Below are 288358 nucleotides of genomic sequence, written 5' to 3'. Positions count from 1 at the left end.
TTCCGGTCTGCAGCTCCCAGCGAGATCAATGCAGAAGGTGCATGATTTCTGCATTTCCAACTGAGGTACCCAGCTCATCACATTGAGACTGGTTATACACTGTGTGCAGCCCATGGAGGGCAAGCGGAAGAAGGGTGGGGCATCGCCTCACCTGGGAAACACAAGGGGTCAAGGAACTCCCTCCCTTACCCAAGGGAAGCTGTCAGGGACTGTGCCGTGAGGAACAGTGTACTCCAGCCCAGACACTATGCTTTTCCCATAGTCTTCACAACCCACAGGCCAGGAGATTCCTTCAGCTGACTATGCCACCAGGGCACTGGGTTTCAAGTACAAAACTGGGCAGCCGTTTGGGCAGACACCAAGCCAGCTGAAGTTCTTCTTTCAGACCCAAGTGGCACCTGGAACACCAGTGAGACAGAAACGTTCACTCCCCTGGAAAGGGGGCTGACGCCAGGGCCCAAGTGGTCTAGCTCAGCGGATTGCACCCCCACAGAGCCCAGCAAGCCAAGATCCACTGGCTTGAAATTCTCGCTGCCAGAACAGCAGTCTGAAGTTGACCTAGCATGTTTGAGCTTGGTGGGGGGAAGGGCGTTTGCCATTACTGAGGCTTGAGTAGGTGGTTTTCCCCTCATAGTATAAACAAAGCTGCTAGGAAGTTTGAACTGGGCAGAGCCCACCACAGCTCAGCAAAGCAGCTATAGCCAGACTGCCTCTTTAGATTCCTCTTCTCTGGGCAGCATATCTCTTAAAAAAAGTCAGCAGCCCCAGTCAGGGGCTTATAGATAAAACCCCCATCTCCCTGGGACAGAGCACCTGAGGAAAGGGGAGGCTGTGGAGCAGCTTCAGAAGACTTAAACATCCCTGCCTGCTGGCTTTGAAGAGAGCAGCCCCACATGGCGTTTGAGCTCTGCTGAGGGACAGACTGCCTCCTCAAGTGGGTCCCTGAACCCCGTGCCTTCTGACTGGGAGACACCTCCCAGCAGGGGTTGACAGACACCTCATACAGGATTGCTCCAGCTGGTACCTGGTGGGTGCCCCTCTGGGACAAAGCTTACAGAGGAAGGAATATGCAGCAATTTTTGCTGTTCTGCAGCCAACACTGGTAATACCCAGGCAAACAGGGTCTGGAGTGAACCTCCAGCAAACTCCAGCAGACCTGAAGCAGAGGGGCCTGACCGTAAAAGGAAAACTAACAAACAGGAAGGAATAGCATCAACATCAAAAAGGATGTCCACTCAGAAACCCCATCCAAAGGTAGATAAATCAAAGACCAAAGGTAGATAAATCCACAAAGATAAGGAAAAATCAGTACAAAAAGGCTGAAAATTCCAAAAACCAGAATGCCTCTTCTCCTCCAAAGGATCACAACTCCTCTCCAGCAAGGGAACGAAACTGGACGGAGAATAAGTTTAACAAATTGACAGAAGTAGGCTTCACAAGGTGGGTAATAACAAATTCCTCCAAGCTAAAGGAGCATGTTCTAACCCAATGCAAGGAAGATAAGAATCTTGAAAAATGTTAGATGAATTGCTAAGTAGAATAACCAGTTTAGAGAAGAACATAAATGACCTGACGGAGCTGAAAAACAGCACAAGAACTTCGTGAAGCATACACAAGTATCAATAGCTGAATCAACCAAGCTGAAGAAAGGATATCAGAGATTGAAGATCAACTTAATGAAATGAAGCATGAAGGCAAGATTAGAGAAAAAAGAATGAAAAGGAATGAACAAAGCCTGCAAGAAATATGGGACTATGTGAAAAGACCACACCTACATTTGATTGGTATACATGAAAGTGACAGGGAGAATGGAACCAAGTTGGAAAACACTCTTCAGGATATTGTCCAGGAGAACTTCCCCAACCTAGCAAGACAGGCCAACATTCAAACTCAAAAATTACAGAGAACACCATAAAGATAATGCTCAAGAAGTGCAACCCCAAGACACATAATTGTCAGATTCACCAAGGTAGAAATGAAGGAAAAAATGTTAAGGGCAGCCAAAGAGAAAGGTCAGGTTACCCACAAAGGAAAGCCCATCAGACTAACAGTGGATCTCTCTGCAGAAACCCTACAAAACAGAAGAGAGTGGGGGGCAATATTAAACATGCTTAAAGAGAAGAATTTTCAATCCAGAATTTCATATCTGGCCAAACTAAGCTTCATAAATGAAGGAGAAATAAAATCCTTTACACACAAGCAAATGCGGAGAGATTTTGTCAGCACCAGGCCTGTCTTCAAGATCCTCTGAAGGAAGCATTAATACGGAAAGGAAAAGATGGTACCAGCTACTGCAAAAGCATACCAAAGTGTAAAGACCATCGACACTATGAAGAAACTGCACCAACTAACTGGCAAAATAACCAGCTAGCATCATAATGATGGGATCAAATTCACATATAACAATATTAACCTTAAATGTAAATAGGATAAATGCCCCAATTAAAAGACAGAGACTGGCAAATTGGATAAAGAGTCAAGACACATCAATGTGCTATATTTAGGAGAGCCATTTTATGTGCAAAAACACACATAGGCTCAAGATAAAGGGATGGAGGAATATTTACCAACCACATGGAAAGCAAAAAAAGCAGAGGTTGCAATCCTAGTCTCTGAAAAAACAGACTTTCAGCCAATAAATATGAAAAGAGACAAAGAAGGGCACTACATAATGGTAAAGGGATCAAGACAACAAGAAGAGCTAACTATTCTAAACATATATGCACCCAATATAGGAGCACCCAGATTCATAAAGCAAGTTCTTAGAGACCTACAAAGAGACCTTGACTCTCACACAATAATAGTGGGAGACTTTAACACCTCACTGACAATATTAGAGAGATCAATGAGACAGAGAATTAACAAGGATATTCAGGACTTGAACTCAGCTCTAGACCAAGCAGACCTAATAGACATCCACAGAACTCTACACTCCAAATCAACAGAATATACATTCTTCTCACCAACACATTACACTTATTCTAAAATTGACCACATAATTGGAAGTAAAACACTCCTCAGCTACAGTAACCAAAACAGCACGGTACTGGTACCAAAACAGAGATACAGACCAATGGAACAGAACAGAGCCCTCAGAAATAATGCTGCATATCTACAACTATCTGATCTTTGACAAACCTGACAAAAACAAGAAATGGGGAAAGGATTCCCTATTTAATAAATGGTGCTGGGAAAACTGGATAGCCATATGTAGAAAGCTGAAACTGGATCCCTTCCTTACATCTTATACAAAAATTAATTCAAGATGGATTAAAGATTTAAATGTTAGACCTAAAACCATAAAAACCCTAGAAGAAAACATAGGCAATATGATTCAGGACATAGGCATGGAACCAAAACACCAAAAGCAATGTCTAAAACACCAAAAGCAATGGCAACAAAAGCCAAAATTGACAAACGGGATCTAATTAAACTAAAGAGCTTCTGCACAGCAAAAGAAACTACCATCAGAGTGAACAGGCAACCTACAGAATGGGAGAAAAGTTTTGCAAACTACTCATCTGACAAAGGGCTAATATCCAGAATCCACAATGAACTCAAACACATTTACAAGAAAAAAACAAACAACCCCATCAAAAAGTGGGCAAAGGATATGAACAGACACTTCTCAAAAGAAGACATTTATGCAACCAAAAGACACATGAAAAAATGCTCATCATCACTGGCCATCAGAGAAATGCAAATCAAAACCACAATGAGATACCATCTCACACCAGTTAGAATGGCGATCATTCAAAAGTCAGGAAACAACAGGTGCTGGAGAGGATGTGGAGAAATAGGAACTCTTTTACACTGTTGGTGGGACCGTAAACTAGTTCAACCATTGTGGAAGTCAGTGTGGCGATTCCTCAAGGATCTAGAACTAGAAATACCATTTGACCCAGCCATCCCATTACTGGGTATATACCCAAAGGATTATAAAATGTGATGCTATAAAGACACATGCACACATATGTTTATTGTGGCACTATTCACAATAGCAAAGACTTGCAACCAACCCATATGTCCAACAATGAGAGACTGGATTAAGAAAATGTGGCACACATACACCATGGAATACTATGCAGCCATAAAAATGGATGAGTTCATGTCCTTTGTAGGGACATGGATGAAGCTGGAAACCATCATTCTCAGCAAACTATCACAAGGACAAAAAACTAAACTCCGCATGTTCTCACTCACAGGTGGCAATTGAACAATGAGAACACATGGACACAGGAAGGGGAAAATCACACACCAGGGCCTGTTGTGGGGTGGGGGGAGGGGGGAGGGATAGCATTAGGAGACATACCTGATGTTAAATGAAGAGTTAATGGGTTCAGCACACCAACATGGCACACGTATACATATGTAACAAACCTGGACATTGTGCACATGTACCCTAAAACTTGAAGTATAATAAAAAAAGATAAACAAACAAATAAATAAAAACACTCCTCAACAAATGCAAAACAATGAAAATCATAACAAACTGTCACTCAGACCACAGTGCAATCAAATTAGAACTGAGAATTAAGAAACTCACTCAAAACCACACAACTACATGGAAACTGAAAAACCTGCTCCTGAATGACTACTGTGTAAATAACAAAATTAAGGCAGAAATAAATAAGTTCTTTGAAACCAATGAGAACAAAGACACAATGTACCAAAATCTCTGGGACACAGCTAAAGCAGTGTTTAGAGGAAAATTTATAGCATTAAATGCCCACAAAAGAAAGCATGAAAGATCTAAAATTGACACTGTAACATCACAATTAAAATTAACTAGAGAAGCAAGAGCAAACATATTCAAAAGCCAGCAGAAGACAAGAAATAAATAAGATCAGAGCAGAACTGAAGGATATAGAGACAAGAAAAACTCTTCAAAAAAATCAATGAATCCAGGAGCTGGTTTTTTGAAAAGATCAACAAAATAGATAGACTGCTAGCCAGACTAATAAGAGAGAAGAATCAAATAGACACAATAAAAAATAATACAGTGGCTATCACCACAGATCCCACAGGAATACAAACTACCATCAGAGTATATTATAAACACCTCTACCCAAATAAACTAGAAAATCTAGAAGAAATGGATAAATTCCTGGACACATACACCCTCCCAAGTCAAAACCAGGAAGAAGTCAAATCCCTGAATAGACCAATAAAAAGTTCTGAAATTGAGGCAGTATATAATAGCCTACTAATAAAAAAAAGTCCAGGACCAGATGGATTCACAGCAGAATTCTAACAGAGGTACAAAGAGTAGCTGGTACCATTCTTTCTGAACCATTCCAAACAATAGAAAAAGAGGGAATGCTACCTAACTCATTTTATAAGGCCAGCATCATCCTGATACCAAAACCACAGACACAACAAAGAAAGAAAATTTCAGGCCAATATCCCTGATGAAATCAATGCAAAAATCCTCAATAAAATCCTGACAAACCAAATCCAGCAGCACATCAAAAAGCTAATCCACCACAATCAAGTTGGCTTCATCCCTGAGATGGAAGTCTGGTACAACATACACAAATCAATAAATGTAATCCATCACATAAACAGAACCAATGACAAAAAACACATTATCTCAATAGATGCATAAAAGGCCTTTGACAAAATTCAACAGGTCTTCATGCCAAAAAAACTCTCAATAAACTCGGTATTGATGAAACGTATGTTAAATTAATAAGAGCTATTTAGAACAACCCCACAGCCAATATCATACTGAATGGGCAAAAACTGGAATCATTCCCTGTGAAAACCGTCAGAAGACAAGGATGCCCTCTCTGGCCACTCCTATTCATCATAGTATGGGAGTTCTGGCCAGGGCAATCAGGCATGAGAAAGAAAGAGAGGGTATTCAATTAGGGAAAGAGGAAGTCAAGTTTTCTCCTTTTGCAGATGGCATGATTATATATTTAAACCCCATTGTCTCAGCCCAAAGTCTCCTTAAGCTGATAAGCAACTTCAGCAAAGTCTCAGGATACCAAATCAATGTGCAAAAATCACAAACATTCCTACACACCAATAATAGAGAGCCAAATCATGAGTGAACTCCCATTCACAATTGCTTCAAAGAGAATAAAATACCTATGAATCTAACTTATAAGGGATGTGAAGGACCTCTTCAAGGAGAACTACAAACCACTGCTCACGGAAATAAGAGAGGACACAAACAAATGGAAGAACATTCCATGCTTATGGATAGGAAGAATCAATATCAAGAAAATGGCCATACTGCCCAAGGTAATTTATAGACTCAATGCTATCCCCATCAAGCTACCAATGACTTTCTTCACAGAATTAGAAAAAAACTACTTTAAAGTTCATATGGAACCAAAAAAGAGCCTGTATAGCCAAGACAATCCTAAGCAAAAAGAACAAAGCTGGAGGCAACATGCTACCTGACTTCAACCTATACTACAAGGCTACAGTAACCAAAATAGCATGGTACTGGTACCCAAACAGATACACAGACCAATGGAACAGAACAGAGGCCTCAGAAATAACCACACATTTACAACCATCTGATCTTTGACAAACCTGACAAAAACAAGCAATGGGGAAAGGATCCCCTATTTAATGAATGATGTTGGGAAAACTGGCTAGCCATGTGCAGAAAACTGAAACTGGATCCCTTCCTTAAACCTTATACAAAAATAAACTCACGATGGAGTAAAGACTTAAATGTAAAACCTAAAACCATAAAAACCCTAGAAAAAAACCTAGGCAATACCATTCAGAACACAGGAATGGGTGAAGACTTCATGACTAAAACACCAAAAGCAATGGCAACAAAAGCCAAAATAGACAAATGGGATCTAATTAAACTAAAGGGCTTCTGTACAGCAAAAGAAACTATCTTCAGAGTGAACAGGCAACCAAAGAATGGGAGAAAATTTTTGCAATCTATCCATCTGATAAAGGGCTAATATCCACAATCTACAAAGAACTTAAACAAATTTACAAGAAAAAAAATCCCATCAAAAAGTGGGCGAAGGATATGAATAGACACTCGTCAAGAGAAGACATTTATGCAGCCAACAAACATATGAAAACAAGCTCATCATCAATGGTCATTAGAGAAATGCAAATCAAAACCACAATGAGATACCATCTAACGCCAGTTAGAATGGCGATCATTAAAAAGTCAGGAAACCACAGCTGCTGAAGAGGATGTGGAGAAATAGGAACACTTTCACACTGTTGGTGGGAGTGTAAATTAGTTCAACCATTGTGGAAGACAATGTGGCGGTTCTTCAAGGATCTAGAACTAGAAATACCATTTGACCCAGCAATCTCATTACTGGGTATACACCCAAAGGATTATAAATCATCCTACTATAAGGACACATGCACACATATGCTTATTGCAGCACTGTTCACAATAGCAAAGACTTGGAACCAACCCAAATGCCCATCAATGACACACTGGATAAAGAAAATATGGCACATATATACCATGGAATACTATGCAGCCATGAAAATGGATGAGTTCGTGTCCTTTGCAGGGATGTGGATGAAGCTGGAAACCATCATTCTCAGCAAACTAACACAAGAACAGAAAACTAAACACTACATGTTCTCACTCATAGGTGGGAGTTGAACAATGAGAACACATGGACACAGGGAGGGTAACATCACACACTGGGGCCTGTCAGGGGGTGGGGGGCGAGGGGAGGGATAAGATTAGGGGAAATACCTAATGTAGATAACAGGTTAATGGGTGCAGCAAACTACCATAGCATGTGTATACCTATGTAACAAACCCGCATGTTCTGCACATGTATCCCAGAACTTAAAGTATAATTTAAAAAAAAAAATCTCTTTACCAATTCTTTCTTCTCTACACACTCACAGGTGATTTTCAGTGAAGTAGCTCAAGAATCATGAGACATTTTAATATTACATATGGTTTCATCTCACTGTCTAATTTCACATCTACTGTATCTGGATACCTAATTGAAACTCATTTTAATTTCCTTCAATTTAAATATCTTCTCTCTCTCTCTCTCTCTCATACACACACACACACACAAGAATAACTATGAATGAAATTATCCTTTGTTTATATCATCCAGAGATGACTACAATTCATTAGAGTTAGGAGAAATTATTGGAAAATGTTGACTGTTTATACAACCTTGGTACTGAAAGTTCCTTGATGCAAAAAAAAAAAGTGAAAGAAATAAATTGAAGAAAGAAGATAAATCTTCTTAAAGGATATAGAATTCAATGATAATCCAAAATGGATTCAATTCATACTTAATCATTAATACTGTTCTTGGATAATCTTATGTCTATTTAAGAATATTTAATAATAACATTTACACTGGCTGAGCACTATCAGCATATTAGTTTTTATAGTAAACTTATAGAAGACCAAGTCCTATTCTCATGTCTATTTAATAAATATTGACTTCTTGTTTAGGTATCAGACAAGATTTATTGACATGACAATTCCATATTTTCTGAGAAGGATTAAAATTTTTATTAGGCCCCAAAACTAGAAGGCAATATCAATACTAGTCTTCTCACACTCATTTATCATAAAATTCATTCAAACCGCAGATTGAGGTTTCCATAAAACAATTAGTCCTGTTTCTCGTTCCATGCAAACAGGACAGACAGAATTTATTCAAACATCTTTCTCAAATCAGATGTGAACAAAGAACTCTCAAGTCTAGATGCAATGTTGAATTTAGTAACAGTGCTCCTAAAACCAGCCAGATCTCTCAAAAGGCAAGGTGAGAAGGGGGAGACGCACAGCAGTGCAGACACTGAGCTGCCAGGTGAGGACGGGAATCATCACCGTCTGGCCTACTGTCACATTGTCAAAGTGGAAAACACTAAATTAATTTGCATGCATGAAGATCCTCTCTTGATTTGCATGTAATTGTCATCTAAGAGATAATAAAGGGCAATATGAAAGGATTTTATTTTATTTTATGTATCTATTTGTTTGCTTTTTAATTTCCCACTTAACATAGAGCAAAAGGAAAAAATCTAAGGAGGTCCTGAAATATAATCTGAAACAATAACCAATAACTGGATTGCTAAGAGAAAATAAGGATCCATAGATGAGCATACCTGAAAAGAATGAAGCCACCTTAGGCTTTAGTTGATTTGCTTATTTCCTTTAAATAATATATGCAAAGTTTCTACATAATATCAGCATATATTAAGTATTTAATAAATGAGCACTGTTGTTATTATGATTGATATTATTATAATGAATTTCTAGCAAAGGAATATTTGCAAAGCAAATACTCTTGATAAAGACACCACAAGCATGTTGAAAGAATAAATAATAGTTCGCTCCTTTATTGAAACATTATTTTTATTGTGTTCTGTTGTTAAGAGGGAAGGAGAAGATGGGGACAGGTAGGAATAATAGAACAAAATATGTATATATCATCAGGTAAAGACTAAGCTAAAACTAATCAATTTTTACTATTTAATAATTATAGGCTTTCACCAAAGCCAGAAACCAGATATTAAGTGCATATATATGATATATATATATATATATTTGGTTTGATGTGCTCCAGATAGGCTTCCATATTATTCAACCCAGAAACTAAAAATAAAAATAATCATTATGCATTCAGAAATTGACATGGCCTTAACCTCAGAATAGTAAAGTTTTACAGACATCCCCAAATCAGTAACTAGATTATCCTAAGTTATCAACACAACAAGTACTTTCATGTTATCCTAACAAAACAATTATTTACCTACAGCACTGCCTGGTACAGAGTAAGTGCTCAGTAAATATTTGTTAAATTAATGAATGAACCAGAAAAATAATGTAATGGCATTTTACAAATGATCAATAAATGTATTATTTTTTGAATGGAATAACTCTGCTTAAACATAAGAGGTATAAAACCAGTCAAGGAAAGGATCCTAACATACACTCTTCAAAATACCGTTTAATCTTAGAGAGTCCGATAGTATTTAACTCTGTTATGGTTTGTGATATAAGCAGAAGCATCAAAACAGCTTTACAAAATTCTCTATGATAACACCTTGGCTCATTTCTCTCTCTCACCAAATGAAGACATTAAATATCACTTTTTTTGTATTGTGGAAACTTGTCCTTATCTGATGATATATACATATACATTAAATTCTTACAGGAAAGGTGACATGGTTTAATAATTAGTCTTGAAAACTGCTTCTCAAACAAGATACCACTCTGAAAATAAAATAAAATAAAATAAAATAAAAAGACTAATGAGAAAGATTGCTTTCATGCACTACCTGTGTGTTATCCATGGAAAATACAGACAGATTTTAGGTGTCTGGGGGGAATGCTATTTGCTTAGAAAGGTGTTTTTCAGGCAAAAAGTAGATGTTAAAATTTAACACTTTACTTCAAACTCTGTCATTTATCCATTTGGAAAATTAACTTGAAATATAGGTTGCCATTTTCTATATACGTGATAGGTTAACATTTGCTTCTAACAAGGTGGCATCAAAGTTTAGCAAACTCAGAATATGACAATGTAAGTGTACATAATATAACTGCAAGAATACATTACCAAGTAATTGAATGCAATTTAAAATGTAAATGGTGATTTTATTTAGGTGCAGATAAATGAAAAGAATCAAGTTTATTTCTTTTTTCAAAAGTATCTTTAATTGCCTTAGGTCAAATCCATTCCACATAGATAATCTATCATTCAAATCAAAGGGTGATAATTTTGGTCTCAAAAGCAGCAATTTTGAATTTGAAAAGCATATCTCTTTTGGAATCAGTGCTGTTGTGTCCACATTTTACCTTTGCAAGAGAAATATAAATATACAAAGATCATATAATAATTTGATGGTCATTATAAAACAACACATACAAAATTATTCTGTTACTAAGAAGAGAGTTAAAATTAAATCATAAAAATTAGAATTCTTTATACTTAAATTTAACCAATAGAAAATACATCAAATTCTCCAGAAGAAAAAACAGGAGGGATATTTTGAAACTAGTTTCCAAGTAATGCTGATAAACTTCCCTGACTGGAATAATCTCATAATGCTATATAGCCACAATTACAGCATTGACAATATTATTTTCCTATTTTATTTGGGTACCAGGTATTTCCATCTCAGTGTCCTGTCATAGTCTCCAAATCTTACCACATTCATAGCTAAACTTGTTATCTTCCTTCCCCAACTTTAACCTATTTTATCTCAGATAATCTCTATCAGAGTTTACAGCATATCCAATATCATTATCCTAAACTATAAATTTCAGTCTTTCTCGGAGACTCCTTTCTTCTCAACCCTCTATGAATCAGCATGATCTTTCAATGCTGTCTCTAAAATTTCTCTCCAATCTGGCTGAGCTTCTTGCCTCCATGTTACAAAAATTGCTTCATCATCTTTCAACAAGACTAATGCAACAGTCTCCCAACTGCTGTCCCTGTCCCCACTTGTTTTCAATTTGGTCCACTCTCTAAAGTGCTCCCAGAATTACATTTATTAAAAAGTACTTATTATATAATAATATCTCTTATCTTATTAAAGACTTCTTTCAGCTCACTATGGTCTTTAAAAAAAAGTTGCAAAATCTTTTTTTTTTTTATTTGAGACAAGGTCTGGCTCCATTGCCCAGGCTGGAGCACAGTGGCACAATCTCATTTCACTCCAGCCTCAACCTCCCAGGCTCAACCCCAGCCTCCTGGGTAGCTGGGGCTACAGGCACATGCCATCATGCCAAGCTAATTTTGTTTATTTTTTGTAGAGAAGAGGTCTCATTATGTTGCCTAGGCTGGTCTCCAACTCCTGCACTCAAGCAATCCTCCCACCTCAGCCTCCCGCCTCACTCGGGCCCATGAGCCACTGCACACGCCCAAGTTTCAAAATCTTTAACATGTCATATATTGCTCTTCAAAATTTGACTACACTTTACAGCATCAACTTCGACTTTCCCAAACTTCCATACTTAATAACCTATGGATTTCTCACTTATGAGTATAATGCTTATGGGTGGTTACACACGCTATTTTTTCTGCATGGATTACTCTTTTCTAGAAAATTCCTACACATTCTCTAATCCCAACTCAATTTTCACTTCCTCTATGAAATCTTCCCCAGTTCCTCCAGAGTGGGACACTGTTTCCTTTACAGAGCTTTCATGGAAACAAGGAAGTTCACCATGAAAAAGGAAGACAGAGGATTCTGAAAACAGGAAATTTAAAATCCAGAGGAGGAAAAGGGAATTCCCAGAAAGATGCTGAAAGAAATTTCCTGGAAGACAACTACGCAGTAAGCCAGGGGGAAAACCAACAACCTAAAAAGCAGGAAATGACATTGGCTGGAGGCAAAAGAAAAAGCATGCTATCAAATTTCCAGGTGTCTCGATCTATTGAGAGGAAACTTCAGAGTTTTTTTTTTGGAGAATTTGGAAGAAAATTAGAGGTAGACACCTAGAAATTTTCCTCCCCCCAAACTAATGAGGTTACTGTTGCATCTGGGATAAATTAAAATTTGTGTAAGAAAAGGAATGTGATCAGCTTCTATGTGACTCAGCTCTGAACAACAGTTGCTAATAAAAGGAATATAATCTCTGAATATTAAGTAAACAAAAATGTGTTAATCATAGCTATATGATCCCTGAATATTAAATAAACTTAAATGTGTGATACAATTAAATTGGGAGGCATTTTACACAATTAACTCTTCATCCTCCAGAAGAGGATTGGATGATATCTAAGATTGAAAAAATCAAGAAACAGAGGTACACTCACATGTTTTAGATGTAGGATGTGAAGGCCAGAAGAAACCACAAAAGATCCCTAAGGACCAAGCAGGACTTGTGTTCCGCAACTCCAGGGGCATTATTCAGATTGAGTTCTCTGGGAGTGGTGCCCCCAGAGTTGTGAAACAGGGGACTTAGGGTCAGAAGACCAGAATGGGGACAGTGAGGTAGGGGAACACTGTTTTTCATTACACCCTTGTAGTATTATTTGACATTGTAAATTATGTATGTAAGAAAAATATTTCAATGTAGGAGAATAATGGTGGTGGCATTCAAAGTAATACATCTTTGATCTTCAATATCATTTTCTGCCAGGAGCGGTGGCTCACTCCTGTAATCCTAGCACTTTGGGAGGCCAAGGTGGGCAGATCACTTGAGGTCAGGAGTTCGAGAACAGCATGGCCAACATGGTGAAACCCCATCTCTACTAAAAATACAAAAATTAGCCGGGCATAGTGGTGCATGCCTATAATCCCAGCTACTTGGAAGGCTGAGGCAGGAGAACTGCTTGAATCTGGGAGGCGGAGGTTGCAGTGAGCCAAGACTGTGCTATTGCACTCCAGCCTGGATGACAGAGGGAGACTGTCTCAAAAAAAAAAAAAACATTTTCTACCCCAACTAAGTTGGTAAATCCCTATTATGTACTCCTACAAAATCTTCAACTTAACTTTCATAAGAGACAATAATAGTGCGGTATAATTATTATCTAAACTATATTTAAATAGGATAACATCAAGTAACTCTCAAAAGTAAAGCAGTAACATTTAACACCCATTATTTTAAGAGACAATTCCAACAAAAACAAATAGCTCAAGACTGACAGAGGTAAATATATTTAAAAATTCTAACAAGTTGGATTAAGAAATTTTAGCAAAATTGGCAATAAAAATCCTAATTGTTATATGATATCATCAAGTACAGATACAGCTCTCATATCGGACACAATTAGGATAACAGTTTAATCAGAAAAGTTGGTTAAAATAAAAAACAGGAATCATTTAAAAAAACAGTTAAATCCTGTGGCAGACAATGTTGATCCTGATATAAAAGCCATGTGACACTTCCTTCTTAGCTGACCCATGACAATTTTATTTGGGTGGCAATGTTTCCCCTGCAGGTAGACTCCTCCTCAGCCTCAAGATATAAACCTGGATCAGTCTGCAGCATTTTAGCAAACTGGTTGAATATTGCCATCATTTAAGGATGGGCATGTGATGCAATACTGTACCCTGAGACAAGAGGAAATCTGCTAAGAAGTTATATAAGGCCCTTCTCCATGATGATTGGAGAGTAAGATGTGAAGAGAAGCTGTGCCACCTTCCATCTGCCAGGGATGATGCCACCTAAGGATATAAATTTGGTTCCATGAGAGCCACACTGCTACCCAGAAAATCTCAGAAAAGCAGTCCAAGAGACTCGATCATCCTTTACATGTTAATTCATCAAAACTGAAATGGTCTAAGCATGAAATTCTTATGTGAAATAATTAAATACATTTACTGCTTGAGAAATTTTTATTAGGAAATTCTATTCCTTGACTATGAAAGCATCCTAACTGATTCAGACATACTTTAAGGTTTAACTTTTCAATGAAAGCTTATATTTTTACCTAAGTGGTCATTTGATACAGGGTTTGGACCTTTCCTTAGAGTACAACTCTTGAGATTCAAATTTTACTTAGTCTTTCATTAAAAGGGAGCTAAAACATAATAAATTACAAAACAGTCTGAGAAATGACTCCTGGACTTTTACAGTGTTCTTTTTAATCATTAATGTTTTTCATACACACCTACCTTAATGATAGTTTTTACTAACTTGCCTTAATCATTTTTCCAATGCTTTCATGTATAATTTTTATTTTCCTTAATCAGTAATATTTTACACATCAGATTATGTGACAGATGTACTCAATCTAAAGATGAATAATTTTTTAAATGCCTAATATAATCCATCAAGCACAAAAAAAGAACATTAACAGGAAGTTTGAAGCCTAGGACTAGAACTGCTGGCTATGAAGGTATGTATGAACATCATCAACTTTACCAGACAGTGTCAAATTGCTTTTCAAAGTGCTTTTACCAGTTCATACCCCACCTATAATACAGGAGTGGTTCTCTTGCTCCATATTATTGTCAAGACTTAATGTTGCCAAACATTTTCGTTTGTGTCAATCTGGTGGGTGTGAAATGGTATATTGTTACAGTTTTCAACCTAATCTTCATAGAAACAGATTTTTACACTTATTCAGTTGTTTTACACAGCATATAATTATAGTGGCAAGCATAAAGAGGTTTAGGAACAGATACTGTAGACTCTCTTGGTAAACACACAACTCAGCCAAAGGAAGAAGTGAAGCAGGCACGCTGCAGAAAAGCCTAATAGTTATGGGCCTTTATCATGCCATGGACATCAAGTTCTCAGAAAGAATGTAGAATCCTGATTAATCAGATTAGTCCATTAAGTTGAGATCAGTTCAGAGAGCTTCTCCTGTCATTTCCAAACAGAATCCTACTATAGTTGGGATGTCATTTCCAGGCTGGATGGAACACTGCTCAGATGCAGTGTATGCAATTGCTTCTACTCTTAAGACCATGTTTGTCATTTTTGTCTTCTACTCTGGAGAATTCTATTTTTCTTTTTTAAAAATGATGAAATATTTTAAAAATACAGTAAAATACAAACAAGAGTAATCTTAATGTAATGCTATGTTTGCCATGAATCTTTTTTTTTTTTTGAGAACCACGACATTACAGATACAATTGAATCCCTGTGGATCCAGAACCAATTATGTATTTCACATTTGCCCCAGATAAACACACTGTGAATTTAATACTTACTATTCTTTTATTAGTCAAGATCATTCAAGAAACAGTACATCAAGAAGAGCTCAATGAAGAAAGTTTAATGAAGAGACAATTTAAAATGGTATGGAAAGGGTTTAAATTAATAAAAAATGGAAAAGTATCCTAAGAGTAATAAGAGTAGAAAGGCTTTCCTAATCCTAGGCCAGAAAGATAAAGATATAGAGTTAGTTCTTGGAACCCTAAGCAACGTGTATCTGTCAGAGAAGTCTTCATGACAGAATCTGTGGCCTGGAGAAATGTGTCATGCCCAGTGAAGGTCTGGCAGAGCAAAAAGTAGGGACTGGACTCCCAGTGGCTAAGTTCAGCTGGCAGCAGTAGGATCAAAGTAAAGTACATAAAAGCAGATAGTAGAGGTATCATAAAACAAAAGAAAAAATAGATTAGAGAAACAAAAAAGATGATAACGGCTAATTTTAAAATTTTGTTCCTATGAGTGGCCAGAAAGTAGGGTAAAAATAACAAAGAAAAGGAATTTTATACTAGATTTGCTATAAAATCAATTGAAATGTTTATGATACACAAGAGGACAGAGTTAATGTGCTATAATAGATTATCCCTCACTATACTTTATTTTATTTATTTTATTTATTATCCCTCACTATATTTTATTTAGTCATTTCAATTCAATGAGGTTAGAACTTTAAAGTTAGAAATTAAATTTTTTGTTTAAACAAAAACTTTCATAGCATTAAAGAATTGTTTAAAATACAATACATAATTGTCTCATTCTGAAAGTGAATTTATAATGTTACATATGAACATTTTGTTTCATTATAAATATATACAGCTATATATTATAGCTATGTGTAACTTTTAAATAACTAAATTTTAATAAATAATATAGATAAATAAAATAAATAACCTTTCTAAATAATAAAACCACACACACAGAGCATTTGTTAGTATAAGTTACTCCAAAAGCAAAGTCTGAGTCAAGGACTTGGACGCAGCTGATTTATTTGAACAACTAATCCCAAGAAGCACAAGGCAACAGACAACAGAAGATAGGGAAAGAAAAAAACTGTAGGCAAGACCATAAAAAGTGAAATAACTTTAGGGGTTCATATTCATTTAGCCCATTGATATAGGCACAAATAGCTATAAATCATTTAATTTCATATTTATATCATTGGTAATTTATCCACCAAGTTACCCACAATGCAATGTTCAAATTAAGAAATTCAATTACATAATTTGAAATATTAACTGAAATAAAAAAGACATGATCATTTCAACTGATTTTTAAAAATAATTTTAGGTAAGTAAATGGTTGTTTGATAGAAATTTTAAAAAATAATGATAGATAGCTATTTGTTCAACATAAAAAGAAGAAATAATCAAAAACTTACTGTTAATAGTACACCTAATAGGCTTTTGGAAGAATTCCCTTTAGAGTGGGAATACATACTAGCACCCATGCATGGATTTCCTAGCCAATGCAATAATATAAAAAATAGAAATGAATTTCAAGAAATATAAAAACAGAGTTAAGGCTGTTTTTCCTCAGATGTTTTCATTTCTTACATGCACATAAAATTCAAGAGAATTAGCAGATAAAGTGATATAGCTGTAATGCAAGTTCAGTTTGGTACAACAATCATTAGAAAAGCAGAAATAATGATTTTACTGTAAAGCAGAAATAATGCATCAGAAAATGTAATATTAGTTTATTCAACACATTTTGAGAGCCCACTATGTGACAGATCGTATTCTAGGTACTAGCGATACAGCAGTGAACAAAAGAGACAAAAATGTCTGTCTTCTCTAAGCTTACATTCTAGTTAAAAAATAGAAATTACAGTAATATTAGAAAAAAGAAAATATTTAATTCACCATAGAAACAAAAACTATGAGGTATAGACCTAGCAATGGACCAAACAAATACAATACCAAAATAATGGAGAAAAATGGCATGTTCATAGATTGAAATAGTATCATAAAGATGTCGATTGGTCTATAAATTAAATACAATTTCGATCAAAATACAACAATTTGGAGGAGGAGAGGAGACTTTAAAATTCATGTGAAAGATTTGAAGGTGCTGAGAATAAATAAAACAATTTTTGAAGAAGAGAAGGGGTTCCACTTCATGAAATCAAGACTAATATGGTTTATATCTGTGTCCCCACCCAAATGTCATGTTCCATTTTAATCCTCAGTGTTGGATTGGGATCCAGTAGGAGGTAACTGGATCATAAGAGCAGTTTTTCATGAGTTAACACAATCCCCCTTGGTGCTGTCATCACAATAGTGAGTTCTCATTTGGTTGTTTAAAAGTGTGTGGCAACTCCCCCATCTCTCCCCTTCACCTTCTACCATGATTGAAAGTTTCCTTACGCCTCCCCAGAAGCCAAGCAGATGCCAGCATCATGCTTTCTGTACAGCCTGCAGAACTATGAGCCAATTAAGCCTCTTTCCCGTATAAATTACCCAGTCTCAGGTATTTCTTTATAGCAATGCAAGAACAGACAACTACTAAGACTTTATTGAAAAAATTATAGTTGCAAAGACAATATTGCTTTGGTCAGGGATACAAAAATGAGCCAATTGAAAAAAAACAGAAACTACAGAAATAAACTCATGTATACTTAATAAATCACTGAAGTTATATAAAAATCTAATGTGGAAGTATTCACTATTCAATAAATAGATCTGGGTGAAATAGACTGATCTACATGGGGAAAAAATGTCTGTAAGGGTCAAATGTTTATTATCTTGAGGTAGGAAAGAATTTCTTACATAAGATACTGAAAGGTGAAGATGGCTGGGCTTTTGGGTCAGGTGGGGACTTGGAGAACTTTTCTGTCTAGCTAAAGGACTGTAAACACACCAATCAGCATCCTGTGTCTAGCTAAAGGTTTGTAAATGCACCAATCAGCACTCTATAAAAACACACCAATCAGCGCTCTTCTAGCTAACGGTTTGTAAAAGCACCAATCAGCACTCTGTAAAAACGCACCAATCAGCATTCTGTGTCTAGCTAAAGGTTTGTAAATGCACCAATCAGCACTCTGTAAAAACACACTAATCAGCGCTCTGTGTCTAGCTAAAGGTTTGTAAAAGCACCAATCAGCACTCTGTAAAATGGACCAATCAGCAGGACATGGGTAGGGCCAAATAAGAGAATAAAAGCTGGCCACCTGAGCCAGCAGCGGCAACCCGCTTGGGTCCCCTTCCACACTGTGGAAGCTTTGTTCTTTTGCTCTTCACAATAAATCTTGCTGCTGCTCACTCTTCGGGTCTGCACTACCTTTATGAGCTGTAACACTCACTGCGAAGGTCTGCGGCTTCACTCCTGAAGTCAGCAAGACCACAAACCCACTGGGAGGAACAAACAACTCTGGACACGCCACCTTTAAGAGCTGTAATCCTCACTGTGAAGGTCTGCGGCTTCACTCCTGAAGTCAAGCAAGACCACGAACCCACCGGAAGGAAGAAACTCCAGACACATCTGAACATCTGAAGGAACAAACTCCAGACACACCATCTTTAAGAACTGTAACACACTGCGAGGGTCTGCAGCTTCACTCTTGAAGTCAGTGAGACCAAGAACCCTCTGGAAGGAGCCAATTCCAGACACTTTTTGGTGACCATGAAGGGACTATTGACTATCGCCAAGCAGTGAGTACCATTGGACCCCTTTCACTTGCTATCCCTCTGTCCTATTTTTCCTTAGAATTTGGGGGCTAAATAGCGGGCACCTGTCGGCCAGTTAAAGTGACTAGCATGGCCACCGGACTAAAGACACGGGTGTCAAGCTTTCTGCGAAAGGGCTCTCTAACAACCCCCAGCTTCGGAGTTGGGAGTGTTGGTTTGCAACTCTCAAAGTCACGTAGCCCAAGCGAGACTCGCCCATCTATCCTAGCTATCTGACCCTTGCCTCCTGGGTCCTAATGCCTATTAGACAAACTTCCTCTTGCCTCTCTTCTCCAAGGCTAGTCCCGCTTCTAAAAACCACTACCTGTCTCTGATGGTTTTCTAGTTTCTCCTTTAAGAATGATTTCTAGTATAAACTTCAGGATTCTGATACCTTCTTTAGGCACCCAGGCTCAACAATCAGAAACATAATTTTTGCCCAAAGCCCCATCGGGGTGGGGGAGTATCTGGAATTTTAGGATCCCTCCTCAGACTAGCAGGCCTAACAAAAGCTATTCCTGAAGCAAGGATATGGGGAGCCTCAGAAATGACGTCCTTCCTATTCAAGTGAGGACAAAAGGTGTTAATCTTCCAACCCTGTGGCTCCCTTCCCTCTCTCAGGGTATGGCCCTCCACTTCATTTTCGGGGCATAACATCTTTATAGGACAGGGGTAAAGTCCCAGTACTAACAGGAGAATGCTTAGGACTCTAACAGGTTTTCGAGAATGCGTCAGTAAGGGCCACTAAATCCGATTTTTCTCGGTCTTCTTTGTGGTCTAGGAGGACAGGCAAGGGTGCAGGTTTTCGAGAATGCATCAGTAAGGGCCATTAAATCCAACATTCCTCGGTCCTCCTTGTGATCTGGAGGAAAACTAGTGTTTCTGCTGCTACATCGGTGAGTGCAACTATTCTGATCAGCAGGGTCCAGGGACCACTGCAGGTTCTTGGGCAGGGAGAGAAACAAACCAAACCGCAGGCGGTTTTGTCTTTCAGATGGGAAACACTCAGGCATCAACAGGTTCACCCTTGAAATGCATCCTAAGTCATTGGGATGAATTTGACCCACAAACCCTGAAAAAGAGGTGGCTCATTTTTTCCGCACTAGGGCCTGGCCCCAATATTCTCTCTCTGATGGTGAAAAATGGCCCCCTGAGGGAAGTGTAAAATTACAATGCTATCCCGCAGCTTGACCTTTTCTGTAAGGGGAAGGCAAATGGAGTGAAATACCTTATGTCCAAGCTTTCTTTTCATTGAAGGAGAATACACAACTATGCAAACCTTGCAATTTACATCCCACAGAGGACCTCTCAGCTTACCCCCATATTCTAGCCTCCCTACAGCTCCGCTTCCTATTAATGATAAGCCTTCTCTAATCTCCCCTGCCCAGAAGGAAATAAGTAAAGAAATTTCCAAAGGACCACAAAAACCCCCAGGCTATCAGTTATGTCCCCATCAAGCTGTAGGGGGAGGGGAATTTGGCCCAACCCGGGTACATGTCCCTTTCTCCCTCTCTGATTTAAAGGAGATCAAGGCAGACTTGAGGAAGTTTTCAGATAATCCTGTTAGGTACACAGATGTCCTACAGGGTCTAGGGCAAACCTTCAATCTCACCTGGAGAGATGTCATGCTATTGTTAGATCAAAACCTGGTCTTTAATGAAAAGAATGTGGCTTTAGCTGCAGCCCGAGAGTTTGGAGATACCTGGTATCTTAGTCAAGTAAATGATAGGATGACAGCCAAAAAAAGGGACAAATTCCCTACCGGTCAGCAAGCCGTCCCCAGTATGGATCCCCAATGGGACCTCAACTCAGCTCATGGGGACTGGAATTGCAAACATCTGTTGACCTGTGTTCTAGAAGGACTAAGGAGAATTAGGAAAAGGCCCATGAATTATTCAATGATGTCCACCATAACTCAGGGAAAGGAAGAAAATCCCTCTGCCTTCCTCAAGCAGCTAAAGGAGGCCTTAAGAAACTATACTCCCCTGTCACGCAACTCACTAGAGGGTCAATTGATAAGTTTATTACCCAATCAGCTGCAGATATCAGGATAAAGCTCCAAAAGTGAGCCCTGGGCCCTGAACAAAATCTGGAGGCATTATTAAACCTAGCAACCTCAGTGTTCTATAATAGGGACCAAGAGGAACAGGCCCAAAAGGAAAAGCGAGATCAGAGAAAGGCTGCAGCCTTAGTCATTGCCCTCAGACAAACCAACCTTGGTGGTTCAGAGAGGACAGAAAATGGAGCAGGTCAATCACCAGGAAAGACTTGTTATCACTGTGGTTTACAAGGATATTTTAAAAAAGATTGTCCAATGAGAAACAAGCTGCCCCCTCGTCCATGTCCACTGTGCCTAGGCAATCACTGGAAGGCACACTGCCCCAGAGGGCAAAGTTTCTCTGGGCCAGAAGCCCCCAACCAGATGATCCAACAACAGGACTGAGGGTCCCCAGGGCAAGCACCAGCTCATGTAATCACCCTCACTGAGCCCCAGGTACATTTAACCATTGAGGACCAGGAAATTGACTTCCTCCTGGACACTGGCGCAGCGTTCTCAGTGTTAATCTCCTGTCCTGGACGACTGCCTTCAAGGTCTGTTACCATCCAAGGAATCCTGGGAAAGCCTGTAACCAGGTATTTCTCCCACCTCCTCATTTGTAATTGGGAGACTTTGCTCTTTTCACATGCCTTCCTTGTTATCCTGAAAGTCCCACAATCTTATTAGGGAGGGATATATTTGCCAAAGCTGGAGCTATTATCTATATGAATATGGGGAACAAGCTACCTATTTGTTGTCCCCTACTTGAGGAGGGAAACAACCCTGAAGTCTGGACATTGGAAAGACAATTTGGAAGGGCAAAAAATGCCCACCCAGTCCAAATCAGGCTAAAAGATCCCACCACTTTTCCTTTTCAAAGGCAACATCCCTTAAGGCCTGAAGCTCATAAAGGATTACAAGATATTGTTAAACATTTAAAAGCTCAAGGCTTAGTAAGGAAATGCAGCAGTCCCTGCCACACCCCAATTCTATGAGTACAAAAACCGAAGGGTTCAGTGGGGACTAGTGCAAGATCTTAGACTCATCAATGAGGCAGTAGTTCCTCTATATCCAATTGTACCCAATCCCTATACCCTGCTCTCTCAAATACAAGAGGAAGCAGAAAGATTCACTGTTCTGGACCTCAAGGATGCCTTCTTCTGTATTCCCCTGCACTCTGACTCCCAGTTTCTCTTTGCCTTTGAGGATCCCACAGACCACACATCCCAACTTACATGGACAGTCTTGCCTCAAGGGTTTAGGGATAGCCCTCATCTGTTTGGTCAGGCACTGGCCCAAGATCTAGGCCACTTCTCAAGTCCAGGCACTCTGGCCCTTCAGTATGTGGATGATTTACTTTTGGCTACCAGTTTGGAAGCCTCATGCCAGCAGGCTACTCTAGATCTCTTGAACTTTCTAGCTAATCAAGGGTACAAGGCGTCTAGGTCAAAGGCCCAGCTTTGTCTATAGCAGGTCAAATAACTAGGCCTAATCTTAGCCAGAGGGACCAGGGCCCTCAGCAAGGAACAAATACAGCCTATACTGGCTTATCCTTGCCCTAAGACATTAAAACAGTTGTGGTCATTCCTTGGAATCACGGCTTTTGCTGACTATGGATCCCTGGATACAGCGAGATAGCCAGGCCCCTTTATACTCTAATCAAGGAGACCCAGAGGGCAAATACTCATCTAGTAGAATGGGAACCACAAGCAGAAACAGCCTTCAAAACCTTAAAGCAGGCCCTAGTACAAGCTCCAGCTTTAAGCCTTCCCACAGGACAAAACTTCTCTTTATATGTCACAGAGACAGCAGGGATAGCTCTTGGAGTTGTTAGACTCGTGGGACGACCCCACAACCAGTGGCATACCTAAGTAAGTAAATTGATGTAGTAGCAAAAGGCTGGCCTCACTGTTTAAGGGTAGTTGTGGTGGTCATCTTAGTGTCAGAGGCTATCAAAATAATACAAGGAAAAGATCTCACTGTCTGGACTACTCATGATGTAAATGGCATACTAGGTGCCAAAGGAAGTTTATGGCTATTGGACAACCACCTACTTAGATACCAGGCGCTACTCCTTCAGGGACCAATGCTTCAAATACTTATGTGCATGGCCCTCAACCCTGCCACTTTTCTCCCAGAGGATGGGGAACCAATTGAGCATGACTGCCAACAAATTATAGTCCAGACTTATGCTGCCCGAGATGATCTCCTAGAAGTCCCCTTAGCTAATCTTGACCTTAACCTATATACCGATGGAAGTTCATTTGTGGAGAATGGGATATGAAGGGCAGGTTATGCCATAGTTAGTGATGTAACCGTACTTGAAAGTAAGCCTCTTTCCCAGGGACCAACGCCCAGTTAGCAGAAATAGTGGCACTTACCCAAGCCTTAGAACTGGGAAAGGGAAAAAGAATAAATGTGTATACAGATAGCAAGTATGTTTACCTAATCCTACATGCCCATGCTGCAATATGGAAAGAAAGGGCGTTCTAACCTCTGGAAGAACCCCCATTAAATACCACAAGGAAATTATGGAGTTATTGCACACAGTGCAAAACCCAAGGAGGTGGCAGTCTTACACTGCCAAAGCCATCAAAAAGGTGAAGAAGAAAAGGCAGAAGGAAACTGTTGGGCAGATGCTGAGGCCAAAATTCCTGCCAAGCGGAACCTCCCATTAGAAATACCTATGGAAGGACCCTGGGTATTGAACAACCCCCTCCAACAGATTAAGCCCCAGTATTCCCCAACTGAAACAGAATGGGGACTTTCACGGGGTCATAGTTTTCTCCCCTCAGGGTGGTTAACGACAGAAGAAGGAAAGGTACTTAAACCCAAAGCCAGCCAGTGGAAAATACTTAAATCCCCCCACCAAACTTTTCATATGGGTATTGAAAACACTCATCAAATGGCCAAATCCCTATTTACAGGGCCAAATCTCCTCCAGACCATCCGACAGGTAGTCAAAGCCTGTGAGGTGTGCCAAAGGAATAATCCCTTGTTCCATCATAAGTACCCTTTGGGGAAACAAAGAATAGGTCACTATCCTGGAGAGGACTGGCAGTTAGACTTCACCCATATGCCTAAGTCAAAGAGATTTCAATACTTGTTGGTCTGTGTTGATACCTTTACAAATTGGATAGAACCTTTCCGCTTCAAGACAGAGAAGGTTCAGGAAGTGATTAAAGTCCTAATTCATGAAATAATTCCTAGATTTGGGATTCCCCAAAGCTTACAGAGTGACGATGGTCCAGCTTTTAAAGCCATGATAACTCAGGGAATTTCGAGGGTGCTAAGGATACAATATCACCTTCACTGCTCCTGGAGGCCACAATCCTCAGGGAAGATCCAGAAAGCAAATGAAACCCTCAAGAGGCACTTAAGGAAACTAACACAAGAAACTCATCTCCCATGGCCTACTCTTTTGCCCATGGCCTTGTTGAGAATCCAAAATTCTCCTCACAAAATGGGGCTCAGTCCATATGAAATGCTGCATGGACAACCTTTTCTCACAAATGACCTCCTACTTGATCAGGAAACGGCCAACCTGGTCAAAGATATAACTTCTTTGGCAAAATATCAACAAAACCTTAAAAACCTCCCTGAAGGATATCACAGAGAAAAAGGAACAGAGTTGTTTCAACCAGCAGATCTAGTGTTGGTCAGATCTCTCCCCTCTACCTCCCCATCTATGGACTCTTTGTGGGAAGGACCATACTCACTCATTCTCTCCCCACTGCAGTTAAGGTGGCAGGAGTGGAATCTTGGATTCACCACACCTGAGTTAAATTTTGGACACCCCCTGAGGAACCTGTGGGACCGTCAGCTCAGGAGTCCCAAGATCATCCAGACCAGCCTCGATACACCTGCGAACCATTGGAGGACTTGCATCTCCTATTTCAAAAGGAAACATCCCAGACTAAAAAGGTTCCTACCACTGATCCTGAAGAAAAACCCCTTCCTCCTTAAAAAAAATTAGTGAAAGCCTACATAATCTTTATCTTTAACACCTCTCCTTGCCCCTTTAATGGAATCCTTTTACTATTTCATCATATTATTAAGCAGCATACTAACTGTATTCTTTGCGATAGGGCTATATACTGTAGCTCCTGCTGGGATGAAAATCCTAATCACATCAACCTTCTTTCTATCTTCCTTCCTTCTGACAGCAATTTACTCCTACCTTTAACTCAGACTGGATAAAATGATCTCGTCTTTCAGAGCACCCTCGTTACCTTCCCATTTACTCTTTGCCTAGTTATCCTTCCCGCTTCTTTAGATGTCTCATACAATCACCCATCCTCTTCCACTAGCTCCTAATTACCTCTACAAGACTCTCAATGTAACCCACTCTCTGTTAAACCAGTCCAATCCTTCCCTGGCAAATGACTGTTGGCTTTGTATCTCTCTATCAACCTCTGCTTATGTTGACACTCCCATTCCCGCAAAAAAGTTGGGTCTTTACCAACTTAAACTACCACCCTCATTATGAAGGAAAAGACCCTTTCTGACTTCTAAATATGCAATCATTAGCCAACTTCCCTATCTCTGATAGGACCAAGACTACCCTAACAGGACATGCAATCCAAATTTGCGTCCTTACTTTTCCAACCTCACCTATTACACAAGCAATGAAAAGCCCATACACGGCCCTGTAACTATGAATACCATCTTAACTTTCCAAGCCCCTTTATGCATCCAATGCAACCTGTTAACAGGCCTGCCCCTGGGGCACCTACTACCGCATCAGTGTAATTATACCCTACAACTTGAAGCCCCAGCTGATCACAGTAATTTCCGAGTAACCCAAACAGCTCCATTCAGATGGCTTGTCCACTTCTCAGCGCCCCCAAAAATCATCACCTCCTCGCTACTTAACAAACAGTCCAGGTTTTGTAATGGCAAACATACTCCCTGCATGACCATTCACCCCTGGACTCCCTCCAGCAGTGCCCCCACCACTAGTGAATGCCTTCTTATCCCCTCTTTCAATCACTCTCTTGAATGGCTCCTAGTAGATACAAAATGATTTATTCTCCAATGGGAAACTAGAACAGGGAGCCACTCGGTTTGCTTGCAACACCCCTTTCCACCCACTCACCAGAGCTACCTTGGCAAGTATTCTAGGAGTATGGGAAAATGAAAACAACAAACTCACACACCTTTTTAACATACACAACCAGTTCTGTCTAGTCAGCCAAGGTATATTCTTCTTATGTGGAACGTCGACCTATATCTGCCTCCCCACTAACTGGACAGGCACCTGCACCTTAGTCTTTCTAAGTCCCAACATTAACATTGCCCCAGGAAATCAGACCCTATCAGTACCCCTCAAAGCTCAAGTCCGTCAGCGCAGAGCCATACAACTAATACCCCTACTTATAGGGTTAGGAATGGCTACTGCTACAGGAACCAGAATAGCCAGTTTATCTACTTCATTATCCTACTACCACACACTCAGAGGATTTTTCAGACAATTTGCAAGAAACAACAAAATCTATCCTTACTCTACAATCTGAAATAGATTCTTTGGCAGCAGTGACTCTCCAAAACCACCAAGTCCTAGACCTCCTCGCTGCTGAGAAAGGAGGACTCTGCACCCTCTTAGGGGAAGATGTTGTTTTTACACTAACCAGTCAGGGGTATGAGATGCCACCCTGCACTCACAGGAAAAGGCTTCTGAAATCAGACAACGCCTTTCAAACTCTTATACTAACTTCTGCAGTTGGACAACCTGGCTTCTCCCCTTTTTAGGTCCCGTGGCAGCCATCTTGCTATTACTTGCCTTTGGGCCATGTATTTTTAACCTCCTTGTTAATTTGTTTCCTCTAGGATCAAGGCCATCAAGTTACAGATGGTCTTACAAATGGAACCCCAAATGAGTTCAACTAACAACTTCTACCGAGGAACCCTGGACTGACCTGCTGGCCCTTTCACTGGCCTAGAGAGTTCCCCTCTGGAGGACACTACAATTGTAGGGCCCCTTCATCACCCCATCCAGCAGGAAGTAGCTAGAGCGGTCACTGCCCAATTCCCAACAGCAGTTGGGTTGTCCTGTTTAGAGGGGGGATTGAGAGGTGAAGCCAGCTGGGCTTCTGGGTCGGGTGGGGACTTGGAGAACCTTTCTGTCTAGCTAAAGGATTGTAAGCACACCAATCAGCGCTCTGTGTCTAGCTAAAGGTTTGTAAACGCACCAATCAGCATTCTGTGTCTAGCTAAAGGTTTGTAAACACACCAATCAACACTCTGTAAAATGGACCAATCAGCAGGACATGGGTGAGCCAAATAAGGGAATAAAAGCTAGCCACCTGAGCCAGCAGTGGCAACCTACTCAGGTCCCCTTCCATGCTGTGGAAGCTTTGTTCTTTTACTCTTCACAATAAATCTTGCTGCTGCTCACTCTTTGGGTCAGCACTACCTTTATGAGCTACATAACACTCACTGTGAAGGTCTGTGGCTTCACTCCTGAAGTCAGCGAGACCACGAACCCACTAGGAGGAACAAACAACTCTGGACGCGCCACCTTTAAGGGCTGTAACACTCACTGCGAAGGTCTGCGGCTTCACTCCTGAAGTCAAGCAAGACCACGAACCCACTGGAAGGAAAAAACTCTGGACACATTTGAACATCTGAAGGAACAAACTCTGGACACACCATCTTTAAGAACTGTAACACTCACTGTGAGGGTCCGTGGCTTCATTCTTGAAGTCAGCAAGACCAAGAACCCACCAGAAGGAACCAATTCCAGACACAATACTAAACAAGCAGACAACAAAGGGAGATGCTTGATACATTTAACCTCATTAAAATTACAAACCTATGCACAACAGACATTATAAAAAAGGAAAAAGACAAGCCCACCTGCCAAGAGAAACATTTACAACATACAAAACATTCAAGTCATTGGTATGCAGCATATTTAAAGTAAGCCCACAAATCAACATAATAAACAATCCTATGGAAAAATGGGGAAAAGATGTAAACAGGCAATTATCAGAAAAAACATGATTGACCAATAAAAGAAAAGATGCTCATACTCACTAGTAGTCAGAGGAACAGGAAATAAAATAGCCCATCAGATTGGTGACAACAACAAAAAATTGTTTTAAGTATCTCTCAATATCAAGTGCTGGTGAGGATGTGAAGCAAGAGGAACTTCCAGTCTGCTTAAAGGAGTGTCAACTGTTAAAACCACTTTGGAGAGAAAGTTGGTATTATCTAGAAGTCATAAATACTCATCATCATCGACAACCCTTAAATGCTAATTTTAGGTATAAAAACTAGGAAAACTGTTACCGAGGTTCACAAGGAATCATATATATAAGAATAATTACTTTAATGTTGTTAATTCAAATTGTTTATACAGTCTGGGCATGGTGGCTCACACCTGTAACCCCAGCACTTTGAGACGCTGAGGTGGGAGGTTCACTTGAGCCCAGGAGTTCAAGACTAGCTCTCCATTTTAAATATTAAACATATTTTGTAAAATACATATTTCTTGTGAGTATGATAATGCCTTTGTTGTCCCCACATCCATTCCCACAACCATTTTCCCACCCCTTAAATTCACATTTTTGTCTTTGTGAGGCTATTTGTGTCCATGCCTGTTAACTCAGGAGCAAGGCTTTAAGACATGACATAAAAGTTTTGTTTCAACTAAGAAATAAGCAACAGTTGGAGACAAACTACAGTGGATACTGTGGTAGTCCACCCTGATCTTTCTTCAGGGTCAGGTCCAGCCATTCCCAGCCCAGCTATGAATGCCCCTCTGCTGATACAGCCCTTGGCCACAGAGAACTGCCTCACCCAATAATCTTAAGATATAAACACCAAGTCTCTTGCCCCAGTTTGTAAATACTCTGAAGAGCCAATGCAGTTCAAGGATACTCCACCCTGCCCAATTTGAGATCGCTCACTTCCTTACAGATCTCTTTCCCAAGAGCACTCACCAATACATCTTCTACATGCAATTCTCTATCTTGATGTCTAATTTCAGCTAATCCACTCTAAGACAAAAGTTCTCCAAAATAAATAACCCCCTTCTTAAGAAACTACATTAAGAAGAAAATACTTGAAAAGAAATGTGCTTTATATATATCAAAAGGTTCCATATTGAATGTTATTGTAATTTTTTCAAAAGATATCTATGGTTCTTCAGTGACACAATAGTAACATACCAGCATCTAAGCATAAGTCTACCTAGCCAAAAATCTGGGTTTGGAGAAATTTCTAAATAGTTTGAGAAAACTCTCAAACATACATTCATATGAAACTCACCATTTCAAAAGCCTAAAAGTTTTACATTTTGTCAACAGTTATATATTTTGGAAATAAAGTATTGAATACCCAGCCCATCTTTTTGATATAAACATAATAGTTTAAATTTTCATTAAAATTAATATTTTCAGAGGTGTTTCGAAGATGGCCAAATAGGAACAGCTCCAGTCTACAGCTCCCAGTGTGAGTGACACAGAAGACGGGTGATTTCTGCATTTCCAACTGAGGTACCTGGTTCATCTCATGGGGACTTGTCGGACAGTGGGTGCAGGACAGTGGGTGCAGCCCACCGAGCGTGAGCCAAAGCAGGGTGAGGCATCGTCTCACCCAGGAAGTGCAAGGGGTCAGGGAATTCCCTTTCCAGCCAAGGGAAGCTCTGACAGATGGCACCTGGAAAATCAGGTTACTCCCACCCTAATACTGCACTTTTCCAATGGTCTTAGCAAAAGGCACACCAGGAGATTATATGCTGCGCATAGCTCCGAGGGTCCCACGTCCAGAGCCTTGCTCATTGCTAGCACAGCAGTCTGAGATCGAACTGCAAGGTGGCAGCGAGGCTGGGGGAGGGGCGTCCACCATTGCTGAGGCTTGAGTAGGTAAACAAAGCAGCTGTGAAGCTCAAACTGGGTGGAGCCCACCTCAGCTCAAGGAGGCCTGCCTGCCTCTATAGAGTCCACCTCTGTGGGCAGGGCATAGCTGAACAAAAGGCAGCAGAAACTTCTGCAGACTAAAATGTCCTTGTCTGACAGCTTTGAAGAGAGTAGTGGTTCTCCCAGCACTTTTTTGAGATCAGAGAATGGACAGACTGCCTCCTCAAGTCGGTACCTGACCCCCAAGTAGCCTAACTGGGAGGCACCCTCCAGTAGGGGAAGACTGATAACTCACACAGCCAGGTACCCCTCTGAGATGAAGCTTTCAGAGGAACAATCAGGCAGAAACATTTGCTGTTCAGCAATATTCGCTGTTCTGCAGACTCCGCTGCTGATATCTAGGCAAACAGTGTCTGGAGTGGACCTCCAGCAAACTCCAACAGACCTGCAGTTGAGGATCCTGACTGTTAGAAGGAAAACTAACAAACAGAAAGGACATCCACACCAAAACCCCATCTGTACGTCACCATCACCAAAGATCAAAGGTAGATAAAATCACAAAGATGGGGATAAAACAGAGCAGAAAAGCTGAAAATTCTAAAAATTGAGTGCCTCTCCCCCTCCAAAGGAACACAGCTCCTCGCCAGCAACAGAACAAAGCTGGATGGAGAATGACTTTGATGAGTTGAGAGAAGGCTTCAGACGATCAAACTTCTCCAAGCTAAAGGAGGAAGTTCGAACCCATCACAAAGAAGATAAAAACCTTGAAAAAAGATTAGATGACTGGCTAACTAGAATAACCAGTGTAGAGAAGTCCTCAAATGACCTGATGGAGCTGAAAACCATGGCATGAGAACTACGTGATGAATGCACAGCTTCAGTAGCCAATTCAATCAACTAGAAGAAAGGGTATCAGTGATTGAAGATCAAATTAATCAAATGAAGCAAGAAGAGAAGTTTAGAGAAAAAAGAGTAAAAATAAATGAACAAAGCCTCCAAGAAATATGGGACTATTTGAAAAAAACAAATCTATGTCTGATTGGTGTACCTGAAAGTGACGGGGAGAATGGAACCAAGTTGGAAAACACTCGGCAGGATATGATCTAGGAGAACTTCCCCAACCTAGCAAGGCAGGCCAACATTCAAATTCAGGAAATAAAGAGAATGCCACAAAGATACTTCTCAAAAAGAGCAACTCCAAGACACATAATTGTCACATTCACCAAAGTTGAAATGAAGGAAAAAATGTTAAGGGCAGCCAGAGAGAAAGGTCGGGTTAACCACAAAGGGAAGCCCATCAGACTAACAGCGGATCTCTCGGCAGAAACTCTACAAGCCAGAAGAGAGTAGGGACCAATATTCAACATTCTTAAAGTAAAGAATTTTCAACCCAGATTTCATATCCAGCCAAACTAAGCTTCATAAGTGAAGGAGAAATAAAATACTTTACAGACAAGCAAATGCTGAGAGATTTTGTCACCACCAGCCCTGCCCTACAAGACCTCTTGAAGGAAGCCCTAAACATGGAAAGGAACAACTGGTACCAGCCACTGCAAAAACATGCCAAATTGTAAAGACCATCAATGGTAGGAAAAAACTGCATCAACTAACGAGCAAAATAACCAGCTAACATCATCATGACAGGAACAAATTCACACATAACAATATTAACCTTAAATGTAAATGGGCTAAATGGTCCCATTAAAACACACAGACTGGCAAATTGGATAAAGAGTCAAGACTCATCAGTGTGCTGTATTCAGGAGATCCATCTCACATGCAGAGACACACATAGGCTGAAAATACAGGGATGGAAGAAGATCTACCAAGCAAATGGAAAACAAAAAAAAGCAGGGATTGCAATCCTAGTCTCTGATAAAACAGACTTTAAACAACCAAGATCAAAAGAGTCAAAGAAGGCCATCACATAACGGTAAAGGGATCAATTCAACAAGAGCTAACTATCCTAAATATCTATGCACCCAATACAGGGGCACCCAGATTCATAAAGCAAGTCCTTAGAGACCTATAAAGAGACTTGGACTCCCACACAATAATAACGGGAGACATTAACACCCCACTGTCAACATTACACAGATCAACGAGACAGAAAGTTAACAAGGATATCCAGGAATTGAACTCAACTCTGCACCAAGCAGACCTAACAGACATCTACAGAACTCTCCACCCCAAATCAATAGAACATACATTCTTCTCAGCACCACATCACACTTATTCCAAAATTGACCATATAGGTGGAAGTAAAGCACTCCTCAGCAAATGTAAAAGAATAGAAATTATAACAAACCATCTCTCAGACCACAGTGCAATCAAACTAGAACTCAGGATTAAGAAACTCACTCAAAATTGTTCAACTACATGGAAACAGAACAACCTCTCCTGAATGACTACTGGGCATCTAACAAAATGAAGGCAGAAATAAAGATGTTCTTTGAAACCAGTGAGAATAAAGACACAACATACCAGAATCTCTGGGACACATTTAAAGCAGTGTGTAGAGGGAAAATTATGGCACTAAATGCCCACAAGAGAAAGCAGGAAAGATCTAAAATTGACATTCTAACATCACAATTAAAAGGACTAGAGAAGCAAGGGCAAACACATTCAAAAGCTAGCAGAAGGCAAGAAATAACTAAGATCAGAGCAGAACTGAAGGAGATAGAGACACAAAAAATCCTTCAAAAAATCAGTGAATCCAGGTGCTGGTTTTTTGAAAAGATCAACAAAATTCATAGACCACTAGCAAGATTAATAAAAAAGAAAAGAGAGAAGAATCAAATAGATGCAATAAAAAATGATATAGGGGATATCACCACCGATCCCACAGAAATATAAACTAACATCAGAGAATACTATAAACACCTCCATGCAAATAAACTAGAAAATCTAGAAGAAATGGATAAATTCCTGGAAACATACACCCTGCCAAAACTAAACCAGGAAGAAGTTGAATCCCTGAATAGACCAATAACAGGCTCTGAAACTGAGGCAATAATTAATAGGCTACAACCAAAAAAACTCCAGGACCAGAAGGATTCACAGCCAAATTCTACCACAGGTACAAAGAGGAGATGGTACCATTCCTTCTGAAACTATTCTAATCAATAGAAAAAGAGGGAATCCTCCCTAACTCATTTTATGAGGCCAGCATCATCCTGATACCAAAGCCTGGCAGAGACACAATAAAAGAATTTTAGACCAATATCCCTGATGAACATCGATGCAAAAATCCTCAATAAAATACTGGCAAACTGAATCCAGCAGCACATCTAAACGCTTAGCCACCATGATCAAGTGGGCTTCATCCCTGGGATGCAAGGCTGGTTCAATAAATGCAAATCAATAAATGTAATCCAGCATATAAACAGGACCAATGACAAAAACCATGTGATTATCTCAATAGATGCAGAAAAGGCCTTTGACAAAATTCAACAGCCCTTCAGGGTAAAAACTCTCAATAAATTAGGTATTGATGGGACCTATCTCAAAACAATAATAACTATTTGTGACAAACCCATAGCCAATATCATACTGAATGGGCAAAAACTGGAAGCATTTCCTTTGAAAACTGGCACAAGAGAGGGATGCCCTCTCTCACCACTCCTATTCAACATAGTGTTGGAAGTTCTGGCCAGGGCAATTAGGCAGGAGAAAGAAATAAAGGGTATTCAATTAGGAAAAGAGGAAGTCAAATTGTCCCTGTTTGCAGATGACATGATTGTATATCTAGAAAACCCCATCATCTCAGCCAAAAATCTCCTTAAGCTGATAAGCAACTTCCACAAAGTCTCAGGATACAAAATCAATGTGCAAGAATCACAAGCATTCTTATATACCAACAACAGACAAACAGAGAGCCCAATCACGAATGAACTCCCATTCACAATTGCTTCAAAGACAATAAAATACCTAGGAATCCAACCTACATTTCAAAGGCTGTGAAGGACCTCTTCAAGCAGAACTACAAACCACTGCTAAATGAAATAAAAGAGGACACAAACAAATGGAAGAACATTCTATGCTCATGGATAGGAAGAATCAATATGAAAATGGCCATACTGCCCAAGGTAATTTATAGATTCAATACCATCCCCCATCAAGCTACCAATGACTTTCTTCACAGAATTGGAAAAAACTACTTTAAAGTTCATATGGAACCAAAAAGAGCCTACATTGCCAAGTCAATCCTAAGCCAAAAGAACAAAGCTGGAGGCATCATGCTACCTGACTTCAAACTATACTACAAGGCTACAGTAACCACAACAGCATGGTACTGGTACCAAAACAGAGATATAGACCAATGGAACAGAACAGAGTCCTCAGAAATAATACTGTGTCCGTAATTGGTGGGTTCTTGGTCTCACTGACTTTTAGAATGAAGCCATGGACCCTCGCGGTGAGTGTTACAGTTACTAAAGGCAGCGTGTCCGGAGTTTGTTCCTTCTGATGTTCAGATGTGTTCGGAGTTTCTTCCTTTTGGTGGGTTCATGGTCTCGCTGGCTCAGGAGTGAAGCTGCAGACCTTCACGGTGAGTGTTACAGCTCATAAAGGCAGTGTGGACACAAAGAGTGAGCAGTAGCAAGATTTATTGCAAAGAGCAAAAGAACAAAGCTTCCACAGTGTGGAAGGGGACCCCAGCGGGTTGCCACTGCTGACTCTGGCAGCCTGCTTTTATTCTCTTATCTGGCCCCACCCACATCCTGCTGATTGGTAGAGCCAAGTGGTCTCTTTTGACAGGGTGCTGATTGGTGCATTTACAATCCCTGAGCTAGACACAAAGGTTCTCCATGTCCCCACCAGATTAGCTAGATACAGAGTGTCAACACGAAGGGTCTCCAAGGCCTCACCAGAGTAGCTAGATACAGAGTGTCGATTGGTGCATTCACAAACCCTGAGCTAGACACAGGGTGCTGATTGGTGTGTTTACAAACCTTGAGCTAGATACAGAGTGCCGATTGGTGTATTTACAATCCCTGAGCTAGACAAAAAGGTTCTCCACGTCCCCACCAGACTCAGGAACCCAGCTGGCTTCACCCAGTGGATCCTGCACTGGGGCTGCAGGTGGAGCTGCTTGCCAGTCCTGTGCCATGAGCCCACACTCCTCAGCCCTTGGGTGGTTGATGGGACTGGGTGCCGTGGAGCAGGGGGCAGTGCTCATCGCGGAGGCTCCGGCCACACAGGAGTCCACGGAGGGGGTGGGAGGCTCAGGCATGGTGGGCTGCAGGTCCCGAGCCCTGCCTCACGGGAAGGCAGCTAAGGCCCAGCGAGGAATCAAGCACAGCACTGGTGGGCTGGCACTGCTGGGGGACCCAGTACACCCTCCGCAGCCGCTGCCCTGGGTGCTAAGCCCCTTATTGCCTGGGGCCGGCAGGGCCGGCCGGCTGCTCCAAGTGCAGGGCCCGCCAAACCCATGCCCAGCTGGAACTCCAGCTGGCCCGCAAGTGCCGCGTGCAGCCCCGGTTCCCACTCACGCCTCTCCCTCCACACTTCCCTGCAAGCTGAGGGAGCCGGCTCCGGCCTTGGCCAGCCCAGAAAGGGGCTCCCACAGTGCAGCGGTGAGCTGAAGGGCTCCTCGAGTGCTGCCAAAGTGGTAGCCCAGGCAGAGGAGGCACCGAGAGCGAGCGAGGGCTCTGAGGACTGCCAGCACGCTGTCACCTCTCAATACCACACATCTACAACCATCTGATCTTTGACAAACCTGACAAAAACAAAAAATGGGGAAAGGATTCCCTATTTAATAAATGGTGCTGGGAAAACTGGCTAGCCATATGTAGAAAGCTGAAACTGGATCCCTTCCTTATACCTTATACAAAAATTAATTCAAGATGGATTAAAGACTTAAACGTTAGACCTAAAACCATAAAAACCCTAGAAGAAAACCTAGGCAATACCATTTAGGACATAGGCATGGGCAAGGACTGCATGTCTAAAACAGCAAAAGCAATGGCAACAAAAGCCACAATTGACAAATGGGATCTAATTAAACTCAAGAGTTTCTGCACAGCAAAAGAAACTACCATCAGAGTGAACAGGCAACCTACAGAATGGGAGAAAAGTTTTGCAACCTACTCATCTGACAAAGGGCTACTATCCAGAATCTACAAAGAACTCAAACAAATTTACAAGAAAAAAACAAACAACCTCATCAAAAAGTGGGCAAAGGACATGAACAGACACTTCTCAAAAGAAGACATTTATGCAGCCAAAAGACACATGAAAAAATGCTCGTCATCACTGGCCATCAGAGAAATGCAAATCAAAACCACAATGAGATACCATCTCACAGCAGTCAGAACACCGATCATTCAACAGTCAGGAAACAACAGGTGCTGGAGAGGATGTGGAGAAATAGGAACACTTTTACACTGTCGGTGGGACTGTAAACTAGTTCATCCATTGTGGAAGACAGTGTGGTGATTCCTCAAGGATCTAGAACTAGAAATACCATTTGACCCAGCCATCCCATTACTGGGTATATACTCAAAGGATTATAAATCATGTTGCTATAAAGACACATGCACATGTATGTTTACTGCAGCACTATTCACAATAGCAAAGACTTGGAACCAACCCAAATGTCCATCAATGATAGACTGGAATAAGAAAATGTGGCACATATACACCATGGAATACTATGCAGCCATAAAAAAGGATGAGTTCATGTCGTTTGTAGGGACATGGATGAAGCTGGAAACCATCATTCTCAGCAAACTGTCACAAAGAAAAAAAAACAAACACTGCATGTTCTCACTGATAGGTGGGAATTGAACAATGAGAACACATGGACACAGGAAGGGGAACATCACATGCTGGGGCCTGTCGTGGGGTAGGGGGAGGAGGGAGGGCATAGCATTAGGGGATATACCTAATGTAAATGACGAGTTAATGGGTGCAGGACACCAACATGGCAACCTACCCTACAACTTAAAGTATAATAAAAAATAAAAAAATAAAAAATAAAATAAAATCAATTATGACAAACAAGCTTTTCTGATCCAAAAAAATTAAATCTAATTGATATTTCCTTAATTTCATTTTTTTTAAAATTTAAAATTTGAAATGAAAATATCACTTTAAATCTGATAGTATTGATATAGGAGTTAAGAAGGAATTACTTAGGCTAATAGCAAGAGCATGAGAGCCCTCGGTAAGGCTTTTCTTTTTTTTTTTTTTTTTTTAATGAAAAGCAGCCCCACATCATTTTCTGTAAAATCAGCCTGTAAAATCAGGCTGCAGACACAGATAAGCAAGCTGGGAGCTTGCCTGGGTCAAGGCCAGCAGCAACTAGGGACTAGACATGTTCAAAATGGCGGCTTCATCTTCCTTCTTCTTTGTCAGCCAAGAGTATAGTAAAGAGCAGACAAGATGGCACTGATCAACTGGAAAGTCCATTTGCATAATAATATTAGGGTGGGGCCACCAGCCTTCCCTGTGCACTATGTAGACATCATATCTGATAGAACCAATCTGTGAGCCCTACATACATCAGACACCATCGTCTCCAGCCTGCCTATAAAATTTGCTGCAGTCCGCTTCTCTCCTCTCCCCTTTCTTGTGTCTATCATTTCCACTCCTTAACCCACCCACATGTGTCCGTGTCCTGAATTCTTTCTCAGCACACAACAATAAACCCCCAGGTATATATCCCATGGTATATACCTGCTGCTTGGTCGTATGGTTGCTTCAGTATTAAATACCAGGGCCAGGCATGGTGGCTCACGCCTGTAATCCCAGTACTTTGGGAGGCCAAGGCAGGCGGATCTCGAGGTCAGGAGTTCGAGACCAGCCTGGCCAACATAGTGAAACCCCGCTCTACTAAAAATACAGAAACAACCTGGGTGTGGTGGCATGCACCTATAACCCAAGCTACTTGGGAGGCTGAGGTAGGAGAATTGCTTGAACCCGGGAGGCAGAGGTTGCAGTGAACCGAGATCATGCCACTGCACTCCAGCCTGGGCGACAGAACAAGACTGTCTAAAAATATAAAAAATGAAAATAAAGAGCTTATGTATTAGACAGACAAAAGAGGCATAGCAACATGGCCAAATTCTCTAGCGATCACCCCCCTGCAGGAACACCAAATTGAACAACTATCTACACAAGAAAGCATCCTCATAAGAACCAAAAAAAAAAAAAAGTGAGTGATTACTGTACCTGCTTTTAACAAAATATCAAGGAAAGAGGCATTAAAGAAGGTAGGAAAGGCAGTCTTGCATTGCCTATACCACCCTTCCATCATTTCGTGGCAGTACAGTCCAGATAATTACTATGCTTTGGGAAACCAGAGTGAAGTCAGTGTTGAACTTTGCATTGGAACTCAGTGCTACCTGTCATAGCAAAACACAATGCAAGGCAGAGAGCTTTGCTGGTATCGACAGGAAACATTTAGACCAGCCCTGGGCCGGAGGGAAACTCTCAGCCCCAGCAGGAGGAACCCAGATCACAGCTGGTTCCACCACTGGCTGACTAAAGTGACCTAGGGCCTGGAATAAAACTGAGTGGCCATCTGGCGAAAAGGACTACTGTCCTTGGGCAAGGCCTGGTGCTGCACTAGTCTCAGAGGCAATAAGACTTGGGGTGCATGTGACCCAGTGTTATACCAGCTGTGGCAGGTAAGAGAATAAAACTGAGTGGCCATCTGCCCAAAGGACTACAGTCCTTGGGCAAGGCCTGGTGCTGCACTAATCTCAGAGGCAATGGGACTTGGGGTGCATGTGACCAAGTGTAACACCAGCTGTGGCAGCTAAGAGATTACTCATGTCACCCCTCCCAGAACTCTTGGCAGTGCAGCTTGGGGAGAGATTCCTACTTGGGGAAAAGAGAGGGAAGAATACAGAGGACTTAAGTCTTAGAAGTTGGGTACTAGCTTAGCCACAGTAAAATAAACATCAAGAAGAGCCCTAAAGCTCCTGACTCTAGGCCCTAGCTCCTGAACAGCATTTATACACCGACCCTGGGCCAGAGGAGAACTTGCTAACCTGAAGGGAAAGACACAAGCCTGGCTAGACTCATCACCTCCTGACTAAAGTGCCCTTGGCCCTTGATAAACATCAGCTTTAGCCAGGCAATAGTGACCACAGACCTTTAGCAAGACCCAGTCCTGGGCTGGTTATAAGTTGGACCCAACAGGGTCCCAGTCATGGTGGCTATAGGTGTGCTTTTGACACCCCTTCCCCAACCCCAGGCAGTTCAGCACAGGGACTTCATTTGTTTGGGGGAAAGCAAGGGAAGAGAACAGGAGTCTCTGCCTGATAATCCAGTGAATTCTCTCAGATCTTATCCAAACCACCACCAAAGCGGTACCACTAGGAGTCTCTGTGACTCTTGTCACAGAGGCACCTCTGTGACTCTTGTAGAGTCACAGCGTTACTGGGCTTGGGGTGCGCCCTAATGTAGATATGGCTGCACTGACCAAAATCTTAGATCACAACACTCAATTCGCTTTGAATACTTGGAAAGCCTTCCTAATATGGGTGGGTGCAAACAAGTCCAAACTGCAAACATTGTAATAAACACCTAGCTCTTCAATGCCTAGACATCAATTAATGTCCACAAAGATCAAGAGCATCCAAGAAAACATGACCTCACCAAACAGACTAAAGAGTGACAGAGATATACGAATTTTCAGACAGGGAATTCAAAATAGCCGTCTTGAGGAAGCTAAACAAACTCCAAGATAACACAGACAAGGAATTCAGAATTCTATCAGAGAAATTTAACAAAGAGTAATTGATTTTTTAAAATATCAAGCAGAAATTTGGGAGCTTAAAAATTAAATTGACAAATTGAAAAATAAACACAAAGTCTTTAGCGAGCAGAATTGATCAAGCAGAAGAAAGAATTAGTAAACCTGAAGATAGGCTGTATGAAAATACAGTCAGAGAAGACAGAAAAGAGAAGAAAGCATACCTACAAGATCTAGAAAACAGCCTCAAAGGGTCAAATCTAAGAGTTGTTGGCCTTAAAGAGGAAGGAGAGAGAGAGAGAGACAGAGACAGAGACAGAGAGAGAGAAGTTTATTCAGAGAAATAGTAACAGGGCTTAGGATTGACTTGGCGATGCGGGCTCTTTTTTAGTTCCATATGAACTTTAAAGTAGTTTTTTCCAATTCTGTGAAGAAAGTCATTGGGTGCTTGATGGGGATGGCATTGAATCTGTAAATTACCTTGGGCAGTATGGCCATTTTCACGATATTGATTCTTCCTACCCATGAGCATGGAATGTTCTTCCACTTGTTTGTATCCTCTTTTATTTCCTTGAGCAGTAGTTTGTAGTTCTCCTTGAAGAGGTCCTTCACATCCCTTGTAAGTTGGATTCCTAGGTATTTTATTCTCTTTGAAGCAATTGTGAATGGGAGTTCACTCATGATTTGGCTCTCTGTTTGTCTGTTGTTGGTGTATAAGAATGCTTGTGATTTTTGTACATTGATTTTGTATCCTGAGACTTTGTGGAAGTTGCTTATCAGCTTAAGGAGATTTTAGGCTGAGACGATGGGGTTTTCTAGATATACAATCATGTCATCTGCAAACAGGGACAATGTGACTTCCTCTTTTCCTAATTGAATACCCTTTATTTCCTTCTCCTGCCTAATTGCCCTGGCCAGAACTTCCAACACTATGTTGAATAGGAGTGGTGAGAGACGGCATCCCTGTCTTGTGCCAGTTTTCAAAGGGAATGCTTCCAGTTTTTGCCCATTCAGTATGATATTGGCTGTGGGTTTGTCATAGATAGCTCTTATTATTTTGAAATACATCCCATCAATACCTAATTTATTGAGAGTTTTTACCATGAAGGGCTGTTGAATTTTGTCAAAGGCCTTTTCTGCATCTATTGAGATAATCATGTGGTTTTTGTCTTTGGTTCTGTTTATATGCTGGACTACATTTACTGATTTGCGTATATTGAACCAGCCTTGCATCCCAGGGATGAAGCCCACTTGATCATGGTGGCTAAGCTTTTTGATGTGCTGCCGGATTCGGTTTGCCAGTATTTTATTGAGGATTTTTGCATCAATGTTCATCAAGGATATTGGTCTAAAATTCTCTTTTTTGATTGTGTCTCTGCCCGACTTTGGTATCATCACACTACCTGACTTCAAACTATACTACAAGGCTACAGTAACCAAAACAGCATGGTACTGGTACCAAAACAGAGATATACATCAATGGAACAGAACAGAGCCCTCAGAAATAATGCCACATATCTACAACTATCTGATCTTTGACAAACCTGACAAAAACAAGAAATGGGGAAAGGATTCCCTATTTAATAAATGGTGCTGGGAAAACTGGCTAGCCATATGTAGAAAGCTGAAACTGGATCCCTTCCTTACACCTTATACAAAAATCAATTCAAGATGGATTAAAGACTTAAACGTTAGACCTAAAACCATAAAAACCCTAGAAGAAAACCTAGGCATTACCATTCAGGACATAGGCATGGGCAAGGACTTCATGTCTAAAACACCAAAAGCAATGGCAACAAAAGCCAAAATTGACAAATGGGATCTAATTAAACTCAAGAGTTTCTGCACAGCAAAAGAAACTACCATCAGAGTGAACAGGCAACCTACAAAATGGGAGAAAATTTTCGCAACCTACTCATCTGACAAAGGGCTAATATCCAGAATCTACAATGAACTCAAACAAATTTACAAGAAAAAAACAAACAACCCCATCAAAAAGTGGGCAAAGGACATGAACAGACACTTCTCAAAAGAAGACATTTATGCAGCCAAAAAACACATGAAAAAATGCTTACCATCACTGGCCATCAGAGAAATGCAAATCAAAACCACAGTGAGATACCATCTCACACCAGTTAGAATGGCAATCATTCAAAAGTCAGGAAACAACAGGTGCTGGAGAGGATGTGGAGAAATAGGAACACTTTTACACTGTTGGTAGGACTGTAAACTAGTTCAACCATTGTGGAAGTCAGTGTGGCGATTCCTCAGGGATCTAGAACTAGAAATACCATTTGACCCAGCCATCCCATTACTGGGTATATACCCAAAAGACTATAAATCATGCTGCTATAAAGACACATGCACACGTATGTTTATTGCGGCATTATTCACAATAGCAAAGACTTGGAACCAACCCAAATGTCCAACAATGATAGACTGGATTAAGAAAATGTGGCACATATACACCATGGAATACTATGCAGCCATAAAAAATGATGAGTTCATGTCTTTTGTAGGGACACGGATGAAATTGGAAATCATCATTCTCAGTAAACTATCACAAGAACAAAAAACCAAACACCGCATATTCTCACTCATAGGTGGGAATTGAACAATGAGAACACATGGACACAGGAAGGGGAACATCACACTCTGGGGACTGTTGTGGGGTGGGGGGAGGGGGGAGGGATGGCATTGGGAGATATACCTAATGCTAGATGACGAGTTAGTGGGTGCAGTGCACCAGCATGGCACATGTATACATATGTAACTAACCGGCACATTGTGCACATGTACCCTAAAATTTAAAGTATAATAATAATAAATAAAAAAAAGAAATAATAACAGGGAACTTTTCAAACACAGAGAAAGATAAGAATACCCAGGTACAAGAAGGTCACAGAATACCAATAAGATTCAACCCAAAAAAGATGATTTCAAGGTATATAATAATCAGACTCTCAAAGGGCAAGGATAAAGAAAGAATCCTAAAAGCCACAAGAGAAAAGAAGCAAATAACATATGAAGGAGCTCTGATATGTCTGGCAGCAGACTTCTCAGCAGAAGCCTTACCAGCTAGGACAGAGTGAAATGACATATTCAAAGTGCTGAAGGAAAACAAACTCAACCTAGAATAATATATCCAGCAAAATTATCCTTCAAACATGAAGGAGAAATAAATACTTTCACAGAAAACAAAAGCTGAGAGATTTTGTCAAATATCAGATCTGTCTTACAAAAAATACTAAAGGGAATTCTTCAATCTGAAAGAAAAAGATGTGAATAAACAATAAGAAATCCTCTAAAGGTATAAAACTAAATCACTGATAATAATAAGTACACAGACAAATATGGAATACTTTAAAACTATAATTGCAGTGTGTAAAATACTGATATTTAGTAGGAAGACTAAAAGACAAACCTACCAAAAATTAGTAACTACAACTTTTTAAGAGATTGACAATATAAAAATACATAAATTGAGACGGCAAAAAGTCAAAAAGCAGGAGGATGGAGTTAAAATGTAGAGTTTTTTAGTATTCTCTTTGCTTATTTGTTTTATTTTACTTCCTTGTAATCAGAGTTAACTTGTCATCAGTTTAAAATATTTGGTTATAAGATGTTATTTGCAAACCTCATGGTAAAAATAAAAAACCTGTAATAAATACACAGATATTTTAAAAACAAGAAATTAAAACATACTATCAGAGAAAATTACTTTTACACAAAAAGTGCTTTTCTTTCATCCTTTCTGTCGTCTTTCTATCACTGAAGGAATTGAGAAAGAAATTTTTAAAGTTTTTTGAAACAAATAAAAATGGAAACACATTTACCAAATTCTTGGGATGCAGCAAAAGCAATAATAAGGGGGAACTTTAAAGCAACAAACATATACCATAAAAAGATAAACTTCAAATAAACAATATAACAATGCATCTTAAAGAACTAGAAAAACAAAAGCAATGAAAACCCAAATTAGTAGAAGAAAATAAATAATAAATATCAGAGCAAAATAAATATAATTTAGGCTAAAAATATAAATGATCAATGAAACAAAAAGATAAACAAAATCTTTTGTGAAAAGATAGACAAAATTGACAAACTGTAGCCATATTAACTAAGAAAAAAAACAGAAAAGACTCAATCAATAAAACCAGAGATGAAAAAGCAGACATTACAACTGATACCACAGAAATCCAAACGATCATTAAAAACTATTGTGAACAACCATATGCCAATAAATTAGAAAAGCTAGTAGAAACAGATAAATCCCTAGGCACATTACAACCTGCAAAGTTTGAACCATGAAGAAATCCAAAACCTGAATAGACCATAATAAGTAAAGAGATAGAACAGTAATAAAATGTCTCCCGTCAAAGACAAGCCCAGGACCGAATGACTTCACTGCTAAATTCTACCAAACATTTAAATAAGAAATCATATCAATCATACTCAAACTACATCAAAAATGTGAGGAGGAGGGAATACTTTCAAACTCATTCTAGGAGGCCAGCATTACACTAATATGGAAACCACACAAATCTACAATAACAACAACAAAAAAACCTACAAGCCAATATTCCTAATGAACACAAATGCAAAAATTCTCAACAAATACTAGTAAACCAAATTCAACAACACATTAAAAAGATCATTTATCACAATCAAGTAGGATTCATCCCACAAATGTGAGATTGGTTCAACATATGCAAATTTTAATATGTGATACATCACATCAACAGAATGAAGGACAAAAACCACATGATCATTTTAGTAGATGCCAAGAAAAATCAACTGATAAACTTCAGCATCAGGCCTGGCACAGCAGTGGCTCATGCTTGTAATCCCAACACTCTGGGAGGTTGAGGCAGGAGGATCCTTTGAGGCCAGGAGTTCAAGACCAGCCTAGGCAACATAGCAAAATCCTATCTCTATAAAAGAAAGAAAGATAAGAGAAACATTTTTCACAAGGCATCCATTTTCATAAAAAAATTCATATCAGTTTATGGTAGACACTTTCAAAAAATTGGGTAGGTGGAAGATACTTCAACATGATAAAACCCATATATTACAAACCCACAGCTAGTATCATACAGAACAGGGAAAATCTAAAAGCCTTCTCTAAGTTCTGAAACAAGATAAGGATGCCTACTTCCACCATTTTTATTCAACATAGTACTAAAGTCCTAGCTAGAGCAAGTTAACAAAAGAAAGAAAGAAAGGGCATACAAACTGGAAAGGAAGAAGTCAATTTATTTTTGTCTGCAGATAATAAGATCTTATATTTGGGACAATCTAAAGATTCCACCAAAAAAAAACTATTATAACTGATAAACAAATTCAGTAAAGTTTCAGGATACAAAACCAACATACACAAATCAGTGTATTTCTATATGCCAACACTGAACAATCTGAAAAGAAATGAAGAAAGTAGTATCATTTACAGTAGCTACAATTAAAATAAAATACCTAGGAATTAACTTGACCAAATAAATGAAAGATCTTTACAATGAAAATCATAAAGCATTGATGAAAGAAATTGAAGAGGACACACCAAAAAAATGAAAAGATATTTTATGTTCATGAATTGGAAGAATCAATATTATTAAAATATCTATACTACTCAAAGTAATCTACAGATTCCATTTAATCCCTATCAAAATGAATACGTTATTAAAGAAATAGAAAAACAATTCTAAAATTTATATGGAACCACAAAAGACCCAAAATAGCCAAAGCTATCCTGAGCAAAATGAACAAAGCTGGAAGCATTACATTACCTGACTTTATACTATAGAATTATAGTAATCAAAACATCATGGTGCTGTGATAAAAACAGATGCATAAACCAGTGAAACAGAATAGAGAGCCCAAAAATCAATCCATGCATCTAAATTCAACTCATTTTTGATGAATGTACCAAGAACATATATTGGGGAAATGAAAGTCTCTTCAATAAATGGTGCCAGGAAAACTGGATATCCATATGCAGAAGAATGAAACTAGACCCCTATCTCTCACCATATACAAAACCAAAATCCAAACGAATTAAAGATTTAAATCTAAGATCTCAAATTATGAAACTACTATAAGAAAACATTGGGGAAACACTCCAAGGCATTGGTCTGGGCAAATATTTCCTGAGTAACACCTCAAAAGTACAGGCAACCAAACCAAAAATGGACAAATGGGATCACATCAAGTTAAAAAGCCTCGACACAGCAAAGGAAACCATCAACAAAGTGAACAGACAACCCACAGAATGGGAGAAAATATTTGAAAAACACCAATCTGACAGGGGATTAATAACAGGAAAGCTAAGGAGCTCAGACCACTCACTAGCGAACAATAATAATAATAATCTGTTTAAAAATGGGCAAAAGGTCTGACTAGGCATTTCTCAAAAGAAGACATACAAATGGCAAATAGGTGTAAGAAAAAATGCTCAAAGAAATACAAACCAAAACTATAATGAAATATCATTTCACTCCAGTTAAAATGGCTCATATTCAAAAGTCAGGCAGTAACAAATGCTGGTGAAGATGTGGAGAAAAGGGAACCCTCCTATACTGTTGGCCAGAGTGTACATAGTACAACCACTATGAGGAACACCATGAAGGTTCTTCAAAAACCTAAAAATAGAACTACCATATGATCCAACAATCTCACTTCTGGGTATATTTAAAAGAAAGAAATTAGTATAACAAAGAGATCTGCCCTCTCATGTTTATTGCAGCACTACTCACAATAGCCAAGATATGGAATCAACCTAAGTGTCCATCAATAGAGGAATGGACAAAGAAAATATGGTACAAATACACAATGGAATATTATTCAGCCATAAAGAAGAATGAAATCATTTCATTTGCAACAACATGGATGAAAGTGGAGGATATTATCTTAAGTGAAATAAGCCAAGCACAGAAACACCAATATTGCATGTAAAAGCAAAAAAAAAAAAAAAATTGACCTCATGGAAATAGAGTAGAATGATAGCTACCAGAGATTGGGAAGAGTAGTATTGGAGGGTAAATAAGGAGTTGCTGGTTAATGCATTCAAAAATAGAGTTAGATAGAATGAACAGATCTAGTGTTAGTAGCACATAGGGCAAGTATAGTTAAAAATAATGTATTATATATTTTAAATAACTAAAGGAGTGAAATTAGAATGTTCCTAACACAAAGAAATAATAAATGCTTGAGGTTATGGGTACCCTAATTACCCAGACTTGATCACTGCACACTGTATGCCTGTATCAAAGCATCAAATGTACCCCATAAATTTGTACAACTATTATGCACCCTTAATTTTAAAAAATGTTTAATCATAAGTGTTAGGCATTCTCTCTACTATGCCCTTTCTGTATAAATATATACTCCAATATCTAGATATCTATATTTATATGCACATTTATGTGTTCAACAACCTTAAGGTAGATTCTTTTCTTTCTTTCATAAAGGAGAAAATTGAGGTTCTTTCACAAATTTAAAAAATAAGATACTAAGTAAATTTTCCAGGGTCACATACCAATAGATGTTAAAACTTGGATTTGAAGTCAGGTTTGTGTGGTTCCTAAACCTATGCTTTTCAAAATAACATATCTTTTCTTCAAAATGAAGCATTTCAAAAATGTATCCATGGATCACAGAGGTAGTATGATCATGTGAAAGATCTGGGGAGGTAACAACAGGGGTGGGGGCTTTAATCGCTAGACTCAACTCTATTACTTAACAACCTATATGACCTAGACAAATAAAATACACTCTAAATTTTCATCTACTGCACTGACATTTCAATAAGCATTAATAGATATGTATAATAGATACCTATTGCTGAGTGCATGCAATGGGTTAGACATGCATAAATACCTGCAAATATTTTATTAAATCCTCACAAGAATTTTATGAAATAGATATTTTATCCATTTTGAAGATGAGAAAACTGAGTTCAGATATTCTAAGTGAATCGCTCAAAGGTATCGACTTCACAGGCTTCTTTACAGGAATTTAGCATGGTGAGTCATACTAAGATACTAAAGAAATTCTAAAATTCTATAGAAAGGCAAAGAAATACTACTTTTAAATTTTTATTTTATTTATTCTTTTACATTATTTTGTCTACAATTTATACACTCCCTATAAGATACAAGTTCTATTGGTCCTACAAGAAAAAAAAAGTGCTACCCCATGACAGGGTCTTATTGGTTTGGCTTCTTTTTTTTTTTTTTTTTTTTTCTTATTGAAACCTCTACATCAATCCTCAGTGGAAGAGAGATAAGTAAATTATTGATATGAGAGTTTACAGCAAATAGATACCTAAACTTAGTGTGCTTTGTCTTTCAAAATTATTTACTTTAACAAATCTAGACAGTCATTATCTTTCTCTCACTTTAAAATCAGGCAAATCAAAATTTAGGTTTAAAAAAATTAAACACATTTCTTATTTCACATTTATTCCCTACTGTTAAGTCAAGCCTTAATCAAAAAGTTAAAATATTTTAATGGAACAAATCTCAATGTATAGATTAGAAAATTACACAAAAATACACTATTTCATCAATGTTACAATGGCTCTTTATGACATTTTAATAACTTGAAATTAAGATGATTCTTTCAATCTATGGTGTGTCGTGGTTTATTGTCAATGTTTTTTCTTACTTTGAGATATATAAATCAATAGTGAAACACAGAATCAACAGCAACTTAAATTTGATCAAATATAGAAGCTTTAAGTATCATATTTCTCTACTCTTTTGAAATAAGTTTTTACTTATTTCAAAAACAGAACCCTTCGTTGCTTGATATCTTATTTATCAATCTGTGATGTTATTTTTTATTCAAACATTCGTAAAACTGTAACTCTAAGATTAACTGTTTTTACATTGTCCACTATGAATTTACATTAAAATTCAAACAAATTAGAATGAAATATGAGTCTTAGATATAATTATCAGAAAAGCCTTATATGTTAAAACATGTTTAGATTTTTTGAAGGATCATAACTTATTTTTGTTATCTAGTAGAAACTTATGAAAAATAGAGCATGCCAAATTATAAATTCGCCAAATAAAGACACACCTGACAGTTTCTCTGCAGTTCATTTTGTAGGCTCTGGTACATGTCAACATTTTATTCCTTCAGATCAGGCAAGGTTTATAAGTCGGACTTTTCTAGCTGTTATGGCCTAAATGATTCCCAAAATTTATGTGTTGAAACTTAACCCCCATTATGGTACTGCTAAGTGATAGAGCCTTTTGGAAAGTAACTAAGTCATGAGGGCTTCATTCTCATGAATGAATTCGTGTCTGATAAAAAGAGCTGGAGGGAGCTGACTTTGACCCCTCTTTCCCTACTATTCCTTCTGTCATGTGAGGATATAGCAAGAAGGCCCTCACCAAACCAAATGCTGGCATCTTGATCTTGAACTTCCCAGCCTCCAGAACTATAAGAAATAAATTTCTGTTCTTTATACATTGCCCAGTCTGTGGTATTTTGCTATAACTGCACAAACAAACTAAGACACTAATCAAATAAGAATTTCTTTCTGTAAAATCGAGAGATTCCATTAAGAGGATAATATGTACGTCGGGGGTTAAGATGGTAAGTACAAAATAATATATTCCAAGCAATTCAATTAGAAAAAGAATAAATTTTAAGATTATCAAGTAAGCCTTTGTTTTTCTTTAGATAAAACCAGACTTTTAAGTTCATCTCTGCATATTGCCAAAAACAACAAGAAAACATTGATGACAAACCTATTAAGTAAAAAGTATACTTGATAGAGCTTATATTAAATGAAGTCACTTGAGTTAAAAACCAATAAATGGTGCTGCAAAAACTGGATTGCCAGATGTGAAAGAATAAAACTGGACCCCACCTCTCATCATATACAAAAGTTAACTCAAGATGGATTAAAGACTTAAATGTACAACCCAAAACCATTTCAATAAATACTAAGAAAAGATCTAAGGATAACTCTTATAAGCATTGGTCGGGGCAAAAAATTTGTCACTAAAACATCAAAAGCATAGGCAATTTAAAAAGTAGGCAAATGGGAATTAATTAAACAAGAAGCTTCTGCACAGCCCAAGAAATAATCAACAGAGTGAACAGACAACTTGTAAAATGGGAGAAAATATCTACAAACTATTTATTTAGCAGGGGACTAATACCAAAATACACGAAAACTCAAACAACTTAACAAATAATCCCATTAAAAAGAGGGCAACAAAATTAGCCGGGCATGGTGGTGGGCACCTGTAGTCCCAGCTACTTGGGAGGCTGAGGCAGGAGAATGGCGTGAACCTGGGAGGCAGAGCTTGCAGTGAGCCAAGATCACACCACTGCACCCCAGCCTGGGCAACAGAGCGAGATTCCATCTCAAAAAAAAAAAAAAAAAAAAGAGGGCAACAATGGTATGCTGTCTTCAACAGACCCATCTCACATGTAATGACACTCATAGGCTCAAAATAAAGGAAAGGAGGCAAACCTATCAAGCAAATGGAAAAGAGAAAAAAGTATAGGTTTCAGTTCTAATTTCAGAAAAAACAGATTTCAAACCAACAAATATCAAAAAAGACAAAGAAGGGCATTACATAATCATAAAGGGTTCAATTCAACAAAAAGACCTAACTATCCTAAATATATATGCAGTCAACATAGGACCATCCAGATTTACAAAGAAAGTTCATAGAGAACTAAAAAGACACATATACTCCCATACAATTATAGTGGGAGACTTCAACACTACACTGATAGTAATAAATCATCGGTGGAGAAAATTAACCAAGATATTCAGGACCTGAATTCAACATTGGCTCAAATGAATCTGATAGACCTTTACAGAACTCTCCACCCCAAAAACAACAGAATATACATTCCTCTGATAACCATATGGCACATACTCTAAAATCGACCACAAAATTGGCCATGAAACAATCCTCAACAAATGCAAAAGAAAAAAATCATAAAATCATACTTAACACTTTCAGCACAATAAAAATAGAACTCAAGACTACAAAAACCACACAACTACAAAAAAATTAAACAAGATGCCCTTGAATGACATTTGGGTAAAAAATAAAACTAAAGCAGAAATCAAGAAGTTCTTTGAAAATAATGTGAACAAAGATACAACATATCAGAATCTCTGGGACCTAGGTAAAGCAGTGTTAAGAAGAAAATTTATAGCAATAAATGTCCACATTAAAAAGTTAGAAATATCTCAATTTAACAACCAAACATCACAACTGGAAGAATTAAAGAAGCAAGAACATATATATCAACCCCAAAGCTAGAAGAATAAAAAAAAATCAGAGCTGAACTGAAGGAAATCGAGACACAAAAAAACATTCAAAAGATCAACAAATCCAGGAGTTAGTTTTGTGAAAAAAATAATATGATAGATAGGCTGTTAGCTAGATTAATAAAAGAGAAAAGAGACAAGATCCAAATAAACATAAATAGAAATGATGATGGAAATGCTACTCCTGACTCCATTGAAATAAAAACAACCATCAAAAACTACTATGAACACCTCTATGCACACAAACTACAAAACCTAAAAGAGATAAATAAATTCCTGGACACATACACTCTTGCAAAAATGAGCCAGGAAGAAATAGATTCCCTAAACAGACTAATAACAGGCTCTGAAATTGAATCAGTAATAAAAAGTCTACCAACCAAAGAAAGCCCAGGACCTGATGGATTTATAGCCAAATTCTACCAGATGTACAAAGAAGAGCTGGTACCATTCCTGCTGAAACTATTCCCAAAAAAGGATAAGGAGGGACTCGTCTGCAACTCATTCTATAAGGTCAGCATCATCTTGATACCAAAACCTGGAAGAGACACAACAAAAAGAAGAAAACTTCAGACCAATATCCTTGATGAACATCAATGCAAAAATCCTCAACAAAATACGGCAAACTGAATCCAGCAGCACAATGAAAAGCTTATTGATGACAATCGAGTAAGATTCATCCTCAGAATGCAAGGTTGGTTCAACATACACAGATCAACAAATGTGACTCATCACATAAACAAAACTGAAGACAAAAATCACATGATTGTCTCAATAGACACAGAAACGGTTTTCTATAAAATTCAACACCACTTCATGTTTTAAACTCACAATTAACTAGGTATTGAAGGAGCATACTTCAAATAATAAGAGCCATCTATAACAAACCCACAGCCAACATTATACTGAATGGGCAAAAGCTGGAAACATTTACCTTGAAAACCAGTACAAAACAAGGATGCCCTCTCTCACCACTTCTATCCAACATACTATTGGAAGTCCTAGCCAGAGCAATCAGGCAAGAGAAAGAAATAAAAGGCATCCAAATAGGAAAAGAGGAAGTCAAACTATCCCTGTTTGCAGATAACATAATTCTATATCTAGAAAATCCCCTAGTCTCATAACCTCCAAAAGCTCCTTCAGCTTATATACAACTTCAGCAAAAATTTCAGGATGTAAAAATCAACATACAAAATATTCCCTTTACACCACCAACAATCAAACTAACAGCCAAATCAGAAAGGCAATCCTATTCACAATTGTCATTAAAAAAAGATAAAATACCTAGGCATACAGCTATCTAGGCAGGTGAAATATGTCTACAATGAGAATTACAAAACACTGCTCAAATAAATCAGAGAAGACACAAACAAATGGAAAAACACTCCATGCTCACGGATAGGAAGAATCAATATCATTAAAATAGCTATACTGCTCAAATCAATTTACAGATTCAATGCTATTCTTGTCCAACTACCATTGACATTCTTCATAGAACTAGAAAAAAACTATTTAAAATTCATATGGAACCAAAAAAGAGCCTGAATAGCCAAGGCAATCCTAAGGAAAAAGAACAAAGCTGGAAGCATCACATTACCTGACTTCAAATCATACCACAAGGCTACAGTAATCAAAACAGCATGGTACTGGTACAAAAAAGGCACATAGGTCAATGGAACAGAATAGAGAGCCCAGAAATAAGCCCAAAGATCACAAATCTATGAGTGTCTGATCTCCAACAAAGCTGACAAAAACATGCAATGGGGAAAAGACTTCCTATTCAATAAATGATGCTGGGATAACTGGCTAGCCATATGCAGAAGATTGAAGCTGGAGTCCTTCCTTACATCAAATAAATAAATCAACTAGAGATGGATTAAAGACTTAAACGTAAAATTTAAAACCATAAAAACCCTGGAAGACAACCTAGGCAATTTCATCCTAGACACAGGAACAGGCAAAGATTTCATGACAAAGAGACCAAAAGCAATAGTAAAATTGAAAAGTGGGAGCTAATTAAACTTATGAGCTTCTGCATAACAAAAGAAACTATCAACAGAGTAAACAGACAATCTATAGATTGGGAAAAAATATTTGCAAACTATGCATCTGACAAAGGTCTAATAACCAGCATACGTAAGAAACTTAAACAAATTTCCAAAAAAAAAATGATCCCATTAGAAAGTGGGCAAAGGACACGAACAGACACTATACAAAAGAAGACATACATGCAGCCAACAAGCATATGAAAAAAGGCTCAATATCACTGACCATTAGAGAAATGCAAATCAAATACACAATAAGATATCATCTCACACCAGTAAGAATGGCTATTAAAAAGTCCAAAAATAGCAGATGCTGGCAAGGTTGTGGAGAAAAGGGAACACTTCTACACAGTTTGTTGGAGTGTAAACCAGTTCACTCATTGTGGAAAGTGGTATGGCGATTCCTCAAAGAGCTAATAGCAGAACTATCATTCAACCCAGCAATCCCATTACTGGGTATATATCCAGAGGAATATAAATTATTCTACCATAAAGACACATGCACATGAATGTTCATTGCAGTGCTATTCACAATAGCAAAAACATAGAATCAACCTAAATACCCATCAATGACAGATTGGATAAAGAAAATGTGGTACACATAAACCATGGAATACTATGCAGTCATAAAAAGAATGAGATTTTGTCTTTTGCAAGAACACAGATACAGCCAGAGGCTATTGTCCTTAGCAAACTAATGCAGGAACACAAAACCAAATACCACATGTTCTTACTTATAGGTGGGAGCTAAATGACAAGAACTTACGAACAAAAAGAAGGAAACAACAGACACTAGAGTCTACTTGAGGGTGGAGGGTGGGAGGAGGAAGAGAAGCGGAACAGATAACTATTGGCTACTGTGCTTGATACCTGAGTGATGAAATAATCTGTACAACAAACCCCCATGACAGGAATTTATCTACACAGCAAACCTTCACATGTACTCCTGAACCTAAAAGTTAAAAGTATATATTTTTAAAAAGTGGACAAAGGACATGAACAGACATTTCTCAAAATAAGACATACAAATGGCTAACAGGTATAAGAAAAAATGCTCAACATCACTAATCATCAGAGAAATGCAAATTAAAACTACAAGATATCATCTTAACCCAGTAAAGATGGCTATTATTAAAAAGAGAGAAAATAACAGATGTTGGCAAGGTTGTAGAGGACCTTGCCAACATCTTATACACTGTCTTATACACTGTTGTGTATAAGTCTTATACACTGTTGTGTATAAGTCTTATACACTGTTGTGTATAAGTCTTATACACTGTTGTGTATAAGTCTTATACACTGTTGTGTATAAGTCTTATACACTGTTGGTGGAAATGTATAAGGAAGTCTTATACACTGTTGGTGGAAATGTAAATTATTACAACCTCTGTGGAAAACAGTATGGCGATTTCTCAAAGAAGTAAAAGTAGAATTATCATTTGATCCAACAAACCCACTGCTTGGTATCAATCTATCAAAAAGATGCCTGCACCCATATGTTATCACAGTATTATTCACAATAGCAAAGTTATAGAATCAACCTACGTGTTCATCAATGGAAGACTGGGTAAAGAAAATGTAGTATATATACACAATGGAATATGTATTCAGCCATAGAAAAAAATGAAATCATATTTTTAGCAGCAACATGGATAAAACTGAAGGTCATTATCTTAAGTGAAACAAGTCAGACATGGAAAGTTAAATATCACATGTTATCACTCATAAGTGGGTGCTAAAAAACCATGAGCACACAGACATAGAGGGTAGAATGAGACAATGGAGACTCAGATGGGGGCAGGGGGGTGGGAGGGGTGAATGATGAGAAATTACTTAATAAGTATAGTTAATGAAATTTAGTGGATAGATACCTGAAAGCCCTGACTTGACCACTGCATAATCTATGCATGTAACAACATTGCACTGGAACCCCATAAATTTATACAAATTTTAAAAATTAAGTAACAACAATGTCATATTTTTTAGAAATAGAAGCTTAGGGGGGCTTGATAAATACTTTTCTCCATTAAGTTAGACATATAAAACTTACATTTTTGGCCGGGTGCAGTGGCTCATGCCTGTAATCCCAGCACTTTGTGAGGCCGAGGTGGGTGGATCACAAAGTCAGGAGTTCAAGACCAGCCTGACCAATACGGTGAAACGCCAACTCTGCTAAAAATACAAAAATCAGCCGGGCGTAGTAGGACGCATCTGTAGTCCCAGCTACTTGGAGGCTGAGGCAGGAGAATCACTTGAACCTAAGAAGTGGAGGTTACACTGAGCCAAGATTGCACCACTGAACTCCAGCCTAGCTGACAGAGTGAGACTCCATCTCCAAAAAAAAAAAAAAAACACCTTACATTTTTAACAAGCATGTATACAAAGCTTCACTGTAAAAGACTATCTAAAAAATAACACTTCTCAGAACTATACATTTCTCAGAAAAATGGGGTCCAGCTGGAGCTGGGCAAATTAAATGGGATTTTACCTCCACTTCAGGTACAATTATTGCTACAATTCTGCACTAAAAAGTGGGATAACTGAAATACTTTAAAAACTAAGATATTATTGATGATAATGTAATCCTAAGGTTAGGAGAAAAGGCTGCCCAAATTCTCTTGTCTCTCCTCTCCTCATCTATTTTTTAACATCCTTTTGTCAAAAAAGTTTCCTCATAAACGGTCATAAGGCTTACATGCAGGCTTCTTTCTACAATATTAATAATAAACCCATTTCATTTCATTGCTGAATTTTTTTAAAGAGTTCAAGCAATTTTAGAAACATTGTGAAATAACCAGTCAGAGGCATTCTCTTAATTTACAAAATGAGATCACTTTTTCCAAAATTTCTATCTTTTTTTTAATAAAGTAGTCTCCAATAATTCACAAAATAGTCATCTATACTATTAAGGACCTTTGTGAGATTTTAATTAAGATTTAAGCTAATATTGCAGTTAATCCACTCTGCACACACAGTTAATGCCAGATTCTCCAATGATTTGACATATATATTTTACTTCCATTAGTATAGAAATAGCAAACATCTTAAAGGATACAAAAATTGGAGGAAATTAAAGCAATGTGAAGAATAAAAGATCTTAACCTCTCCTAAATTTACCATTTTAATGCAGTCCAAGTTAAAGTCAAAGATGATTTAAGTTACACAATCTATAAATATTTTAAAACAAAGAATTTTCAAACATATAGATACCCCTTTTAATAAAGAAAAATTATAATAACACGATAAAACAAATTAAACTTTATCTGAAAAAATAATAAAAACTAACGTTTGGAAAAGATAAATGAATTGTGGTCAATATTAAGGCAAGAATGTGGTTGTTGTGGTAATAAACAAGATATGTAAAAACAACATGAAGCTATTAACAATTAAAGGGAGTACTCTGAATAAAATAAGGTCATTATGCCAATCAGTCCAGTATTAATTAGAACGCCACTTCTAGTGGTTACTTGGAGGATGATCTGATGCAAGAGATAAGGAAGACCAAATGGCTCAAGACCTAAAAACTGAAACCTCAAATGGTTTAAGTTTAGTGAGGAATAAATCTCAGCGATTATATTCAACAAACACTTTAGATGAATGAGGTGACCAGGACTAAGACTTGTTTAGAAAACTTGCCATGCATGAAGCTACATATTCCTTTACAGTGGATGCATTTATGAGAAATAGTGGGAGGATGAAAAAGTTTAGTAATAAATTCCCACTTGTTCTAAAGAGTATAAAAATTTTCTGTGTCATCAATTTGAAGACTACAACCCATTTACAAGTAAGAACATTTTACAAATTTGTATGACATAAATGGCATAGGTGATAAATAATATCCAATTTTCAAATAATTATTTATGAGAGTGTTTCATTCAGCTACAAAATTACATCTGATCATTTATCTCACACTAAAACAAATTTCTTTCTTCTCCACATATTTCATAAATTGGATACTTTGTCTAAAATAATTTTACTCAAATAATTGCACCCATATACATTGTAATTTATACTTAACTCACAGGCTGAGTTTGGTCACAAAGAGAGAGAAGAGTTAAAAGGGGAACACAAAATATATTAGATCAAATCATTAAATTTTTTCACTCAGTTTTTTAAGTTTTCTACGGTATGAGCATATTGACTTATGAAATATGTATTTATATTTCTAAATTGCTTAACAAATGTATTAATAAATGTTGTAATAAAAGATCAAGTTTTGGAAATGTATGCCTTTTTTCTACCAATCTCAGAAAAAGTTTAGGAGATTCTAGTTGATGTTAGGTATTATAATACATGCACAATATCTTAAGCAAAGCATCTGGGTTGGTATCTAAGTCGTCAATGAGAAGAGGGCTGCATAATGTTGGGTAAGTACAGTAGTACCCACTTATCTGCAGGGGATACATTTCAAGCCCCTCAGTGGATGCCTGAAACCACAGATAATACCAAATCCTACATATACTATGTTTTTCCCTATACATAAATAACTATAATAAAGTTTAACTTATAAATTAGGCACAGTAAGAGATTAACAAAAATAATAATAAAATAGAACAATTTTTAACAGTGTGCTGTAATAAGTCATGTGAATATGGTTTCTCCCTCTCTCTTTCAAAATAGCTTCATATTTTCGATCATGGTTGACCAGGTGAAGTGAAACCATGGATAAGGGGAGACTATTGAATGTGAGAAGAATTTATGGAGGACTTTAAATCAAGTCAGAAAAAATGAATCAGTTCTTTCCATGCAAACTGAAGTAAAGGTAACCATAAAGTCTTTTTTTCATCAGACATGTTTGTGATGAAATTAGTGCTGATAATCAGTTGCTCTGATGATGGAATGCAGATGCCACTGGAAAAAGTAAAAAGTTGGAGTTGAAGAAGTCAACTACGCTCTATGCTGACCTATACATTAGCCTCTAGTCACACATAGCTACTGAGGACTGTAAATGCCGTTATTCTCACTTGAGATGTGCTGTAAGTGTTAAATACAAACTAGATTTCAAACATTAGAACCAAAAAAAGTAAAATATCTTAATACTTTCATTTTTGAAAGTATTTTTAAATGCTAATACGTTTGATAAATTGGTATAAATAAAATATATTAAAATTAATTGTGCCTTTTTACTTTTAAGTGTCTATTAGACAATTTTAAGTTATATATGTTGTTTATATTACATTTCTAATAAGCAGCTAGAAGTTTATTGCAAAGTTGCATCAGTGAAATGAAAAAATTGTGAACTAGCATAGTAACTGTACAAACAAAGCAAAATAGAAAAATATGCTACAAAAGAAATTGAATAGTTCAACATATAAGAAAACAGAAAATAACTTCAAGGATTTTACATTCTGTGATTAGTTTTACAACTGGCAGAAAGAAGTTCATGGGTAGAAAATTGTTGAGAAGAAAATATTAGAATATTTCGTTTTAGACATGCTGAGTCGAAGATGGTAGTAGAATATGCAAAAGGAAACAAGACAAATACAAAAGATAAAGGCACTGAATATAGCAAAAAGGATGTCATGCATATGCTGAGTAAACAATTTCGGTAAAATTATGAGGACAAAAGCATGATTGTAAAGGGCAAGGAATAAAAAGTAAAAATAAATAAATAAATAAATAAATAAATAAATAAATAAATGCAATGGAGTACAGACTACTCTTTTAAAAGACTCAGGTAATGAAAAATGAGAAACAGGGTATATACCCAGTAACGGGATTGCTGGGTCAAGTGGTATTTCTGCCTAGACCTTCAAACTCTAGGTCCTTTAGGAACCACCATGCTTTCTTCCACAATGGTTGAACTAATTTACACTCCCACCAACAGTGTAGAAATGTTCTTTTTCCTCCTCAATCTTGCCAGCATTTGTTGTTTTTTGACTTTTTAATAAGAGTCATTCTGACCGGTGTCAAATGACATCTTATAGTTTTGATTTGTGTTTCTCTAATTATCAGTGATGTTGAGATTTTTTTCATATGCTAGTTGGCCACATGTATGTCTTCTTTTGAGAGGTGTCTGTTCATGTCATTTGCCCATTTTTTAAGGAGTTGTTCGAGGTTTTTTTCTCGTAAACTTCTTTAAGTTCCTTGCAGACTCTGGATATTAGACCTATGTCAGATGGATAGACTGCAAAAATTTTCTCTCATGCTGTTGGTTTTCTGTTCACTCTAATGATAACTTATTTTGCTGTGCTGAAGCTTTTTAGTTTAATCACATCCCATTTGTCAATTGTTGCTTTTGTTGCTATTGTTTTTGGCATTTTCATCATGAAATCTTTGCCCATGCCTATGCCCTGTATGGTACTGTCTAGAGTTTCTTCAAGGGTTTTTTATAGTTCTAGGTTTTACATTAAGTCTTTACTCCATCTTGAGTTAATTTTTGTATATGGTGTAAGGAGAAGAGTTTCTGTGTGTCAGGCACCCAAGTCCTTCAAACTCTATAATAGAAGTAGGAACAACCATAGAGAAATAAGTGATCATTTCAGCAATGCTTCAAACAAGTGGAATGAATAAAGACCACAAACAGTCCCCTAGCCTTTTAGGGGAAGTACAGGCAGGTAGCGTGGCTGAAGCAAGGAATAAGAGCATAGTGAGAGCACTGGATTGAGAAGCAGGCAGGAATCAGACCACAGAGTGACTCAGCCACAGTGAAAACTAGTTTGAACCTCATCCTCAGAATCAAGGGGAGCCATTAAAGAGTTTTAGCCAAATAATGACATGATCATACCTGCACATTTTTAGTGACTTTGCCCGTAGACTGCAGGATAGACTGGAGGAGACAGAAAGCAGAAATACTAGTTAAACTATTGCAATCAACCTCAAGAAAGATAATGAAGAACTTAATTTGCCTTTGAAGGAGTTTCCCCATCAGAGCTTCATCAGCTTGCAGTGGCTCTAGTGGCTCAATTGTGGCCACTCCCTTATTCTCCATGAGTCAAAAGGCTGCAAAAAAAAAAAAAAAAGAAAGAAAGAAAGAAAAAGAAAAAAAAAGGTTTTGAATATGTAAAGAAACTGAACCATGGAGTGACCCCGTGCCATACCAAATTAGCCTCTATGAGCCAGATTCTTAAACTTCTTTGGAGAATCTGATGAAACAAGAATGCACAGATATAAGTCATTTTGAAAATAGTTTTAGGTAGACCCATAAGCCTACTCATGCCTTCAATTTAATCCAATAACTATATATTAAGTTCTGTATGACTGTAACTTATAGCATAGGATGGGAAAGGGTTAATGAAAAATGAATAGGAGATTGGACAGATACTTCTAATGAATGCTAAGAAGTTTGGACTTTGGCCTAAGTAAAGTGAGAGGCACTAAAGCATTTTAAGGAGAAGAATAACATGGTCAGATTTTCATTTTACAATATAGCAAATTGATTGGAACTGGGAAACCTAGAGACAGATAATCAATTAGAATATTTTTTTCCATAAACCAAGAGAGAGAAGACAGCTGTCTAGCCTAAGTTCATGGCAATGAAGATAAAGGAATATGTACATTCTGGAAATGTTTAGGAGGTCGAATTAGCAAGACTTTGTGACTAATGGGAAGTAAAGTCAAAGAAGTGGAAGATGATAGCCAGATGTCTGATTTGGTGAGAGGAATGAATGCCTTCAGCAAAACAGGAAGTGGAGGAGTGGAGCAGGTTGGGAGTTAAGGAAAGAAGGTTGAACTCCATTATGATTATGCTGGGTTTTTAATGCCTAAGAAACATCAAAAGGAAAGATCTCTCAGGCAACCCAGCATTGGAGTCAAATGTTTATGAGAGTTCTGGATTGAAGAAAACTAGAAACTATTTTGACAAAGCATGGAGATGGTAACTGAGGCCATTGGAGTGAGTGAGGTCACCCAGAAGAGTGGGTAGAGCTGGAAGAGAAAGAAGCCTAAGAAAGAACATTTAAGGATGGGCAGAAGAAAGGGAAAAGGAAACAAAGAATAAGCAACCAGATAGAAAGAAAACCAACCCAATGTGTTACCAAGAAAATGAAGTATTTTGGGCAGGGCACGGTGGCTCATGTCTGTAATCTCAGCACTTTGGGAAGCCAAGGCTGGAGGATCACGAGGTCCGGAGATCGAGACCCTCCTGGCTAACATGGTGAAACCCCATCTCTACTAAAAATACAAAAAATTAGCCGGGTGTGGTGGTGGGCGCCTGTAGTCCCAGCTACTCTGGAGGCTGAAGCAGGAGAATGGCGTGAACCCAGGAGGCGGAGCTTGCAGTGGGCCGAGATCACGCCACTGCACTCCAGCCTGGGCGACAGAGCGAGACTCCGTCTCAAAAAAAAAAAAAAAAAAAAAAAGAAAAGAAAAGAAAATGAAGTATTTTGAAAATTGGGAAGTAGTTCCAGTGTCAAATTCTGCTAAAAGGTAAGTAAATAGAGATTGAAAATGTCCATTGAACTTTAATTACAGATATATTAGATATATGAGGTTTTCCTACAGTTCACTGATTTACTGCTTTTTTTTTTATTCTCTCTTTTCTTTGTTTCTGTTTTAATCATGTCAATTGCTATGGCTTCAAGTTCACTAACCTTTTCTTCTGAAATGCCTAACTCATTGTTAATGTTATCTGTGATAGGTTATTTTGTGTGTCAACTTTAGGCTATGCCCAGTTGCTTGGTCAGACAGCACCTTGAATGCTCCTGTGAAGGTACTTTTTAGGTGTGTTAACATTTAAATTGGCAGACATTGAGTAAAGCAGATTATATTCCATAACATGGGTGGGCCTCATCCAATCCGCTGAAAGCACTAAGAGAAAAGACTGAGGTCCTCCGTGGAGAAAGGAATTCTATCTACAGGCTGACTTTGTACTCAAGACTGAAACACTAACTCCTGCTAGAATTTCTAGCCTACTGGTCTGCCCTGCAAATTTCAGACTTGCTAGTCCCCACAATTGCACGAACCAATTCCTTAAAATAAATATCTCCCTCCCCTCTATGTGTTTGTGTATACCTTTCATCTATATGTGTGTATATACACACACGGGGGGAGAGATTTATTTTATGGAATCGGTATACATACACACACACACATAAATGTACATCACATCTATGCATCCTATATATACACACATATTACATACATACATTTGTGTGTGTGTGTGTGTGTGTATCCTATTGACGTTGTTTTTCTGAAGAATCCTGACTCGTACACTATCCATTGTATTTTTCATCTCAGACACTGTTGCTTTCATCTCTGAGAATTTCCATTCAGTTATTTTCTATACCTTTCATCTACGTAACTTTTTGAACATATAAAATACAGTTATAATCATCGTTTTAATGTCCTTGTCTGGTAGTTATAACATCTATATCAGTTCTGGATTTGTTTAATTGAACTCCTTTTAGGTATTTTTTACCTGCTGTTTTGCATGCCTTATAATCTTTTCTTAAATTAATACATAATATTTGCACATATTTATGGGGTACATGTGATATTTTGTTACATGTATAGAATGTGTAAAAATCAAGTCAGGGTATTTAGGATATCCATCACCTCAAGTACTTATCATTTCTATACATTGGGAACATTTCAAGTCCTCTCATCTAGCTATTTTGAAATATACAATACATTGTTGTTAACTAGAGTCGGCCATTCCGCTATCAAACATTATAACTTATACCTCCTATCTAAGTGTTGTCCAGAGAACAAAGTCAGAGCCAATGCAAGTCTCCCACATTTAGTCTTGAGACCTGAGTGTTGGCCCCCTAAAATCTTCAAGAAATGAAGCTAGTTGGCTGAAACCACCTTATACCACAATCAAGCCCTCAAAGTCATCAAATAGAATAAAAGAAAAAAAAACCCACCCAAAGGTCACCAGCCTCAAAGATTAAAGGAATATAAGCCCACAAAGATGAGAAAGAACCAGGGCAACAAGACTGACAAATCAAAAAGCCAGAGTGCCCTCTGTCTTGCAAATGACCACATCACCTCTCCAGTTCTGAACCAGGCTGAGATGGCTGAAATGAAAAAAAATAGAATTCAGAATAGGTATAGACACAAAGATCATTGAGCTACAGGTATATGTTGAAACCTAATCTCCTGGTTCTGAACCAGGCTGAGATGGCTGAAATGAAAAAAATAGAATTCAGAATATGTATAGGAACAAAGATCATTGAGCTACAGGTATATGTTGAAACCTAATCCAAGGAAGCTAAGAATCATGACAAAACAATGCAGGAGCTGACATAGAAAAAATAGCCAGGATAGAAAAGAATGTAACTGACCTGATAGAGACGAAAAACATGCTACATGAATACTTGTGATTACATTGTACTTGTGATTGCACTCCATAATGCAATCACATTTCATAATGTAATCACACATATTTCACAATGTAATCACAAGTATTAATAGCAGAATAAACCAAATGGAGGGAAAGATCAAGAATAGACCAAATGGAAGAAAGAATCTCAGAGTTTGAAGACTGGCTTTTTGAAATAAGACAGTCAGACAAAACAGAGGAAAAAAATGAAAAGGAATGAATAAAACCTCTGAGAAATACAGGATTATGTAAAGAGACCAAATCTATGACTCACTGGTGTCCCTGAAAGAGATGGGGAGAATGGAACCAACTTAGAAAACATATTTCATGATATCATCCATGAGAACTTCGCCAACCTAGCTAGAGAGTCCAGCATTCAAATTCAGGAAATAGAGAAAATCTTAGTATGATACGTCACAAGAAAATCATCCCCAAGACACATAATCACCAGATTCTCCAAGATCGAAATGAAAGAAAAAATATTAAAGGCAGCTAGAAAGAAATGTTAAAGGCAGCCAGATTTATAAGGCAAGTCAAGTCTCTGACCTTTCTCTCTAGCTGCATTTAACATTTTTCTTTTTCCTACAAAGGGAAGTCTATCAAACTAACAGCAAGACTTCTCAGCAGAAATCCTACAAGCCAGAAGAGACTGGGGTCAATATTCAACATTCCTGAAGAAAGGAAATTTCAACCCAGAATTTTATATCCAGCCAAACTAAGCTTCATAAGCAAAGGAGAAATAATATTCTTTTTAGACTAGCAAATGCTGAGGGAATTCATTACCAACAGACCTTCCCTATAAGAGCTCCTGAAGGAAGCACTAAATATGAAAAGGAAAGACTATCCACTACAAAACACACTGAAGTACACACAGCAGTGACATTATAAAGTGACCACCAAACAAGTCCACAAAATAACCATCTAACATCATGATAACAGGATCAAATCCACACATAACAGTACTAACATTGAATGTTAATAGGCTAAATGCCCCAATTAAAAGACACAGAGTGGCAAGCTGGATAAAGAACCAAGACTCATTGGTATGCTGTCTTCCAGATACCCATCTCACATGCAATGACACTCATAGGGCTGGAGGAAAATCTACCCAGAAAATGGAAAACAGAAAAAAGCAGGGGTTGCAATCCTAGTTTCAGACAAAACAGATGTTAAACCAATAAGGATCAAAAAAGACAAAAAAGGGCATTACATAATGATAAAGGGTTAAATTCAACAAGAAGATCTAACTATCCTAAATATATATGCACCCAACACAGAAGCACCCAGATTCATAATCAAGTTCTTGGCTTCAAAGAGACTTAGACTCCCACACAATAATAGTGAGAGACTTAAACACCTCACTGAGAGTATTACACAAATCACTAAGACAGATAAGTAATAAAAATATTCAGGACCTGAACTCAGCCCTGAATCAAATGGACCTGATAGACACCTCAAAACTCTCCACCCAAAAGCGACAGAATATAGATTCTTCTCACTGCCACATGGCACATACTCTAAAATTGATCACATAATCAAATGCAAAACATTCCTCAGCAAATGCAAAAGAACTGAAATCATAACAGCAACTCTCTCAGACCACAACACAATCAAATTAGAAATCAAGACTAAGAAATTGACTCAAAACCATACAGTTACATTAAAATTTAATAACCTGCTCCTGGATTACTTTTGGGTAAATAATGAAATTAAGACAGAAATCAAGAAGTTATTTGAAATGAATGAGAACAAAGATACAACATACCAAAATCTCTAGACACAGCTAAGGCAGTGTTAAGAGGGAAATTTATAGCACTAAATGCCCACATCAAAGTGTTAGAAATATCTCAATTTAACAACCTAGTATCACAACTAAAAGAACTAGCAAGCCAAGAGAAAACAAATTCAAAAGATAGCAGAAGGCACCAAATAATCAAAGTCAGAGCTGAACTGAAGGAGATTGAGATACAAAAAATCATTCAAAAGATCAATGAATCCAGGAGTTGGGTTTTTAAAAAAATATTAATAAAATAGACCACCAGTTAGACTAATAAAGAAGAAACACAATAAGATTCAAATAAACACAATTAGACAAAGGGGATATTACCACTGGCCCCACAGAAATACAAATAATCATCAGAGAATATTATGAATACCTCTATGCACATAAAATAGAAAATCAAGAAGAAATTGATAAATTACTGGACACATACACCTTCCCAAGACTGAACCAGTAAGAAACTGAATCCCTGAACAAATCAATAACCAGCTCTAAAGTTGAGTCAGTAATAAATAATCTACCAACCAAAAAAGCTCAAGACCACACAGATTCACAGCTGAATTCTCCCAGATGTACAAAGAAGAGCTGGTACCATTCCTGCTGAAACCATTCCAAAAGATTAAAGAAAAGGGACTCCTCCTTAACTCATTCTATGAGGCCAGCATCATCCTAATACCAAAACCCGGCAGAGCACAGCTCTTAGAAAACTTCAAGCCAATATTCTTGATGAACACTGATGCAAAAATCCTCAAGATATAACTGGCAATTTAAATCCTGCAGCACAACAAAAGGTTTATCCACCCTGATCAAGTAGGCTATATCCCTGGGATCCAAGATTGGTTCAACATATGCAAATCAATAAGTGTGACTCATCACAAAAAAGACCTAAGGATAAAAACCACATGATTATCTCAATAGATGCAGAAAAGGCTTCAAAAAAATTCAGCATTGCTTCATGTTAAAAACTCTCAATGAACTAGGTATTGAATGAACATACCTCAAAATAATAAGAGCCATCTATGACAAACCCACAGCCAACATTTTACTGAATGGGCAAAAACTGAAAGTATTCCTCTTGAAAACTGGCACAATACAAGGATGCTGTCTCTCACAGCTCCTATTCAACATGGTATTGGAAGTCCTAGCCAGCAAAATCAGGCAAGAGAAAGGCCATCCAAATAGGAAGAGAAGAAGTCAACTATCTCTGTTTGCAGATAACATGATTCTCTGTATAGAAAACCAAATTAGTCTGGACCCAAAAGCTCCTTAAGCTGATAAACCACTTCAGCAAAGTCATAGGATATAAAATCAATGTATAAAAATAACTAGCACTCCTATACACCAACAACAATCAAACCAACAGCCAAATCAAGAACACAATCCCATTCACAACTGCCACATACACACACACACACACACACACACACACCCCTAGGAATACAGCTAACCAGGGAAGTGAAAGATCTCTACAATGAGAACTACAATACACTGTTCAAAGAAATCAGAGATGACACAAACAAATGGAAAAAATTCCATTCTCATGGATAGGAAGAATCAACATTGTTAAAGTGGTTATTCTACCCAAAGCAATTTATAGAGTTAATGTTATTCCTATTAAACTACCATTGAGATTCTTCACAGAACTAGAAAAAACTATTTAAAAATTCATATGGAACCAAGAAAGAGCCTGAATAGCCAAAGAAATTCTAAGCAAAAAGAACAAGCCTGGAGGCATCACATTACCTGACTTCAAACTATACTACAGGGCTACAGTAACCAAAATACCATGGTTCTGGTACAAAATCAGACACATAGACCAGTGGAAAAGAATAGAGGATCCAGAAATAAGGCTGCACACCTACAACTATCTGACCTTCGACATAGCTGACAAAAACAAGCAATGGGGAAAAGACTCCCTATTCAATAAATGATGCTGGGATAACTGGCTAACCATATGCAGAAGACTGAAATTAACTCCTTCATACACCATATACAAAAATCAATTGAAGATGAATTAAAGATTTCCATTTAAAACCTAAAACTATAAAAACCCTGGAAGACAATCTAGACAATACCATTCTGAACACAGGCATAGACAAAGATTTCATGTCGAAGACCCAAAAGCATTGAAACAAAAACAAAAATTGACAAATGGGATCTATTTAAACTAAAGAGCTTCTGCACAACAAAAGAAACTATCAACAGAGTGAACACATGACCTATAAAATGGGAGAAAATTTTTGCAAACTAGGCATCTGACAAAGATCTAATATCTAGCATCTATAAAGAACTTAAACAGATTTTTAAGAAACAAACAACCCCATTAAAAAGTGGGCAAAGGATACGAATAGACACTTTGCAAAAGAAGACATACATGTGGCCTACAAGCATATGATAAAAACGCTCAACATCACTGAGCATTAGAAAAACACGAATGAAAACCACAATGGAATACCAGCTCACACCAGTCAGAGTCAGAATGGCTATTATTAAAAAGTAAAAAAATAACAGAAGCTGGCAAGGTTGGGAAGAAAAAGGAATGCTTATACACTGTTTGTGGGAGTGTAAGTTAGTTTAGCCATTGTGGAAGACAGTGTGGAATTCCTTGAAGACCTAAAAACAGAACTACAATTCAACCCAGCAATCCCATTACTGAGTATATACCCAAAAGAATATAAATCATTATATCATAACAACACATGCATGCATATATGTTCATTGCAGCACTATTCACAGTAGCAAAGACATGGAATTAACCTAAATGCCCATCAATGATAGACTGGATAAAGAAAATGTGGTCCATATACACCATGGAATACTAGGCAGCCATAAAAAAGAACAAGATCATGTCCTTTGCAGAGACATGGATGCAGCTGGAGGCCATTATCCTTAGCAAACTTATACAGGAACAGAAAACCAAATGCTACATGCTCTCACTTATAAGTAGGAGCAAAATGATGAGAACACATGGACACACAGAGAGGAACAGCACACACTGAGGCCTATCAGAGGATGGAGGGTGGGAGGATCAAGAAAAATAACTAATGGGTACTGGGCTTAATACCTGGGTGATGAAATAATCTGAACAACAAACTCCCATGACACAAGCTTACCTATATAACAAACCTGCACACATACCCTTGAACTTAAAATAAAACTTAAATTTAAAAAAAGAGGAGGGAGGGAAGGGAGAAAAAAGGAAGGAAAGAAGGAAAATAAGACAAAAGGAGGAAATAAGTATAGCACCTTCAAATTCTTAAAAATAATTATGTATATAAGTATCATTATATGATTAAATAGAGATTTATGAATAATAAATATTTTAAAACATTTTCCTCTAATTCAGAATGACTTTTTGACCATCTAGCACTTGATTCTCTCAGACAAGCACTTAGCTTTGGGTTAAGAGTTTTTCACTGCAACCAGAGCTGGAATACCAGATAGGCACTTGCAATGGATTTTGCAATTAAGCTCATGAAAGGGGGTCAAAGGCAATATTCACAATGAGAGTGGCAAACAAGGATGGATGAGGAGTGTAACAAACAACAAACATAGCCGAAGCACACAGCCAAATTGACACAGTGAACTGGTCAAAAGCTAACGTGGAAACAAAACCCAAATCTGGGCTCACAGGCAACACGAGGGCTCAGTCAGGCATGAAGGAAGCATGGGCTAAGGACTTGTAGGAATATGGGCAGGCCTGGTCTTCCTTCCTCCCTTTGTAAGAAAAAATGATCTTTCCCCTGGCTGTGGAGAAATTCTGCTTGAATGGCAGGCATGGGTTACTTGGATATTGTGAGCCTAGGATCTAGTTGCTGGTCAACCTCCTTTAGACAGATAATTCAAATCCTCTACATTTAATCATTAATGTTATGTTTATTCACATCTTAATGTAAAGAAAAAAAGTTCAAAGCTATTAAAATGCTGAGTAGCTCTCCAAATTCCCAATATGAGTCAAAGTTGAACCAGAGCATAAGATCAATTTCCTCACTCTTAACATCATTACATCTGCCTGTTACGCTACTTCTCATCAAAATAATTTAAAGTTACTCTTTTTCCCCTAATGCTATGCCCCAATGATGCCACATAAATCTCAAAGTAATATTAGAGTTATATTTATTTTCAGAACATAAAGGCAATCTCTAGTTGATAGGGAATAGAAAAACAATATTAAATGAAGAATTTTTTTAAAAAACCCTTATTTTAAAGAAATAGTCCTACATATTACTTTATATCAGAACAATGTATGTATTTTTAAAATGTGAGCTCTTAGGAACAATATCTGGCTCCCTGCGTAGACACAAATGTGTATATAAGTCACAGCATAAAGGTTAACACTGTAGGCTTTAAAGTCAAACACACAAATATTTTAATCACAACTCCGACAAACCACGTGATCTTGGGCTAGTGATAACTTCTTACATCATAGTTTCCTCATCCATAAAGTAGGGATAATAACAGTAATCCTCTCAGAGAGCTGTTCTGAGGATTAAACAAAAAATGCACTAAAGGCTTAGCACAATTCTTAGCACAGAGTTAGTGCTCAATTAATGTGTGCTAATAATAATAATAATAATAATAACAGTCCTCAGATTTATGGCAGGAGCTCACCAGAGGGAGCCTAAGACTCCCCCCTGGGCTCTTGGGTTATACCGGTATCCATGACGTGAAACTTATGTCATATTTGAAAGTATGTCAGGGAGGATGGCGTGCCTCCCAGTGTTTTCAGGAGCACTGGTGTTACACCACACACACAGCTCTGAAAATCTAAGTAGATTTCAAAGTTGCTTAAATAGCTTTCTTGTCCAAGAGTCATGCAAGTCGCCAACTGGCAATGGAGTGATTTTCCACTCAAACTTGGCAGCAGCAGGATTTAAACCGAAAACTGGGAGGAGGGCAAAGGAAGTAATATGCTTCCTTCCTCAGAGTAGTTTTAGACTCTTTGGCACCACAGAGAAAAATTGTAAAGAGAGAAATTTTGTGTGAGGACTACAGTATTTTTTTATTAAAAATAAATTGAAAAGAAATTGCTAGCCACCATCATAAAAATGTCCTTTCTACCATTTATTTTCATATTCTGTGAACTCTTTTTTAGAAGATGTCAGAATTTCATTTGGATGCTCTCATTCAATAACCATCTGCTTAAGAAAACTTTTATCTAATATAAATTCCTCCTGTTAGGGTCTGTAACAATTTCCTTATGTTTATTTGTAAAAATAGAGCACTATTATTTGGGCCATAGGGGGAATGTACTTATAGTTCAGTGATTCCTACTGATATATTTAGAACAAAGATGTCATAATACCAGCAAAAACAAACAAATTCATTAGTTATGACAGAGAGAGAATAGCTAGTAAGCATATTCTATAATATTCCCCTGTGTAATTTTTAGCAGTTAGTGCTCCTCAAAAAAAAGTCTGTAAGAAAACTTATTTGGTTTCTAATGATGACATTCATTTACTATAAGATACCTCAGCTCAGAGATGAGTAGTTTATAATTTTTGGCACTATCTGACTGTGAAAGACAGAATAATGCCTCCTCCAAGGATGTTCACATCATAATCCCCAAAAGCTGTGAATATGTTACTGAACAAGACAAAAGGGACTTTGCAGTTGTACTTAAGATGGTGAAATTATTTTGGGTTGAGTACGTTCAGTATAATCACAGGGGTCTTTATAAGAGTGAGGCAGACAGCTCAGTGTCAGAGAGAGGAGAGATAATGACAGAAGCAGAAGTTGGCGTGATGCAAGGAACTAACTGAGCCATGGAATGCAGGTGACCTCTAGAAGCTGAAAAGGCAAGAAACAGATTCTTCCTCGGAGCTTCTAGAAGCAATGGAGCCCTGCTGATGCCTTGATTGTAGGACTTCTGACCTTCAATACTTCTAAGATAATAATTTTGTGGGTTTTAAGCCAATGTGATATAATAAGAAAGATTTCTTCTCTGCACACCACCCCCCTCCCCCGGGGCCTGACACAGAACTCCTAAATCCCTTTGAATTTCCTGTGTGATAGAATAATCTTTTGTTCTAATGAGGAGACTCTTGGTGGGCACCTGGATAGCTCAGGATAGGGGCTGGATGGTAAAGAAACTAACTGTGTGATTAGAGGATTAGAACTTTGAGCCCCACCCCCTGAGCTCTGGGGAGAGGAGAGGGTCGAGTTGATCACCCATGGCCAAGGTGTAATTAATTGTGCCTATATAATGAAGCCTCCATGAAAACCCCAAAAGATAGGGTGTGAAGAGCTTCCCAGTTACTGAACACATAGAGGTGCTGGGAGGGTGGAGCACCAAGAGAGGGCACGGAAGTTCCTATTCCCTTTCCACAAACCTTCCCTATACCTTGCCCTTCCACATACCTTGTCTATTCCATCTGGCTATTCTTCTGTATCTTTTGTAATATCTTTTATAATATAATGGGTAGATGTAAGTAAAGTGCTTCCCTGAGTTCCAAAAGCCACTCTAGCAAATTAATTGAACCTGGGGAGGGATTGTGAGGAAGCTGATTTATAGCCAGTGGTCCAGAAGCATAAGTGACAACCTAGTACTTGAGATTGGCATCTAAAGTTGGGGGCAGTCTTGTGAGACTGAGCCCTTAACATGTGGTATCTGACCCTACCTCCAGGTAGATGGTGTTGGAATTGAATTAATTGAATTATAAGACACCTGTTGGTGTCCTGGAGAATTGCCTGATATATGGGGAAAATTTCTCACATATCTAGAGTTAGAAGTTTTATGGTGTGTGAATAGAATAAAAGTTTTTTTTGTCTGTAGCCTCCAAATTTGTGGTAATTTTTTCATGCTATTGAAACTAATACAGTAACTATGAACTAAATATGCTACTTATTGACTCATGAATATCTATCTAAGCATCAAAAGTAAAAAAAAGTATAAAAGTTTTAGAAATAATCCTCATTTGAAAACATATCTCCTGTATTTTAAATAAACCACAAAATGAGCCCCAGGAATATTTAGATACTTGTAATATAACAATTTTCAAAGTGTGCTTTTTAGTACCCTGGTGTGAATAGGGTGTGAATAGGTATTAACCATGGGTGTGAATAGGTATTAAGCATGAAAAATTCTAAGATGAAATAACATTGAACTGTACTAATTGTGGGATAATCGAAATAATTTTTGAATTAGCTCAGGAATCTAGATTTACAAAGAAACTTTCTGAGATATCCAAAGGATCCCCATATGAAATTAATTCCACTATAAGGGGAAGGCAGAAGATAAACGCATAGTGTAGAATAAAGGTACTAAAAACATTTCTAAATGTCTTTATATATAGTATGTATATATACTATGTACATATACATACAACAAAGTATGGAAGTGTCATTCCAGCCTTAGAAAGCCTTGCTTATCAGCCCTCATCACAATTTCACACTCCTCAGCCCATGCCCATGTGGGCATCTCTGTAGATCCTACTCATAAAGCATATAAGGCTGTCTCAGCACACTCTCAGATGACATAGCTGGTCTTCAGTGTCTGCCACCTGCCACTGATCCCAACCATGAGATATTGCCTACGCTTTTATTTGGAGAAATGACACAAGGAATACCCACCAAAGTGAAAAAAGCATGCTATATATCTCACTTATTTAATCCAGCCCTTTATAATTCACTGAATCTGCTCCTCCATTCCTTATCCAATTTTCTCTAGTAATACGGGGAAAAAAACTTGTCAAGAATATAGTTTTAGTGGATCATCAAACTGAAACACGGCCATTGAAGAAGTTTCAGGCCTACCCTAAAGAACAAGATTACAATACCCCCAAAGTTCCTGGGGCATAGGAAAATGGCTTCAAAGCTTGTCAACAATAGCAGAGTAAAAGCTTAGTCGCCCATTATAATGCCGCATTGGAAATTTTAACAGATTATTTCACTATACGACTAATAAGTACCATAAATTAAGAGAAAAGGAAAACTACACAATGTTTTTCACCCATACATAACCTAGAAACTTTCTTCTCTGAAGCATCTGCAGTACAAAACTTTGAAAACAATTCACTAGTTGCATATGAAATTTCCTACAAATCAGTCAACACCTTCGAAAACTATCATGTGAAAAGAAAATAAAAAGAGTCAACATTCAAAAATTCTATGTAGGCAATTTGAGAACTCATTTTGGTCAAATTGGTAAATTAAAGAAACTTTTTTCTAGATATCAGGGAGAAGGTTTGGGCTCTTCCTGCTGAATAGCTGTAGCCAAGGTAATTGAATTTAGGATAGACAAAGAATGCCCAATTGTCAGGTGCACAATTACATCAGAAATTGAGGTTGTGAGGCCAAGACAGGATCACAGTCAAGGAGATCAACATCTGGCATAAAATTAACACAGTTCATAGAAAGTCAGATCACCCAAAGTCTTCCCTCCTTGCCAATTCAAACAAAAAGCTCAGAAGCTAAAATGATTCCAATTTAGTACCTCAACATAACCCCGAGTCCTAAAAGTTAAAATATAGGGAAAAAATATTTCCAGCAAAATAAATGATACCCTGAAAATATAACTGTCATAATTTTTTAAATCATCTCACAAAGTAGCCATATATACCTAACAAAGGGACAATCATTTATCAGCTGGGAATTCCATAGGCCTTAGACCCAGAATAATTTCCTTACTTATAATCCCCTTATTTGTCCTTAAAAATTGAGGGAGAGAAATCCTTTTGAGAACTTTCCAAAAAATGGCACAGGAATCAACCACTAACTTTTTTCCCCCAACAGAAAATTATCAACTTAACTTCTCTATTGCAAAATATTTTTAAAATAAAAATTTGTCACCCTGAGAAGAAAGGTGTAATTATAAACAGTTTATTTTAATCTGGAAAAGCCTATAAATACCCAAAACTGCACACATGAACAAACAAAACCTAATTAGTATAACATAGTATACCATCTTTTGAAAAGAAACTTTACAGCACATGACAGCCATGTGTGAGCTTATTGTCTTAGATGAGGTTATTATCTGTCTTCTGGTAATCAAAATGGTGTAATTAGTTTTGAAAACAAAAAAGGCATATTTAACTTATATTACTTATATTTTCATGAAATAAACTTTAAATATAATCACAACAATTAATATATTTTCTCATTAAAATTCACACATTCTATCCAGTAGATACAAAAGGACTTCAAAAAGTCTGTGGAAAGTTGAATTAGAGATAAAAATAAAAAGTACAGACTTTACTTCTCAACATAAGTTCCATCAAGTTTAAGACACTTTTGTAAGTGATGATACCAGCAATATAGTCTATCCTTTAAGAACTGAGAGTCCTGAAAACTTAAACATGTCAATGCAGTCTTTCTTTACATTATTAACTAAAGAAAAATGGGTACAATTTTTTAAGATTAGAAAAAAAAGGCAGAAGGAGCCAAATCAGGACTGTAAGGTAGATGCCTAATGATTTCCCATTGAAATTCTCCTGATGAGAGGAATGAACAGGAGTACTGTCATGGTGAAGGATCCTGTGGTGAAGCTTTCCCAGATAAAGCTTTGGCTGTCTTTCTCAAAACACTCATAAACAGATGTTATTTTTCTTTAGCCTTCCAGAAAGTCAACAAGCAAAATGCCTTGACCATTCCCAAATTGCTCTTGATTGGTCTGCTTTTCCTTTGACTGGACCACTTCCACCTCTTGGTAGCCATTGTTTTGATTGTGCTTTGTCTTCAGGATCGTATTGATAAAGTCATGTTTCAACGCCTTTTAGAATTCTTTGAAGAAATGCTCCAGGATCTTGATGTTGTTTAAAATTTGCTATTGTTTAATTATCAGTCTTCTTCCATTAGAGCAAAAACAAGACAAATTTTTTCCTCACAAATTGATGTGGATGGTCTACTGCTGTGGGTTTCATCATCTCATCCCTTAAAATGGTTTATTCATTTGTAAACTGCTGATTTCTTTGAGTTATTGTTCTCATGGCCTTTTCATGAAGCACCAATTATGCCACCATTCTTCTACCCAAGCTTCATCATGAGTTTCATGTTTCTTCCTGAAACAAACATGATTGGGGCTCTTTTCAAACAGATGTCTTACCCTTGGTGCCTCAAGCTAGCTCCTGTTCAGAATGTTATAACAAATTAGTACAGTTTATTTTGTTGCAAAAAAATTTTGAAATCTATACAGTTTTTCATAATACATAATTTTTCATACTACACATTTTCATTAACTTTTTGATGTCCTCTCGTAATTATTGAATATTTTTGTAGATATTTAGCCATGAATGATGAGTTTTTATCTGTTATAAGAGTTATATGTGTTTATCTGTGTTATGTATTATGACTTATTTCATAACTTCATGAAATTAATTCCTCTTATGACAAATATAAAATTACTTGTAGCCAGAAAAATAATATCTTACAGTTATGTATCCCCATAGAGATACATAAAGGGTAGATGAATTTTTTAATCTGAATAGATTTTTTCAATTGTGTATTCTGGCAGGTTTAACATATTTCTATGCAGACTTGGATGGCATGCTTCCTTAAAATATTGAGTTAGTTTATTTTTTTCCCAGGTTTTGGGTAGTACATAATTTGGTCAGGAACTTTGTGATTTTAAAAAAATAAATGATTTCAAAGAGAAAAATCATCCTAATGCAGGCTTTCTTAGTTAAGAGGCTCAAATTTTTCTAACTTCTTATTTTTAATTTTTCTGGGTACATAGTAGGTATATATCTTTATAGGATACATGAAATACTTTGATACAGGCATGCAATAGGTAATAATTAAATCATAGTAAGTAGGGCATCCATCACCTCAACCATTTATCCTTTGTGTTACAGACAATCCAATTATACTGTTTTAGTTATTTTTAAATGTACAATTATTAACTTTAGTTATTTTTAAATGTACAAGGTACCCTGTTGTGCTATCAAATACTAGAACTCATTCATTATTTCTATTTTTTTGTACTCATTAACCATCCCCACTTCTTCCTCACCCAAGAACTACCCTTCCCAGATTAGCAGAGGTAGTCATCCTTCCACTCTATCTTAATGAGTTCACTTATTTTAATTTTTATCTCCCACAAATAAGTGAGAACATGCAATGTTTGTCGTTCTGTCCCTGGTTTATTTCAATTAACATAATGACCCCCAGTTCCTAATATAATGACCCCCAGTTCCATCCATGTTGTTGCAAATAACAGGATCTCATTCTTTTTTATGACTGATTAGTACTCCATTGTGTATATGCACCACATTTTCTTTATCCAGTCATCTGTTGATGGACAGTTAGGTTGCTCCTATCTATTGTGAATAGTGCTGCAATAAACATGAGATGCAGATATCTCTTCAACATACTGATATCCTTTCTTTTGGATATATACCCAGCAGTGTGATTGCAGAATGATATGGTAGCTATAGTTTTAGTTTTTTGAGGAATCTCTAAACTGTTTTCCATAGTAGTTGTACTAATTTACATTCTCACTAACAGCGTATGAGGGTTCCCTTTTCTCCACATCCCTGTCAACATTTGTAACTGCCTGTCTTTTGAATATAAGCCATTTTAACTGAGGTAAGATGACATCTCATTGTAGTCTTGATTTGCATTTTTCTAATGAACAATGATACTGAGCACCTCTTCAAATGCCTCTTTGCCATTTCTATGTCTTCTCTGGAGAAATGTCTATTCAGATCTTTTGCCCATTTTTAATCAGATTACTACCTTTTTTCCTATAGAGTTGTTTCAGTGTCTTATATATTCTGGTTATTAATCTTTTGTCAGATAGTTTGCAAATATTTTCTCCCATTCTGTAGATTGTCTCTTCTCTCTGCTGACTGTTTCCTTTGCTGTCCAGGTTTTTAACTTGATGTGTTCCCTTTTGTCCATTTTTGCTTTGATTATTTGTGGGGTATTACTCAAGAAATCTTTGCCCAGACTAATGTCCTGGAGAGTTTCCCCAATGTTTTCTTATGGTAATTTCATAGTTAAAGGTCTTAAATTTAAGTCTTCAATCCATTTTATTTGATTTTGTGTATCGTGAGAGGTAGGGGTCCAGTTTCATTCTTCTGCATATGGATATCCAGTATTCCCAGCACCATTTATTGAAGACATTTTCTTTTCCCCAGCTTATGTTTTTGGCACCTTTGTCAAAAAGAGTTCCCTGAAGATGTCTGGATTTGTTTCTGGGTTCTCTATTCTGTTCTATTGGTCTTTGTGTCAGTTTTTATGCCAGTACCATGTTGTTTTGGTTACTATAGCTCAGGAGGAATGTGATTTCTCCAGTTTTGTTCTTTTTGCTCAGGATACCTTAGACTATTCTGGGTCTCTTGTGGTTTCATATAAATTTAAGGATTTTTTTTTTCTATTTCTATGAAGAATGTCATTGGTATTTTGATAGGGATTACATCGAATCTATAGATTGCTCTGGGTAGTAGAGACATTCTACCAACATTGATGGTTCCAATCTATGAACATAAAATATCTTTCCATTTCTGTGTGTCCTCTTCCATTTCTTTTATCAGTATTTTATAGTTTCCACTATACAGATCTTTCACTTCTTTTGTTAAGTTACTTTCTAGGTATTTAATTTTATTTGTGGCTATTGTAAATGAGATTATTTCTTTTACAGATTATTCACTGTTGGCATATAAAAATACTACTGATTTTTATAGGTTAATTTTGTATCCCGCAAGTTTATTGAATTTGTTTATCACTTCTAATGTGTTTTTTTTTCTTTTGGTGCAGTATTTAGGTTTTTCCAAATAGATCATATCATCTGCAAGCAAGAATAATTTGATTTTGTTCTTTCCAATTTGGATGCCTTTTATTTCTTTCTCTCATCTGATTTCTGTAGCTAGAACTTCCAGTATTATGCTGAATAAGAGTGATAAAAGTGGGCATTCTTGTCATGTTTCACAACTTAGAGGAAAGGCTTTCAGTTTTTCCCAACTCAGTATGATACTAGCTGAGAGTCTGTCATTTAAGGCTGTTATTATGTTGAGGTATGTTCCTTCTATTCTGCTTTTGAGGATTTTAATCATGAAGGGATGTTGAATTTTATCAAATGCTTTTTCTGCATCAATTGAAATGATCATATGGGTTTTATCCTTCATTCTGTTAAAATGATATGTCACATCAATGGATTTGCATGAGTTGAACCATATTTGCATCCCTAGGGAAAATCCCACTTGGACTTACTGAATAATATTTTCAATGTATGGTTGAATTCAGTTTGCTAGTATTTTGTTGCAGATTTTTGTATCAATATTCATCACGGATATTGGCCCACAGTTTTCTTCTTTTGATGCATCTTTGTCTGGTTTTGGTATCAGGGTAATACCTCTACTGACCTTGTAGAATGGGTTTGGATGGATTCCCTCCCTCCTCTATTTTCTGGAGTAGTTTGAGTAGGATTGATATTAGTTCTATGTTAAATATTTGGTAGAATTCATCAGTGAAGCCATGGGGTCCCATGCTTTTATTTCCTGGGAGACTTTTTATTACAGCTTCGCTCTAATTACTTGTTATTGGTCTGTTTGGGTTTTGAATTTATCCATGGTTCAATCTTGGTAGGCTACATATGTCTAGAAATTTACCCAGATTCCCTAGCTTTTCCAATTTATTGGAATATAGTTGCTCATAGTGACCTCTAAATGATTCTTTGACTTTCCGCAGTATCACTTAAAATGTCTCCTTTATCATATCTGATTTTATTTATTCAGGTCTTCTTTATTTTTTTTCTTAGTCTGCCTAAAGGTTTGTCAATTTTATTTTTTCAAAAAGCAACTTTTCCTTTCATTGATCTTTTGTATTATTTTCTTCATTTATTTCTGCCCTGATCTTTATATTTCTTATCTTCTTCTATTAATTTGGGGTTCAGTTTTCTCTTGCTTTTCTATTTCTCAGGATGTATCATTAGGTTATTTATTTGAGGTTTTTCTTCTTTTTTGATGTAGGAACTTGTGCCTATAAATTTCCATGTTAATACTGCTTTCACTGTATCCCATAGGTTTGGGTATGTTGTGTTTTCATTATTTCTTTCAAGAAATTTTTCAATTTTCTTTTTAATTTCTTCATTGGCCAACTGGTCATTCAGTAGCATATTGTTTAATTTCCATGTGTTTGAATAGTTTCCAAAATTTCTCATGTTATTAATTTCTAGTTTTATTCCATTGTGGTCAGAGGAGATGTTTGATATTATTCAATTCTTTTGAATGTTTGAAGATTTGTTTTGGGACTTAACATATATTCTATCCTTGAGAATTATTCATATGCTGAGGAGAAGAATGTGTATTCTGCAGCAATTGGATGAAATGTTATGTATATATCTATTAGGTCCATTTGATCTATAGTGCAGATTATGTCTGATGTTTCTTTGTTGTGTTTTTTTTCAGAGATCTGTCTAATGCTGAAAGTGGGGTGTTGAGGTTTCCAGCTATTATTGTATTGAAGTATCTCTCTCTCTTTAGCTCTAATATTTGACTTATATATCTGGATGTTCCGCATATGTATATTGGCTGCATATATATATTTGTAATTGTCATATCTTCTTGCTGAATTGACCCTTTTATATAATGACCTTCTTTGTCTCTCCTTAGAGTTTCTGTCTTGAAATCTATTTTTTTTGTTGTTTCTATTGGCATGGAATATCTTTTTCCATCCCTTTATTTTCAGTGTATGTGTATCTTGATTGGTGAAGTGTGCTTCTTGTAGGCAACAGATCAATGGGTTTTATTATCCATTCAACCACCCTATGTCTTTTGGTTGGAGAGATTAGTCCACTTATATTCAATGTAATTATTGATGAGTAAGGACTTACTCCTTCCACTTTATTACTTGTTTTCTGCGAGTTTTGTGGTCTTCTCTTCCTTCTTTCCTTCCTTCCTATCTTCCTTACAGTGAAGGTGATTTTCTCTGATGATATGATTTAATTTCTTGTTTTTTATTTTTTGCATATCCATTTTATGTATTTTGATTTGAGGTTATCATGAGGCTTGAAGATACTATCTTATAACCCATTATTTTTAACAGATGGCAACTTAACACTGATTGCATGAACAAACACACAAACAAGAAAAAAGAAAACTAATACAAACTCTACACTTTAACTTTGTCCCCCACCCTGTTTAAAGTTTTGTTGTTTCTCTTTATGTCTTATATACTGTCTACATCTTGAAAAGTTGTAGTTATTATTTTTAATTGGTTCATTATTTAGTCTTTCTACTTATGATCAGAATAGTTTATATCCCACAATTACAGTATTATAATATTCTGTGTTTTTCTGTGTGCTTGCTATTACCACTGAGTTTTGTACCTTCAGATGACTTTTTAATGCTCATTAACATCCTTTACTTTCAGATCAAATAACTCCCTTTAGCATTTCTTGTAGGACAGGTCTGGTGTTGATGAAATCCCTCAGCTTTGTTTAACTAGGCAAGTCTTTATTTCTCCTTCATGCTTGAAGTATATTTTTGCTAGATATACTACTCTAGGGTAAATGGGTTTTTTTTCCCTTCAGCTCTTTAAATATGTCACGCCACTCACTCCTGGTCTGTAAGGTTTCCACTGAAAAGGCTGCTGCCAGATGTATTAGAGCTGGATTGTATGTTATTTGTTTCTTTTCTCTTGCTACTTTTAGGATTCTTTCTTTAGCCTTGACCTTTGGGAGTTTGATTATTAATGCTTTGAAGGAGTCTTCTTTGAGTTAAATCTGCTTGATGCTCTATAACTTTCTTGTACTTGAATATAGATATCTATCTCTAGGTTTGGGAAGTTCTCTGATATTATTTCTTTGAATAAATTTTCTACCCCATCTCCTTCTCTATATACTCTTTAAATCCAGTAACTCTTAGAATTGCCATTTTGAGGCTATTTTCTAGACCTTGTAGGCATGCTTTGCTCCTTTTTATTCTTTTTTCTTTTGTCTCCTCTGTGTATTTTCAAATAGCCTGTCTTCAAGCTCACTAATTCTTCTGCTTGATCAGTGCTGCTATTAAGAGACTCTGATGCATTCTTCAGTCTGTCACTTGCATTTTTCAACTCCAGAATTTCTTTTTAATCCTTTAGTTCCATTTCTTTGTTAAGTTTATATGATAGAATTTTGAATTCCATCTCTGTTATTTTGAATTTCTTTGAGTTTCCTCAAAACAGTTATTTTGAATTCTCTGTCTGAAAGGTCACATATCTTTGTTTCTCCAGGACTGATCCTTGCTGCCTTATTTAGTTCTTTTGGTGAGGTCATGTTTTCCTGTTTGGTTTTGATTATTGTAGATGTTCACTGTTGTCTGTGCATTAAAAAGTTAGACATTTATTGTGGTCTTTGCAACCTGGGCATCATAATCTGTGCCTATCCTTCTTAGGAAGGCTGTCCAGGTATTTGAAGGGACATGGGCCCCAAGCCCAGTAATGCTGTGATTCTTGCAGACTCCTGGAGGTACCATTGTAGTGGTCTCATATAAGATCTGGAAGAATTCTCTGGATTACCAGGCACGGACTCTTGTTCTTGTCCCTTACTTTTTTCCAAACAAATGGCATCTCTATACTGAGCTGCCTGCACCTAGAAGTGGGGTGATGCAAGCACCCATGTGACCACCAGGATTGGAACTTTCCAGGGTCAGACCTGAAGCCAACACAGCACTGGGGCTCATCCAAGGGCCACTGTAATCACTACCTGGCTAGAACCTACACTCACTCAAGATCCTTGAACTCTTCAATCAGCAGATAACGAAGTCAGCCAGGTTTGTGTCCATCCCTTCAGGGCAGTGAGGTCTCCCAGGCCCCAAGCAGGCCCAGAGATGTTGTTTGGGAGCCAGGAATTGGAGTCAAAAACCTTAGAAATTGGCTAAGCATGGTGGCTCACACTTGTAATCCCAACACTTTGGGAGGCCAAGGTCAGAGGCTCACTTGAGACCAAGAGTTCAAAACCAGCCCAGGCAAAATAGAGACACATCGTGTCTACTGAAAATGAAAAAATTCACCAGGGCATGGTGACATGTACCTGTAGTCCCAGCTAGTTGGGAGGCTGAGGTGGGAAGATTGCTTGAGCCCAGAATGTTGAGACTGCAGTCAGCCCTGATTGTTCTGTTGTACTCCAGCCTGTGCAACAGAGCAAGACCCTGTCTCAAAATTTAAAAAAAAAAAAAAAAATCTTAGAAATCTACCTGGTATTCTACTTCAGCTAAGCTGGCACTCAGGCCACTTCCCACTCTTCCCTCCCTTTTCCACAGATAAAGTAGCCTCTCTCCAAGGCCACCACCACCACTGGCCCATGGGGAGTTCTGCCAGGCCACTACTGATGTTCACTTAAAGCCCAAAGGCTCATCAGTCAGCTTGTGGTGAATACTACCAAGCCTGGGATTCACCCTTTAGGGCAGGGGCAGTGGGTTGCCCTCTGGCCAAAGGCAAGTCCAGAAATGCTATCCAAGAGCCTATGACTGTACTTGGGAACCCAAAGAGCCTGGGTGGTACCTTTCATCAGACCTAGGACTCACTTGAACATGATTTTTATACCTATTGAATGATGTTTTCCCAAAGCAAACCCTCTTGACTATTCGACATGGGTCAAAGTGGTAAGCTTCAGGACACCACAGCAAGTAAAACCCTCTTTAATAATATTCTTGGCTGAATTTTTAAAAATTAAAAAGAAACAGAAAGGCATTTAATATATAAATGTAGCAGAGCTGATACCTCCACTGTGGCAGAGCTGGTACCTGTAGCCAGCATGTATCAGAGTCTCACCCAAGGCCCATGGTGTACTACCTGGGTGTTGCTGTTGGTTATTCAGGGCACAAGGGCTCTTTAATTAGGAGGTGATGAATCCTTCCAGGACTGGATCCTTCCCTTCATGGCAGAATATTCCCTTCTTTCCCAGAGTATGTCTAGAAATGTCTTCCAGGAGCTAGGGCCTGGGATGGGGGCTTCACAACTCTTCCCAGTGCCCTCTCCTACTGTGGGTGAGCTGGTATTCAACATGTAAGACAAAGCCCTCTTTATTCTTCTCTCTCCTTTTCTCAAGCAGAAGGAAGGAATCATTTTTGTTGTGGCAAGCGGCACTGCCTGGGGTTGTGGCAAGAGGTGGCACAAGCACTCCCCCAGCTACCCTGTCTGGTGTCTCACTAGGTCACATTCCGCCCCATTTCATTGGTCCTAAGCCCAACATGGCATCAGGACTCACCGAAGAATTACAATCCTTGTATTCTAGACTGCCTTTCAAGTTCACTTAGCACCCAGAGCACTTTAGCCCACAGTGGCAAGGCTTGCTTAAACTCAAGTTTTGGGCACTGTGATGGGCACTTCCCCTCTGGCTAGGGCTGGTCCATACCCCCTTCATGAGTAGGTGCTGGCTGAGTTTAGCAGTTTTGCTTTCCACCATGACAGGGCAGCACTGGGTTCAATGCAAAGTCCCCCAGTAATTGTACTTTCCCTCCCCAAAGTGCACTGATTCTCTGTCTGCACCACGCAGCTGCTGCTGGGGTGATGTATGCAATTCAGCACTGTCTTTCCTACCTTCTTCAGTGCATCTTTCATTGATATGAAGTTAAAACCAGGGACTTACAGTGTTCACCTGATTTTTGGTTCTTATGAAGGTGCTTTCTTGCATACAGATAGTTGTTAAAATTTGATGTTCATGCATGGGGCGGTGGGGACAATCAGTGGAGACTTACATTGCCTCAGCTTGCTCTGTCCTGTCTGTGGCTCTAATTTTTAAAGCTAGGCATTTGCTTTGAAAAAAAAAATCAGATTAAATGAGGTTTTGTTTTGTCTAAATTATGCTTATTTTCATTTAGTTTTAGGGTTTAATAGCATTTCTACTTCATAAAATATTTTAGCAGAAACATCATAAAAGCAGCCATGAAAACTTATATGATACTAAACAACCTGTAATATTTTACCCAAAAATTGCCTGAACAAAATATTTTTCAGTAGCTCGACAAGTAACTATATTTGTAAGAAAAAAATGTTTCCCAAAGTAATAATAAGACTGAACTCTAATTTATTACAATTGCAAATTTCTTTTCCAAAAGTGTTGTGATCTTGACCCTAATACAATGATTAGACTCTCTACTTATTTGAAAACAGTACAACTTGATTTAATAGAATCATGTTTCTCACAACCAGTGGTCCCTTTAATGTCATGTCTTAGATTATATAAGTAATCTCAGTACACAAAGACAGAGCACTGCCATTCTTCATAGGAGCAGTTAAAGATAATATATAATTTAACCATCATTCACAGGCAAATCTATTAACAACCAACACAGTTATTTCTCCCTATGTAATCAACATTGTATTCGAGATAAAAAATATTATCCCTACTCCTGTGAATCTTAAGTATTAAGTAGCTAAAGTTAGCAAGTTTTGTGTTTTGCTTTTTTAATATGTTAGCTTAGAAGAAGTTTCGTTTTTTCATGTTTCCTGTAAGTAAAATTATATTAATTCCAGAATTACTCAGTGCAAATAACTGGATGCACTGGGGTAATGTCCTTTAAAATAAAGTTACTTGGACATAGATTTTATGTGGAGAAACTATATTATATCCACAGTTCATTCAGTCTAGTAATCTGCAAATAAGATGCTATGAGAAAAGGTTACCATTTTTCTTAACAGTATTATTCACATCATACACATGAGGAAACTGTTATGGAGAGATGTGAAGTAACTAGCCCAAGGTCATGGAGTTTATGAACAGCAGAACTGGGCCTTAACCACCATTGTTAGCTAAAATCACCACCTGGGCCTTTCCAACAGATTGAGACCACCAAAATTGCCTGTTTTTCCCCACACGGAACTTCCAATTTTAATGTACTCTGTAAATAAATGAAAACACAGAATACATTCGATAAACCAACTCTGCTCAGTCTTGTAAAATCACTATCAGAAATATTTATGTTTTCTCGGGCTAGAAAAATATTCCATAATTCATTTAATTTTGATTTTAATAAACAATGTTATAAATAAGTTTTTTTTTTCAGGACAAATATGCACACCCTATTTCATATACATAGGAAAGCCAAGTTAAAAGAACTAATTGTGCACCCAAAAAATACTCCCAGGGACAGATTCTCTAATCCCATTTCTAACCCACAGGTCTCACTCACATATAATTCTTATGTCTATTGAATGAGGTTTTCCAAAGACTCTTGGCCATTAAGCATGGGTCACGGTGGCAAGCTTCAGGGCACCACAGCAAGGAAAACTTTGTCAATATTCTTGGCTGATTTTTTTTTTAATTAAAAAGAAATTTAAAGGCATTCCAAATATAAAGAATAACTTCCCTTTCCTTTATAGTCAGGTTTGTTGTGCTTATTCCCAGCACAAATTAGGCATTCCATTATAAAATAGTTAGGGCTTCATTTTAAATTGTTTTTTGTGGTTGTAGTAGGTCACATTCAGGCATGTGTCAGGCCCTCAAAGCAACATGAACTCATTCTTAAACCAATTTCCTTGTTTTTCAGAAAAACAAAGAAGGTCCACCTGCTTCTATGATGAGATTTTCTCATTAATAAAGGCTTTTTAAATAAACTAAACCTATTTGTACTTTCCTAGTAATACTAAAACTTTTAATATTATGCTTGCTTATATTTATAAATAATCTGATGCAAATGTTATGAGTTCATCAGCCTACCATAGTCTCTTTTTACCAAGTTAGATTCTCCTATTTTCTAAAGACTGAGCTGCTCATCACCACCTCCCAAAGGCCTTTACCAAATCCTCCAGACTGACATAGGTATAGTTCCAGTATGTTACTACAGCACCTACAAAACAGTACTGTGTTAGCACACTGATATGGTTTGGATCTGTGTCCCCACCCAAATCTCATTTTGAATTGTAATCCCCAGTGGCAGAGGTGGGGCCTGGTGGGAGGTGGCTGGATCATGGGGGCGGATTTCCCCCTTTGGTGCTATTCTCATGATAGCGTTTTCACAAGATTTGGTTGTTTAAAATTGTATGGCACCTCCCACCACCCTTCCCACCCCACCCCATACACACGCCCCTCTTCTCTTCCTCCTGCTCCTGCCATGTAAGATGAACCTGCTTCCCCTTCACCTTCTGCCATGATTACCAGTTTCCTGAGGCCTCCCCAGCCATGCTTCCTGTACAGCCTATGGAACCATGAGTCAATTAAACCTCTTTTCTTTATACATTACCAGTCTCAGGTATTTCTTTATAGCAGTGGGAGAACAGACTAATAGACACAACTGTACTCTAATATCTCTATGTGTTTGTCCCCCTTCCAGAATGTAAACCTATGGAAGGCAAAGGCCTTATCTTATTTGCCTTTTAATCACATGTAATAAACTCATTTGGGAAAAAGGTACAAAAGTCAATCACAGCTCTTTCACTTCTCCTTTCCTTCCCATCCCTTCTTTTCTGAACAACTCAGATCATTATTATGTGGGGTAAAACAAGGAAGATGTCTAGGTGCAAAACCTAAGCAGGGTAAGAAGGGTGTCCAGGCAATAGGATTGTCCAGCATGGAGAGTTAATACCTGAATGGGGTCAGGAGAGCATTCATGTGAGGAGGCAACGTAGTGCAGGAAGCCAAGTAGGTGTGACACAGGGGGTACAACCAGGGCAGGCTATTAGAGTCAGAGCAGGGTGAGGAAGAAGTTCATGAATTGTGGCAGCATTGTGTGGAGAGTCAGGACCCAAAGAGAGTGAAGAGAACATCCAGCATGGAGGTGACCCAGCCCAGGGTGCCAGAGCCCATGCTGGCTGTGGAGGATGTCTGTGTGGGAAAAGACCTCGAGCAGAATGCTGAAGTCCAAGCAAGGTACGAAGATCATCCTCATGGAGGGGCATTCTGGCACGGGGTATCATGGCAGAGCCCATTTGAGTGGGGCGGACATTCCCACAGAGGGTCTGGGCTCCAGTGCAGTAATGAGAGCATCTGTGCAAGAGTGGTGACCTGGTGTGAGATCAGTGCCTGTGCTAGTGTGAAAGCAAGAGGAGTGGTAGTCAGAGACAGAGCAGGGGGAGAAGGAACTGCCAAACAGGGAGATGGCCTACTGTGAGGTGCTGGCCAACCAGGGTGAGAAGGGCATTGCCATGAAGGCCAAGGGGATGCTGGCCAGGCCCAGGGTATCAATGTGAAGCTATAAGAGCTGGCTTGGGGTTTTGGAACATAGGGATAGTGAGCAAGGCATCCACTCATGACATTGGTTACATTCACAGGGTTGAACAAGCAAGTAAACCTGAACAAAGAATTTCTGTATTAATGATAATGAGTCAGATTTCTTTTTTTTTTTTTTTTGTAACTTTCATTTTAAATTCAGGGGTACATGTATAGGATGTGCAGGTTTGTTACATAGGTAACCATGTGTCATGGGGGACTGTTGTTGTACCAATTATTTCATCACCCAGGTATTAAGCCTAGTATCCATTAGTTATTTTTCCTGATCCTCTCCCTCCTTCCACCCTCTACTCTCAGACAGGCCCCAGTGTCTGTTGTTCCCCTCTATGTGTTCCTTTGTTCTCATCACTTAGCTCCCACTTATAAGTGAAAACATGTGGCATTTGGTTTTCTGTTCCTGTGTTAGTTTGCTAAGGATATTAGCCCCCAGCTGCATTCATGTCCCTGCAAAGTACATGATCATTTTCCTTTTTATGGCAGCATAGTATCCCATGGTGTATATGTACCACTTCTTTTTATCCAGTCTACCATTGATGGGCATTTGGGTTGATTCCATGTCTTTGCTATTGTGAATAGTGCTCCAGTGAACATAGGCATGCATGTGTCCTTATGACATAAAGATTTATATTCCTTTGGGTATATACTCAGTAATGAGATTGCTGCGTCAAATGGTGTTCCTGCCTAGGTCTTTGAGAAATTGCCACACTGTCTTCCACAATGATTGAACTAATTTACACTCCCACCAATAGTGTACAAGCATTCCTTTTTCTCCACAACCTCGCCAGCATCTGTTATTTTGTGACTTTTTAATAATAGCCATTTTGACTGGCATGAGATGGTATCTCATTGTGGTTTTGATGTGCATTTCTCTAATGATCAGTGATGTTGAGCTTTTTTTCACAAGCTTGTTGGCCACATGTATGTCTTCTTTTACAAAGTGTCTGTTCATGTTCTTTGCCCACTTTTTAATGGGGTTATTTGTTTTTTTCTTGGAGAGCTGGATTTCTTACTGACAAATACTCTTATAAAAAGGCTAAAATTCAAATGGACCCTGAGGATTTGATATTTGGATTCTACATTCATCTGGGAGAACAACAGGAAAGTATAGTTCAAAACTATTCTAAAATTCAAAATAATTTAAAATATACTAATAGCCAGTTCTTCTGAATACACTTAAAATATATTAACCAGTACAGTTAAAACATATATTGGTATATTTTAATGAGATAACATTTTAAATGCTATATAGTATACCAGTCTTAGTATATTTAAATTTTTGATATAAAACCTCAAAAGAATCAGTGGGGAGAAAGGGTAATTCACTGACAGTGGCAGATCCTGACCTGAGGCACTGGCAGAATGGTATAAACTTACTACCTGTCATAGTGTCTACTGCCCCACAGGAAGCTCACACATCCCTCCACACCAATCCGCAGGAATACAGGCTGACCCGTGCAGCCTATTTCTACCCATTGTTCTCCTGCTCAAACATATATGGAGTTTGATCTGCCAGTAAGCTACATATGTAAACTTCAACCTGTTTTTGCAAGAATTCTCATTCTCTCCAAGTAATTCACTTGGAAACCATTATTCTCTGTCTGTCTCTCTTGCCTTCTTCCCCTTATTTCCTCTCTCTATCCAACTCCTCCTAGAGTTCTCTTATATAAGTGGAAGGAGCCTAGAGTTAGAAGGAGGGTTAGTATGTGATTGGGAACTGCAGACCCTATTTGAGCCCTGGAGGGTTGGTCACACTACAGCTCTCTTTAGAACATGAGGTACTGGCTGTACCATATGTCCTTGGTTTTGTCCCTTAGTCCAGAGCAACAGGAGAAGTCCCACTTAATAACCTAATACTTATGTTAATGAAAATAAAAATGTTGGGAAAGATAAACACAAAACTAGTGACCATGGTTAAATCCAGTAGGGGACTGGCATGGGGAACTGGAAAAAAGGGAACAAACCCATGTACCCTCTCAATCTTTTCCAAGACTATGTTTATGTATTACTTGTTAACTTAAAATAAACTTTTAAAAAATCAAAAGCAATTAAAAATGTAAAAACTAATTACAGTCTACTGTACAATAGTAGTGAATATAAATCACAGAATGGAGATTGGCCATATAAGTAAATATATATGCATATCTCACACAAATAAATTTTTAAACCTTAAAACTTTTATGATTTAATGAGTTACAAACATAAATTAGCTACTCATAAAGGAAGAAAAACAAACTTAAAAGTTATTGTTTCCTTAAGGTGTTGGATTCCTAGTGGCATTTCTTTCTTCTTTTTTCTAAAATTTCTATAATGAACATCTTTCTAAAATTAGGATGAAAAAAAATCAATAAAAAGCCCCTCTCATCTCTATCGTCCTTCTCCCCAATGAAGTGTGTGTGTGTGTGTGTGTGTGTGTGTGTGTGTGTGTGTGTATGTCAAATAAATACAGTTGGTAAAACTGAGTCTGAATATTAGTAAAATAAAAAGATAAAAATAAGTATAGAAACTCAAACCCAGTAAGGAAACTTGATGATGTATCCTTTTTCCAAAGGGACAAATGTATAAAAACAGCTTTAATGATCTGATATTTTATCATTGGTTTTATATTTTTTAAAAGTCACTGGATTTTTAATACAGCATTCTTTTGAGAAGTATCAAGACAAAGAAATTTAAGTTCTTGAATTAAGCAATAAATATATGACTTTTTATAATTTTAAAACTTTCTATAAACAAGTTCCTACAGCTTGCTGGCTTTTTCTTTTCCTTTTAATTCCTTTTTCTTCAGAAGGAAGTATGCTAAAAATCTTTCTTGGTAAAAAAGAAAATTTCTTTCCTCTGGCCTTAAATAACTCTGACATTTAATACAACTCTTTTTTAAGTTTTATAATGTATTTTCCTTCAAAAAGAAAAGTGCACTAGGCTTGTGAACTAATCTTATATCTAAAATTAACCTGTGAATCAACCAGCCAAATATACAATTGTGATCTATATACATAATAGACAATTTTCTTCAAGAAGTTAACTAACCCATAATGAAATCAAACACGAAGACACTCACATCATTTGGGCCAGCTCTCTGATGTAACCAAGGAAAGCTGGAAATGGAAGGAGGTAATGATCCAACAAAAGATACAGGAACCCTCCTATGACTAGGAAGGGTGAAGCCTGACTTACTCCCAAAAGCAGTCTTTGACAATTCAAGGACACAATTTAATTAAATGCCAGTGCATTTAATCCTTCTATCCTTGCAAATGGTAAAATCCTATCAACTGAAAAAGAAACTGTAAATTATATATTTCCTGAATCAAAGAAGAAAGTCAATGGAAGTAATGTAGTTATATGATATCATTTTAATCATTTAAAACAATCTTGGGTATCCTTATAAATTAAATAAAAAAGAACAGATTTTTTACCTAATCAAAAAGAAGCAAGATTTTTTTATGAAATGAAAAATACTATGTAACAGATATACAGACACATTCCTTTTTTAACGAGTGGGAAAATTTACTATTTTTTCCACATTTGAAAGTATTGCTTTTATTATTTTACGTGGACTCAACTTCACTAAAACTGAAGCGATAAACAGGGCAGTATTAAGCAAAAGCTTCTTTGTGAACTGGTGACTATCTCATCCAATTCTACATAAAAGTCTGTTAAAGGGGAGTTAGGATTTTAGCAAGTTAAACATTTGTCACACAGAAAATAGTAGGCAGTCTTCCCTGGAGATCTGGGGTCGCTGGACATTTATGCGAGTGAGCAACGTGCCCCTGATCACAGCAGGAAGGCTTGCAAACGTGACACGTTCAGTGACAAAGCAAGGGCTCTAATTAGCGAAGGGTTCCGGTCTGACAGTAAAGGGCTTAACCTTTCTTGGGAAATAATGAGCCAGACAATGTTTGAAGCCTCCATGTAAGTTTCAGAGAAGAATGAAGGATGCTGAGAACTGCCTTACATATGCTAAACTGACAGACACAGGTGACCGAACAATGAACTGTACACTTAGCAATGAACGAGAAAACACTTGATAGATGCTAGTGTCCTCCAGAGCAGCATTCCTCTTGTGTCCCTGAATTAAGATGAAACAATTTGATAGGTCGCATTATTTAGTTGCGTTGCTTTAAAGAAAATAGAAAACTTTTTTCCTCTATATATAAGGGATATATATTCTAAATATAGGGGATATATTTTCTGAAAACTTTTCCCAAATACCAACTTTCTGATAAGGCAACATCTGTGAACTTCACTGAAGATCAGAGGCAAATCTCAGTTAAAAGGCAAATCACGGCCGGGCGCGGTGGCTCACGCCTGTAATCCCAGCACTTCGGGAGGCCGAGGCAGGCGGATCACGAGGTCAGGAGATCAAGACTATCCTGGCTAACGCAGTGAAACCCCGTCTCTACTAAAAATACCAAAAAAAAAAAAAATTAGCCGGGCGTGGTGGCGGGTGCCTATAGTCCCAGCTACTCCGGAGGCTGAGGCAGGAGAATGACGTGAACATGGGAGGCACAGCTTGCAGTGAGCCGAGATTGCGCCACTGCGCTCCAGCCTAGGGGACAGAGCTAGACTCCATCTCAAAAAAAAAAAAAAAAAAGAAAGAAGAAAAAAGGCTAACCACTCATTGGCAAACACAAACATCCAGTGCATCCGTGCATCCAGTGGTTAAAATTACCTAGTATGACATCCAAGCCAAGGGTCCAAAAACTAAGTAAATGAGAACATAGCCTTCTTGTCTTCTAATGTAAAAAATTATTAGTGCTCCCAAAAGTTGTTTACATACATAAATTTTTACTTTTAACTGCACAAACTCTGAAGAGTATAAAAAAAGAAATGTACCCTGACTTTTTATTAAATGTAATTGAATCTGAGGGAAAAACACTCATTTTTTATTGTCTACCAAAACAATATGTATTATTTAATACATAAAGTAGGTAACTATTAATCATTCATTTTTTCTACTTCATCCACTCAACTTCTATTTGTTACACCTAAAATAGCTAAGTCTTCTAGGATATTTATAAATAAACTGATATACATGTATGTAGTGTATATAAAAATACTGATGTTTACACACATTCCATCAATGCTGAGTTGTCTTCCAGTATTTGTTTAGAAGGTATTAAAACTTTTGGTTCAGTAATAAAATACTAATTGTGTTTGCTAAAACATGCATCTTAAGAATTATAAACCCCAAGCCAGGTGCAGTGGCTCACGCCTGTAATCCCAACATTTTGGGAGGCCAAGGCTGGCAGTTCATCTGAGCTCAGGAGTTGGAGACCAGCCTGGGCAACATGGTGAAAGCCCATCTATACAAAAAATACAAAAAACAGCTGGGTGTGGTGGTGCACCCGTAGTCCCAGCTGCTCAGGAGGCTGAGGCAGGAGAATCGCTTGAACCCAGGAGGTGGAGGTTGCAGTGAGCCGAGATGGTGCCATTGTACTCCAGCCTGGGTGGCAGAGCAAGACCTTATCTCAAAAAAAAAAAAACTCCAAGTAAATCAAGTTAATAGACCAGCAATAATAGTCTTAAATAAAGCACAAGAATTGGGGTTAGGAATTTTAAATGAAGACTACTGCAAAACAAATATCTGGTATATGTACTTACTGTATTACCTTTACAAACACTGAAAACCCTTAAATTCTGAAATATACCTGTCCCCAATGATTTCAGCTTTATGGACTTCAGGGACTGTAGATCTGTACATTTGTTTTCCCAATCAGGACACTGAGAATCAGGTTTTTTATTTTCTCTAATAGAAATATTTCAAAATAGCAAGCATACATAGACTCTGGAGGAAGAGAGAAAATATAAGATTTGCGTAAAACTGTATTTGTTTCATTTTCCTTCGCTTGTTGCCATAGGCAACAATTTTCTCTTGGGGCAAAATAGTAACAGCTCTGCTGTACCATGACAACAGGAAAAACAAAGGCACATTATCCACCCCATCCCTTGTTAGGTGAAGAGTGAACTGTGCTCTGGTGAATGTTCAAAAGTGCCCTGAACCTTCCAGCATAAATGAATGTTCAAGGATTACATGGAACACAGGATCAGGTTAACCAGTAGGTTGGGAAAAACACTGGTGATTCAAAAAGACAAGATAATGAATGCAAGCTACGTTATTTGGAAGAAAGTTACTAAATTTGAAAATCAGTTGCTTGTAGGGAATAAATGTCAACATTGAAGAACATCACAAAGTTTCAATTGCTTATGTTGATAAAATCAGCAACATAGTCTTATGGTTATAAAATTAGCTGACATAGTCTTCCAAAACAAGTTTTATATCAGGAAAATATAAAATACACCTATTTGTGACCAAAGAAGGCAATAGTACTTACTACCTTCTAGCAGACTATATCATTTTCTTATTATGCTATATATTAATTATATTAATATAACTAAATTATATTAAAATAATATTATATTGATTATTATTTGTCTCCCCTGCTAGAATATAAGCTTCACTCTGGCAGAGATTTTCATTTGTTGTTCACCATGCATGCAGAACAACACCTGGTATATTCCACAAATAATCATGAAATTAATGACTAAAATTTAAAAGTAAAATTAAAACAAAGAAAATAATTCGATTGAAAACACATTACAGTAGAATTGAATCAGACATTAATTTTTAAAAATAATCTCCAGGAAAAGCGAATCTGTACTTACTAAAGAAAAGGTGTCTCTTACCAGGCCCTGTAGCATTGCCCTAAAGTATTACCCTATAGGTAATGGGAGAAAACTGTCTTCATGGTGGACAAGTGGAGCACACAGGTTTTCCCACCTCGCAGACCCAGCTCACTACTCTCCGGATAGTAATACCTAGCTCTGCTACTTTCCATCTGAACTGATTCTACCAGAAAATTTATACTGCTACTTATTCAAGAGACTAAACATGGACTAAATGTTTAACTCCAAGGTCCTAGAAACAGATGTGAATAAGGATTGAAGCCAAAAAAGTAGACATGGAATGAGACTATAAGGATTTCTACATTCTCCCTGCTTATCTAGGCATTAAATTTTAAGATGATCACGGAAAAGCACAACTGCAGCTTTTGGCTTAATCACAACTTGATCATTAAATATGATTTAAAATTTGAGCTTACTGAATTCTAAGGATAGTTCAAAATGTTTAGCAAGCTGTAGATAACAAATGAGTGTGTTACACTGTAGAAGCAATTAAGTTGGTGATGAATTTTGTGAAGGGTAAAACTGAACCTGTTCTTCCTAATTACAAACCCTCTCCATCCCCGAATATACTAACCACAACTACCACAATTCCTACCATTTTCACGACAAAGGAAGGTATTGTCTTGAAGATATCACTGGCCTCCTTCTTGCCCAATTCCCTTCTCAATTGTTCTTTGTCTAGCATTTCATGATGCTCCTCTTTTTGTTAGGTGGCACTCCACAATCCTAGATATTTTTCTGTTTGTATAAACCGTTTTTCTGAGACATTTCATACCCCTCCTCAACTGAAGTCATCCTATAGGGCTGGCCTTTCTTTTTTGTTCTTTTTCTTTTATTTCCCTTGACAATCCATACACTCATAATTTCACCTACTAGAGAGGATGCTTTCTTGCAACAGGTACCATGTTGATGCTCAGTACGTGTTTGTTGAATGAATAATTCCCATTCTGGCCTATCATCAAGCCTATCATGCTTGTCACATGGAATTGTAAGATGTTGATTAAAATATGCCAATACACAAACTTAACAAACAAAATCTTTTAACTAGTAAAGAAAACAAAAACTTAAAGAGACAGCTACATAAAACAAGAATCAATACAGCATATTCCTAGACAAAGGAATAGGCTTCTCATGCCCGCAAGTACCCATGAAAACAAATACTACAAGAAAGGTTTCCACCAAAGGAGAAAGGCTCAGCCTTGCCATCTTCAGCACTCACAAGAAAATTCATGTGATTCTTCTCTATGTCCTTATTTGCTCTTTCAGGCTAGTGGCTGTTGTAAAGCAACTCCAGCACATTCCTGAATGTTCACTGTGAGACTAGAAGAAATAAGACAACATCTCTCAGGAGACTGGGTTTAGGCCTGACCTAGATCCATTTCTGTAGGCCTCCAATATCATTTACCCATAAAATATTGTCAAGTCCTGCCTTAAAATTAACAGTTTCAAATACATCTTCCTATTCAAAACAATGTCCTGTCCTATAGCTCCTTTTTCTCATCACAAGGTTTAAAAAAATAAATGTATCTACCTTGCATTCTAAATGATTAACCTTAATGATTCTTCTTTGTATTGGCTACTCTATTACATCCTATTCCCATAGCCACGATATTAGTCTAGGTTCATAGCAAACTTGAATTGAACATATCGGTTCTGGGCTGAATGGTGTCTCCCCAGAATTCATATGTTGATAACGTGACTATATTAGGAGCTATTACGTGACTATTTCGGTGCTAAAGAAATGATCAAGGTAAAATGAGGTCATTAGGGTGGGCCCTAATCCAGCATGAATGGTGTCCATATAAAAAAAAAAATTAGAACACGGACACACAAAGAGGAAAGGTCATGTGAAGAAAGAGGGAGAAGATACCATCTACAAGACAAAGAGAGAGGCCCTCAGAAGAAATCAACTCTGCTGATTTCTTCATCTTGGATTTCTAGTCTCTACAACTGTGAGGAAATACATTTCTATTATTTAAGCTACCCAGTCTGTGGTACATTCTTATGGCAGCCCAAGAAAATCAGTACAACATCCATATCATTATTTGATCCATTAACTTAGCCAATAAACCCTTGTTCTCCAGGCATAGTAAAAATCCAATATGTTTTCCTCTTGGTTTGGGGTTTTTGTCTCTTTTTTCAGTTTCCCTGATCTGAATGGCACACGTTAAGCATCATTTCTCCTGATCCTCTGCCCTTCTTTCAATGTTTCCAATCATATCCATCACCTCAGGGCTGTTTTGCAGATGCTCCCCTTCAATCATTCCAATCCAAACCAATTCACTCTATATACTTCTTTAAATTTAAGCCTCCTCTATAAAAAATGTCCTTGGAATTAAAAAAAAAAAAAAGAGTCCCGAGCCAAGATGGCCAAATAGGAACAGCTCCGGTCTACAGCTCCCAGCATGAGCGACACAGAAGACAGGTGATTTCTGCATTTCCATCTGAGGTACCGGGTTCATTTCACTAGGGATTGCCAGACAGTGGCTGCAGAACAGTGGGTGCAGCGCACTGTGCACGAGCCGAAGCAGGGTGAGGCATTGCCTCACTCGGGAAGTGCAAGGGGTCAGGGAGTTCCCTTTCCTAGTCGAAGAAAGGGGTGATAGACAGCACCTGGAAAATCGGGTCACTCCCACCCTATTACTGCACTTTTCCAACGGGCTTAAAAAATGGCACACCAGGAGATTATATCCTGCACATGCCCCAGAGGGTCCTACGCCCACGGAGTCTCACTGATTGCTAGCACAGCAATCTGAGATCAAACTGCAAGGCGGCAGTTTGAGGCTAGGGGAGGGGCACCCGCCATTGCCCAGGCTTGCTTAGGTAAACAAAGCAGCTGGGAAGCTCAAACTGGGTGGAGCCCACCACAGCTCAAGGAGGCCTGCCTGCCTCTGTAGGCTCCACCTCTGGGGGCAGGGCACAGACAAACAAAAAGACAGCAGTAACCTCTGCAGACTTAAATGTCCCTGTCTGACAGCTTTGAAGAGAGCAGTGGTTCTCCCAGCACGCAGCTGGAGATCTGAGAACGGGCAGACTGCCTCCTTAAGTGGGTCCCTGACCCCTGACCCCCAAGCAGCCTAACTGGGAGGCACTCCCCAGTAGGGGCAGACTGACACCTCACACGGCCGGGTACTCCTCTGAGACAAAACTTCCAGAGGAACGATCAGACAGCAGCATTCGCGGTTCACAACAATCCGCTGTTCTGCAGACACTGCTGTTGCTGATACCCAGGCAAACAGGGTCTGGAGTGGACCTCTAGCAAACTCCAACAGACCTGCAGGTGAGGGCCCTGTCTGTCAGAAGGAAAACTAACAAACAGAAAGGACATCCACACCAAAGACCTATCTGTACATCACCATCATCAAAGACCAAAAGTAGATAAAACCACAAAGATGGAGAAAAAACACAGCAGAAAAACTGGAAACTCTAAGAAGCAGAGCGCCTCTCCTCCTCCAAAGGATCACAGTTCCTCACCAGCAACAGAACAAAGCTGGACGGAGAATGACTTTGATGAGTAGAGAGAAGAAGGCTTCAGACAATCAAAATACTCCAAGCTACAGGAGGAAATTCAAATCAAAGACAAAGAAGTTAAAAACTTTGAAAAAAAAATTAGATGAATGTATAACTAGAATAACCAATACAGAGAAGTGCTTAAAGGAGCTGATGGAGCTGAAAGCCAAGGCTCGGGAACTACGTGAAGAATGTAGAAGCCTCAGGAGCCGAAGCGATCAACTGGAAGAAAGGGTATCAGTGATGGAAGATGAAATGAATGAAATGAAGTGAGAAGGGAATTTTAGAGAAAAAAGAATAAAAAGACACGAACAAAGCCTCCAAGAAATATGGGACTATGTGAAAAGACCAAATCTATGTCTGATTGGTGTACCTGAAAGTGACAGGGAGAATGGAAACAAGTTGGAAAACACTCTGCAGGATATTATCCAGGAGAACTTCCCCAATCTAGCAAGGCAGGCCAACATTCACGTTCAGGAAATACAGATAATGCCACAAAGATACTCCTCGAGAAGAGCAACTCCAAGACACATAATTGTCAGATTCACCAAAGTTGAAATGAAGGAAAAAATGTTAAGGGCAGCCAGAGAGAAAGGTCGGGTTACCCTCAAAGGGAAGCCCATCAGACTAACAGCTGATCCCTCAGCAGAAAATCTACAAGCCAGAAGAGAGTGGGGGCCAATATTCAACATTCTTAAAGAAAAGAATTTTCAACCCAGAATTTCATATCCAGCCAAACTAAGCTTCATAAGTGAAGGAGAAATAAAATCTTTTACAGACAAGCAAATGCTGAGAGATTTTGTCACCACCAGGCCTGCCCTAAAAGAGCTCCTGAAGGAAGCACTAAACATGGAAAGGAACAAGCAGTACTAGCCACTGCAAAATCATGCCAAATTGTAAAGACCATCGAGGCTAGGAAGAAACTGCATCAACTAACGAGCAAAATAACCAGCTAACATCATAATGACAGGATCAAATTCACACATAACCATATTAACTTTAAATGTAAATGGACTAAATGCTCCAATTAAAAGACACACACTGGCAAATTGGATAAAGAGTCAAGACCCATCAGTGTGCTGTATTCAGGAAACCCATCTCACGTGCAGAGACACACATAGGCTCAAAATAAAAGGATGGAGGAAGATCTACCAAGCAAATGGAAAACAAAAAAAGGCAGGGGTTGCAATCCTAGTCTCTGATAAAACAGACTTCAAACCAACAAAGATCAACAGAGACAAAGAAGGCCATTAAATAATGGTAAACGGATGAATTCAACAAGAAGAGCTAACGATCCTAAATATATATGCACCCAATACAGGAGCACCCAGATTCATAAAGCAAGTCCTTAGACACCTACAAAGAGACTTCGACTCCCACACAATAATATTGGGAGACTTTAACACCCCACTGTCAACATTAGACAAATCAATGAGACAGAAAGTTAACAAGGATACCCAGGAATTGAACTCAGCTCTGCACTAAGTGGACCTAATAGATATCTAGAGAACTCTCCACCCCAAATCATCAGAATATACATTTTTTTCAGCACCACACCACACCTATTCCAAAATTGACCACATAGTTGGAAGTAAAGCTCTCCTCAGCAAATGTAAAAGAACAGAAATTATAACAAACTGTCTCTCAGACCACAGTGCAATCAAACTAGAACTCAGGATTAAGAATCTCACTCAAAACCGCTCAACTACATGGAAACTGAACAACCTGCTCCTGAATGACTACTGGGTACATAACGAAATGAAGGCAGAAATAAAGATGTTCTTTGAAACCAACGAGAACAAAGACACAACATACCAGAATCCCTGGGACGCATTCAAAGCAGTGTGTAGAGGGAAATTTATAGCACTAAATGCCCACAAGAGAAAGCAGGAAAGATCTAAAATTGACACCCTAACATCACAATTAAAAGAACTAGAAAAGCAAGGGCAAACACATTCAAAAGCTAGCAGAAGGCAAGAAATAACTAAAATCAAAGCAGAACTGAAGGAAATAGAGACACAAAGAACCCTTCAAGAAATTAATGAATCCAGGAGCTGGTTTTTTGAAAGGATCAACAAAATTGATAGACCGCTAGCAAGACTACTAAAGAAGAAAAGAGAGAAGAATCAAATAGACACAATAAAAAATGATAAAGGGGATATGACCACTGATCCCACAGAAATACAAACTACCATCAGAGAATACTACAAACACCTCTACGCAAATAAACTAGAAAATCTAGAAGAAATGGATAAATTCCTTGACACATACACCATCCCAAGACTAAACCAGGAAGAAGTTGAATCTCTGAATAGGCCAATAACAGGCTCTGAAATTGTAGCAATAATCAATAGCTTACCAACCAAAAGGAGTCCCAGGACCAGATGGATTCACAGCCGAATTCTACCAGAGGTACAAGGAGGAACTGGTACCGTTCCTTCTGAAACTATTCCAATTAACAGAAAAAGAGGGAATCCTCCCTAACTCATCTTACGAGGCCAGCATCATCCTGATACCAAAGCCAGGCAGAGACACAACCAAAAAAGAGAATTTTGGACCAATATCCTTGACGAACATTCATGCAAAAATCCTCAATAAAATACTGGCAAACCAAATCCAGCAGCACATCAAAAAGCTTATCCATCATGATCAAGTGGGCTTCATCCCTGGGATGCAAGGCTGGTTCCATATACGCAAATCAGTAAATGTAATCCAGCATATAAACAGAACCAAAGACAAAGACAAAAACCACATGATTCTCTCAATAGATGCAGAAAAGGCCTTTGACAAAATTCAACAACCTTCATGCTAAAAACTCTCAATAAATTAGGTATTGATGGGACGTATCTCAAAATAATAAGAGCTGTCTATGACAAAGCCACAGCCAATATCATACTGAATGGGCAAAAACTAGAAGCATTCCCTTTGTAAACCAGCACAAGACAGCGATGCCCTCTCTCACCACTCCTATTCAACATAGTGTTGGAAGTTCTGGTCAGGGCAATCAAGAAAGAGAAAGAAATAAAGGGTATTCAATTAGGAAAAGAGGAAGTCAAATTGTCCCTGTTTGCAGATGACATGATTGTATATCTAGAAAACCCCATCGTCTCAGCCCAAAATCTCCTTAAGCTGATAAGCAACTTCCACAAAGTCTCAGGATACAAAATCAATGTGCAAAAATCACAAGCATTCTTATACACCAATAACAGACAAACAGAGCCAAATCATGAGTGAACTCCCATTCACAATTGTTTCAAAGAGAATAAAATACCTAGGAATCCAACTTACAAGGGATGTGAAGGACCTCTTCAAGGAGAACTACAAAGCACTGCTCAATGAAATAAAAGAGGATACAAACAAATGGAAGAACATTCCATGCTTATGGGTAGGAAGAATCAATATCGTGAAAATGGCCATACTGCTCAAGGTAATTTATAAATTCAATGCCATCCCCATCAAGCCACCAATGACTTTCTTCACAGAATTGGAAAAAACTACTTTAAAGTTCATATGGAACCAAAAAAGAGCCCGCATTGCCAAGACAATCCTAAGCAAAAAGAACAAAGCTGGAGGCATCACACTACCTGACTTCAAACTATACTACAAGGCTACAGTAACTAAAACAGCATGGTACTGATAACAAAACGGATATATAGACCAATGGAACAGAACAGAGGCCTCAGAAATGACACCAAACATCTACCACCATCTGATCTTTGACAAACCTGACCAAAACAAGAAATGGGGAAAGGATTCCCTATTTAATGGTGGTGGGAAAACTGGCTAGTCATATGTAGAAAGCTGAAACTGGATCCCTTCCTTATACCTTATACAAAAATTAATTCAAGACGGATTAAAGACTTCCAACACTGGCCAGAACTTCCTAAAACCATAAAAACCCTAGAAGAAAACCTAGGCAATACCATTCAGGCCATAGGCATGGGCAAGGACTTCATGACTAAAACAACAAAAGCAATGGCAACAAAAGCCAAAATAGAGAAATGGGATCTAATTAAACTAAACAGCTTCTTTACAGCCAAAGAAACTACCAGCAGAGTAAACAGGCAACCTACAGAATGGGAGAAAATTTTTGCAATCTACCCATCTGACAAAAGGCTAATATCCAGAATCTACAAAGAATTTAAACAAATTTACAAGAAAAAAAACAATGCCATCAAAAAGTGGGCAAAGGATATGAAAACACACTGTTCAAAAGAAGACATTTATGCAGCCAACAGACACGTGAAAAAAATGCTCATCATCACTGGTCATCAGATAAATGCAAATCAAAACCACAATGAGATACCATCTCATGCCAGTTAGAATGGTGATCATTAAAAAGTCAGGAAACAACAGGTGTTGGGGAGGATGTGGAGAAATAGAAACACTTTTACACTGTTGGTGGGAGTGTAAACTAGTTCAACCATTGTGGAAGACAGTGTGACGATTCCTCATGGATCTAAAACTAGAAATACCATTTGACCCAGCGATCCCATTACTGGGTATATACCCAAAGGATTAAAATCATGCTACTATAAAGACACATGCACACATATGTTTATTGTGGCACTATTCACAATAGCAAAGACTTGGAACCAACCCAAATGTCCATCATTGATAGACTGGATTAAGAAAATGTGGCACATATACACCATGGAGTACTATGCAGCCATAAAAAAGGATAAGTTCATGTCCTTTGTAGCAACATGGATGAAGCTGGAAACCATCATTCTAAGCAACTATTGCAAGGACAGAAAACCAAAGACTGCATGTTCTCACTCACAGGTGGGAATTGAACAATGAGAACACTTGGACATAGGGCAGGGAACATCACACACCGGGGCCTGTCATGGGATGGGGAGATTGGGGAGGGATAGCATTAGGAGAAATACCTAATGTAAATGATGAGTTAATGGGTGTAGCAAACCAACATGGCACATGTATACATATGTAACAAACCTGCACGTTGTGCACATGTACCATAGAACTTAAAGTATAATTTAAAAAAAGAAAGAAAGTCATATATTAAAAATATGTATTTCTTATGCTGGAAATTCTATGGTCTTTCCTTAGGAAATTAAAAAAAAAAATTCTTGAACTATCACATGTAGATTTTTTTTTAGCCAGAAATTACTTTTAAGTGTTTACAGAAATGGAAATAATTTTGGCTTACACTGTATTCAAGTCAACTCTAACCTGTTAAGATACTAATATTTAAGATATCCCCAGAAAAGTCAAACCAGGTGGGCCATGCTTAAGACCAGTTAGGTCTATTCTCACAACTACATTCTAAACAATTTAATACCTGAAATAAAGGAAACGGTCTAAAAGTTAAAAAGCAAGTAAACAAATAAACAAAACTAAGTTTTCAATACACACCTATACATTTAAAATACACATATTTCAAAGGTATTTTAAATAACTAAAGACAAAGTGTTATGCTCGCAATATCACATTTTGCATCATAGAGTCTATTCGCTTCTGCTAGCAAGATTGGTACTAAAAGCAGGCACTGAATACTAATTTTAACAATACAAAACAACTGTTTTCATCTTTATACAGAACAAATATTAATTGTTTTCACACACGACTCTGTTTCTGTCAATATAATTATAGGCAATTATAATGTCAATTAATGAGAACTATATTATATCTTCACTAGATTGAAACAAAACTTTTAAACAAAATGGGTTCTACTTTATTGACAGAATTTCCAAAAGAAAAAAGTTTATACAAAGCCAATAATAAATTAATACCCTTCAAATATGTGTCATAAGTTTATGAAAGCCATAATACCTATTTTTCTAGATTGTTCCGTCAGATAATATAAGAACAATAAATATTAGAATATGTTATTATAATTTTTAACCAATTTTTATCTTTAGACTTAAAAGACTAGACAAAGACAAAAGGAAATAAATGCAGATGATTACAGTTTACTAGTCTGGAACATATTCTATGTTGAAAGATGAGGAAAAGTATGAAAATCAGAGAGATAACTGGTCTATCAGTCTGGATTTTATTTTTCATTTGTAAGAATCGAGAAACTCAAAGTAAATAGACTTAAACAAATTTTTAAGGGAAGAGAAAGATTTATTAGCTCATATCAAGGAGCAGATTTATATTCACAAACAGCCTAATACAGGACTGAAATATAACCAGAATCCTCCTTAACTTTTCTTCCTCTGGGTTGCTTAATTTTTAGGCTTCACATGGTAGCCCCTGAGAAATGCTAGGCTCTCCCTTGAATCTTTAATACTTATAAACCTCAATAATCACATCACTAAGCTCAAAGGAGGAAAGAAAGTATTTACCCCAACATTCCCACCAAAATCCTCCTGGGGTTTATTCTAATTGGACCAGTTTGGGTCACATGCCCTAAATGATACACTCCAAATGACTTGAGCTAACTGAGTCTCACCTCTGGAACTAGGTGTGAAGTCAACCCACTAGGGAATGTCGCCAGGAAAAGGGGAACATGGGTATTGGCCAGCAAACCACCACTATAAAAGGGTATGGCAAATCCCCAAATGCTGAACATATTTTTTCGGTATCAACTTCCGTTTTTCAAGCCAACTTTAAAAAATAATGTTAAAGAAATGTGCTTACTTTGATTGTATTGATTTTCTATAGCTGCATAACAAAAAACTTGGAGACTTAAAATAACACCCAGATGGAAGGGAGCCATGGGGCAAGGACCTCAGACTGGTCTCTAGTGGCTGACAGTGGGCCCCAGTTGACAACCACCAAGAAAATCAAGACAACTACCATAAGAAACTGAATTATGACAAAACAAAATGAGCTTGGAAGTGGACCCCAAGCTCATTTTGTTTTGTCATAATTCAGTTTCTTATGGTGGTTTTCCTGGTTTTCTCGCTGGTTGTCAACTGGGGACCACTCTCAGCCACCAGAGGCCAGTCGCAGGTCCTTGCCCCATGGCTCCCTTCTGTCTCAAAACCACCAATAGAGAACCTCTCTCAAGTTGAATCCTTCTCACATCTCAACTCTATCTGACTTCTGTCTCCGATCTCTAGAAACAGATTTAAAGGGCTCACATAATTAGGTGAGATTACCCAGATAATCTCCCTAATTTAAGGATCTTAATTCATCTGCATTTGGGATCTTAATTTATCTGCAAAATCTCTTCATAGCAGTACCTACATTAGTGTTTGGCAGAATAACTGGGTGAAGATGTATATGTACACCTGGGTCCAGAAATCTTGGGGACTATCTTTGAATTCTGCTGCCCACATTAGTGTATATATATTAATATATACACTATATATATATATACACACATATGTACGTATGTATATATATACATATATACACCTGTACATATATATATACATATATACACATGTACATATATATATATACACATATAGCTTTTAAGAAGTATGGGATGAGAATGGGCTGAAAGAAATGGAGGCGGATTTTGTTTTCTTAATAAATCCATTTGTTTTCTGGAACTACCACAAAAAAAAAAAGAAGTCTGTGGCACAAGGGAAATAGTCTAAAATTTTAAATTGCATGAAAAATAGAAAAGTAGAACCAAAGAGAACAAACTGGATGTTATGGTTCTTGTTTTGATTGGCTTTTTGGGTTTTGGTTGGCTTTCTGGTTTTTGTTTTGCTTTGCTTTGTTTTTTAGCAAGTCAAGTGACACATCTGGAACCTTAAATCAAAATTGTTTTTAAGGGGGAAGAAAGTTTATCTTTCAGAAAGGACAATACAATTATATAATAACTAAATTTGGAGCATAAGTCAAGCTCATTCTATGCTTTCTTAGAAAATAAAGAGGTAAAGCCAAAGAAATCTTCCCTAAAAACTCCAAATCAAATATGTTTATGGAAGTTCTAATTATCTTGGATATTTTCTGGTTAAAAGCATGTCTTGTTAAATGTCTCAGCTGTACAATACATTTTTAAAACGAAGAGAGAGAATGAGCAGAATGAACTACTTCTAGTCTTTTAAGAAACAAAGCTGCTCTTATATTTTCACTCCGGGTTGGTGATGTAAAAGTAAAGCACTGCCCCCTAGAGGAACAAGGACCTTCTAGAGCAGGCAGCTATTTCACAATCACGTAATGTTACACACATAATGTCCTAATTTCAGGTAGATGTCTTCTTTAGGACATAGAAGAAAAATAGAAAAATGTTGCAGTGTAAGAAATGCTAAAAAAATTTTAAAGACGTTTCAGATTTTTTTTCAAGAGATTACAGATTTGCTAAACTGTAATTTGGGGGGAGCAATTCATTTATAAGCTTTCAAATAATATTTTTGCATTGCAATTACAGAATAAACATTTGTCTTAGAGAATAGGAAGTTTTTAGTCTTTCTTCTTATAATTTTTTTTGTATAGACAGGGGTCTCTCTATGTTGCCCAGGCTAGTCTCAAACTCCTGGCCTCAAGTGATCCTCCCACCTCAACCTCCCAAAGTGCTAGGATTACAGATGTGAGCCACTGCACCCAGACTAGTCTTTCCTAAAATGTGCAGCTTTACATCTACCAGACTTTTCCCACAATTATTACAACAGAACTATGTGTAAAACATATATGATCTTATCTAAAATTATAAAGAAAAGTGGGAAACAAAATTGACCCACATGATTTTGCTACTATAGTCAAACTTACTATTAAAACAAGTAAGAAACAGAGGAAATCTAAAACTTCAACAGCTAGATTTGGCAAATCATGTCAAAAATTTCCCCATTACCAGGAGAATTCAGCATACTCACATTGTCTCTGAAGTCAAAATCAGAAACTATAACAAATCATTCAAATGTCTAGGTCTCTGTTTTTAATATAATTAATTGGGTGTTTTCAAATTATTCTCCCCAGAACCACAACTAGGAAGAGTTCTGGGTACTTATCTATGCTTCTACCAGAGCAGTCTTTATTTTATCTTCCTTTGGGGCTCCATACAAACTTTAAACAGAAGAAATGGTTCTTAGGGCTTTAAAAAAGAAGGAAGGAAGGAATGAAAGGAAGGAAGGAGACAGGGAGGAAAAGAGAAGGAAGACAGGAAGGGAGAAGAAAAAGCAGCTTGAAAACTGTTGGGGGAGATCTCTTTAAATTCCTCTCTTGTACAACTCTATTTCCTTCATTTTTGTCTCTCTAGGGATGGCAGCAGCAAGGGTCTGGATGCCTCAGGCTAGTTCCTAAAATAAGAGATCATACCAAGTACAAACTCGAGCCAGGCACAAAGAGATAAAATCCTGGTAGGGCATTCTACGCATGTTCTTGGTGTGGATTCTACATTGTAGAAAAGACTCTTACAAAAGCACACTTCATTTGAAGGTTGTCACTAAGAAAAAAATAAAATACACAGTAGAAGAGCACTTTACAATGGCGGCAAAGCACACTGTATGATAAGAAAGATGTCATCACGTAACATGGTATTTTTCTTCCTCCGCGCATATCTGCCAGCCAGCTCACACTGATTTTTATAATTAGACATGTCCCTCTTCCTTCCTGTCTCACCCCAAGTGCCATAGTATATTTACAGAACTACAAATATATCACAAGATAGCAGGGTGAAACATTTTATTGAACTATTAAGGAAAATTGCCAACAGAAGTTTCTGTTCTGCCTCTGTTGATTTTCCACAAGCAAAGGATTCAACTACTCTTTAGGACAGGATCTGAAAAGCACAGTCTTTTCTGCATCTTCAGAATCAACCATACTGTACCATAAAAGTTTCAATCAATTGTTTTGAATGCAAAGGTTATTTGACCAGGGCATGCAGAATTTTAGGATATAAACTATTTGTACTCATTTAGACGTGAAATCCAAACTGGCCAGGCTTACCACACAAAACTGGCTTGTTTTCATTCTTGCTCCATGAGGCAGTTACTGTTAACAGTAGGTAGCTAGTCAGGTATGAGCAGGGCAGAAGAGGGCTCCCACACACACACACACACCAGGAGTGTTGGGCAAACATCAGGTGATGGTCAGGCAGTTGTTAACTGTTTCTCTAAAGTAATAATTGGTCACAGCTGGCACCAGGGAAAAGCCGTCTCCTAAAAGATAGAAAACACCTGAAACTGATCAGCAGCTTCCCAGTAAGACCTCAGGAGTGGAGAGAAGTAAGGCAAGACCCCGGAAGTATGTCAACCTATAAAACCCCATGTCAAGAGGTCAAGCTGTGCACTTGGTTTCTCAAGTCAACCCCTTGGTCCTCTTCCCAGTTGTACTTTCCTTCTTTTCTTTTCTTTCCTTTCCTTATTGTTCTAAAGCTTTTTAATAAACGTTCACTCCCGCTCTGAAACATGCCTCAGTCTCTCCTTCTGCCTTATGTACCCCAGTTGAATTCTTTCTTCTGAGAAGGCAAGAACTGAAGTTGCTGCAGACCTATATTGATATGCCACCAGTAACTCAGTGTAACTTAGATGTCTGCTACCGCTGACATTACCACATGTGGCAGCACCTCCACAGACGAAATAAAAGTCTTCTTGAATAAGTTTCAGAATATCTCCTTCACTTTCTCCTGACATTCAGAGGTTGCTTACTACCCTAAAGTTTTGATGAGGAAGCAATTCAGAAGCCCTTCTATTTCCTTACCCCTCCAGTTAAGCCAAATCCCATCATTGCTCCACCTCTTCAGCCTCCACCCTCTCCTGTCCTCTCCTCCATACCCATCTGATAGGCCCTAAATCCCTTCTTCCCCCAGCTCAGTCAAGGAATCTTCATCTACTACAAAATAATCTGCCTTTATATAAGAGGGTTTAAAAACAACTCTCCCAATTAAGAAAATGTCTGATATGACTAAGCAGAAATACATTTAGAATATACATAAAATTAGAAAATAAGATTTTATCCCAGAACTTCTTCCAAAAAAAGAACAGAGATGTTTTAAAATGGTTGATCATTTGTGTCACACCAAGCTCTCAATCCAAATCCTATCCATGATTTTCTTTCTCACAAGTTTGGAAGAAATAATAATATTATGTTAACATCTTCAATAAATCATTTTTATAATGTAATCATGCTTTTCAAAGATTTCCCTAAATATAATAAAATCCTTTGTGTCTGGCTGCATGGCTGGTTAAACAATCTATAGAATGAATATTGAGGTTCTGAGAATGTCCAAAGCTTCCTGGAGGAAAGAAAATGAGTCTAGCATGGTCTGAATATTTGTTGTATCCTCTTAGAATTCATATGTTGAAACCAAATCTCCTTGTGGTGATATTAAGAGGTGAAGCCTTTGGGAGGTGAATAGGTCATAAAGACTGTGCCCTCATGAATGGGATTAGTGCCCTTACAAAAGAGGCCGGAGGGAGATTTTTCAGCCCTTTTTTGCCATGTGAGGACACAGCAAGAAGGCATCATTTATGAGGCAGAGAGCGAGACACCAAATCTACCAGCACCTTGGTCTTAGACTTTAAAGCCTCCAGAACTGTGAGCAGTAAATCTCTGTTGTTTATAAATTACTCACTCAAAGGTATTTTGTTATAGCAGCTTACATGGACTAAGACAGAGGCCAACTACTGTTCCTTGTTGAGAACCAAAGGTCCCCAAATTATTTATTATTCTTGTACCATTATAACAATAATTTATATTTATTGTGTATTTACCATGTGCCACATACTGAAAAAGCACTTGTTTACATATTAACCAACTCTAAGACTATGATTATCACCAGCATCTTACAGAGGAGGAAGAGGAACACAAACAGGTTAAGTGATCTGCCTATATTCACTAGCAAATGAGTGGCACAGCCAGGATTTAAACCCAGGCAGTCTGGTTCCAGGCCTCAACTAGTAATGAATATACTGAGACGCCTCCAAAAAGTCTACTGAGAAGTGGTGGTGTGCCTAGACTCTAAGAACACTACAGAGATTTCCCTCTCCTAGCAACATAGCCCTCAGAATTGTATACCACCCAGGGAGTTTTATTTACAATGACAATAAATACTTTGTTTAAAAAATGAGAATAGATATAGGTAATGGTTCTAATGCTATGGTTAGAAATTCTTTGATTAACAGTGCAAGAGGAGAAACATTTGAAGGTCATAGATTAATTCTCTGAATATTGTTCTTATAAGTTTCAAAACAGAAAAAGGATTATTATGTGTGGGACTTGATGAAGAACTCAGTCTTCTCAAAATGAAACTATTTCTTCTGCATTTTGTGAAAATCTTTTACATTCCTAATGTAAGTTTTCTCATTCCTAAAAATTTCTTTAAAATTCAAACAACAGAATAAAATAGCATAAAAAAGAGAAGAAACTTAAGTTGCGGTAAAAGCATAGAAAATATCATTCTTAATCAGCAGAACAAAAATCTCACCTTAGAAACACAAACAATTTATCCATATTAGGAGAAATGGTTTACAAATTTGAAGTTGCAATATGAAATGATTCATTCTGTTTGTCTTTTAAAAGGCGTGTGTTTCATGGTGATATTATAAATAATAAATTGAAATAAAATGGCCCATTTAGTACTGCATTGGACAACTAAAATCCACATAAATTAAAGTATTTTAAAATAAATCTAACATATCCTTTATAGGAATCTGACTTTAGAAATTACATTATTCTTAAGTCTATCAATTAACAGCAAAGAGATTCCTCTATGCTGAGGGCCTTGAAAAGCCAGACGTTTTAAGAAAATTTTCTTTTAAAAAAAGTAACAAAGTTATTATTTTGTACAAAAGTGCACTTTTTTTAGAATGAGAAATCACAAGAAATTATAGATTTTTAAGAAGCTGAAAAATATAAACATCACAACAATTTAAACAAATAATATTTTCTGTCTGCCAGACAAATTTCTATAATACATTTTTCTTATATTCTTTTGGCTGCATACTCTCTGACCACTTCTATAAGTATCAATTATTAGAAAATATCATCTTCCAGAATGACAAGAAAGCTAATTTTGTCTTTTTTCCAGCATGTCAATCTTTTAAAAGGACCCCTCACATGCCCTAAAGTTTAAGCTTTATTACTTTTATGGTAAATTCCCCTCTGCTTTGGACTAAAGTTGTCAAACAGTTTTGAAAAATATATAAACAGAAAATAAATGTTTTATTGATGCATAATCTTGCTATGATTTTTTTTTTAATTTAAGACAGAGTCTCACTCTGTTGCCCAGGCTACAGTGCAATGGCGCAATCTCGGCTCACTGCAACCTCCGCCTCCCGGGTTCAAAAGATTCTCCTGCCTCAGCCTCCCCCATAGTTGTGATGACAGGCATGAGCCACCACGCCTGGCTAATTTTTGTATTTTTAGTAGAAACGGGGTTTCACCATGTTGCCCAGGCTGGTCTCGAACTCCTGGCCTCAAGGGATCCACCAGCCTCAGCCTCCCAAACTGCTGGAATTACGGATGTGAGCCACCACGCCTGGCCTATTATTTTGATTTATAATTGAGATACTTCATTCAACAATTCTTTTTAAAGCATATTTCTTCTTGTCTTAAGAACTCAACTCCAGATTAGTTTCTCATACTAAATTATTTCCATTTACATTTCATGGGTAAGTTTAAAAACATATTCTGGTGATTAACCATTTTCCAGCTCTCATCCTGAAAGGGAAATAAAAATGATTTCTTATATACCTTCACCCTTTCTTGAAAGTATTATAGATGTTTGAAACAAAAGCCTGCAATAACACGGCTCTTTGCAATTTCGGCAGAAAAGGTACATACCCTGTGTTGTTTTCCATTAATGGTTACCAGTGAAAATACATAAGGAAATGTATCTAATTTTCATATTTTCTCTAAGCATTGAGGTCCTCACAGGTCTTTCAGTTACAAGATAAACCTAAAGAAAATTTCATCATCTGTGTGTGATTCCTACCCAGAAATAAAGTATTACATGCAGAATTGTTTAGAGCTCTTGAAAATGCTGTCATCATCAGTTTAAGTTTAGATTTATGTTATTTGTGTTTACATTATTTAATTTTACATCTATTTTATTTACATTCAGTAAATATAGCTACCAATCTTCCCTCCAAATAACTCACCCTCTCCCATTTTTAATTATATGTAAAAAATATACATAAACATGTCAAAGGCAGAAACTATGAAATTTAATTATCATTGAAAATGTCATCTGAAATCCTAATTTTTCAGTTTTAATGGCAGACTAAAAGAATCCATCCATCCCTAGATGTCTATCAAAGGAACACTTATTCCATTTAATCTGTGCTCACCAGAAAAATATAAAAAAAATCCAAAAGAAAAACAATTAAGTACCACTTGATTAAAGGTCAGATAGTACATTATTTTTATATAATGGTTAAAGTTATTATTTATCTATCTACTTTGAAATTTGCAATAATACCTAGAATAATATTTGAAGAAAAAAGACCTGAAGTCACTGACAGCCAATTAAAGTTTCTCTCAATATGATTTTTTTAATGTTCTGATCAACAAGAACAACTAAACATAAGTTTTGGCTTAGTAATTAAAGCATTAGTTGAACAAATTGAGGAAATGCAGGAGTGAATCAAAATTATATTTGAAAACTATTTTATATAATTATATAAGAAATAAAATTAGGATTATTCAGTTAAATTTCAAGAAAGACATAATAATAAGATACAAGAATGTTGTGGGGTTTTGCACAACATTCCAATAATGTTCCTCATTACTTTCATTTCTACACATTTATTGCACATTTAATACTTAACTTTTTAGTTATACTAAGCAAAGTAAATGACTGTGGTATTCATCTATTTACTGTGTGGTTAATGTAATGAATAGAATGTGCTCTACGTGCAAAAAACCAGATTCAAATATTTAATCAGTAGTTGCCAAACTATTTAAAGTTATTTTTCTCAAAAACTATGTCAGTTGTGTGGAACTTTTATAAAAATAGAAATTTTGTGTTCATTAGTTTTCATTACTAATGTAACTTTAAATTGCAAGACTAAAGCAGCTGGCAACTAGAGCCAAATTTCACAAGTCACATTTATCAGTCCACAAATATTGACATTATGGCTCTATCTCACTTGACTTGTGAAATTCTACTATTCCTGAATTCCAAGGTACCATGATAGGCTTATAAAAACTTTGCTGACACATTTGTCCTTACCATGTAAAAAAATCAAATGAGTTGCATTTTACTAACAGATCAACAGTACAATTTAGGTTTCTTGGTAAAGTCTTTGTAGATATTTTTCCCAGAAAAGCCCTAAATACAAAATAGACCAGTCATATTGTCCATAACAGTATCTAGTTTTTATATTTACTATAAATCAACGTTCACAGGCTTGCTCTATAAATATGATCCCAATGTTTTCTAAGTCAAACATATCCTCATAAAATTCTGAGATCCTACAGTTTTGCTCTAACATTAAGCTCTCAATTTCTTACAATATGTGAATTTATATTTTTACATTACATTTTTTGGGTACATTACATTTACATTTCTAGTAGAGTAAATATTCTTTATTTGCAACTTTGCAAAGTACTAGGAATAAATGGGCTTTAGAAAGCACACATCATAAAATAGAAAATTAGCATAATATGAACACCCTGTTACAAAACGCAGCCCAAGAACGAAGCATTTGCCAAGAAAGCACTCTAATTTTACCATTCCCTTCTTACTTATTTCTCCTGTCTCCACAGGATGTACACAGGCAACAAAGAAAGGAAAATCAACATCTCTGTTCCACTAATATATCTTTACTTTCAATAGTATATGTGGTAGAGAGACCATTCTACCTTGTAAGTGGATGATAACAAGGATCTGAGGAATGTGGCCAAAGTCTCAAATTTATCCCCATATGTTCCTCGGTAATATCCCAAGCAAGAACAGCTCTGCCTCGCCCATACAGTTTCTGTAATAGAACTGTTACCTTAAAATTAACCTAGCCTGTAATTTTAGGGAAGAAAATCAGTAACCTAATTCTATTCAGGATAAAATAAGTTAATAAAACAATTAGAACTCAATGAGTTTCAGTGATGACTAGAGATATTTAATTATTGAAATACCATGACTACATCTAATACTTCATGGTTTGTTACATTTTTGTTTATCATGTGCTCTGCATGACCAGCCTATGAGACTGGGAGGTCAAAGTTTACCACAGCTTACAAATAAGGAAACTGAGGGTCAGAGAATTTAAGCAAATTGCTTAAGTTCATCTGGGTAGCAACAAAAGAGAGGTAGAAGCCAAGCCTGTTAATGATGCTTTCAGCACTATTTCTACCACTGGTGAATCCATTTCTTTAGATTTAATTTCACAAGATACTTACTAGTAAACAACTTTTCAAAAAAGCACCTATTATGTGGTTTCACTATGCTCAAAACAATGCTTAAATCCTTTACTGTTTCCTTATCAAAACATGGCCAGAGGTGGTGGCTCATGCCTGTAATCCAATGCTTTTGGAGGCCAGGGCAGGAAGATCACTCGATGCCAGGACACCATGGAATACTATGCAGCCATAAAAAATGATGAGTTCATGTCCTTTGTAGGGACATGGATAAAGCTGGAAACCATCATTCTCAGCAAACTATCGCAAGGACATAAAACCAAACACCGCATGTTCTCACTCATAGGTGGGAATTGAACAATGAGAACACATGGACACAGGAAGGGGAACATCACACACTGGGGCCTGTTGTGGGGTGGGGGGAGGGGGGAGGAATAGCATTAGGAAATATACCTAATGTTAAATGACGAGTTACTGGGTGCAGCACACCAACATGGCACATGTATACATATGTAACTAACCTACACGTTGTGCACATGTACCCTAAAACTTAAAGTATAATAAAAAATAAAAATAATAAAATAAAAAATAATAATAAAAAAAACACCCTGGGCAACATAATGAGATCCCATTTCTACAAAAGCAAACAATTAGTTGGGCCTGGTGGTGCATGCCTTTAGTCCCAGCTACTTGAGAGGCGGAGGCAGGCAGATCCCTTGAGCCTAGGTGTTGCAGGCTGCAGTGAACTATGATCAGGCCACTGCACTCCAGCCTGGGTGACAGAGAGAAAGATTAAATAATTATTAAATTATTTAATAATTAAATAAAGATCAAAAATTATAATAAAAGAAAGGAAAAAAGAAAACACCATCTGACGAATGCCCCTAAAATTTTTGAGATTTCACTTATAGTACTTCTAGTATATATATTTTTATTTTATAAGTTAAGAAAAGCTGTAAAGGAATGATTTGTTCTTCTCTGGATGTTGCCAATCTCCTATTTTACTACTAAACATGCTGGTGCTACATATGAGGGTAGAACAAGTGGTGTGTTATTATAAAATGAACGCAGGCTGTAATTTTGAACCTGAACTAGGAAACTCTGCAGAGTAATACCAAATCAGTAACAATGAGAAATTTATTTAGGACTTTCCTTTATAGTTTGAAACCTGAAGATAGTAACATCTATTTTTCCAAACCCTAAAAATATACCCAGTCAGATAAATGTTGGTAGTTAACAGCCAACCTCCACAAGTAAAGGTATTTCATCCTCTGAATAAGTCTAAATAGGAAAAAATACATTTTTTAAAAAAAAGTATACCCATCAAAAGCTGTTGGTCTATTTGTTAAGGAAACTGAGAAAAATATAAGGAGAAAGAGAATCTGTACAAATAAAAAAAGAAGAAAATCTACTCTCTGCCTCTCTCCATCCTCAACCCTTTATAATCTCATTTCTACTCACAACACTAAAAGAATATTCTCTGCATAAAATAAATGACATTATTTGGTAGCTTGTTTTCATTCTGTTCCATTTGACCTCTCAGCAGCATGTGATCTGCATATAGTTTCTCTATTTCTTAACACTATGCCCTTGGCTTCCAGAACAATTATCTTTCCACACTGCATTCCCTGGTGTATTCTTTCTTTCTATTCACCGGCTTAAATGTCCATGTTACCTTTATTAGTCTTGCTAGTGGTCTATCAACTTTGTTGATCTTTTCAAAAAACCAGCTAATAAAGAAGAAAAGAGAGAAGAATCAAATAGATGCAATAAAAAATGATAAAGGGGATATCACCACCAATCCCACAGAAATGCAAACTACCATCAGAGAATACTATAAACACCTCTACGCAAATAAACTAGAAAATCTAGAAAAAAGGGATAAATTCGTCGACACATACACCCTCCCAAGACTAAACCAGGAAGAAGTTGAATCTCTGAATAGACCAATAACAGGTTCTGAAATTGAGGCAATAATTAATAGCTTACCAACCAAAAAAAGTCCAGGACCAGAGGGATTCACAGCCGAATTCTACCAGAGGTACAAGGAGGAGCTGGTATCATTCCTTCTGAAACTATTCCAATCAATAGAAAAAGAGAGAATCCTCCCGAACTCATTTTATGAGGCCAGCATCATCCTGATACCAAAGCCTGACAGAGACACGACAAAAAAAGAGAAGTTTAGACCAATATCCCTGATGAACATTGATGCAAAAATCCTCAATAAAATACTGGCAAACCGAATCCAGCAGCACATCAAAAAGCTTATCCACCATGATCAAGTGGGCTTCATCCCTGGGATGCAAAGCTGGTTCAACATACAAAAATCAATAAATGTAATCCAGCATATAAACAGAACCAATGACAAAAACCACGATTATCTCAATAGATGCAGAAAAGGCCTTTGACAAAATTCAACAACCTTCATGCTAAAAACTCTCAATAAATTAGGTATTGATGGGACATATCTCAAAATAATAAGAACTATCTATGACAAACCCACAGCCAATATCATACTGAATGGGCAAAAACTGGAAGCATTCCCTTTGAAAACTGGCACGAGACAGGGATGCCCTCTCTCACCACTCCTATTCAACATAGTGTTGGAAGTTCTGGCCAGGGCAATCAGGCAGGAGAAGGAAATAAAGGGTATTCAATTAGGAAAAGAGGAAGTCAAATTGTCTCTGTTTGCAGATGACATGATTATATATCCAGAAAACCCCATCGTCTCAGCCCAAAATCTCCTTAAGCTAATAAGCAACTTCAGCAAAGTCTCAGGATATAAAATCAAAGTGCAAAAATCACAAGCATTCTTATACACCAATAACAGACAAGCAGAGAGCCAAATTATGAGTGAACTCCCATTCACAATTGCTTCAAAGAGAATAAAATACCTAGGAATCCAACTTACAAGGGATGTGAAGGACCTCTTCAAGGAGAACTACAAAGCACTGCTCAAGGAAATAAAAGAGGATACAAACAAATGGAAGAACATTCCATGCTCATGGGTAGGAAGAATCAATATCGTGAAAATGGCCATACTGCCCAAGGTAATTTATAAATTCAATGCCATTCCCATCAAGCTACCAATGACTTTCTTCACAGAATTGGAAGAAAACTACTTTAAAGTTCATATGGAACCAAAAAAGAGCCCGCATTGCCAAGTCAATCCTAAGCCAAAAGAACAAAGCTGGAGCCATAACGCTACCTGATTTCAAACTATACTACAAGGCTACAGTAACCAAAACAGCATGATACTGGTACCAAAACAGAGATATAGACCAATGGAACAGAATAGAGCCCTCAGAAATAATGCCACATATCTACAACTATCTGATCTTTGACAAATCTGACAAAAACAAGAAATGGGGAAAAGATTCCCTATTTAATAAATGGTGCTGGGAAAACTGGCTAGCCATATGTAGAAAGCTGAAACTGGATCCCTTCCTTACACCTTATACAAAAATTAATTCAAGATGGATTAAAGACTTAAATGTTAGACCTAAAACCATAAAATCCCTAGAAGAAAACCTAGGCAATACCATTCAGGACATAGGCATGGGCAAGGACTTCATGTCTAGAACACAAAAAGCAACGGCAACAAAAGCCAAAATTGACAAATGGGATCTAATTAAACTCAAGAGCTTCTGCACAGCAAAAGAAACTACTGTCAGAGTGAACAGGCAACCTACAGAATGGGAAAAAATTTTTGCAATCTCTCATCTGACAAAGGGCTAATATCCAGAATCTACAATGAACTCAAACACATTTACAAGAAAAAAACAAACAACCCCATCAAAAAGTGGGCAAAGGACATGAACAGACACTTCTCAAAAGAAGACATTTATGCAGCCAAAAAACACATGAAAAAATGCTCGCCATCACTGGCCATCAGAGAAATACAAATCAAAACCACAATGAGATACCATCTCACACCAGTTAGAATGGCGATCATTCAAAAGGAAACAACAGGTGCTGGAGAGGATGTGGAGAAATAGGAACACTTTTACACTGTTGGTGGGACTGTAAACTAGTTCAACCATTGTGGAAGTCTGTGTGGCAATTCTGCAGGGATCTAGAACTAGAAATACCATTTGACCCAGCCATCCCATTACTGGGTATATACTCAAAGGATTATAAATCATGCTGCTATAAAGACACATGCACATGTATGTTTATTGTGGCACTATTCACAATAGCAAAGACTTGGAACCAACCCAAATGTCCACCAATGATAGACTGGATTAAGAAAATGTGGCACATATACACCATGGAATACTATGCAGCCATAAAAAATGATGAGTTCATGTCCTTTGTAGGGACATGGATAAAGCTAGAAACCATCATTCTCAGCAAACTATCACAAGGACACAAAACCAAACACCACATGTTCTCACTCATAGGTGGGAATTGAACAATGAGAACACATGGACACAGGAAGGGGAACATCACACACCGGGGACTGTTGTGGGGTGAGGGGAGGGATAGCATTAGGAGATATACCTAATGTTAAATGACGAGTTAATGGGTGCAGCACACCAATATGGCACATGTATACATATGTAACAAACCTGCACGTTGTGCACATGTACCCTAAAACTTAAGTATAATTTTAAAAAAAAGTCCATGTTACCTGGAAAGGATCAAACTGTTTATAAGAGACTCTGAGTCCCAGAATCAAGCTCAAGAATATTTATAGGAGTAAAAACAAAAATATACAGCATCCAACAAACTAAAATCACCATGTCTGGCACCTAATCAAAAATTAGTAGGCATGCAGATAAGCAGAAAAGTAAAAGCCATAAAGAGGGGGAAAAGTCAGTCATTGAAACCAACTTAGAAATGACACAGATGACAGAATTAGGAGACAAGCACATTAAAACAGTTACTATTACCATATTCCATATATAAGAAAACAAGAGGAAAAATTGACTGTTTTGCATAGACATAAAAGACATACCAACAACCCAAATCAAAGTTCCATATGCGAAAACTACATGTCTGAAATGAAAAATATGCTAGATAAGACTAAAAGTATATTAAATGCTGCACAAGAAAGTATTAGTGAGCCTGAAGTCATAGCAAAGTATCCAAAGTAAAACACAAAGAGAAAAAAGACTGAAAACCAATGAAGTTATCAGTAAGCTGTGCAACAACTTCAAGTTGCCTGATATATGTATAATTATAAGTCCCTAAAACAAGAAGAGACGGGGGAAGATAAAAAAAATATTTGAAGAAATAAAGGCTAATTTTTTTTCAAATTTGATGAAAACTATAAACTCACAGATCTAAGAAGCTTAACAAATTCCAAGCGAAAAATAAAAATAAATAAAGACAATACACTCAAGCATATCATAATCAAATTGCTTAAGACCAATCCTAAAAAGAAAATCTTTGAGGCATCTAGAAGTGTAAGTTTTTTTTTAATAATAATAAAATATCTTTTCTCATGGTCATGTTTCCTAAAACCAATCTACAGTCCTACTGCTATACCCCTTCCAATTAGGACCAATATTTTACCTTTAAATTAAAAATCCATTTGTATATGTCTTTCAGAAGTGGGACTGGGAGTATGTTGAAGCAAGAGAAGCTTCTCTGGCATAACTTTTTTTATTTTATTTTATTTTATTTTATTTTATTTTATTATTTTATTTTATTTTATGACAGGGTCTCACTCTGTCACTTAGACTGGAGTGCAGTGGTATAATCATAGTTCACTGCAGCCTCAACCTCCTGGGCTCAAGTAACCCTCCCACCTCAGCCTCTCTAGTAACTAGGACTACAAGTATGAACCAACAACACACGGCTAATTTTTTCTTTTTTTAAGACAGGGTCTCACTATGTTGCCCAGGCTGATCTTGACCTCCTCAATCCTCCTGCCTCAGCCTCCTAAGTAGCTCTATGGCACAAAATTTAAGGAGGCACTTGCCTTACCCTGAGAAAGAGTGTCTCCTTAAATTTCACTGTAGAAACCTCTCTTGCCTCACCCTAGTCTTGCTTTGTTCTGCAGCAATCATCAGAGTATCCCTTTTAATGAGTTTTGCTGACAAATATTAGAATATCATAAAGAAATAATTATTCCTGGAAATTGTCTTGTATCCTAGAATCTGTTTTAAAAAAAATTTAATTCCTCTCATTTAAAAACAAACATAAATTCAGCACTTTTTAAATGTCAGACACCTTTGAGTTTCCAGAGGATACAACAAAATACAAGAGCTTTACCTCAAAATATTCATGTCTAGGAAATAAGATTACAAAGTGAACACTTATTTAAAATGATAAGTTTTGAAGGGAGGTATGGACTAGATGCTGTGGGGGCATTAGGAAGAGAGGGCCTAACACTGGCCCTGAGAAGAGGGTTACAGGAAAAGGCTTTCCAGGGAGAGCTTTCCCTCTACAGTAGCAGATGCAAATTCATGACTGCTGAGCAAATACAAGAAAAAAGTCATAGTGCATGTACAATGATAAATGGTAATTAACACTACATGTCAGTGACCAGGGAGAAGAGGGAGAGATGAGAGCTATTGCAAACTAGAGTATTGCCCAAAGAGCACCATCACTCAATTCAGCTAATTGTTGCTACGTGGGAAAGAAGGTTCACTATGGTCAGATATTTCAATTTTCCAGAGGTTGGAAATCTGAATTTTTGTGTGAAAACTATCAACTATTAAATACTTGCCATTAATCCATACTTTTAAAAAACACCATGCAGGCCAAACAAAATATAACTGTAGGCCAGATTCAGAACACCAGCTGGCTATTTAAAATATCTACTCTATACTTCTCTCTGACCCCTGGAGAAATTTAGGAATTCAGGATCCAAGCATTTGGATGAATACACTTCTCAAAACCACTGAGATAGCATTTCTTTGTTTGACAGTATTTCTTCCTATCCACTGCACTCCAGCCTAGGCGACAGAGTGAGACTCCGACTCAAAAAAAAAAAAGAATACCAAACAGAGTTTTTTTTATTCATTCAGGTCATCCTTCAAGATCTTTCTGAGTTTTTAGTTTGAATTAATAACAACAACAAAACAATAGAAATGACTGTTAGCAGAGACGTAAATCTAGAATTCCCTATAACAAAGATCCTTCTAATGCACTGAAATACTATGCACCAGGCACCTGCATGACAAGCACATGAAACAGACAAAACTCCTAAAGGAGTTTATAGTTGGCATGGGGTACACAGACAATTAACAATAAGCATAATATATGTGTCTTTTCCCGTTTGTGCTGCTATGACAAAATACCTGAGACTGGGTTATTTATAAAGAACAGAAACTTATTTCTCACAGTTCTGGAAGCTGGGAAGTCCAAGATTAAGGCACTGACAGGGTTAGTGTCAGGGGAAGTTCAGTTCCTCATAGAAGACTCCATCTAGGTGTTCTTATATAGTAGAAGGGATGGGAAGGCAAAAGGGCAAACTGTCTCTGAAGCCTCTTTTGTAAGGGTATTCTATTCATGTGGATGTAAGGGTATTCCACTCATGAACTTAATCACTTCCGCAAAGACCCCACCTCTTAATACCATCACAAGGAGGATTAACTTCCAACATGAAGCTTGGAGGGAACACATTCAAACCATAGCAATAAGGTATGCCTGCAAATGATAAGTGCTATTAAAAGAGGGAAGACAGACTAAGGGAAGATAGGAAGTACATGGTGGTTGAGATTATAATTTCAAATTGGGTAGTCAAAGTAGGTCTCACTAGGAAAGGGATATTTAGGGGAAGATTTAAAGGAGGCAAAGAACATGACTATATTATTCTAAAAACGTATGCATAATCAATCATTTTTAAATGTGTGAATTATTAATTTTCTAAATATTCTAACTAATTCTCTAATTATTAATCCTCATTTTTGGTTGGTAGGCTATTTATTGCTGCATCAATTTCAGAACTTGTTATTGGTCTATTCAGGGATTCAGCTTCTTCCTGGTTCAGTCTTGGGAGGGTGTATGTGTCCAGGAATTTATCCATTTCTTCTAGATTTTCTAGTTTATTTGCATTGAGGTGTTTATAATATTATCTGATGGTTGTTTGTATTTCTGTGGGGTCAGTGGTGATATCCCCTTTAACACTTTTTTTGTGTCTATTTGATTCTTCTTTCTTTTCTTCTTTATTGGTCGAGCTAGCAGTCTATCTATTTTATTAATATTTTTCAAAAAAAATGGCTCCTAGATTCATTGGCTTTTCGAAGGGCTTTTCATGTCTCTATCTCCTTCAGTTCTGCTCTGATCTCAGTTATTTCTTGTCTTCTACTAGCTTTGGGGTTTGTTTGCTTTTGGCTCTCTGGTTCTTTTAGTCATGATGTTAGGGTATCAATTTGAGATCTTTCTAGCTTTTTGATGTAGGCATTTAGTGCTATAAATTTCCCTCTTAACACTGCTTTAGCCATGTCCCAGAGATTCTGGTACATTGTCTCTTTGTTCTCATTGGTTTCAAAGAACTTCTTGATTTCTGCCTTAATTTCATTATTTACCCAGGAGTCATTCAGGAGCAGGTTGTTCAATTTCCATGTAGTTGTGTGGTTTTGAGTGAGTTTCTTAATCTTGAGTTCTAATATGATTTGTGCTGTGGTCTGAGAGACTGTTATGAATTCAGCTCTTTTGCATTTGCTGAGGAGTGTTTTACTTTCAATTATGTGATCAATTTTAGAGTAAGTGCCATGTGGCGCTGAGAAGAATGTACATTCTCTTGTTTTCAGGTGGAGAGTTCTGTAGATATATATCAGGTCCACTTGATCCAGAGCTGAGTTCAAGTCCTGAATATATTTGTTAATTTTCCATCTCAATGATCTATCTAATGTTGACAGTGGGGTGTTAAAGTCTACCATTATCATCGTGTGGGAGACTAAGTCTCATTGTAGGTCTCTAAGAACTTGTTTTATAAATCTGATTGCTCTTGTATTGCATGAATATATATTTAGGACACTTAGCTCTTCATGTTGAATTGATCCCTTTACCATTATGTAATGCCCTTCCTTATCTTTTTTTGATCTTTGTTGGTTTAAAGTCTATTTTATCAGAAACTGGAATTGCAACCCCTGCTTTTTTCTGCTTTCCATTTTCTTGGTAAATTTTCCTCCATTCCTTTATTTTGAGCCTATGTGTGTCTTTGCACATGAGATGGGTCTCTTGAATACAGCACACCAATGGGTCTTGATTCTTTATCCAGCTTGCTACCAAAAAAATCCCAGGACTTGACAGATTTACAGCTGAATTCTATCAGAGGTACAAAGAGGAGTTGGTACCATTTCTTCTGAAACTCTTCCAAGCAACTGAAAAGGAGGAACTTCTCCCTAACTCATTTTATGAGGCCAGCATCATCCTGATACCAAAACCTGGAAGAAATACAACAACAATAAAAAATACTTGAGGCCAATATCCCTGATGAACATCAATGGAAAAATCCTCAATAAAATACTGGCAAACCAAATCCAGCAGCACAGCAAAAAGCTTATACAGCACAATCAAATCAAATTCCTCCTTAGGATGCAAAGCTGGTTCAACATATGTAAACCAATAAATGTAATTCATCACATAAACAGAACTAAAGAGAAAAACCATGATTATCTCAATAGATGCAGAAAAGGCCTTCGATAAAATTCTATATCCCTTCATGTTAAAAACTCTCAATAAGCTAGGTATTGATGGAATATGCCTCAAAATAATAAAAGCCATTTATAACAAACCCACAGCCAATATTATACTCAATGTGCAAAAGCTGGAAGCATTCCCTTTGAAAACCAGCACAAGACAAGGATGCCCTCTCTTACCACTCCTATTTAACATAGTATTGGAAGTTCTGGCAGTGGCAATCAGGCAAGAGAAAGAAATATAGGTTATTCAAATAAGAAGAGAGGAAGTCAAATTGTCTTTGTTTCTAGATGACATAATCTATATCTAGAAAACCCCACTGTCTCAGCCCAAAAGCTTCTTAAGCTAATAAACAACTTCAGCTAAGTCTCATGATGCAAAATCAATGTGCAACAATCACAAGCATTCCTATACACCAACAATAGACAAGCAGAAAGACAAATTGTGAATGAACTCCCATTCACAACTGCTACAAAGAGAATAAAATACCTAGGAATACAGCTAACAAGGCAAGTGAAGGACCTCCTCAAGAAGAACTACAAACCACTGCTCAAGGAAATAAGAAAGGATACAAACAAATGGAAAAATATTCCATGCTCATGAATAGGAAGAATCAATATTCTTAAATGGCCTTATTGCCCAAAGTAATTTATAGATTCAATGCTATTCCCATTAAACTACCATTGACATTCTTCACAGAATTAGAAAAAAACTACTTTAAAATTCATATGCAACCAAGAATCCTAAGCAAAAAGAACAAAGCTGGAGGCATCACACTACCTGACTTCAAACTATACTACAAGACTACAGTAACCAAAACAGCGTGGTGCTGGTACAAAAACAGACACATAGACCAATGGAACTGCATAGAGACCTCAGAAATAAGACCACACATCTAGAACCATCTGATCTTTGATAAACTTAACAAAAACAAGGAATGGGGAAAGGATTCCCTATTTAACAAATGGTGCTGGGAAAACTGGCTATCCATATGCAGAAAAATGAAACTGGATATCTTCTTTACACCTTATAAAAAAATTAACTCAAGATGGAGTAAAGACTTAAATGTAAAGCCCAAAACTATACAAACCCAAGAAGAAAACCCAATAACATTCAGGACATAAGCATGTCAAAGCAATTGCAACAAAAGCAAAAATTGACAATTGGGATCTAATTAAACTAAAAAGCTTCTGCACAAAAAAAGAAACTATTATCAGAGTGAACAGACAACCTACAGAATAGGAGAAAAATTTTGCAATCTATCCATCTGACAAAGGTCTAATAACCAGAATCTATAAGGAACTTGAACAAATTTACAAGAAAAAAACCCCATTAAAAAGTGGGCAAAGGACATGAACAGACACTTCTCAAAAGAAGACATTTATATGGCCAACAAACATTTAAAAATGCTCAACATCACTGATCATTAGAGATATGCAAATAAAAACTACAATGAGATACCATCTCACATCAGTCAGAATGGTGATTATTAAAAAGTTGAGAAACAGCAGATACTGGTGAGGCTGTAGAGAAAAAGGAACACTTTTACACTGTTGGTGGGAATGTAAATTAGGTCAACCATTGTGGAAGACAGTGAGGTGATTCCTCAAAGACCTAGAACTAGAAATACCATCTGACCCAGCAATCCTATTACTGGGTATATACCCAAAGAAATATAAATTATTCTATTATAAAAATACATGCACATGTATGTTCACTGCAGCACTATTCACAACGGCAAAGACATGGAATCAACCCAAATGCCTATGAATGATGGAATGGATAAAGAAAATGTGGGTACATATACACCATGGAATACTATGCAGCCATAAAAAGGAAAGAGATCATGTCCTTTGCAGGGACATAGAAGGAGCTGGAAACCATTATCCTCAGCAAACTAACACAGGAACAGAAAACCAAACACCACATATTCTCACTTATAAGTGGGAGCTGAACAATGAGAACACATGAACACAGGGAGGGGAACAACATACTCTGGGGCCTGTAGGAGTGGGGGGAATGGGGGAGGGAGAACATCAGGATAAATAATGTGATGGTTAACACTGTCAACTTGATTGGACTGAAGGATACAAAGTATGGATCCTGAGTGTGTTTGTGACATTAACATTTGAGTCAGTGGGCTGGGGAAGGCAGACCCACCTTTAATCTGGTGGGCACAATCTAATCAGGTGCCAGCGAATATAAAACAGAAAAATGTGAAAAGGCAAGACTGGCCTAGCCTTCAGCCTACATCTTTCTCTCATACTGGATGCTTCTTGCTTTCAAACATCAGACTCCAAGTTCTTCAGTTTTGAGACTCAGACTGGCTCTCCTTGCTCCTCAAGCTCGCAGATAGCCTATTGTGGGACCTTGTGATCAGGTAAGTTAATACTTCCTAAACTCCCATATATATCCTATTAGTTCTATCCCTCTAGGGAACCCTAATACAAATACCTAATGCATGTGGGGCTTAATACCTAGGCAATGTGTTGCTAGGTACAGCAAACCACCATGGCACACGTTTACCTATGTAACAAACTTGCATGTCCTGCACATGTATCCCAGAACTTAAAATAAAATAAAAAGAAATCCTAATTTTAATCATATTTTTTTCCTTACTCTTTCTTACTTGAAAATTTGTTTTTATGCAATTGATGAGAAATGATGATGGAAAAGAAAAGTAAAAAAGAACACTGTCATTTAGTGAGTACTCAATAAATATATTTTAAATAAATATCTTATGAGGCCAATTAAAGTAGCATGTTTGAATTTTAGAGATGAACCTTCACCAACTTAAGTATCTTTTTGAAATAATTCATTTAATAATGTTGTCTCTCTAAAATCACTTACAAATGTGACCAATTTTTTAACGTAACATACAAATATGACTATCATCCTAAGTAGACCAGAAGACTTGTAGTTCTCGTGGAACAAGATAACCATAGACTATGCATGTTTTTATAGAAAAGTGTGATAAAAAGATCTGATAAAGAAGATTCTTAGGAATAATTACATGGATTTTTCAGTAGTACTCAAATCTCTGTTTTGTGCTCCAGAAATAAGAAATTATACAACCAGACCATCTAAATAATAAAAAAGCAAGAAAAATAAAGAAATGATAAAAATCATACAAAGTTAGAAACGTTCAACAGAGAAAAATGAATCATAAAATAGAACTATGAACTCTTTACCAGTTCTGAAAAATGTTCAAGCTGAATTGTAAAATAAATGTTCAAATATTTTAATATCCTCCCCAACAGATTTCAGTATTTCCCTGAACCAATATTATGTACAAGTAATTTATATTTCTGTGTCAAACACCTGCATGTTATAAATATATTAGCACAAAAACCTATTTTGAGGATTTTATTAAATCAGAAGTATGTACTAGTGCACTTCCATTTAGTTGAAGAAGTTAACACAAGAGTTGTTGGCTAGTTATAGTACAAAACTGAGCCAGGAAAAACATTCATTTATTTATATACTGTAGCACCTGAAAATGTTTCATTTACACTGTGCCCAGGACCACAAAATTTATCAAATAAATTTCAAGATTCTCCCATCCAAGTAAAGGCTACATTTCTAAAGACATTGTAAAATTAGGTTAATTTTTAAAATAAAAAAATTAGCAGTACATAATTGTATCTAAAAACAAAAGGAAAAGAAATTATACTTTGCAAATGATGAAAATAATAGTAACGTATAGAAGATTTTATAAAATAAAATATCTTACACTGAAATTGAGGAAATAATAATCCAAAGAAAATTTTATGCAAAAAAAAAAAATCAAGACTGTATATGATAAAGCTAAAAAGCCAGAGGGCCCAAGCACAAAACAAGTTTATATTATTGTAACAAACATGTAAGAAGACCTGAAATTTTTTATTTTAAAATTACTATTTATTTATAATACTTAGAATCAGCCTGTCCATTTAATATGAAAAAAAAAAATTACGTCATCAGATCATGGAGGATGAGAGGCAGGACTAGACTGCAACTTTGACTCAACAGACAAAGCAGCATGTGGAAGCTCACATCATGATTTATTCTCCAGAATGACTTCAGGAATAAATCAGGAAACCTGAAAGGACCCACAGACCCTCTGAAGGAAGCAGGTTGCTCCCGCAGGACCTGGGAGACACCCCAAATACTGTGAGTGCCCAAATTTTTGGAAATGGGAGAGGGAGATCATCCGCCCCTGAACACATGCCCCCACTGGGGAAACTGAAGGTCTAGATTATGGGAGAAGATTCCAACCTTACCTGGAGCTGACTCTATTTAGAGCTGAGCAAAATATAGGCGTAGAGGAAACAGGGGAAAAGCCCTGTGAGCTCATTGGGCCTTCTAGCAAACCATTTCTGCCTGGCCTCACAGGGGTCCTTTGGCAGGGCAGCTAGAGGCACTGGGGAAAGGCCACAGAGAGAAGGAAATCTCCAGCTGAACTTTTTAACAATTTGAACTGATTGAGAAGTCTCCTGGCCAGAACTCAGGGGAGGGCATGAGTCTGGTGTACAGACTCCAGAGCCAGGGAAAGAAGGAAAGCCATACTTGCTTTTGTAGCTAGGAGGTGGATAGCCTGGGGCAAGTTCTCAGCCCTGTTCCTCCACTGCCCAGAAACAGACTTGGTGCTGTTGGGGGGAGGGGCACGGTGGGAGTGAGACCAGCCCGTCAGATTGTGTGAGAGCTGGTGAGGCCTGTGACTGCCAGCTTTCCTCCACTTCCCTGACAACCTGCATGACACAGTAGAGGCAGCCATAATCCTCCTAGTAACATAACTCCATTGACCTGGGAACCTCCTCCCATACCCCACAGCAGCTGCAGCAAGACCTGCCCAAGGAGAGTCTGAGCTCAGACATGCCTAGCCCTGACCCCACCCAACAGTCCTTCCCTACCCACCCTGGTAACTGAAATCAAAGGGCATATACTCGGGAGTTCTAGGGCCCTACTCACAGCCTCTGTTCCTCCCCATACTACCACAGCTGAGGCTCTCTGGAAAGTTCCACCTCCCAGCAGGGGGCCAACCAACACAAAAATGAAGCTAAGAACCCTCACAGAGTCCATTTCACCCCCTGCCACCTCCACCGAAACAGGTGCTGGTATCCACGGCTGAGAGACCCACAGACAGTTTACATCACAGGACTCTACGCAGACAACTCCCAGTACCAGCCCGAAGCCTGGTAGACTTGCTGGGTGGCTAGATCCAGAAGCGAGATAACAATTACTATACCTCAGCTCTCAGGAAAAGGGGGAGGGTGCTACATCAAGGGAACACCCCATTGGACAAAAGAATCTGAACAACATCTTCAGCCCTAGACCTTCCCTTTAACAGAGCCTACTAAAATGAGAAGGAACCAGAAAACCAACTCTGGTAATATGACAAAACAACGCTGGTTAACACCCCCAAAAAATCACAATAGCTCACCAGCAATGGACCCAAACCAAGAAGAATCCCCGATTTATCTGAAAAATAACTCAGGAGGTTAGTTATTAAGCTAATCAGGGAGGCACCAGAGAAAGGTGAAGCCCAACGTAAGGAAATAAAAAAAAAAAATGATACAAGAAGTGAAGGGAGAACTATTCAACGAAATAGATAGCATAAATAAAAAACAATCAAAACTTCCAGAAACAAAGGACACACAGAAATGCAAAGTGCTCTGAAAAGTCGCAGCAATCACAGCAATAGAATCAAATAAGAAGAAATTCAGAGCTCGAAGACAAGGTCTTTGAATTAACCCAATCCAACAAAGACAAAGAAAAAAATAAGAAAATATGAACAAAGCCCAGCTGAGAATCAAATTAAGAACTCAACCCCTTTTACAATAGCTGCAAAATAATAATAATAATAAAATACTTAGGAATATACCTAATCAAGGAGGTGAAAGACCTCTACAAGGAAAACTACACAATGCTGCTGAAAGAAATCATAGATAACACAAAGAAATGGAAAGACATCCCATGCTCATGAATGGGGAGAATCAATATTGTGAAAATGACCATACTGCCAAAAGCAATCTACAAATTCAGTGCAATTCCTATCAAAATACCTTAATCATTCCTCACAGAATTAGAAAAAACAATTCTAAAATTCATATGGAACCAAAAAAGAGCCTGCATAGCCAAAGCAAGATTAAGTAAAAGTAACAAATCTGGAGGCATTACACTACCTAATTTCAAACTATACTAAAGGCCATATTCATCAAAACACCATGGTACTGATATAAAAATAGGCACATAGACCAATGGAACAGAATAGAGAACCCAGAAATTAACCCAAATTCTTACAACCAACTGACTCGTTGAAAAAGCAAACAAAAAGATAAAGTGGGGACAGGACACCCTTTTCAACAAATTGTGCTGGGATAGCTGCCTAGCCACATGTAGGAGAATGAAATTGGATCCTCATTTCTCACCTTATAGAAAAACCAACTCAAGATACATTAAGGACTTAAACCTAAGACCTGAAACCATAAAAATCCTAGAAGATAACATTAGAAAAACCCTTCTAGACATTGGCTTAGGCAAAGAGTTCATGACCAAGAACCCAAAAGCAAATGCAATAAAAACAAAGACAAATAGGTGGTACTTAATTAAACTAAAGAGCTTTTTCATGGGAAAAGGAGCAGTCAGCAGAGTAAACAGAAAACCCACAGAGTGGGAGAAAATCTTCACAGTCTATACATACGACAAAGGACTAATATCCAGAATCTACAATGAACTCAAACAAATCAGCAACGAAAAAATAAACAATCCCATCAAAAAGTGGGGTAAGGACATGAATAGACAGTTCTCAAAAGAAGATATACAAATACCCAAAAAACATGAAAAAATGCTCAACATCACCAATGAACAGAGAAATCTAAATCAAAATCACAATGCGATACCACACTACTCCTGCAAGATTGGCCATAATCAAAAAAATCAAAAAATAGTAGATGTTGGCATGGATGCGGAGAACAGGGAACACTTCTACGCTGCTGGTGGGAATGTAAACTAGTACAACCACTATGGAAAACAATGTGGAGATTTCTTAAAGAACTAAAAGTAGAACTACCATCTGATCCAGCAATCTCACTACTGGGTTTATACCCAGAGAAAAAGAAGTCATTAAATGAAAAAGATACTTACACACACGTTTATAGCAGCACAATTTGCAATTGCAAAAACATGAAACCAACCCAAATGTCCATCAATCAAAGAAGTAGATAAAGAAACTGTATATATACAATGGAATACTACTCAGCCATAAAAATGAATGAATGGCATTCGCAGTGACCTGGATGAGATTCGAGACTATTATTCTAAGTGAAGTGACTCAGGAATGGAAAACCAAACATCGTTATGTTCTCACTCATAAGCAGGAGCTAAGCTATGAGGATGCAAAGGCATAAAAATGACACAATGCACTTTGGGGAATCAGGGGGAAAGGGCGGGAAGGGGTGAGGGATAAAACACTACAAATAGGGTGCAATGTACATTGCTTGGGTGATGGGTGCACCAAAATCTCACAAATCACCACTAAAGAACTTACTTTTGTAACCAAACACCACTTGTTCCCCAATAACCTATGGAAATAAAAAAATTTAAAAGCAAACGAATAAATAATAATAAATAAATGTCATCTAAATGCCCACAAGTAACAAGCATCCACAAAGATAGAGCCTAGCTAAAGTTTCATATCTCTATATTTTAGTAGTTCACAACTGGGGAACTACTAAATGTCCCCAGCAGACATGAGGCAATGTTTGGAGACATTTTTAGTTACCACAACTGGGGGGCAGAGGTAGTGCTACTAGCATCTAGTGGGTAGCCAGGAATGCTGCTAAACATCCTACAATGCAATGTCAACAGCACCGAGAATTATCCAGTCCAAACTGTCAATAGCACCAATGCTAAGACATTGCCACACAGATAGAAGCCTTTGTTTAAAAACCCCTCCCTGGGTCAAGCAACTATGATCAGAATAGCAAGATCAAGGAAAATGAAGGAGTGATGTCTGTAAGGAATCACTTGGAAGGGGACAATGTATTAGAATAGGAAATGATTGGCCTGTCTAATATGTCAAGACAACACAGAGCACCCTTTTTTTGGCTATCACATATTGCTTCTCATACCTCCATCCTTAGGACCTCTATTTGGCTAAAAATTAGTATGTCCTAATCTCTACGTTTCTCTTTTTTATTTTTCTTATGAATATATTCATACACACACAGAATATAATAGAATAATGTAGACATCACCCAGCTTTAAAAAAATATCAACATTGGGTCATTCTTCATTCATCTAGGCTTCTGCCACTTTTTTATTAGTTTTCCTTGGATCTCTAAAAGCAAATATCAGATAACATATTATTTCACTCATTAATATTTCAGTTTCTCCCCTATATATTTACACCTGAAGAAAGACGTTCAGGATGAACTGGGTATGATCAACCTAAGAAGTGGGCAACAATACAAAGAAATTAATCAGATAAAGCAAGAAGGCGAGAGAAAGGACCAAAGGAAGATCCCAGATCCAGACAGGAAGAAAAGTAAGCCCTTCATGTCTACAAGAAGTGAGCCAAGGGATACACACCAAAATATGGTAAAGGCCAAAGCATTTATGGTAGCTGCAGTCAGATAAAGATCCAATAGCTAAGACCCATATAGAAACTAAGGCAGAGAGAGATGATATCACATAGATGACAATGATAAGCCAAGTGCCTGGATCAGGAATGTTAATAAGTCCCAATGCTACTGCCAACTCTTAACAATTTGATAGCTACATGTAGTGCTACAGTAAGGATTCTGGCACTCCAAGGAGGGGGAAAAATCCAGGATGAGTGGGGAATAGGCAAATGGTAGCAACTATGCCACAGAGTTGTCCTATATTATCTGGGACTAAAGTAATAAAACCTGGAGAGGAAGCAAAGCTTCCATGTAAAAGGCAAACAATACCTGAGAATCCAGGAGGCCACGTTGAAGTCTGGTCTGCTCCTTGGCATTCTGCCTATTCCCTATGTAGGTTTCCCTACATTCACAAGTTTGGTCAAAAAATACTTAGAACCTAGGAGCTACATACCTTTCAAGTGTGCTATTACTATGTCAAAATAAAAGTCGAAAGCTAAGACTCCGCGTATGTACTTATGGGAAGGATTTTAAACCACTGGCTTAAATCAAAGTTCCTCAATTCATACACATACAGACCAGAGGAAAGACATGTACACCTGCTCTTCTGGTATTCAATCTCCAAAGAGCAGCCTGAATATTCTTTTCAAAATTCAAGTATGATCACGCCATTCCTTGCTTAAAACCCTTCAGTAATTCCCACTTTGCTCCCAAATGAAGTCCCAAATCCTAACACAGCCTGACTTGGCCCTTACCCACTTTCCTTCCTCTAATGGCACAGCAATCTGACTTACTCTCCATCCACATTGGCCTTTTCTTCCTTTCTCAAATAAGAATTATGCTCTTGTCATGCTCCAGGCACTGTGTTAAGCACTTTACATACATTCCACTTAATCCCCTTAAAATCTTATAGCATAAGTGTAATTATTATCTCAACAAGAAAGGCAAGTGCCTTACCATGAAAGAGCCAAGTACAGTGTCTAATAAAAGCTTCACTACACATACTTCAACTACAGCCTTCTGCAATACAGATTTGTCAAAAGTGCAAGAAATTTGATTTTAGATCACAAGTAAGCACTAGTCTCAAATCATTGGGTCATTTTTTTTTAATTAAGTTAGCTATGAAAATACAGTAATGCCCCCCACTTAACCCAGGTAAGACCTCTGATCATCTGTACCCTTGAACTAGAAGTTGACTTAAAAAAAAAACAGAAATAAAAAGGCTAAAAGCCCTATAGTGAAATCCATGAACTTTATATGATAGGACAAGCAGAGTTGCACGTAGGCTCCAACAATTAGGTGAACCGTATCATGGTAAATTACATGTGGACACAACAGCCAATGAGAAGTAAGAGCTGGTAGACAATTTAGAGAGTAGGCCAGATCTTGTCTTCTTTATATTTCTTCTGTACAATCTGAAAGCATTTGATTTTAATAAGTGATAATATAATATACTTAACAATATGTCAATGCATCACAGCTTAATTCAATATTTGAGATTCATAAAGCTAACCCTGAGTCAAATAGGACTTAAGCTGGGAAAGTATTGTGCAAATATTTTCACTCTAAATAATTAAAATAAAAGTTTTTATACTTACAGATTTAAGCTTAAGTTATTTTTAAAATTCCGCATTATCTCTATGATACTGGTTAAATGGAGTGCTATTCCACAATACAATGGCTAGCCATCTACAAAAACGTAAAAGCACAATTTCTTTGAGAATTCATTGTCCTAAGTATGGGACATGAGTCTTTTCTGCTAATGGAGACATATAAAGTCTGCATCTGTGTTGGAACGTGTTTATAAGTTAAAACACAAAGCATGAAGAAGTTAGAACCATTTTATAAATCTCAGGAAGTGAACAAATCTTATAAACTTTAGATTCATTTATTGAGGAAAACAATATTTACTGACTTTTCTCTGTGCTATTTCCAGTTTTAACAATCATATTATATGTATGCAGGTATGTTTTTAATATTTATTGCTTTTCTAATTGCAAAAGTACTGAAAATTCCTTGTACATACTTTTGAAAATGCAGAAAAGGGCAGAGAAAAATTTTAAAGACCACAACCCAAAGATAACTATTCTGCTAACAACTCTGATATATGTTCTTCCAGATATATATATAGAGATAGTATATATTCCCTTTTATAAAACTATGAAAATATTGTAAAAACTTTTGTATAATTTTTTAAAATGTAACACTTACCTTTTAGTGTTCTTAAATATTTTTCTGGAACAAGGCTTTTAAATAGCTGTGTGTATTTTTATTGTAACCTAACTCAAGAATTTTTTGAACATTGTGGAATATAAAATATAAATATTAAACCTCCTAGCATAATATTAGTTTAATCTGATTTTTATCATTATTAAAAGGCAAAACAACTTACCTTCTACTGCAAATTATAATAATTTGAAATATGAGACTTGAATTTAAATACATATTCAAACTATTTAATGGATCAAGAACTCTGTAACATTCAGATTTTTCAACCAAATAATATGATATTCTGGAATCATGGAACCAAAAGTATATTGTTACAGATTTTAAAATATGATGATTAGATTGATGAGGATTGTAAAGACTTTCTTTTACATAAAAAAAATAAATAGCCCACAGAATTCAAAGCCAATCAGTATTACTTTTAAGTGGATTCTTTATGAGGGAGGAAAATCGTAATTCTCCAAAAGAAGCAGAAGAGGAAATGACAGAGCATGTAAATTACAGTAATTTTTTAAGCTTTGTATTTTGAAATAATTTTAGATTTACAGAAGTGTTACAGAGAAGGTACCACTTCCTTTAATCTTCCAATCTTAATATTTTACATAATCATGGTACATTTGTCAAAACTAAGTTATTGAAATGGGTACAACACTATTAACCAAAGTTCAAATTTCATCAGTTTTTCCAATAATGCCATTTTTCTGTTCCAGGATCCAAAGCAGGTTACTACGTTACACTTAGACTTGATTTCACCTTAGTTTCCTCCAGTCTCTGAGAGTCCCTCCGTCTTTCCTTGTTTTTCAATGACTTTACAACTTTTGAAGAGCACTGCTGTGGTATGTATTTTGTAGACTGTGGTATGTATTTTGTTTCCCAATTTGGGCTTGTTTGATGTTTTCTCATGATGATACCAGGGTCAGGAATCCCTGACAAGAATACTATACAGATGAAGTGCCCCTCTCATCACCTCATACTTGGAAGTACATATCAGTATGACTTATTACTGGTGATGGTAAATAATATGGTTTGGATCTGTGTCCCATCCAAATCTCATGTTTAACTGTAATCCCCAGTGTTGGAGCTGGGGCCTGGTAGTAGGTGGCTGGATCATGCAGGCGGTTTCTCATGAATGATTTAGCACCATCCCCTACGTCCTGTTCTTGTGAAAGTGAGCGAGTGAGCTATCATGGGATCTGGTTGTTTAAAAATGTGTAGCACCTCCCCCTTCTCTCCCTTCCTCCTGCTCCAGCCACGTGAAGATGCCTGCTCCAGCTTTGCCTTCCACCATGAGTAAAACTCCCTGAGACCTCCCCAGAAGAAGATGCTACCATGCTTCCTGTACAGCCTGTGGAACCATTAGCCAACTAAACCTCTTTTCTTAAAAATTCCCAGTGTACAGGCTGAGACAGTAGAATTGCTCGAACCCAGGAGGCAGAGGTTGCAGTAAGCCGAGATTGCGCCACTGCACTCCAGACAGGGCCAGAAGAGTGAGACTCCGTCTCAAAAAAAAAAAACAAAATTACCCAGTCTCACGTATTTCTTTACAGCAATGTGAGAACAGACTAAACAGCAACCTTGATCTCTTGATTAAGATAATGTCAGCCACGTTTCTGACTACAAAGTTACTAATTTTCCCTTTCTATATTATTTTAATTAGAAGTTACTAAACCCAGACCACACTAAAGGCAAAATTAAGCACTGCCTCCTGAAAGGGGGAGAATCTAACTCTTTATGAAATCCAATGTATGTATTTTTCCTTTCATGCTTATGCTTTTAGTATCATATCTAAGAAATAGTTGCCTAATCCAAGATCATGAAGATTTATGCCTGTTTTTTTTTCTAAGAATTTTATAGCTTGAGCTCTTACATTTACATCTTTGATCCATTTTAAGTTTTTCATATAGGTAGGGGTTCAACTCAACCTTATTTACTTGCATATAGATATCCAGTTGTCCCAGAACCACTTTTTTAAAAAGATTATTCTTTCCCAACTGAATTTTCTTGGAATCCCTGTTAAAAATCAATTAACTATAAATATAAGGTTTATTTCTGGATTCTCAATTCTATTCCATTGATCAATGTATCTATCCTTAAACCAGTACCACACTGCTTTGACTTATTGTTGTTTTGTAGTAAGTTTTGAAATTGAGAAGTGTCTGTGCTGAACTTTGTTTTTCTTTTTCAAGATTATTTTGGCTTGCATTTTCATATGAATTTTAAGATTACCTTGTCAATTCCAGCAAAAAAGGGCATCTGGGAATTTGATAGGATTGCACTGAATCTATAGATCAATTTGAAGAGTATTGTCCTCTAAACACATCTAAGTCTTCCAATCCATGTCTTTCTTATTTTGGTAATTTTTATATGATGTTTTTAAGTTTTCACTGTATAGTTCTCACAATTTTTTGTTAAATTCATTCCTATTTTATTCTTTTTGATACTATTATAAATGAAATTATCTTCTTAAATCCATTTTTGGTTTATCTATTGCTAAGAAATAGAAGTATATAATTGAATCTTGCATACTGATCATGTATCCTACAACATTGCTAAAATCGTTTATTAGTTCTGATAATTTGTGTGTGTATGTATTCCTTAGAATTTTCTATACACAAGATCATGTTATCTATAAATAAAGATAGTTTCACTTCTTCCTTTCTGATCTGGATGCCTTATATTTCTCTTTCTTAATTTCCCTGGCTTGATCCTTCAGTACAATGTTAAATAGCAGAGATTAGAGTGGACATCTTTGTCTTTTATTCCTAGTGTTAAGGGTAAAGCTATCAGTCTTTCACCATTAAGCAAAATGTTAGTCTGTTTTCACAGTTGCCCTTTATCAGGTTAAGGAAGTTTGCTTGTATTCAAGTGTTGTCAGGAGAAGTTGAATTGTTTCAAATGCTTTTTCTGCATCTTTTGAGATGATCGTGTGATTTTCTTCCTTTATTCTATTAATGTGATCTGTTATACTGACTGGTTTTTGCATTTGTATTTTACATTTTCTTTGATTGGTATATTGAACTAATATTGCATTCCTAGGATAAACTCTGATCAGTCATAGTATATAATCTTTCTTATATGTTGCTGAATTCTGTTTGCTAATATTTTGTTGACGCTTTTAAGCTCCATATTCATAGGAGTATTCGTTGGTAGTTTTCTTTTCTTGTAATATGTTAATTTTAGTATCAAAATAACACTGGCTTTATAGAATGATTTGGAAAGTGTTCCCTCCTCTTCTAGCCCTTATAAAAGCAGAGCTATTTAAAAAATGTTGTAAGATTTTACACAGCCATCTAGCACTCAGAATTTGAGTGGAGAAAAGGTAATTACAGAAAGGATTTACAGGAGGCTTTTGGCCATGTTACAATAACTAGTATTGGACTTACCCTCCAGTATAAACAATTATGAAAACAGACAAAATATATCATTGGCTGTTCTTTAAAACAAAAAGTAGAACAAAAAGGAAACACATCAAAAGTATTTGTGAAGAGGATTTCCATGAAGACAGCTGTCCTATAATTTCGAGCCATTGCAAGAGGAGTATAGGTGGTATCTGTGCTTCACCCCAAGCCTAGAGAGACTTAAGAAAGAATAAAAAAAAGCCTGTAAAATTTCTCATGTATTCCCTGCCATTGGGAACCACAGTCTTTTGTTGCATAACTTGCTCCTGAGAAAACTAAAGCAGATAATGGCAGCAGAATGGAGAGGGCTACATTTGGGAACTAACTGCATTCCCCTCCAATGGCTAATAAAAATGTGGAATCCTGAAGACAAAATATGGAACCCATGGAGATACGTTGGCCTGAGATGATTCAAACCAAGATCCTATACAAAAGGAATATCAAACACCCTGTTATATTCTGTCAATAGGAGCACTCAGAGGAGACTAGAGGGAAGAAAGAGGGAGAAAAGAACTTGCTACTTCCTGTATAATTCCTATTGCTCTCAGCATCACCCAGCAATGATACTTCACCCTGGCAGAAACAGGTGGTACTACAGTAGCAATAGGTTGCAGTTTACACTCCCAAAACCACCCTCATTGTGTCCCTCAGAGATACCAACACCAGATGGCCAGTGCCCCTCCCCAGAGTTCCCAGCCCAGTAGCCATACTCCTGAAGTACCAGCACTAATCAGGCAATGACTCCTCCTAAAGGGCCTGAGTCCCAGCTCAGGATCCTGACTCTGAGCTTCTATGAGTTAAAAATACCAACTAACCTCTTACCTTTTTTACTCTCAGACTTAAAAGAAGGTATCTGTTCTCAATACCAGGCTAATAATTCTATTTAAAATTCTCTATTAAAATAATTGTTATAGTTCTTGACTCCTGACTAGATTCTGACTTATTTACCTTGTAAGTTTCATCATCCTCAATGGAATCTAATGTGTAACCCATAATGTGATATTATAGAATTCATCCTGTAGCCTCATGTTCAATGGGTGGTGACCACAAAGTAATTCACCTGGCACATTACTGATGTCCATAAAGGGTTTACACTGTTACTTGTTATAAATGGGCGAAGTCCTTTCCTTTAACCACTTTGAGGTTTTCCCAACCAACTATGGAAGCCCAAAATGATCTCAATACAACCTTCTCCTTTTGTTTTCACCAGTACACTTCTACAGCCCACATTTTCACTTAAGACTCTTAGGAATAAGACAGTTGCCAGGCCCAATATTCCCTAAATTCTCAGAGCCACATGTGAAATTCTCTAAATGGGTCTCTTCACAGCCCCATCACTTGCTTTAGTCAAGGCCAGCAACACTCTCCTAACCATGGGAAAGGCAAAGGAGGAATTATCATAAAACACTGACATCTTTCTCCCAAGAAATTCTCAATATAGGCCTCCATTTTTTAATCTCCAATGACTCTCCAGTACTTAATTTACATAGTATGGAGGTGGGTGATAGGTTAATAAGAGCAGAACTGAGTTTTGGCAGCCCTTTTGCTAACCTTACATATATGGTCTAGTGCTTAAGTGTAGAATGTAGATACCAGCATGTCTGAGCCTCAGCCTCTAGAGCTTTCTTTGAAACTTCAAGTCATCAGAAAATGTTACACTTAAAATCTTACTTATATTAGTTTGGGTGTAAACTAATCTTATGTAACAAGAGACCCCAAAATATAATAGCTCAAATAAGGTAGAAATGTATTGCTCTCTCACGTAATATTCAGAGGCAGGTAGGTGGAGCAAAATGGTAAAGTAGCTGGCTCTGTGGGATACCTGGGAACTAGGGTCCTTCCATCTTGTTTTTCAGACATTCCCTGAGAGTATTTCCCTTACCTGCATGAGTGAAGCTGATTCACTACAATGGTCAAGGTCCAGCCTTGAAATGAAACAGAAGGATCCACATATCCATTGTTTTAAAGCAAGACCCAGAATCTGCATTTCTAATTTCTACTCCCATCCTATATACAGATAAAAACTTAGACATGTAACTACATATATCTCTAACAAGGCTGGAAAACATCATCTCTGGCTCAGGCGTCATGAGTTCAGATGGAAATCAGCAGCTTCTGTTGCTAAAAGGAAAAATGAAATGAAAGAATGCATGTTGAAAGAACAATTAGCACATTCTGCTGACAATCACTTATATGTAAGTGCAAATTTAAAATGAATATTGAAAAAGAAATTACTAAAAACATTTAACACAAAATGTTACATTAAGAATATACTGTAATCCCATAACTAGGTATATATCCAAAGGAAAATAAATTGCTTTACCAAAAAGACACATGCAACTGTGGTTCATCACAGCACTATTCACGATAGCAAAGACATGGAATTAATTTAATTTAAGTGCCTAGCCTACCAATGATGGACTGGATTAAAAAAATGTGGTACATATACACCATGGAATACTATGAAGCCATCCAAAAGAATGAAATCATGTCCTTGCAGCAATATAGATACACCTGGGGGCCATTATCCTAAGGAAATTAATCCAGGAACGAGAAACCAAATACTGCATGTTCTCACTTTTAAGTGGGAGCTAAACACTGTGTACACATGGATATAAAGATGGCAACAGTAGACAACAGAGACTACTAGAGGAGGGGAGATGGGGATGGGGGAAGGGGTTAAACTATCGGGTACTATGCTCGCTACTGGGTGACAGGATAAACCATACCCGAAACTTCAGCATTGTGCAATATACCCATGTAACAAACTTACACATATACCTCCTGAATCTAAAATAAAAGCTGAAATTATAAAAAGGGGGAAAAAAACGAATATACTTTTAAGTTGTGGTGGTCCATTGCAAAGCAAGGTGACTATAATTAGTGATAATATGTATTTCAAAATTTCCAAAAGGTTGGATTTTATAAGTACGTGAGGTGATGGATATGTTAATTAGCCTGATTTGCTCATTCTACAATGTATACATGTATCCAAGCATGACTTTTTACTCCATAAATATACTATTATTTGTCAATACAAATTAAATTTCTTAAAAATTGTAAATAAGAATACACTTTTAAAAATAAAAATTGGTTTCTTTACAAATTTAGTTCTAAAACCATTTTAAACATGCATAAGTAATATTCTATCTTGACATTTAAGAAACTAATGTTGAGATAACTGTGATCTACTTTCAGTGATCTAGTAGCAAAAACAATGAAAAAATCGATTCTTTAAATGAGCAAAGACCCTTAATGAAATGCCTTCAAACTCTGAAGAAACACTTTATCAGCGCCAATAAAGTAAAAACAACAATAAAAATACCAAAATTTTCATTTCACCTCACCTTCTTTTATCCACCTACCTTGAGTTACATAGGTAGGAAAATGCCCAAAGCATTCCGGCATCATGAGGGAAAAACCCAAGATAGCATTTAAGTTTATTCACAAATTGAATATCAATTCCTCCAGTGACTTTAAAGAAGCAACATATTAAATAATAGAACATACTACCACTAATATTTATAGAAATAGTGAAAGTTCTAAAAATGGCCAGCCAACAGGTTATTTTTGGCTACACTACACTGTGTGAGCTTTATTCCATACAGGCTTAACATATGTTAGATATGTTTTAGAAAAACAAATCAGTTCAACATGAACTAATATTCAGGCAGTAACCTCAAATCAATTAGTGCCAACCCTTGACTTCCTTGACAAGAACTCCCTAGGTTAATAAATGAGTTTGGATTATCAGAGTAATGGTCACTATGGTAACCCCGGTCACTGTTTTAAAAGCTAATTTCAGATGTCATCAGACTATAGATGGCAGTTTAACAAAGTTGCACATTCTAAGAGAACCAAACAATTTTATCCTTGGGAGACCTGTTTGAAAAAATATTGTTTTCACATTAAAGAGGAGTACATTAAGCCAAATAAAAAAAAAGTGGGGGAGTAGTAAGAATATTTAACCAAGTCTGGAAGTCAGGCAGTAGCTTAGACTAAAAAAGCTATTCTAATATAAGGCAGTTAAATACCCAATGGTCGAAATAATATTTTTAAAACCAAGATTTACTATCCAAAGAAAAAAATCATAAAATGATGTCATATTTAGTGTATGGAAACATTTAAAATTCTAGCATAGAGTAACTTGGAATAACACATTTAGTATTCGAATTTGTAACCTACACAATTATACATATTATTTTAGGTAACTTAAAAGCCCTATTTAATAAACATTTCTAACAGAGTAATGGAATTATTTTTAATTTTTGAAAACAAAGATATAACAACAACAAAAAAGTAAAACAAGCACAGAACTAAAACAGGTAAATTCATTAATTGAAGTCAATGAAGTAGACGACCAAAGATCTGAAACAAGTTACATATTCTCTAAATCAAGGAACCTAAATAGACAATATCTCAAAAAAGGCAAGCCATTAAGATGCCTACTTGATTACTGCCCTATGCAGCAGGTCTAACAGGCAAATTGGATCTCAAAAAGACCATACAGGCTGTGCCACTTATCAAGCTATTGTCTCTTAGCTCTACACCCAGACTTCTACACTCTAGCCTCTGATGCTAGGACTGAGACCCTTAAATTCCATTTTGGCTTTGCCAGCTGGCTCCACGTTGCACTCTGCCAAAAAGGGATCTTAGAAGTGGGAAGAGTCAACTTGCTTCCTCTGTCTTCTTCCTGTTTGCTTTCTACAAGCTTCCTGTGTGTGTGCCATTTTTGTTAGCATCACCCTGACAACACTTCTTTACCCCAGCAACAGCAGGGAGCTTCCACAGCATCAGCTGAATTTAGTTGCAATTTTTCCAACACTTGGAAAACAAGTTTTATCATGTCCTCCCGGCCCAGAAATATTAGCACCAACATGGCAGTGCCCCCTACTCAGATGTCAGGTTGTCAGGTCTGTGGGTCCTCTCTTCTAAGCATCTAAGTGTTAGTAATTTCAATCTCTTCTTTTTGTTCCTCCAACCCTAGTGGTAGTAGCTGTAGTGCCTTAATATTCTCATGTCCCCTTTTTAGTTATCTAGTGAACTTTATGCCTAATTTAACATTCTGAATATTAAAGGCTCTGTTTAAATAACTAAGACGGCTTCTGTCCACTGACTGGTTCCTGACTAATCACCTATCCAGTAATTCTCAAGGTGAGTGGAACTATCAAAATCACTAAGAGACTGGGAGGTACAGTTTGAAAATGAGTATCTACCAGTGTGATATAGTTTTCTATTTGCAAAATGAAAATATATTATTTTCATAAAACAAATCTTAACCAAATATTTTATTAATATTATTTTTCATTGACAAACCATAATTATATACATTTATGAGGAACAATGTGATGTTTTGATACATGTATACAATGTAAAATGATCAAAACAGATCTATTGGGAAAAATGGCAGACAGGAGGCAGAACTAACTTGCAGCTCCCACTCAGATGGACAGAGCAGCATGCAGAGACTCACATTATGAACTTCTGCTCCAAGAACTACAACAGGAACATACCAGGAAAACCAAGAGAATCCATAGACACTTTGAATGAAGCAGCTTGCCGCGGCAGGCTCAGTAAGACAGCCAGAAAACTGTGAGTGCCCAAAGTGTGAGAGGAAGGATGTCCACCCCTGAACATACATCCTCACTGGGGAATGTGAAGATTTAGATCATGGGAGAAGAATATGACCTTACCTGAAGTTGAGACAAACTTAGAGCCAAGCAAAATACAGAAGTAGAGGAAGCAGCAGAAAGAGCCCTGTGGGGCACTCTCGGTCCCCAGGGAAGCCATTCCTGACTTTCTCTCGCAGGAGTCCTTGAGGAGGGCTGCCAGTGGAATTACAGAAAGACCAAAGGGAGAAGGAAATTTCCAGACAAACTTTGTAACACTTTTGACTGAAGGCGAAGTTTCCTGGACCGAATCCAAGGGAGGGGGCAACCTAGGAGTACAGATACAAGCACAGAAACTGTGGCATGTGGGGAGGCAGGAAACCTGAAAGCCCTGCTTGCTTTCTCAGCAGGGAGGCTTGTAGCCTGGGGCAAGTTCTCAGCCCTGCTCACCAGCTGCCTGTAAATAAACTCAGTGCTGTTGGTGGGGCACGGTGGGAGTAAGACTGGCCCTTCAGGCTCTGCGGTGAGGCCTGTCACTACTGGCTTTTCCCCACTTCTGTGGTAACCTGTATGATGCAGCAGAGGCAGCCATAATCCCCCTGGGAACATAACTCCGTTAGCAAGCCTAAGAACCATACCCTGCCCCCCACAGCAGCTGCAGCAAGCCACACATAAAGAAAATCTCAGCTCAGACACATATAACCCTGCCCCAACTTGATGGTCTTTCTCTACCCACCCTGATAGCCAAATACAAAGAACATAATTTCTTGGGAGCTCTATGGGCCCAACTACCACCTGAAAAACCTGAATATTTATGCAGGCAACCCTAAGGCAAGCTTGTATCCTCCCTATACTACCACAGCTGATGCTCTCTCGAAAGCACCACCTCCTGGCTGGAGGCCAACCAACACAAAACCAGTGCACTAAACAAAACTGCAACCAAGAACCCTCATAGAGTCCAATTCACTCCCCTGCTACCTCCACCAGAGCAAATGCTGGTATCCATAGCTGAGAGACCTGAAGATAAATAACATCACAGGACTCTTTGCAGACATGCCCCAGTACCAGCCTTGAGCCTGGTAGCTCGTAGATCCACTGGTAGCTAGATGCAGAAGAGAAATAACAATCACGGCAGTTCGGCTCTCAGGAAGCTCCATCCCTAGGGGAAGGGGGAGAGCACTACTACATCAAGGGATCACCCCGTGGGACAAAAGAATCTGAAAAATAGCCCCTGAGCCCCAGATCTTTTCTTCTCACATAGTATACCCAAATGAGAAGGAACCAGAAAAACAATTCTGGTAATATGACAAAACAAGGTTCTTTAACACCCCAAAAAAATCACACTACCTCACAAGCAATGGATCCAAACCAAGAAGAAACCTCCAAATTGCCAGAAAAAGAATTCAGAAGGTCGATTATTAAGCTATTTAAGGAGGCACCACAGTAAAGTGAATACCACCTTAAAGAAATAAAAATTATACAAGATATGGATGGGAAAAATCTCCAGAGAAACAGATAGCATAAATAAAAAACAATTATAACTTCTGGAAATGAAGGACACACCTAGAGAAATGGAAAATACACTGGAAAGTCTCAGCAATAGAATCAAATAAGTAGAGGAAAGAACTTCAGAGCTCGACAGCAAGGCTTTCAAATTAACCCAGTCCAATAAAGACAAAGAAAAAATAATAAAAAATAAATAAACAAAGCCTCCAAGAAGTTTGGGATTATGTTAAACAACCAAACCCAAGAATAATTGGTGTTCCTGAGGAAGAAGAGAAATCTAAAAGTTTGGAAAACATATTTAAGGGAATAATCGAGGGAAGCTCCTGGCCTTGCTAGAGATCTAGACATCCAAATACAAGAAGCTCAAAGAATACCCAGGAAATTCATTGCAAAAGATCATCGCTTAGGCACAAAATCATCAGGTTATCTAAAGTCAAGGCAAAGGAAAGAATCTTAAGAGCTGTGAGGCAAAAGCATCAGGTGACCTACAAAGGAAAACCTATCAGATTAGCAGCAGGTATTCAGGCAACAACTAGCACAACAAATAGAATAGTATCTCATTTTCAATACTAACTTCAGTGTAAATGACCTAAATGCTCCACTTAAAAGATACAGAATGGCAGAATGGATAAGAATTCACCAACCAACTAACTGCTGACTTCAAGAGATTCATCTAACACATAAGGACTCACATAAACTAGGAAAAAGACATTCCATGCAAATGGACACCAAAAGCAAGCAGGAGTAGCTATTCTTATATCAGACAAAACAGACTTCAAAGCAACAACAACAACAAAAAAAGACAAAGAGTGACATTATATAATGATAAAAGGACTAGTCCAACAAGAAAATATAACAATCCTAAATATATATGCACCTAACACTGGAGGTCCCAAATTTATAAAACAAGTACTACTAGACCTGCCTAAGAAATGAGATAGACAGCAACACAATAATAGTGGAGGATTTCAGTACTCCACTGACAGCACTAGACAGGCCATCAAGACAGAAAGTCAAAAAAGAAATACAGACTTAAACTATATCCTAAAACAAAATGGACTTAACAGATATTTATAGAACATTCTACCCAACAACTGCAGAATATACATTCTATTCATCAGCACATGGAACATTCTCCAAGAAAGACCATATAATAGGCCACAAAACAAGTCTCAATAAATTTAGAAAATCAAAACTAGATCAAGTATTCCCTCAGACTCTAGTGGAATAAAATTGGAAATCAACTCCAAAAGGAACCCTCACAAGCATGCAAATACATGGAAATTAAATAACCTACTCCTGAATGATCACTGGGTCAACAATGAAATCAAGATGGAAATTTTAAAATCCTTTGAGCTGAATGATAGCAGTGACATAACCTATCAAAACACCTGGGATACACCAAAAGCAGTGCTAAGAGGAAACTTCATAGCACTGAATGCCAACATCGAAAAGTCTGAAAGAGCACAAATAGGCAATCTAAGGTCACACTTCAAGGAACTAGAGAAACAAGAACAAACCAAACCCAAACCCAGCAGAAGAAAGGAAATAGCTGAGATCAGAGCTGAACTAAATGAAATTGAAACAAAAATAAAACAATACAAAAGATAAATAAGGCTGGGCGCGGTGGCTCACGCCTGTAATCCCAGCACTTTGGGAGGCCGAGGTGGATGAATCAGGAGGTCAGGAGATTGAGACCATCCTGGCTAACACAGTGAAACCCCGTCTCTACTAAAAATACAAAAAATTAGCCAGGTGTGGTGGCAGGTGCCTGTAGTGCCAGCTACTTGGGAGGCTGAGGCAGGAGAATGGCATGAACCCCAGAGGCAGAGCTTTCAGTGAGCCGAGATCATGCCACTGCACTCCAGCCTGGGCGACAGAGCGAGACTCTATCTCAAAAAAAAAAAAAAAAAAGATAAATAAGACAAAAAACTGGTTCTTTGAAAAGATAAATAAAATTGATAGACGATTAGCAAGATTAACCAAGAAAAGAGGAGAGAAAATACAAATAAGCTCAATAAGGAACAAAACAGGAGATATTACAACTGACACTATATAAATACAAAAGATCATTCAAGGCTACTGTGAACACCTTTACATGCATAAACTAGAAAACCTAAAAGACATGGATAAATTCCTGGAAAGTAGAGAGGCATCACATTACCCAACTTCAAACTATACTATAAGGCTATAGTCACCAACTCAGCATGGCACTGGTATAAAAATAGGCATGTAGACCAATGAAACAGAAAAGAGAACCCAGACATAAAGCCAAATACAGCCAACCAATCTTTGACAAAGCAAACAAAAACATAAAGTGGGGAAAGGACGCTCTATTCAACAAATGGTGCTGGGATAATTGGCAAGCCACATGTAGAAGAATGAAACTGGATCCTCATCTCCCCTTTATACAAAATCAACACAAAATAGATAAAAGACTTAAATCTAAGACCTAAATCATAAAAATCCTAGAAGATAACATCAGAAAAACCCTTCTAGACATTGGCTCAGGCAAAGACTTAATGACAAAGAACCTAAAAGCAAATGCAACAGAAACAAAAATAAACAGATGGAATTTAATAAAACTAAAAAGTTTCTGCACAGCAAAAGAAATAATCAGCAGAGTAAACAGCCCACAAAGTGGGAGAAAATCTTTGCAAACTATGCATTTGACAAAGGACTAATATACAGAATCTACAAGGAACTGACTTAAACAAACTAGGAAGAAAAAACAGCCCACAAAGTGGGAGAAAATCTTTGCAAACTATGCATCTGACAAAGGACTAATATCCAGAATCTACAAGGAATTGACTTAAACAAACTAGCAAGAAAAAAATAAACAATCCCATCAAAAAGTGGGCTAAGGACATGAATAGACAATTCTCAAAAGAAGATATACAAATGGCCAACAAACATATGAAAAAATGCTTAACATCACCAATGATCAGGGAAATGCAAATCAAAACCATGATATGATACCACCTTATTCCTGCAAGAATGGCCATAACCCAAAAATCAAAAAATAATAGATGTTGGCATGGTTGTGGTGAAAAGAGAACACTTTTACACTGCTGGTAGGAATGCAAACTAGTACAACCACTATGGAAAGCTGCATGAAGATTTTTTTAAAGAACTAAAAGTAGATCAACCATTTGATCCAGCAATCCCAGAGGAAAAGAAGTGATTATACAAAAGGATACTTGCACACATATGTTTATAGCAGCACAATTTGCAGTTGCAAAAATATAGAACCAACCCAAATGTCTATAAATCAACAAGTGGATAAAGAAAATATGTTGGCCGGGTACGGTGGCTCATGCCTGTAATCCCAGTTATTTTGGGAGGCCAAGGTGGGCAGATCATGAGGTCAGGAGATCTAGACCATCCTGGCTAACATGGTGAAACCCCATCTCTACTAAAAATACAAAAAATTAGCCAGGCATGGTGGCAGACGCCTGTAGTCCCAGCTACTCGGGAGGCTGAAGCAGGAGAATGGCGTGAACCCGGGAGGCGGAGCTTGCAGTGAGCCGAGATTGCACCACTGCACTCCAGCCTCGGCAACAGAACGAGACTCCATCTCAAAAAAAAAAAAAATTGTGATACACACACACACACACACACACACACATACATACACATAGACCATGGAATACTACTCAGCCATAAAAAGGAACTAAATAATAGCATTTGCAGCAACCTGGATGGAATTGGAGATTCCATCTATGTGAAGTAACTCAGGAATAGAAAACCTAACATCATATGTTCTCACTTATTAAGTGGGAGCTACGCTATGATGATGTAAAGCCATAAGAATGATACAATGAGCTTTGTGGATTCAGGTGGGAAGGGGGGTAAGGGACAAGATTTACTGATCAAGATTGTTTTGGATATTCAGTTAACCAAATATTCTTGGTCCTTAAGGATACACAGAAGAGAGTGATTCTCAACCACAAAGAAATGAAGGTGACGGGGTCTGTGATGGGGACTTAAATGAACAAGAGGTTTAGAAACACTAATTCAAGTCTATCCCCTTCATAATACAAATAAAGAACCTATGACCCATTAGACCTATAAACTTCTTGAGTAAAGGAACTGAGTTTTGTCTACCAAAATGCATTGTAAACATTCAAAATAAAAACTTGTTTGAATGAGTGAAATTAAAGGCATACCCAAGATCAAAAACTAGTTAGTGTCAGAGTTAAGCCAATGATAATATCTCTCAGTTGGAGGTCTTATTTTGCCTATCCCACCTTTATGGAAGGGTCCCATTATCACTATGCTGAAGGCCCAGAAAAACACTGGTGAAGGTGGACTTTCACACGAAGCCGACTCTGTACTGCAGAGTGGCATGTGGGAATATTAATACAGAGTGCTCTTATGATCAACTCTTTAAGAAGAGCAGGGAAAGAAGTAGGATTAGGCAAAGGAAAAAGTTTAACTGTGGTGTAGTACCAAAGGAGGCCTCGAGGCTTTTGACTCGAAAGCAGGGGTCCCCAACCCCCAGGCCACGGACCAGTTCCTTTACTCACATTTCTTGTGCACACCCATATATCCTTTCTCATACCCCTCTACCTCAGACATCCTTGTTCCCAATCTACTAATTCTTCTTCCAAGTCCCTTTCCAACCAGCCAAGCCATTCACCCTTCCCCATGAGTCCATGTATATTTTAACCTGGGGCTATTTCTCTTACTACACAAAGTGAATGATGAAGTGCACCTTCCAAAGATCTGCCCATCAGGAGGATATTCCCTGATCACTTCTCTTTCAAGGACACACAAATAGAGCTGTAGTTCAACTACAAAATCAAACTGACCCATCCGTGAATCTAATGTGGGCTTTTTTTGCTTCACCAACTGATCAAAGGTATCACCCATGGAGATATAAGTTGAGGGAAAGGCACTTGGGCAATGGTAGTGGATGACATGAAAGAGTCCAGTCCACCTGCTCATGCAGCTTGCACCCTCTGGTCCTGCTTGTGTTCACTCCTGCACGTACCACTTTCATCTTAGGATAGATCATTACTGAACAACTGTGACCCCGATGTCACCTGTGTGATATCTCAGCGCCAAGCAACACATCTCTCCCAGGGCTCTGCAGCACGCCAGGAGCTATTTTTCAAAAGGTATATAAATCTCTGCTGTGTATTCTGAACATGCTTCTGAATTCAACAAGTTTGTGTTGTGAGTCTCCCATTGAAACTTGCCATAAACTCCACACATCCCTATCTTCCATTCTGTGTCTTTTTCCACCACTGATATCCCTTATATGCAAATGTATGGCGCTACCACCCATATGCAGTAAAATCTATCATAATTTTTTCTGAGTTTTAGCTAGTATAATATCTTAAATGTAAATATACAAAATTTCTTTTTCTTGAATCTATGCTTTAAATTCAGTCTCCACATTCAACTTTTTCTGTAATTAACCTAACCTATGGGCAAGCAGGAGAGGTTAAAAAGTGGCCAGAATCATTAAAGACAACAGGCTACAGAAGATTAGAGGGAGGAGCACTTACTTCCCTTTGAGAGTGTGAGAGGTTGAATGATGACCCATCCAAAAATATCCACATACTAATTTCTAGAACCTAAGAATTTATCCTATATGGAAAAAAATATTTTACAGATGTTATTAAGGGTCTGAGTGGATCCTAAGTGCAATTACATGTATTTGTATAAGACAGAGACAGAAGGAAACACACACACTCACGAGTAGAGAAGGCAATAACGTAAGCATGGAGACAGAGACTGGAGTGATGTGCCACAAGCCAAAAGAATGCCAGCAGTCACCAAATCCCAGTAGGAGCTGCAAAAGGCAAGGAACAAATTCTCCACTAGAGCCCCTCTTGGGGGAACATGGTCCTGTCAACACGTTGATTTTGACCCAGTAAAAATAATCTCTTATTTCCAGCGTCCTGAACTGTAAGAGAATAAAGTTCTATTGTTTTAAGTCGTCAAAGTTTGCGGTAATATGTTAACAGCAGCAAGAGAAAATTAATATAGAGATAAATAGGAATAATAAAGAAAAACCTTATGTGGTGAATAGAATTTTAATGGTAGATAAGATTTACATATATTGTGATTGAAAAAGAAGAAAAACAGTAGGGAAGAGGTAATATTACAGGTGGAGGGAAAAGTATTACAGGTGAAGGGAAAACTTAGTAAAAAAGAAATTTAAGGGAGTTATACAGGGAAAACAAAAGTAGTTCAATTAGACAAGAGTACAAACTGCTTGAAGATGGTGATACAGATTGTTGACAATCCTGAATGCCAGTCTAAACGTGCACTTTGATCTGTAGACAGTTAAGGTTCTCTGCAACTTGTAAGGACAGGGTCAGGGCAGGGGAGGTAAGGGAGGAGGAAACACCAACATGATACACCTTTTGCACATCTGTGTCACACTACTCTCTATTTTTCTACTCTTCACCCTCCAACACAGGTATGAGGGTTGAGATTGATTCCCCAGGACCTAGTAAAAAAGTATGGCATATATGTTTGATGAATAGTGAATGCATTAACGAATAATACTGTACATGTTTTGTTTTACTCATCACTAAGCATGGTATGAGGGAGTAGAACAGAATACCAAACTGCACTTCAATCACTTACTTTTACTCTTCAAAGTTCTGATTATTAAAATGATTTTATTTTAAAAGTAATATTCCAAATATAAGAGATTTGGACTTAATGTGATTAACCGTAAGGCATACTTCAGAACACCAATAGCAATTCTAGTCAATTCCACTCAGTTAATGGTGGCTGTCTGAGGCAATGTTGAGAAATAATGTAAGAATTACACCATAATAGATTAGGAACATTTGCTAAAGTGCTGGATTCGGAGTAGAAACATAAATGGCTTGTTTCCCATTCCATTCTTGCTCTAGAAGTTAGTTATTTGCATACAAATGGCCAACAGGTACATGAAAAATTGCTCAACATCACTAAGTATATAAGAAATGAAAATCAAAGCCATAATGAGATATTATCTTACCCCAGTCCAAATGGCTACTGTTAAAAAGACAAAAAATAATGGATGTTGGTGAAGATGCGGAGAAAAGAGAACTCTTATACACTGTTGATGAGAATGTAAATTAGTACAGCCACTGTGGAAAAGTATATGGAGATTTCTCAAAAAATTAAAAATAGAATTATTCAATCCAGCAATCCCACTATTGGGTATCTACCCAGAGGAAAGAAATCAGTATATCAAAGGGATACCTACACTTGCATGTTTATCGCAGCACTATTCACAATAGCAAAGCTATGGAATCAACCTAAGTGTCCATCAACAGATGAATGGATAAAGAAAATGTGGTATATATACACAATGGAGTACTATTCAGACATAAAAAATGAAATCTTGCCATTTGCAGTAACGTGGATGGAGCTGGAGGTCATTATCTTAAGGGAAATAAGCCAGGAACAAAAAGACAAATATCACACGCTCTTACTTATATGTGGAAGCTAAAAAATTTGATCACATTAAGGTAGAGAGTGGAAAGACAGATAACAGACTGGGAAAGATGAGGGGAGTGGGAACAGGATGAAGAGAGTAGGTTAAAGGTTACAAACATGGAGTCAGATAGAAGGAATATATTCACTGCTTGATAGTAGAGTAGGGTAACTATAGTTACACAAAAATATATTGTATTTGGATGACAGACACCCTAAATACTTGTAACAAAATTTCTCACGTACCCCATAAATTTGTACAAATAAAGTTAGTCACTTGGTTTTTTTAAAAACTTTTCGCCCAGGCGCGGTGGCTTATGCCTGTAATCCCAGCACTTTGGGAGACTGAGGGGGGCGGATCACCTGAGGCCAGGAGTTTGAAACCAGTCTGGTCAACAGGGCGAAACCCCATCTCTACTAAAAATAAAAATATTAGCAGGGCGTGGTGGTGTGAGCCTATAATCCCAGCTACTTAGGAGGCTGAGGGAGAAGAATCCCTTGAACCTAGAGGGCAGAGGTTGCAGTGAGCCAAGATCGCGCCCCTGTACTTCAGTCTGGGTGACAGAGCCGGGCTCTGTCTCAAAAATAAAAAAAAAATTCATTTCTATGCCTTCTTATGTAAGTACAGAAAGAAAAATTCCGTTTAAATGGAGATGTTCATTGGTTGAAGATGGTTAATCAAAGACATGCTGCATTCAAGTAAAAAGCAGACAAAGGCTTGAATATCGAGGAGTTGCAGAGCCAGTATGGGTAACTATTCTAAAATCCTTAAATCGCTCCTGGGCCCTCGAAGTCCTACCCGCGTAGGTCAGCCCGAACTATCAAAATCCCCACTTCCTCTGGAGGTAAGGACGTCCGCCGCGCTCTCCACGTGTCACCTTAAACTCCCACCCCAACCAGCGCAGGCGCACTTCGAAGCCTCCTAGACCAACCTAAGAGAAGTACTGAGCAAGCGCATGAGTTCCATTAACCACGCCCTCCGGAGCTGCCGGAGCAGGCGCAATTAGGAGTAGAGGGCGTGCTTGTGTGATTACAGTCCACTTTACCTTTAACAGATTTGGTTGTCTGGACTCTAGCTCAGGTTCTTTTACCCCTGTCTTGTTGGAAGTCACTTTGCCTAGAGTAGAAGTTGTTTGCGGGAAAAATTTGCTCCTCCCATTAAGTAACCACTTTGCTCTCTGAGGCGGAACGTGTCATTGAGGCAGCAAGTCCTGACAGATATGGAAAAAAAAAGGCACATTGTAGAGAATATCTACACTCCGCCAACTCAGTCACAACGCAAAAATTACACAAAAATAAAACGTTCACTTGTTACATACTATGTGTTTCATAAGACATACAAGTAGTTTTATTTTCCTATATCAATGAGAACAGCACTTCTAACTATTAACAAGGACCTATACTAAGACGCAGCGCGTGCGCGAGCCATCTGGCGCTGTAAAGCGCTTAGAGGCTGGAATAACGACCTGCCTTACGCTTTGCGGCTGTCGTCGGAGAGGCATCTGGGTTCGGACTGGGGCCGCCATGGGGAAAGTGAATGTGGCCAAGTTGCGTTACATGAGCCGAGATGACTTCAGGGTCTTGACCGCGGTAAGAAACCCGCCGTTCCTGTTCTCCCTTCCCCTTAACACTGTGTGACCTCTTCCTGTTCCTGCAAGTTTTCTGGGATCTGAGCAGGCACACTCTGGGACCCGGGACGTGGCAGAAGCTGGGAATGGAGAAGAGAGCATTCAGAAAGTCGGATTTTTAAAAAGGTTTTGTTTGGGAGCTTACCTTCCCCCAGATAGAGCAAAGGTCCCGTCTTCTAATAATTGTTTTCTTTTCTGCTGCTATTCGCTTTGCGCTGAAGAGAAACGCTTGCATCTCTGTGGCCTGGAAACTTCTCTGATCCTGAGCTTCCGACCAGCTGTGAAAGGTTTAAGCCCCCCCCCCCCCCCGAGATTTGATAATATTGACTTCCCTACTAACAGACTCAGTCGCATAGCAGTCTTTCTGATTCATTCAGTCAACACATATTTGTCGGTTTTTTAGTAGCAACATTAGGAGGTTCACTTGTTCAAACAGACAAGTGGAGAGAGAGACACAGATCATCAAGTAAACGAAAAATAGGATAATGGATAAATGCTATGAAAATGATAAAGGATAATGGCATAGAAAGTATATGTATCTGGTGGAGAGGAGGGGCACAAGTTATTGGCCTTTGGTAGACAATCAATAAATATTCACTAAATGAAAGAATGAATGGGGGAATAATAGGAGCTGTGTGAGAAAGAGACAGCCCAGTGAAGTCCTTGGAAAGAGTTGGAGGCAGAGGAAACAGCAGTAGTAAGTGCAAAGGCCTTGAGACAGAAAAGTCTTTGAAGAGAGGAAAGGCCAATGTAATGTGGCTGGAGCAAAGTGAGATGCACACTAATGGTTGGAGATGTAGCGGAAAAGGTGAGAAATTATGTACTACAGAGCCTTGGAGGTTTGGTAAAGAATGTGGGGGTAACCACTAAATGTTTTTAATCAGGGGAGTAACAAAATCTGATTTTATGGCCTCAGTCTTATGGCACAGAAATTAATATATAGATCAAGACATTTGTACATTTATTTAGGAGCCGTTATCTTTTGGTAAGGAGTGAACCCCATGATAAGGACTACCTATATTGTGTAATTATGTAATAGGATATGCGATGTGAGTCACACTGGTTCTTGCATTATGTTAAGGCTTCAAGTTTTGGATTTTTAAAATTAATCTTAAATAGCGCTTAAGTATTAAACTATCAAATGCAAAATCAGTGTGAAATTTGGAAGACAATGTTTACTTTGCCTCTCATGTAGATTCTTCTAATCAGCTGGACTTTCTCTATGAAAACCTACTATCACTTCGGAAAGATACCTTCCTTTCCTGCTTTCTCAGCACACTCATTCCTTAGTGTCTCTGACAGAAGTAGGGGTCAAAAGTAAGAGTGTTAGAGGACGGGGGAGGCAGAGACAAAGCATGGAAAATAAGTTAAATTTAAAAGTTAAGGTTTTGGTGAGACATCAAAATGATGCCAGATTTATCTTCCAAAACATTGGCGCTGCAATATTTAAATTATTTGTAAAGTTCACCAAGAAATGACTTAGTCATTAAATATGACATTCCGGTCTCAGTTGAATCTCACCAGTGTTGGTACCCTTTCTTGGGCCTCTCTTCCCTTTTACTTCTTTGGCTCCTCCTATATCAATAATCATTGTTTGACTAGCTGCCCTTAGCTTTCAATATGAACTTGCCCCAGAATTCTGCTCCCAAACATTCCTTTTCTTCCATTATCTCCTGCTCAGTGATAGCATCCACTTCACATCTTCAACTCTCACTTCTATAAAATAATTGACAATTTTTCCTTCTAATTATAACTTCATTCCTAAATATAGGCCCCTTTCCTATTTAATTTTCTCTCTTTCTTTTTTTTTTTTTTTTGAGACGGAGTCTTATTCTGTTGCCAGGCTGGAGTGCAGTGGCACAATCTCAGCTCACTGCAACCTTCACCTTCTGGGTTCAAGCGATTCTCCTGCCTCAGCCTCCCAAGTAGCTGGGACTATAGGCGCACACCACCACGCCCAGCTAATTTTTGTATTTTTAGTAGAGATGGGGTTTCACCATGTTGGCCAGAATGGTCTCGATCTCTTGACCTCGTGATCCACCCACCTTGGCCTCCCAAAGTGCTGGGATTACAGGTGTGAGCCACTGCACCTGGCCTCCAGTTTTCCTTTAAACATTTTTATTTGACTCTCAGTGCTCAAACCAAATTCAATTTTTTTCTACCCCCTTTCTCTTTTCCCAAGCTCTATAAAAAAAAAAAATAATAAAATCTTAAAACTTGCTTTTCCTCATCACTTCCAATTGTGGCTTTCCGTTCCCTTTACCCTTCCACATCTAATTGCCAAGCTCTCCCATAATACTTCCTAAAGATTTTTATTCCTTCCTTCCAGTACCACTACCACTTACCCTGTTCTGGTGGCTCTTTCCTCTGAGCTGGACTTCTGTCTTAGTTCTCCGGAGTACCCCCTCAGATTTTGCCATCTCTAAGCCAATTTGCATATTCCTGGTACATTAATGTCCTTAAAATAACCCTGTTCGTGTGTCTCCCACGCCTAAACATCTTCAAGAGCTTCCTGCTCTCATCAGGATAAAATATAAAAGTATTTGGTCTACATTTTAATGCCTTCTCTATCCTAGAAGTATCTTCCAGCCGCGTTTGCATGAATTCTATATGCTATCCCATCTGAGCTGCTACTGTACTCAGCTATTCTCTGTGGTCAGTACTTTCTTGCATATGTGCCATTTTCAAATCTTTTTCTTTCACTAATATCCCCTTGTCTGTTTTCTCTGTATGCCCACATCTTTTAAAAGTCAGTCTCTAGTTTTGCATCTTCCTTGGAACTGATCCCTCAGCTAGAAGTATTCTTATTCTGCCCTGAGCTACCTTTTTAAGCACTTATCACTTCTTAACTTCTAATAAACTTAGATGTATACCATTTTTTAAAATTTCCATCATGAGATAAAAATTTCTCAGAGGTAAAAAGCACATATATATATATATATATACATATATATATATATACATATACACATGCAGAAGAGCATGTAGGATAGAGATATATATATATGTGCTTTTTACCTCTGAGGAATAAATTTAAAAATATATATATAATATATATATTATATATATATTATATATATATAATATATATATATTTTATATATATATATTATATATATATATAAAATACTTTTAAGTTCTGGGGTACATGTGCAGAACGTGCAGGTTTGTTACATAGGTATACACATGCTATAGTGGTTTGCTGTACCCATCAACCCATCCCATCTACATTAGGTATTTCTCCTAATGCTATCCCTCCCCTAGCCCCCCACCCCCCGACAGGCCCCAGTGTGTGATGTTCCCCTTTCTGTGTCCACGTATTCTTACTGTTCAACTCCCACTTATGAGTGAGAAAATGTGGTGTTTGGTTTTCTGCTCTTGTGTTAGTTTTCTGAGAATGATGGTTTCCAGCTTCACCCATGTCCCTGCAAAAGGCATGAACTCATCCTTTTTTATGGCTGCATAGTATTCCATGGTGTATATGTGCCACATTTTCTTTATCCAGTCTATCATTCATATATATATATATATCCTCTACGATGCCTACATGTAGTACTTTCTCATTAAATACCTGCTTAATAAATATCTGGCATATCTGTAGTTTTTAAAGACAAATGTTTAGGTGTCATCAAGTATTTTAGCATTGACCAAATGTCATCAGTATGTCTAGCACTCACAGTTCCTACTCTTGAAATGGAAAGCCAATACAAATATCAATGATTAGATTTCAAATTGCAATTAAAAATATTTTCAAGAGACGGAAGTGATTATGTCTCAGAATTAGTTGGAGAACTGCATAGTCAGGAAAGCTTCAAGGAGAAGTTAATTTCGCAGGGTTTTGATAGACAAGGCTTTGTGTTGATTATGATTATATAATGATTCCTTTAATTTCAGGTTGAAATGGGCATGAAGAACCATGAAATTGTTCCCGGCAGTTTGATTGCTTCTATAGCCAGCCTTAAACATGGTGGCTGTAATAAAGTTTTAAGAGAATTAGTGAAACATAAACTCATAGCTTGGGAGCGTACCAAAAGTAAGTATTTTGAGGCACCATTTGTGATTTTTCAGGTAATTGGTTTCCACCAGAGCAAGTGTTCCAAAAGTCAAGAAGTAGAAGTTGCCAGACTAGTAAAGCATTAGACGAAGAACTGACAGAACACACTTCGGCCATATCCTATTAGTCAAAATAATCACAGGGCACACCCAGATCAAAGGAGGTGAAAAAAGAATAGTAGTAAGAACATGTAGGTACTGCAGAAGAGCATGTAGGTACTGCAGAAGAGCACGTAGAGTACTGCAGAAGAGCATGTAGAGTACTGCAGAAGAGCATGTAGAGTACTGCAGAAGAGCACGTAGGTACTGCAGAAGAGCACGTAGGTACTGCAGAAGAGCAGGTAGAGTACTGCAGAAGAGCAGGTAGAGTACTGCAGAAGAGCATGTAGAGTACAGAAGAGCACGTAGGTACTGCAGAAGAGCACATAGAGTACTGCAGAAGAGCATGTAGAGTACAGAAGAGCACGTAGGTACTGCAGAAGAGCACGTAGGTACTGCATAAGAGCAGGTAGAGTACTGCAGAAGAGCAGGTAGAGCACTGCAGAAGAGCATGTAGGTACTGCAGAAGAGCATGTAGGTACTGCAGAAGAGCAAGTAGGTACTGCAGAAAAGCATGTAGGTACTGTAGAAGAGCATGAAGAGCATGTAGGTACTGCAGAAGAGCATGTAGGTACTGTAGAAGAGCATGAAGAGCATGTAGGTACTGCAGAAGAGCATATAGGATAAAGCTATTGTGGCTACCATCTTTGGAAAATACAATCAGTAGTCATACCCTAGATCATTACTTCTGAAACCATCTGTGGTGAAGGATTAGTTTTTTCCAACCTATCACAGATCCTTACTTTTATAAAATACAAAAAAATAATTACTAGAAAAATGAAATGGATAACAGATATACAAAAACAGACATAAATTCTAGGTCAAATTGATATACAAATTGAACTTAAATTCCTCCTTTTATCTTGTCACAAACACTTACAGACCTGTCTGTAGGTCACATTTTGATTATCAGTACACTGGAGAAGAAATGCAAATTATAGGAAGAAATTGGAAGCTTGTGAGCCTGGGCAGTTTATCTTTTTCCAATGAAGACTTTATTGTTAAATCTTTCTTATGACTTGAACTTACGTGACTTGGTTGTACAATGTAACTGAAATATGGTCTTTATGCTTTGATTTTTGTCTAGCTGTCCAGGGCTATCGGTTGACAAATGCAGGATATGATTACCTAGCTTTGAAAACACTTTCTTCTAGGCAAGTAGTTGAGTCTGTTGGAAACCAGATGGGTGTTGGCAAAGAATCAGGTAAGTGCTAATAGTACTGTGCAAAGTATTTTCTTTGCTTTAGTTTATGTTTTCCCTTCAGAAACCTTTCCTCTTTTAATTTTCCCTTTTTTCTAACTAAACAGTAAGTTGGAAAGTTGATTGGAAGCAGTACAAATCAGAAGGTGTCCTTAATTAGTAGGTTATTATTTTCTCTGAACGTCTATCACTGAAAATTCATTTATACCAGGAATTAATTTTCTTCTAATAACTCCCAAGATATATCATTATTTATGTGCAAATATACCAGAATCCAAAATTCAAAACACTTCTGGTCCGAAGGTTTTGGATAAGGAGGGATACTCAATCTTTATTAGGAAAAATGACATTTTTGATACAAATAAAATTAGAGAAAGTTAGAATTGTTTTAACTGATTGGAATAAACGTGTAATAATGGTTGTTTTTGAAATTTTGTCTCTAGATATTTACATTGTTGCAAATGAAGAAGGACAACAATTTGCATTAAAGCTTCACAGACTAGGAAGAACCTCGTTTCGAAATTTGAAAAACAAACGCGATTATCATAAACATAGGCACAATGTGTCATGGCTATATTTATCTCGTCTCTCTGCCATGAAGGAATTTGCCTATATGAAGGTATTTATTTTATTTTGTAGTCATGCATTTTTTAGCCAAATAATACATGTGTCTCAAAGGCCTTAATGACAAGTGTGATTCTGTTGTCCCCACATCTCTCTAACCTTAGACTCAATTCCTACAGACAGACTCAATCTTAAATAACTCTGTTGATTATTTGGGCTCTTTTAAGTGATTTCCTTCTACGTTAAGGTATTTTAAATTGTTACTAATGCATAAGGGCAACACATTCTGTAATGCTGACAAGATGAAAGAGCCAAAAGTAATTAATGATGCTGTTACCTCACAAATATGTATGTGTGGATGTATATATATCTATTCAATATATGTAACTATACATATGTCTGTTTCTAATTGAAAACACCAGGTAATTATCATCTGTAGAAACCTTAGTGTCTCAGATAAGTTGGCTAGTTTTTTGTTTCACATAAAGGAACAAACATTTATAGATTTATATGTATATTAAAAATGGTAAAAATTGGCTGGGTGCAGTGGTTCATGCCTATAATACCAGCACTTTGGGAAGCCGAGGTGGGCGGATTACTTGAGGTAAGGAGCCCAGCCTGACCAACAAGGTGAAACCCCATCCCTACTAAAAATACAAGAATTAGCCGGGGATGGTGGTGGCCACCTGTAATCCCAGCTACTTGGGAGACTGAAGCAGGAAAATCACTTGAACCCAGGAAGCAGAGGTTGCAGTGAGTGAAGATTGTGCCACTGCACTCAAGCCTGGGCAACAGAGCAAGACTCTGTCTCAAAAAACAAAAATGGTAAAAATCTTTAGTTTTTAAGAGGTAAGGATGAAGAGAAGTGGGTTAAAGGATACAAACATACAATTAGAAGGAATACATTCAATGTTTGATAGCAGAGTAGGGTGACTATAGTAAACAAAATGTATTGTACTCAGGAGATGAACACACTAAATACCCTGACTTGATGACTTCTCATATATACTTAACAAAATGTTACATGTACCTCATACATTTATACAAATAGAAAAAAATGCTTAACCTGGCAGATGAAATGTCAAAATCTCAAAGACGGTTTTCTCAGGGTTAGGCCTATTCATTGCACTTCAGGTGTGCTGACCCCTGCAGTTTCCCCAAATATTGGAACTTGACTGCATATTTTGTGGCACTGGCGGACTACATTTATACTGTCCCCTGACATTAAAAAAAAAAATCCTTTATTTTTAACTTTGCCTTCAAAATTAAGTTCAGCATAGATTGTTAAATATAATAATATCCAAATTAAATATATCCAACAATAACTAAGTTAAACAAAAGATAATATTGTGTTTTTATAATCCTGCCAGTAGGATTTGTCATAGTTTATCTTCATTTTTCAAAACAATGTGAATTAAAGATTGCTACAGTGTGTGAACACCTGTTTCTTGAGGATTCAGCTTGTTCTTTGAGTGGGTTATATACTTAAATTTTCACTAATCATGGGAGATTTCTTAAGGCAGCATAAATTAGTAATACTGATACCATACATGTCAATGTACTTCTTATACTAATAGTTTGTATCTTGTAATATTCAGTCAGTAAATGAGCAGCTTGGTAGGGATCATTTACACATTTTCCCAAAAGGGTAGTAGGTGTTTTTCAGGATATTTATATTGAAGGTATAGGAATGGAATCTGGTTGCACATAAATGCACTCCTTAATGTATTGATTATTCATAAGAGAGGAACAAGAAGATAAAGATTGGGCTATAGCATGAGGTCTAGGCGATAGCACAAGTTCTAGACAAATATTCACAATCTTTAAGTTTATCACGTGCTATTGATCTGTCTAGGTATGCTCAAAATGGTCTACACTGAAAAAAAGTATTTAAAAACAAAGCAAAGAAAAATATCTGGGAAGTGGGAAGTGGTTTGGTTCTTGTTCACAGAAGGTAAGCAATAGACAACCTTTTGAAATTAATTGCTGGGGTAGTGTAGGGTGAAGGAGTGGATGCCAAAGAAATAACCAGTACGATCTGTGTCTTAAAGTTGAGAAGATAACACATGAAACAGAACCTTTTATTTATTTATTTATTTATTTATTTATTTTCAAGACAAGGTCTCACTCTGTCACCCAGGCTGGAGTGCAGTGGCACGATCACGGCTCACTGCAGCCCCTACCTCCTGGGCTCAAGCCATCCTCCCACCTCAGCCTCCCAAGTATCTAGGATCACAGGCATGTGCTACCATGCCTGCTTTGTAGAGACAGGACCTTGCTGTGTTGCCCAGGCTGCTCTCAAACCCCTGGCCTCAAGAGATTCACCCACCTCGGCCTCCCAAAGTACCGGGGTTATAAGCGTGAGCCACCACTGCAAGTCTAAGAACAATTTTTTTTTTAATTATATACTGAATTTAGAGAAACTTCAGTAAGTGATAGAATAGTTGATGGAGGAGGTTTCAGGTAGTGAGTGGAGCTGAGTGGAGCCATGAAGCTTGGATATTATTTGACCCTAAGACAGTGCATTTTGGCAGAGAAGTGGTATGGGCAATGACATGAATCTATGTGAGTCCTATGTGTTTAGGTGACACTGAGGTGACTGTCCTGACTGCGTTTCTTGGTGTGTATTGGAGAGAATATTGGGAGAACTAGGACTGTACAGGTGGATTAAAGAGTTTTGAAAACCAGGAAAAGTTTATATTTACAAACTGAAAAGAAAATTTACAGCCAATGTAAAAAAAAACTTTTTTTGAGGTGTAGTCTTGCTCTATCACCCAGGCTAGAATGCAGTGGCACGATATCAACTCACTGCAACCTCTGCCTCCCGGGTTCACGCGATTCTCCTGCCTCAGCCTCCCAGGTAGCTGGGACTACAGGCATGTGCCACCACGCCTGGCTAATTTTTTTGTATTTTTAGTAGAGATGGGGTTTCACCATGCTGGCAGGCTGGTGTCGAACTCCTGACCTCAACTGATCCACCCGCCTCGGCCTCCCAAATTGCTGGGGTTACAGACGTGAGACTCCATGCCCATCCCAATGTATATATTTTTAAATGGAATATTAACATCAGCAGGTTAGTCTGGTATTGGTACATAGAATAGGTTAGGTATGATGGCAAGAGCTAGAACACTTGTGGAGTAATGAGGTATATGCCTCCTTACAAGTATATGTTGGTGCAAAAGTAATTGCAGTTTTTGCCATTCCTAATACTAGCATTCTAAATGTCAAAGGGCATAAATCTAAGGTATTTTAAAGAAAGTAATAACAGGGCTTTGTAAACAGTAAGATTGAAGACAGTAAGCTTAGGGGAAAAGATGTATGGAGAGTCTTAACACTTGAATCAGACTACAACAGTGTATATTTTTCACATAATAGATTTATATTGCATATTGTGGCCTGGAGAAAAAGTTCAGTGCCCTATAAACCAAAATGTCTGATCTCTTAGAATGCCTCATTTCCTAATATGTCCGAAGATGAGTATTTCCTAAATTTGTTTCCAATTTAAATATTTTGAGCACATTTCAACAAATGTCAGAGACTTACAAAATAGGAAAGGATATACCCTAAGAGACTGTAAGCTTCTTGGGGGCTTTTTGACACTAATTTTAGAGTGTTTAGAAACTTTTTAACATTCATTTTTGTAACCCCAGCACAGTGCATAACATTTTGTAAATGTTCATTTTTTGTGGAAAAGTGAATTCAAACTTTTGTTTAAAATTTGCTTTTTATGTGTGGCTAATTCTACGCAGTGAATAAATAAGCTATGCATAAATAACCATGTGTTAACTACAATTTTATAAAGGTTTGTGTGTTTTTTTTCTGGTTGTAGAAAGGTATATTTACTTTTATTGTTCTTTAAAGAGTAATGACCTGTTCATTAGCTTACACCTGTTTTGCAACATTTTAGGCATTGTATGAGAGGAAATTTCCAGTTCCAAAGCCAATTGATTACAATCGTCATGCAGTGGTCATGGAACTCATAAATGGTTATCCACTGTAAGTATTCATTATTCTTAAAGCCATGAATCCTGATAAATGAATTTAAGTTTCAGGGTTTTTAATAAAATTTTTTTTAGTTAATGAAATATTGCCTCTGGGAGGTTAAAATTTATTTAAAGGAATAGACTCAAAGACAAATTAAAAACCCAGTTTCATTCTGACAATATGAACTTTGTAATCTCTGTGATTCATTCATTCATTCAATATTAAGAGACTGTTAGGTGCCAGGAACTTTTAATCTCAGCAGTGAACAAAACAAAGTCCCTGCCCTCATGGAATTTACATTCTGATGGAAGGAGATGTGCAATAAATAACTAAAGGAAATGTATATCAATTGTTAGTAAGTACTATGGATAAAAAAAAGCAGAGTAAGGGAGATAGGAAGTACTAACGGGACAGGAGACTACTGTTTTATGTAGGGTGGTCAAGAAAAGTCTCACTAATAAGGTGAAACCTCATCAAATTTTGATTCAGATTAGCAGCTATTGGAGTGGGAGTATTTTGAGCAGAGAAGAGATGTGATCTCATCAATCAGTGATCTCAGTGTTTTCAGAGGGTCACTCTGCTTGCTGAATTAATAGACTCTGGGGAGACAAAGAATTAGGAAGACAAGTTAAGAGGCTATTACAATAATCTAGGCAAGAAATGGTTGTAATTCTGATTACAGTGATAGTTGTGAAGGTGATGAAAAGTGGTCAGATTCTGAATGTGTTCTGCAGGTTGAACCAACATGATTTGAGATTGGATATGGATGTGAAGGAAGGGATGAGTCAATGGTGACACCAAGGTTTTTCCCCTGAGTAGCAAATTAACTGGAAGGAGAAATCTACCATGTATAGAAACAGGAAAGCTACAGGAACAGCATTTTGGAGTTGGAGGGTGGGACAGAATCAGAGATTCCATTTTGGACATGCTAAGTTTGAGATGCCTGGGAGTTAGAGAAGTCTACATTAAAATCAGTGTATATGTGGTATTTAAACCATTAACCTAGATGAGATCACCAAGAATGAGTCTAAATAAGAGAAAATAAAAGGTCATAGGATTGACCTTTGAGGAACTCCAGAATTTAGAGGTCAAGGAAAAAGATGAAGTACAAATAGAAAAGACTAAGAAGGTATGATCTGTGAGGAAGGAAGAACACCTGGAGAGAATGGTGTCCCAAGAGTTAAGTGAAGAAAATGTTCAAAGAGGTCAACTGACAGACCACATATGATGAGGACTAAGAATTGACCTTTGGATTTAGCAACATTGAAGTCATTGTAGTCTCAACAAGGGTGATCTTGGAAGCACTTTGGCCTCCCAAAGTGCTAGGATTACAGGGGTGAGCCATTGCGCCTGGCCCGTACATGCTATTATTGATTCTGGATGTGGGTGTGTTTGTTTAGAATATAATCATTTTTTCATAATTTTTCAATTTTGTGATACTATTATTTAGGTCACTCACTGGTTTGAAGTGGCTAGTGTTAACGTTATAAAAAGCCTGTTTGAAATGGTATGAGAGAGTAGGAGGAAACAAATTGGAAAAGCACATGTAGACAAGTTTGGCTGTAAAGATCAAAGAAAGGTAGTAGTAGAAAAGAGATACAGAATTGAAGCAGTGTGGCTATTTTTTTAATAGATGGGAGATATTATATCTGTGTGCTGATGGGAATGAGAAGAAAGCTGCTGGGGATACACAGCATGGAAATAATATATATGTTCACATGCATACATACTTTCGTTAAAACCGTAAATGAACACAAGTAACCTATTTTCATGCTTAAAATACTTTCAGATGTCAGATACACCATGTTGAAGATCCTGCATCAGTATATGATGAAGCTATGGAACTAATTGTCAAACTTGCAAATCATGGGCTGATTCATGGAGATTTTAATGAATTTAATCTCATTTTGGATGAAAGTGACCATATCACCATGATTGATTTTCCACAGATGGTTTCAACTTCTCATCCCAATGCTGAGTGGTACGTACTTGCTATTTTTTTATTTTTATTTTATTTTATTTTTTTGGAGACGGAGTTTTGCTTGTTGCCCAAGCTGGAGTGCAATGGCGCGATCTCGGCTCACTGCAACTTCCACCTCCCGGGTTCAAGCAATGCTCCTGCCTCAGCCTCCCGAGGAGCTGGGATAACAGACATGTGCCACCACACCTGGCTAATTTTTTGTATTTTTTTTTTTAGTAGAGATGGGGTTTCTCCATGTTGGTCAGGCTGGTCTTGAACTCCTGACCTCAGGTGATCCACCCGCCTCGGCCTCCCAAAGTGCTGGGATTACAGGGGTGAGCCATTGCGCCCGGCCCTTACATGCTATTATTGATTCTGGATGTGGGTGTGTTTGTTTAGAATATAATCATTTTTTCATAATTTTTCAATTTTGTGATACTATTATTTAGGTCAGTCACTGGTTTGAAGTGGCTAGTGTTAACGTTATAAAAATTTGGTTTTTTATTAAAGTATAACTACTAGAGTTTTCCCCATAAGAATTTGAATTTCTCTGTTGTAAATTGACAGACGTTCAAAAGTCAAATTTTCTTAGCCATGGAACCCTTTGTTCAAACAGACTTTTAGATGGAAGACCAATTGTTAAAACAGGTAAAAGTAGGGAGTGTAGTGGGGAACTCTAGAACCACTTTTGTCTTTCCCTTTTTCTTGCTGTTCCATGATTGCCTCCAAGAGAGATTCACCAAGTATAACTCAGTAATCTCGATGATCTGAATAAAAGTTGTGGTTTTGGACTGGACTCAGTTGTCAAACCAGTGATAATTACCTCTTGTCACTTTTAGCTTTATTTATTAGAAAAAAAATCACATAAAACTTTATCTCTGACACAGTGCAGAATCATGATATACTGCGATAATCATATTCTTCACATTACTTATTTAAACCAAGCCAGCCAAGTCATGAAACAGGACCTTATCCTTTATTTGCTTGAGGTTTATGATTCAATTGAGTGTAACTAAGGATTTTTTTTTCTTTCTGTTCCAAGCTTTATGAGAAACTTTTTTCCTAAACTAACAACTAGTATCACTTATATAATAGAGTATATTAATTCTTCCAGAGATTGAGCTTGAAGTAGTTTTGTTAAGTGAAGCGTCTCTTCATCCTGGTTTCCAGTAGAAAATGTCTATACTTATGCTACAGAAAGAAATGTCATTTGAAAATAAATTTTTAAAACGTTTTCAACAAAATAATACTAAAAGATTAATGCCTGGCACTGGGGTGGTCAGTACTCTTTGGATGATGACTAATCATGATTTTTATTAATAAGGAGTAACATAGTCACACAGTAAAGGAACATCTAGGAGCCTCCAGAGTGTGACAGATTATGACATTCTAGGTTTAGGCTGCATCGTTCTATGGAGAGACATTGTGATTTAATTTCAATTTTTATGAACCAGTTCTGGGGCCAAGGAGCTGTGCTAATTGCTAGAGATTGAGATATAAATAACCCCTATATATGCTTTAGAAAATGTTACTGTCTCGTAGGGAGATGTAAACATATATAAAATAGTCTTTTTAAAATGTATTAGTATTTTTCCCAGAGTACCCTGTGAGCAAAGAGGAGAGGCATTATCTTCCTATTTCCAAACTTCATCTTTCTCAAAGAGAGTCAATTGCACATTATCCTGTCCTTAATTCTCCCTTGTCTGGAAATCTTCTAGAGAATTGAATCCATTTTTGCTGCTTTGTGGTGGCCCAAAAAGGCAGCCTGATATTCAGATATTGTTCTACTTTTGGTCCAGATTAACATGTCCTCAGATTATTTTTATAGGCTGTAGCATTATTTATCCCTTTGGGTGTTATTGCAAATCGGCTAATGGATAACAAAGATACATAAACATAATTCAGTAGTCTCCAAACTTAACTGTTTAATATTAATATCTTTTTATCGTCAGATCTTTCAGTTGGCTAGGGGTTCTAGTGAGTGTTGCTGATAAGAAGCATAGCCAGACTCAGGACGAACAGAATAAGTGGAAACCTATCCCCAAACCATAGGCCCATTATCTTATTTCCTGGGGTTCACATTCATCTTTCCCTAGTGTATCTAACTATATACCAGTAACTATGACAAAACCTTGACTTTCCTAACCGTAGGAACTGCATGGCATTGACAGCTTATATCCTTGAGATTTCCTTGGATTTTAGTTTTTCAAACACACTGGTTAACTCATTTGTATCTTTTTTCTTTTGTGTAACATCTTTTATCTCCTTGTGTAAGGAGGAGCAATACCATTAACCAATAAGTATATTGTCATTGGCTAATAAGGAAAAAGAGGAGCAATAAAGACTATATCATAAATGATTCTTGCTTTTGCAGGTATTTTGACAGAGATGTTAAATGCATTAAAGATTTCTTTATGAAACGTTTCAGCTACGAAAGTGAGCTTTTTCCAACTTTTAAGGATATCAGGTTTGTACTCCCCATTGCTTTACATAATAGAACAGTTTAAATATCTGGTCTGTGTATTTCTAAAAATTAACATTTTCATCTAAAAAACTTTCCAAATTTTGACACGTAATCACTGTTAGATGTCATTGCTCTGTAGTACATAACTGAAACTTAAAAACTTGAAAATACCTGCATTTGGTCCATTAAGGCACTGTTACTGAATTTTAGGAAGCGGACATATCTAGATTCTTATAAATTCAAGAACTTTTATTCTATTTTGGATGCTATTTGAGTAACTCATTCATAAGGAATAACACCAAACATTCATTGAAATTTGTGTTTTTCCTTTATCAAGGACCAGGAGGTATCTTTAATTGATTCTCAAAACATAACTATCATGTGCATTCTCAAAGCTCAGTTTTCTCATATTTATTTTATACACTTAAGATATTTTCTGATCTGGGATGAGTCACATAATCTGAAGGAAATCCTTAGCCCCCTTTGAAAGTTAATTTACAAAGTTAATAAACATAAGCTGAGGTTTTTATAACCTTTTTATTTATATTGTTGCTTTTCAGTTATTTTATTCTTAAAATGACAGCCAGCATATACCTTTCATATTTGTTTACCTGTGTCATTTAAATATTACATTTTAGGGAAGGAAAATTTATTTTTAACATATAAGCTATTAAACTCACTTGAATCATAATTTATCAGAGTAGTAGATATTTGCTCCTCTTAGATAAACATTTTTTCTCTCTTTCTATGCTTGACGCCTTTTTTTTCTAGGAGAGAAGACACTCTTGATGTGGAGGTTTCTGCCAGTGGCTACACAAAGGAAATGCAGGCAGATGATGAACTGCTTCATCCATTAGGTCCAGATGATAAAAATATTGAAACAAAAGAGGGATCTGAATTCTCATTTTCAGATGGAGAAGTGGCAGAAAAAGCAGAGGTTTACGGGTCAGAAAATGAAAGTGAACGGAACTGTCTAGAAGAATCAGAGGGCTGCTATTGCAGATCATCTGGAGACCCTGAACAAATAAAGGAAGACAGTTTATCAGAAGAGAGTGCTGATGCACGGAGTTTTGAAATGACTGAATTCAATCAAGCTTTAGAAGAAATAAAAGGGCAGGTTGTTGAAAACAACTCTGTAACTGAATTTTCTGAGGAGAAAAACAGAACTGAAAATTACAACAGGCAAGATGGTCAGAGAGTTCAAGGAGGAGTCCCTGCTGGCTCTGACGAGTATGAAGATGAATGCCCTCATCTAATTGCCTTGTCGTCATTAAATAGAGAATTCAGGCCTTTCAGGTATAGACTTCTGTCGATTGCTTTTTAACTTTAGTCTTGAGACTGATACTTTGTTAGATTCTAGTAAAAGAATGTTTTTTTCAAATGATGTGACAAAATTGTATTCTGCCACCTTGATGTATAAAATGAAAGCCAAATAATTTTTTGTTGTTAAAAACTCAAAATAGCTTCCTTTTCAATTGACCTGATTCTAGGCAGCCTATTGACTAAATTTCAAGTAATTCTGCCTTAAAATACAAACTGATGGCTGGGCACAGTGGCTCGCTCATGCCTGTAATCTCAGCACTTCTGGGAGGCCAAGGCAGGCAAATCACCTGAGGTCAGGAGTTTGAGACCAGCCAGGCCAACATGGCAAAACCCTGTCTCTACTAAAAATATAAAAATTAACCGGGCATGGTGGCCTGTGCTTGTAATCCCAGCTACTTGGGAGACTGAGGCAGGAGAATCACTTGAACCTGGGAGGCAGAGGTTGCAGTAAGCCAAAGATCGTACCACTGCACTCCAGCCTGGGTGACGAGCAAAAAACTCCGTCTCAAAAATATATATATATATACAAACTGATGATTTTAAAATTATTGCAGGTCTCTGGATACATTGATCAGGTTTTAGATGGATGAGTTATTCCTCATATATTTTCCTAATTACACATCTGATGTGTGTTTGAGTTATGTAAAGGCATGTAAATATTAAAACATGCAATAAATGTACTTTCTATATGAAACATCTGCAGTGAATTTTCTCTAGTACCTTGAGCCTTCTATCCTTTGTTCATGTGTAGTTAAAATTATCTAATGATATTATGTTTTCTTTTAATAATTTTTTTTTGTAAATATTAATCAGGCTCAGCTTAGATTAGGAAAAGTTCTAAAACTTAATTTTTGGATTTGGGATTGCTTATTCAGAATCAAATTGTAGTTAAATGAAATATTGGTTTTATTTATTTCAAAATAGTAATATGACAATTAAAATTAGTTCAGCAATACATTTATTAAACATTTTTCAGTACATGTTTGGGCTTATATCTTAAGCCTACCTTTATCTTTAAAGTTTTATTCCTGAAGCAAAACATGAGAATTTTGTTCCTTTTTCATATAGCTGTGTATCTGTGTCACAGGGCTACTGCCATTTAAATAATAAACTTGGAAAATTAAATCAGAAGCTTAAAAGGAAAAGAGGGGTGACAGAGGCTCAGGATTTTGAGTAAGTGATTGTATTAGACTGGATTCTTCAAAGAAACAGAATAAATAGGAGATTTATTTTAAGGAATTAGCCCATGGGGTTATGGAGGCTGAGAAGTCCCAGGATCTGTAGTCAACAAGCTAGAGACCAAGGAGAGCCCATGGTACAGTTCCAGTCCAAATCCAAAGAGCTAAGAACCAGAAGAGACAATAGCATAAGTTCCAGTCCACATCCAAAGAAAGGAGAGGACCCATGTCCCAGTTCAAAGACAGTTCTCTCTTACTTTGCCTTTTTGTTCTCATCAGGCCTTCAATGGATTGGATGAGGTCCACCCACACTGGGGAGGGCAATCTGCTATACTCAGTTTATTGATTCAGAAACGCCCTCAAAGACACACCCAAGTTAATGTTTAACCAAATATATGGCACCCTGAGGCCCAGTCAAGTTAACATATAAAATTAACCATCACAGTGATAGAAGAAAATCTATATAGGATTAAATGGTCTTTTAAACTCAGAATGGGAACAATAATTTTGTTCCCACTCTGGATACATGCTGGGCAAAACTTCCATTCAAAGTAAAAGCAGAACAGCAGATGTTGCTGAAAAATATTAACTGTTAGGAGTTAATATCGTCCGAGTTTTTATACATTGCATATATTGAAACTTTGAGCCATGTGAAAAACATTAGTCTCTAGGTTGCAGATTTTCCTACCCTAGTGGAGCTGACTATAATGAGTACTGTCTGTTTCCATTATATCTTCTGTTTGTGAAGGTGGAAAGAGTCTCAAAAATTTAGATAGGGAGAGACAGATTTATATAGTTCAGTGAAAGAAGAGGAGAGGATTATTAGAAAAGGGAAGATGAATTGTGGGGAGGTGATAAATTTCAATGGCTTAAGCATTCTACTGTTTTTAAATTTTGATAGTGACTAACAAAATGCTGGAAAATGAAAATTGTTAATGTATAGAACTTAACAGTAGGTAGTTTTATCTTCACAGAAATTTTAAAATATAATGATCTTTCTGAAGTATTTTATGTCTTCAGTTTTGCTGCATGCAAAAAATAATATAAATTAATCAAATGGGATTCATTACATTATACAAATTAACTAGATAAATTGTGGGTTTTTTAATTTTAGAGATGAAGAAAATGTGGGAGCTATGAATCAGTATAGAACAAGAACTCTGAGTATCACTTCTTCAGGCAGTGCTGTAAGCTGTTCAACAATTCCTCCAGTAAGTAGTCATTCAACATGTACTGAATGTTTATTACATCACTACTGTGATCTGATTGCCTTGTCTCATTAAACAATAATGTATGCCTTTCAGGTACAGACTTCTGTTGATTGCTTTTTGACTTGTCTTGAAACCAGTACTTTCTTTGATTTTAATAAATGAATGTTGCTCAAAGGATGTGGTAGAGTTGTGTCCTGCCACCATTATGTGTAAAATGAAGGCCAAATGACTTTTTGTTGGTAAAACTCAAAACACCTTCTTTTTCAATTGTCCTGATTTTAGGCAGCCTGTTGACTAAATTTCAAGTAATTTTTTCTTAGAATACAAACTGATGAGTTTCAAAAAATTAATGTAGGTCACTTGATAAATTGATCAGGTTTGAGGTGGATGAGTCATTCTTCATATGAGCTGAAGATTAATGAGCTTGGTCACTGTGAGGATTATAAGGTGTGTAAGCCTCAGACACTTGGACGTACATGTTAATGGTATAAAATTTTGTTGTTGTTGTTTGTTTTTGTTTTTGTTTTTTTTTTGAGATGGAGTTTTGCTCTTGTCATCCAGGCCGGAGGTCATCCAGGCTAGAGTGCAGTGGCATGATCTCAGCCCACTGCAACCTCCGCCTCCTGGGTTCAAGCAATTCTCCTGCCTCAGCTTCCCGAGTAGCTTGGATTACAGGCGCCTACCACCATGGCTGGCTAATTTTTGTATTTTTAGTAGAGACAAGGTTTCACCATGTTGGCCAGGCTGGTCTCGAACTCCTGACCTCAGGTGATCCACCCACCTCAGCCTCCCAAAGTGCTGGGATTTCAGGCGTGAGCCACTGCGCCCAGCCATTTGTACTTGGATATAAGTACAAATTTGGCCGGGCATAGTGGCTCAGACCTGTGATCCCAGCACTTTGGGGGCCAAGGTGGAAGGATCGCTTGAGCCCAAGAGTTTCAGGCCAGCCTGGGCAACATAGCAAGACCCCTGTCTACAAAAAATTTAAAAGTTAGCCAGGTGTAGTGGTATACACCTGTATTCCCAGCTACTCAGGAGACTGAGGCAGAAAGATCACTCAAGCCCAGGAGGTTGCAGCCACCGTGAACTGTGTTCCTGCCACTGCACTCCAACCTGGGCAACACAGCAAGACCCTGTCTCAAAAAAAAAAAGAAGACCCTTGTTCCTGGCTTTGCAGAGTTTTGCAGCTATCTTCTTTTTTAGGAGAAAAGTTGAATGATACAAGGTTATATACAGTTATTAAATAACAGACTGTAGTGCTTCAGAGAAAGAAAAGGTCATTGTGAACTGAGTATTTCACATTTCTTATTCATCTTGTAAGTCATGTGACTTGCACAGTGTATCTTAACTGATAAGTAACTTGAATTTATGATCAAAAGACATATGAAGACTTTTCCATGGGTGATTGCTACCATCAGGTCAATTCTACAGCTGAAACTGTGAAGGCATTCTTGGATATATTCAGCAATACTGAATGCTTTCAAAAATAATTTTCTATACAAAATCTACTCTAAAAGCCTACTTTTAACCTAAAAAGCAGAGGAACAAGCAGTTTCATCTTGTTTTTTCCATCAGTTTTCATGATGGACACTAGGTGGCACTATGGTAATTTTTTAAAAATTCTGCCTATACACTATATTTTTTGCTATATAATCTGTATTTCTGTTTGGAATTTAATTTCTCCTATATAACAGTTTCTATATAGTACTGTCAGTGTTTGGAATCTTAAAATTCATGGTGTCAATATATAAATAGAACAGATATTAGCAGTGTACTTTTTGAAATGGTTCATTATCAGTAATACTAATTTATGAAATCTTTCCAGGAACTGGTGAAACAGAAGGTGAAACGTCAGTTGACAAAACAGCAAAAATCAGCTGTCAGACGTCGATTGCAGAAAGGAGAAGCAAATATATTTACCAAGCAACGTAGGGAAAACATGCAAAATATCAAATCAAGTTTGGAAGCAGCCAGCTTTTGGGGAGAATAATATATTTAGGATCTTGGATATGTTTAATATATTTTTTAAAGTTACTGTAATTCCTTTTTGAGCCCTCATTTGTCTTTTTTGAGCCAAGGCTATCATATATTAATAAATAAACCCTCTTTCATCTATAAATTTGGTCATTCAGTATGTGTCTTGCAAAGAATAATTACCTGCCAAAGCAGTCCATTTTTTTCAAAGTAATTTGGGTAACTACAGTTACGTAACTTTATTAGAGACATTTGCATATTTTTAAAAATCTAAATAACATTTTTGTTGTTTTCTGTTTGTTGAGGATGATATGCTACAATGCACATAAAGCAATTAGAACAATGTTTAGCACATTCTTAAGCATTCAATAAAACATGGCTATTAGAATCATAATGATTCTGAAATTCTGCTGACAATTTGGTTGCATTTTATTTGGCAACTGGAGGACTTCACTGTCTTATTTTTCTTTAGAAGTAAAGATAAGCCTTTGGAAGTAAAGATAAGCCAGTGATGCACAATTTGCTTAATTAATTGATTAATAATCTGTTTTGTGCCACTTACATTGGTAATGTGGTCATGAGAATGGAAACTTACTTGAGATAGTCTACCACAATTTTTACAGTTGGCAGCTTGTAAGCAGGCCTGAGTAGCAGAAGAGTTAGGGGTTGGGGAAGGTGGAGTAGAATGAGGAATGAAATGTTCTTTCTCATATGCTTATTATATAAGTGGGTCCGGAACATGTTCTCACCTCAAGGTTAACAAATACCTAATGCAGGAAAGAAAATACATAGCCATGGTCCCTTCCTCAAGGACTTTATAATTCAGTGAGATGTAAAGATGAGTGCTTAAGTGTATGCACCTGATTATTGTCTCTTCATTGCCGCATAAGTCGGAAAAGGGGATCACTTGCAGCGAAAAATGGCCACTAGATGGCAATATCACCCCATAGTCACCAAACAGGATTACTTGCATCCCTAATTATGTTCTACCAGAGGGAATATAGTACAGACTTTTCCAAGATTGATAAAGACAGCAGATTCCCTTTCACCTTTGCCAAATTAACTCTACTAGCTATTTGCAAGACCTGTAATTATCTAATAAATTGGCTTAAATATATAGAAGCTAGAAAATGCCAATTCCTCTTCCCTCAAAAGTTACCTGACATTCAAATATTTAAATACCCTTGCTTTGCATTTTAGATATATCTTTGAATTCAGGTATTCATTTTGTATAATCTCTCAACTTTTAAGCATTTTTATAATGTAAAGTTGAAAACAGCTTAATAGAACCACAGAATGTTTATTTTGGAGTCATTTTCTTATATTCAGAGCTATGAAAGCAAATTGGGAATAAAGCCTTATCCTGCTCAGCTTTACCTAGTTGACTCAGTTGACTTTTGAGTATCTACTACATAAAAAGCCCATTACTATTAAGAAACTCAAGACAAACATGATTTTTACCTTTAATAGCCTAAGATTTCTTGTGGGCCAAGGAATTAATTATTCCAATCAGAAATGGAGGCCTTACCTCATTTGGGCAAAGATTAGTGCTAGTTATTGAAGATTTACTAATAAATGATCTGTTAAGGAATTTAGTTTTTTTTGGATATGTTGTTTTGGTTGTTGAAAACTAAGGTATAATTATAATAGTTATTTTTTGAAGATATGTTTGGCTAGCCATCAATTAGAAGTTAGAGAGTTTGTCCTAACAGATAAGCTATAACCCTCACATTTTAAAACATGCATAGTGAACAATGAACAAAAACAAATTCAAAATTTTACTAATGTAAAGCTGTATATTGTGATTGTTAAAACACTTTTTTTTGCCTAGGAGTTCCAGATTTAAATCCTGGTTCTACACTTCCCAAACCTCAGGTACCTTCTGTGGCCTCTCTAACCTCAATTTTTTTACTTGTAAAATGGGGACATTTAATAGTATACCTCAGTGTCGTGAAGACTAAATGAAGTACCACTTGTAAAGAGTTTATTACAGTGCCTGACATATACTGTATGGTTAGTACTGCTAAAATGACTTCTTAAGGTTACCAAAAGGAAAATTCCACAAGCTGACCACCTTTCCTATTGTGATGGTCACTGGTATTTCAGCTATGATCCTTTGTTGTGTATTTATCCAGACTGAAAGATGTTTTTCTAGTAACCATCTTGCATCGTCTTAGTCTCCCCATTAAATAAACTTTTCCTACAAACTATGCGGTTTATATTTGTGCTAACTTTGTGGTATTGATAGCCATTGGTCTGTTCTTTGGCACATAGCTGGCTATCTTTGAGGTTTCTCCAAAACCATAGATGTTTAATGGATACTAATCAGAGTTAGTGCAGCTCGAGATAATCATTCTTTTAGCCAACTGCTTAGTAAATTTTCTGACAAAATACATAGCTGTCTAATTAAAAAACTCTGCCTGATGCTGCCTTCCAGGTTGCTACTTACAAAGGATAGAGGGATGAGTTATGTTAGGTTCTCAGAGCACTTTCTGAAGTGTAGGTTTATTTCACTGTCACAGATTCAGCACTCTGGGTGGGCTACAGTTCGCCATGCCCAGTCTTCTTTATCCCTCCTTAGAACATCTCCCTAGAGAGCATCAGGCCATATCTTAATTCGCCCTTGCTTTAGTTTATGAAGTACTGGAGCCATCTTATGCACCTGTGTAAGGAGGCTGGAGATTAAAGTTCAGAAAAGCCATGGGTTACACAGTTGTGTAATAACCAGGAGTATGGGGATAACTCCAAAGCTACAATACTTTTATAGAGAACTGTGTCATTCACAAAACCTATGTTGTTAGATTTTAAAGACTGCAAGTTTTTCTTTTACCTTAATATTGTAAATAATGACATTAAAAATATTAACATTTTGCAGTAGAGGCCGAACAAGATGACCAAATAGAAACCTCCACCAATCATTCTCCCCACAAAAACACCAAATTGAACAACAATCCGTATAAAAAAGCACTTTCATAAGAACCAAAAATCAGATGAGAGATCACAGTACCTAGTTTTAACTTACCACTGAAAGAGGCACTGAAGAGGGTAGGAAAAACAGTCTTGAATTGCTGATGCCACCACTCCCCCATCCCTTGGCAGCGGCCACATGGTGTGGCAAGAGAATGTGCACTTGGGGGATGAAGAGTGCAGTGACTGTGGGACTTTGCATTAAAACTCAGTGCTGCCCTGTCACAGCAGAAAGCAACACCAGACAGAACTCAGTGCCCATGGAGGGAGCATTTAGACCAGCCCCAGCCAGAGGGGAATTGCCTGTCTCAGTGGTCAACACCTGAATTTTGGCAAGACTTGCCACCACAGGCCGAAGTGCTCTGGGTCCTAAATAAGCTTGAAAGGCAGTCTAGGCCACAAGGACTGCAATTTCTGGACAACAAGTTGGGCTGGGCGTGGAATCAGTGGACTTGGAAGACACATGACTTAGTGAGAAACCAACCAGGCTGGCCAAAGGAGTACTTCAGCCACCTCACCCAGTTCCACACAGCACAGCTTGCAGCTCCAGGACAGACTACTTCCTTTTGAGGAGAGGAGAGGAAAGTAGAGAGGCCTTTGTCTGGCAGCTTGGATACCAGCTCAACCATAGTGCACAGGGCAACAGGCAGAGTCTTGAGGCCCCCACTTCAGGCCCTACCTCCTGGACAACATTTCTAGACACACCCTGAGCCAGAAGGGAACCCACTGCCTTAAAAGGAAGGACCCAGTCCAGGCAGGATTCATCACCTGCTGACTAAAGAGCTTTTGGGCCCTGAGTAGTGAGCAGTGATAGCCAGGCAGTACTCACCATAGGCCTTGGGTGCAACTCAGAGATGTGCTGGCTTCAGGTGTGACCCTGCATATTCCCAGCTGTGGTGCCTACAGACAGAGACTCTTGCTTGAAAAAAAAAAAAAAAAAAAAAGGAGAGGGAAGAATAAAGGGGACTTTGCCTTGCACTGTAAGTACCAGCTTGGCCACAGTGGAGTAGAGGACCAAGCGGGCTTTTGAGGTCCCTGATTCCAGGCCTTGGCTCTTGGACAGCATTTATGGACCTTTTCTGGGCCAGAGGGGATCCCACTGCCCTGAAGGAAGAGTCCCAGGACTGCCAGCACTCAACACAAGCTGACTGAAGAACACTTGGGCCTTGAGTGAACACTGGTAGTAGCCAGGTGGTACTCACCATGGGCCTCGGGTGGTGGTGACCATGGAGAGAGACTCCTTTGCTTGTGGAAAAGGGAGGGAAGAGTTGGAAGAGCTTTGTCTGTGGCTTGGGTGCCAGCTCAGCCACAGTAGAATAGAGCACCAGGTAGATTACTAAGGTTTCCAACTCCAGGCCCTGGTTCCCAGATGGTATCTGTGGGCCTGCCTGGGGCCAAAAGGAATTCTGCTACCCTGAATGGAAGGCAACTGATTGTAGGGTCCTAGGGCCTTGAGTGAACGTAGGCAGTAGCCAAGCAGTGGTTACTGCAGGCCTTGGGCAAGACCCAGTGCTGTGTTAGCTTCAGATCTGACATAGCACTGTCCCAGCGGTGGTGGTGGCCACAGAAGTGCTTGTGTCACCCTTCCCCCAGTTCCAGGCAGCTCAGCACAAAGAAAGAGACTCCATTTATTTGGGAGAAAATAAGGGAAGAGAGTAAGTCTTGCCTGGTAATCTAGAGAATTCTTCTGGATCTTATACAAGACCACCAAGGTGGTACCTTTATGAATCTGCAAGAGCCATAGCATTACTGGGCTTGGGGTACCCCCTAATGCAGATACAGCTACAGTGACCAAAAAGTTAAATTATGACAACTAAGTCCCTTCAAATACCTGGAAAGCCTTCACAAGAAGCACAGGTACAAACAAGCCCAGACAGTGAAGATTATAGTAAATACCTAAATCTCATACCTAGACATCAATGAACATCCACAAGCTTCAAAACCATTCAGGAAAACGAGACTCCACCAAACAAACAGAATAAGCCACCAAGGACCAATACTGGAGGGATAGAGATATGTGACCTTTCGGACAGAGAATTCAAAACAGCTGTTTTGAGGAAAATCAGCAAAATTCAAGAAAATAGAAGGAATTCAGAATCCTATCAGATGAATTTAACACAGAGACGGAAATATTTAAAAATAATCAAGCAGAAATGCTGGAGCTGAAAAATGTAACTGACATACTAAAGAATGCATCAGAGTTCTTTAACAGCAGAAATGATCAGACAGAAGAAAGAATTAGTGAGCTTGAAAACAGGCTATTTGAAAATACACAGTCAGAGAAGACAAAAGAAAAAGGAATAAAAAAGAATGAAACAAGCCTACAAGATCTAGATAATAGCTTCAAAGGAGCAAATCTTAGAGTTATTGGCCTTAAAGAGGAAATAGAGAGGGAGATGGGGTAGAAAGTTTATTCAAAGGGATAATAACAGAGAACTTTCCATACCTAAAGAAAGATGTCAATATTCAAGTACAAGAAAATTATAGAACACCAAGCAGATTTAACCCAAATAAGATTACCTCACGACATTTAATAATCAGACTCTCAAAGGTCAAGGATAAAGAGAATCCTAAAAGCAGCAAGAGAAACAAATAATTTAAAATGCAGCCCTAATACATCTGGCAGCAGACTTCTCTGTGGATACCTTACAGGCCAGGAGAGAGTGGCATAACATATTTAAAGCGCTGAAGAAAAAAAAAAAACTTTTATCCTAGAATACTATATCCAGCAAAAATATCATTCAAATATGAAGGACAAATAAAGACTTTCCCAGACAAACAAAAGCTGAGGGATTTCATAAACATCAGACCTGTTCTACAAGAAATGCTAACAGGAGTTCTATCTGAGAGAAAAGAGCATTAATGAGCAATAAGAAATCTGAAGGTACAAAACTTACTGGTAATAGTAAGTACACAGGCAAACAAAATATTATAACACAGTAATTGTGCTGCCCATATCTTGCAGAGAAAGAATAAGAGCTGAACCAATAAAAAATAATAACTACAACCAGTTTTCAAGACATACACAGTACAATAAGATATAAATAGAAAGAATAAAAAGTTTAAAAGTAGGGGGACAAAGTTAAAGTGTAGAGTTTTTATCAGTTTGTCTTTTTTGCTTGTTTGTTGGTTTATGCAGTTAGTGTTGTCATTGGTTTAAAATAATGGGTTATAAGATATTATTTGCAAGCCTCATGGTAACATCAAATAAAAAAAGGTACAACAGATACACAAAAAATAAAAAGCAAGAAATTGATACATACTGCCAGAGAAAATCACCTTCACTGAAAGGAAGATGAAAAGGAAGAAAAGAGGAGAGGACCACAAAACAACCAGAAAACAAATAACAAAATGGCAGGTTAAGTCCTTAGTTATCAATAATAACATTGAATGTAAATGGATTTCACTCTCCAATCAAAAGACATAGAATGGTTGAGTGGATTTAAAAAAAAAAAAAAAAAACAAATGATCTGTTGCCTACCAGAAACACACTTCATCTACAAAGATACAGATAGACTGAAAATATAGGGATGGAAAAAGATATCCCATGCAAATGGAAACCAAAAAAGAGCAAGAGTAGCTATATTTCAGACGAAATAGATTTTAATATAAAAACTATAAAAGGCAGTCACGGGTCACAATATGATAAAAGAGTCAATTCAGCAAGAGGATGTAACAATTTTAAGTGTATATACACCCAACACTGAAGTACCCAGATATATAAAGCAAATGTTATTAGAGCTGAAGATAGATAGAACCCAATACAATACTATCTGTAGACTTCAACACTCCACTTTCAGCATTGGACAGATTTTCCAGATAGAAAATCAACAAAGAAGTATCAGACTTACTTTGCACTATAGACCAATTTCATCCAACAGCTGCGGAATGAATACACATTATTTTCCTCAGCACATGAGTCATTCTCAAGGATAAATCATGTGTTAGGCCACCAAACAAGTCTTTAAAACATTCAAAAAATGAAATTATATCATGTATCTTCTCTGATCATAATGGAATAAAATCAGAAATCAATAACGAGGAATTTTGAAAACTATACAAACACATAGAAATTAAACAATATGTTCCTGAATAACCAGTGGGTCAATGAAGAAGTTAAGAAGGAAATATTAAAATGTCTTAAAACAAATGATAACAGAAACACAACATACCAAAACCTATGCAATACAGCAAAAGAAGTACTAAGAGAAAATTTTATAGCTATAGGCACCTATATGAAAAAGTAGAAAAAACTTTAAACAACCTAACAATGCATCTTAAAGAACTAGAAAAGCAAAAGCAATGCAAACCCAAATTAGTAGAAGAAAAGAAATAATAAAGATCAGAGCAGAAATAAATGAAATTGAAATGAAGAAAACGATACAAAAGATCAATGGAACAAAAAGTTGATTTTTTGAAAAGATAAAAGTGACACAGCTTTAGTCTGAATTTTAAGAAAAAAGAGAGAAGAGCAAAGTAAGTAAAATCAGAAATGAAAAGGGAGACATTACAATTGACACCACAGAAAGTCAAAGGATCATTAGAGACCACTATGAACAACAGTATGCAAATAAATTGAAAAATCTAGGAGAAATGGACACATTCCTAGACACAACCTCCCAGGATTGAACTATGAAGAAATCCAAATCCTGAATTAACCAATAACAAGTAACATGATTGAAGCCATAATAAAAAGTCTCCCAGCAAAGAAAAGCTGAGGAACCCATGGCTTCACTGCTGAATGTTACCAAACATTTAAAGAAGTACTAACACAAATCCTACACAAATTATTCTGAAAAATGTAGAAGGAAATACTTCCAAACTCATTCTGCAAGGCCAGCATTACCCTGATACCAAAACCAGAAAAAAACACATCAAAAAAAGAAAACTAGAGGCCAATAGCCCTGATGAACATTGATACAAAAATCCTCAAGGAAATACTAACAAATCAAATTCAACAACACGTTAAAAAGATAATTTATAATGACCAAGTGGGATTTACCCCACGGATGCAATGATGTTTAAACATACACAAACCAATCGTGATACATCATATCAACAGAATGAAGGACAAAAACCATGTGATCATTTCAATTGATGCTGAAAAAATAAAGTGGATGAAATTCAATATCCCTTCATGATAAAAAAAAAACTCTCAAAAAACTGGATACAGAAGGAACATACCTCAACATAATGAAAGCCATATATGACAGACCCACAACTAGTATCATCCTGAATGAGGAAAAACTGAAAGACTTTCCTCTAAGATTCGGAAGACAACAAAGATGTCCACTTTCACCACTGTTATTCAACATGGTTCTGGAAGTCCTAGCTTGAGCAATCAGAAAAAAGAAGGAAATAAATGGCATCCAAATTTGAAAGGAAAAAGTCAAATTATCCTTGTTTACAGACAATAAGATCTTATATTTGGAAAAACCTAAAGACTCCACCAAAAAACAAACTCTTAGAACTGATTTTAAAAATTCAGTAGTCGCAGGATACAAAGTCAACATACAAAATGTAGTAGCATTTCTATATGCCAACATCAAACAATCTGAAAAATAAATCAAGGAAGTAATCTCATTTACAATAGCTATAAATAAGTTAAAATACCTAGGAATTAACTTAGCCAAAGAAGTGAAAGAACTCTATAATGAAAACTATAAAATATTGATGAAAGAAATTGAAGAGGACACCAAACAACTGGAAAGAGAGCCCATGTTCATGGACTAGAAAAATCAATATTGTTAAAATGTCCATACTACCCAAAGCAAGCTAGGGATTCAATGTAATCCTTATCAAAATACCAATGACATTGTTCACAGAAATAGAAAAAACAATTCTAAAATGTATATAGAAACAAAAATGCCCAGAATAGCCAAAGCTATCCTGAGCAAAAAGAACAAAACTAGAGTAATCACATTATCTGACTTCATATTGCTGAAAAAATTAAGTGGATAAAATTCAATATCCCTTCATGATTAAAAAAAAAACTCTCAAAAAACTGCATACAGAAGGAACATACCTCAACATAATAAAAACCATATATGACAGACCCACCAACTAGTAGAGCTACAGTAACCAAAACAGCATGGTACTGGCATAAAAACAGACATATACACCAATGGAACAGACTAGAGAACCCAGAAACAAATCTGTACATCTATAGTGAACTCATTTTCAACAAAGGTGCAAAGAGTATACATTGGGGAAAGAACAGTGTCTTCAATAACGCTGGGAAAACTGGATCTCCATATGCAGAAGAAAAAAACTAGACCCCTGCCTCTTACCATGTACAAAAATCAAATCAAAATGAATTAAAGACTTAAGTCGAGGACCTCAAACTATGAAATTACTACAAGAAAACATTGGGAAAACTCTTTAGGTCATTGAAATAGGCAAAGATTTCTTGAGTAATACCCCAGAAGCACAGGCAACCAAAGTAAAAATAGACAGATGAGATCACATCAAATTTAAAAGCCTCTGCACAGCAAAGGAAACGATCAACAAAACGAAGAGACAACCCACAGAATTGTAGAAAATATTTGAAAACTATCCAACTGACAAGGGATTAATAACCAGAATAAATAAGGTGCTCCAATAACTCAATAGGAAAAAAAATTTAGTAATCTGATTTAAAAATGGGCAAAAGATCTGAATAGACATTACTCAAAAGAAGACATACAAATGACAAACAGTTGTATGAAAAGGTGCTCAACATCATGGATTATCAGAGAAATGTAAATCAAAACTACAATGAGATATCTTCTCACTCCAGTTAAAATGGCCTTTATCCAAAAGACAGGCAAGAACAAACACTGGGCTGGGCACAGTGGCTCATGCCTATAATCCCAGCACTTTGAGAAGCCGAGGCAGAAAGATTTCTCAAGCCCAGGCATTCAAGACCAGCCTAGGCAACATGGCAAAACCTTGTCTACAAAAAAAAAAAAAAAAAATTAGCCAGGCATGGTGGTGCATGCCTGTGGTCCTAGCTACTGGGGAGACTGAGGTGGGAGGGTCACCTGAACCTGGGAGTTCCAGGCTGCAGTGAGCTGTGATCATGTCACTGCACTCCAGCCTCTCCAACCTGGGTGATAGAGTGATAGAGTGAGACCCTGTCTCAAATTAAAAAAAAAAAAATGCTGGCAAGGATATGGAGAAAATGGAACCCTCATACAATGTTGGTGGGAATGTAAACTAATACAACCACTATTGGAGAACAGTTTGGAGGTTCCTCAAAATCTAAAAATAGAGTTACCATATTATCCAGCAATCCCACTGCTAAGGATATACCCAAAAGAAATAAATTCGTATATTGAAAAGATATTCGCACTCCCATGTTTGTTGCAGCACTGTTCATAATAGCTAAGATTTTGAAGCAACCTAAGTGTCCATCAACAGATGAAGGGATAAAGAAAATGTGGTACATATACACAATGGAGTGCTATTCAGCCATAAAAAAGAATGAGATCCTGTCATTTGCAAAAACATGGATGGAAGTGGGGGTCATTATGTTGAGTGAAATAAGCCAGGTACAGAAAGACAAACTTCACATGTTCTCACCCATTTGTAGGAGCTAAAAATTAAAACAATTGAACTCAAGGAGGTAAGAGAAGAACAATGGTTACTAGAGGCTGAGAGGTAGGGTTGGGAGAAAAATGGGGATGGTTAATGGGTACCAAAGAATACTTAGAATGATTTAGACCTAGTGTTTGATAGCACAACAGGTTGACGACAGTCAATAATAATTTATTATACATTTAAAAATAACTAAACAACTATAATTGGATCATTTGTAGCACAAAGAAAGGGTAAATGCTTGAGCTGATGAATTCCTCATTTACCCTGATGTGATTCTTATGCATCATATGCCTGTAGCAAAATATCTCATGTATCCCATAAATATATACACCTACTATGTACTCACAAAAATTAAAAATAAGAAATTTCTTAAACTAACATTTTATATAACATTTACACTTAATTGCATAAGTAGAAGTATGCCTCATATTTAAAATATTACTTGGGACATTTATTACAAGACTATGTCCTTCTAGATTTTAAAAAAGAAAAGATAACTATTTGAAATAAATGAATCACCAGGCATGGCATGTGCCTGCAATTCCAGCTACTTGGGAGGCTGCGGTAGGAGGATGGCTTGAACCCAGGAATTTGAGACCAGCCTGGACAACATAGTGAGACCCCCAAATCATTTTTTTAAATTAAAAAAAAAAAAACTTTAAAAAAAAGAATTAAAAAACCCTCTTACTATAATGCTACTGTTGGCTGAAGAGGTTTGGCCTAGATTAGGAAGAAAATGTACATGTTCACACATCAGTAATTCAAGTGTGTGGGGTATATAAAGTGATATTGGGGAGGAGAGTACACAGATTTTCTTTTTTTTACGATAAACTTTTGCTGGCTTGGAGGCCGCCCCTGTTTTTTTTGAGAGACAAGAATAAACACATGGAACAACTACATGACAATATAGAGAAGGCTGTACCCAAGAGCCTGGTATCACTGATAATTGCTGGGGAAATTCCAAGCACAGTCTGAATGAAAGGGCAGCATAATTTGGTGAATTGTTTTGGGGAATGAAGGTTTGGGTGAATAGGTGAACTAAAAAAGAAAACTTTCAAAGAGGAAATCATGCAGAAAATTCAGAAGACAGAAATGAATGTCGTGTGTTTGCTGTGCTGTAATTGGGAAAATGGTGTTTTGGTGTTGTGAGAGCAAAGGGCCAAATTCAAGCTTATTTTGAAATATTTTTTAAAGTTGATTATTAGGAAAAAGTGACTGTAGATTTTGAAAAAATACTGCAGAGTATTTAAAAAAAATTTTTTTTTTTAGAAACACGTCTTGCCCTGTCACACAGGCTGGTATATGTGGTACATATACACAATGCAGTGCTATTCAGCCATAAAAAAAAGAATGAGATCTGGTTATTTGCAACAACATGGCTCACTGCAACAAAGATAGCTCACTGCAACCTCAAACTCCTAGGCTCAAGCAATCCTCCTGCCCCAGCTTCCCCAGTACCAGGGACTACAGATGCATACCACCACACCCAGTTAATTCTTTTTTTTTTTTTAGAGATGGGGTCTCACTATGCTCCCCAGGCTGATTTCAAACTCCTTACCCCAAGTGATCCTCCTGCCTTGGCCTCCTGAAGTGCTGGGGTTACAGGCAGGAGCCATAGTGCCCAGCCCAGTGATTTTATTTTAATGAGGAAGGAGTGGGGCTAAGGGAATTAGTCTGTTGATGTTAGAAAGGGTTTGAGGGAATTTGGAATAGAATCTAAAATGTTGCCCAGTTAGTAGACTAAATATTAAGGCTGAGACAATCTGAAATAGAACCTTATTCTATTGGACTTGTAGTTACAGTGATTCTCTATCACCTTGTTCTTATTTTAGGGATGAGAAAATATCTTTAGATGTAAAAGTACTTGCTCAAAATCACATAGAGTAAATAAGGGGTGGAAGGAGTGGGAGGAAAAAATGTAACTGATAAGTACCAAAACGGTGAATGGTAGGAAAACCAGCATATTCCAGTGGCCTAAGGCTTGTATTCAGCCTGGGAGTCTCTTCTGCAGAGTCTTGGAGGCCCATAAAATTTGACTTGCCCTCCTGGTGCCATGGAAGTATGAGAGAAGACAGTATTCACAACCAGGTTTTGATTCCATCCTCCATCAAGTTTTCTCACTTTTTAGAAAACAAAGCTTTTTCCTATTACAGGTCTTTCTATCTTCTCAGTGTACACCCAAGAAAACCCATCGCAATAGACAGAAGCCCTTAGTGGAAGATTCCTGGGTTTTTGTTTTGTTTTGAGGGCAATGCTGGGGGACTGCTTTCTTTTTGGGCTCAAGGCTATTGAGATACCTTGAGAAGCTCAGAAGAAAATATACTCTAATTTGGTCTTTCTCCAATTTTCAATTTGTGGACAAATAGGTCCCTCTTTCTATGCCGTGTCTTATTTCCCCTTTAAACAGATTTTGAAGAGAAATAATGCTTGTTCTTTTTTTAAAATTTTTTTTACCGCACAACACTCCTTTATGTTTCTTCTTTGTCAGCAGAATGCATGCTAAGTGTAGAACTCTAGTGGCGACTGCATAGGAAGTGAAGTAGAAATTATAGTTTACAGTGTGAAATGGATGGCACAAGGCTTTTATCTTAATGTAAGCATATCCATAAGTGTAGCCTGGATTGATTTAAGAGTATACTGATGATGCAATCTTTACAGGAAGCTTCAACTGAAATATATGGAGCTGTGAAATTACTAGGTTGCTTGAACCCAAAATCTCCATCAACTAATCTTAGGCTTATATCATTTGTTTAAACCAATAAATAGTCTCCTAGGTATTTTAAACTAATAATTTTTGCATAGTCTAGATTTTCCTTTTACTTTGCTCATTATTTTTGCAGAAATTTAAATATTCTATATGACTTACACCCCCAAGAAATGTGACTTTCTAGGTAACCCATAGAAGGGGTGTGTGTCTCATCCCTTGGCTTGCCCCTTATAGAAGACCTCTTCTCTCTTTATTTGAGGAGTAGCTCAGAAACTCAGCTGGAATTCAAATGTCTCTTTTAGAATCAATCTGATCACTTTACAGCCACATTTTGTATAAAGTTTTTTCCTATGCACCCAATGATACAAATTTCTGTCCTGGAAAGGGTGTGTGCTATCTGAGAAAATGGAGAGGAACCAATAATTAGATAAACTTTTATGAAAGAGAAAATATCATTATAAAGGCCACTAGCAAAATCCACTCCAAAAACAAACCGAAATTGTTTTAACTATCTTTTTAAAAATACATATTAGGCTGGAAGTCAGCCAACCATCGTTAATAAGCTCAGTTATCACAAACGACATCCAGTGACCCAAGGGCTTGGCATCATTATCTCCAATCTTGTTAAGTTTGAACATCCAAATTCTCCCACTTAAATAACTCTGAGTTTATCCTTAAAGTGTTAACCTGTGAACTAGCAAAGCCTCCCTCAGTATCTTTGACCTCTGAAGTATTTCTTGAATAATCAATTTTACTCCTCTCAGAGACCAAATACCAAGACAGCTCTGGGTAATTGGTTATATGAGACCATCAAGATAACATGGACCTATTCAGGGTCCCCGTATATATACCAATCAAAAAGCTGACATAAATGAGAGGTTGAATTTCATTGTGCTTTATGGTTATGAGAGTTGACTTTGCATTGGCAAGGAAAAAGAGCAGTTTACTAGTGGTTTTTTCATAATGTTCTATAAAACTGAAGAAATGTACATTCTTGTAATCTGGAGATGAGATATTAATCAATTTTCTAGTTATTTTTCATGTAGTTCAACAGATTAGTTCCTATTAATGAAACAAGTATCTAGGATAAAGTTCTTTTATGTTACTTGTATTTGTAAACTTTTGCCTAGAAACCATCTGAAGTTGCCTTTCCAACTCACCCTCTCAATAAATACCTTGATTCAAACATCTCATTTGTCCCTTCCAAGCTGACAGTATATAAATTAGCACTGCAGCCGTTCATTCTTTTAACTTGTTCTTTCCCAGCTGAGAGTAAACAAAGTTGATGCTATACAGCCATTCATTCCTCCTACTGCTCTCTTCCTAGTTGAGGCTAAACAAAGCTGACACTAAACAGTCATTAGCTATCACCTCTGCGAAGTCAACTTCTTCCCAGCCTTTCTTCTTCGTCCTCCCACACACCCTTAGAAACACTCCTGACAACAGCTTTGACCCTCTTTTGCCAATTCTGCATTTAGACCCTTCCAGTTCCTTCCACTCATTTCCCATTAGAATCTGAAAGGAGCTGTTGTCAGTCATTTCCCGTTGTTTTCATAAACTATTTGTTCTCCATATTAAGGCATTTAATGATTTGATTCCAATTCCTTTTCATTTGATCTATTTTATCTTAAATTGTACATTTTTAAGAATTAGAAAGTAAGTGAAGAAATTATTTCAGGATAGATAATCTTCCTAAATCTCAATCAAGGTCCACTCCCTCTCTCAGTCACCTGATTCACTAGAGATGAGTAGTATAAGTCATCTCAGGCTTAGTTACTGCAGGCTTATTATTTAAAGCCTGCATGTCTTGAACTGAAATCTCTTGAGGACCTGGAGTTTCACTAACCTCACCTGCAGCCTCACCAACAGGCCCACTCTCCTGTTTCAATTACCTTAGCTTCTTCCTCCAGAGCAGAGTACCTTATGGCAACATGAGAGAGTTCCTTCTTGTTTCTAACTGAAGATGATTCTTCAATGTATCCATTATATTTTCTAACATTCTGCAGGTTATTTTAACAAATGGCCCCTACCTTCTTATCATTTTTATAACTGTAATGAGCCATCTAACAACAAAACTGTTACTGGAATTAAGATCTCAGCTCACTGCAACCTCTGCCTCCCAGGTTCAAGCAATTCTCCTGCATCAGCTTCCTAAGTAGCTGTGATTACAGGCATGTACCATCACACCCAGCTAATTTTTGTATTTTTAGTAGAGATGGGGTTTCACCATGTTGACCAGGCTGGTCTCAAACTCCTGACCTCAAGGGATCCACCCGTCTCGGCCTCCCAAAGTGCTGCGATTATAGGCATGAGCCACCATGCCTGGCCAGGAATGAATTTTTTTTTACCAGAAAAATTATTATTTCCATCTACTTTTTTGTTGCATTATGCATAAAATTATGCAAAATATACCACCTTGATTTCCCATCTTGAAGAACTCTGTTCTCTCTGGAAGATTGGTAAATGTGCTATTTCCCTGAGCCTTCTTCTTACCATTGGGTGGTAAGTTTTGATCACTGAATATGTCAGTTGTATGTCATTTCTCATCCTCTGATTAGTACACTCTGACAAGATTTGTAAAAACATCATTTTGGTTTTACTTTGTTTGAATACTTTTGTTTTTGGTATATGCCAACAGATGGTTGAGGTTTACACTGAAATCTAATGTGAACTTTAGAATTTGTGCTAAAATAGACACACTATTCAGGGGTTTCTCAGGTTCTTCCATCTCTATCAGATGCTTCTTACATCAAATAAAGAATAGTAAGAAATAGTTGTTTTTCTAGACTATCTTACAATAGCATTTTAAGGTAAAAAGTCTTTATGGGCATTTAAGAAGGAAATGCATAAACAAAGTTTTAAGAAAACTTCTGCTGAAGGATTGGGCTTAATAGGAATGAAGAAACTATGCTATCTAACTGGAATGTTGTATAATCCACCTTTCTTAGAATTCCTTTTTCATTTCTCAAAATACAACTCATTAAAAATCATGATATTTATACGGACTTCTCTTCATGAAGCTGTTTTGGAGCTCTCCATGAAGATGCTCAATAGTTTGCTTTTTAAAGAAAAACCTTATGGAAATTGAAGATTAGTTTTCTTTTTTTCTTTCTTTCTTTTTTTTTTTTTTTTTTTTTTGAGACAGTGTCTCACTCTTGTCACCCAGGCTGGAGTGCAGTGGCGCGATCTCGGCTCACCGCAACTTCCGCCTCCTGGGTTCAAGCAATTCTCCTGCCTCAGCCTCCTGAGTAGCTGGGATTACGGCATGCGCCACCAAGCCCAGCTAATTTTTGTATTTTTAGTAGAGATGGGGTTTCGCTATGTGGCCAGGCTGGTCTCGAACTCCTGACCTCAGGTTATCCACCTACCTCAGCCTCCCAAAGTGGTGGGATTACAGGCGTGAGCAACTGCACTTGGCAAGAAGATTAGTTTTCTCAACAAATTCTTACCTTTCATTGTAATTAATATTAGAAGTGAACATCTTTGAATTCCTCATATTGATTTGTGTCTCTCATACTGATGAATGGATAACAATCAGATTGACTGTGGGAATAGAAGTGATTTGTTTGAAGACCACTGCACCCTTAGGAAACAAATATATGAACTTACAGAAGGCTAAAAAATCTGTGATAATATTTGTGCTCATTTGTAATACAGGCATAGAAAAATGTATGTTAGAACTGAAAGAGAGCATCCAGCTTAATCCCTTAATTTTACAGAAGAGGACTCTGAGCCCAAAAATGAGTGGCTTCTTTAAGGTTATATAGATAATGAACATGAAACCCTGGTCTTAATGATCCCACGTTCAGTGTTGCTTTCACCAAAATGCAACCAAAATATTTTTAAATACTGCTGGAATTATATTTAAGCATATAGAAATGCCCATTTATTGACTGAAATCCAAACATTTCTTTTTTTTTTAATATTATCAGGCTTACTTCTTTGAGAAGTCCATATCATTTTTCTTGGTTCTCTAGTGGTGATATTAAATATCTTGGTTTTCAATTCAATATCACATTGAAAGTACTTCATTTATACTTTGTGTCCAATCAATGGATAATAGCTTTTTTGTCCACAAAGCATCTAATTTCTGTTTTAGATGATAAACTCCTGGACAGCAAGGACATTGACAATTTCCTATTTGGCACAGCTCATATAAAGTGCACTTTGGGACCCTGTTTAAAGAAAATGTCTTAACATGAAGGGCCACTTCTTTCAAGTTCTTATCTTATACAATGTCTTTGCACTCTGGGGCAACCCTGTGTCTGTGTTCTGTGTGGCATATACTCCCTGCGGGCATTTGCTAAGTGATAGTCATGATATGGTTTGGCTGCGTCCCCACCCAAATTTCATCCTTTTTTTTTTTTTTTTTTTGAGACAGAGTCTCACTCTGTTGCCCCAGCTGGAGTCCAGCAGCACAATCTCGGCTCACTGCAACCTCTGCCTCCCCAGGTTCAAGCAATTCTCCTGCCTCAGCCTCCCGAGTAGCTGGGATTACAGGCATGCACCACCACGCCCAGCTGATTTTTGTATTTTTAGTAGAGCTGGAGTTTCACCATGTTGGCCAGACTGGTCTCGAACTCCTGACCTCAGGTGACCCGCCTGCCTCGGCCTCCCAAAGTGCTGGGATTACAGGTGTGAGCCACCACACCTGGAACCAAATCTCATCTTGAATTGTAGTTCCCATAATCACCACGTGTGGTGTGAGGGACCTGATGGGAGGTAATTGAATCAGGGGGGTGATTACCCCCATGCTGTTCTCATGATAGTGAGTAAGTTCTCATGAGATCTGATGGTTTTATAAGGAGTTTTGCCTCTTTGCTTGGCACTTCTTCTTCCTGCTGCCATGTGAAGAAGGATGTGTTTGTCTCCCCTTCCACCATAATTGTAAGTTTCCTGAGGCCTCCCCAGCCATGCTGAACTGTGTGTCAATTAAGCCTCTTTCCTTTATAAATTACCCAGTCTTGGGTATGTCTTTATTAGCAGCATGAACTAATACAGTGAGTATAATAGGAATTATTATTCTAGTTCGGTTCCATCTATTTCCTTTTATGAAGCCTGCTCTTCTACAAACTAGCTGAAGAAGCTGATCACATGGAAGGTATTTCATTTTTATACAGTCTTTAAAGGTCTACTTTCAGTTCATCATAAAATACAACCTAGTTATGGAATCTGAAAATTGGAAGAAACACTGGAAAGCAATCTTTGTGGCTACCCTGGAAAAATATTTTAAATAAAAGTTTGACAATCCTCAACAACCTCCTTCAACAAGTAACATTGGTTACAACCACTAAAATTAGTTATTTTATATCTGGTATAAATCCTTATTATGGAAAAGGAATCCTGTGACTTATATTTATGTCTTCTATGGAAAGATTATTTAACAAAGTGTTACAGGTAGTATAGATCATGAATAGGTAGAAAAAGAATTTCTGTTTTCTTAAGATCTTTAAAGGCCAGGCATGGTGGCTCATGCCTGTAATTCTAGCACTTTGGTAGGCCGAGATGGGTGGATCACTTGAGGCCAGGAGTTTGAGACCACCCTGGGCAACATGGTGAAACCCCCTCTCTACTAAAAATACACAAATTAGCCAGGTGCGGTGGCGTGGGCCTGTGGTCCCAGCTACTAGAAAGCCTAAGGTGGGAGGACCGTTTGAGACTGAGAAGTCAAGGCTGCAGTGAGCCCGGATCATGCCATTGCACTCCAGCCTGCATGACAAAGTGAGACTCTGTCTCAAAAAAAAAAAAAAAAAAGGATACAGCTAGGGACTAAATTAAGCCTTGCATTTGAATTCAGGAGCCACTCTTCTGGAAGCCAAGGCTTGTTACCCCCCACAACCCTCCCAAATTTTAGTCACTTCTATTGGGCAGGGGCAAGTAAAACCTGACAGACTGTCTTACAGCTTGCCTGGGAACATTTGTTTCCCTATTTACCCTTCAAAGTGAATCATTCCCAAGGTTGACTTTAATTAATTCTGATGTAATTCACTTCCTTTCACTTAATAATTATTAAAAATTTCAGGGCAGGGTGCAGTGGCTCACGCCTGTAATCGCAGCACTTTGGGGGCCCAGACAGGATGATTGCTTGAGCCCAGGAGTTTGAGACCAGCCTGGGCAACACAGTGAGACCCCATCTCTACAGAAAATTTAAAAATTAGCCAGGCGTGGTGGCGTGTGCCTCCCAACTACTTGGGGTGCTGAGATGGGAAGATTGCTTGAGTCCAGGGCTCAAGCCCCTCACTTGAGTCAAGGCTGCGGTGAGTTATGATCACGCCACTGCACTCCAGCCTGGAGGACAGTATGAGACCCTATTAAAAAGAAAAATAAAACAAAGAAACAGGACGAGAAAATACATATATGTTTCTTAAGGTAGTTATTGAAAGATTTTTTTAAAAAATTGAGACAGGGTCTTACTTTGTCACCAAGGCTGGAGTGCAGTGGCACAATCTGGGCTCACTGCAGCCTCGACTTTCCAGGCTCAAACCATCCTCCTGCCTTAGCCCTCCAAGTAGCTGGGATCACAGGCATGCACCACCACACCCAGCTAATTTTTGTATTTTTTGTAGAGTTAGGGTTTCGCCATGTTGCCCAGGCTGGTCTGGAACTCTTGGGCTCAAGCGATCTGCCCGCCTCAGCCTCCCAAAGTGCTGGAATTACAGGCATGATAAACTGCACCCAGCCCCATAATCTTTATAGCACTCCTTTACCAAAGAAGAATTACACTGAAAATTTAGATTTATAGGGATTATACTGTTAACATATAGCTGGCAGTCCTGAGCTGGAAGCTGTCTTGTCATTCAGGAAATTTCCTGGAGAAATAACCTTCCTGATTCCATATTCCTGGGGGCAACACAATTGAAGATGGAGGGCCAGAAGAAATACTCAAGTCAGAAAGCTGCACAGCATTCAGACAAAATCTGGTTGGAGAGGAAAGCTGTTTTCATAATTTAGCGAGCTTCCCCAGCTAGCCTGTAGGTGGGTGTGTTTAACAGAAGAAAGCAATGGGAACCCGCCTGTCAGCCAGCCTTTCGAGCTAATTAGCTCAGCATACAACAAAGATAAGTGAGCCTGGGAAGAGGGCCCCCTGAGGGGTCTTTAGATTCTGGGAAATGTCTGATTGGCAGATGTTAAAAGGGATTCCTTGGTAATCCAGTGCATCAATGAGCTGCAGAAATTCAGCCCAGGACTGCAAGAATTCAGGCATGAGGACACTCTGTACAGGAGGCTCACACAGGCAGACCCAAGATGGACAGAACCTTGGAATCTCTGAGACACATCATTGCCCAAGTCTTGCCTCACAGAGATCCGGCTCTAGTCTTCAAAGACTGTAAGTACTGAAGGGGGAAAAGTTTTTTGACTTTTTAGAAAATAGTCCTAAACGTCAAGTCACATCCTATTTAAGTAAGATTTCTCCTAAATCTCTGCAGTCGTATGCTGTGTTCTAAGTGATATTTTAACTTGTTCCTGACTTCAGCCAGAAGAACGATTTCATTTCACCTACAGGCATTAGGCACTGGGTTATTCTGTCAGTGATACATCTTGCTAACTACTTAGAAGTCTCTTCTACAATCCAAGACCTGCCTAAGACTTAATGAACTTTTTCTGATGCTTTTTAAGTAAAGCAAAGCTGACTGGTGTTGAGATTAAACCTAAAAATAATTTGGAAATGATACTAGAATATATCAATATTTGTTAACCTGTTTAATACTCCACAACACATATTAGCTATGTTAATTCAAGTATCGTGTTTGTCTGAAAATATTTGTTGCAAACCAGAATTAACAGTAAATCACCACTGAACTTTTAAATTTTGATAACAGATTATAATGCTTTAGTTAAAAGGCCAATAAAATGAGATGCCTCCTAACCTCAGCAACACTCCCTGTGTGGACCCCCTACCACCATCACCAATTTATACAGCATGGCAAAGTTATTTCAAAATCTTTTTTTTAATGATTTAAAAATAATTCAATCAAGATTTCCAATTCTAGCAATACTATTAAACCATTTGTCATATAACTTCGTTTCTGGAACCAATTTGATTTCCTGCTGCTGCAAAACAGACTATCTTCATGTTGTATCTTATCTACAGTGGGTTTCATATTACAAAGGGCTTCTGAAATAGAACTGCCCAAAAGGTAAAATGCATATGGAATTTTTTTTAACTTCAATAGGTTGCAGCTTTCCTCTTTGTGAATCTAGTTGTGTTTGTCTCCATCAAAACATCAATGGTTTGAATTTTTGCTTTCTGATTGCTGAATAACGTTCCATTCCAGATGTCCTCTTAGCTTAGATTTCTCATATGTATGTTGAAGAAAGAGGAATGTTAGGCCATTTAATTCTATAAATTTTTCCTCTTAGATGTTAAATTGTAACCAATCTGTCCTTTAAGGCATAAAGTGAAAGCCTTTTCTTTCTCTAGCTCTCTTTTTAAATATTGTCTTTAGGCATTTGCCAATAACTATGTTAGATCTAATAAAAATCACTCTCTCCACTACTCTAGCCTGGAGTCTATTCAGGTTTGTTATGTTTTTTAAGCGAAAAGGGGAGGAAAGAATGTCTCTCTCCTACAATAGAACTGATTCACTAGTGAGGGATAAAAGGGCTCTCGGGCTGCCCAAGCTTTGGATAAATTGTATAGGACCAGGGTTCTTATGCTGAGCATTTAAATAGGGGAAGCAGTTAAAAAAAAAATAGGGGGGACGTTTTTCACTGGCCCATTGAAAACTTAATAAGTTCAAATGTGAAACTGTATAGCTCATTTTTTAGCTGAACTAAATTGCTGCGATTGTTTACAGTTTAGAAAAGAAGATAGACTAGAAAAAGGATTACAATAAAGCATACATTAAGTTCTGTCATCCAGGACTTTGCAGGACTTCTTTTATATGGGAGAACAAATAAGTGTCCTGTTTTATATATTTCATTCATTAACATAGAACCTATATTTGACCAGAGAGCATTGCCTGTTTACCCTAGAATGGACTGCTACTCGGCAACTGCTTGCATGGCTTAATAGACGTGAATATTAAACTGCCGATTCTCTCCCTTCTTTTCTAATCTGAAAAATGACTAAATGACAGTAAGCCAAATGGCACATTTCTGTACCAGGAGTTTTCCTAACTTTAAAACATCCAACCACTTACCAATCTCGTGGAATAAGTGGGAATGGGCTGCTTACTTTCTGGGACAGGACATTAAAAGTCTGTCTGGAGCCTATGCCATTGCCCTGGCAAGCTGTAGGTGCTGCACACGCCAGAGTTTGGCATATGGTCCCATTTTCTTTGGCATACCCATAAGTTGCTGCCACCACACTCCTATTGGCAGCCTGTAAAAAGCTGCCACCAGCCTTGAATGGCAGGTTCTGAGCAGTCCCCTCTCCTCCTAGTCACTGCTGGCTCCTCCTCCACTCTAACCTGCTCCAAGCTCTTTCTGCCAGAAGGAAAGAGCTGAGCACTTGAGCACATCACTGCCAATTCCTTAAGAAAAATTGCTACCTTACTTTCCTACAAGATGAAAGCTGATCCAAGAATTTTTAAAACCCAGCCCAGTTGAACAAAAGAATAAACACACACAAACACACAAACACACACACATGCACACACAAAACACTTTTAAATTTTTTCTTAATTTATCTTCCATGAATGCAAACACAGTTTTTCTCTCTTCACTCTTTGGTTATACATAATCCAGGGAGTGTAAATGATCATGCAATTCATTTATTGCCCTCAGTTGGCTTTTGATTTGCTTAAAAACAAGCAATAGTAACTGAATTTTCTCTTCAAGTTGGTTAGAAAAAGCACCCAGAGAGTTTTCTGGTCTGAAACAGATGCACATGGGAATAGTTACATTCATTTAAAGAAATAAAATTCAAATGCTTTCTCAGATGAGGAAGCTCTTCAAATGGTATTTTGCAATACATTAAACCTGTCATTTTATTTTATACAAGGCGTTCATCTGGCAATAGTTGTGATTTGTTTCTTTTTTTATTTTCTCTTCTAGAAGGAAATAAATTCCATAACACTTTTTTCCTTTTCCCTATTTCACATTTCATATGAAAAATAATGGAAAGAGGTTTTAAATAAGATGGACTCCCAATTTGAAATTTGTTCATCTAAGCTGACACTGGACTGTTCTCCCCTGCATAAATGTCTCTATTTTAAAACAAGTAGCACTGGAAGTCTCCACACTACCAGGCAGAATCTCTGCAAAGTATAGCTTGTCTCCATATTGCTTTCCATTCTTGGCTTTGTGCAATATCCAATTTCGTTTCATGTGTCATGCATCACAACCAAAGCTGAGCTATCCTAAAAGCAGCCCCTGTCCACTCTTTTGAAGAAGTGTGTTAACTTACTATTCATTTGCCACTGTTTGACAATTCCTTGCGTACTTTCTCAAAAGAAATCACCACATGACTTCAAGATAGCTATGCTTTCAGATCCTAATCTGAGTGTTAACTCTTCATATTACAAGAGCACAATACATTTATCTGCCATCTTTGAGCTCTTTCTTCAACCATTTAATAGTAAGGCTAAGACATCAAGTCCTCATCATGTGATAGGCACTGTACTAGAAACATTTATTCTTCACAGTAAGCTAGTAATGTAGGTACAATTGTTGTTAGAGGTGAGGAAACTGAGGCACACAGAGGTTAAAATGACGTGCCCAAGGTCACTCAAGGTCACACAGCTAGTATGTGATAGAGCCAGGAATCAAATTCTGTCTTCCAACTCCTTACCTTGAAACACTATGAGACATTGCCTCTCAGAAGTGCTAGTTACCATGTCATTAGTGTTGTAATAGCAGTACAGGTTGAGTATGCCTTATCTGAAATGCTTGGGACCAGAAGTGTTGTAGATTTCAGATTATTTTTGGATTTCAGAATATTTGCATTATATATACTTTAGCACCCCAAATCTGAAAATCTGAAATCTGAAATGCTTCAATGAACATTTCCTTGGAGTCTCATGTCAGCAATTAAATGTTCTGGATTTTGGAACATTCTGGATTTTAGGTTTTTGGATTTGGGATGCTCGACTTATATCTGTTAGGAAAACAGAGGGGAGAAAAAGGAACTCTACCAGGAGCATAGAGGGAGCCCATTAAATAATCACATTTGAACAGAAGTGTGACAAGAAAGTGGTGAGGGGCAGATAATTTTTGATGAGATAGAACAGCTTGTCCAAAGACAAACTGGGCAATACAAGAACCATGTGCTGGGGGAGGCAGAGACAGACTGAGGAGGCAGGTTGGGTCATGCTGACATGCCGGCAATAGGGAGCCATTGGAGTTAACAGTAAATTAGTTCTGGAAGTTTATGGCCTTATGTTGCGTTGCGGAAAAGTTTATATTGACATTGGTTAGAGGTACACATCCGAATACCTAAGTTAGGGAACACTGCAGCTTTTTCTTAGCAAGAAACCATTTGCCAACTCAGACAAGATGCAAGATTTGTAAATGTCAAACATGCCTATGAGGAGAAACCACTTTCACTGACTGAAGGCCAAAATCAGGGCAAACTTTCTCAAAAAGATTGTTTAAAAAGTATCTTAATTGTCACTGTAGCCATGAGAATGAGTTGGTTTCTAGCATTGACTTATGAAGTGACATGTAAGATTTCACTGAGATTTTTTCCCAAATTTTATAATGAAAAAGTAAGATGGATCCTTTACTAAGCGTTGAAAAATTGGAAGCAAATTTCTCACATATTTGAGGTGCATTAACTCTTCCATTTGGGAGAACATTTTTCTGCATGAAAGGTTTTATTTATATCAGATAGGTGAATACTTTACTTCAAAGAGTACGTTTTTTGCCCTTTGGAAAAACTGGACCAGACTACAGGGCTATTAAAAACATCTTAGTAATCATGAATCTAGCTATATGCAGCATGAGAGAGCAAGAATCCTCAGGAGTCAAGTACTTTATCCACCCCATGCTTTTTAGTACAGTTATGTGAAATCAATAAATTTATAGTTTTCACATTTCACAGAAAGGAATGGAGTAGGATGTAAAGGCTGAAGATTCTTGTGCAGTAAAATCCCTATACATATTGCATTGCATTCCACCACCCCTGAAAAAATACAGTTTAAAACCACAAAAAAAAGCCAAACAAAAATAAACCCTATAGTGCTTGCTAGCTTATTTTAAAATAATGAGTGCATCTTAATTACAGTAATTTGAACTCTGCTAATTTTAGCATCTAAACTATGGATGTCTGTTTGACTGAAGCCTATTCAAATGCTAATTTTACTTTATTTATCATAGGGCCTAATTATTTTTATTTGAATTTATACTAAGGAAGAAATATAAATTTTAGTACAGCTATCAATGGCATAAGAGCTGGTTCTTTTTTTTTTTCAGTAAATATACATTTGACAGAGTTTAAAGTTAAATGTATAAAAGTCTCAACCCTAGAAGACAGGTTTTCAAACTGGAAAAAATAGGTAGCTTCTTGATCACTTTATGGCTTTATCTGTCCTAGTACATTTATTTCTCATAGAAAAGTAAGATTTAACAGATCAAAATAAATATGATAGACACCTATCCTGTGAGATCAAATCTGGGACCTCTTCATTGACTGCTCTCCCATCTCACCAGAGGTCTTTGGTGGTGGTTGCTGTTGTTTTTAACAGTTAAGATTTGTTAGTCTGAACTCAATTTTAACAACTTCTGAAACTCATGTGTTAAGTTACAGCCCATAATAGGATACAGATGCATAAGGGTGAGTTTCTAAGTTATGATCTTCTGTTTAAATGACACGGTTTTACTGATTATGTGCTACAGATTGATTTAAGAAATGTAAGACAACTTTAGAAGCCTTTCATAAAAGAATCTTCTTTTTGTAATACATTTCATATTGATGTTTTAACCCCAAACACTCTTACTTCTTTTCCTCCATGTTCAAATGCCCATGTAAGTTTAGTCTGTCAAGGTAGTTAAAACATTTCTATTTTAAAAGAAAAAAAAAAGAATCCTATTGAAAGATTGACAAAATAGACAATTATTACACTCCCCATAGTTCTTTATATTTTTTTCTCTAGTGTCCATGAAATGTTTGAATTATGGTTTCGGTTTTTTTTTCCTCCTGCGATGATAATCAGTTGATCCCTATTTTGATCTCATCCCGTTAAGCAGCTGTGAGAAACCATCATTTCGTCACCACTCCTTTGGCACTTATGGCCTGTGCTATTTAGTTTACATTTCCCTCATGTGGCTCTGTACTAAGTGTTACAGCTTCAATGTGGTGTTTTTGTCCACACCTAAGTTGTAAGTTCCAGGAGGGCAGAGCTGTACCTTGTACTTTTCTGTAACCCCCAGGTAACTCCCACAGGAACACACACCTAGCAGTGCACAATCAGACATTTTTGGATTGCCAATGGTTGATTTTTCTTCCTCGCATGAAGGGGGTAAGATTCTGCCCACTGTCAGGTGTTCTCCTTTACGATGAAATAAACTGTGCCAAGACCCTTTTAAGCCATTTATCTTCTGACTCCATTATCACAGGCTAATTACATGCAGGGTTAAGTTGATAGCCAGATGATACAGAAGACAGCATCAAGAAAGTCGGGGCTCTAAAGACAAACACACCCTCTCGGCTAGAGCTCTGCCTTGGGTTGGCCCTATCACACTCTCTCAGAATCATTCCATATGCCATGTTGGCACAATGGCTTAAATTGCCCATCCTTACATTCATCCATTAGATCTACCCCCGACTGTGAGTCACCAAAGTCATGCACGCACCATGCTCTTTAGAGCCAAACTCTGTGCCTTGTGCATAAACCCTGGTTAGATAGCTGTGGCAGGATCTTGAGCATTCTTATAATGACTGTTTCCAGGGAAGGAAGATGCATTACACAAAGCCACATTTACACTTATTTGACCATTTTGACTAAGAAGAACTGATCAGCAAAGCAACCAGCATGACTAATCCTTTATTGGTTGTCTAAAATCATTGGTCCTCTAAAGTCTCTTTTATTTATTTTTATTTTTTTATTTTTATTAATTTTGAGACAGAGTCTCGCTCTGTCACCCAGGCTGGAGTGTAGTGGCATGATCTCAGCTCATTGTAACCTCTGCCTCCTGGGTTCAAGGGATTCTCCTGTCTCAGCCTACCAAGTAGCTGGGATTACAGGCGCCCACTACTGCACCTAGCTAATTTTTGTAATTTTAGTTGAGATGAGGTTTCACCATGTTGGCCAGTCTGGTCTCAAACTCCTGACCTCAAGTGATCCGCCCACCTCGGCCTCCCAGAGTGCTGGGATTACAGACGTGAGCCACTGCGCCTGGCCTAAAGTCTCTTTTAAATACAGTGCAATGTCATTACCCAATAGAATGTGAGAAAGATATGTACTTTCTGATTGGATAAATAGGGTACATCAGGCTTCTATTTTATGCAGCTTTTGAGATTGAATGACATCATCTGACCCAATGTGCACATATAAACCACATATGTGGAATCAGGCATGCTGCTTAACTATGGTATACTTAAAAACTTTTTAATTTGTCTTTGTGATTCCCTCTTACACCTTCATTAATTTTTCCCCTTCTTCCTTAAAAAATTACCCTGTGCTTCCAAATATACATAAAATAAGTGTTATTTAAATTTTCCCCTAAAAGGATTTACAGTTCATCGGTTTTAAATTCTAAAGGTGAAAATTAAGCAAAAAAGTATGATATCCCTTTTGCATGTTTTGCAGAGTCTCCTGAGAGGTTAACTTTGTAAAACAACCTGAAGGATCATAATTTCCTCAGGAATATGTTTGGGGTAAGGAGTGGGAATGAAAGAAGAAGAAAAAAAGCAAACAAAAGAAGAAACACAACCAGCTTTCCAGTTGGTGAAGAGTTAAGCTCTGACCTGGGAGCGTTACCAAAGGAAAGTCCCTCTGCTGGGAACAAAGCAAGACTCCAAGCTGTCTCAGTCCTGCTGTGTGCTGTGGCTACCTTTGAAAGTGTCTACACAAAAGAAAAAGGGGCCCCGAGATTCCTACATGTTGTACCCTGTGTGTCCACAAGATTCCATTAGCCTGGCCAAAACTTGGCAAAGGCTGAGTATAGTTAGAAACAACTAGACAGCAACTCTGTTTGTCAGTGTCCTGGGGTTCAGCTAAGCCCAGCACAAGACCCAAAGGTACCACATTTTTCAACTCATTTTCATGAATGTAAATCAGCGTCACACCTTGAGCTTACCCTTTCAATTGTTTAGGGTTCCTTTTCCTGTTGCTCCTCAAGAAAACTAGGAAATAACATTGGTAAAAACAAGTTGTACATGATTGAATTGCTAAAATACTAATTAACTTTATTTAAAAATATCACCTGCTAGGGATAATTTAATTAAAGGTTATATTAAAATATTACATAACATAAATCCATCTGTTCAGAGGTAGATAATCAATTTAGAAATATGGCTGCCGGGCACGGTGGCTCACGCCTATAATCCCAGCCCTTTGGGAGGCCAAGGCGGGTGGATCACCTGAGGTCAGGAGTTCAAGACCAGCCTGACCAACATGGTAAAACACCACCTCTACTAAAAATACAAAAATTAGCTGGGCGTGGTGGCAGGCGCCTGTACTTCCAGCTACTCAGGAAGCTGAGGCAGGAGAATCGCTTCAACCCAGGAGGTGGAGGCTGCAGTGAGCTGAGAAAGCTCCATTACACACCAGCTGGGCGACAAAAGTAAAACTCCATCTCAAAAAATATATATATATGGTAATCATCTTGAAAGCCTCTTAATGATTTATCCTTAAATGGCAGCCTTTCCAATTTGTCTTTGTTTTCGACAAGAGAAATTCTACCCAGCTAGAATATTTCCTCATGTAAGTCTTAAAGAAATTTGTTCTTTTTTTTCTGTCAAATTTATAATGGATTTTTAAGATCCCTTTTTGTGGACAAATGACTGTCTTCTATGCAGGACTTGTGTCATATTAGGTAATTGAACTAAGCAATGAACTATATGGTTTCTACTTTCCTGAAGAATACACTGTTATGAAAATTAATTTAAAATAAAATTAGCTCCTCATGGTAGTTTTTGCTAGGAGCAGGTCTATTGCCTTTAGCATCCATGGGAAAGTGAAAAATTGGGACCAAAAAAATCCACATTTTCAAATTTTGAGACATGTAGCATTTTATCCATTTATTTTCTGGCTATTAGGGAGTTCTCACTTTACCAGTGAATGTTATCAAAAGATCTTTCTCTTTTCTATCCCTGAACTCTGCACCTATCTTGGAAATAAATAGCACAATGTGTTCAGTTAGAGAATCTTCAGGTTGTAGACTATTTCTGGACTATTTAATGACTTAGTTTCCAAAACAGGAACAGTTAGTTTCAAAGATGCAATATGAAGACATATATTCATGCCCTCTCTTTTCTTCCTTTACTTCCTCCAGTCACAAATAATAGCTAACACTCTAGTACTTACAATGTGTGAAGTTCTTTTCTGAGCATTTTCCATTTTAAGCCTTACAGCACCCCTGTGATGTAGACACTACATTCCACAGATGAGGAACTGAGGCATGGTGTGGTTAGATATCTTGCAGTGATAGAAACAGGATTCAAACCCAGACAGTCTGGCTTCAGAGAACAGGCTTTTAACTACTAAGGAAACTTCCTGTCTGTTGATAAAAAGTGGAGAGACAAGATTCAGTGCATATTTTATTGTGTAATGAACTCATGCCTGTATTTGAGGACTCTTCTATAACAAACCCTGTAATCCATAAAGCATTTAAACTCTCTACATCTCAAACTTTCCCTATGAAAACATAGATCATATATGCTTATTGGCATCCTCATTGTGTCCAATCTGTGAAAATAAAAATACAATTTTATGTATATATACACAAATGATAAGCCCTGAATGTTGAGTATGATGCCCTCTGGGTGTCCAATTACTGATGTCCTTCTCTGAAGGGGCTTCATCTCCTTCCAGGCTGCAGAAGGAACACTCTTTTGCTTAATCATCTCCTACCCACTTCTAGTGGGTTTTTCTGTCCAGGCCCCTCTCAGAGAAATGTTCTACCTTGGGCTCACCCAGATACACAAGAGCAACCACACATTCTCTCTGGGGATCTGGGCCCTTCCTTGTGGCTCCACCTCTTCATGGATGGAGCCACCACAGGCAGCACAGCACCTTTGGCAAGGGCAAAGGACAAGGGACTCTGTTCCTACCCTTCTCTCCTGCTTGGGTAAAGCTGGGACATCAGGGCAATGGGGTTCACATCCAGTTATTAAAAGAAGCTAAGTCCTCTCACCCTGTCTCTTGTCAAATCATATCCCTTCCTACTGGCACTCTTTCCTATTGCTCCCTACACAGTTCCTCAATGGGAGTATCATTATTTCTCTCCCTTCACCCATCCCTCCCTCAACCTCATTCCTCTGAGAAGGGCTCAGCTTAGGCCTTTTTCCTACACAAATTTTTCCTGACCTTTTCAGCCCACATTCATCTACTCTTCCCCTTGCATTTATTTGATTATTCTGCCATAAATTTTACATTTTACATGTCACTTTAACATCATCTCTGTTCCACAATTTAGCACTCTAATATTTTGTTCACTAATTATATGATGAATATATTATTTCCCCAGTCGGATTGTAAATCTCCGTGGGCAGAGACCCGTCTTGGATTTTTCTATTACTTCATAGCATCAAGGTCAGGGTCAGCACATAGACATGCCAATGCCACATTGCAGGTTAATTATGGCGTTCTGTTCCACTGATCCCATATGGTATTTTTCAATTCTTTTCAACAGAGTGCTTCAGGCAGTCAACATAAATCAATTCGTGTTGGCATCCAAGACAAACAGACTTATTATCCCTGTTCAGGAGTTTCCTAAGCACTAGTTCTTGTGAAGGTACAACCCAAGTGAGTAGGCAGCCAGCAACCACATTTCTACCCTCACCAGGCTTCATCTCTCTCTACCCACTTTGCCATCCCCAGCTGAGACATGGTTGCCACCAATACACCCATGTTGTTTGAACACCATGGTGGTCTATCCGTGAAACCTCCTATTCCAGAATTAAGTCCTGACCACGCTGTGGATCACAGTGACTTCACTTACTTTCTACATGTTCATTCAATTGCACTAAAGCTGTTTAGACTATGTCGAGGTTTCTTAGATTCCAAATGAATTCAATGACTGCTTCTAGGTGAGTATCCAGCCTGTGCTGGATACCAAGGAGGCTACAGAGAAGAATGAGCCAGAGTTGCTGCCCTCTAGAATCCCAGTCTGCTGTGAGTTAAATAACAGAAAACTGTATTCTGTAAGATGAATTGTTACCACAAGGCATTTCATTCCTCTGGCCAGAAGGAAGTACAGCCAAGTCTGACTGGATACATTTAGCCAGGAGCACCACATCCATTTTATTAGCATGGTTTATAGGAGATTAAGTGCTAAGACATAGGGCCACTCATGGAATAAGAGTTCAGAAAAGGAGGTACATGTGGGTAGGAGCCAGTGAGTAAGACACAATGGAGGAGGTGTCATTTCCCCTGAAGTGTGGGAGTAAGCTGGATAGAAGGAAGGGAGGGAAAGGACACAACACTCAAAATAGGAGGGAGAACTTGAACCAAGGTACAGATAACAAATAAGCAACATGTGTTCAGGGAGGTGTGATGAGACTGTCCAGGCTGAAGCTAATCAGGAATTTCTGCTGGAGAGGGTCAAGGGTTAAATAACCAAGGTGTTCCATGTTGCTGGATGTCTTCATCAGTTAACTGGGAAAGCCTCAATGCTGACCTTTATAATAAAAGAAAGGAAGCTTCAGGAAGGGGAAAATGAAAACCTCACTTACAAGAGACTTGCTTGGGGATCTAATACTACTCTGAAAACTCTGTTGTGTTCAAATTTCAAAATACAGTGAAGAAGAAAGTAGCCACACTAATGTCTATAAACTACATGGCACATTTTCTTGCTATTGAAGCACAAAATATTTAAAACTCCTGTAGGGGCCTATCACCGTGTTAGAGAAAGCAATTAGGGGTAGTAGAATGAATTAAGAAGCTCGATCTGCAAAGTCATTTCAGAGGTACGCTGCTTTCTTTACTGTCAGCAGTTCTAAGCTGATAGAAATCACAAAAAGGAACTGGATTTCATGCTATTATTAATATTCCTCCTAACACTTATGTCTCCTTCTACTTCTTACGTCCCTTGCCTCAGCAAGGGATTTGATATTCTGCTTCTTTATTGTAACTTTATCAGTTAAACATCAGTTACCTTGACAAAAGCAAACCCAAAAGATGATTTGTGAAAGTTAAAGGCAGAACCAGAAGTGTTGCTCAGCTCATCCTTAATTCAGTGTCAGCCCAACTGCTACCCCTCTGCTTTCTCCAGAGCTCCATCTTAGGAGTCACTGCTTCCTGTGTCCGGTGTCTAGATTCGCTGTATGGCTGATTTATCTTGTCCTGGCTGTGGATAAAGTCCCTTCCCTTTAGTGTCCACTGGGAGAGAGTAGAAACTTTTCAAAAAGAACTTTACTAAACTTTCGGAGAAATAATGCAAAGCCATAGATAATGTGTTTTCGACTGTAGCTTCCTGACCCTGAGGTGGAAGGCACAACGAGGCAGAGACCTGGCCTTGCCAGAAGGCTCATTTCTCTCTACGGGGGAAACCAAGCCCCTCAGCAATCTCTGTCATTGAGTCTTATTTCTCTTGAGGTCCCTCCTTTGTTCTTTGAAAGAAAGGGCTGGAATGAGAGGCTCAGTCACAGCCCCTCCTGAGCCAGTCTGTGGGTATTTACACCATTGCTTTAACCACAGCAGTTGGCTGAAGATTGATGATAAGGATATTGGTTTACGTGCACATGGACTGCTCATTCCGTATGACAATTCCAAGTTGGAAACATGTCATATGACTTGTTTGAAAATGTGCAAATAAAGTCTTTTCTTTCATTTGACTTTGTCAAGAACAAATGTCGGAAAAATGGCCCACGGAAAAAGGTAAATGAAGCAATTCTTGGGGAAGGCTCTCATGCCTACACTACCAACAGCCTCACAAATGCAGCCCATCTTCTATACTTTTGATAACATTCAAATACTTGACTAACATTTATTATGTTTCTACTATGTTCCAGGGGTTGTGGGGAAATGATATAATTCTTTCTCCAATGAGCATTGTCTATATTACAGATAGACAGCATGAAAATAACTTAAGTTCTATTATATTACGGAGTATCTCAGGATAAACCAAGAACATGGACTATAGAGGCAAAACTAGGTTAAAAATCCTAGGTCTAAGACTTAGTAGCTGTGTGATTACACCTTCAACTTCTTTTTTTTTTCCTTTGTAGGATGTGAATGATAATACCTATTTCAAGGGGGTGCTGTAAGGATGAAATGGGAAAATGCATATAATAGGTACATTAGGAGGATAGGAATGGTCACTTCTTCCTACAGCAAGGCATCTCAAATTTTAACATGCACCAGTTTTTTTTTTAAATCTTGTTAAGAAGCAGATTATATTTCAGAAGGCCTAGGGTGGAGCCTGAGATCCTGCATTTTTAACAAGTTCCCAAGTGATATCCATGATGTTTCTTGCGGGTAGGGCGTGCACTTTCTTTAGCAAGGGCTTTGAGATTATTTTGTTTTTGTTTTTGAGAAACTGATGCTGGAAGCAAGTCTTGAAAAAGAGTAGGTACCATTCAAGAAGACAATAGACAGTGGAAAGAAGGGCATTCCAGGAGGATGAATGGAAGTACTGGCTTTTGAGAAGCATAAGAAGCATAGGGAGTGAGGAACGTGAAGGGTGAACTTGGGGAGAGGAGGTTAGGACAAGAGAGAATAGTGAGACATAGGGTCTTCTATGCCTTGCCAAGGAGTTATTCATTCCATAGTTAATTAGGGACCCATAGAAGGACTTGAAGATGTGAGTGATTTGATCGGCTATGAGATTCAGTGATATTACCCCGGAAACAGTGGGAGTATAGGTTGGATGGGAGGCTGGTTGGAGTCAGGAGGGTATTGTGGTATGCTTGATCAGATACAGTGAGCATGAACGAATGCAGTAATGGCAGTATAGACTGAAAGAAACTGATGCTGATGGGAGACATCAGGATATGAAACTGACAAAACTTGGGCATTTATTAGATATTGAAAGAGGAAATGAAGTTTAAGGTTTATGCCCAGTTTCTGATTTAGGTAACTAGGTAGATGATAACATCACTTTTTTTTTGTAACCCAGGAGAAAGAAAAGTAATTCAGGAGGAAGAGAAGAGTTTATGAAAAAGAAAATGAGTTGAGTTTGAAAATATGTTGAGTTTTTGCAACATCCAAATGGCAGTGTCTGATAACAAAATTGGAGATGCAGGAGAATAGTTTGGGAGCTATCTGTGTATATTATGGTGGGTTCTATCATTCAAGGAGAATAGCTGGAAGAGAACAAGAGGAGACAAGACAAGATTTCCATGCTAGCCAACATGAGTAGTGAGCAGAGGAAGAGAAATCCACAAAAGACACCAAGGAGAAATGATCAGGAAGAGATGCAGACTGAGGAGGAAAAGCCTAGGGAGACAAGGTTTCTAGAAGAAAGTTATCAGCTTTATCAAACACAGCTAAGAAGTCAAGTAAATAAGGACTGAAAACCAGGAATTGGTACATTTGTAGTAATTTCAGTGGAATAATTTAGAGGAAAGCCTACATTACTTGAAGTAGGTTAAAAATAAATGGAACATAAGGAAGCAGAGATAGTCAATGTGGAATATTCTTTCTAGCAGTTTGGCTATATTGGGAGCATTTTAATAACTAGTAGCCAGACATAGCTCCAAGATTGAGTGTTTCATTTAATTGATTGATGGATTCATTCATTTATTCACTTAATAGTTGTTTTGAGCACACTTTGGCTGCTGGGAAAGAGTGAATAATGAGGGAACTTTTAAAAATAGGCCATGGGAGTGACTAAGAGAACAATTCCAGGAAAAGCAGCACAAATTCTTTTGAGACTGTAGGAAATAAGGTGGAGCTGAGCATTTGTGCAGATGGGTCCCTAGACATAGGGATGGATATTGCACACTTGGTAGCTCAAGTTTATTCTGTAACATGGAAGGCAGGATCATTGGCTGGGCACTGAAGGTACAACTGCACCTAGAGATCAACTATGTATTGATTGACGCCTACTCTCAAACTTGGGTGATTTTCTTCAGCAGCTCTTGAACCTCTGCTCATATTTTCTTTGAAATTGTCCACAAACCTTGTTGATGCTACCACCCCAAATAAAGAAGCATGTGTTTCATAAATAGAGCATTTTCTGATATACCCATCTTTGGAATTCCAAACGGCAAGCTGGCCTTCTTCCCTCTGCACTTCATTTGTCTGGTTTTTGAGTCGACAAGAATAGATAGAGATAGAAAGATGGATTGTGTGTCTGTATGTATATATATTGCACTCTTGGTGGGTGATGACATCTATGGGATCATCAGAGAAATCTTTCAAAATTGCAGAATGAAAAATTTGAAAACTTCAACTTTTATTCACACAGAAATCGACTTAGTGCATACCTTCAAACTTTTTAATCCCAAAAGCTTTACATGCCAAAATTCTTGTGTTCATTTTCCCTAGATTATCATGCATTTTACCTAGACTATCATGGGTCCTCAACTTCCTCCTCCACTTCTCAGCTAAACACCAGTCAACAACTGACTGACAAAGTAGGAGGCTAATAGTCCTTGTTGACAAGAAGAGTAACAGGCTACTGGCATTAGTTACAGTCTTCAATCTTTAGGACATCTCTGCTGACTTCTGGAGGTCAACTGCAAGCAGAGACTCAAGTCAGCTAGCTCATAGATATTTGTTTCCTCAGGGGTGGGAGGGAAAGGAGGAGAGTAGGGGACAGAAATAATAGTTTAGAAAATAAAAGTTCTAATTCTATTTTGAGTTACATCAACTAGTAGAAAATATTATTTCAGGGTGGGCACGGTGGCTCACGCCTGTAATCCCAGCACTTTGGGAGGCCGAGATGGGCGGATCACAAGGTCAGGAGATCAAGACCATCCTGGCTAACAGTGAAACCCTGTCTCTACTGAAAATACAAAAAAATTAGCTGGGCGTAGTGGTGGGCACCTGTAGTCCCAGCTACTCAGGAGGCTGAGGCAGGAGAATGGCGTGAACCAGGGAGGCAGAGCTTGCAATGAGCCGAGATCGTGCCACTGCACTCCAGCCTGGGCGATTGAGCAAGACTCTGTCTCAAAAAAAAAAAAAAAAAAAAGAAAGAAAATATTATTTCAAATATTTTCAAAAAAATTAAAAAGCTCTGTAATGACCAATTCTCAACTTGACCATTCAATATGTATTTTATTGATTAACTCAAGTATCCCCTCACTACTTTTAACATTTTCCCAATTTCTTTCCCAAATCACTTCTTAAATTACTAAACACTGCAGTTTTTAAATATACATGGCAACCAGTTCCTTAGGAGTTGCCAGAATTTGCCTGAACTATACACCATGAAGCTGATCAGTGACCTACAGAGGAGGTGCAGACACCTAGTGCTCTAGTAAACATTTAGAAAGTGGCTATACAATGATTTTGCCTCCAGATCACACTCTGAGATACTCCAGACTCACTGAAAAATGTCACTGTCCAGAATTTTAAAGCAGATCCAAGAATATATTCAGGATAATGGCAAAGGGCATAGATGCCGTGTTACACAAAGCATGTTTGAAAGAGCAAAAACTATTTAATCTAGAACTTGAAAAAACATGAGTGTTGACTGTTTAGTGTACTTTTCATATGCATGTGAGAGATGCCACCTGAAAATGGCTTAAGGAAAAAGCAGGTGGGTTGGTTAGATAACTTCAAGTCCAATCAAGGATCCTGGATTATGGGCATAGCTGAAACCAGGAGCTCAAACTATGTTGTCAAAACTTAGCCCTCCTCCATCTCTTTACTGAACCGTTCTCTGGGCTTTCTTCTCAGCCAGATTTTCTTCTTGCTTGGGCAGCACCATGCTTACCTCCTACGGCTCCAGAAACCCCACTGAAAACAGGAAACTTTCAACATTTTCAACACATTCATTGTCCCTAAATGGCTTGGCTATGGCCAAATTCCCACCTGCACCCCTCGAGACCACATGATTGTTCAAGGAAAATCTTGGTGCTGTTTCCACAAGCAGGGAAGTGAATGCCAGGCAAGCAAAACAACAGATGTCTTATACTGCTTTTAAACCTGTGGTGGGCTCCCATGTGGATAAGGAAATAAACTTTTTGAGGCCTCAGAAATGAGAAGTAGACCCTCTGCATGAACCTTACAGGAAAGCAGATTTCAGTTCACTCCTACAAGGACCTTTTCACAGAACCATTAGCAGTTGAAATAGGCTGCCTCAGGTTGTGGCAAGTACTAGGTCCTTCCACATGTTCAGGTACAGGCCAGATGAGCAGCTGTCAGGAATGCTGGCGAGGAATTCCTGCATTAGGCAGGGCTTTGCCTACATGACCTATAAGGTCACTTTTGACTCTACAATTCTATTATCCTTGTTAATTTCTACAATTTAATTTGCAGTACAGGATAAACAAACCAATCTAATTTGATCTGGAACTTCTGCAGGCTATCACAGGTCATTTAATCTAAAACATATGGCTCTAGCCATTACTATGTTTTCTGAAATACTCGAACAGACCTTGTTCTTAACAAGGTCTTCATGTTATTAGTTTCACTCATGGATTTTTCCAGCCTCCTGCTTATTCTACAACTGCCTTTCATTCTCGTTTAGACTGGGGTGGAAGGAGCATGAAAGAGTTCCCTTCTTTCTGACTTTCTCTTCTTAAATCTTTGCAGGCTTAAGAATCTATGAGAAATGAGAAAGAGGACCACAGATAATCACAGCTCTGGATAAAGTCTATTAAGACAAATGTTCAAAGCAGAATGAGATTTTTAATTTTTATATTAAAAATTAATTTATAGAGTAAATTTGAAATACTGCTATATTGTTTTAATTAGGGTACCAAAACCACTTCTTGAGCCTTACTCATTAAGAAATATACACATTTGCATTTGTAAATAACAGGTTCAATTTGTATATTTTAACATACTTTAAATATATTTAAATAAAGTATATTCTTTCACAGCTAAAAGCCCCTCCACCCCACTATCCACATACCCAGCTCTACTTAAACTGGAACTGTCATGCTACAGAATCCAGCTTGCAAATAAAATTTTGGTTTTGCACCAGATTATGTCCATCCTTAATAACTGATGGTGTTTCTTGTCTTTTTCAGTGAACGTTGTGTCAATGTTACAGGAATTTTGGGAAAGCAAGCAGCAGCAGAAGGCTGCATTCCCAAGTGAAGGTGTGGTGGTCTATGAGTCACTGCCAGCTCCTGGGCCTCCCTTTGTGAGTTACGTGACCCTCCCAGGGGGAAGCTGTTTTGGCAACTTTCAGGTAAGAAGTAGCCATTAATTTGTCAGTGAAAGTTCATTGGGCTAAAATAAAGTAAACCTTTTTGTAAACTGGTAACATTACAAATTTTCTTGGAAATAGTGAACAAAGTTGTACCATATCCTATGAATGAAAACAACCAGAAAGGAATTAAATTTGCCAATATCCTTTATAAATACCCTTTTAATTGAGTAAATTATCCCTCAATTTTCAATAACTGGCAAAGATGTTTTATTTCTTGCTTATGGATACCGTGAAACTCATAAGCAATCAAGTTTCTTAGTTTGTCAACTAAAAAGCCCAAGGCAAATTTTCAGGTCATTTTTTTGTAGTGTAAGTCTACAGAACTTAATATCATATAATTTTTAAGACTAACGTCATACCTGATACTATTTATATTTTAACCTTTACTCTCCCTTTGAACTTATGAAGTCACTCATTTATTGTATCCTGTTACCAGGTGTATCTGTTTTACATGGTTTCAAATCCTTCACTGAGTGAGGGAAGGGTATAATTTAATAAACAGACCTACAAACCTATGCTGCCTCTGGGAAGTCAAAGAAGGATTCACAAGAAATATAAATGTGAACTGAGGCATTCAGTTGATGATGTCTTGGCCAATGGGAAAGGGAAAAAATGACACTCTTAGCATAGGGAACCACAGCATTTTCAGAATTAGGGAAGCATAAGGGTTAATGTGTGGCAAGGAACGGTTGGGAGAGGACAGGTAGGCACTCACATCAAACCATAAGAGATCTTCATACTTTGCAAAGCAGTACAGGTTTTATTCTATATAAAATCAGAACCTTTGAAGGATTCTGAGCAGAAGAGTGATGTATTCAAATGTACTTCAGAAAGATTACTCGGGTCACAGCATGAAGATGCTTTGGATTTAAACGATTTAAATGGCTGAGAGGCTGAAAGTGATGAGTGCCCATGGAGACAAGCTGCAAACACAGTATGTTCAGGAGCTAAAGGTGAAGGGACTTCACTAGGAATGAAAGTTGGGAAGATACTTTCATGCCTAATGAAGTCTCTTCACCTTCACCTTTACCAGTGGTCAGCCCTGGCTTTGGCCACTGGGTGGGAAACACAGGAGGAAGTGGAGCGGGTATGTGAAAGGTGAGGACGAAGAAAGTATGAAGTACCTGGAAGCCAAACAGAGAACAGCAATCGCCCTCCCCTATCCAAAAAAAAAGTAAGATCTGAAGCTCAAGGAAGAGATATGGGTTGAACTTCTACATTTCTAAGCGGAAGCCACAGCTACAGGTACCACTGCCAAGTGAGGATGTGTGGTGTGAGAAGATGATCAAGGAATGCTCTTAGGAACAGTTTTAGTGGGGGAAATAAAAGAAGAAAGATTTCTCTAAAAAGCCCATTGCCCAGAAAGAGACAAAGAACCAGAAGAGGGGATTTATGGAAACCGAGAGATGTGACATCTTGAGACTGAGGGTGAAGTGAGCAGCGGTCAGCCACAGGACAGATGTCCAATGAGATGTTTCCACTGACTGTGATGAATGTGAAATCCTTATTAACCTTCCGAAAAGTAATGTCAATGGAGAAAATGGGATACAAATTAGATTACAGTAGATTACAGTTGTTAGAGTAAAATAGGGGTTTAGAAGTAGAGATAGTGTCCTTCAGTAAGGATTTAGAGGGCTCCTTCCTACTCTGGTGGTCAGCACTGCTTGTGAAAATAGGACCACATTGCCTATTGTCCAGCGGGGAGTTGGAGACAAAACATGTTCTGGTCAAACTGGCATCAGTGGCTTCCAGACATCTAAGCCATAATTAAAGCTGGGAAGGACAACTAAAACTGAGCCACTGAATATTCAGACAGTTCTCAAATAGCCTGCAAAGATGGGCCAGAATCAACAAGATGAACTCTTAGAATATAAAATAAAAATTAAAAAAGTCTCAAGATTGAATCAAGATGGAGTGGACTTAGCACATTCTTCAAACTCTTTTCTAGTCTGAAATTCCCTAAAATGTCAAAGACATGTTTTAAAATAAGTAAATTCACAATAGTGCTAGGCAAGAAGAAAGGGTGCCATTGGAAGAGATGAACTTTGAGGCAATTCCGGGAGACGAGAGTAGAATCAAATTATTAGGGGCAAAGATGCCACAGTCTAAATATATATAGGAGAAACGTACTGTGAAAGTAAAGAAGAGCTAGAGAAACTCCAGGTTCACATGAACAAATGCAAAGAGCAGAATGCAGTCCTGGGGTAATTTTAAGGCTAATCAAAAACTGCTTTCAAAACTTCTGACCCATCCAGCCAGTGAGGTGTTGCCTTCCCCACTCCGAACAGTAGTCAGCAGTGTGTTTTTACCACTGGTAAATGAAAGTGAATTGACTGAGGAGGATGATTTGAATGTGGGTATAGAAGCCTCAGAACAGAGCTTGATGTAACCGTGGACACCAAAGACACGGATGAGAGGCAGCGAAGGGGAAAGAAAGGCAGCCATTGAGGAAGAGGCTCTCCAACCCACTTGTGCCTGCAGGTCCATTATTGAGCATCCTAAGGTGAAGTCTGCCTGTCAATACACCCCATTCAATACGAAGCACCCAGCTGTCCTCTCATTCAGGGGAGCCCCTCTAGGGAAACAGACATTCTCAAGCATAGAGGAAGGTTTTGTCAGCCATCTAAACTAATGTACTTGTTTGTCCATCTATGTCAATGAACTTAAGATCACCAAACATTTAAGGAAAACCAAATGCATAAAAGACCAAAGGCAAGCAAACAAAAGAACAAAACAATTCAAGCAGCACAGAATGTAAAAGAGTATTAAGTTAATATCCTCAGAAAATTTTGAAAGGATATTTCTCTCTAAAACAGCTATTAAAATGGAGCAAGCAGGGAGCAAGAAAATGAAATATGATGGCCAAATTAGAACAATAAGTATAAAGAATTAAGAGGAGCAAATAGAGTAGCAGACATAGACAGCCAAATTAGTAAGGAATAACTAAGTAAAGTCTTCTAGAACTTAGAGCAAAAAGACAGAGATGGAAGACAGTACAGGAGACATGCAGATAAATTTTGGAGGTAAACATCAATTTAGTAAGAGCTCTAGAAAGAGACAAAGGAAATAGAGGGGAGGAAATAAATAACAGAGGCAATTTTCTTTGAGTTAAAGAAAAGCATAGGTTGTCAAATGGAAATGGCCCAACATATTCCAAGCAGAATCATAACAAAAGAAAAGCACAGCTCTGTGGTTATGTGGGACTTAGAGACAGCATTCTGCTTAAAGGTAGATCAAGGGACTTTTTTGATACTGCATATGTACACTATCTGTTTTTAAAATTAGATTGAACATATACGTAGCTTTAGGGAAACTTCAGGGGGCATTAGCTCCCTGAAATGGGACAAAAACTGGCAAACTTGGTTAACAAAATCAAAAACTATTTCTTTGAAAAGACAAATAAGAAAGACAGATCTTTGGCATTTCCGATTAAGGAAAAAAGACACACCACACTAAGCATTAAAGAGAGGATATAATCATAGGAGTGTAATATAAGAATACTATATAAATCATTATTCATTGAAACATGAAAACTTAGATGATATGGACTACTTTCTGGGAACTCTTTACAATCTTTGCAACTCTTATATAAGCGTAGCATTTATTTCAAAATAGAAAGTAAAAAGGGGGGCTTCAATGGCTCCCTGTTACTTTCTTATTAAAGCATACATTCCTTACTCTGGCAATAAAGATTCTACAGCTGGTCCAACTTTCCCTTCCAGTTTTATCTCCCCGATTTCCTCTTCTGACACTTAATGCTTCTACCTAACTGTTCCTCATGCATGTCTTGACCTCTTCTAACCATTCCCATACTCACATTGAGATCTACTTAGGAAATGCTATTGCCACCTTCTCTTCATGTCTAAACCCTGACCATCTTCCAGGACTCCACAAAAAGTTTTCTCTGAATCTCCCTGATGGAACTCCCTACCTCCTGTGATTTCCCAAAGCAGTGTTCTCTGTTTCTCTACTAGGCTTAATGTTTTCTACCGTATGCTCCAGTTGTCTATGTGCATGTTCTTTCCCTTTACTGAAATGTAAGTTCCAGGGATGGGGTGTGTATCCTTATGTTCCCCATGACCTCAAGCACTGTGTTTCGCATACAGTGCATAAAGTGCCTAATAAATTGTGTTAAGTGAATAGCCAAATGAATGAATAACAAATCCAAAGAATAAATGAAGTTAATGTTTGTCCATTCTTGTATGTAACCAATAGTCAGCTAAGATCATTCACCTAAATCTGCAAGATAGTGGGCTAGGAAGGAAAAGTCAGTAACAGTAAAATCAGCTGATATTATTTTGTTCATATCTGTGGTTAAAGTTTTGAAAATGGATGAATTTAAAAGTATTGATTAAAAATATCTTATGATTCTCTCTGGATTTAATTTATGCATAGCAACTTTTTCCCCACCCGACTCTTAGGACCATAAATAACCAAGATCTGGCAGTACTCACACCCAGGCATGCATTATATTTGTTCATACATTCATTATACTCTATCTAGAATATAATGCATTTGACAGATTGGTGAATGGATCTAGAAGATATGAGTGTAAGAAATTCTAGTGTTATTGTTTTTGTTTTTGTTTTTGCTACCCGGAGAAGTATAAATTTTCCTATCATCTCATAAATTTTGACCCAAAATGATAGCTCTTCCCTTAGGTAATAAATTCAACATCCTCCTGTGGTCTTAAAAAAAAAAGAAAAGAAATAGGAAACAAAATGAAAAACTGAAAACTTCAGCAGGGAGGCCTCTTGCTGATTTCTCTGATCATTTTAGGGTCCCCTTTTCTTTATGTTTAAATCATCATATTTTAAGGCTCTCAGGAGGACTGTTAACATCTTTGCTTAAAAAGATCCAGAATTTCCTGAATCAAGTATGTTTTGAAAATGTGTTTGGGTGGTTGGCTGCCAAATCTGGCCCCTTCACCCATTTGGCCCTCCAAAATATGACTTGAGAAGGAAAACCAGGGGGAAAAATGAAAGAACATTTCTCCTAAAGCAATGTGCTTACACTTTTCTTTGTCAGTTCAGAAACCATCTTAAATGCTATTTTCACCATATAACATTTCATCATGTTTTTGCCAGCAGTTGGACTATAAGAGCCTACATGCTCATTCCTGCAATGCCTTTCACATAATCAAATGTCACCCCTGTGCATTACAAATCATTTCACGATGGATTATTAATGCCAAGACCATGTGCTGAAACATGGAGAAACCATTATGCCAGCAGTAGCCTTCTTACTGAGCCATGGACGTCACCACCAATGGTGCCAAGTAATTGAAAATACTTGAAGTGGAGTATGGGACTGGATTGTGGGACTAATCCCTCTGGTTTCAGGCAGTTTCATGAAAGCTGTAAGAGATTATGCTCATTCATTCTTTAGGAAAGTAGTATTCAGACTGAACTTTAGTTTTCTGATTAATCAAAGGAAAGCAGTCCAGTCAAAGACTCTGATGGATACAAACCACTGGTTTTTATGCAGAGAAGCCTCTCACTGAAGTAAATGGGAAGCTGTGTCCATGAAAGCTAATTAAAGAATTTTCAGTTAGCCTTGACACCACAACCTACAAAAAACAGAAACAGAGAGAGAATGAAAGAGAGAGAGAGAGAGAAAGCAGCCATAGCCCTGCCTTTAGACCAGGCCTTCATAAGTTACTACAGGATAGAAAAAGAGAAGTGAAAATATAATTTTATTTCTGCATTTCTAAAAAATAAATAAAATAATCTACTGATTAAAAATTTTTTTTTCAGAAAGTTGTATTGAAACACATTAGTACTTATTGGATCTTTTATAAAAGAAATAATTTTCTAACATTACAAGCATTAAGTATTTCATGTATTTTAGACATATTTTCTTCATGCCACTTTTGTCTAGGCAGTTAATCCTTCCCTAGCCACATATCATGACCATGAAAACTTGCAGTAATTTCCATTTTTTTACAATAGAGCAATACAAGGGCCATCAGATCCACGTCTGGCTCCCCTCTTGATGAACTCAGAAGGAAAGCCACTCATTGTTGCAGCAGCTGTTTTTGCTTCCAAATCCAAAAGGGAACTTGAGTATTTTATCTTATTTTATATTTTGATTTAAAGGGTTTGTGATTCAAGTTTTGCTTTCAAGTCAGTGACGTGGTCTTCCACATATAGCCTGCTGGAATGACTTGAATTAATGCATTTCATTCTTATTTTGACTAAAAAGGAAAAATTTCCTCGAATATAGTACTAGAGCATGTGATTATTTATGTGCATGAATTATGATTGAATGAAAAATGCCTCCTGACAAAAATATTAATGTGATAGCTCGATCTATTTGGAATGTGAGACACTCACTCATCGGGGCATTATATCTTTTTCACATAAGTATTTTGTTGTTAAAATGGCTTCCCAGAAAATAAGTACAGGTGTTAAACACTGGGTTCTGGTACTTAGGCTAGTTGAATAGTGCCAAGCACTCTATGAGGTTGAGACAATCAATTCTTCCATAGGCAAACTGTTGATTGACCTTTTTTTTTTTTTTTCCATTTGTAACCAATGTTTGGTGTTGCAAAACAGGGCTGCAGAGTAGTGAGATGCGGGGTGGCACACAGTGCAGATGAGCTCCTTGCCAAGCTCTGTCTCTAAAAGGCAATGAATTCATTTGATGGGTTTTGATTTTTATGCCAATCTGGTTTTCAAACCAAAGCTATTGCCTATGCTGATATCTAGAAAAACTATTTTTCCAAGGAGCATACAGCCTTAAACAAGGTGAGGAGTATTTTAATTTTGTTTTATTTTAGTTACTTAAGGCAGTAAGCAAACTTAATCTGCATTACCAGACATAAAAACGCGTTTTATACTTCCATGCGTTAAATGAGTCTTCTCAAAGTCCATGGAATTAAAAGTACATTTAAATCACAATAAACTAAGTTTATAAAATTAAGTTTTTCCCAGTAGAGAATGACTAAGAAAATCTGATTAATTCATACACTTGACTCAATGGAATTGTAATGCTCTTTTTGCTGAGCGTTAAATAAGGCCTGGCCTTGACATTCCACATCCCAAATAGGGATTTAGTTCCTGCTATAAACTTGAGACTATTGCCCAGCACTAATGCTGTTTTAATGCCTAGTATTTCTATTTGAAATTATCCATGACCTCTTCTCTGCCTCTAGGGTGGTATACCTTGACTCAGATGGACGACATGCTATGCAATGTAACTTAACTTCTAAAGGAGGTATTTCCTGGTGGAAATCTCCACAGGAAAGCATCCTGTTTTATAACTAATGAGACTCAAAGACGGGAAGGTTAGTTATAACCATTCGAAAGTCATATGTCAGCTAATTATCAGATCTTAATGACTTGCCCATGAAATTGGGAGTGCATATTGCTTTAATGAGACCCTTTATTTATTCCCCAGCCTCCTTCCCTAACTTTAATCTGTTTCTTTTTTTATTAAACAAAGTGAATAGAAATTCTTGACCTCCAAATATAGAATGTAGTGAAAGAAATGATTAGGAAAGGCCCCATGGTAAATAAAGACTTCAGACTATCTCCACAGGAGTCTCCCAGCCCCTAGTTCATAAACTTTAGAAAGATGCTCACCAGCTCAGTGAGTTGCTGAGTGGGGAAGAAAGCCTGACTCCATCTCTCCCTAACTCCCCCATCCCAACTCCTTTCACATCAAAGCAACTATAAAAATAAACCCAAATCTTGAGCCCTGATCAATTCGTCTTGTCTACACCTTAACTTGAAAAAAAGAAAAAGAATAAAAGAAAAAAGAAAAGAAAAGGAATAAAACCTCAAGGAGCAAAGCACAACACAGGCTTGTAATAGCTACCAGGGACCTTGGTCTAGGTATGTGTGTAGAATAGCATTGCGGCAGAGGTAAACGAGGAGAAGGCCAGGTGGTTTATATTATAAAAATAACATTCTGACCCACCATGTGCATGAAACATTTCTTTCAGTTGACAGGAACTGGTGAGTTTTCTCTGAAAATTGGACTCCCAGAGCAGTCCCCTCCCCCACACCTAGCTAAGACCCCCATCCCCAGCACACACAGAGCTCTAAATTGTTCCCAACATATTTGCAGCCACCCTGACCTATGGATAGACACGATATTAACTTGGGTGACTGAGTTCCAACGGTTGCCCTTTTTCACATCACCATCTGGAAGGAGAAAAAATGTTAATATATCCACAATTAGATAAATTGGAACACATGCAAATGTTCATGCTTCGGTCAGGGTAGTCAAGGTTTTAAAGCACTGAAAGGGGTTCCGTTAGCAACAGGGTCTGGTTTGTGGCATTCTTCGTGAAGGCTTGCTGTCAGGATGAAACCGAGGTGTTGGTGACACTGACCAGAGCTGTCAGGCAGTACGCACAAACTCCGCAAGTCACTTGCTAAAAGTCGGACTCCAAGTCACAAAAGCAAAATGTTCCCAAGCACCTGAATGACAGACCTAACAGCCGATAGGATTTGGGCAGGAATTCTCACTTCTCACAGAGTCAATTTATTTGGTTTTGCCACCTGCAAAGTCCCAGCTTTGGAAAACCCCTTGGGTACCATGTGCTATTGAATAAATGCCACCTAAATAACACTGACCTGCCCTTGACCCCAGAGAAGATGGCATCTTCAGCTTTGAATCTGCAAATAGATACAATCTGTCACATTAGCTATTACATTACTGTTCTTTTTTTTTTTTTTTAATCCTGCTTCTTACAGACTGTGTTTCAACTCCTTGGCTACCATTGGGAGGCACCAGTGAAAAGGTGCCTAAAATGTGTTTTATACATTTTAGATCTGGAGACCATTTTTCTCCTGATGTCTTTAAAACACATGTGTGAATAACTGTAGAAAGTCTGTTGTTTAAGATAGAAAGTTACTTGTATCAATGTCCTTCCATATGCATTCCTAAAGAAAGCACTGTAGTTGGGATGTAAGTACAGTAAAACCTTGGGATGTAGAAACAACTACTCAACACATGTATCCTGCCTATTTTCTAATACAAAGCATGGAAAACAATCATTAATCAAATGAGGGCTACCAGGAAAGTTACTGTTTCATGTCTAAATTGCTTCAGCTTGGCCAGAAGATGGTTCTATAATCAGTAAGACACCTACAGATAGTTTTAAAGTATTTCACAAATAAGTAATAAAAAAACTAATTTCTTATTAGGAATTTCTATTTATAACACATACATGATTACCAAAATTTTATTTCAATTAATATAAGAACTTCAGTTAATGCTAAATAGTTAACTAGTCATTATTTTATTTCAGGACAGCCTACTGGTCAACAAATTAATCTTGGTTAAATCTCAACATTACATAGTGTGACACCCTGGAAAATAATCATAGAAGAAATAAAAACTGTTAAGCAGAGAAGTGAAATTGAGACCTCAGTTAGTTAAGTCAGTAGTGCTATGTACTTCCTAAGGATCTAATTGTAGAAGAACTATCATAAAGGACTTTTTTTAAACCTGAATGCTACTTTCCTTGACTCTTGGGTAGAAGCAGTTTCTCTAATGAGAAATCAGCATTTCTGATGTTAGCAGAAGTGGCTTTACAATGAAGACAATGAAGCTTCTGCAGAGGCTCTTTGTAAATCACAACGCCAATCTTTTTATTTGTAATTTCATATTGTTTTTCTTAAACAAGGGCCCCCAAATTGTGTAAGCCTCAGGCCCCACAAAACTTGGTTCTGCTCCTGCCTGTTGGAAATGAGACATGGCAGGGGCAGAGGTTTCAGCAACACTCCTCTAAGAGTTGTCCTGGGTCCACATGTCAGAATCACCCGCAAATCTTATTATATGCAGACCCCACCATCATATAGCTGAAGAGATTCGGATTCAGTAGGTCAGCTTTGGGCGCAGGAATACACATGTTTAACAAGTTCCTGGGTAACTGTACTATGAACACTAAAGTTTTTGAACTATTGGTCCAAACTCCCGGCCTAGGCTTGGCAGCAATCTTTATAGTGTACCCTATAGGGTCCTGGTGACTTGTTGGTCATCTTAATCTATGATAAAATACAGGGCCAAAATGAGTTAGTCTTGGGGGAAATTTTTTATTCATCAGAGCGAGGGAAGTTTATTTTTTGTTTTATTTATTTAGTTTTTGAATTTTAGTACAGACCAGGTCTTGCTACATTGTCCAGGTTGGTCTCAAACTCCTAAGTTCAAGTGATCTTCCAGCCTCAGCCTCCCAAAGTGCTGGGTTTACAGATATGAGCTACCATGCCCGGCCAGAGAAGTTTAATTTAAATGACTTTTGCTCTTGAAGAGTTATCAATACTTCTTGGAATGCTGAGCAACCTTGTGTGGTAGAATTCCAAAATCTCTTGGCCCCGTACTTCATCAAGAGAGTACTTAAGGTTAGAATGAGATGCTTCCTACAAGGTAACATCTGATCTCTGGCCTAGTCGCAGTTGGCCTTTCTCTATTTTCCTTCTCCCTATAGTCCAGGAAAGCATCCAAAGGAGAACAACAGGAGGGAGGAGGAAATTGAGATAATGTCAGCATATTCCTGTCCTCAGTGAGTACCATTTATCCCCACAGTGTACTGTATCTTGCTTGGCCTTTTGTTGTAAATGAAGTCAAGTTTGTCATGGGAGGAGATATCCTTGTAGTCTTATATCAAAATGACCCATAAAAGTGCAAAGTTGAAGCTTTGTCTAAAATACTGTACTGATTTAGAGAGTGCTATGTGACCTTAGGCAAATTATATGTCCTCTTTATTCCAAAGTGGGTGGCCATTTCTGTGAAGAGCAAAATAGCAAAGTGGTTAAAAATCTGGACTCCCAAGTCAGACAGACCAGAGAACAAAACAAATCTTGTTTTGTTCACATCTTAAGGTGCATGACCTTGGGATGTATAACCTCTTTAGGCCTCTATTTCCTCACCTGCAAAATAAGGATAATAACAAAACCAACTTTATAGGATTGTTGTGGTAACAAAATGTGATAATAAACATAAAGTGCTCAGCATAGTACCAAGCACATAGTGCCAGCAATGTGGATTATTTCATTGAGACTTCTTAATTACCTGTGGTGAGCAAAGCCTTTGTATTAGTTACCTATTGCTGCATAAGAAATAGCCTGAAAACTTACAAACATTTATTGTCTCGCACAGTTTCCGAGGATCAGGGATCTGGAAGTAGCTTAGCTGAGTGGTTTTGGCTCAAGGTCTTCTGGAAGGAGGTTGCTTTTGGTAATCTGTCAGCTGGAGGTGCAGTCATTTGAAGGCTTGATCAGGGCTGGAGGATCAGCTTCCCATCTCACTCAGATGGCTGCTGGCAGAAGGCTTTAGTTATCTGCCATGTATGCCTTTCCTTGGGACTGCTCATAACATGGCAGTGACTTTCCCCAAGGCAGTGACTTTTCCTCTTGGTTCCACTTCTCTTCTCTTATAAAGAGATGGCAAGTGAGACCAAGACGGAAGTCATAGTGTCTTTTATAACCTAATATGGGAAGGGATTTGCCATCACTTCTACCATATTCTATTGGTTACACAAACGAACTCTGGTGCAGTGCAGGGGAGGACTACACAAGGGTGTGAATGCCACGGGGCAGGGGTCACTGGGGAATCTTACAAACTGGCTACCACTGCCTTTGAATAGCTTTCCTGAGCAATGCCACAGTCACTCTTTTTTTTTTTTTTTTTTTTACTTTAATTTTAGATCAGAGCCAGGAGGCTTTGAAATGATTATAGTGGTTTATAATCTACCAGCAAATGAAAGGCATCTGAACATCAAAATAAATGTCTGAATGAGGTCTGCTGGCCACTCGGAAAGCATGTGGCTCCACATGCCTGAGAAATTCACAGCTGACTTTAGTAAAATCTTGACTTAAATATCCCAGCTCTGCACTTTCGCAAAGTGCAAAGGACAGAAGTTGTCCTTCTATATTAACAAGTAAGAATGGTTAACAGAAAAGACACGGTTTACAAATCTATATTTATGATTAGGGCCTGGCTAAAAAATAGCAAGAATGAACTGTATAACCTGGGAAGTCTAACTCTAGCAGGAAGTTACTTTGAAATAACATCATACTTCACTCGCTCCCCAACCGATGTCTTTGACGACTGGTTTGGACACATCCATAAAATGTCCTGTCACTTACCATATTTTATTTTCTTACAGTGTTTCCCACTGTTTGATAGTAACTTTAACAGTGCCTGTTCTTACAGCAACATTCACATTCTGATTTAGATTGCAACCAAGCAGATTGCCGTTTGGCTAAATTTCTTCCCCCAGTAAAGATTCTTATGGGCTGAGAGGTCCCATTAAAAGATCCCTAGAGAAAAATATGCAGCCCTTACTGGCTGAGATTTGTAGTTCTAGAATTTAGAAGAAAGCGGCTGGTTAACATTATAGACATTTTGAAGTACTTGTCTTTCAGAAATGCCAAGAACAATAGCAAGAAAAGCCCTTTGATGGCTCAGAATTTATTTTATTTTATGTACTTATTAATTGGAACACTTTCTCCCCCGTTTTAAGCAAAGATTCTGTACATTGAAATAATAAAATGAGCATAGACATGTGTCTGCTTTAAAATCTTGGTATTGGTTAGGTCTCTGTAGTCCTTTTTCATGCTTTCTGGGTAAAGGCTCTTTCTGTTCTCTCAGCCGGGCTGCACTTTGATCTCCCGAGCAGTGCCATTTGGTTGTAAACGTATGTGGTGCTTTTGATCTAGTACTTAACTGGTCTTATTTAAAATAGATAGCTTCTTTTATCTAACTAGTGTTTACTAGGTCTCTCTCTCCATAAAAGATGGTTTAAATTGCTATTATTTAGATAGAAGTTGTTTCTGAAGAGTGCCTGGATCTGAATCTAATTCTCTAAATTCTAAAACTCCAACAGCTCTATGATAGATTTTGTAAAGCTAAATTCCTATTAAAATGAGCTGTTCCTACAGATGTCAGGTAATACTTGCAAAAACGTTGTTTGCTTTTTAATGGGGAACTGATTTTCCAAAGAATAATAAACATACCCTACGCTCAGGCAAAAATGGTCATCTCAAAGTGTCTGACTGCAATGACCAATTATCCATCTGAAATTCATTAATATATTTTTATATGACTAAGTTACACATACCATAGACGGTTTATTGAAATTGCGCTCATTTAAAAAAAATAAAAAGTATATATCTTTCATTCTTTTCTTTACGAGGATCTCTTGAACATTATGTCTAGTGCTTCAGTGACTTGTTTTTTAGTTTCCTAGGCTGTATTGTTGCTTATTCAGCAAACTAGGTCACAGGAGGCGGGAGACAACTAAGTCATAGGCTCTGCCTTTAGGGAGCTCACAGCCAGGAGACGGTGGGAGCAGAGCATTAGCAAACAGTTACACTGCAGTGTGGTCAGTGCCTCCCTTGGACAGTAGTCCTCCAAGCCTAGACTTGAGAGTGGTCAAGGAAAGCTTCCTAAAAGAGATGGCACTCAAGCTTCAGTGAAAGATTGGTGACTCAATGTCCTATAAATTTTCAGCCAAGCCCATAACACAAAGCCAATCTACCTTGTCAAACCCATTCTGGTTTCATACAAGTTGCCTAAAACTTAGAAGAGGTCTAAACCTTGAATGGCCTTGCTGTCTAAAGCTTCCCCCAAAGCCTTCTTGTGTGTCAACACCAAGAAAAAAGAAAAAAAAAACTACTTTCCACACTCATTTTGGAACTTTAGCTCCATTCTTCATTCAACAGCTATATAGAAAATCACTCTTTGGGCCCAGCACTGTGGCTTATGCCTGCAATTTCAGCACTTTGGGAGGCCAAGGCGGGCGGATCACCTGAGGTTGGGAGTTCGAGACCAGCCTGACCAACATGGAGAAACCCCATCTCTACTAAACATACAAAATCAGCCAGGCGTAGTGGCACATGCCTATAATCCCAGCTACTCGGGAGGCTGAGGCAGGAGACTTGCTTGAACCCAGGAGGCGTAGGTTGCAGGCGTAGGTAGCCAAGATCACGCCATTGCACTCCAGCCTGGGCAACAAGAGTGAAACTCCATCTCACAAAAAAAATTAAAAAAAATAAAATAAATAAATCACTCTTTATTGTAAGTTATAATATCTTCTTCTGCCTGCCCTTAATTGTTCTGCTTTGTTAGTCTCCTGGCAAATGTTGTTTGTTTGGTTGGTTTTTGTTATTTTTTAATTTGTGTTTGTTTTAATTCTCCTCAGTGTCATGTTCTTGCCATTTCAAAAGTCTTGTAATTATTTCATCAACACACTCACCATGTACAAGCATCTCCAAGTGCTGAGCCTGGCTTAGCCAGTGGAGGATGCTCAAGTAATATACAAAAACAGTATGGAGAGTCCTTAAAGAACTAATAGTAGAACTACCATTTGATCCAGCAATTCCACTACTGGGAATTTACCCAAAGAAAAAAATGTCATTATATGAAAAAGACACGTGCACACTCATGTTTATAGCAGCACAATTTGCAATTGCAAAAATATGGAACCAACCTAAGTGCCTATCAACCAATGAGCGAATAAGGAAGATGGGGTACACCATGGAATACTACTTAGCCATATAAATGAACAAAATAATGTCTTTTGCAGCAACTTGGGTGGAGCTGGAGGCCATTATTCTAAGTGGAGTAACTCAGGAATGGAAAACCAAATATTGTGTTTTCACATATAAGTGGGAGCTAAGCTATGAGGATGCAAAGGCATAAGAATAATATAATGGACTTTGGGCACTTGGGGGAGAAGATTGGGAGGGGGGTGAGGGATAAAAGACTACATATTGGATACAGAGTATACTGTTCTGGTGACAGGTGCACCAAATTCCCAGAAATCACCGCATTCCCAGAAATCACCGCAAAAGAACTTATCCACATAACCTAAAAGCACCTGTATCCCAAAAACTATTGAAATAAAAAATAAAATAAAAAAAGAAATAAATATATGAGGGGGCCAGTGGCTCACACCTGTAATCCCAGCACTTTGGGAGGCCAAGGCAGGTGGATCGCTTGAGCCCAGGAGTTTGAGACCAGCCTGGGCAATATAGTGAGACCCTGTCTCTACAAAAAATACAAAAATTAGCCAGGTATGGTGCCAAGTGCCTGTAGACCCAGCTACTCAGGAGGCTGAGGTGGGAGGATCGCTTGGGCCCAAGAAGTGGAGGTTGCAGTGAGCTAAGATTGCACCACTGCACTCCAGCCTGGGTGACAGGAGAATCAGTCTTTAAAAACAAAAGTATATGAGGGCTCCTCCCAGGCCCGGAGGCTGGGAGAAGGGGTGGGCAAGAAGTTACCCATAGTCAAGGACACGGTCTTTACAATATATAGGCACTACTGTTCTAGAAGGTTTGAGGGAAAATCACAGAGGACTTGGAAACTGGCTTCAGGGCACTCCAACTAGGTTTGTGGAGATGGGGAGGAGAGACAGGTCTCTAGAGGACACGAGAGCATAAGTCTGGAGCGTTCCCGGGACAGTGCAGAGATAGTCAACAGAGGGCAGATAGGATGGAGGTGGGGATGTTGTGAAAGCAAATGAGAGGGATTTGGCTTTCTTTGTTTGGTGGCACAGAACCCTTGCTCTGTGAAACTGTAAAATGAAGCGTGGTATTTGCTATTTTTCCTTTTCTTTCCCATCAATCACCAAGAACTACTGATTCTGAGAATCATGCATTTTGGGTAGTAGGAGCCTTGGAGATCAGACAGCCTAGCCTCCCTATTTGTCCAATGAGAAGATTAGCTCCCAAAGTTCAGGTGGTCCAGGTTTCTAAGAAGCACAGTCAGGGGTGCCCGGCCACCCCACTGACCAGGACCCAGGCCTGGACTTCTCTTGTTTCCCCCTAGGAGTCCAAGATCCTAGACACTTATCCCTGGGTTCACAGGAGCCTGTAGGAGAGAGGCCATCAACTCCTGGGCTCTCCAAAAGGTATGGGCTCCAGGGACAGTCCAGTACTTATGGGGCTTGTCCCTCTATCTGCAACCCCAGGAACGATGCCAAACCAGAACTTGAAAAATGGGAGTTGTTAGTTGTTCAGAGGCAGGGAGGACAGAAAAGAATCAGGATGCATCGACCAGATCCATATGAGCCACAGAAAGCCAGTCTAGCAGGATGGAGCACAATATTATATTTGAGAGGAGTGAATTTTTTTTATGAGTCACTAATCATAGGCTGCCTATGGCCCTAACTTCAAGAAGGTTTGAATGCAGTATGTCCCAGCAAAACCGCATGGATTGAGACCAAGGGAGAAATCCTAGTCCTCAAGAAAATCAGGGAACTGTTACTAGAAGGAAGGTGGGGGACAAATGTTGCAAATGCAAAAGCAATAGATATTGACAGCAGCACCCTTGTACTAACCTGGAGATAAAAATGTCTGGCTGGCCTGTTCTCATAAGTGCTACTGTGTGCCAGGTATTTCCAGTGCTTCATCTATATTAACCAATTGATCCTAACCTCAACCCTACTATTATTCCCATTTTATAGAGGAGGAAATTGAGGTGCAGAGAGACTAATGAACCTACTCAAGGTCTTATAGTTAGTAAATGCCAGAGCTGAAAGCAGTCTGACTCTAGAATTTGTGTTCTTAATTATTGTTACAAGTATTTCCAGATTCCTTGCTTTTCTCCTTTCCTTACATTTTTTTTCTGAAATAGGGATTTGAGGAAGGCCCTGATAATGAATATAAATTATCTAGCACACAATAATAGCCATTATTAATTTATCATTACTCATTAATAGAGTATGCAAAGCTTCTGACATATAGTAGACATTCAATGACTATAAAATAAGACAATAAGTAATTGAAGATCAACCAAGACATTTGCACGAACTCTAGAGCTGAAGGAAAATCTGCGTGACCTTCAGGGAAATTAGCAATGTATATGAACAGAATAGATGCGGACAGTAAATGTATAAATAGAAATGTCCAGAGACCCATTGATGCAGGAGTGGAATGGTGAAATGCTAAATTCTCAAATGACTCCTTTTCTCCCTCCCTTCTCAAGTGCTGCTTAAGTAGAGCCGAGGCCAGGCGGGATGCAGCTAAAGTGGCCCTGATCAACTCCCTCTTCAATGAGCTGCCCTCTCGCAGGATCACCAAGGAATTCATTATGGAAAGTGTTCAGGAAGCAGTAGCCTCCACCAGCGTGAGTACCCACCATGGAGGGCAGGAGATGGCTGCACTGAGAATTCTGAAGCATTTGAATCTTGAGAGATGTTAACATGAGCAAATTCTTATTTTAAGAATTCTGTAGATTCAATTTTTACCCACTGAATTGTTAATTTTCAGAAAACAGAATACTTAAATTGGAAATCATAATATCACACATCTCAATAATATTTTTTAATCTCTCTGATCACAATTAATCATGTTTTAAATCAAGGTAGATCATTGGATCCACCTGGATATGTTTAAGTGAATGTTTACTTATTGAGGAGTGTTGATTCTTTTAGGGCCTGAGAACGCATACAGTGGAATACTGCTTTAATCTAGTGGAAAACGAGCTCCATTTTCCCCGAACTTGAAAGATCATGAAAATCATCTGAAGTGTTTACTGGAAGTGCGAATTCCCCAGCCAGTGTGGGGCCCTGCAATCTGCATTTTTAAGGAAACATGGACTGTTTAGACATGTGAAAAACCGTATGCCCAATATGTGTTAGCTATTAGAATTACCATGGTTAATATCAATTACCTCTTCAGAGAGCATTGAAAATTTCTGTAATTAACACAATTAAATGCAAAGTGCTTTAAGAGCAAAACACCCTGTCTTAAAAATTAGATAGGATTTTTTTTTAAGCAATATAAGACAGGATATTTGTCCCATGAATGATTTGGAGCTCCCAACTCCCATTGCTTCCAAACTATAAGCCAAGAAAGAAGCCTTCAGTCCCCACCTGTGGCAAGTATCGCCCTGTGTGTGCTCAAGGGCAGGAACCTGGCATTACCAAAGGGATTAGCCACCTCTGGTTTGCCTTTAGCACGGATAAACCCCACCTGAGATTTCCTTCTCTGTTTCCCTTAACTAGGAAGGCTCTGTCATTCTGGCGAAGCTGATGATGATGAAGGAAACACTATCAGACTAGATGTGACCCTTTTCCCCTCATAAATCTTCTTATCACATAAAGGAGAGATAAGGAAGGAGCAGGAGAAGAAGAGTGATTGACTTGGCTGGGAGATGCCAGGGAGTTCTGTTCTATATCTGGTCTGAGGATGAAAGGAAGCCTTTATTTTCCAGCCCTGTAAATTTCAAGTGCTTTTGAGGAAGAGAGGTTAGGAAAATTATGCCTGATTTATATAAGTGTGAAATTTACTCAGGAGCAGGGAAGGGCCCTCAGTGTAAAAGTAATTTATCATTTTTTAAATGGAAATTTCTAAGGAAACAGAATATACATGGTTGCATGCTTCTAGATGGATTTCCTCTGGGATATTTAAAAAGCCAACATAAATATTTCAGCAGCAGTGTGTTAATGTTATTGCATTCAAAAGCTATAAATTTGCTGCTATCTGTGCTGGCACTTGTTTGTTCCATCTCACAAAGTCACCATTGCCCACCTTCCCGGGAATCCGCGTCCATAGGATACGGAAGGGCTGGCCCAAAAGCCACGCCAGAGTCGTGTTAGCTTCTTAGCGCCATTCCCCACACCCAAATGGAAAGGGAATTTCATTTCTACCCATCACCCACCCACCTCGTTTCCTAGAGATTCAGTGGTACAGGACTGAAAAAATATAAACCATGATCCATGTCTCCAGGCTAAACACCAGCATATTACGAAAAGTTCCTATTAAGAATCACGGCAGTAAAAGCTGAATGGTCCATAAAACTGACAAATTCTTTCCATGTCAATTATGTAATCTTGCCTGGTTATCACTGGAATCAGAGCAAAGTCAGTGTTTCAAGATTTCAATAGCCAACGAAGGCAGTTTCGGAGCTCAGCCATGCAAATGTTAACACCACCACCACCAAAACCCTGTGCAATCGTACAGAAATGTCTTCTTTTGGAAAATTATTCTATCAGCGAGTATATAACAGTTAGTATTCTATCAAACGCTCAATTCAAATTGATGACAAAACTCTCAAATCTACTGGAGACTTGGTTGTGAACATCTGTTCAGGTTAGACCAAAAATAGGCTTACTGTGTGGTCACAGAATTAATTTGTGACCATTCAAAGAAGAGGAGGAAAAATCAGTAATTTTTCTTTTTCTGCTTTCTTTCCCAAGGGCACCTTAGATGATGCAGATGACCCCAGCACCAGTGTTGGGGCCTATCACTACATGCTGGAGTCAAACATGGGGAAGACTATGCTGGAGTTTCAGGTACCTGCCTGCCTGCCACATATTTGTTTGATTATCCAATCCAGAAGCCTAAGAGAAATGCAACATTTATCACTAACATCTCCCGACCCAATAATCTTTTGGTCTTAAGTGTTTTTGGTCATTTTAATCTAACCCTCCTGGAATCCAGCATGGTAGCCCCATCTCGGCCACACATCATAGGCGTAAACAAACACGCAATCAGGAAACAATCTTTGCTTTTATAAAAGAAAGTAAAACACAAATCTAAGAAATAAGGGATTCTGTAATGTTTCACCAGCTTTTCAGTACAAAGCTCCCCACTAAACCAATGATAACAGTTTGACATGTTGGTTGTTACCATTTGCTTCTTAATTTTCAGAAGTCCTATGACTTCTGAAAGTTCCTGCAGTGCACGTTAAACAATACCCTACTTGGGTCTGGTTTTCTATTAAACAAGTTCTGCCACTTCCTATCATCAATGAAATCAAAAAAATTAACAATCTGTAACTCTTTTTCATCCACTGCCGACAAATGATAACAAGAGTTGAGGAACTATATTACCTATTATTTCTAAAATATATTAGTAACAACAGCAGTAATAACAGCTGACATTTATGGATGCTTACTTTGGCCCGTGCTTAGCATTTAACAAATAGTGTCATAATTTAACACTCACAATAACTGTATGAGGTGGATAATATCGTTATCCTCATGTTATCATTGAAGCTAGGGTTCAGGGTCAGGCAGTCTGATCTCTGAGCTCACACATCTATTATCCTATATCAGGCTGGACAGATAGAATTTTAGTAGTGATTGGGCATGAAATGTGCTTCCCTTCAAAAAACTTAACTCCAGTGCAGTTGAACATCCATAAACATGCAATGCTGGTAGGAATCAGAATGCAATATAATAAAGAGACTTCACCTTAGAAATTGTTTTCTTAGGTTATATTCCAAGAAGCAATCAGAGGTATAAGGTTTTATGGGCAAAATGTTCCTCACGGTGTAATTTACAATGGTGAGCTGAGCCCTTCTGAAGCCACAACTTTCAAATACCTTCTTTGGTACCTTTCAAACTCCTTTCCTGACCCCAATGGCACAGCCACTTCTCAGATGGAAATGTCCCCATGCACATTATTAAAAAATAAATATTATTTTATTAGCCTTCTGTATGATTGCGGCAAAAATGCTCTTTCTTCACCCATCCTAAATCTTAGTTTTTCTTTTTTTTTTTTTTTTTCTTTTTTGAGACGGAGTCTAGCTCTGTCGCCCAGGCTGGAGTGCAGTGGCCTGATCTTGGCTCACTGCAAGCTCTGCCTCCCAGGTTCAAGCCATTCTCCTGCCTCAGCCTCCTGAGTAGCTGGGACTACAGGCGCCCACCACCATGCCCGGCTAATTTTTTGTATTTTTAGTAGAGACGGGATTTCACCGTGTTAGCCAGGATGGTCTCCATCTCCTGACCTCGTGATCTGCCCGCCTTGGCCTCCCAAAGTGCTAGGATTACAGGTGTGAGCCACCGTGCCCGGCCTTAGTCATCCAGTTTTATCCTTAAGTGGCCAAGGTCTTACTGACCTTTGACGTAGCCTGTCTTGGTTAGGAAGCAACAAAGTATCCTTTAAGCCTAGTGGATGGGGCACATGTCAGCCCAGTGGCTCTGACCCAGACTCTGCAGCGGGCTGGCCAGTTTGAGCCTGGCTCTTTTCCTTACCTCAAAATCTACTTCCTCGTTTGTATGTAAATCAGAGAGAATAACAGTACCTTCCTCACAGTGCTATTGTGAGGATTAAATGGGATGATATGCGTAGAGTCCAGAAGAGTGCATGGGGTATAATGAATGCTCAGTGAAGATGAACAACTATTATTAGATGTATTTCTGAAGGAATCTTTGCTTGAAATGCCAGAGGCTACTGGATGGATTCCGTTGACAACTCTGTCTAACCTAGCTCTATTTGAACCTACACAAAATGGTTCAGAGCCCCTATTGTAGGATAAAAGAGTCGATCTGTAAAAGGTCCTTTTTTTTTCATAACAATCTAAAACTAAACAGAGGAATAATACTTTTAAAAAGAGGTATTTTTTCAAGAGAAAGAATATAAACTTTAAAAAGTCATACAGACCTATGTGTGAAGTCTGCTCTACCACTTGCCATCTGTGAGCTTGTCCATTCTGAGACTCAGTTTTCTCATCTATAAAATAGGAATAATAATGCCCATTTTGTAGAATTTTTGCGGGATTTAAGTAGTGTAACATTTATAAAGCATCTGGCATAATGCTTCCCCTAAGCAGGAATTTCATTTAATTCCTGTTCCCCCTCCAAATAATATTGTAGTTCTTTTATTATGGAATGAACATTGCCTGCCCCAGTACACAGTAGCTTGTATGTGATTTAGCGCTATTTTTGGAAAAATTAAGAATGATTTTGAATGTGATTGGTTTAGTCTGCCAAAGATGGGGGAAGGTGAGATTTAAAAAAAAAAAAAAAGTCTTAAAATTCCTTCCAAGTACTATGAAAGGCTCTACTCAACCTTCTTTTAGTAATAGTTTAATTGCTTTGCATAGGCTATGTGTTTTCTGTGTGGTCTGTAGTAAGGTATTTAAATTTGTGAAATAATAATTTGAATCTTACTGTGGACATGCTTCATAAATTCTCCTAAAGGAGTCTGGATACAGGATGGAGACAAAGGAAGAGGAAGATGTGAGGGCAGGGAAAATCCAAACTCCCTTCCCTAGTAGGGATACTGGCAACCCAGGAGGAGGGCCTATGGAGCGCATCCCTTTTCCTTCCACCAGCCCTAGCTTGCCTGCTGGGACCTGGCACATTCCTTAGTGGCCTGGGTTAAATGCTTCTGCTTGTGTCTACACATAATGGGAATTGCCCACAGACCTGGGCTGTTTCTGCAGCCAACACAGCAATTCAGTACCCCTGGTGGGTAATAGATGTGTGTTTGTATCTAGCTATGGATGACTCTACCATATAAAAACAAGCTGGTGTCTCCAGACTGCCCTCGGGCTTTCGGGGCGGGGTGGGGGGGCGTCCTGCAGCCAGCACTCAGAGGAAACATGATAGGCCTCTGCTTACCTTCACTTCGTGGGAGGGAAGCCTGGATGCCTGTTTCGAGGTAGCTTTGCCACAGAGAAAATTGCCTGCTGTTGGTGGGGAAGGTTCGGAGCAGCACTAGTCACTGGGTCTTGTCAGGGTCAGATTCTAGGCAGACTTTGACTGAAGCTGGTTAATATATTTATTCTGAAGCCTAATGCAATCCAAGGAAGAGTTGTTTATTTACATCTTTGCTAAATTTTCCAGGTCGCCTTTTAAAACTTCATCCCATAAACAAATTTCCTCTTAAATCCATTCTCTTGGGTGGGGAGATGGTGCCCACCTCTTTTTCAAGTTCTCCATTTACAGTGTTTGTTTTTCTTATTTCTGATGAATCACAGAGCCAAACCCGTCTCCTAGAAAGAGTTCCAAAGAGAAGCAGTGAGCATTTTCTCTCCACAAGTAGCTGAAAAGCCCAACATTGTTTCTAACAGAGGCAACCCCAGGAAAGGCTGTGAGGACAGAGCCCCGTTGTTGTCTGTTTACATGAAATGAATGACAAAATAAACCAGGAAAGCTGTAGAGTGAGAGCTGCAACTGAAATTTTCCCCGAAGAGGAAAGAAAACACACAGCTTGATTCTTCGTTCTATATTAAATTTACTCCGCTGGTCAGGACCAGCTAGATAATTTGCCAGGCCCAGTGCAAAATGAAAATCCAGGGGCCCTTGTTCAAAAATTACCAAGAATTTCAAGATAGCAGAGCACTAAACAAAGCAGGGGCCCTGTACAGCTGCACAGACCTCATGCCCATGAAGCTGGGCTTGCCCCTGAGACAGAGCCACAAGAAGGGGACAGACAAGGGCTAGGCAAGTGACACATTTCTCTTGGGTACAAAATTGAAAGGGATGCTTAAAAACTTCATAATCAAGATAAATAATATTATAATGCATTATTTTTTAAACTCAAAATTCATGCCAAAAATTCACGATAAACAAAATATCAGAATTATAAATAAAAGACCATGAACATGTATAATTGGCCCCACTCACTTTAAACCTTGCCTCACCTGCCTCACCTGCCTCACCTGCCTCACCTTATGAGGCTAACTTGTTTTTCTGTTGGTGCAGCTGGGCCCCTCAGGCTTCCAGATTACCCCACAAACAAAACACCACACCCCAAAAGACTTCCGTGAGGACTATGACAGACCCTCACAGGAAAAGACAACACTAATTTCCTTTATTTAAAAAAAAATTTATATATATTCTTTTTTTTTTTTTTTTCTGAGACAGAGGTCTTACTATTTCGCCCAGGCTGGGCACAAACTCATGATCTTCCTGCCTCAGCCTCCCAAGTAGCTGGGACATTCCACAGCACCTGACTACACTAACTTCCTTTAGAGTAACAGAGCTTCTCCAGGTAGAATATGAGCCAGCGAACACCAGGCAGCAAAGAATCATGGGGAAACTAGTAAGCAGAACTCCACAGCAGCCCTCTCCTTCCCACTCTGCAATCATGCAAGGATTTCCAATGGAATCAGTCAGAGGCATGCAAAGATTTCCTGGAGTTGAGCCAAGAGCTAATAGTTTTGGGAAAATGTGAAGAGAGTGAATTTGGTCTTATGAGGGGAAATAAAGAAGTGAGACAAAAAATATGTGAAAATATTTAAATATACTTTATATAATGATGGCAAGATGAATATCTCTACAGAGGACAAAAACTAGATGGGGATATAATGTAAGAAGTTGGAAAGGAGGTCATCTTCCCTAGGGAATGTTAAGAACAAAAGCAACACTGAGGAAGTGGCAGTTGTGTTACTGGAGAGAAAAAAAAAGCTGCTTCGTGATGGGATAGAAATTTAGACAAACCAGAGGTGGTGAGGAGGTTGACCTTCATCCTGGAGACGAAAGCAGTTCAAGTCTCTTTGGGGACATTTTTGAAAGATGAAGGTTGTCAAGGGGCATGAGAAAGGGTTTTGGTTCTGTTCACAGAAGAGTTGTGAATTCTAAAGTCTTAGGAGATTTTCAGGGTGGAATGATAGTCCCTTATGGGGCGGGGAGAGCAGTTAGTGTATAGATAAGAAAAAGAGCCCAGAAGACCCCAGAGGAAGAATAGTATGTTTCTAAGTCAACAGTTATCAGAGGATGGAATTAAGAGCCCTGTTAGCAATAGGCTGTTTCTCAAACTGGGCCACAAGGATGCAAGAACAATGCCAAGATAGATAGCTATAGGAAGCCACAAAATAAATCCAGTATATGTGTCTGAGTTCTCAACTTTACATAAAGATTTAGGGTTGTGGGGGTCAAACGGAGGAGTGGAGTGATATTTATTTTCTTTTTTGTGATGGAGTCTCACTCACTTGCCGAGGCTGGAGTGTGGTATCGCGATCGCAGCTGACTGTACTCTCCGCCTCCCAGGTTCAAACAATTTTCCTGCCTCAGCCTCCCGAGTAGCTGGGATTACAGGTACCCACCACCACACCTGGCTAATTTTTTTATTTTTAGTAGAAACAGGTTTTCACCATTTTGCCCAGGCTGGTCTCCATCTCCTGACCTCAAGTGATCCACCTGCCGCAGCCTCCCAAGTGCTGGGATTATAGGCACAAGCCACCACACCTGGCCAATATTTATTTTCTCTTTTCTAAAAATGGACATACACAATAGAATGCAAAATTTGAGTGGATCTTTATAAGACATAAAACCAAAAAATTTTTCTTATTTACAAATATTGGCCCTCCTGTTACATCATAGAGACTGGTTCCCAAATATTAAAACAATCTTCCCATTCATTTTTATGGCTTCAAAGTATTCGGTGAGTTGGTTTGTTAGTATGGTAGGAAGGGCAACACAAATTTGCCCTTCTCAGCCACTGGGGCCACTTTGATGGAAAGCCTGAGAGGAACAGCAGTGACAGCCAGATTGGACGAGATTTGGTTTCTCGAACAAAGCACTCCCACTTTTTCAAATTAGCATACTGACGTGATGAAGTGAAAGTCTGAACAAGGGCAGGAAGATGTGGAGGAGAGGGGCCAGGAGGGGACAGCCATCCCTGGGCACTGGACCGAGGACCCTGTGCAGACAGGGAGGTCTCCATCTGGGGGCGGGCAGAAGGAGCAGCTCAGCTGGTATTCATGTGTGTTTTAATTAGCAGACACAAGTGGTTTTGCTTTTACTGAGGTGTCTGTGGGCTCTCAGAGTACTTACTGTGCAGTGAACTTAGACAGAATGCCAAACTGGATCTCTGACAGAAAAGAAGAAAAACATTTCATTCCAATGGCAATTTTAGACATGAGAGAAGTGCTATTTGCTCTTCTAATAATCTGATAGCTTTAAAATTTACCAAATAATTTTAAGATGCCTAAAACCTGACTATGAGTCTCCTGATTTTCATAAGAGAACCTCTTCCCAAGCAAGCAGATGTAAAGACAGTTAATTGAAGTCAGCTTTTTTGTTTTGTTTTAAGAGATAAAATATTATGTTGCCCAGACTGGTCTCAAACTCTTGGGCTCAATCAATTCTCCTGCCTCAGCCTCCCAAGTTGCTAGAACTATAGGCACACACCACCGTGCCCAGCTAAAAGCTTTTTTGAATGGACAGTAGGACATCTGTCTATGTTAAGTTTTCATAACTATTTTTTAAGACATGAAAGTTCCTTGATCATATAGAGTTATTTTTCAATAATTTCAATAACCACAGGCTATTAATCCACAATAGATGTATCTCTGACCAAAAAAAACTATAACTGAAATGCAAATAATTTCAGTGGAAAACTTCTAATTGTAACCGCATTAGGAAAATGAAAATCTTCAGTAAACTTATACACCTTAGCTTGCCTTTGATACCACAAAAGGCAAGGAAATGATGGTGCTGATAGTCTGAATGCTGTGCTCAGCCCTGGCTCTTGGATTTGGAAACCATGGGTGAGTTTGAATGTCAATACAACCTTATTGTCTATATTTCAAGGCATTTTTCTTGACTGAATTTATAAATTTAGGAGTATTGAGCAGTTTCTGTAGTTTGTTCATTATATGCTTTATATTGTCAAAAGACAAAATTACAATAAATTTAGTTTAACGATCTAGCTGACTTTTACTTGCAATTTTAGAATTGCATAACACCTCCTTCCGTAAAACAGAATGAGCGTTCCGATGAGCTGAGCAGAGGAAGTTGGCTTTAGGCAGAAAAGGGCTGAAGAAGGTAGAAACAGAGGACAAAAATGGATTGGTCATTTCATAGTTACTTCTCTTGTAAAGATTAAAGCAGAGGGGACTTCTTTATTATGCCGGCTAAAACTGGCTTGTTTGGGGATTTGGCTGTTATCTCTCTCTTTGTCCTGATTTCTAGGAAGCTCAGATAAACAGCTTAGTTTCAGCACGGCAATCTAGAACTTCAGCATGAGTGACTCCATTTTGATTTGATCTATTAAGCCTAATGCAGTAGCTCTGTCCAAACTAATGGCGTCCTATAAATGCTATTTAACTATATTTGTATATTTATTTTTTGGCTTAAAATTTTTAGAGTTAAATGGTTTTAAGATATAACATAGTCACATGATTCAAAACTCAGTAAGTTTTGCAAAATAATGTCACAAGAAGGTCTCCCTCCTACTCCTGTCCCCCAGGCATTCCTCTGGCATTCCAGAGACAGCTAAAGTTACCAGATCCTTTTGTATCTTACTAGAACTCTTCTAGGCATTTACAAGCAAACATGTATATAGCGATCTTCTTAAGCAAATAGTAGCACACATTACACACTGTTGTGTACCTTGTTTTATTTTAACACATCATAGAATTCTTTCTATTTAAACTTATGGAACGTTCTCATCCTTTCTTTATGATTGCAAAGTGTTCAGTAGTATGGATATATCATACTTTAGCCATTCCTCTAAAAGTGACCATTTAAGATGCTGTCAGTCTCGAGCAATTTTAAAAAATGATACAATGTAAAACCTTGCCTATACACTATTTCTCAGATATCCTGGTATATTTAAATAACTTCTTGTGTGTAGAACTCTTCAGTGTATTATTTTTAATGCTGAAAGACATTTGTCAAGTATTTAGTCATTTCATTACACAAGTAATGTAATGTAATGCTATGGATATAGCAAAGGAGGAAGAGAAGAATGTTCCAGAAGCCCTGGGACCCTGGGCTTGGGAAAGTCCCAAAGTGTTGTGACAATATTGTGTATTCTGTTTCCTGATATATTTGGGAATTAGAGTTATGCCCTGCTCAGCTCTCACCAATGCACATTTCTGCTTTGGGACCAATGATAGGTGTTTGGGTTTTGTAGGAGCTGATGACCATTTTCCAACTATTGCACTGGAATGGAAGCCTAAAAGCCCTTCGTGAAACAAAGTGTTCCCGACAGGTAAGATTTTCTAATCAAGTCTAAGTCTGTGTTATATGAACTCAGCAGGTGGCTTATCATCTTCCCAGGAGATTTCCTTTATTCGGATTTTTCCAAATATAAATTTGGTACCTTATTTATTAAGAGCAGAGGACACACAAAGAAATATATAGAACAGCCCCATTGAGTCAGGGACTGACAAATATACACACTAAAAAGAACGTGGGCACAGGACTGATTTAGATACCTGTACCGAATGCAAACCGAAAGGATCATAAAGGCAGACAGCTTCTAAATAAATCCTGGATCTACTCCATACACCTCCCCTGCCTCCTTGGAATGTGTGCCCTCTTGTACCTTCTGAGGCAGAAACTTGAAAATGCACTGCTTCTGAAACCTCGTCACTGGAGAGTGGCCAAGTTGGTGGTAGGAGAAGAGTATTTCCCATTCCTGCCAAAAGTCCCCAATAAACAACAGAAATGATTATAAAGTCTGACAAGCCGGCATTTAATCACTCCCATTTTTTTGGTTTAGAAGTTTCTTCTTTGTTTTTCAGAGACACGGTCTCACTATTTCTTTGTTATTTATGAGAAGCACCCTTCCCCCTTTTTTAATAGCTAATGTGAACCCCCTCCTGTGTATTTAATGGTTTTCACCTGTTGTTCTCCAAGATTTATCCTTCCTCTACCCACCGTTAGAATGTGAAAGATGGTAGTTTATTTCTGAGAATTTCCTAATAGGAATTTGTATGAGGAAGAAAGCCTCTGGGAGTCAGCAAGGTAAGGGTGGGTATAAGGAGCTTTCCATGCACTGCAGCCCCCTAGTTTTTAGTTGTTCTTTGCTTAGAAAGTCTAGGTTTCAGATGTCAAAGATGGAAAAGAAATGAGTAGCTGACAATGGCTTTGGTTTTGTTTTTTTTCCTTTTCCTTTGATTTTACAAAAGGCCTTTGAAATATGCTGGTTGGGTTATAAACACTTTTCCATGATTGTTTTTAATTTGTTAAGGTCATAAATGCATACCATATGTTCTTGAAAATAAAAATAAGCAGTGCATTCACTCCACATGATCAACTCTACATATGATGTTATTATGTATCGACAAATTTTTCACACAAGAATTGACAGGCAGTAACTAATTTTTAATTGTTTGTAAAAGTAAAAGACAATGTACCATGAAGGAATCATTATGATATCAATAATGGAGATGTCTACCTTCCATTATACATCTAAACTCCCTTCTGTATTTACTGTGGGACAGTTGGACCATCTCCCTTGTGCTAATACCACAGTTGATTCTCCTGGTTTCTAAATGATACTCTGAGATGCCCTTAACTAAGAGCTTCCTGCTTTCTTCAGTGGATTTGACCAAACCCCATTCTGCCCAAGACCCTCTGTAGTGCTACTTCCCTCTCTTTATCTTTCCAAAGGAAATAATGCTGGGCAACAGGGTTCAATGAATAAATGAGGTCATATTCACACCAATTGTTGTAGGAATGTATTTTCAGTGAACGGCTTGTATTTCTAGAGATGGCAGAGCTATGTTTGGTGAACATTATTGAGTCATTCCTGGTGGTGTGTTTTGACTCAACCTGGAGTGGTGTGCTTTGCTAGGCCAACTTAGCCTTTCATTTCCTTTATAGAAGTAAACCAGTGGGTTTTGGTTTCAGTTTTTGAACATGAGAGAGATGGGGTTGTTGATAAAACCCTAATGGATGTGGGAAGCAGGGGGAGGCATGTGGACGGGTGCCTTTGTTGCTTTTTATTGACACCCTGGACTTTGTTTCTTGGCCCCCAGGAAGTCATCTCCTACTATTCTCAGTATTCTCTAGATGAAAAGATGCGCAGCCACATGGCCCTGGACTGGATCATGAAGGAGCGGGACTCACCAGGAATTGTCTCTCAAGAGCTACGAATGGCCCTGAGGCAGTTGGAGGAAGCCAGGAAAGCAGGACAAGAACTACGGTTTTACAAAGAAAAGAAAGAAATATTGAGCTTAGCCCTGACTCAGATCTGCAGTGACCCTGACACTTCCTCACCCAGTGATGATCAGCTGAGCCTTACGGCCCTGTGTGGCTATCACTAGCAAGGCCAAGCCCCGGGTACCCTCAGTGATGGCAGAGGCCAGATTAACATTAGGAATCTCAGTGCAGAGGTCCTCAGAGGCTCCAGCATCTCTAGTACTACCTGAAGGCTCTCCTAACCCTCTCCACACATTCCATTTACAGAGTATGAGAGTCGTAGGACCCTTACAAGACCCAACAAGCCACTCGATGCATTTTTCTATCACATTCTCAATAGTTCCAGCTCAGGATGAAAGGATAGACACAAAATTGTTTGAAAAACATTTTCCAGGCCTGGCTCCAACCTAAAGCCTGACTGTCACGTGCCTTGCTTGATTTTATATATATTGTTTCAAGAATAGTCCAATATAGCATTCCCCAAATGAACAGCAGCCAGAATTAGGTGAAGTAGCATGATAGCAGTGTTTAAAAATACTTAGGATTAAATAAATAATATGGATTGTTTTAAAAAATATCCAAGGATCAGAGTCTCTTTCTAAGCTTTGTAAGCTAAGCAATAGTTTATGTCCTACTAGATACACTGCAAACTACAGTGGGGATTTTATCTGGACATCCCACCATCAAAGATCTTGAAATAGTAATAGTATGAAAATACTAGATAAAATTAATGTTTAAAATGTTTTTGTAACAATAATTTTTAAAACCCACACTCTTCCATATATGGGGATAAATATCACCTAGAAAAGTAGCCTCACTCTTATTCCTCAAGAATTAATATCCAATGTTTATGAGTCTTGCAATCAATTTTGTTCATTTTTAATTTGCAAATCGATAACCTGAACTAATTTGTTCTTATTTTTTGCCACTGCAAACATATATCTACAGAGAGAAAAATTAATGGCATTTTAAAGGTTAAAACATTTTGAAAAATTATTAGCATGTAACAAAGAATGCTTGCATTTGATTAGTTTCACCAGCATTTGAGAGAAGGACCCTTTAGCTCTGTTTGTTGTTCAAGAACATAAGCAACCAGTAGCTCAAATGTAGTATCATTATTAAGTTTAAGTCACTGGAATCTTCTTTAAAGGAAGGATAAGACATTGCCATCTCTATTTAACTCATCCATATGGGTCAATCAACTGATTAGAAAATCAAAAAACAATAAAAACTTTTTTTTTTTTTTTTTTTTTAGTAGAGACGGGATTTCATCATGTTGCCCAGGCTGGTCTTGAACTCCTGGGCTCAAGCCATCTGCCTGCCTCCACCTCCCAAAATGCTGAGATTACAGGTGTGAGCCACCATGCCTGGCCTAAACTAATTTTTAGATAGTTCCTGGTCACTCAAATTTAAGAATGTCAGCAATGTCAATTTTAAATGCTCATAGGTCTTTCCATATCTGTAACATGAAAATGATTATTCTGCATTTTATTCAGTAGTCCAAATTAAAGAAAATGTTTTTCTCAATTTAAAATAATTTCTTTTTCTTTTGTTTATGCAAGTGCATACATGCTTCACTGAAAGCAAAACCATTATAATTACATTAAAGTTTATAAAATATGATATTTTAACCTCATATCTAATAAGTATGTACAAAGGTAACCATCACTCCTTAAATCCACATGAAAACTACTGTAACTGATCATGTATTTTGGAATTAGACTTGATAATAAAAGATTATCATGTATCACATATCTCACACCAGGGGAACAATTAGCTACATAATTGTCATACCTTAATATCTTTTAAAGGTAACAGTAATTTTCAACACATTTTATTTTAAAATATTATTTTAACAAAAGTTACATTCCTCTCCACAATGAGGCTAAATGTCACCCACGAAAGAACTTTATTCCCTTATATTCCTGAAAAGAAATCAGAATTAACATTTTTATGTTGAATAAATTTTAAAATTTAGGAAATGTTCTATTTAAAGTTAATTTCTTTCATAAAGCCATTACTCTTTACATTGTCATTTCCAAAAAGCCACAATTTCCCATGCTGGATGTGATGAAAGTTAGGCACACCTTTACTGCATTAGCAGCCTTTGACAATGACTTCCTCAAACTGACACCATCTTAATTAGATGCAGGGACAGGGATCAGATGGGACAATATCAAATTTACTTTGTGCCCTACAAGTTAAAAACTGCACCCATTCTGTAAATTGAATATAGAGGTTCTCCCTTGGCCACTGTCAGCTTTTCTTGACTGGCCAAAACTGCCCATTCTTCCTGGAATGGTATGAAAGCTTCAGCAAAATAAATAAAAGTCAGAATCTTTGCTGGTCCCTTTAATGCTGATTTGATAGTAAATCAATTTCAGCTGAGACATAAGGGCTGTCAGTCTATCATATAAACATCTTTAACTATAGCCTAGAGAAAAGAGGGTTGAAGAGCAAAGCAGATTTTTTTTTTCCTTTTCTATATCTTGTTCTGAACAACACACTGTGATAAAGGGGACTAGAGTGGAAGATTCCCTATTTAAACACATGAAGCTCTGGGTCCTAGCCTTTTTTGGTTATAAGCCCTTTGAGAATCTGATAAAAGCTGTGGATCATCTCCTAGGAAAATAGAACAAAACATACATATTCACATTACACAGTTCCAGAGTATGTGGACCCCCCAAAGTCCAGAGATTGCCCTAGGGGATCTTTAGATTCTTGTTTAGAACTGTTGATTTTGAACACAACATACACTGTCAAACTTTACATCAGGGATCCAACATAACTCAGACATAGCCCAGGTAGCCTGTTTCTAACACAACTGTCATAATCCTGAAATCCAAAATTGCACTGTGTTTGACATGAGATAGTTTAAGTTCCACAAAATCCAAATTTACCATATTATTGTTTTTAAAAAAGCAGTTTAGAGCAAACTGTCACTAAACTTGGATAAATGGGTCAGAAAGTACAGATTTAATAAAGTCGTACCTCTAATGTTCAGAATTTGGTTGTCTATTTGTTCAAAAGCTATAGCTCACTCCTATTTTTGCTATTAAATTTATTTACCTATTTCTAGAAAAGGAAAAGAATTAAACCATAGATATTCCTGAAATGCTATACCTATATCAACTATGAATCTGATCAGTTAAGTCTCAGGAAAAACAGAATCAAAAGCATAAAGGTTTAACACTTTTCTGTTTCTTTAGAGAAAGTTTTCAAAGCCAGAGGCATTGTTGCAGTTGATTTTATCTCTAGCCGAGATGCTTTAGAGAATTCTGAGTTTTATCATGCCACGCCTTTCTTTTTATCCAAAGGACGAAAGAAGCCGGACTAAGAATATTTTTATGCTATATTCGAAGGTAAACATTAGTTAAGATGTTATCTCATATATTGTTGATTTTTTTTTTGTTTTGACTTACAGAAATGCAAATATCAAGATTTATTCTATACTGTCCATCCTTAAAGGCTAACATTAAGATTGTTTTTAAGCAAGGCTCTAGGAAAATGAAAATCCTTCTCCTTATAACAGTGGTTCTCAATTTTGGCTGCACATTAGAAATACCCAAGGAACTTTAAAAAACCCTAAATGTCCAGACTGTACCCAAACCAATGAAATCAGACTCTGGGAGTGGAGCACAGGCATCAGTATTTTCTAAAACTCCCCAGGCAGTTCTAGCACGCAGAAGGTTGATAACCACCGCTCTCTCCAGAAGTACTGGCTCAGAGGTCTATGCCTAACCAGTGGGAACTATTACTCCACTTGACCTTGGCCTCAAACTCAAATGTGGAGCTCTTCTGAGCCGCATAGGAGCACATTTTTTTGCTTGGATAAGAGGTCTCTCCTGGAACCCAGGACTAAACCAGGGCAAGAACATACACATGTGCATACATGTACAAACACCCCTCATCTGAGCAGGAGAGCCAGATTCTGCCCCAGGGTACAAGCTCTCTTTCTCAAATATAATAGATAACTATCTGCACCAGAATCATATAGGTTACTTGTTTAAAAATACAGCTTCCTAGGCTGCACCTTAGACCTTGCAACCAAATTCCAGGAGAGGGTCTGGATTATGTACCACTTCACCAGGTGTTTCTGATCACACTTCAGCTTGAGATCTTCTGGGACAAAGCTACCTAACACATCCTTTACTGGGCAGCAGAGCCCTGGCTTCTACAGAGAGAGCACAGAAAGGAATAAAGGAGTGTGTGAAAGGTTGCCTCTCCACCCCTCCTGGAAGCTAGGGAGAAGAAGGGGCAAAAAGATGTGTTGCATTTACCTCCCAAATGAGCAGCACGTGCTCTTTGATCACTTTGGCCCCAACATTTGGTATTACTTTTAATCCCTTTCCTAGAAACCATAAAAATATCTATCAGCTCATGGTTAAAGTCACTTTTTAAAATCTAACTAAGTCCCGGTAACACTTTCCTCTTTGGAGCAAGGTAGGTGGTGAAAAAGGCAAGCAGAAGCTTCTTTTGAGAGCTATTGATTCTCTAGTGTTGTTCGTTCCCAAGCAAAAGTCCCAGATTGCCACCTATTTATAGGCACTTCCCAATTCTATCCCCAACTGGGCTCCACAAGTCCATTTGTAAGTCAGTTAGTTCAACTGTGAGGATAATACATTTTTCTATAGGATCAAGGTCATAAATGGTGGTAAGTTTCCCAGACTAGCCTATACAGGTTGTGAGTGGGCAGAGGAAGGTACCACAAGGAGCAGCTGTGAGTCTAGGGCATCATATGGAAACACCTCCCTGGAGCGTAATTCTCAGTTTCAGACTGGTTCTCCAGACACTCCCTTTATTTTCTCTTTGTCCCCTCATAGATTTGCTTGCCAACGCCCCACCCATTCCCATGACCTATTGCCTTTTTTGATCATGGCTTCTTCTACTTTTGACTTGCTAAGGAAGAGATGATTTTTTTTTTCCTGCGTTTCCTACAAAACTTTTGAAAGTGTCTGAGTTAGTACCACTAGAAACAGCAACATTCGGGTGACATGAAAATGGCAGCCACTAAGCCTCTTCTCAGAGCCTATTTTCACCAGGGCCTGCAGGGAAAGACAGGAGCACACAAGGCAAAACTGTGTGGGACAGGCCACCCAAGGAGCCTGACCCAGTCACCCAGACCTCTAAGGTTCCTGCTTCTCTGTTGTTGGCTTCACGTGATGTTGCCCCATCCTGATCACAGCTAGCTACCCCATAGGCCAGCCAGTGATTCTGGGTAATCTGGCTCAAAACCACAAACTGGACCAATCAGTCTGTCCTCTCAGGGATGTGAACTAAAAATCACAGAAGGAATTGGCCAGTTGGAGTTGGGAGCTGAAGTGGGAACAGTCTGTCCATGAGAGCTGTGGTCTCTGCAGGTGGAAGGGATGAAGAAGCAGGAACCATGAGTCAGCAAGGGAAGCTGATCAGTAGAAGGGGGAGAAGTTGCTTGGTGTAGAGAGCAGATGCAGAGAGAGGCAGAGACAGGAGATGATGAGGCCCAGGAGGGCATGATGATGATGAGGAATCGCTGGCCTATGTGCCCTGCAATAACCTTTCCTTGGTTGCAAGGATCACATACCTCACAACCAGAGAAATCTCACTGTATTAGCCCATTTTCACGCTGCTGATAAAGACATAGCTGAAACTAGGCAATTTACAAAAGAAAGAGGTTTAATGGACTTACCGTTTCACGTGGCTGGAGAGGTCTCACAATCACGGTGGAAGGCAAGGAGGAACAAGTCACATCTTACATAGATGGTAGCAGGAAAAGAGAAAGAGCTTGTGCAGAGAAACTTCCATTTTTAAAACCGTCAGCTCTTGGGAGACTTATTCACTATCACAAGAACAGCAGGGGAAAGACCTGCCCCCATGATTCAATTATCTCCCACAGGGTCCCTCCCACAACACAGGGGAATTATGGGAGCTACAAGATAAGAATTGGGTGGGGACACAGAGCCAAACCATATCATCCACCTTACTCATTTCAGAGCAAAGCCCCATTTTATTATTCCAGTCTTTTCAACCTAAGAAAAGACCAAAAAAGCTGACACGAGGAGGACCTTCTTCAAGCAACAGAAATGCTGCTGAGAAAACTAGAGTTAGGACTGGTGCAGGGTTAACTTTCTCCTCACCTGCTGCCCCTTCACTCCAATGTTAGGTGTCACGCTGGTCAGGAGTCCTCCCCAGCTCTGAAATAAACACATGTATTATGTGCTAACCATACTGTCCTTGCTCCATACATAGAAATTCCTGTTTACTCACGTTCCACAGGAGATCTGACTACAGGAGGAAAACATAACTCTATTTTTACAGAGATAGAATTCATAGCCTCAACTATTTGTTGTCTTCTTCAAAAACTAATCATCTTGGGAAATAAATAACATGTTCTGACCACACTCAAGAGTGCTGTCTTTGCCAAAGACATTCCTGTCACTAACTCCTCCTTGAGAATGGCCCCCTGAGTCTGCATGAGCAAAGGAAGAAAAGCAGTCTCTTCTAGGCTGAAACACCTCAGCATCCTGAATGGACTAGTTCATTGCAGCATCTCGACTATTAGGCCCAGCACTTAGCAGGTGCTCAGTGTTGAGTAGAAATTTGTCATAAACGTCTTGATACCTTCCTTCTTCTCTTCTTGAGAAAGAACCTTACCTGGCTCCATTCTGCTGGTTTAGTCAGGACTCACTTGGTTGCAAGATTGAAGCCCAAATCAACCTACTAGGCAAATAGGGAGGTTACTGGCTCATGATACAAAAGAGTCCCAGCAGAGTTTCTGCTCCAGGTATATCTGGATCAAGGTGCAGAAATCAAGACTTAGTCTCATTATGTGGATATACACACATGTGCACGCTCTCATCGCTCAGGTCTTAAATCTGCTTCCTTTTATGTTGGCTCCATTTTTAAGCAGGCTCTTTGTAGCAGCAAGTGGAAGCCAGTAGCTTCATGCTTATATCATAGCAGAGTGAGAAATTCTCCTCCCAACAGTTAAAATCCAAGTACCAGAACTAAATGCCAGCATGCCGTTTCAGTCATGTGTCCATCCCTGAATCAATGACTATGGCCAGGCTCGTCACATGTCTGTGCTCTGGAACTGGTGGTCAAGTCAGCCTACCTAAACAACTTAGACCTGGTTGAGGAGTAGTCATTCAAGAAAGCCATGGGTTCAATTGCCAGGGGAAAATGTGGCCATTTCCCAAGAGATATTAAAAGCTATTTTCTCCTCGAGAGCCTTCAAAGACAGAATGAACGACAGAAGAAATACAGCCTCTCCAACCACAAGTTTGGACAGAGGCTTCTGGGTAGACAAAAACAACAGATGTATACTGTGAATACATTGTATCATTTCCAACAATCTAATCCATCCTCAAAGGACACACTTTGTCACCACTAACAGTGTCCAAAAGCACTTTCTGTCCAGAGGGCATCCAAAAATGCTTCCAGACCAATCACACACCGGAATAAGCATACGGGTTCCCTGAGGACTGTCCTGAAGGGGACAGTGCTCATTTGTATGTAAGAGTTTTGTTGTGCAGAGAAACCTAATCACTCCCATTACTCTGCAGTCACACTTCATATATCTTCAGTGCTGATGAACTGTTGTTATGCAAGTGAGTCAGGAAATTTCCTCTGGTCTATTTCTAGCGGGCCCTGGCTTCCATTATCAGTGGCTACTAATACCTTAATAGGAAAGAAAACAGTTGATCCCAACAAGTAAATACAGTTGTAGCGAAACTGGACAGTTCAACAGCCTGGATAGTTTGTTTATCCCCTCTTGCTACTAAGCCAGTTGCAAACCTTAACTATGACTCTACTCTGACCCATGAGTCCCGACTCAGGCAGTCATAAAATGATTTGGGGAACGATTTATTCTGAGGCGATCCACTGTGTATCTCTCAGATATTTCCATATTTTCCTGTAGTGATTTTATAGATGATGTCTAAAAGTTAATAGGGAGTACTTGGCACAATCATGTTTTCACATGGAAATTTTGAAAACGCAAGTGACTCTATGAGGTTCCAGATTGCCAGGTAAGTTAAAAAGTCATCCTGACACTATAATTAACTGAAACTAAAAAGGGGGAGATGCTTTACCTTTTCAGTTAATCTTTTCTCTCAAATGACCTGGGAATTTTATTCATTTGCTTATTTATTTATTGTGGCTATTTGGATTAAAACAATTTTTTTGGTCACAAAGCCACCAAAGCAAACAAATAAAAAAATAGGGGAAACAATTTTAATTCTCTTAAAAGCCAAAATACATTTGCTTCTGATGCCTCACATAAACATATTTGTTAAAGAGTAGGTTTAGTAAAATAGAGAATTTAAATTAAGACCACTTTCCTTCATCCTGCCTTTCATCTACAACATTCTTATTGGCAACATGTTTTGCAACCTTTTTCTTTTTTTTTCAGACATCCAAGGACAGTGTCTCCTTGTCCCGTTCACCAATTGTCTATGAAAAGCCAAGGGGGCTTGGCTCTCACTCCACTGAAAAGAGGCTTCCACAGGCTGCATCTCACCACATGGGCAGCTTCATCCCAGGCATTGCAGGTGTCACAACATTGACAGTAGGATTCACAGGATCTAAAATAAATGGCCTAAAAAGCAAGAAAATTAAAAACCAAAACTGTCAATTTCTAAAATCTATTTCTCTCTCTATTTATGTGTGTATATATATAAAATATATAATATATATAATATGTAATATATATTATATATTATAGTTTTGGCTGCATCCCTACCCAAAATCATCATGAATTGTAATAATCCCCACATATCAAGGGCAGGACCAGGTGGAGATAATTGAATCATGGGTGCACTTTCCCCCATACCATTCTCATGATAGTGAGTTCTCATGAGATCTGATGGTTTTATAAGGTGCTTTCCACTTTGCTCAGCTCTCACTTCTCCTTCCTGCCTCCATGTGAAGGACATGTTTGCTTCCCCTTCTGCCATGATTGCAAGTTTCCTGAGACCTCCTCAGCCCTGCGGAACTGTGAGGCAATTAAACCTCTTTCCTTTATAAATTACCCAGTCTTGGGTAGTTCTTTATAGCAGTGTGAATGGACTAATACAATATATATGTATGTGTATGTATATAGTTACGAGAGGTGACAGCATGCTGGCAGCCCTTGCTCGCTCTTGGCGCCTCCTCTGCCATGTTGCCCACTCTGGCCACATTTGAGGAGCCCTTCAGCCCCCCGCTGCACTGCGGGAGCCCCTGTCTGGGCTGGCCGAGGCTGGAGCCGGCTCCCCCTGCTTGCCGGGAGGTGTGGAGGGAGAGGCGTGGACGGGAACCGGGGCTGCAGGGTGGTGGAGCTCGTGGGCCAGCGCGAGTTCCGGGTGGGCACGGGCTCCGCGGGCCCCACACTCAGATCGGCTGACCGGCCAGCACCACCAGCCCCAGGCAGTGAGGGGCTTAGCACCCGGGCCAGCAGCTACGGAGAGTGTGCTGGGTCCCCCAGCACTGCTGTCCTGCCTGCGCCGCACTTGAATTCTCGCGGGGCCTCAGCCGCCTCCCCACGGGGCAGGGCTCGGGACCTGCAGCCTGCCATGCCCGAGCCCCCCGCGGTGTGCTCCAGCAGCAGGCTGGAGCCTCCCTGACAGGCGCCACCCCCTGCTCCAAGGCCCGGTCCCATTGACCGCCCAAAGGCTGAGGAGTGCAGGTGGGCGGTGCGGGACTGCTACCTGACAGCACTAGTGGGCAGCTCCGCCCTTGGCCCCGGTGCCGGCTACACTAGGCAAAGCCAGCTGGGCTCCTGAGTCAGGTGGGGACTTGGAGAACTTTTATGTCTAGCTGGAGGATTGTATATGCACCAATCAGCACTCTGTGTCTAGCTCAAGGTTTGTAAATGCACCAATCAGTGCTCTGTGTCTAGTTAATCTAGTGGGGGCTTGGAGAACTTTTATGTCTAGCTAGAGGACTGTAAATGCACCAATCAGCACTCTGTGTCTAGCTCAGGGATTGTAAACGCACCAATCAGCACCCTGTCAAAATGGACCAATCAGCTCTCTGTAAAATGGACCAATCAGCAGGATGTGGGCGGGGCCAGATAAGGGAATAAAGGCAGGCTGCCCAGGCAACCTGCTCAGGTCCCCTTTCACACTGTGGAAGCGTTGTTCTTTCGCTCTTTGCAACAAATCTTGCTATTGCTCACTCTTTGGGTCTGCACTGCCTTTATGAGCTGTAACACTCACCATGAAGGTCTGCAGCTTCACTCGTGAAGCCAGTGAGACCACAAACGCACCATAAGGAAGAAACTCCAAAAACGTCCGAACGTCAGAAGGAACAAACTCTGGACACACCATCTTTAAGAACTGTAACACTCACCGCAAGGGTCCGTGGCTTCATTCTTGATGTCAGTGAGACAAAGAACACACCAATTCTGGACACAGTTACACGGTTAGAAGAGCACACCAGGGTTCAAAGAAAGAACTTAGTTAAGGAAAGGAGTCTCTGGGAAGAAGAGAGGAAGTCCATGGAGGGCTAATCATACCTATCATGAAACAGAAGCTCCTGATTCTGCCCCTCTAACTCTCCTCATTTTTCCTTTTAACCTGAGCCATTTCTTTTCTAGATTCAACCTTCAATTTCCTTCTCATGTTGTTGTCTATTTACACATTCTATTCATTCTATTCAAATTACTCTTAATTCACGTTTGAGAATTAGAGCTTTGGGGAAGTAATCAAAGGAAATTGATTTTATGGTAATTAAGGTCTCCTCATTTACATGTACTCCCAATAAAGCTGTGCTTTGTTGCAGTCTCTTTCTTGGTAGCAGAGATGTATCTTATATCCAAAGAACACACAAAAAAATAGATGGTTACCTTGTGTTTCTGGCTAACCTTTACAAAAATGAGGAATTTGGAATGATAGTGTCTGTACCAGTGTCAATTTCTGCATATTAAACCGAAAGTTTGAGGACTGCTCTCATTCCCTGCCCCGGGCTGAAGAACAGGGGCTGTGATTCCAGTCCCCAGATGTAATTGTGAGGAGCTCCCTCATGTAAACAGGAGGGGATTCTCCAGAACCTAGGCACAAGAATGAAGGGTTAGTACCTGGTTCAATTAACCCAGGGAAAAATTCAAGCTCAACAGGCATTCTACAGAAGAAATTCCAGTTTTCAATCCCAGTACTTACCGAACCATGGTAAGATTTTCACCAATCAGATTGGAAAACTATAATTAGAATGTCCATCATTGCACGCCTGTAATTCCAGCACTCTGGGAGGCCGAGGCGGGCGGATCACGAGGTCAGGAGATTGAGACCATCCTGGCTAACACGGTGAAACCCTGTCTCTACTAAAAATACAGAAAATTAGCCAGGGGAGGTGATGGGCGCCTGTAGTCTCAGCTACTCGGGAGGCTGAGGCAGGAAAATGGTGTGAACCAAGGAGGCGGAACTTGCAGTGAGCCGAGATCACACCACTGCACTCTAGCCTGGGCGACAGAGCGAGACTCTGTCTCAAAAAAAAAAAAGAATATCTATCATTGGTGAGTCTGTGAGGAAATGGATCCTCCAACAGTGTTGTTGAGAGTGTCTTTTTTGAGTCTTTTTTGGAGCCAACTCTATTAAAATTGGATATGTTCTGTCCCTTTGGCCCAGCATTTTTCACCTCTATGAATTCATCCTGGAAAACCACTGCTGTAAGTGCTCAAGATATGTCAAAAGAATGTTTTTGTTTAATTGTTCATATTAATAAGCATTGGAATGTTCCTCATTAGGAAACTAGTTTCAGGACACATTTCTTCCTGTGCTCTCCAATACAGTAGCTACTAACCACTTGAAATGAGGCTAGTCTGAATTGAGTACACACTGGATTTTGAAGATATGAAACAAAAGGTAAAAACATTTCATTAACTTTTATGTTGATTGAATGTAGCAGCAATAATATTCTGGGTATACTGGCCTAAATATATTACTAAAATTAATTTCACCTTTTTAACCTTTTTAATGTAGCTATTAGAATGTATAAAATTGCATATGTGACTTGCATTTGAACCTTGCACTATATTTCTCTTAGACAGCACTGATCTGTACTATGCAGTCACTAAAAGAAACTAGATCTCTATATATAGATACAAAAATAAAATATCCACTATAGATTAATTGAAAAACAATTTTAAAAGAAATACATGAAGTAAAAATCCAGGTTTTTTTTGGTTTTTAAAAAATTAGGCATATAAAAAATAAATTTGTAGGAATACACTCGAAACATTATTGAGAAGGTGGGGATTAGGAGTCAAGAAGGAAGCTTTTTCTACACTAAGTAGATTTTTTTTTTAAGAGCGAAAGATAGAGATACATTTGCAGAAATTTCTGTCTACTCAAAACAATTCATAGTCCCTATTCTTTCAATGTTGCACTTTTCCTTGTGGTCTCTATGTTGCAGAGAGGGTTGTTTCTCAGAGATGTTTGCTTAATACAAATAACCTTCCCCTCTGTATCCCAGAAGGGAAATAAGGACTAGTCCCCAGAGAACAAGCAGGCAGTCTTCAGAGAGGGATCCCCAGTAACTTACAAGGGGTGACAGAGTCTTTCTGTCAGGAGTCAGCGACTCTCCCTGCCCATCGAGTCAGCAGTAATCAGGTATAATCAGGTGAAGAGGAGAGGTAGTAACCAGCTGGACAACCTAGGCAATAGGAAAGTGTGAAAATGAAAGAGATTTCCCACCAGAGGATCCACAGAAAGGTTGTACCAGTCAAATGCAGTCTTGTGCTTCTCTTTTGAGATGAGGGTACCGTACATGGGTTTGCAGTTTTCACATAAAAATTGGATTGATACCAAACATTTGTGCCGTTTATGTACACCAGGAAAAAATTACATTAAAGCTGATGATTAAAAACAAACTCAAGGGAGAAAAAAAAAGTGAAAACCAACATATAGTTTCAGGATTTCCTGTTGGTTGATTTCCAAATATGCGTTTTACTGACTTGGCATTCACTGGCCACAGAAATCACTTTTGATGATATTGTAAGGGTAGAAAAGGTTTTTCTCAATCCTCTTAGGGTCCCTAGCTGGTTCTGAAAAAAAAAATCAAACTAATAAAGATAGATCAATAGGAGAAAAACACACAAATTTATTTATTTACTTTAATTACTATGAAGTCAATTTCCTTTGATTACTTCTCCAAAGCTCTAATTCTGAAATGTGAATAAAGAGTAATTTGACACAAGAGCCTTTATAAGGAAATGAAGATCCAAAGACAATGTTGAAGCTGAGTGTTTTTTATAGTAGGCTTAATAAACATTAAACTATTTTACCTCACATTTAATAGCATGTTTACATATATATCGACATAGTTCTGACTTGTGTCCATATTACTTTGTATTCTATTTTAATCATTTAACATTATTTCTTGCACACATCTTTCTATGTGTTACCATGTTTCCAAAACTTGTCTTGAATGGTATTTCATCAGTGAGTTTATTTGCTCTTCAGGGAAATTTTTGGTTTTCCCAGTTTTCATTATCTTTAATATTAGATTGGTGCAAAAGTAATTGCAGTTTTGGCAACTATTTTTATGCACTTTTCTGAACCTACTTTTTTCAAAACAATTATTTTTAATTTTCATGGGTACATAGTAGGTGTGTATATATATATATATATATGTGGTATATGGGATATTTTGATACAGGCATACAATGTATAATAATCACATCAGGGTAAATGGGGCATCCATGATCTCAAGGCTGAACCTACTTTTTTACAATTTTTTTTTTTGTCTGATTTGTTTTCTCCAATGATAGCTCTTCTGGGTAGTTCCAAACTCTCTTTTTAAATCTTTGAGTTCTTTTGTTTATGATATATACTTGTCATGAAATAAAATGCTGCCCAGGCTAGAGTGAAGTGGCACAGGCGTGACAGCCTTGAACTCCTGACCTCAAGCAATCCTCCCATCTCAGCCTCCCAAGTAGCTGGGACTACAGGCGGTCATCACTGCACCCTGCTCTATGACATACTTTTAATATAAATGACCTCAATTTCTTGTTTTATACCAAATAAGCAAACATTTTCTGGAGTAGAATTAACTTGACAAATTGTTTGAATATTTAAAAATTCTTAACACACAATAAATACTTAATACATGTTACTAGATAATTCTTCAAAAATAGAAAACCAATTAGAGGACTGTAACATATGTGGCCCAGTTTCCCCACAACGTCACCTTTCTTAAGGGTTAGAATTATTGTTATCGTTATTTTAACAGGTAAGTTTCTTCTTGAAGGTCTATAAATGCTCTCCACCACACACACACACACACACACACACACACACAAAAAAAAAAAAAAAAAAAAAAACATTTTAAGAAGTGTTTCAAAACCACACCTGTCATCTGACCAAAGATCTACGCAGGCAAGAAGCTTTATTTCTTTGTCCTTCTGTTTTTCTATTTTCACTAGTAAATTGTTACTCAAACAAATGAGGAAGATACACAGAATATTTAGAGATGCTTAGAGATAGGAGTCAATTATATAGAAGTAATGTATGTTTTTACAAATGACTAATGTTAACATCAATGTTAAGCACAAAAATATACAAAGAGTAAGCAGAGTATGTCATTCAGATTAACAAATAAAGATTATTAGCAACTTTATACAAAGCCAAAGAAGACATAGTCCTTGTAGAAAATGGCTCTATATAAATGTGTTATAGTAAATCCCCATCTCTATTTCTGCCAAATGAAGAATTCATACAAATATATTCAAATTTTCTGTTTATCAAGTTTATCTCAAAATATTCAAACTAGTCCCTGTGTCTCCCTCATATCCCTTCGCCATTGCTAGATTTTGTTGTAACCAAAGGGGAGGAAAGACACTAGAATAGTGTTACAAGAAAAACTTTAGCCGAATTAAATTTAAAGGTGTTTAACTGAGCAATGAGCGATTTGCAAATCGGACAGCCTCCAGAATCATAGCAGATTCAGGGAGACTCCAGGGATGCCTTGTGGTCAGAAGAAATTTGTAGAAAAAAAAGGCAGTGATGTACAGAAATTGGAAGTGAGGCACAGAAACAGCTGGATTAGTTACAGGTTGGCGTTTGCCTCATTTAAACACAGTTTGAACACTCCAGCAGTGTGTGAGTGGTTGAAGTATGGCTGCTGTGATTGGACAGGACTCAGCGACTGTTACAGACACACATTCCTAAGTTAGATTTTCAATCTTCTCTAGCTATTAAGTTAGGTTGCCAGTAGTCCACAAGGACTCAAATATAGAAGTACGGAGTCCTTCTCAGGCCCCATTTAGTTTGCTTTAACAATAGGCGCATGCTGGTCATCCCGTGGAAGGCCACCCTGCCTCTAGTAGAACAGCTACAGCAAAAGGAGAACTTAAGCACAAACATTAAACTGCCCATTCAAATAGTGCTGAGAGTTTCTCTTTTCCTTTTATGTGCCTTCTTCCCTTGCACCATTCTATTTGGTTATGCCACTGAACATTTTTGTTTCTATTCTTTGATTCCCACCAAACCATTGTGCTGTGCTTTGAAATAATATGCTACAGATTTCCACATTCTATACCAGCCCTTGTGTCCCACACCCCTTCTCTCTATATATATCCCCTCTGCCTACCAAGAAAGGGGTGGGCACTGAACAATAAAGAAAAGGGACACAAAAAGAGAAAAGCTCACATGGTGCCCATGTGCTGGTTAAGTTCTTGTTTTGTTTTTCTCAGTGGGGTTGGCAAATGATGTCTCAAACCCATGTGTCATTAAATGAATCAGCTCCTCCACCCTCACAATAGATGCTACAGATCCCTTGACGAAATTCACTTGGTCCCACAAGAGAGCCAAGGCACACAGCTGTGCTTCCTCTCTGTCATTACAGAGGTACAGAGTTTGCAGCAAAGGTGACATTTTAAATCTGTTAGCACCAAGGAACAAAGACAACTGTGATAATTTCCTTCCCCCTCTTCTCCCCTGGTTTCCCCTGATACAAATGAGCACCGACATTCTGATTAATTAGACTTTGAGCATTTAAAACAAAATACATTTCTGTATGCAGGAAAGTTATTCCAGTTTGCCTAAGTAATTAAAAGAGAAAGCTTCAGCATTATAATACCTGAGCAGTTCAAACTGAGTAAACCCTGATACAGGAAAACCTGTCTGATGAGAAAGATTTTCTTCCTATCAGCAAAGGAAGTTTATTTCTCAGGGGCAGATTTAATTACTTTATGCAAATATCATCAGCAAACGATCCAATGCCACTATGCTCTCTGCCCAATAATCTATATCATCTCCCCTGTTTAATATCCAAATTGTTAGTATGTGTATGTGTATATTCAGTCATGTACTGCACAGTGACCTTCCAGTCAATGTCAAACTGTACATATGCCAGTGGCGTCATAAGAATATAATGGAGTTGAAAAACTTCCATCACCTATGGAAGTCATAGCCATAATAACATCGTAGCACAATGCATTACTCCCATGTTTGTGGTGATGCTGGTATAAACGAACCTACCTTATAAACTTTAAAGTAAAAAAAAGTTACAGTAAGCTGAAGTTAATTTATTATTGAAGAAAGAAAAATTTGTGTTTATAGTGTAGCCTAAGTGTACAGTGTTCATAAAGTATTCAGTAGGGTAATGTCCTAGGCCTTCACATTCACTCACTGCTCACTCACTGACTCACCCCAAGCATCTTCTAGTCCTCCATGCATGTTACGTGCCCTACACAGGTGCACCAGTTTTTATCTTTTACGCCATATTTTTACTGTACCATTTCTATGTTTACATATAGAAATACCAACCATTGTGTTACAATTGCCTATAGTATTCAGTACAGCATGCTGTACAGGTTTGTAGCCTAGGGACAATATGCTATACCACCTAGGTTTGTGTAAGTCCACTCTACGATGTTTGCAAAATGACAAAATCTCAGAATTCTCCCCTTCATTAAGCAATATATTACTGTCTCTTTTCTTTCCTTGCCAGCTCTCTCCCTCTCTCTCTCTATATATAGAAGTAGATGTAGGAGAGAATTTACCACCTGGACACTTGAAGGAATTAATTATGTTTATAAAGATGGAAATGATTATAAAAGACATATTTAGATCAAATTGAAAACAAATAATCTACTTCAGTTAACCATAGATTAATGAGGGAGGAAAGTTAAACAGCAAATATGATCAAGTAATCCTCTACAGTTGAAAACTGCAATCTCATAAAACATTAACTCAGACGGTGCTCTAATTGAATGATATAATATAAATGCTTGCTATCTTTCATCATAGTCTACTTAAATTTTTTCTTTTTCTTTTACTTCATTATTTTATTTTATTTTTTTTTTTTTGTGAGACAGGATCTTACTCTGTGGCCCAGGCTGGAGTGCAGTGATGCAATTTCGGCTTACTACAACCTCTGCCTCCCGGGCTTAGTTAATCCTCCCACCTCAGCCTCCTGAGTAGCTGGAACTACAGGCATGCACCACAACACCTGGCTAACTTTTTGTAGAGACAAGGTTTCACCATGTTGCTCAGGCTGTTCTCAAATTCCTGGGCTCAAGGGATCCACCCACCTCGGCCTTCTAAAGTGCTGGGATTATGGGCATGAGCCACTCCACCTAGCCAAATTTTCTTAATTCCACACAATTAGAAGTTCTAATGTGAATCGTTTTACATAGCCTTGGTATGCCCCTGCCCTTCTGCCCAACTAAATTGTGACATAGTCACTCTACCACTTGTTAATTGTGACAAATTTATATTCCACAATGTACATTTTAAATTGTTTAATTTCTTTTACTTGTAAAATACATTTTACCAAAAAAACCTCACCCGCATATGCTTTTATCTGGATTCCTAATTTTAAAGATATCTGCAGAGTCATTTTACACTTGTCCAGTTGTATACAGCCAAATCAGAGATGCAATAGTAGATTGTCATCAACAGTTGTAATAGTAGATTGTCATCAATAGTTTTTGAGCATAAAATCAAATTCCACTCATAAACATAGGCGAACAAATAGAGTTATCTATGGCAAATATTCTTGTAAATGTTGTTATCAGAAACTTATTCTAATCCCAAAGTTATAAGGTAACAGTCACTAGAATTATTAATACAGACCTTTCCATTTTACTGGGAGTCTGCCAGCCTTTCCTAGCAAACAGACTTGGACAAAAACTCAGGTTTATGATGATAAGAGATAGAAGAAATAATAATTTAACTTAAATTTTGGTATGCAATAGGTATGTCAGATATTTGTTGACCTTTTCTGATCCACCTGATAAGATGTCAGTCATGGCTGCCCCAGAGATGATCTACTCAAAGCCACTGTATCAATATTTCCCCTCCTTCGAAGTTCTTCATTGACAGGAACCAAAATTGGTGGCCTCTGTCTTCAATTATTTTGAGGCTTATAATTTTCTGTTTCTACTTTAACTGTGTGACTTGGATGAGTCTTTTAAGATCTATTATTACTATTATTATCACTTGTAAAACAAGAATATTTTGCTGTCTTCCTATGCAGCAAGTACTATCCTAAGGGCTTTACATTTATTTATGGCACACTTACTTTGAAAAACCCTGTGAGGTAGGAACTACTATTATCTCTAGTTTATAAATGAGAAAATAGAGTCAGAGAGGTTAAGTAGTTTGCCCAGAGACACACAGCAAGGAAGTTAAAACTGTCTATTGCCATTGTGTAGATCTGAGCACAAATGCTTTGTCATCAATGGTTAATTCAGTACTTTTTTGACTTTAATAAAGCTGAGAATCACCTGGGGATCTTTTAGAAACATAGCCTGTGGTGCAGTAGGTCTGGAGTGGGGCCCTTAAAATGTATTTCTAACAACTTCCCAAGTGACACTGATGCTTCTGGTCTGAGGATCGTATTTAGAGAAGGAATATCATCAACCATGTCCTCGTCAAATTCATAGTTCTGGGCTGCATCATGGTACACGGGCCATGTTATTAGTTGTCTCCCACTTGTGTAAGATGTAGAGGAAATAACATAAGATGCCTGTGAGGATTTGATGTGATCATCTGAGTCTTGCTCTGACAATTATTAACATTCAGTTGCCCATTAAAATTCTTTGGAATCCTAGGACTTTGTCTGCTCGTCTCCTGTCAAATTCACTCCCCATCACCAATGGAGAGCAGCAGAGTTACTTAATCATTTCAGTCTTTTTCCATTCATTTCACACAGCTGTAATCAAAAACATAGGAGACTTAGAAGCCGATATGGAAATATGCTTCTGCTCCTCCGGGAGACATTTTTAGCTAGAAAGCTACTGATCTAACCTCAGATCCTCAAGACAATTACCCAGGAGCTGCTGTTGACTAACGAGTGAGCATTTGAAGCACGCACACAAGAGAAAGAAAGTGTTTTACACAAACACAAGAGCTTCATGGGCCTATATGATCAGGCCTAAGAAGACTAAAATATCTTTTCCTAATAAATATTCATTGAGCTAAGCACTTTGCTACATGATTTCTAATTAAATGTCATATTTTAATTCTCACAACTATCCTGTGAGATAACTTTCTCATCCCTGTTTTTTAGATTTAAAAAAACTGAGGCTTGAGAATTTTACATGACTTACCCAATGTCACATAGATGACATGAAATAGATCTGGCATTTGGCTCCCAGCCCAGTGTGTTCTCTCGATTATATAACTCCGTGTTATGTTAGTCTACACAGGAGCCAAGGTAAAGCCATACTTACCTGGGATTGCATTCCTGCTCTTAAACTTAATGGTTATATAACCTTGGGTAAGTTGTTTAAATTTTCTAAGGCTTAGTTTTTCAATATAAACGCAGAAAAGGCATGTCTAGGAAGAATTAGGGAAGGAAGTAATACCTGAGCCGAGTCTTGAAAGATAAACAGGAACTTTCAAGATAGACTGTTGGGTGGGGCAGGTTAAGAAAAGTGTACCAATGGGAACAACTGTGCAAAGACATGGAGTTGGAAGACAGCATGGAGCTTCAGGAAATAACAAATATTTCAGGGGTGCTGGCTCATGCATCTCTGCTCTACAAAATGGGAGCCCATGAAAACAAAAATCTCCATCTCCTAGCTCAGTACCTAATCCATTATCAGTACTTCACAGCACAGGATAGGTGTTTCAGAAATACTGGTTGAATGAAATAAATGAATAGGTGAATGAAAATATTTAATATTTGCTGCTAAACTAGAGGAAGATCATTGGTCATGTACTGGTTAGGCTGAGTGGCTTAAACAACAGAAATTTATTTTCTCAAAGTTCTGGAGGTGGGGAAGTCTAAGATGAAGGTGCCAGTAGATTTGGGTTTTAGTGAGGGCTCTCTTCCTGGCTTGCAAATGGTCACCTTCTAGGTGGAGAGAGGAAGCTCCGGCGTCTCTTGCTCTTCTTATAAGGGCAAGTAATCCCACCATGGAAGCTCCATGCTCATGCCCTCAGCTCAATCTAATTTACCCCTCAAAAGGCCTACCTCCTCATAGCATAACATTGAGTGTAGGGCTTCAACATATGGATTTTGAGGGGACACAAACATTCAGTCCATGATAGAGACTTAATCGCCTTGTCTAAATTCAAGATACTCTATCTCCTTAGTCGTATATGTAGGATTAGGCTTTTTTCTTTTTTTTTTTTTGAGACAGAGTCTTGCTCTGTCACCCAGGCTGGAGTGCAGTGGCTCGGTCTCGGCTCACTGCAAGCTCCGCCTCCGGGGTTCACGCCATTCTCCTGCCTCAGCCTCCGGAGTAGCTGGGACTACAGGCGCCCGCCACCACGCCCGGGGCATTTTTTGTATTTTCAGTAGAGACGGGGTTTCACCGTGTTAGCCAGGATGGTCTCCATCTCCTGACCTCGTGATCCGCCCACCTCAGCCTCCCAAAGTGCTGGGATTACAGGCGTGAGCCACGCGCGCCCGCCTAGGGTTAGGCTTTATATTCTGTACCTCACTCCAGATACCACATCTTGGGGATAAAAATAATATCACAATGACCACAACAGTATCATTCTCTGGCTCTGTCCTTCACTTCCCACTTCTAGAAGTTCCAACTCTCTCGAATTTCTCCCGCACTTAAGATACCCCCAGGGCACAGCTCACACTTGCTCACAGGCGAATTCCTTCTTACCTTCTGGCATCTGCCATTATCTCTTCTCCTGCTCTTTTGTGCTGTGTCTGATGAATTCTGTGGCTGCTGATACCAAAAGCATCAATAGTCCCTCAAAGATGGTCAAGATGAAATGGGAGAGTTTCCTAACCCCCTTCACAGGATGTGTGACAGGGGTGTGGCTCATCTGTTCAGCCTCTGTGCACTCAAACCCCTTACTGGAGGGGGAGCATGCAGACGGGCAGGTGCAGGAGGCGGGGCAAACACTTTTGGGCTCCAGCCCCATGGTAGTAGCATCCAGGGTGGGTGCCTGCAACTCCCAAAGCCCCAGTGGGCATGTTACAGTGCTCTTTTAGCTCTGCCGTCCACAGACAGCTCAAGTGTTATCCAGCCCAGTGCCCTCTTGGTACCTGGATGCTGGGTTCTTGTCCAGCATCCAGGAAGAATCAGGTCACACAGGCAAATTGAAGGATAGTGAATGCAAGAGATTTTATTGCCAGATGGAGGTGGCTCTCAGTGGAATGGCTGGGGAGTGGGGAAGCGAATGGAGTAGGAAGATGTTCCTCCCCTGGAGTTGGGTCGTCCTGCGGCCAATCTCCTCTCCGACTGTCCCCAGCCAAACTCCTCTCAACATTCAGATGCTGCTTCTCTTCCCTCTTTCTCTACCACGCTGCTCGGCCACACTGCTATTCTTCTGTTCCTCTGCTCTTCTATTCGTCTGCTTTTCTGCTCATGGAGCCTGCAATTTGGGGTTTATATTGGTACAAGATGGGGGGTGGACATGGTGGGCCAAAAGGCAACATTTGGGTGCAAAAACAAGAATGCCTATTCCCATTTAAAGTCATGGGTTTCCAGGCTTGAGGGTGGGGCCTTTGGGAGGGAACCTCCCTCTTCTACCCGGTATTTCCCTGCCTCCTGTCTGTATAAATGCCACCACTGGTGGCCAAGCCTGCCAAAATCGCAGCTGCTCCTGCCATTGCCAGGAAACTAAGACCATCAAGGGATGAGGTCTACTCCCACATCTTCTCAATTCAGGATGAGGTTTGCCCACTTTCCTGTTCAGGCAGTAGCCCCAGAGCTGCTGTCTGACACTCAGGCTGCAAAGCTGTGCTGACCTAAGCTCTAGCTGCCTTAGCAGATATCCAGGAAACAGCTTCTCTGGTTTTTACGGAATGTTTTTTGAAGTCTTTCTCCCAAGGACATGAGTCCACAAGGGCTGAGTATTAAACTTCTCCCTCTTTAACACTGATCTGTTGACTTTGGACCAAAGCTCCATACTAACATGCCTTTTCCACTACAGAAGACACTCGTTTTCCCTCCCAAATCCCCCAGATGGTGACTGAATGTCGGTGCAAACTTAACTTTGGCTCAAGTTGGGATTCCCGCTTTGAGGTGAAACTCCCACAGGCACAATACAAACTTCTTTTGTGCCTCTTTTCTACTCCATGATACTAGACAAATGGTTAATACTTAATAACAATAATAATACTTTTTAAATGGGAAACTGGTAGTATAAAGATATACCGTATTTATGCACTACAGGGGGAAAAAAGTGACTCCTGAAAATGCTAAGCATTTCAATTCTAATACAAGCAGCCTGGTTCTGTAAACCTAGCTCAGCAAATCGTGCCTGGACGTGGTCAGTCCTCTATAAATACATAATGCATGAGCAGCTGTCTGAAAGGCTGCTGAAGCCAAGCAAAGAAACCTCACCTGTGGAGGATGCAGGCCTGGGGACGTTGTAGTAGGTCATGATCTCAAAAGAATGACCATGAAGACTTTCAATACACAAAAAATTGAATCTTAAAGACAATGATGTTCTCTTCCCCATTGAGATCCTTTAGAAAAGTAACATGACATGGTATGAGAGATAATAGGAAGGAAGAGAAGAAAACACTAGATGACTATCTACTATGTTTCTTTTTACTATAGACTTGCTGATCTCTTGGCTAGTTCTTGAATGTTCCAGGAATGTTCCCTTCTCAGGACCGTTCCAGTTGCTGTTCTCTATAACTAGAATACACCTATCTGAGAAAATTCATATGGCTTGGTCCCTGGCTTCCTTCAGGCCTCTGCTACACAACTTGGTCTTTCCTGGCCACCCTTTATAACAAGAGCTCCCTCCCTACTCTCTGTCCCTGTACCAGATTTTATGTTTCTTCATAGCATTTAACTACTGCATGGCCTTATATCATTTGCTTATTATCTCTCACACTACAGTGTCAGGTCCACGAGGTGAGGAACTGTGCTTGCTGTATTCATTGCTCTGTACCTAATACCTAACACATAGTAGGTGCTCAATAAATAATTTTAAAATGAATGATTATCTAAATATAAATTGTAGTGCAAGATACTGTTAACCATAAATACAATCTAGTAAAATATTTTAAAAGCTGCTAAAAAAAAAAACTCTAGCCAATTAAATTTGAAAGAGTTTAATTGAGCAAAGAATGATTCGCGAATCAGGCAGCCTCCTGAGCCAGAGTAGACTCAGAGACTCCAGCACAGCCACGTGGTGAAAGAAGATTTATGGACAGAAAAGGGAAAGTGACGTACAGAAATGGAAGCGAGGCACAGAAACAGCTGGATTAGTCACAACTTGGCGTTTGTCTTATTTGAACACGGTTCAAACAGTTGGCCACGCTTGATTGGCCAAAACTTGGTGATTGGCACAAGAGCAGGTTACAGTCTGTTTACAATTCCATTTAGGTTTGTTAAATCAAGTTTAGCCTAAAGCTGCCTCCTTACATATTTTAAGTTCGGCCTAAAGGTTTCTCTGTACATCATGAACTATGACAAGTGGAGGTGTAAACAGGCCATAGTCTACACTTGTGCCAATTACTAAGTTTTGATGAATCAAATGTAGCCAACTGTTCGAACCATGTTCAAATAAAGCAAATGCTGAGCTTTTACCAATCCAGCTGTTTCTGTACCTCGCTTCCGTTTTCTGTACCCCACTTGTCCATAAATCTTCTTTCAGCACGTGGCTGTGCTGGAATCTCTGAGCCTACTCTGTCTTGGGAGGCTGCCTGATTCTTGAATCGTTCATTTTTCAATTAAACTCTTTCAAATGTAATTCGGCTGAAGTTTTTCTTCTATCAGGTTATAATTCATGATGTTCAGAGAAACCTTTAAGCCAAACTTAAAATATGTAAGGAGGCAGCTTTAGGCTAAGCTTGATTTAACAAAGCTATTGTCAGACTTCTACTTCTGGGTATAATAGAGTTGTTTCCCACAGATCAGCCCTGAGAACAACTAGAAAACTGAGTTTAAAAAATTATGTGTATGTGTGTTTTAGAGGCTTGGGAGAGTTGCTGAAGCTAGAGAGCCCAAGAGTGGGGAGGGGGTTGGTGCAGAAGAGACAGTAGATCATGGAGAGGTGAATTGTTGTTGGGCTGTTTTTTCCCTGGAGATATATGCTGATTTGCAGAATAGGTAAGAGGCTGAAAACATGGACTTTGCTTGGAGAGAGGGAAGCTTCTAGAATTAACAAAACCAACAGAACTTTGTCAAGTTAATGAGGCTGAAGAGGCAATGTTAGAGACTCAGACTTGATCCTGGAGAAAGAGGAAGGGTAAGGAAGGGTAGAGAATTGTACCTGAAATATGCTTGAGATAGTTATGGTTAAGCAATGAAGGCCAGAAGTAGTGGCTCACGCTTGTCATCCCAGCACTTTGGGAGGCCAAGGCAGGGGCATTACTTGAGCCCAGGAGTTTGAGACCAGCCTGGGCAACATAGGGAGACCCTGTCTCTACAAAATATAAAAATAAGTTAGCTAGATGTGGTGGAGCACACCTGTAGTCCCAGCTACTCAGGAAGCTGAGGTGCGAGGATTGCTTGAGCCCAGAAGGTCGAGGCTGTGGTGAGCTATGATCATGCCACTGCACTCCAGCCTGGGAGACAAACAGAGACCTCGTCTCAAAAAATAAAAGTTAAAAAAAAAAAAAGAAAGAAATGAAGTAGAATATCTTAAAAAATCGAGTGGACTTTTTGGAAGTCTTGCCAGACTAAGGCAACATGGATTAGTGTTCAGTCTCAGATGCTAAGGAGGTAAGGATTAGGAGAGAGTCCTTAGACAATGAACAAGCCTGTAACAGTGGTTCTGGAACTTTGCTGCATATTGGTATCACCTGGGAATTCCTTAAAAGTATTGTTACCTAGCTGCTACCCTCAGACATTTTAATTTAATTTATGTGGAGTATGACATGTGATTAATTATCATTCTATCCACTTAGTGAGGAAACAGCATGCCTTCTCTGGAAAAAAATAGTATTGAGTGTAGCATTTATGATTTTTTATGCACAGTGTCTTGGTTTTAATTTTTTAAATTCACTAGGAATTCCAAGAGACAAGGCTATAAGATTTCAAACTAAAAGAAAAAACAAATTATGGTAACAGACTCCATCAGTGACCCAAATATTGGCATAATCAGATAAGGATTTTAACCAATTAATGAATATGTTCGATAAAATAGAGAGGAAAATGGTCAAGGTAAACACAAAGATAAAAAATTATACCTGAGTTGGTTTCAAATATATAAAAAATAGTTGAATAGAAATCCCAGGACTGAAAAATACAATAACTAAACTAAAAACTTTATAGATAATTTCTTTCTTTCTTTTTCTTTTTTTTTTTTAGATAGAGTCTGGCTCTATCACCTAGGCTGGATGGAGTACAGTAGTGCAATCATGGGTCACTGCAGCCTCAACCTCCTGGACTCAAGTGATCCTCCCACCTCAACCTCCCAAGTAGCGAGGACCACAGCCACGTGCCACGATGCTGGGCGAGTTTTTAAATTATTTGTAGAGATGGGGGTTTTCCTATGTTGCCCAGGCTGATCCTGAACTCCTGGGTTCAAGTGATCCTCCTTCAGCTTCCCAAAGTGCTAGGATTACAGGTGTGAGCCATTAAAGACAAATTTGTAAAAGATTAGATATAGCAGAAGAGAGAATTAGTGAACTATAAGACAGGTCAATAGCCAAAATAAAATAAAATACATTTTATGTCTGTTCTTTCTTTGCTATAAAGAAATGCCTGAGGCTGGGTAATTTATAAGAAAAGAGGTTTAACTGGCTCACGGTTCTGCAGGCTGTACAGGAGGCATAGTAGCATCTGCTTCTAAGGAGTCCCCAGGAGGCTTCCAGTCATGGCAGAAGGCAAAGGAGGAGTAGGCATGTTACATGGCAAAAGCAGCAGCAAGAGAGAGTGGGGAGAAGGTGCCACACACTTTTAAATGACCAGATCTTGTGAGAACACACTATCACTAAGATATCACCAAGCCATGAGGGATCTACTTCCATGATCCAAACATCTCCTACCAGGCCCCATTTCCAGCATTACAGATTATAATTCAACATGTGATTTGGGCGAGACAAATATCCAAACTATATCAATGTCCAATCTTTCCTTTAAATTGAACAGAGGTTTCTGAAAATTTATATTCCTAAATATATTTTTTAAATGTCAAGACTTTGAAGTTTTAATTGGCTTCCTGTACATACCACAAAAAAGAATACCTCAAATCATTATTAAATTCCCTCATCTTACTTTTCTCATGAGTATATCCTTGTCTCTCAGCTGCAGATAGGATAAATTAGGGACAGTGAGAAGGAGTTAAAAAAGGCCAGCAGCCCACCATTTCTGCCACAATTTAGAGTACTATGCCTAACACGGTAATTGTATGTTAGGGAGATATGGCCCTAGCTAGGTGAAGTCCAGTCTTGTAAATAACCAGAGGGCCTGAATGAGGTATGGAATCGACTGGGGGAATCCATGTAGGGTCTAGAATGGGTCAAGGTTAATGAGAATGTCAGTACTAGCCTAGGCTAACTTGCATGAACCTCACTGTCCAATGAATATCCGAAGAGATTTTTGCTATTATTTTATGTGGAAATAGGACATAGGTCCTAGCACAGTTTGGTCATTAGTCTTCACGTAGTATCATTTGCCACCTCTCATTTTTTCTCAACCCTACTAAAAACAACTCCATATCCTACAAAATGGCTTGAATAGGAATATTTGTCAGAGAAGAGCCTGAAGATGACCTGAACTGAGAAGCTAAAGAAGCAGAAATATTCTTGTTTCCAGAACTCTAAATCAAAGCGATAAGAAACAAGAGATAATGGACAGAAGTCCAATGATAACCATAACTGTTACAGACATGACACAGATTTTACAGCACTGTCTCCTTAAAAGCTCAGCATACGTTGCCCCATTATGGTTTTCAATAATAAACACACTGGTATGTAAAAAGAGAAACACAGTACCCCTGGCGTGTAAATGATTTTCAGAACCTAGGGGTTATTGGGCACGTCTCCTGAGATTTCATTCACAAACAGGGCCCTGAAAATGACTGACAAAGAACAGTTGCTGTTACTTGTCAGCTAAGATGTGGACTAGTTCCAAAGGAAAAGAAAAGGCTTTTCTCACACTCATCTTTCAAAATAAAGTAACTGAATAGCTTTAAAAATAACAGCAACAAACAATATATCACCAAAAACCAGGTATCAACTGAAACAATAAACTTCTTTACTCTCTCAGTGGGTGGGAGTCAAAACCAACTGTCAGACTTGTATATCTGCTTCTTTTCCATTTTTCATTAGATTTTCCTTTCAAATGAATCTTGGTAGCTCTGAGTAGCAGAGAAGAAAGTCAGAAAAAGTGACTGCTGCATGCAGATATCAGTCCAAGGAAACCCCTTTGGACAATCCACCTCTTTCCCGGACTTCACAATACTGGCTCAGTCTCTCTTGAGGTCCCGTTCCTCTCTAAAGATGCTTTTCTTTTTTTTTTTTTTTTTTTTTTTTTTTTTTTTTTGCCACAGGAATTGTTCCACAAAATAAAATATGAGATAAAATATAGCTTGGGCCAAATGAAAACCATTAGCCTCTTGAAAAATCACTCCAAGGAAGGGTAAAGAAACATTTAATAAGCCCAGAGGAAAGGATGGTAGTTACCTGGGAATTGCGTTCAACTTTAAAGGCTTTTCAAATTAGATTATTTAATGAGTTGAAAGAATAGAAAGAACATAGGTTAGCAAATTAGTTAGTTTTCAGTCAATAACAATTAGAGCAAATGAACCAAGTTTTTCAAGGCTGGTTTTTTGTTTTTTGTTTTTTTTTGGTGGATTCCACTTCAAAATTCATTCTGAAAATCGAACAAAATAAAAACTTCAAGTGCTTTTTTGGAGACGGGTTCCTGAGATACGTAGGTGTCAAAAGAGAGTTAGTGAGACTGCATCTCTAAGGTTCTGTGAAATTCTGTGGGCTGGCAGTGTAGGAAAAGGACATAACAAGAAAGAACAAAGATTTTGGTTCCACATAAGGTCACCATGGAAAGGGTACACCTTTAACTCTTATTTTTAATGTGCCTTTAGAGTACATTAACTGTCTTGTTTTGATAACCAATAATAACAGTGGCATAATGTACCTTATGGTTTACAAATTTAATGGGGAAAACTTGGAAGAAGGAATGAATAAAAATGAAAAACACCACCTTCTCCCATTTCTTCCTTTTTTTAAAATAACTTATTTCTTAAAGGTGGTCTTTCCTTGTCCAAAGTGTGATCATAGGTGAAACTCCATTTCCCTTTCTGCCTTACCAACTCCAACATACTTCATTATAGTCACCGTCATGCCATTCATCTGTCGTCTTCTGCTAAGTACTATAATTTAGTAGGTGTCTGGTATTCCTGAAGGTAGTGTTTTTCATTAAAAGACACATTCACACTAGTTCTCTATACTCAGTTGAAGCCAGGGCTTGGTAATGAATCTATTATTTAAATTAATAAACAGCTCTGGGATATTGTTTTAAAATATGGATCTTATTTTAGAATCCAAGTGGCACAGAGCCTGGCTTGTTTTTCTCAAGAAAAATGTGTTATTTGTTTTACAACATAGTTATTTGCATTTTTTCTGCATCCTCAATTCACTAAACTGAAAAAGAAATAGAGATGTAAAAATGAAATAGAAAAATAAATAACATATTAGGGCCTTTTCTTTTTCTTTTTTCTTTTTTTGAATTCACTAAAAAACAGTCCTGATTAGTTCAACATTTGGAGCAAAGAGATATTGTGTGTAATGTCAGCAAAGCCACATCGGCAAGAGACCTGAGGACACTGCTAAAGGAAATGTTTGTCAGACAACTGTGTCTCAAAGACTCTTCAGTACTTGGAGGCACCTTTCCCACCCCTTCCTGTTTGCATTCCTCAGAGTCAGATTTCAGCTAAAGGGATGGAAATTAAATAAAGGTGCATTGGAGAACACATAATTAGTCCCTAAATCATAGGATCTCCAATTCATGAAATTTCATCAAAAGTTTAGTAGAAGTCTCAAAAAAATGCCCCAGGGCAGTCTCTCCAAGTTTTCTCCCAAGAATTTAGCGTTAGCATACACAAGTAATTATTACTTGATAATGCTCTTTTGTGCCAAGCTAAGAGTTTTCTTTAACAGTCTTTTCCACCTGTGGAATAAAATATTTCACAGAAACACATTCACCCAGACCTGTTCCCATGTGAAGTCTGCTTCAAGTTTTTTGTCAGAGCATCCAACTCTTCTCTTGCAATTGTTCACATTGGCAAACACATCACACTGGCAAACGCTGTGTCAATCTCAGAGCATCCTCAGGTATCTGTCCCCTTTGTGTAAGAGCCATCTTATGAAGATGAAAAATACCACTTGGAAAAAAACTAACCTTAAGGGAAGTGCAGACTTCAAGCAGTAGTATTTTTAGGGTAAATTAACATTGTGGCATAGCTTAAATATGTGCTAGTTTACCCCTAACTCCCCTGCCCCCCCCCGCCCCCCCCCCCCCACACAAACAAGACAGGAGAAAGTAATCAATAATGCTGTACTGAGAATTTGGTTCTGTGGAAAGAAAAAAAGACTTTTTTTCCAAAAAAGGCCTGAAAATGCTATGGGCAGTCACAACTAGAAGTTCTGAGACTCTTCCTGCTTGAAAGGTTGTGAGGAAACCACAGGGGCAGGAATTACGTTCACCAATATGCACCAGAGCGTACCCCAAGACTCACACGGAGTCATCCTCAGCAAACTGAAAACTCCACCCCAAACACGGGTGCCTTGACACAAATTGCCCCTAGGAAAGTCCAAACTATAAGCTCTGATGTTTCTGGTGGATGTTAGTTGTGTTTCTAAATTCATCACAAATTATTTTAATAAAGTACCGTGTAATTAGAATTAATGAAAATTTACATCAAACCTCTTGCTAAATATAATTGTACAAAAGTTACAACTTTAAGTAATTAATGGTTCATCTTTGTCTTCTTTATCACTCAAGGAAAACTCTAGGCTGCAAATTTCCAAAGGAACTTCTTTAGTAATACGAGGAACTGTTATCTATGATTTGAGAACATCACACATTTTTTTTTTTTTTTTGAGATGAAGTTTCGCTGTTGTTGCCCAGGCTGGAGCGCAATGGCGTGATCTCGGCTCACCGCAACATCCACCTCCTGGGTTCAAGTGATTATCCTGCCTCAGCCTCCCAAGTAGCTGGGATTACAGGCGCCCATCACCACGCCTGGCTAATTTTTTGTATATTTAGTAGAGACAGGGTTTCACCATGTTGACCAGGCTGGTCTTGAACTTCTGACCTCAGGTGATCCACCTGCCTTGGCCTCCCAAAGTGCTGGGATTACAGGCGTGAGCCACCGTGCCCGGCTGAGAAACCACCACACTTCTAAAGCAAATCCAATCTTTCAAAGGTAGAATGTGACATATAAAGTGACAATGCAATTTCACAGGATGTTAAAAAACATTCTGAATCTCTGAACTTCTTGCCATTTATTGAAAGTTAATCACTTAAAGATTTCCAAATGCCCATTCAGTCAGGCACTGTGTTGAGTGCTCAAGTAAACAAGAATGCACCATTTTTTAATCTTGGCATCTCCCTAACCTGCCCCAGGAGAAGGCTGAGTCCTCCAAAGAGACACAGCAGCATGGTCAGAGTACTAACAGGTAAAAGGGAGAATCCACGGGTTATAAGAGTGTACTACTAGAGAAAATAGGGGAGCAAATACTTCCTACCAACAAGAGCTGTTGTAGGTCAAGAGGAAAGGGTATGTGTGTTTCTCCCAAGTCACAGGATCATGAAAGATACTTTAGAGCAATATTTCCAAGAGTGAGAACCACAGTGTACAAGGAGAGGATTCGTTGTAGGTAAGAGACACCATTCTATTAGTAGTTACCTTAGGCAGAAAGAAACTTAATTCAGGAAATTGTTGAATACCTAGAATAATAGGCTTTAGAATGGATTTTTAGGAATGAGTTTCAGAATAACATTGCTCAACTGGCAGGCTAAAGGAACTGTTGCCCTAGCTATAGGCAATGAGCTGGGAATCTCAAAGCTGCCATGGCAACTGCTGGCTTCATGATTGAACTGCCTTAAATCTGGGAATCAAGAAGCTGCCTCTGCAAGCATGCCTCTTCAGCTGTCCCAGAAACACTCCACCCTACTGTGAATCCAGGGACTAGAAGTTATTGCTGGAACTTTTGGCTCCAAAGTCATTCTGTATCTACTATATCTGGATAGCTAAACTGGTGCCTCATACCCCACTACCTCTTCTCCGACTACTTCTGGACTCAAATCTTACACTAGTGCAACTAATTGATGAAATCTAAATCCATTTGAAATCACAGTAGCAAAGGAATATGGAAAAGGTTTTTAGTTTCCTTAATTTGATATATCTTAATATGCTAATGTGTGATATCAATCTCCAAAAATGAAATATGGGGCACAGCAACTCCTGAATTTAATTGATCATCAGCCTCTGCCTTTAGCAAGCATCTTGCAGTACTGGAACCAGAACTCTGGCTCCCAGTTCCCAGCTCTGTACCCTACAGCTTATCTTCCTAGAAGAAAATATGTTGTTTCATATTCAGGCTTTTGCCATAGCTAACTTACTAGAATGTAGTCATGCTCATAAATTATATCTGATATGGAGTTACATTAAAAGATAATTTTGACTTTTAAATAAATTTATGGTTTAAAGATGACTTTATAACAATTATGTGTGCATTTGTAAATGGAGGAATAGAAAAATTATCAGAATAAAACACCCTCAGAAATATATACTGTATTTTTTTTTCTAAACACAGATCAAATAGTATGGACTGATGGTATTAGCATTTAAAATAATAATAACAGGAGGGAAACCACATCATCATTCTTGTTTGAATCCCTTCTCTTTGTGTAGGCCATTTACCCTCAAGGAAATTTCACAGAATGGCTCTGCACCCTGTGGACAACCATTCCTGGACACAGTGAAGTGTCATTAAGTTGACAGGGAGCCCATCAGCGCAGCACCTAATTACTTCCACAGGCAGGTTGCTCCAGCATGAAACAGGGCCCCAGGGGACAGTCTCACCTCCTTTGCCTCAAATTCCCTGAAGCATCTCTTTTCAAACATCAGTCAAGTGTGAGCCAAGTCCTTGGCCTTGCCAATGTAAAGGCAATTTCGTCCCTTGGGCAAAAATTGCCAACCTTAATGGGTTCCAGCTGTTGCATGGTTGAGTGCCCTCTCAGTCAGCCTACAGCCTGCCCTGGCATTTCAAAGGGCTCCTGCCAGGTCTGTGTCACCCCCACGCAAAAGGTGAAGCTGGCCTTTGAACCACGTGGCCTTGCCCTGTGGATGTGCATTACCTCCAAGGGAAAGGAAATGACTTCCTTCTGGCTGCGTGGCCTGGCCAGAGGCCTCAGGAGCTCAGATTACCTGGATCACTCGAGAGGCTGGCAGCGGAGAGCAGCCCGGATCAACATCATTAAGGCACGGGTTTCAGCAACACAAGCATTGCTCAGAGGACCCAAGGCAGAGCGAATTTTTTCCTCTGCAAATCTCTGTAGCTCTTGGGGACCTTTACACTCCAACATATTATGAGGTGAAAATCCTGTGGACATTTGGGCTGTACAGAGAAATGATCAGTATTTGGTATTCACAGTACAGATGTGTGTGTGGAGTGGGGCAGAGGAGGGAAGGCAAGAATCTAATCCAGTGTGCACATTATGTCTAGTTTATCACCAGGATTGCCTTGTTGTGATAACAGGGAGCCTGGCTCTCCCTGCTGGGGGAACATCAGTTGAACCAGCAGACTTTCCTCCCTCTGTGCTTAGCTGACATTTTAACCCTAGATCGCTAGAGAAATGGCAGCATTTATTAGAAACCAGATATTCAGATATTTTTATGCCCTACACAAAAAATCTTTGCCCCAATTTACTAAATTACTTTGTTTCTATATGAATAACATGTTTGTTATTATATAACATATATTATGTTATATCATAGACATATAACACATTCATATGTTATATAATATATATAGCATAGCCATATAATAACATGTATCTTAAGCCATCTAGTATAGGGGTCTCAAACTGTTAGCCCACAGGCCATGTTCTGCCTGCAGGAAGTTAGATTTGGCCTGCACAGTGCTTTCAAAAAGAAAAAACTGAGCCAACATCTAGAAATCAAGAGATGATACATTTTTGAAAATGGGGATATCAGAAATGTTTGTTTTAAACCAGAAGATCGCACAAGACTTCCCAGGAAGAAACTGAACTCCAGAATTGCTATTGCCTGTATGTTTGGGGGAATGACAGTGAGAAGGGGAGGAAAGTTCTCCAGGAACCAAGGCCCCAGCATGCCCTGTGACTCTCCTCCTGAGGCTGAGCAGCATTGGGCATTTATCACAGCACTGGAGCTGTAGATTTTTATGATGTGGAAATGTTTCCCCATGTCTCTGCCATAGATAGAAAGAAAAGTGGAAAAGATCACATTCCCTTTTTTATATGACTAAAAGCTCAGTGAAAGGATAAATGAAAGAGGCCATAGACAGAAGACAGCAAAGAAACTTCCAAAACCTTTGCACTGAGTGAATGGAAAAAATATCCCTGAGACTGAAACCACAAAGTGGCCTTCCTTTGGGTTTACAGAACAAATTCATATTTTCATTGAGAATTAATTTTAGAATGAACTCAGGCTAATGGAGGGCCCAAGCACCTTGCAGAAGAAATCGCTAATCCTCTCTGGGAATGAACTTTCACCTGGACCTGCCTTCTCAAACACACAGGGAATATTTACAAAAATTAATGTATTCTCAGCTATAGATAAAAGTCAACAAGTGTCAGAGAGCTGGCATTACACAGATTATATTCTATGACTACCAAGCAATTAAATGAGAAATTAATAACAGAATTAAAATATCCTGGAGATCAGGAGAAAGGTGGTGAATAGGAGACAGAGCTAACATGTACCTCCCACTTAGATGGACAGAACAGTGTGTGGAGACTCACACTGTAAACTTTTGCTCCAGGAACCATAGCAGGAATGTACCAGGAAAACTGAAAGAATTCACAGATCCTTTGAAAGAAGCAGTACATCACTGCAAATTCTGTAAGACAAGCAAAAAACTGTGAGTTCCTAAAGTGTGAAAGGGAAAATACCTGCCTCCAAATACATATCCCCACTGGTGAATCTGAAAATCCAGATCCTGGGAGAAGGATTTAACTTTACCTAGAGCTGAAACAGATTTAGGGAGCCACACAAAATAAAAAAGTAGAAGCAGCAGTGGGAAGAGCCCTGTAGGCACTTGTAGTCTCCAGCTCAAACCCAGGGAAGTCATCTCTGACTATATCTCACAATCGGCCTTGGGGAAGGCAGCCAGCAGAACTAGGGAGGGGTCACAGGGTGAAAGTAGCTTCCAATTGAAATTTGTAATAATTTCAACTGGGCACAAATTTTCTTGAACAGAATCTGGGGGGCAAACTGGGGGGCAAAACTGCTGTAGATATGAGCACAGGAGCCAACAACAATATTGTGGACAGACAGGGAAAGCTGTGCTTGCTTTCTCAGTGGGAAAGCTTACAGCCTGGGACAAGGTCTGAGCAGGGCATTAGAGGAGTAAGACCAGACTCACCAACTGCATGACAGCTGGGTGAGGCCTTTCACTACTGGCTATCCCCTACTTCCCTGGCAAACTATATGACACAGAAGAGGCAGCCATAATCCCCTCTGCAACACAACACCATTGGCCTGAGAACCACCCCCTATCCCACACAGCAGCCATGGCAATCCCCACCCAAGGACAGTCTAAGCCCAGACCCATGTAACCCTGCCCCAACCTGATATTTTTTCTCTACCAACCCTGGTAGCCGAACACAAAAGATAGAAACTCTTGGGAACTTTATGGCCCCACCCATCACCTGAGAAACCAGAATACTTACCCTGGCCAACTTAGGGCAAGCTTACATCTCCCTACTACTACCACAGCTGGTGTTGTCTTGAAAGTGCCACCGCCTGGCTGGAGGCAAACCAACTCAGGCCATTCCAGCAACACATGACATAATAACCCTGCTCACGGGAAGGAGAAAACAACAGCTAATTCCACCACTTGCAACATTCTGGCTAACTAGAGGTCCTGAGTCTGTCCATGTGACAATGTCACTACTAGCATAACCAGCATTTAAGAAAGTCAGCACACTAAACATATCTACAACCAAGGACTCTCACAGAGTCTAATTCACTCCCTTGACACATCCACCAGAGCAGGTGTTGGTATCCATGGCTGGGAGATATGAAGATGGATCACATCACAGGACTCTTTGCAGACATTCCCCAGCACCAGCCTGGAGCCTTGTAGCCCCACTGGGTGGCTAGATTCAGAAGAACAATGACAATTACTGCAGTCTGGCTCTCAGGAAGCTCCTTCCCTAATGGAAGTGGGAGTGCACTACATCAAGGGATCATCCCATAGCACAAAAGAATCTGAACAGCAGGCCTTGGGTTCCATATCTTTCCACTGAAATAGTCTACCTAAATGAGACAGAACCAGAAAACTAATTCCGATAATATAACAAAACGAGGTTTTATAACACTCACAAAAGATCACACTAGCTCCCTGGCAATGGATCTAAACCCAAAAGAAATCTCTGAATTGCCAGATAAGGAATTCAGAAGGTTGATTATCAAGTTACTCAAGGAGGCAGCAGAGAAAGTTGAAAACCAACTTAAAGAAATTTTAAAATCAAGATAGGGATGAAAAATTCTCCAGAGAAATAGATATCATAAAGAAAAACAATCAAACCTTCTGGAAACGAAAGACACACTTAGAGAAATACAAAATGCGCTGGAAAGTTTCAATAGATTAGAACAAGTAGAAGAAAGAAATTCAGAGTTTGAAGAAAAGGCTTTCAAATTATCCCAATCAGAGAAAGACAGAGAAAAAAGAATAAAAAAACAATAAATAACATCTCCAATAAATTTTGAATTGTGTTAAATGGCCAAACTGAATAATAATTGGCGTTCCTGAGGAAGAAGAGAAATCTAAAAGTTTGGAAGACTTAGTTGAGGAAATAATCAAGGAAAACTTCCCTGGTCTTGTGAGAGATCTAGACATCCAAATACGGGAAGCTCAAAGAACACTTGGGAAATTCATCACAAAAAGATCATCACCTAGGCACATAGTCATCAGGTTATCTAAAGTCAAGACAAAGGAAAGAATCTTAAGGGCCATGAGACAAAAGCATTGGGCAACCTATAAAGGAAAACCTATCAATCAGATTAACAGCAGATTTCTCAGCTGAAGCCTTACAAGCCAGAAAGGATCAAGGCCCTATCTTTAGCCTATCGAAACAAAATAATTGTCAACCAAGAATATTGAATTATCCAGCAAAACTAGGCTTCATTAATGAAGGAAAGGTAAAGTATTTTCAGACAAACAAATGCTGAGGGAATTCACCACCACCAAGCCAGCATTACAAGAAATGCTAAAAGGAGTTCTTGAAACAAAACTTCAAAATACCACAAAATAGGACCTCCTTAAAGCATAAATCTTACAGGGCTCATAAAAGAATAACACAGTGGGAAAAAAAGTATTTGGGCAACAACTAGCATGATGAATAGAACAGTACCTCACATCTCAATAATAATGTTGAATGTAAATGGTCTAAATGCTCCACTTAAAAGATACCGAATGGCAGAATGAATAAAAATTCACCAACCAAGTACCTGCTGCCTTTAAGAGACTCACCTGACACATAAGGACTTACATAAAGGTAAAGGGGTGGAAAAAGGTATTCCATGCAAATGGAAACCAAAAACGAGCAGGAGTGGCACTTTTTATATCAGACAAAACAGACTTTAAAGCAACAATAGTTAAAAAAAAAAAAAGACAAAGAGAAACATTATATAATGATAAAAGGATTAGTCCAACAGGAAAATATCACAATTCTAAATATATATGCACCTAACACTGCAGCTCCCAAATTTATGAAACAATTACTATTAGACATAAAAAATGAGATAGACAGCAATGCAATAATAGTGGGGGATTTCAATACTCCACTGACAGCACTAGACAGGTCATCAAGACAGAAAATCAACAAAGAAACAATGGATTTAATCTATACCCTATAATAAATGGGCTTAACAGTTCTGCCTGTTTCCAGATGAGCGAGGAGACTCATAGTCTTGTTCTTGGACTTCCCCAGCAGCATGGCCCCCAAACGCCAGTCTCCACTCCTGCCTCAAAAGAAGAAACCAAGACCACCTCCTGCTCTGGGACTGGAGGTTCTTGGACTTCCCTAGCAGCATGGCCTCCAAATGCCAGTCTCCACTCCTCCCTCAAAAGAAGAAACCAAGACCACTTCCTGCTCTGGGACCGGAGAAGACATCAGCCTCTGCAGGCTTGCCGAAGAAGGGAGAAAAAGAACAGCAAGAAACAATTGAACACATTCATGAAGTACAAAATGAAATGGACAGACTTAATGAACAAGCCAGTGAGGAGATTTGAAAGTAGAACAGAAATATAACAAACTCTGCCAACCATTTTTTTCAGAAGAGGTCAGAATTGATCTCCAAAATCCCAGATTTTTGGGTAACAATATTTGTCAATCATCCAGAAGTGTCTGCACTGCCTGGGGAGGAGGACGAAGAGGCACTGCATTATTTGACCAGAGTTGAAATGACAGACTTTGATGATATTAAATCAGGTTACAGAATAGATTTTTATTTTGATGAAAATCCTTACTTTGAAAATAACATTCTCGCCAAAGAATTTCATCTGAATGAGAGTGGTGATCCATCTTCAAAGTCCACCGAAATCAAATGGAAATATGGAAAGGATTTGATGAAACGTTCAAGTCAAACGCAGAATAAAGCTCACAGGAAGAGGCAGCATGAGGAACCAGAGAGCTTCTTTACCTGGTTTACTGACCATTCTGATGTTGGTGCTGATGAGTTAGGAGAGGTCATCAAAGATATTTGGCCAAATCCATTACAGTACTACTTGGTTCCTGATATGGATAATGAAGAAGGAGAAGGAGAAGAAGATGACGATGATGATGAAGAGGAGGAAGGATTAGAAGATATTGATGAAGAAGGGGATGAGGATGAAGGTGAAGAAGATGAAGATGAAGGGGAGAAAGGAGAGGAGGATGAAGGAGAAAATGACTAATAGAACACTGATGGATTCCAACCTTCCTTTTTTTAAAATTTTCTCCAGTCCCTGGGAGCAAGTTGCAGTCTTTTTTCCCCCCCTCTTGTGCTCATTCACCCTGTTCTTGAGGTCTCTGTTCTCTAAACCATGGCTCTCAACTTATTTTGGGGGAAATAACTTGAGCATAATACAATGGGAAAAGAGTCTCTACCCCTTTCTGTTCGAAATTCATTGTTATCCCTTCCTGTCTGAACAAAAACTGTATGGACTCGACACCACTGTGCTCTGTGGGAAAAAAAGAAAAACCTGTTCCCTTCGCACTGCTGGAAGCTGGAAGGTGCTAGGCCCTGTGTAGTAGTGCATAGAATTCTAGCTTTTTTCCTCTTTTCTCTGTATATTGGGCTCAAGAGAGTACACTGTGTCTCTATGTGAATATGGACAGTTGGCATTTACCAACATGTATCTGTCTGCTTTCTTTTGTTTAAAAAAAAAAGAATAAAAAACTTTAAAAAATGGGGTTATAGAAGGTCGGCAAAGGGTGGGTTTGAGATGTTTGGGTGGTTAAGTGGGCATTTTGACAACATGGCTTCTCCTTTGGCATGTTTAATTGTGATACTTGACAGACATCCTTGCAGTTTAAGATGATACTTTTAAAATAAATTCTCTCCTAATGATAACTTGAGCCCTGCCACTCAATGGGAGAATCAGAAGAACCTGTAGGATCTTATTTGGAATTGACATTCTCTATTGTAATTTTGTTCCTGTTCATTTTTAAATTTTCTTTTTATTTCACTGGAAAGGATAGATGATGCTCAGTTTTAAACGTTAAAAGTGTACAAATTGTTTTGTTACAATATTAAATGTGTACACAAAGGATTTGATGCTTTCCTCTCAGCCTAGGTATGCTTACTATAACCTTCCAAGTTTGACTTGTATAACATCACTGTCAAACTTTGTCACCCTAACTTCGTATTTTTTGATAAGCACTTTGCAGGATGACCTCAGGGCTATGTGGATTGAGTAATGGGATTTGAATCAATGTATTAATATCTCCATAGCTGAAAAATGTGGGTACAATTTGCCATTGGTTTCTGAAAGTATTCATATCATTTGGAATACCAGATTGCTCAATACTTTCTGAGTATATTGCGCCCTTGATTTTTATCTCCAAGTGGCAGTTTTTAAAATTAGCCTTTTACCAGGATATAAAATAATAGTGCCTGCCACCACTATCCAACATACCTGGTGCTCTAATGCCAAGTTATACATGAGACAGTTGCTGGCATGTCTTCATTGGCTATATAAAATGTGGCCAAGAATATAGGTTCTCAGAGTAAGAAGTCTGTGATGGTTAGCAGTAACTGTCCCTGCTCTCTGGTATAAAGCTCTCAAGTGTCATTATGTGAATCTGGGTGGGATAATGGACCCAGCTCTGTCTGCTCAATGCCATTGTGCAAAGAGGCACACCCTAATGCATAAGCTTTTTAATGCTGTAAAATATAGTAGCTGAAATTAAGTGCCACTTTTTCAGAGGTAAATTAATGGACAGTCTGGTGAAATTCAAAAGTTTTTTGATGTATAAGACTTGATAAATGGAACTATTCCATCAATAGGCAAAAGTGTAACAACCTATCTAGATGGATAGCATGTAATTTCTGCACAGGCCTATGTTTAATAAATACATCACTGTATACCGATCAGGAATCTTGCTCCAATGAAAGAACATAAAGATTAAAAAAATGTACTTAACAGATATTTACAGAACATTTTATCCAATAACTGAAGAACACACATTCTTTTCATCAGCACATGGAACATTCTCCAAGATAGACCATATGATAGATCACAAGACAAGTCTCAATAAATTTAAGAAAGTCAAAATTATATCAAGTATTTTCCCAAACCACAATGGAATAAAACTGGAAATTAACTCCAAAAGGAACCCAGAAAACTATATAAATACATGGAAATGAAATAATCTGCTCTTGAATGATCTTTGGGCCAACAATGAAATCAAGATGGAAATTTAAAAATTATTTGAACTGAACAATGTAACACAACTTATTGAAACCTATGGGATACAGCAAAAGTGGTGCCAAGAGGAAATTTCATAGCATTAAATGCCTACATGAAAATGTCTGAAAGAGCAAAAACAGACAATCTATCTCAAGGAACTAGAGAAGCAAGAACAAACCAAGCCCAAACCTAGCAGAAGAAAAGAAATAACTAAGATTAGAGTAGAACTAAATGAAATTGAAACAAAAAATACAAAAGATAAATGAAACAACAGGCTAGTTCTTTGAAAATATAAACAAAATTGATAGACCATTAGCAAGATTAACCAAGAAGAGAGAAGATCCAAACAAGCTCAGTTAGAAAAGAAATGGGAGATATTACAACCAATACCACAGAAACATAAAAGATCATTTCAAGCTACTATGAAAACCTTTATGTGCACAAACTAGAAAATCTACAGGAGGTGGACAAATTCCTGGAAATATACAACCCTCTTAGATTAAACGAGGAAGAAATAGAAACATTGAACAAAGCAGTAACAAGCAGTGAGATTGAAACAGTAATTTAAAAATTGCCAAGAAAAAAAAGTCCAGGGCCAGATGTATTCACAACTGAATTCTATCAGACATTCAAAGAGGAATTTGTACCAATCCTACTTAAACTATTCCAAAAGATAAGGAGGGAACCCTCCCTAAATCATTCCATGAAATCAGTATCACCCTAATACCAAAACTAGGAAAGAACGTAACAAAAAACAGAAAACTACAGACCAATATCCCTGATGAACATAGATGCAAAAATCCTCAACAAAATACTAGCTAACTGAATCCAACAGCATTTCCAAAAGATAATACTTCATGATCAAGATAATACATCATGATTAATTGATCATACATCAATTCATGCCAGGGATGCAGGGATGCAGGGATGGTTTAACATATGCAAGTCAATAAATGTGATACATCACATAAACATAATTAAAAACAATGATCATATGATCATCTCAATAGATGCAGAAAAGTCATTTGACAAAACCCAGCATCACTTTATTGTTAAAACCCTCAGCAAAATTGGTATAGAAGGGAAATACCTCAAGGTAATAAAAGCCATCTACGACAAACCCACAGCCAACATTATACTGAAAAGGGAAAAGTTAAAAGTATTCCCTCTGAGAACTGGAACAAGACAAGGATGCCCACTTTCACCACTTCTATTCAACATAGTGCTGGAAGTCCTAGCCAGAGCAAGCATATAAGAGAAAGAAATAAAGGGCATCCAAATCGCTAAAGAGGAAATCAAACTCTTGCTGTTCACCAATGATATGATTGTATACCTAGAAAACCCTAAAGACTCATCCACAAAGCTCCTAGATTTGATAAATGAATTCAGGAAAGTTTCATGATACAAGTAATCAATGTATTACACACAAATCAGTAGCACTGCTATACACCAACAATGACCCAGCTGATAATCGAATCAAGAACTAAATCCCTTTTACAACAGCTGCAAAAAAAATGAAATACTTAGAATATACATAACCAAGGAGGTAAAAGATCTCTACAAGGAAAACTACAAAACGCTGCTGAAAGAAATCATAAATGACACAAACAAATGGAAACACATCCCATACTCATGGATGGGTAGAATCAATATTGGGAAAACGACCATGCTGCCAAACGCAATCTACAGATTCAATGCAATTCCCATCAAAATACCATCACCATTCTTCACAGAACTAGAAAAAAATTCTAAAATTTATATGGAACAAAAAATAGCCTGTATAGCCAAAGCAAGACTAAGCCAAAAGAACAGATCGGAAGGCATCACATTACTTAACTTCAAACTATACTACAAGGTTATAGTTACCAAAACAGCATGGTACTGGCATGAAAATAAGCACATAGACCAATGGAACAGAATAGAGAACCCAGAAATAAAGCCAGATACTTCCAGCCAACTGATCTTTGACAGAGCAAACAAAAACATAAAGTGGGGAAAGGACACCTTATTCAACAAATGGTGCTGTGGTAATTGGCAAGCCACATGTAGAAGAATGAAACTGGATCCTCATCTCTCATCTTACAAAAATCAACTCAAGATGGACCAAAGTCTTAAATCTAAGACCTGAAACCATAAAAACTCTAGAAGATAAGATCAGAAAAACACTTCTAGATGTTGGCTTAAGCAAAGAGTTCATGACCAAGAACTCAAAAGCAAATGCAACAAAAACAAAAATAAGTAGATAGGACCTAATTAAACTAAAAAGCTTACACACAGCAGAAGAAAAAAATCAGCGTAGTGAACAGACAACCAACAGAGTGGGAGAAAAATATTCTTAAACTACGTATCTAAGAAAGGACTAATATCCAGAATCTAGAAGGAACTCAAACAATCAGCAAGAAAAAAAAATAATTCCATCAAAAAGTGGGCTAAGGACATGAACAGACAATTCTCAAAGAAGATATACAAATCGCCAACAAGCATACAAAAAAGCTCAGCATCACTAATTATCAGGGAAATGCAAATTAAAACCATAATAAGATACCACTTTACTCCTGCAAGAATGGCCATAATTTAAAATTAAAAAAATATAGATGTTGGCATGGATGTGGACAAAAGGGAACACCTTTACACTTCTGGTGGAAATGTAAACTAGTACAATCATTATGGAAAACATTGTGGAGATTCCTTAAAGAACTAAAAGTAGAACTACCTTTTGATCCAGCAATCCCACTACTGGTTATGTACCCAGAGGAAAAGAAGTCATTATATGAAAAAGACCCTTGCACACGCATGTTTATAGCAGCACAGTTCACAATTGCAAAAATATGGAACCAGCTTAAATGCCCCTCAACCAATGAGTGGATAAAGAAAATGTGGTATATTTCCACCATGGAATACTACTCAGTCATAAAAAGGAATGAAATAATTGCATTCACAGCAACCTGGATGGAATTGGAATTCTAAGAATGGCTTAATTATTTATATATATGCACATTATCTGCCAAATCTCCAATCAACCTGAGAAACAGTTAAGTTTTTTACTACTTACTTAGTCCAAACCCACTGCTTCACAATCCTTTTCCCAGATTTCAGTCCCAGACCCCAGAGTCAGGTTTAATCTTATTTACTTTCCTTACCTCTGCCTTCTCCGAAATTCTCAGACATGGACCCAAACTCCTGCTCTTCCTACACGCCCTACCGGCTACCTTGGCCCACTCCAAGTCCTAAGGCAATTCACCTCAAACCTCTGGTGATAGTTAGAATTTTCTTCCAAATTCAGGTGCTTTTTGCATGATTTGAGAGGTTTGTGAAAATCCAAACCTAGAGTCTCCTTCTTTGCCCAATGCATTAAGGCCTGAAGCTCCCCACAGCCATCCGTGAATAGATGCTCTCCCTACCTCATCTGCCCAACTTGGCCAGGTCACAGTTTGGTTTCTGCCATAGCAAGTTGGTTTGTGTCATGGGATCTGCCCCTAAGTTTCATCCAATCCCTTCCCCACCCATGACCAAACCTGCCTCTTGTTTTGTCTTGCTCAGTCCTTTTCCTTGGCCCTGGAGTTCTGCCGGCTACCTCCTCCAACACCTGAGGTTATGATATGAATGACTGGGTCTCCTGAATATGAGTAGCCCACACACCTGACACCCACCTTGACCCTTGACATGGTCCCACTTCTGACTGGAGGCCCCCAGAATTGTGCTTCTAACTATGTTGTCTTTGAACTTTGCCTTGGTTTCCCAGCTTCCTCCTTAAATACAGCTCTGCAGGATTATCCTCCACCTCTTCCACCTGAAGTCTCAAGCCACATCCTGGTTCCATTCTCTTTCTTCTCTTCCTCCTGTTCTTGGAAACAACCCACAATGCCTTGCATTGAAGGAAAACCAAAATATGGTTTAAATGCTGTATGCACTTCCACAGAAGGAAAATGCCAAACATCTGTTTTGCCTCTTTTACTGGCTGTGAAATGATGCTCTGTATTTCATGGTTCTCCTAACTAAGGACTGTTCCGAAGTGTCTAGGACACAACCTACAAGTTTTTGACTTTTTTTTAGCCATATGCTTTATATTCCTTTCTCCTGGATTTTCCCAGGTTGGGCTGTGTGTCTCCATGGTTGACCTGTCATGCACACAGACTGAGAAAAGGGAGATATTTAACAATGAATTAAAAGAGCTATTTGAAAGATCTGCTGGTCTTCATTTGGTTTCTCACTGAATGCTCCCATTCATGGGCGCAGTAAATGTTCATTCTGAAATTCTCAAAAAGAGCAAAACAAAGTCAATTAGCTCTTCTAATATAGATGGAAAACTACTGTAGATAATAAAGGAACGAACCATAAGAAGCACAGTGCTGAAAGCCAAGCACAGTAGTGCATGTCTGTAGTCTCATTTACTCAGGAGGCTGAGGCAGGAGGATCACTTGAACCCAGGAGTTCAAGGCTGTAGTGCACTATGATTGCACCTGTGAATAGCCACTGCACTCCAGCCTGGGTGACACAGTGAGACTCTATCTCTTAAAAAAAAGAGAGAAAGAAAAAAAATTCTAGGATTTGAGAATCATGTCACTGCACAAAGCACATTGGAATAACAATGAAAATAATAGCAGCCTCCCTGGATATACCACTCCAGGTCCAGGACATTCTGCTACATGTCCTTTGCTGTGGCCCTATGAGATGGGTACTTTATAGCTGAGGAGCTTTAACCACTACACCCCACCATCTGTCCTATGGCCCTAAGTTTTTGTTTTAATTTTTAATTTTCTGTTAATAGAGCTCAGTGAAAATAATCAAAAACAAAAACCAGCCAACAAAAGGCATGAGTGTTATAGAAAAAGTAGAGAAAACTCAAAGGTTTCACCCATTTGTACCTTACTGTGATCTTGGAGCTTCTCCCTTAGGATTTCTTGGTTACATTTTTCACAGTGAACTTTTCCAAATGCTTCCGTTGAAAGTGATACTTCAGAGCCACGCAGCTGACAAAATCACTCTCACAGCGCTCCCCGTTACAGGATTGAAGAGCCCACGTTCTTGCTCAATGAAGTATTGGATTTAGATCCTGTTGATGACAAAAATGGAAAGCATGAGTCCTTTGAGGAAGCTCTAGTTCCTCATAGTTAACTAAAATAAAGATATTATTTCTAGTGTGCTCATTTGTGCTCCCTCACATTAGTGTTTTCTAAGAAACACATCCCTCGCTAAAATCATGTACAACACCGTGAAAGCATCTATCTAGATCAGCTGCTTGTAACTTGGGTCTATAAACATTAGAGAGGCTGGAAAACCCCTAAAAACAAATGCAAAATTGTGTAAGTATATATATGCATTTTTCCAAAAAGAGTTTCAAATAGATCTATGATCTAAGAGATGCTAAAAACTACTGATTTTGGTATTTCCTGTATTCATGGGACTCTCTGAAAGCCATGGATTCCTCCAATTTTTACCATCCAGTGAATTCTCATATTTGACAAAATTATCATGAATGATGATTTCTGTATTTTGAATCATTCTCTGGATTTTTTAAAATGTAAAAGAGAAAGAAAGTAAGAACCAGAACTTTATACCAAGAGACATGGTCTAGAAGAGGTTGTTCGTGGTTCTAATCTCTAGCTGACTGCTTCTGAAACTGTGTATTTATTTGTTGTTGTTGTTGTTGTCATACAGCTCTGCTTGCATTTGTAATAACTTACCTGAAGCCTAGAGCTCCTTCCTCACAGTTAAGGATTATGGGATTTATAGTTAGCAGTTTTGTAGCAACTGATTAGATCCAACTTTTCTAACTGCACCAAAAAGTGTGCATTAATTTTGCATTTGCTGCTGTGACAAATTACCATAAATTTAGTGGCGTAAACACACAAAATCATTATCTTATAGTTCTGTAGGTCAGAAGTCTGCCATGGATCTTACTGGGCTAAAATCAAGGCATTGTGCTGTATATCTTTCT

The 288358-nt window shown here is 38.3% G+C and overlaps 2 protein-coding genes, 1 long non-coding RNA gene and 2 pseudogenes across 7 annotated transcripts, besides 8 other annotated features; 4 read left to right on the top strand and 1 right to left on the bottom strand.

Moving 5' to 3' along the window:
* Positions 2727 to 2942: a silencer, noted in NCBI's record as "fragment chr5:96669582-96669797 (GRCh37/hg19 assembly coordinates)". NCBI's record gives its function as "represses an EF-1alpha promoter that drives an FKBP-Casp9 reporter gene in an ReSE screen in phorbol 12-myristate 13-acetate-treated (for megakaryocytic differentiation) K562 erythroleukemia cells {active_cell/tissue: K562(+PMA)}" and the evidence as "EXISTENCE:reporter gene assay evidence [ECO:0000049][PMID:32094911]".
* Positions 38795 to 38854: an enhancer, noted in NCBI's record as "active region_22833". NCBI's record gives its function as "activates an Ori minimal core promoter by ATAC-STARR-seq in GM12878 lymphoblastoid cells {active_cell/tissue: GM12878}" and the evidence as "EXISTENCE:reporter gene assay evidence [ECO:0000049][PMID:35858748]".
* Positions 38865 to 38914: an enhancer, noted in NCBI's record as "active region_22832". NCBI's record gives its function as "activates an Ori minimal core promoter by ATAC-STARR-seq in GM12878 lymphoblastoid cells {active_cell/tissue: GM12878}" and the evidence as "EXISTENCE:reporter gene assay evidence [ECO:0000049][PMID:35858748]".
* Positions 38955 to 39074: an enhancer, noted in NCBI's record as "active region_22831". NCBI's record gives its function as "activates an Ori minimal core promoter by ATAC-STARR-seq in GM12878 lymphoblastoid cells {active_cell/tissue: GM12878}" and the evidence as "EXISTENCE:reporter gene assay evidence [ECO:0000049][PMID:35858748]".
* Positions 143513 to 143562: a silencer, noted in NCBI's record as "silent region_16202". NCBI's record gives its function as "represses an Ori minimal core promoter by ATAC-STARR-seq in GM12878 lymphoblastoid cells {active_cell/tissue: GM12878}" and the evidence as "EXISTENCE:reporter gene assay evidence [ECO:0000049][PMID:35858748]".
* On the top strand, positions 153573 to 175953 carry RIOK2 (RIO kinase 2). Of its 3 annotated transcripts, NM_018343.3 has the most exons (10): positions 153573 to 153694; positions 157627 to 157765; positions 158972 to 159088; positions 159529 to 159704; positions 163557 to 163645; positions 165423 to 165614; positions 167968 to 168060; positions 168829 to 169353; positions 171673 to 171769; positions 173595 to 175953. In NM_018343.3, the coding sequence occupies exons 1-10, from the start codon at positions 153629 to 153631 to the stop codon at positions 173757 to 173759; spliced, it is 1659 nt and encodes a 552-aa protein (NP_060813.2). In that variant the 5' UTR covers positions 153573 to 153628; the 3' UTR covers positions 173760 to 175953. The 3 variants fall into 3 exon arrangements, with proteins under 3 accessions (NP_060813.2, NP_001153221.1, XP_016865117.1); NM_001159749.2 differs by lacking the exons at positions 171673 to 171769; positions 173595 to 175953 and having other exon boundaries at positions 168829 to 170074; XM_017009628.2 differs by lacking the exons at positions 153573 to 153694; positions 157627 to 157765; positions 158972 to 159088 and adding an exon at positions 161505 to 161603 and having other exon boundaries at positions 159627 to 159704.
* RNU1-73P (RNA, U1 small nuclear 73, pseudogene) lies at positions 160707 to 160870 on the top strand (annotated as a pseudogene).
* Positions 194193 to 194262: an enhancer, noted in NCBI's record as "active region_22830". NCBI's record gives its function as "activates an Ori minimal core promoter by ATAC-STARR-seq in GM12878 lymphoblastoid cells {active_cell/tissue: GM12878}" and the evidence as "EXISTENCE:reporter gene assay evidence [ECO:0000049][PMID:35858748]".
* LIX1 (limb and CNS expressed 1) lies at positions 194209 to 244953 on the top strand. The gene is made up of 6 exons (NM_153234.5): positions 194209 to 194325; positions 212191 to 212354; positions 229320 to 229460; positions 231535 to 231630; positions 239933 to 240010; positions 241785 to 244953. Exons 1-6 carry the CDS (start codon positions 194244 to 194246, stop codon positions 242070 to 242072), a joined length of 849 nt encoding a protein of 282 aa, NP_694966.3. The 5' UTR covers positions 194209 to 194243; the 3' UTR covers positions 242073 to 244953.
* Positions 211845 to 213044: an enhancer, noted in NCBI's record as "CDK7 strongly-dependent group 2 enhancer chr5:96459480-96460679 (GRCh37/hg19 assembly coordinates)". NCBI's record gives its function as "activates an origin of replication core promoter dependent on BRD2, BRD4, P300/CBP, MED14 and CDK7 cofactors, with strong dependence on CDK7, by STARR-seq in HCT116 cells {active_cell/tissue: HCT116}" and the evidence as "EXISTENCE:reporter gene assay evidence [ECO:0000049][PMID:35650434]".
* On the bottom strand, positions 222405 to 263095 carry LIX1-AS1 (LIX1 and RIOK2 antisense RNA 1). 3 transcript variants are annotated; one of them, NR_187470.1, is made up of 8 exons: positions 262982 to 263095; positions 254449 to 254559; positions 248064 to 248120; positions 247616 to 247677; positions 237847 to 237883; positions 234688 to 235061; positions 233726 to 233794; positions 222405 to 223114 (listed from the first exon to the last, which is right to left on the bottom strand). It is a non-coding gene; the product is annotated as an LIX1 and RIOK2 antisense RNA 1 (long non-coding RNA). The 3 variants fall into 3 exon arrangements; NR_187471.1 differs by lacking the exons at positions 222405 to 223114; positions 237847 to 237883; positions 247616 to 247677; positions 248064 to 248120 and having other exon boundaries at positions 233422 to 233794; NR_187472.1 differs by lacking the exons at positions 222405 to 223114; positions 247616 to 247677; positions 248064 to 248120; positions 254449 to 254559 and having other exon boundaries at positions 233422 to 233794.
* Positions 274561 to 274855: a silencer, noted in NCBI's record as "tiled region #9279; K562 Repressive non-DNase unmatched - State 24:Quies". NCBI's record gives its function as "represses a minimal TATA promoter and a strong SV40 promoter by Sharpr-MPRA in K562 cells {active_cell/tissue: K562}" and the evidence as "EXISTENCE:reporter gene assay evidence [ECO:0000049][PMID:27701403]".
* On the top strand, positions 279638 to 282137 carry SETP22 (SET pseudogene 22; annotated as a pseudogene).

The sequence above is a fragment of the Homo sapiens genome, chromosome 5, assembly GCF_000001405.40.
Source record: "Homo sapiens chromosome 5, GRCh38.p14 Primary Assembly".
Classification (NCBI taxonomy): domain Eukaryota; kingdom Metazoa; phylum Chordata; class Mammalia; order Primates; family Hominidae; genus Homo; species Homo sapiens.
The sequence above is the reverse complement of the archived record's forward strand: the minus strand, read 5'-3'. Positions and strand labels throughout refer to the sequence as shown.

What these genes read in the sequence shown, in the direction of transcription:
- RIOK2 (NM_018343.3), top strand. Translation starts at nt 153,629, where the DNA reads ATGGGGAAAGTGAATGTGGCCAAGTTGCGTTACATGAGCCGAGATGAC. An exon ending in CTCATAAATGGTTATCCACT is followed by an intron (nt 163,646 to 165,422) that starts GTAAGTATTCAT and finishes AAATACTTTCAG; the next exon opens with ATGTCAGATACACCATGTTG. An exon ending in GCTGTTCAACAATTCCTCCA is followed by an intron (nt 171,770 to 173,594) that starts GTAAGTAGTCAT and finishes AAATCTTTCCAG; the next exon opens with GAACTGGTGAAACAGAAGGT.
- LIX1 (NM_153234.5), top strand. Translation starts at nt 194,244, where the DNA reads ATGGACAGAACCTTGGAATCTCTGAGACACATCATTGCCCAAGTCTTG. An exon ending in AAGCAGTAGCCTCCACCAGC is followed by an intron (nt 229,461 to 231,534) that starts GTGAGTACCCAC and finishes TTCTTTCCCAAG; the next exon opens with GGCACCTTAGATGATGCAGA. An exon ending in AAACAAAGTGTTCCCGACAG is followed by an intron (nt 240,011 to 241,784) that starts GTAAGATTTTCT and finishes CTTGGCCCCCAG; the next exon opens with GAAGTCATCTCCTACTATTC.